The 224939-nt window shown below is 50.9% G+C and overlaps 2 protein-coding genes and 1 long non-coding RNA gene across 12 annotated transcripts; 2 read left to right on the top strand and 1 right to left on the bottom strand.

Annotated features, from left to right (window-relative positions):
- Positions 1-19583: 19583 nt before the first annotated feature.
- Positions 19584-67705, top strand: LDLRAP1 (low density lipoprotein receptor adaptor protein 1). Of its 10 annotated transcripts, none has more exons than XR_005020346.1 (11): positions 19584-19756; positions 28340-28482; positions 29301-29413; positions 31750-31864; positions 37183-37255; positions 37641-37727; positions 38264-38394; positions 40075-40109; positions 65012-65080; positions 65647-65806; positions 67548-67705. XR_005020346.1 is itself a non-coding variant. In XM_036856025.1 (10 exons), exons 1-9 carry the CDS (start codon positions 19669-19671, stop codon positions 65037-65039), a joined length of 813 nt encoding a protein of 270 aa, XP_036711920.1. In that variant the 5' UTR covers positions 19584-19668; the 3' UTR covers positions 65040-65080; positions 67548-67705. The 10 variants fall into 10 exon arrangements, 7 of the variants coding, with proteins under 7 accessions (XP_036711920.1, XP_036711902.1, XP_036711893.1 ...); XR_005020347.1 differs by having other exon boundaries at positions 65647-65769; XR_005020349.1 differs by having other exon boundaries at positions 65770-65806.
- Positions 43816-67332, bottom strand: LOC118897148. The gene is made up of 4 exons (XR_005020354.1): positions 67268-67332; positions 65896-65950; positions 50180-50278; positions 43816-47365 (listed from the first exon to the last, which is right to left on the bottom strand). It is a non-coding gene; the product is annotated as an uncharacterized LOC118897148 (long non-coding RNA).
- Positions 67706-78781: 11076 nt separating the features above from the next.
- On the top strand, positions 78782-210926 carry MAN1C1 (mannosidase alpha class 1C member 1). Its single transcript, XM_036859573.1, has 12 exons — positions 78782-79470; positions 132440-132536; positions 177842-177957; positions 180350-180430; positions 184758-184852; positions 191149-191275; positions 194286-194379; positions 199365-199480; positions 205025-205244; positions 207771-207943; positions 209077-209192; positions 210167-210926. The coding sequence occupies exons 1-12, from the start codon at positions 78931-78933 to the stop codon at positions 210285-210287; spliced, it is 1896 nt and encodes a 631-aa protein (XP_036715468.1). The 5' UTR covers positions 78782-78930; the 3' UTR covers positions 210288-210926.
- Positions 210927-224939: the final 14013 nt, after the last annotated feature.

Genomic DNA, 224939 nt, shown 5'->3' on the forward strand with positions numbered 1-224939 from the left:
AGACCACCTGGATTCAAATGCTACCTCTGCTGCCAGCAGCTGTGTGCCCTTGGGCCCGGGACTTCACCCCTCTGAGCTTTGGCTTCCTTACCTATAAGAGAGGGGCTAACAGTAGTCCCTTCCCTTTGGGGCGGTTGTAAAGTTTAAGTAAGATAACCCATGGAAAGTGCTTAGCGTGGCGCCTGCACACAGTAGGTGCTAACGTCATCCTTGCTGCTGTGCCCGATGTGCCAGGCCCTGAGTTCAGCAAGTTACACATGATCTAGCAGTGAATCCTCACCACATTCCTCCCATGAGATGCTTGTTATTATTAAGCCCATTTTACAGATGTGGAAACTAAGGTTAGCAAGGTGAGACAACTCACTGAGGTGCACAAACACCCATGGAGTGGGGCCTGGATTCTGACCCAGGTCTGTCTTGAGTCTGAACTCAAACCCCTAATCACTCCCTACACAGCCTGAGGATGAAATGAGACGTGTGTTGAGTACCCAACAGTTGGTGCTTATTAAATAGTGTGTGGCGTACAGTTGGTGCTCATTAAATAGTGGGCAGTCACAGGCACATCCAGGTTTCGTGTCATAGCCACTGTATTGCTCCAACCGCTGTCTTCTGGAGCTTGGGTACCGGATCTGGTGGGTTCAGAACTTCCATGGCTCAGGCAGTGATGGGGGAATGGGCAGGCCCCTCTTTAGGCCACTGCATCACAATGGCCCTGCCTGTCCCTGGGGCCCTGGCCGCCCTCACACTGTGGAGACACAGACGGCCAGAAGCTGCCTCTGACCTCATCCCACCCTAGCTACCCTCTGGCCTTCACCGCCCCCACCTAACCCCTTCCTGCTGGGTCAGCCCCCCCACCCCACCCTCCCCTCCCGGCCACCCCCAGGCAAAGCTGGCTTTCCCAGGACAGAATGGGGTCAGGCCTGCTGAGTGATAGATGAATTTAAAAACCAGCCATTCCTACCACCAGCCCATTTGCCCTCCACTGTCCCAGGCCCACAAAGGGGCCAGAGTCAGCCTTATCCGTCAGGGGAGAGAAGTCAGAGGGGAGGAAACCATCCTCCCAGCCAGCTCAGGGCACTCCAGGAGCCCAGAGCAGCTCAAAGCTGAAAATTTGGGATATGGATACCCCGGTTTTAGCCCTTCTCCCCGATGGTGGTATGACCTTGAGCAAATCATTGCTATTCTCTAAGCCTCAGCTTCTCCATCCACAAAATGGAGTGGATAATCCCCGCTGCCTGCCTCCTGGGGTTGCTGTAGGGCCTGAGCCAGTAGCAGACGTGTTCTCCCGTTGTAAATCCCCGTGCCCACATAAGACATGATTCTGGTTATTGATAATCTTGGCTGCTATCTGGGTTGGGTCCCCCCAGAAGCAGGCCCTGAGACAAGGATGAGATAGGTGCCCTTGGAACTTCTTGGGCAGTATTTCCCTGGTGGGGAAGTGGGGAAGTGAGGCAGGGAAGGAAGAATCCAATTCAGGGATTCTGCAGGCTACAGAGAACAGGCTACAGAGGATCGGCCCGTCTAGAGAGTTCTGTGAGATAGGGTAGCATGGGCCTCAGATTTGTCCTACTCAAGAGGTGAGAAGCTGGGCTATTACCCACCAGCTCTCATCACCTTTGGTTGAGGACTGCTCCCTAAGACACTTTGCTGCTTCCCAGCGCTCCCAGATGCCCTGTGAGGGGGCCAAGCATGCCCTCTGGGCAGAGAAGGCCTTCAGATAGGTTGCAGGTACTTACATAGGAGGCCGTCATGTGCACAGGAATGGTGATGCTGAGGGGATGCAGACAGGGTTCCACATGCATAATTTCATTTATTGTTATCCTCACATCAGCCTTATGAGGGAGGTACGATTCTTAGCCCCATTTTGCAGATGAGGAACGTGAGGCTCAGAGAGGTAACGTTCACTTGCCCAAGGCCACACAGCTCAGAAGGGGTGAGGCGAAGATTAGAATTGGCTGCAGGGTCTTTGGTCTTTCCACTGCCTCCCAAGTTGGCAGGACTCACTTGCATGTGGGTTGTAGCCAGTAGCGTGCTGATAAATGTTTAGCTACGGGAGAAAAAAAGCCCTGGCTTATAGTGTTTACTGGTTGCCATGGTATAAATACTCCCACCATGGCCAATTTCAAGCTACCAAAGCTATGTCTGTCACTGAACACAGAGCTGGGAAAAGATGCTAACAATTGGCTCTCATGAGCTGGTATGAGCTGGCTCCAGCACACCACTTTTGGAACATTTTTGGTCTCATCTCCTACCAGTGTAGCTCTCAGTACTGAGCAGACTGAATTTCTCTCTAGGGTGAAAACACATCACACCTGTTCTAGCTCCCACCCCTTTGCCCCTACTATTCCTTCCCTCTGGGATGCCCTTTTCTTCTTCTCCACGTTTCCAAATCTTATTTACCTTTTAAGAGCCTGCTCTGGTCCCACTTCCTCTAGGTTGTATTAGTCAGGATAAGTACCACTAGCTGCTATAACAAACAACCCCATAATCTCAGTAATGTAACACAATCTAAATTGATTGCCCCTTCATCCTGTAGTCCAGGGGAGGTTCTTTTCACCCTGGAACCCAGATTCCTTCCATTTTTTTCCTTCCATTTTTAAATGCTACCATCATCAACACTTCACATCCAAATTCACCACAGAATGAGCAGAGATCAGAAAGGATCCCACAAGAGTTATATGGCCAGCCCTGGAACTGATGCCCATCACTTCTACCTATTTTGTTGGCCAGAACTGCCCCTCCTGACTGCAAGGGGGTCAAGAAATATGGCTTAACTGGAAATGTGATTTTCTTACAAGGAGAAAATGAAACCACGAAAATGAAACAAAGCCAGCTTCTGCTTCTACTTCCCCAACTTCCACAGTCCAACCAACTTCTTTCTCTTCCAGATTTTTCCAGAACATACTGTCCAGAAACTGTTTTCTTTGGTCTTTGACTCAGACTGCCAGGCATGGTTACTGGGTTGGTCTTCTCTGCCTCCGTAGACTCACAGAGGCTGAGCTATGGAAAGTCCCAAAAGCAGGGTTCCCAATTCTTGTTTCAGGTGTGAATCACCTGTGGATTCAGGGTTCCTGATAATGCAGGTCTGGGAAAGAGCCCAGCAATCAGTATTTTTAACCAGATCGTTAGGTAGGTGAGATGTGCAGCAAACACTGGAACCAGTGATCTAGTCCAAAGGTCCCATTTCATGGATGTGGACACTGAGGCCCAGAGAGGGGGAGGAGTTTGCCCTAAGCCATGGAGTAAGTTAAAGCTGGATCTGAAACTCAAACCCAGGGCTCCTGACTTTTAACCCTGGGCTCTGTTTATACACCATGGTGTGTCTCCCCAAGGAGACCTGACCGTAAACTCTAACACAAGACACTGGTCGATGCTGAGTCGGTCATGAGTTATCAAGATGACTTTTGAGTTGAATGTGAGCTCTAGAGGTAAGCAGACCTGGGTTCAAATTCTACCTCTTCCACCTGCTTGTTTTGGGATCTTGGACAAGTCTCTCTACCCCTCTGAGTCTTGGTTTCCTCAGCTGGAAAAGGGGGATGATAAAAGCACCTATTCCATAGGTTAGGAGGAGAAAATGTATGAAAAGTGCTCAGCACAGCATCTGGTAAATTCTCAATAAATACTTACTGTTGGCTCTGGTTATCTGCCGAGGTGAGCTGTTGCTCTCAAGGAGCACGAGGAGCATCTGGAAACAACCTCTAGGATAAGGCTAATCCAGAAGAGAGCCTCCTCCTCCTCTGGGTAAAGTTTCAGTCACTGCACAGATCTTTCATGAAAATCAGCTCTCAAAATGTACATGCAGAGCCCTTGGAAACTCAAGCAGCACAGCTTGATCTTGGTTTTTATCCAATTGGGCGCATAGCTAATTGCTTCAAAAATATACCCAAGCTGTGTGTGTGCCTGTGCAAGCCTGGGCCTTGCTTCCGAGCACAGAGGCTGTATGGGTCCCAGCCCACAGGAGGGCCATGTCAGTCAGGGCAGGCCAGGCTCTGCTGCAGTAACAAATACGCCCACAGCTTAGAACTACAAAACTTGCTTTCAGGCACTCTGTGTGTTCATGATGGCTCGGCTGAGACTCTGCTCCTGGTAGGCACTCAGGCACGGGGGCTGAAGGAGCAGCCGCCAACTCAACTGTTGCTCTTCCCTGTGGCCAAGAGAAAGAGGGCTCTTCGGGGTTTTCCTCAGGCAGTAAAGTGTTCTGCCCTGGAAGGGAGTCACATTACTGCTTGAGTGCAGGTGCAGACACCCCCTCACTGAGGCAAGTCCCTGAGCCCATCCCCTTCCCAGTCTGCATAAAGGGGATGAGAACAGTACCTACCTCATTGGTGTGAAGGGCTACCTGACATGACACTGTGGAATTCTTAGAACAGGATGGAGAAAGAACTTGATAAATGATGGGTTTTAATAGCCAAATAGTGGAAACAACCCGCATGTTCATCAACAGATGAATGGATAAGCAAACGTGGTCTATCCACACAATGGAATGTTATTCAGCCATAAACAGGAATGAAGTACTGATGCATGTTACAACATGGATGAACCTTAAAAACACTTAGGCTAAGTGAAAAAGACAGTCGTGAAAGTCTTACAGTATACGATTCTATTTATGTGAAGTATCCAGAATAGGCAAATTCATAGAGACAGAAAGTAGACTAGTGGTTGCCAGGGGCTGCGGGTAGGAAGGAATTAGGAGCTAAGGGATACAAGATTTCATTTTGGGCTGATGGAAGTGTTCTGGAATCAGATAGTGGGGATGGTTGTTCGACATTGTGACTGTACTACAACCCACTTGAAAATGGTGAAGTTTATGTCATGTGAATTATATCTCAAGAATATAAAAAATTAAAATAAATAACTAATGATAATAATTAATAAGGGAAGGATAAGAAATACTCCCCTCCCCCTACAGAGCTGTTTGCGCCCACCCCAAACTGTGAGACTTGCCTTTAAGTTGTCATTTCTGTGGACCGGCCTGTCTCCCCTGGCCCAAGAGCCCTTCAAAGCCGTGGTGGAGCCTGGCTATTTCTGTTCTTCTTTGTGGTCCCTGATCCCGGCAGGCAGGGTCAGGTGTGTAAACTGTGCACTCTCACTCACAAAGCTGTGCCCACGCCCTGTGTGTGTGTGCGCCCCTCTGTGTGTGTGCGCGTTGCTGTGTGTGTGTGTGTTTGTGGGTGCGTGCGCGCTGCTGTGTGTGTGTGTGTGTGTGTGTGTGCGCGCGGGCACGCAGCATGGTCGTGGAACCTGCAGGGAGCTGGTCATACACTGGCACCCGTGGCAGGCGCTGCCTCCCCTCTCTGGTCTCCTGGGGCACTTCTCCTGCTGCCCCCAGGATCCTGGGGGATGCCTGCCTGGGAGGGAAGAGCCATCAGCGATCCAGCCCCTTCCATTCGGTCATAGGGAAGACGGGCCCAGGGAAGGAGGGCTTGTCCAGTGTCACACAGTGAGGTGAGCAGAGCTGGACAAAGCCCACAGGTGCCCCACAGCCAGCCCAGTGCCCCTCCTGCGGTGGTGGCGTGTCAGAGGGTAGGCAGCGGGGCTGGGCGAGTGCTGAGAGATTCCTGGGCCTTCTCAGAGCTCCTCCCGCCAGACAGGTGACCAGCGGTGCGTGAGGATATGGAGGGGACAGAGGGCTGCTGGGGTCAGGGAAAGCTGAAGTCAGGCGGGGAAGGTCCCAGCCGCTCAGTACTTCCTGTTTTTATCATTGCTCTAGTCGTGGGAGACAGTTGTCACCACAAAACCACAGCAGCAAACCCTCTGGCTTCCCTTCGCATGTGCCCCTCCCTCCCAACAGTCTCTCTCTGGGATTCTGTCCCTCTCTGTCCCCCTCCAGGACCACAGACGTGGGCCCCCCATGGCAGGGATGAGGCTGGACCCTGAGACGAACCAGCCCACTGGGAACCATTGCTGCAGTCAAGGCCACAGGCTCACTGAGGTTGGACCCATCTCCTCTTCCAAGGGCTCTATATTCATGCATTTATTGAGCACCTTTTGTGTGCCAGCTCCTCTACCACATGCTGAGGTTAAAGGGCATCCACACCGGCCTGTCCAAGACTCACCTGAGACAGGCTTAGCCAGGCTGAGGCTGGGGATACAGCGCGGGGCCCAGCCCATACCCAGAGCCAGGGGCCCCAGCTCCACCCCGCCCAAGTACGAGAGGTCACTCTTGCTGTCTTATGTTCAGGACTCCATGGGACAGTCTTTCACAAGGAGGGGACACATTCATGAGATGGGCTAAGTGGGCGCACAGGATACGGACTCACCGAGGGAGAAAGTGATTCCATTTCTGATGAGAAAGGAGAGTCTCGGGTGGGTCCTCTCCGTGTTTAAAACCTTTCTGACCTCCGTTGACCTCCCTTCGAACACAGAGACTGGCCCTCAAATCCAGAACCCTGGGGGCACCAGGGTCCAGCTAGAATTTAAGAACACTGCTTGATTGACATCGTACTCATGCCATTGCTTAGCTTCTGTTTATGGCAATCATGCAGTTTTCCATTTACATAGTTTCCTTTGAAAATAAACTATTTAAGTGAAGATGAGTTGATTTTTCAAAAAGCACCAGATAGCTATCAGTACAGGCAAAAATGAAAGTGGTTTTGAATGTTTGCATGGTTTGAGAAACATAGTCCAAGGTTTCGGGATCAGGGAGGTGGGGTGATTTAATCCCGGTGTCCTCCTGCTGAAAGGACCCTGGACTGAACGTGTCATAACTGACTCCCGGTGGCCTGAGTCCTTATCTTCAGAGCACCTGGGTGTCAGGCTCCCTGTCTCCAGAGCAGCTCTGGGGAGGGTGCTGGTGGCCCTGAAGGCGAGCTCCTGGGTGATGGCCACCCTCCCTCAGGTGCTGCATCCTCCCTCCTCGGGTGTGAGCTCAGCCAGCCTGGCCCTGGGCTGCCAGGTCACCTGTGGCTCAGGACCCGGAACCACCGTCCTCCTCTCTTCCCACCCCTTCCCCATAGCACTTCCTACAACGCCCTCAGATGACAAACGAGGGGTCTGACTACCTGGCCCTCCCTCTCCCTCCCTATCTTCTCAGGTGAATTTGAGGTTCCCAGCACAGAGCCTCTCCCGGCACCCGGCCCTCTGGACTGTGGTCCTCCTGCCCTGTGCCTCTTCTTCCAGGTTCACCCCCTCCATGACTCCTGGGTGTAGCTCTCTGCTGCTGAGGGAAGCTGCCCTCAAATGGTTTTCTGGCACCTTCCTTTAAAACACCACCACCTATATCTGTGGGAATCCTGTAGGGCAGAGTCAGGACTAAGGTGAGGCTGGTGAGGTACCTAGGGCACAGCATTTATGGAGGCATGCATTCTCAGTGGTCACCCTGGAAGTGAGTGCTTCCTTAACCTATGCGCCCCAGATACCTCACTCGCCCTATGCTAGTGCTACAGAACATGAGGGAAAGAACGCCTGCTGGTTAGAAGGATTTCCTGGGGGCCACTGGGGTTCTGAGTCCTTCTCACAGCAGTTGCCCCCCTTGGGATCATACCATATCTCAGGGAGGCTGGTTGGCAAGGCAGCTGCCTAAACACAATTGTGTGTGGTGTGCACTTCACAAGGGTGTGAAGTCAAGAGGTAAGTGTGGCTGAAATCCAGCCTGTCCCCACTCTGTGTGTCACCCTGTGTGTCGCGGGGCCTGCATCAGCCTGCGGGAGGCGGCAACTTTCTGTATTTTGTCCACTGGTGAGGGTGCCTTTCAGTACTTCCTACGAGGATATCAGATGCGCTCGCAGTGGCCTTGCAGGCAGCGGGAGAGAAGGGGGTTAGAGAGGGGCGGGTACTTGCACTAGGACACAGAACAGCAGGGCTAGGACTCAAGTTTCTTGATTCTTTACTTAATCTTCTTCCCTTTCCTTTTTATCACTCTAGTAAAATGCGTTAGAGAGCTATTTCCCACAGGCAGAGGTGAGCCTAGAATATGGGGTCCCTGTTATGCCCTTTCTTGTCTGCCCCTCCCCCACCAGCGGTAATTCCCTCCTTGATGTCTTTTCAGCAGCTTGGATTCGCCTCTCATCCCGCGTCTGTCTGCCCCACTGGCCTGTGAATTCCTGGAGCGCAGAGAACGGATCTCTCTCGTAGCCCAGTCTCGGCACAGTGCGCCGAGCATGGTAACCCACGTGTCCTGGGACCCCAGGAGGCCCCGTCTTGGCTCCAGGAGGGCAGAGCACTTCAGAAGACACAGACCATTAACAAAAAGTCATTTAAAAATAACTCCAACTGTGACTTGCGTCTAATACTCTTCAAAGCTGCTTCCCTCCACGTCCCTGTCCCTTGCCTCTCACTTTCCCCTTGAGGCTCTCTCCACCCATTTTCTTGGTCCTGTGGCACAAAACCTAGAAACCAATTTGTCCCAAACCCAGACTCTCTTTATAGAGAGAAGATAGGTGTTGTAAATCAGCTGGTCGTCTTCCCAAACTGTCCTCTTCTTCCTCCACGGCAGGTGGCCATGCTGCTGGACAACATTTCCCAGCCTCCCTTGCAGCAGTGGCCATTAGAACGTGAATGGCAGTGATGGAGGCCACGTTCAGGCCTTGGCCTTGGGTGTCCTCTCTTTCCTCCCTGCTGGCTGAGACCAGACGTGGTGACAGTAAAGCCTGACAAGATGGAAGAGCCATGCCATGGAAGGAACCTGGGTCTCTGCATGCTTGTGTGCCTTCCAGGCCTGGAACATTCACCGAAGAGGTCTGTGAGAGAGAAATACACTTCTGTGCTCTTTAAGCTGCTTTGTTTGGGGGTTTCTTTGCCTCAGGAAAGAGGAGTTGAGCCTTATCCCTCAACAACAGAGAAGGAAGGGGGAGAAATGGCTGAATATCAAAACCAGAATTCTCTTTAGGAGAAGCGGAAGCAGAGTCTGGACTACTCCCACCCGACAAGCTGTGTCCCATCCGATGGGTGAGGAGTGGCTGAGTGGCCAGGGGGTGGTGGCAGCTGCAGGCTGTTTCTTGTGTAACTAAAGAGGGAGGGGAGAGAGTGGGGGCACGCGGCACCGGGTTGCAGGACAGACGGCGACTCAAATGTGAAAGAAGTAAGCTTCATTGTATCAGCATTGTTCTTCCAAAGGACCCAGGCCTCTGCTGCCCTTCCCTGGGAGGAGGGCAAAGGCAGCCCCCCTCAATTCACAAGGGTCTCCCCAGAAGAGAGTGGCGGGCTTGCCCGAGGTCACCTTGGCCATTAGAGGCAGAAGGGGCCAAGGAAACCCCAAGAGAGGATTTGGAGCCAAAAAGGATTTGAACCTGGCAGCAGATGGGGAAACCAGCAAGGGAACCTTCCCGAGGTGGAAAGACCAACTCAAGAAGCTGCCGCCAAAGACAATGGATGGAAATGACCTAAGGAATTCCAGGAAGGAGAGAAACCTGTGGTCCAGGCATCTGGGGAGCTCTTACTGCGGCCTTCAGGGAAGCTGCCATTCACACCAACAATGCTGGGACTGGCAGGAGGCAGAAAGGCTGAAGCACTGAGGTCTGAAAAGGAAATGCCGGAACCACAAGGTTCTGATGTGAGTTGTCTGAGCCAAAATGGGCAAGGGGAGGGCCTGGAGCCCAGATGGCCAGGGAGTGGAAAGACTGATGTGGGCCCCAGCCTTCCCAAGTCACATCCATTCATTCAACATTTCCCAAACGTTTACTGAGCACCTGCAATGTACTCGGCACCTCTGTACCCGGGGGATACAGCTGCAAACCAAACAGACAAAAGCTCCATCTTCCAGGAGTCCACATTCTAGTGGGAAGAGCAGACCATAAGAGACAACCATAAGGAATAAGTCAATCATGTAGCATCAAGATGCAATGAGAGCTATTTAAAACAACAAGACCAGGAATGATGGAGGCAAGGCCGACTATGTAATTTGCAGTGCAAAATGCAAACGTAGGCTGCTGTTCAAAAAGAAGAGAAAAGGTATGGTACACAGGAAACTTCCTTCGTCAGTCTCTCTCTCTCATCACTGTGTTTCTATTTGCTATTTAATGTCTCTCTGAGTAAAGAAAAATTAAAAATTTAAATTATTAGCATGAGTTTTACTATCCATCTTTATATTGTGCAATGCCAGTTTTAAATGCAAATATCAGAGCATTTCACTCGTATATGGAATCATGGAAATCAAACAATTTGTATTTCATGGCTCATCCCCAAGGGTGCCCCAAGCCCGCCAGACGAGGCCAACAGGAAGACTGGAAGGAGGAAGTAACCATTGACCCAGCCACAGAGTGAGGGCGCGCTGCTGGCCACAGGAATACCCTCAGGGTGAAGATTCTCACAGACACTGAGGGGCCCTGCCCCACCAACGAGGACACACCCTCTCTCCGGAGCCTGACAGCTGCCCAGTTCCCCCTCCCAAATCCTCCCTCCTGCCAGATGCTGGCCTGAGGCAGACACCCCAGATGGGGGTGGGGGGTGGGGAAATCAACCCAGGCATCTCCTTCCCACGGGTCCAAGGCTCCAACCCCTGGCAGATGGGAGATGTCCTGGGGTCTTTAAATTTCCATCCCAGGATGTGCTTAGTACCTGGATTGGGGTCTTGCCCCCACTGAGATGTGGCCTCTGGCCAGTCACCCACAAGGTGTGCAGTGGTGCTGCCAGCCCAGGTTGGGGATGGCTGATGCCATGCCCTGTCCCAAGACTCTGTGGGGCACAGGGTCCTGCCAGGCACCAAAGACAGCTGCAGGGAGCAGAGGGGAGCCTGAGGTACTAACACACGGGGGAGCAGGCAGTGAGAGCTGGGACACATGTGAGCGGAGGCCAAGGCTCTGGTGCTCCCTTGTCCCATCAGACTTCTCTTACCAAACACAAATTCAAAGATAAAATTATTAAGAATTTCAAAACAGCAGTGGTGGAGCATAAAATGCCAAGTGTGGAGCCCTTCTGAGCACCCGGCCTGCTGTGCTCCCAGAAGCCAGCCCTGGAGGGAGGAAAGGGTATCATTTTAAATGAATGTTCAGAGAAAGTTTTGTTCAGAAGGTGATATTTGAGCAAAGACGTGAAGAATGAAAGGGAATGAGGCTCTCAGATTCCAGAGGGAAGAATGTTTACGGCAGAGGGAACAGCAAGTGCAAAGGTCCGGGGTTGGGTACATGCCTGGTGTGACCAAGGGACAGCAAGCAGGCCCGCCCATAAGACTGGAGTTGCAGGGAAGAGGGGCCGGTTGTGCAAGGCCCTGGGGGACAGTTTAAGGACTTGGGCTTTTAGTCTGAGAGAAGGGGGGAGCCAAGGAAGGGTTTTCAGTAGAGGAGTGACACGATCAGACTTAGGTTTTCCAAGGACTCCTGCTGGGTTGCGAGTAGACTAGAGGAGTCAGGAGGGCAAGCAGAGAGCTACTGTCCTAATCCAGGAGATGCATGATGGTGACTCGGGCCAGCCTGGAGGATGAGTAGTCAGATTCTGGATATTTAATGAGAACAATCTAACGAATATTTATTGGGCCCCCAGTATGCTGCCTATGGTCCAAGCAGGAAAGACAAGCTTCCTGCTATTATGGAGATGACATTCTGGTGATGTACAGGCAGATGATAAGCAAAGAAAGGAAGAACAAGAAAAATATTGGACATGTTAGTGCTCTACATAGAATTAAAATCAGGTGACTGGAATACTTCCTCAGATGGGTGGCCAAGGAGGGCCTCTCTGACATGACATTTAGACCGAAATCTGAGAGACAAAAAGGAGCCACTGGGGCTTCCCTGGTGGCACAGTGGTTGAGAGTCTGCCTGCCAATGCAGGGGACACGGGTCCGAGCCCTGGTCTGGGAGGATCCCACATGCCGCGGAGCAACTAGGCCCGTGAGCCACAACTACTGAGCCTGCGCGTCTGGAGCCGGTGCTCCGCAACAAGAGAGGCCGCGATAGTGAGAGGCCCGCGCACCGCGATGAAGAGTGGCCCCCGCTTGCCGCCACTAGAGAAAGCCCTTGCACAGAAATGAAGACCCAACACAGCCAAAAATAAATAAATAAATAAATAAACCCAAAGTTTAAAAAAAAAAAAAAAAAGGAGCCACTGTGAGATCAGGGGAAAATTATTCCAAGCAGAGGGCACAGCATGTGCAAAGGCCCTGTGTATTAGTCGGCTCAGGCTGCCATAACAAAATACTGTAGACTGGGTGGCTTCAACAACAGAAGTTTATTTTTCTCACAGTTTGGGAGGCTGGGAAGTCCAAGATCAAGGTGCCCACCAATTCAGTTCCTGGTGAGAGTTCCATTCCTGGCTTATAGACCTTTTTTGCTACGCCCTCCATAGGCTTTCCCAAGTGTGTGCACACAAAGATGGAGAGAAATTCCTCTTTCCCATTTTACAAGGCTACCAATCCTATCAGATTAGGACCGCACACTCATGACCTCATTTAACTTTCATTTTCTCCTGAAAGTCCTATCTCCAAATACCATCACATTGGGGGTTAGGGCTTCAACATGTGAATTTGAGGGGGACACAATTCAGTCCATAGCACCCTGAGCTGGGAAACAAGCTCAGTCAATCCAAGGCAAGACAAAGAGAAGGCCAGGGGCAGGGGGAGAGTGCTTCAGGCTGAGGTGGGAGAGGCAGGCAGCCTTTGCAAGCCAGGCATTGGGATTCTCCTCTAAGTGCTGACCATTTCTGAGTACCTCCTATGTGTCAAGCATGGTGCTAACAGCCCTTTGGGCATGATCTCATTTAATCGTCACAGTGAATCCAGGAGGTAGATATTATCTCTGCCCATTTTACAGGTAAGGAGACTGAAGTTGGAGCAGCAGTGTTCAGAGAATGGAGACGCCTTCCACTTACCTGTCGGTGCTCAGGCACCCAGGAGGTGAGGACAGAAGGGCCCTTAGCTGAGCCAGGAAGATGGGTCCTCCAGACACGGTGGCCTCAGTAACGGACACTGGATTTAATACAACCGAGGCCTACTGAGCCCTTGGTCCTGATGAGGGTCACTATGAGGCCTCAGTGTAAATCAGGCACAGTCCCAGCATGTGAGGACAGGGCTTTTCAAGCTCAGGTTCTCAAGTCTCTAAATCCAGATTTCCTGGGGCACAGATTCTTGGGCCTCACCTGTGGATACAGAAACTCTGAAAGTGTTGCCTAGGAATTTGCGTTTTTAACAAGCACCCCAGGGGAACCACAGCTGTAGGGGGAGGGGGCAAGGCCTGTGGGCAAGCAGCCGGTAAAGGGGCCCCCAGGGAGACACGCATCCACCACGTCCGCTGGCCTGGGAAGTATAGCTCAATGGCTTGGGCTGGGCACTGAAAGGGGAGGGCTCTCCCAGGATGGAGCTGGGGGAGGAAAGGGGAGGGCATTGCAAGAGGAGGGAGCTGCCTGGGCACAGGCTGGCATGACTAAAGGAGAGAAGGGCAGGAGGTGAGAGGAGCTTGTACACCAGCTTTCTTGGATCCCACTGTGACCAAGGGACACTGGGACCGGGCTTGGCTTCATTAGCCTGCAACAGCTGGGGGGACAGGACTATAGTAAATTGGCCCCTGTTGGCTTCAGAGGTAGCCCCCCACCTCACTTAGGCCCCCAAGAGCCACTGATGGATGGGTCAGCTGGGCCCACTACCCCAGCTTCTCTTCTTCCTTCTGAGGGAGGTCGCAGGCTTTTATCCCAGAGAACAAAGGGTCTGGAGGCTTGGGGGAGGGGGATGAGTAAGGACCTCTGTGTGGGGCATGACTGACCTTATAGCCCGTCCCCGGGTGGCCCTCGATGTGCTGGCCTGGCGCGGGCGGCCGGCAGGGGAGGCCACCTGTGATGGCTGCTCTTCTGCTCAGAGCAGTCATACTGGGAGGGGCGCTGGAGCTGGGTGGCTCACAGGAGCAGACTGTTAAATATTCAGGAAATTGGCAAGCTGGCTGTTAAACTTTTGGTAACTTAAAAGTTTAAGTTGGCCACGGTGGACGTATTTACACCATGGACATTGGCAGAGCCGATTGATCAGCACTCCACCGACAAGGGAGCCACAGCCATGGGCACCTCAGGGCAGGGAGCCTGTCCCACACACAGCCTCTGCGCAAGCCCTGCGCTGGGCCCAGGAAACATCCAGGTACATCAGACGCGCTCAAGGAGCCCTGCTCTCAGGGAGCAAGCAGTCTAGTAGGGAGACAGAAAAGACAACCTGGGGATTTCTAGACCAGAGGGATGACACTAACAACGGTCTCTCCCATGTGTCATGAGGCTGGGAACTTTTCACACATCACCTCTGCTCCTCACCGTACACCCCACTGTACAGATGGGAAATATGAAGCCCAATAGTATGAAATCATCTGCCCAGGATCACACAGCTGGCAAGGTCAGGTCTAAAATCCTCATTGTTCTGACCCTTGAGCCTGTCAGTAGCCCTTAACCACTGCAACGTCCTGCCTCCACGTTTCACGTTGCACTTGGGGCACAGAGCAGGGAGCATCTAACCCTGCCTAGGGCAGGTGCAGGGGTGGCATGGGAAAAGGTTTCCCAGGAGTGGACATTTGGTCTGGGTCTTGAAGGATGAATAGGAGTTTGCCAGTTTTAGGGCAAAGTGGAGAAAGGCATGCCAGGTGGAAGGAAAAGGCATGGAGTTGTAAGTGGGCATAGGAAGTTTGAGGGAAGAGAGAACAGGGTGCTTTGATGAGAGTGTGTGATGGGGAAGGAAGGTTGGGATTTTAGTGAGAAGGGACTTGAAAGCCAGGCAAAGAGATTGGGTCTTTATCCTGCAGGCTTTGGGAGCCACAGGAGTTGAAAGTTCCTAGAACTATGGAAATATTATGGCGGGGTTTCTATGATGTCTCTTTTTACAAAATCCCCTGAAGCAGTGCTTCTCAAACCATCTGTGGAGGACTGTTCTTTAAAATTTTCTAATCTGTCACAGACCAATACTTTTGTTAAATACAAGGAAAATGAATTACTAGAAAAATAAAATTTTAAAAATACAAGCCTATTTTTCTCATTATGAGATTCAAGACAAAATTACTCTATCAAATTGCTCTACAAGTTCTCAACCTTTAATTTCTGCACCCACTTTGATAGAGATGAGCTTGGCCAGGGATCTTTGTTACAGGCACAGGTTGAGGACAGCACAGGTTCTCCTAGTAAGAGTTAAGTACTCTCAAACAAATCCCACTCTGGAGATGAGGAATCTGCTGCTCAGAAAAGGCAAGTGGGTGGCCCAGGATCACACAGCTGGTGAGGGACGGGGCTGGGATTCAAACCTGGGGCTTTCTGCCTTGCTGCACTCGACCCACGTGGCAGGTGCAGCCCAGCCCCTCGGCAGAGCCTTGTCCCAGTCCCTTAGCCTTATCCCTCCCCTTAACATGAGGTCAAGAGCCCTGCAGATGGGGGAATGGAGTCAAGGTAAGAAGGGAACTTCCTTGCCCAGGGTCCACTGCAAGAGGGTGGCAGAGGCGGCCAGCCTCCAGGTCTCCTGACACCAGCCTGTGCTCAGTTTCGCCACTCCGCCTACCTTCGTGTCTGTGCAATGACCTCCAGGCCGGACAGCGCCAAGGAGGGCAGGGGTAGGAGAGGCACGAAGAGGCAGGGAACACATCAGTTGCTGGCAATTACACGGTGCTTTGTTATTCTTAATTAGCTCAGCAGCTCCATAGCCAGAGACATCCCTATGGATGCCCAGGCTGAGAAGGAGACAGCTGCTGGTCCCACCCAGCAGGGCGGTCTGGGCCAGTAGGGGCCCCTCAGGAGCACCTCCCCCAGCCCCTTTAGGTGCTGCTGCTTCTCCAACTGCAGAGGGTCACCCACTTGCTGGGTGCACTCTAAGAACCAGAGGACAGAACTTAAGTCAAGCCCTTGGATGTGTATTGAGCACCTCCCTTGTGCCAGGCACTGGTCAGCTGCTCTCAAGTACCCTGGGGAGAAGGACGGTTTCCAGCCCCCGTGCTTGAGGCATGCTCAGCTGCTGGGGAAAGCAGTTTCACCAAAAACCATAAAAAATGAATGATAACCAGTGTTACCATTTACTGAGCACTTGTCACATGCCAGGCACGGGGCTAAGCATTTCCCATATATTATCTCACCGCAGCCTTGCAAAGCCCTCTAAAGCAGGTAATATCCTCATTGTCCAGAGGAGGAAACCGAGCCCCAGTTAGCTAAAGTTGCGTGTATATAGATGGAGGCTCTGATTTTAGAGCCCAGGTATATAGAACTCCAAGGTCAAACAGTTGTCTAGGAGTGTGTGTGTGTGTGTGTGTGTGTGTGTGCACGCGCGCGCCTACTGGGGAGGGAAGACAGGTGTGTGGGTAGCTGTGACTGTAGGCGTTGGGGAGGAAGCCAACCAGATGTTCTGGGCAGAGGTGAGGAGGCGACCTGGACCTGGCTAGATGTTTCTGCACGAGGAAGGAGCATGGAAAAGGTCTGAGGAGGGAAGCGTTCCAAGGCGACTGGTTGGGGCTGCTGGGACGGTGGGACACAGCAGGCAGGAGAGGAGGCCCTGCGGGCTGGTTGAAAGGTCAGAGCCAAGTCTAATCAGAAATCCCAGGGCAGTAACCCAGGTTCCCTCAGATTCCCTGGGAAAGGGCTGTCTCCCACCTGGGTCTGAGGGGAGTGGGGGTGGGGGGAGCAATGAGGAGAGGTTGAACTACCCACAGCTCAGACTGGGCCAGGCTGGTTCCAATCCCAAGAGAGCTCCCATCCCTGGGAGCCAGTCGGGAATTATGGTAATAATAACCACTCCATCTTCACTGTTCATCCAGTGAGAAAAGTGATTTTAGTTTTATTAAAATATGTGACATAAATAGCACTTATTATATGCCAAGCATAATTCTAAAGATGTCCCAAATGTTAACTCTTTTAATCCTTACAGCCACCCATTTTTACAGATAAGGAAACTGAGGACTGTGGAATTTAAATGACTTGCCTAAGGTTATAAAGTAGGGAAATGGGGGAGATTGGATCCCAGACTCCAGTGTCCATGGGTTTCACCACTATGCTTTGCTGGTGGGGGGAGTGGGGGCGGCGGAACACACACTCTGCTGTAAAAACTCCCATTTTACAGATGGAAAAACTGAGACCTAGTCAGGTGAAGAGACTAGCTCAGGAAGACAGATTATTTGAGGAAATCAGGGCTCCTGACCCCAGTCTAAGGCTTTGGTCTTGGTCCCACCGCAAGCCCAGGTGATAGCTGGAGAGAAGCCGAGAGCCCTCCCAGCTCCCTGGCACCCACTATCTCACTGGGGTCCCATGAGGGCCCAGTGGGGGAGAAAACAGTAAGATCACAATTCTGATACCATTTTCCTAAAGACAAAAGCCAGTTACTCCCATAGGTAGCTTTTCCCTCACTTTTATTTTTTTTTTCCTTTCTGATTATTAAAGAACATATGATCACTGTAAAAATTTTTACAAAGTTAGATCAGATAAACAAAAAAGAAAACAAAAAAGAAAAGCCACCTTAAAACTCTTTCTTGAATACTGGTGTACTTTCAAGATTTCTTTGCTCCCTCTCTGTTTTCATAAGCATCCAAGCTAGGAGGCAAGAGACTTGGCTTCTGGTCCAGGCTTGCTGTGTGACCCTGGGCAAGTCTCTGCCCTTTTCTGGGCCTCAGGCTCCTCACTTGTGAAATGAGGGTTTGGACATGGTGACCTCAGAGGAGGCCCCTCGCAGCTCTGACCTTCTGTTTCTGCTTCTGTTTCTGGGACTGGCAGACGGGGCACAAGCAGGCTGCCCCTCTGTGGGGGATGCATGGCTGACAGCTCCCAGCAGGTCACCTCCGGGAGGATGCGATGGCCCTGGAAACAGCCTTCACTGCAGCACAGAGTGCCCAGGCTTGCCTGCTTACCGGGCCCATATGGTACCCCCTGCCAGCCGGACACCACCAGCTGCCCTTCACCAGCCAGCCCTGGGTGATTACTTTTCCTTCAGGCTCCAGAATGTTCTCTCTGCCCCAGGGCCTAGCTGGCTCAGGGCTGGGGGACTCTGCCCTGCGGACCTCCCTACACATCACCATAGCCCTTTGCAGGAGAAGTTAGCCTGATGTGGTGAAAAGCTCGAGAGAGGATGGAAGGGAGGGAAGAAGGGAGGAAGGAAAGAAACACTGACTGTATTCCAACTCCATTTGGACCCCTTGCTAGGCATTTGGGATTCAGAAATAAATCAGAAAAACTTATTGCCCTTGAAGGACGCAAAGTCTGGTGGAAGCAAATAGAGTAGAAACGGGCAGCTGCAACACTGCTGAAAGCTCAGGCCTGTGGCATCCCACAAGGAGAAGCCTGACGGATGGTAGTCAGGAAAGCTTCCTGGAGGAGGCAAGTTTATAGGTGAGTTCTTCTTAAGGAGAAGACTCAGACTTTCCAACTCATGTTATTTATTACAGACAGCCCTGTGGAATAGGTATTGTTGCCCCTTATACAGATGAGGCTCAGAAAGGTGAATTCACAACCACCAAAAGGAGGAAAGCTGCGTTCAGACTCCTGGCATTCTACTGTAGCCTAAGGCACTGGGTTTGAGTTCGATCCTGGCCTCTGACTTGCAGAGACCTGCAGTGAGTGCTTCTCTCCCAGGCCTTGGGCTCTTATCTGTAAAGTGGGTCTACTGCTGGCTGCAGTGTTGCTGAAGCAAAGGACAGAATGGCCGAAAAAGCACTTAGCTTATAGAGGAATGCCAGCCTCCCTGTCCCGCTGGTGACAGCACAGTCCTGTTTTTCCCCCAACATGGGAACAGGACTCCTGCCTTCTGAGCCAGAAGCAATCCCAGAGACGGAAGTTCACCTTACTGATGCAACATGCCCACCCCCCAGAAGCCAGGCTGTGGCCTGGATATATGTGCTCTCCTTTTGACTCCCTTTGGTAAAGCCTGACAGGAAGGTACAGGATTCTAGAGAGAATTCTAAATCCTGGACTTAGAACATCTGTGCTTGAGGAATTCTAGAATCCAGACTCCTCTTGAAGTGCCTCCTATCAAGCAGGGCAGGCTCTGGGTCAAGGTCTGGTAGATCGGAAGGATCACTAGAGACAGGATCTCATCTCACTTTACAGATAAAGATTAAGACCCAGAGAGGGGAAGGATTTGCCTGAGGTCAGTCACACTGAAAGTCAGTGCTAGAACTAAGACTCCTTTCCCCACACCTCAGAGCATAACACCAAGGCCACACCACCTCTGAGGCTACTTGGGGAGTAGGGTGGGCAGGGGGCAGCCCAGAGTGCCCAGGTGGTGCCAGGGAGCAGGCTGAGTCTGTTGGGTGAGTAAAGTGCCCGACGGGTCTTGCTAAGGCAAACTTTATACTCCGGCCCTGTTCCCAGCAAAGTGCTACCACTGTCAGCTCTCTTTCCAAGCCTCCCACTGCAGTGGGCATCACCTTCCTCTTGGACAAGCCCATTCTCTCCCGTCCTCAGTCTCCCCATCTGTAAAATGGTCTCCAAGTAACTTTCAGCTGTCTAGAAATCCTAGCCCAGCGCCTCCCGCGGCGGGAGCAGCGGCTCTCCGACCCTCAGCCTCCTACCTGGTGGGAAATAAGGGGTTTGGGGAGAGAGAGGAAAAGAGGGGGCGTCTAGGGCTTTCGGCTCGCTGCCTCAGGGGAGCCCTTTGTCTGGACAGCCTTGGGGAAATGGGGCAGAGACTGGGCGGGGCGGGGCCGGGGGCGGAGCCTGGCCGGCCCTCGCCCCGCCCCGGCGGACGTCGGCGCGGAGCTCGCGCCGGGGAGGGGAGGAGCGCGGAGCCCGTGAGCCGCCTGGCCCCGGCGGAAAGTTTTCCCTGACGGAGTTTTGGCGGCGGCGGCGGCGGCGGCGGCGGCCCGAGCTGCCATGGACGCGCTCAAGTCCGCCGGGCGGGCGCTTATCAGGAGCCCCAGCCTCGCCAAGCAGAGCTGGGGGGGCGGCGGCCGGCACCGGAGTGAGTGCGTGCGCGACCACCGGGGCCCGGCGGGGGCCGGGCGGGGGTCGGGGCGCACGGACCCTCCTCCTCAGAGCCCCCGGGGGGGGGGGTGGGAGAGACAGGGCCTGACTCGCTCCCTGTGGCCGGGAGCGACCTTACCCGGCCCTGCGGGATTCGGGGTCGCCGAGGGTCAAGCTGTGTTCCTACTCCCGTCCCCATTCTATGCGGCTGGGGAGGAAGGGCAGAAGCTGGGGGAAGAAACCGGAGCTCGGGGTCCCAAGGTGCGGGCTGCAGTCGGAGGGAGGTTGCAGGTCAGAGGAAGAGACCTGCGCGACCCCAGCACGTCCCCTCTTTGGACAGCCACGGGAGGCAGGAGCTCAGTGTCGGTACCCGGGGGAGGGGGCATGGGGCAGGGGCTTGGGAAGATACCCCCATCCCGCACCCCAGCACTCTGGCCCCGAGGTCAGCTGCCGGCGGGAGCCCCCTTGCCCCCTTCCCCTAGTCCAATCCACGAGGTCACCTTTTGACTCCCGGGCGCCCAGAAACCGACTCAGTGTGAGCCCGGGTTTGCAGGTACCTACTTGAAGTTGGGGGCGAGGCTCAACCTGGGGTCTTGGGAGGTACCTGCCACACACCGGCCCATCTAGACCCCGTTGTCCCCTCCTCTGGCTGGGTCCAGGTGGTGCCAAGGCCGGCCTCCTGGCTATTTTTGAAACCTGTTTGTTTCTCGCACCTCCCCGCTTGAACTTCCGATGTCCCTGGGCGCCCGGGGGGAATGGCAGACTCTGCCGCTACCTCTCCCAGGGGCGTCTGGGAGCCTGGGAGGAACCTCACCCAGCTTCCCCTCCTCTCCCTGTCTCCAGTTACTCTCAGGGAACCCGTCACCTGGCACCCTCCCCTGAGGCCTGAGAAACCCGGCCCTTTTCACGAGGAGAAACGGAGGGGCTTGTCTGGGGTCACTCAAGCCTTCCTGGTAGATATGGAGCCAAAGCCAGGACTCCTGCATACTGCCCCCCATGCCCCAACCGCCTGGGACCCTGGCCTTCCCAGGCACCAGGAAGCCGCTGTCAGTACAGTCACACCCCACCCCCTTCCCTCTTGGCCTTCCAGGGCTCCGCCAGGGGAGCCCTAGTTTGCTAGGCCCAGGAGAGGCCCAGGAGTGCCAGCGTGTCTGGGCCTAGGGAGCCTGCCCTGCCCCGCCTCTTGCCTGGCTCTGTGGTTCCAGCTGTGCCTGCCTCCTAAACCAAGACAAGACTGGCATTGGGAACGTGGGCTGGTGTCTACTGGTAGGGGTGGGATCAGAGACCATTAGGACTGGACTAGGCCAGGGATGCACCCATCTCCCACATTTACTGACTCCCAAAATAGCTCCTTTAAATATTTGTGGGATTTGATCAGGACTGAGAATGACGGCTTGTTGCAGTGGGGGAACCCTGCAGTTTTCTCTAGGGATAAGGGAGGGGGGCGGGGCTCTGGGCAAGGGAAGGAAACTTAGGAGCCCCCCTTCCCTTGGTATCCCTCACTCAATATGGGGAAGGGTGAGAGTTAGCCACCTTGGATGGTGGAAAAGAGTTTCTCTTGCCTGCTCTGATGTTGGACAAGTCACTTGTCCTTTCTGAACCTCAGTTTCCTCATTCGCAAAATGGGCATAACAATTCTAACCCAGTAGGGATGTTGAGAAGGTTGTTGACAATAACACTTCCTTCTGGCACCTAACTGGTGGTTTCCTTCTCCCCCATTCCCCTTCCCGCTGCCTGTCATGTGGACCTTCAACCTGATACTTAATGTGGTGGAAAGAGTTTTGGGGGCTCAGAGCCTGTCTACGTCTGTGGAGGAAAGAAGAGGAGAGGCCCCTTCCTATTAGGCAGACCCCAGTAAGCCCAGAGTGCCATCCTGGAGCCTTCTGGACCCAGAATAAGCAAGGGCGAATCCCCACCTGTCCGTGGTTATTAAATCAGTTTTCTGATCTGTAAATTGTTAATAACAGGAGTACCCACCACAGATTTTTTTTGGGGGGTGCAGGTTAACTGAAATCATGTTTTGCCTGGCATAGAGAAAAAGTTCAATAAATGGTAACTACTGCTTTTGTCCCTCTACCTTTTACATAGTGTTTTTGCTTCCATTATTGCATTTGCTCCTCTGAGGTGACAGAGCAGGGATTCTTATTAGATTCATTTCTCAGATAAAGGAGCCTGAGGCTCAGGGAAGTGGAGTCACTGGCCCCGACAGAGTGCTTCCAAGAGCCAGCTGCAAATCTGTAGCCCAGGGGTCTTACCAGTGTGGCCTCATGGACTCTGGCCACGGGAGTGACTGGGGCAGGGCTGGCAGCCCCTGAGGACAGTGGTGGCCACAAGTAGAGAGCGAAGCCATGGGGTGTGTCTGGGGTGGAAGTGCTGGGGCAGCCTGGCCTGTGGTGGTGTCCCAGCCAGGCCTTGGAGCCAACCCTCAAGAAGCTCTGAGCCCTGTGCTTGAGTTTTGGGGCCAGACTGAAGCCACTGGAGTTAAGGTTAGAGGTGTTTTTTTTTTATGTTTATTTTTTATTTATTTATTTTTTCTTATTAGTCATCCATTTTATACACATCGGTGTATACAAGGTTAGATTTGATACCCGCTATCGGCTGTGACTCGCTCCTCACCCCTCAAGGTCCTCAGCTGGGATTAGCATGATCATTGTTTAATTTGCAGAGGAACTGAAGCCCAGAGAAGGACTTGCCTGAGGTCCCAGAGCAAAGCCAGCAGCAGACAGCCTTCTTTGCCCTGAACCTCACGGCCCCCTGTCTCCCAGTTAGTGCTGACTTTGAAGGAGGGCTCTCTCCTTCTCCCACACATGGCTTTTCCCCCATCTCTTTGGGAACCATAAATATTCTCTCAGTCCCTGGCCTGGGTTTTCCTTTCTTCCAGCTGCCTGGAAGGGTGGTTCACCCTGGCCCCTCAGTACCCTTATTTCCAAGAGGAGTCCCTCTGACCCTCGGGCTCCTCCACGGGTTGTCAGAGAACTCCATGAGAATGGGTAAAAAATCTGAGGTGCAGGTTTCAGCAAAGCTGGTTCATGGTGGTAGGCGGGGGACGGAAGATCTATTCATCCTTATTTATAATGAAAAATATAGATAAACCCCAAACCATAATATGTATTGAGCACTGACTGTGTGTCGGGCACCGATAGAGGTGTCGGGGAGTCTGGGGAATGCGTCCATCTCTCTTCGGATAGCGCCAGCCCTCTGGGGGAGGAGGTAGACAGCATGACCAGGGTGCAGATGAGTGGGATGCTTGTGGGTGGTGGTGACGCCAAGGAGAGAAAGATAAAGCGGGTGAGGAAATGATGGGTGGTGTCTTTGGGTTCTTCTAGAAGCAGATGCTGAGATAGGGATCTGAGTAAAGTCACTTATTTGGGAAGAGATCCCAGGAAATGTTCTTAGGAGAAGCGAGAAGGGAAAGGAGTCCAAAGAGTGGACAACGTGAAGCCAGTTTCCACTGTGGGCGGCTGGGACGCCACCTGTGGGGAGCTCTGGAGCAGTTACTCCATTTGCGGGGCAGTTCCCGTCAGTGGTGGGAGTGGGGCTGCTGGGAACAGGAGCTCTTTCTGCCCCAGCCCGCGTGGGCCTCTGAGTCTCCGGCAGCCAGAGAGTGGCGTGTCAGGTGGCATGTGTGGAAATTGTACCCACCGAGGAGATAAAGGTGGGGCACTGAGAGTGTCAGTGCAGGGGGTCAGGGAAGGCCTCTCGGAGGAGGTGTGAACACACATATGAATACAGTACAAGGAGGGAGGAATCTGGGAACAGCTTTCCAGCCAGAGGGAACAGCAAGTGCAAGGGACATTTAACTGGAGGCTGGGACGCTGCTTCTCACAGGTCTGGCGGCTGAGGGAGGGGCGTGTGGCTTGAAGGAGTCAGGTCACCCACTGCCCACTGAAAGTGAGCCAGACGCTCCTTTCGGGCAGCCTCCAGGGCAGGATACCCATTCTTCCTGGGTGATCCCGAGCCTGGCCCTGCTCATGGGAAGGGGCTTGGTGGGCTGCAGGAGAGGGCAACAAACACAGCTATGGGACTCAAGGCCCAGCACTGTGGATTATGAGTCGTGGCCAGACACCTCTGAGCGTCTTCATCTGTGAAATGGGAGTCCTAATATATCCTTGACTCTTCTCATAAAGTACTGCAAATGGCTATGTACACATTAAAGCTCTTTGCACTTGACCCTTGGTAATGACACAACACTCACACTCGGTATCTACCAGGCACCGTTCTAAGCCCACCTCATGTGTATGCTAGTTTCATCCTCACAACAACCCCATAGGGTGGGTACAGTTGTTGTCCCCATTTTTAAATGAGGAAACCAAGGACCAGGGAGGTAGAGTGACTATGAACCCCACAGCCCGTCTCCAGACCTCATCATTTTAACCCTGACAGCATATTTTTCTCTTACAGTATAAGTAAGTACTTAGGAATGGTAGCTGCTGCTATTATCTTTTTTTTTTTTTTTTGGCCGTGCCCCACGGCTTGCAGGATCTTATTTCCCCGACCAGGGATTGAACCCGGGCCCCCGCAGTGAAAGTGCAGAGTCCTAAACACTGGACCGCAGGGAATTACCTTTTTTAAATTATCATTTTCTTTTGATAGTCTTAACAACTTCTCAAATTTGCCTAGCACTTCTCACATGCTAAACCTTTTTCTGATGACACTCCTGCAGGCCTGAGCCCATTTGTCAGGTAAGGAGACTGTGGCCTAGAGAAGCAGCCACACTCCAGGTCACAGCAGAGCTTGGGTCCTCTTTTGAGATGTCACTCTGTGGCTCCTGAGGCCATCTCCCCACCAGGCTGGAGGAGGCTGGAGGCCAGGACCCCTGCTGGAGGTTCCCCCCTGGCCCATGGGTTTGGCTGCAGCTCTGATGTTCCAGGCCCCAGCCAGGCTGGGTCTCCCAGGGCAGCAGAAGGGGCACAAGGGCACAAGAGCTCTGACTCCTGGGCAGGGGCCCGCTTAATAAGAAAAGAGTACATGTTTGCAGCTACAAGTTAGACTGGGCGTATGGTCCATCCATCCCCAGCTAATTCTGACAGCAGGTCATCTGTAAAATCGTAAAGTTAAAATAGTGCAGTCATTACCCACTACAGGGCCAAAAATAACCAGGGCCGGAACAGCGCTGTGGACTCAGGCCTGTATTTGCCTGGGGGCCTCCGGGAGCTCTTCCTGAAACCCTGGGCTCCTCCTGGGAAGGAGCATGTGGCCTCCAGCCTATCTGAGGTGGCTGGATGGTGACCGGGCCAGTGTGGCAGTGAACCCTACCTCTGTCTTTACTGAGTGCTATTTGGTTCTGGTTTCTTCAGGGAGGGTGTGGAGTGTGAGAGAACTTACACCTCACTGAAGAGATGAATCATGCCCAGAAGTATAGGCGCGGAGGCAGGGTTCCCTGGAGGGGCAGGAGGATCTCTGCTGGGCCTGGGAGGGACAGGGAGAAGTAGAATGAGACAGAGCAGCAGCACTGAGCAGGAATGCCCCTTCTCCATACTAGCTCCTGGGGGAGGCAGACGTGCTCGGCAGTCCTTCAACAGGAAAACACACAGCAGGCAGCTGCTTGGTGGTGGTGATATGGCTGTGGGAGGAAGAGAAGGAGATCCATACTCAGGAGGGGCAGAGAAACCCCTGACAGGAGGAACAGGCCCCAGGAGGCAAAACCATGGGTGGGGCCCTGTGCTAAGCACATTACATTTTATTGTCTCATTATCGTGTGTTATTATCTCATCAAAGGGTCACCACAGCCCTGTGAGCTGGAGACTTTTGCTTCTCCCACTTTATAGAAGAGACAGCTGAGGCTCAGGGAAAGTAATTAACTTGCTCAGGCTCACTCAGTGGATTCTAGGATTAAGGCCCTTGCTCTTAACCACTAGGCTATACTGCCTCAAAGAAGGCTCCCTGCAGGAGGCTGGATGCGAGGGGTTTCAATCAAGCAAAGGGAAGGGCATTTCTGGTAGAGGGAGCTCCTTGAGCAAAGGCACAGAAGTGGGAAAGTAAATGTTACGTCATGGGAAGAAGCTGTGTCTGATTGGAACCTCTGCTGTGTGTGCGCGCCTGCATGTGTGTGCGTGTGCATGTGTGTGCGTGTGCTTGCGTGCAGGGATATTGTGGGGGAGACGAGGCTGGGCAACCTATCACTTCGCAACAGTCCTTGTGGGAGTTGCCAGTAGTGGTTTGGGAGCTGGGGTCCCTTTGATTGCTGTGTGACCTTGCACAAGTCCCATCCTTCTCTGGGCCTCAGTTTTATCATCTGTCAAGTGAGGAGGTCGGGCAGAGGGCCTCTGAGGCTGATGAGTGGCAACCAGTCTACCGGGGCTCTCTTCCAGGAGGCCATAGAAGAGGGGAAGGGTCAGGCCAGGGAAGGAGGATTGCAGAAAAATGCCGAGCATTTCAGAGGTCAGGGGGGGACTGGGGAACGTTTTGACAGTAAAGAGGTCGTCTGTGACCTTGGCAAGCTTTGGCCCTTTCGGAATGGAGGGAGCGGAAGTGGTTTTGGAGAGGGGCCAGGAAAGGGCTGAGCTGGCGGAAATGGGAGAGAGAAGACATGAAAATGGGGAGAGGAAGGATGTTTGCCGTGGGGCGGGGATGGTTAATGAGATGAACAAGGCCACCCCTGATGGATTGGTATTGCCAGCCAGGAGCCTTTTTTTGAGAAACAGTTCAAAGCCTTTAAATCAGAGGGAATAGGGCTGCAGTTGATTAGCAATGTCTGCCAAGGACACAGGCAACAGGCATGGCAGCACATAGTCTGCCATCCTTGCTTAGATGAATATCGGGTTGAAAGTGGTGGTCTAGGCATCTACCTACAGAGAGGAAGCCTCAGGAATTAAGAATTACGGGGGGGAAATACCTCTGCCTCTAGGAACTTCTCCATGACCTTTTGCTAAACTGAGGGTAGTTTGCCTCGTGGCAAGATAGCGTTTGCCTAATGGTTAGGAACTTGGGCTTTAAGTGTCAAATAGACAACTAATTTGGCAAATTACTTGTCCTTTGAGCCACAGTTTCCTCCTCTGTGAAATGGGAATGAAAGAATGCCAGCTTGCAAGGTAGCCGTGAGTGTTAGAGGTAATGGTAAGAGCTGCTGCTTTGTTGTTACTGTAGCTCTGTTTTGCCCTGATGGTGGCAACATTCTTGGTTTCTTTGAGAGCAAGGCCCATGTCTGAGTTGCTCCAGGGTTCCCATCACCAAACCCAGGACTGGGACACCTCGGGGACTTTCTGATTCTCTTTGGAGGATCAAATGAAATAGACTCATGGTTGATGGGACAGAGGATGGGGTCACTTTGGGGTCTTCTCAGTGGGGGCTGGCTTCATGTGGGGTGGAGGCCTAAGGGCAGAGGCTGGAGGACAGTGGTCCAGGGTCCAGAGCTGAGGGTGGGGTTGGAGGCATTGCAGGCCTGAAAGCCTTGGGGTTGTCTGGGTTCCTTCACTCAGGAATGCCAGCTGCATGCCAGGCTCTGGATGACAGGTTAACAAATTCCTGCTCACCTGGGTCTCAATTTGGGGGACGAGGCACTCCTGTGAATTCTTGTGTGACCCCTCCCACAGTGAAGACCACACTTCCCCTCCTGTCCCTCTGCCTGCTCAGGGCCCTCTCTCACGTGGGTGGGGTGAAATGGAGGCCTCTTTCCAACTCTCCCTCCTGGTCTGTTTCACCACCGAGTAAGCCAGACTCATCCCCTCATTTCCCAACCTTCCTGACCTCAGTCGTGATCAGAGCTTTCAGAGGATCCTTCCCATGTGTCCTGCTGTGTGCCATTGCTGTAGCCCAGGCATTATTAGTCTCAAAGAGGAGAGGGGCCTTCCCCAAGACCATGCAGGTGGGGGGAAGCAGAGCTGGGATTTGAACCCAGCTCTTCCAGATTCAGTGGCCTTCATATGATGTTTTTTGAGCAGTCACCTCCCCCTTTCCCCACAAAGCCTTACCCCATGCCCGCCCTCCTTGGGCTGCTGTCTCTTTCCTGGTCCCCCTCCTCCCTACCTTTTGGTCTCTGTGGCTGTGCAGATGGAGGAAAGCAGGCCAGGCTGGGGCCATGGGAACCACCCAGTTTTGAATTCTGACTCCAACCCTTTACTCATTGTATGTGGCCTTTGCCTGATGACTTCACCTCTCTGAGCCTCAGTTTCCTAATCCATAAAGTGGGAATTATACCCATCTCCCCAGGCTGCGTTGAAGATTCAATAAGAAAATGGCATGGTTTGCCCTCAGCAAGTGTTAACATTGAAGTTAAGAGTTTGGGCTTTGGACTTGAAAATAAGAGTTTGATTCTTGGCTATTGCACTTGCTGGCTCTGTGGACTTTGTCGTGTGATTTCGCCTCCCTGGGCCTCAGTGTCTTTGTCTGTAAATGGGTATGATAAAAGTGTCTGCCTCGTAGGTTCTCATGAGGGTCAATGAGAAGATTTTATGTAACGCTTCCTACCATGGTGCCTGGTACATACTAGAAAATGTTAGTCCTTTATTAAAGATAAAAGTCATGATAGATGGGGGGACCCCAGTGTCCCTGCTGGGTCTTCCTAGGAGACGGGGGCTGCAGGCGCTGTCGCTGTGGTGGGCCCTGCCCGGCGGGGTCTGAGCGCCTATCCTCCTCTGCCCAGAGCTGCCCGAGAACTGGACAGACACCCGGGAGACACTGCTCGAGGGCATGCTCTTCAGCCTCAAGTACCTGGGCATGACGCTGGTGGAGCAGCCCAAGGGTGAGGAGCTGTCGGCCGCCGCCGTCAAGAGGATCGTGGCCACGGTGAGCCCAGTCAGGGGGGGCTGTGGGAGCACGAGGAGGGAGTAGCTCCTTCTGGGGGTCGGGGGACAGCACCCATCCCCTGCGTATCACCCTGACTGAATGTGTTGCAGCTGCCCTGCCCCTGTGCCCCCCTGCGTCCAGCTTAGAGACTCGAGAGGGCAGCCATTGGGCTGGCAGGGTCCGGTCAGTGCCCTCCTCTCCAGCTGCTGTGGTCATGGCCTCTCTAAGCCTCCCCTCCCTCAGCTCAGGCCACCGGCCTGGGGTGGGTAACTTAGTGCCAGGGAGGGATAGCGGGAGGGTTGCTGGCACCCAGCCACTTGCCCTGTGGCCTGAGGGACTGGATTTCCTCCCCAGCTCTGAGTGAGCGTGTGCCCTATGAGTCCACCTCTCTTGGTGGTCTCGGCCCCCTCTGCTCAGGCCCTGGCAGGTACGGTGGGTGGAGCGTGGAGTCCCCATCCTGCTGGGCTGTGATAGCGCATTCAGCCCTCAAAGTCTGAGGTCCCTCCTAGCTGTGTGTCCTTGGACAACTCCCTTAACCCCTCTGAGCCCGTTTTCTCCTGAGGCAAAGCCCTGCCGCCTGTGAGGATGACTCGAGGTCCCGTGCTTGGCAGACAGCGGGTACTCAGTGAGTGACACTTGTCCCTGTTTTTATTAGAAGAAGGTGTTGGCTGAATTGTCTTCCCCATCATGTCTGCCAGTCACCTAAAGTGAGGCCTCCCGTGGGCCTCGAGTCTGGGGCTTAGAGCAGCTGGGTGTAGCCCACGAGGGTGGGTCCCAAGTGAGGCAGGTAGGCTCCTCTGACCCACGTCTGCCCCAAGGCCAAGGCCAGTGGGAAGAAGCTGCAGAAGGTGACTCTCAAGGTGTCGCCACGGGGGATCATCCTGACCGACAGCACCACCAGCCAGCTCATTGAGAACGTGTCCATTTACAGGTACGCTCAGCGTTGCGCACATTCACTCTGCTGCTCGGGACAGTGGATGGAGTGCTTTGTCTGAATCCAGACTCTACCACTTCCTATCTGGGTGACCTTGGGGCCTTAGTTGCCTCCTCTGTGTGTGGGGTTGGAAACAGATCCCGCCCGGTGTGCGGTTATGAAGCCCTGGATGCCCAGCGCCTGGCTCACAGTGAGCATGTGGCTAAATGGCAGTTGCTGCTGCCATTATCACTAGTTGCAGCCGGCCTGGGACACCCCTGCCCCCCACCCCAGCCCTCAAGTGTGCTGCTGAGTCAGGTTTGGAGCAGAGAGCTGCGCAGTCACTGCTTTTTTCGCTGGGAATGCAGCAGCTTAGCTCTGGACATCTGGCCAGGCGGAAATGGGAGAGAGAGGCCAGGGAGGCCTCAGGCAGAGTCTGAGGCCAGAGTGTAGATGATCTCTGTAGGGGGTGGGCGCTGTTCACAGGGCCACAGGCCTGGCCCTTGGAGCCTCGGGCTGTCCCCGCCTCTCTCTTAGCTGGTCAGTTGTAAGATTTCAGAGCTGGAAGAGACAGGCAGCTCAGGGCCATTTTCCAGGTGGGGTAACTGAGACCCAGAAAGTGAATTGCCCAAGGCCACGTGGTGAGAAGTGGCCAAGCTACGCCCAGGACACCGAGGCCAGAGTTCTGTCAGGCCTCTCATCCCTGCACTCTCTTGCCTTGTCTCCAAGCAGGTGGCTCAGCTGGCTGGAGCAAAGCCAGTACTGGGGTTGGGGGTGGGGGGGGTGGATGTGTGTTGAGGGGGTGGTTTTAGAGTTTCTAGCTGGTGTCCAAGTACCTGCTCTGATGAGGTCTGTGCCAGGTGAGGAATCAGACCCAGCCCCTGCCTTCAAGGAGCTTCCAGTCTAGGAGGGGATAGAGCAGAGGACATGGGAGATAGAGTATAAGTGTTTCCCAAGAGGGCAGAGAAGGAGAGGCCTGCCTGGGGAAACTTGGGAGGGCCTCTCACGGGAGGTGGCGCCTTGCTGGGGCTTGAAAAATAGCAGGATCTAGTTGATTGATACCGAAGACCCAGGGCATTTAGGACAGGAGGCTGGATCCCCTGGGTTGGAGAAGAGGCAGTTGGGAACCTGGCACCCCCTCCCTCTGCCCACCTGGAGGTTTTAAGTGGTGCTGATCCCTTTGTCAATGCCTGTGATTGAAACTGGGGCCGCATGAGGTGAGCGAGTCTGCTGAGCTCCTGTCCCACCTCTGGGCTGCCAGCTCCTCTCCCGATTGGGATTCCCAGGATGACTGGAGGCAGCGGGGAGGGATCAGACAAGGGGGGAGAGGATGTTTCAAGAGGAGGGAGCTGCTGTGTCTCCCTCCTAGGCCCCCGCCCTACTCCCAGCTCCTTTTCCCCTGGCCACAGCTCTAAGAGAAGCTGTCAGTAGTCTCAGTCACCCTGGGAGAGATGGGCCTGTAACTCATCTGACCTGTGCGCAGGTGTGTGATCAAAGGGAGGGCAGGTGGGGGACACTCAGGTGAAGGGCATTGTGGGCAGGGTAGTGTCCTGCCCCCCTTTCCAGCTGGTTAGCACAAACTCTTAAGAGGCAGCATGGCAGTGGTTACGGCCTCCGGAAACTAGCCTGGTGGTCTGAGACTCTTAGCCTTAGTTTTCTCACCTGAAAAGTGGGGATAGTACTAGAACCCATCTCAGAGGGCAGTTCTGAAAATTCAGTGAGGTGATATCTAGAACGTTGCCTGGTGTACAGTAAGGGCTCACCTACTACTATTTTGGGATGTGGCTCAGTAGAGGGGGGATGTGCCCTTCCTCCAGTCTTTTTTTTTTTTTTTTTTTTTGGCTGCGTTGGGTCTTCATTGCTGCACGTGGGCTTTCTCTAGTTGCAGTGAGCGGGGGCTACTCTTCGTTGTGGTGCGCGGGTTTCCCATTGCAGTGGCTTCTCTTGTTGTGGAGCATGGGCTCTAGGCACGCGGGCTCAGGAGTTGTGGCTCGTGGGCTCTAGAGCGCAGGCTCAGTTGTTGTGGCGCACGGGCTTAGTTGCTCCGCAGCATGTGGGATCTTCCCGGACCAGGGCTCGAACTCTTGTCCCCTGCATTGGCAGGCAGATTCTTAACCACTGTGCCACCAGGGAAGCCCTTCCTCCAGTCTTTACCACCACTCCTTCTTGCCTAGCCTGGGTTTCCCCACTCTCCTGCACCCCATGGATGGCCCAGAATGCTAGGCCCAGAGTCCCACCCTGGTGGAGTGGGATGGCAGGCTTTCTGGAACTCAGAGGAGATGCTCTAAGGGGCTTTCGGGATGTGGTCAGGCCCCTGTGCCGGAGTCTGGTGACATTTGCCACTTGCCTTTCAGAATCTCCTACTGCACAGCAGACAAGATGCATGACAAAGTGTTTGCGTACATCGCACAGAGCCAGCACAACGAGAATCTTGAGTGCCACGCTTTCCTCTGCACCAAGCGGAAGATGGTCAGTGGGGAGAGGCTGGGCTTGGGCAGGCTCTAGCCTCGCCTTGGCAGCCCTGCCTTGTGGGCCCTGACTGGGGGGAAGGCAGGACCCAAAGGTGACATCAGTTAAAGAAAGTATGAAATCCCTGGCAACCTCAAGTGGGTGCTGAGAGCTGAGGGCACCGTGTAGGGCTACAGTCAGGTAGGCCACCTGTCAGGATGGGCTGCCCTCGGCTGGCCTGTGGGCAGCGACAAGCCCTCTTTCCCAGTGAGTGCCCTGAGCCGCTTCCTCTCTATAATGTGATTTGATGGATTTGAGATCTGGGGCGGGGGGTCTCCTGTCACTGTAACGTGCAGGGCCTTATAGGGATTAGTCTATAGAGACTGGTGATCAGAGGTGCCTAGTGTGAAAGGCAAAGGCGAGGGCCCTCAGAGGACCTGGCTTGCTGTGGCCAGAGAAGGGAGGGAAATGGCCATATTTTGGTACCTACTCTGCGCCTGTTTCAGTGGTAATCTTGAAGGTATCGTCTCATTTACTTCTCGGAACAACTCTGCAAGGTGGGCGCTGTAACTACGTTCATTGTTTTTATTTTTATTTTTAATGAGGAAACAGCCTCACAGAGGTCAGCTCTCTTGCTGAAGATGGTGTGGCTAGCTATCATCTAGCAGAGGGTGCCGTTAGCTAGCAGAGGGTCTAAACCCACGTTTCTCCTCTCCCTGCATGACTGTGAGGAGCCAGGAGTCCCTTACCCCACTTCCAGGCCACCCTGACACATCTAGCTGGGACGAGCTGGACCTCAGTGGTCTCTGGGCTTTTGTCTTGAACTTCGTGGCAAGCAGCTGGAGTGAGTCAGCCTTTGGCATTGAAGTTATTGTTTCTGAGGCCCCCAAGGTCTGAGCATCCGCCCTGTAAGGAGGTTCCCGACATTGATTGATTTAGTATTGGCCTCTGTTAACCTCTGTGTACGAAGCCCAGAGCCCCAGTTCCTGTGCCCTATGGTCCTTATAGCCAAGGAGATAGAATCCTTTCCCCTCCCCATGTCATCAAGGACATATCCAGGACATCACAGTCTTAAAGTGACCCCCGCCCTGCCCAGGCTTTCTGCTACCCCTCAGGGCCCTGTTCTCCAACTTCCAGTAGTGGAGCATCTTCCAGTCTCCCTCTCTGCTCTGTCATCACATTGCTATTTCTGACTCTCACCCTCCTGCCTCCCTCTCATAAGGCCCTTTGTGATTGGGCCCGCTGGGTAATCCAGGATAATCCCCCATCTCTAAGTCCTTAACTTAATCACATCTGCAAAGTTCCTTTTGACATGTATGGTAACATTCACAGGTTCTAGGGATCAGAATGTGGACATCTTACCGGGGGTGGGGTGGGGTGGGGTGGAGGGAGCACGATTCAGCCTACCACAGGTCTTGTGGAAGGAGCACTGTAGGAGGAGACAGACCAGGGGCCTGATCCTCTGTGACCGTGGATAAGACCCTGACCTTCTTTGGGCTGCATGCCATCAACAGAATGAGGAGGTCACCTCAGTGACCTCCAGGGTTGTTCTGAAAGGTCTCAGTTTCTTTTTTGCACCTTGTTTCTTTCCTGCAGACTCGGTGTCGCCAGCCACTCACCCGGGGCCTCATGATGCCCTAGGTCCCTGAGCAGCGGTGGCTTCTCCCGTGACAGCCTTGTTCCCACAGAACAAGCTCATTATGTCCCCATTGTTTGTCTCTTCCTCTCCACTGACCAGAGCAGGCACTGGGCAGGGGCAGCTGGCCCTCAGCCATTGCTGCAGTGCAGGGGCTCCCAACATGTAGAGGCTTCCTCTGGGATGGGGAGGTCGGGGGTAAAAGAAAGTGGATGCTGGCCCAGCGGCTAAGGGAGCCTGGCCTTGGGCCAGAGGACTTTAGACAGGCTTGAACAAAACCAGTCTGCCCCAGGCCAAGAGGTCAGGTACTGGGGAAAACAGCCAGCCACTGCTTGGTGCTGACAGCAGAGCCATCGGGCAGAGGGACGGGCTCCTGCTGGACACCCAGGGCCCAGACTCTTCGCTTTTCTTGGCCCATTCTCATCTGTATCAGGAGCGGCTGGATATTGGCTTGTCCATCTCCAGCCTTTCCCGCCTGGCCTCCCCATTTCAGGGAGCCCTGGGGAGGCCCCTTGGAGAGACAGCCCAGCCCAGGGCGATGTCAGTAGACCACCTGATGCGTGTAGTGTCCTTGTGGCTCCCAAGGCCTCAGCTGAGCCCAAGCTGCCAGTGTGTTATGGCCTCATGGTCTGGCCACGTTGGAGACCCTGAGACTCTCAGGGCGGAGTGGACGCTTCTGAGGAGGAGGCAGGAGGTGAAATGGGCGCCCCAGTCCGCATCCTGCCTGCTGGCAGGTCCCGCCACGTGCTTGCTGCTGCCGGTCCCAGGCTGAGCTCTGTGTCGGGCACTGGGGACCCAGGGTGGCCGTGAAGATGCGAACGAGGCAATGGGAGAGAAGAGCCGGGGTTCAGTAACGGGCATACAGGGAGCTTGGTTCTCAGGCGGAGGTTATTAAGTCACTCTGGAGGTGGCACATGAAGAGTTCTCAGAGAAGGAGACATTTTGAGATGGGCTTTGAAGGATGAGTAGTAAGTAGGAGTTTGCCAGGCCAAGAAAAATGGGGCAGGGTGGTGAGGGGGTGGGTGCACTCTAGCACAGGAATCAGCACGTGCAAAGGCACAGAGGTGCAAAATGAAGTGGTATGATTGGGGGCTGGGGATTCAGATGTCACCAGAGCCTGGGTGGATGGCTAGGTAGAGTCAACCTCAGGGGAGCCTTGAATTTGGATGCTGACGTAGCCCTCAGTCGTTTTGGCCAAGGGCCCAGAGTCTCCACATCCCCACCCTTCCTTGCTGGGCTGCCTGAATGAGCACGAAGCCTAGGACCCACCCAGATTGAGGGGCAAATGGGTCCCTTTCTGGATCACCCACCAGTTCAGCTCAGCTCAGGCAGCCCAACCACCTGGCTTCTCTTTCCCTGTGGCTTCTTTTGGGCATGGCCAGGATAAGGTTCTGTACAAAGAAATGTTTCCATCTGCCCACCTGGGAGGCCTCAGCCAGCACTTCAGCCTCTGGGCTCTGAAGTGAAGGTGCCATTGCTGGCATCGGTGGGGAGCCCAGGGCTGCAGTACAGGTGGACTCCCTAATTCTACCTGGGGTCGGGTGCGGCAGGGCTATTCTCCCTCCCAGGCCACTGGCATTCCTCAGGTCATCCTTTTGTGCAGTGATTTATGCTTCTGGGCAGCAGGGCTGTACAGGGCACCTGGCCCGACTTGGTTTGAGAACCTGGCTGAGGTCCTGGATTCCGGGGTCCTGGCCCAGGTCTGCAGCCCTAAGCTAGACCTGGTCTCCGTGAGAAGCTGACAGCCTGGTTACCCAGAACAAGACAGGGACGTGAAAAACTGGGCAAGGCAGTACCTGGTCAGGGTAATAAGACAGACCCACAGGCCAGAGGCACTCAGGAGGGGCAGGTTTCTGGCCTGCGGAGTCAAGGAGGGCTTTTCGGTGGGCAGGCCTGAGCAGTCCTTCCATCGCTAGTGCCCAGATTCCTGCAGTCGCCCAGGAAAACAGGGCCCACCCCCTCCCAGTCTCTGCCCAGCCTGGGCTTTCAGTCACCTGCATGCATCTGCATCTTGAGTTATATTTGGTTTAACTTGCAGCTCGGGACTTCAGGGTGAAAGGGCGGGAATGTACGCAAATGAACAAGCAGATTTATGCAAAAACAGTGTCAGGCTTGTGCCCTCAGATTTCCTGGAGGCAAAAATAATGGCGTTCCCATCTCCCTGCCACACTGGGTGACCAGCCCTTGCTTGGGCGTATAGTGATCTGACTCTGGCTGGTAATTAGCCCATATTTTTATTTCATGGGCAATTCTCAATGGTAACTGGGTCTATTAAACTTGATCCAGACGTGACAGCTTAAATTGTAAACAGCTGTGAAGAGTTTCATACTTAATTACCATATTTAAGTTTTGCCATAAAGCGCCCGTACTTCCATCAAAAATGTAAATGACAGAGACATTCAAATGAGATTTTATACTTCGTGAAATTTAATTGGCATGGCTCAGTCAGCTTGTTTAGGGATTTTAAATTTAAAAAAATTTTTAAAGGCAGTAGCCACAGATTCATTTCTCAATTAAATTGAGTTGTCTGGCGGAGGCGAAGGGAGTGGGGCTGAGGCTGGTTAGGCCTGAACTTGTACACTTGAAAGAGTCTGGCGCTTTCTTCCCCAGGCCGAGCTTGCAGAGGAGGCTACCTGTTGCTTCCGGCTACAGTTGCGAGCTCTGGGACTTCCACTCCCAGAAGCTGAGCTGATTAACCCTGAACTGGAATCAGAGAGGAAAGGGCTGAGTTGAAGGTGGGCTAAGGGTAGGTCCTGGCTGGAGTGTAAGGCCTCAGGAGACCTGCCCCCGGGCACATGCAATTCAGCCACCATCCTAGACACCCCTGGAGGGCTCTGGGAATCAGGGGTGTTCAGAGTCGATGCTTGCCTTCAGGGAGCACCCAGGTGGGGTGACACAGGCATGTGAGCTGGTGACACTTTCATATGCGTGACACCAGAGAGAAGTAGGCAGGGATGTGGGAGCCCAGTGCCTGCAACGTGACGTGACGTGAGAGAGGTGGTGACATTTGAGTTGGGTTTGAAGGAGTAGATGGGGGTCCCCCAGGGGTTGAGGGACAAGGTGTGGCCCTTCTTTACAGGTGGGTTATGGCACTGGATGGTTTTAGTCTTCTGCCCTGGGCCCTCATTGACATATTGCTCCTGCCAGGAAATGTAGAAGCCTCCTACTACCTTTCTGGCATTCAGTTATAAGCCCCTCTGACCCAGCATAGTAGTAACCAGAGTCTAAGCTTTGCCTCTCCAGCTGTGACTCATTCAGGCAGTGGCGGGGTCCTTTCCAACTCTGGCTTTTCTGTTCTCTCATTTTAAGGACTAAGTTACTGTGTGCAGTCCTCAGGTAATTAGGGAGGACTTCTCGGAGGAAATAAGCCTCACAGTTAATTGCATTTAGGGGAACTCAAAGGCTAAGGAAAAAAAGTAGAGGTGAATAGCCATTGCCAAGGTGGGGATTGGAGTACCCGTGGGAATCTTGGCTGGGCTCCAGGTAGTGAAGATGGGGCCCAGCTGCCTGGGGAAGGTGTGGCCTCATTACATCTGCTTTGGTGATGTGGGAGGGGCCAGGACTCTGCCTCCGCCCATCAGGCATTCCAGAGCCTGGGACAGCCAGGGTGGGCCTGGCCTGGAGTCCCTGGGCCTCCAGTTGAGACTTGCTTTTACCTGCCTAACACTGTACCCCTCCCCCGACCCCACTTCCTGTTTTTCAGGCCCAGGCTGTCACCCTTACAGTAGCCCAGGCCTTCAAAGTCGCCTTTGAGTTTTGGCAGGTATCCAAGGAAGGTGAGTCTTGTTTGTGGACATGGTGGGTGGGGTGTACAGGGGCGTTGAAGAAGACCAGCAGAGCAGTAGGGGTGGGGAGGATGGTAAAGGCTCTGGAGTCAGGCCTGGACTGATCGTCAGCTTCATCACCTATCTGGTTTGTGGTTTTGCACAGGCCCCTTCACCTCCGAGTCTCAGTTTCCCCATCTGAAGAATTGGGAACAGTTGTCTCCCTCCCCCAGGGTCCTTGTGAGGGTTAAATGAAATATGCGAAGTTTCTTTTCTCCGTTCTGGAGACCTAACACCTGCCCCCTGAGATTGGCCACAGCCTACCCCCTGCCCAGTGATGGCTAGGGATGGAGTGCTGGGGTCGGGGGCTCCAACGCGCTGTGCCTTGGTCCCACAGAGAAGGAGAAGAGGGAGAAAACCAGCCAAGACGGAGGGGACATCCTGGGTGGGGGCTGCCGAGACAGCACCCCTTCGCTGAAGAGCCGTGAGTCTTGGACGGGGGAGGGGCTGCATGGCACGGGGCCCTTCATCCAGAGGGTCCCCCTCCCTCCTGGGCTGGGGTAAACTCCTGGGTTTTTATCTTTGTTTTGTTATTAAATAAATAATGCTTGTTTATTATAGAGAAATTAGCAAATGCAGGTAAAGGGGAAAAATTACTTGTTTTGGTGCATGTTCCTCCAGATATGTCTCTATACAGGTATATAAATCTGTGTATACATCTCTCCCTATACACTTTACATCTTGTTGTGTGATCTCTTAAAAAACTTAATACCTGTTGTGAATATGGGTTTCAGCCTAAACCATGAGTGGGAGAGAACTTCCCACCCTGTGGGCAGCTGTCCAGCTGCTTCGGGAGGTGCAAGGGTGGGGCTCTGGGTGGTCTGGGTGATAGGCCTGGAAAGGCCATGCCCAAGGAGGGAGTGAGGACCAGGGTAGCCCAGGAGGCTCCAGGATGGGGCCAAGAGATGGGGCTGGGAGACAGGGACCTCCTCTCCTCCTGACACACCTGACCCCTCATAGTGGTCGCCACTGGGAACCTGCTGGACTTGGAAGAGACAGCCAAGGCCCCGCTGTCCGCGGTCAGCGCTAACACCACTCACATGGACGAGGCACTGCGACCTCAAGACTTAAACAGCAGCAGCGTTGTCTGGGTGAGTGGTCGTGTGGCCTGAGGACCCCCCAAGGATCCAGTGAGCCTCGGCCTGATCCCTGGATGAGGCCTAAGGCAGCTCCAGGGTGCAGGCCCTGGCACCTGTGACTTGCAGGCCTCTAGGAGGGCCTGACCCAGCCTAGCAACAGCCACACCCAGGGTAGGGGATGAACAATGTCCCCTTTGAACCTAGGGCTGCGCCCCCAACAGGCCTGGCTCCCAGCACAGCTGTCTCCTCACAATGCCTGGCCTCTTGGCCTGTGCATCCATGGCTCTGCCCACTGCAGGACCAGCCAAAGGCCCCCTTGTTCTCGGCATGGGCACTTGGCTCCTGAAGCCTCTCCCCCTCGGCCCTCTGAACGAGAAGCCTGAAACTCAGGCAGGCAGCCTGGCCCTTGACTCACTCTGTGACCCGGGGCAAGCACTCTGACCTCTCTCTGTCTCAGCTTTTTCACTTCTTCATTGATGATGATGACCTCTGCCTGCAGAATCTCCCAGAGGAACATAATTTTTTTATTTAAAAAATTAGAAATTTTTTTCATTTGGAAATAATTTCAGACTTATAAAAAAAATTACAGAAATGGTACAAAGAATTCCTGTTCCTCTTCATACAGATTCCCCAATTGTTAACATCTTACATAACCATGTTACAAAGATCAAAATTGTTAACATTTATGCAACACTTATATAATCTACAGACCTGATTCACATTTCTCCATTTGTGGAGATATCCTTTTTCTAGTCCAGGATCTATTGCAGAATGACATGTTACTTTACTTGTCATGTCTCTTTTTTTTTTACGTTTTTGCAAAATCTTTTTTTTTATCTTTATTGGAGTATAATTGCTTTACACTGTTGTGTTAGTTTCTGCTGTACGACAAAGTGAATCAGCCACGTGTATACATATATCCCCATATCCCCTCCCTCTTGAGCCTCCCTCCCACCCTCCCTATCCCACCCCTCTAGGTTGTCACAAAGCATCAAGCTGATCTCCCTGTGCTATGCACGTCTCTTTAATTTTAAAAATCTGGAACATTGATGGATTTGAAAACCTATCAAATCCCATTGCCCGTTGGGGGCCACCCCGTGTCCCCCAGGCAGGCACTGTGAGCCTGTTCTCTGCAGTCTGGGAGCCAGCCTTGCCACCTGCCCGCCCTCCCGGAGGCTGTGGAGGGAGCCTTGCCCATTGTGTCCCCACCTCGGCTGTGGCATTCCTGCCATCAGCTATCCCTCGTGAGCTTGCAATTTGGGCTCAGCTTCTGAAAGTGGATGAAAGCAAGAAAACCTTCTTCCCATCCTCCCTCTTGGAATTTGAAAGCTGTAGAGATCGTCCGGTCCAACCCCCTCATTTTGTGGAAGGAAAAGCTGAGTCTCAAAGAGGAGCAGTGACTTGCCTAAGGTGTTGCTGAGTCGTGGCAGAGCTGGGAATTGAACCCCCATGTCTTTAGGCACCTAGGTGCCCTTTCTCCTGTCCCACATCCCAGGTTTGGGTCCCTGTGCTGAGATGCTGGTGGCAGTAGCCAGGTGGAAGGCCTGCCTGTGCCTGTTCCTCTAGGCACCCACCAGACTCCTACGCTTGTGTGCCACGTCCCTATAGCTTACCCAGGGCTGGGACAAGCCCCGGCTCTGAGCACGGGCTCCCCCTCTGAGGGTTCTTATCTCCTGCTTTGTTTTCCCCAAGGAGCTGGATGATGGCCTGGATGAAGCATTTTCAAGGTAACGTTAGCTGGGCTCCTGGTGCTGGGGGAGGAGACCTGGCACTTGGGGGTTGGTCTCCAGGGCCCTTTGCCATGTCTTAGAATGTGAACTCTGACCTTCCCCAGAGCAAAAATCTCAACTCAGATACCTCCAGGGCTGGGGAGCTCACTATCTGGCTTGGTCTGCCAGAAAGTTCTTGCTGTTGAATCAAAAGCTATTCCTTGTGGCCGCTCTACCACAGGCTGAGCTGAACTGAGCACACCACAGCTCAGGTTGGCTTCCTCTTCCTACACCTGGTGTAGCCTTCAAAAATGGGCTTTTTTGCAGGCTTTGTTCCTTCCAGAGGTTTTGCATTTATGGAAAGGGGCAGGGAGAAGGCAGTGTTTAATTAAGCCCATGGAGCATTACGTAGAGGAGGGATGTGAGGCCCATTAGGAGATATTTGGTCTAACCAGAGGCTGGTGGCATTTCCCCTTTTCCCAGGGGCCATCTCTGTCCATGGCTGCCTTCAGCTTGGGGACACGTCACCGAGAAGGCTGGCTGAGGAGAGGCCCGGGCAGCTCAGGCTTCCGAGCACTGGGCCCTGGTCAGCCAGGCCTTCCTTTCTCCCTTGGGACCCTCAGCAGACCCCTACAGCCCTCCCCCGCTTCCCCATCCCCTTCCTGCCAGAGCCAGTGGAAACCTCTCGATCCAGCCCAGGTCGGGGGAGCGGCGTGTGTGGCCCCTTCATGATTCTTTTTACCATCTTCCCAGCTTCTCTGGCTGACTACAACCCCCTTGTTTGAAGGAAATCTTTCATTCGCTTTTTCCAGATTACTAAAGTGTCTTGTGCCCTTAATGAACAACTTGGAAAATCAGCAAAGCGTTAAACAGGAAATAACACCATCCCATAATCCCACAGCCCTGACTTTGGGGCTTAATTCACGCTAATCCTATCCATACACATTTTTTTGCATTGATCAGCTCGTCATATTTGCATTTGGGGATCCTGATTTTCACTTACTCCTGGTGTATCAGGAGCATTTCTCCAGGCTGTTAAAAACTCCTTGTAAACACCTCATTCACTGACTGCCTCATGTTCTTTTAAGGACATGGGCCGTAATTTATTTAACTCTCCCTATTCTTGGTACGTGCAGTTGTGCCCCTTTTTGAATTTACTTTGTGAACAGCACTGTGTTGAACGTAGTTAAAGCCAGTGGTCTTCCATGGTTGCCCCAGGCTCTCTCCCACGCATGTCCCTCTCTGCCCTGGCAGCGCTGCCCTTTCTCCTCTTTTCTGGCATTTCCTGATGGAGCTGTGGACGGTGTGGGTGCCCCAGCCTCTCCGTGGTGGGAACGCCACTGCCTGCCCCACAGTTTTCTGAGCCGCTTGACCCTCAAGGGTAGGCTCTCTGGTTAGAGGCTCCACCTCTCCTGACATCCGGGTCTTGCTTCTTTGGCCATGTGTCCTGCCGTTTTCCCACCCACGTCCTCTCACTTCTGACCCTGGTGCTGGCTAGGCTGGACCGGCTCCTCGGGGTCCCGCCAGCCCCTTGCCTGGGCCCCCAGCTCACACAGCTCTGCCTTCCAGGCTTGCCCAGTCTCGGACGAACCCTCAGGTCCTGGACACTGGACTGACAGCACAGGACATTCATTACGCCCAGTGCCTCTCGCCTGTCGACTGGGACAAGCCTGACAGCAGTGGCGCCGAGCCGGACGACCTCTTCAACTTCTGAGGCCTGGGGCTGGCAGGACACGTGACAAACCAAAGCCACCCACGTCGGGGGCGGGGGCCAGCTCCAGGACCCCCAGCCACTGTCCTTCAGTCGGCAACACTGTCAGTCTGCAGATCAGAGCTGCAGCCAGTCAAGCAGAGGGAAGTAGAGATTCTTTTTTAACCCCGTTCTTTCTCTAAGAACTGAAAGATGCCTTGAATATTTATTCAGTGACTCCTGGTTCAACTCAGAAGCTGGTTTTGCATCAGGCACCAGCTCAGTGTTATAACCAGCTTTCTGCCCTCTCTTGAGCGAGCTCTGCTCCACCGTGGGTGTCAGGATGGTGACCAAAGCATTTCTCGTCCCTTCTCTTCAAGGGCCCAGATTTCCCTGGAGGTGCCCTTGCTCCTTACTGAAAGTAGTCGGATCGTTCATTTCTGTCATCCTTTGAGCACAGGAGGGCAACACAGCCTCGGGAGAAGACTGTGACATCCAGCCCGCCTTCCGTGGGGGGCCCAGCGGGCCGGGGCTTGGGCTCCTGGCCCTGGGGGCTCTCAGAGACAGAGGGGCAGCCCCTGACCAAAGACAACACGTGGCAGGCACTTTAAAGCACGCACAGCAGGTGTGGCCCCCAGCTCCTCGATGGTGCTTCGTTGCGTAGAGCTTTCTTTCTGCCCTTCTTCCGAGAGACGAGGCCCAGAGTCCCCATCAGTGCTTGGAACCGGTGTAACTGTCTCCCCTGGACTCCCAGAGTCTGCCTGCGACCGTGGGGTCATCCGTGTGACCGCCTCCTGCAGAGCTCCCACCCTGCCCTTCCCCCTCCACGGGGATGAAGGTTTTCCCGCGCTGCTGTTCGGTCTGAGCCCCACCTCCCCATACTTCCTGAGATAGTGCGTGAAACCTAACACCTAGATTTGTTTGCGAATGTTTGGTTGCCAGTTTCTAGATGAGGAAACTGAGACCACACGCGTGGAAGGGGTAGAGTCAAGAGTAGAACCCAGATCTGGTGCCAAAGCTGCCTTCTCACCCACACCTCTCACAACTCACACCTCCTTTTTTCTAGCTTTGTTGCCCTCCCAGGAACCAAAAAGCCCCAGCTATTTTCTGACCAAAATGTGTTTCATAACAAACCATCTGGTGCCTTTACTCACATAACTGGCATGATCCTGTGTGCCCTGCTGGCTATCTCGCTGTTGATTTCTGTGAAAATGGAAGTGTTTGAAGTCTGCTAATTCAGAGGGTGAAACAAAACCAAGCTTCATAAGCATCATGCTGTTCCTTCCTGATGCTCCGACCCCAGGTCGGGGACATACCAGCAGCAGCCTGTCTTCAGAGTCTCCCTTCCTCCCCTTTCACCCCCATGGGGCTCCCAGCAAAGCCGCCAGCACATTCTTCATCCTCAGGTGCCTCCCAGGCCTGGCTTTACCAAGCTTAAGTCTCTGGTGATAGTTGGAGCAGGTTTCACCAGCCCAGGAAACACACCGTTTCTTAGAATCTACGTATCTAAGCATCTGAATCAAAACACAGAGACAGGAGTGCCTGGGTGAGAGGTGGGGTGGGATTGCCTTTATCACAATGTGAGGATAACTTCCTTTCCCTGGCCCAGCTCCTGCAGCCCCGCTGCCCACCCCAGATCTCCTTGGTATCAGCCCCTGTATTTGTCGTGAGGCAGCAGGGCTTGGGCCTGACACGGGCCGCCCTTGGCACGAGGGTCCAGGAGCCCTGAGAAGGGCTGTGCTGTGTCTGTGTGAGTCTCCATGGGGCCTTCATCTGGTCTCTGGCCAACAGTGGTCAGTGTGCTCCCCTCGTGTCTACAGATCAGTTTTGTTGTGCTTTACTTTGTGTTGCTGTAAAGGAAGTTCTAATGAGGAAAAAATTATGTAATAAATGTTCTCTTTTTGAAATACAAAGAGCACTTGCATGGAGTGTCCTGGTGGCCACGTAGGAGCGTGGCCTTGGGCAGCCCCTGCCCTGGGTGGTTGGAGCAGTGGTGGCCACAGACCCAGACATGGGGGATAATGGTCTGTGATCCCCTAGATGAAGCCAAAGGGCCCCCTTTCCACCAGGCAGATGGCTTGTGTGATGAGGTCATCTCTGGATAGCTTAGTGAGCTCAGCACTGGAGAGGCCTCTGAAAACCTAGGTCAAGGCCTCCTAACCAGGGTCTGTGACCCCTTGAAATGTACATTATGCGTGTGGCCACACGAACATTTTTCTTGGGGATGGTGTCTCTCATTTCCATCACATTCTCAAATGAGTCCATGACATTTATTCATTTGACAGACTTTGTGCTAAACACAAACCAGGCCTGGGATTTAGTGCTGGGGACAGCAGTCCAGACACCCTCCCTGTCCATGTGGACTCAGAACGTGTGGCTTGGGTGTGACTGGGGACTAGGGTGGGGGGGTGGAGGAAAGTGTGTTTTCGTGACTTGGGAGACCCGAGGTCTAGCTCTGGCTCTGCCACCTGGGGCTGTGACACTGGATCAGTCACTTCTTTCCTTGAGCCTCAGTTTCCCCATCTGGGAAAAGGGTACAACAATCACCACCCTTTCTGCCTCCCTGGGTTTTGTGAGATTCGGGTGACAGTTATCGTATTGTTGGTGATGTACTTAGATGGCTCAAAGCTTATCTCAAAGCAAACGGCAATTTGGACCAAATACATTTAAGGAAGTCAAAGTAAAATTGATAATAACGCGGGCTACCGTTAACTGAGCTCTTCGTCTGTGCCCAAGGCCGTGCCAGGCTCTCAACTCTAGCTCATCGTGGCGCTCCTGTTGAGCCCCGTGGTACTGGCTCCCTTTCCTGCTGCAGGAACCGAGGCTGCAGGCACTGCTGCCAGTGCCTGACAGACCACAGCCCAGACTCGGATCTCTGTGGCCCTTGACTCTGCCACGTCCTGATCCCCCGGGAGCCACGTCTGCAGTCATGCTGCCTGTGGCCTCCTGTAGAGCCGCACAGAAAGGCTGCTCTCTTCAAGCTCCAGTGGGGGTCTCCTCGGACATTTATCTCTCTGTCCCTTTCAAACAGTGATCATAAAAATATCCGGAACCCAGGGGCGGAGACCTCTGATATCAGCCCTCGTCGGGCAGACTGGCCGTGAATTCTGAGTGGATGGTAGATGACTAAGAAATTCTCTCCTTTCTTCTTCTCCCATAATCTGAGAAGACACCCAACAAGTCCGTCTTTCGGTTTAAATTTGGCCAATGCCTTTAGTCTCCGGATGTCTCAAATTATGAATCCTGAGCACTCGCCATCTGCTCTTTCATGCATAACGGATGAAGCTGCAGAGAACAAAGTCGCCTTTCAGATTTGATGTGACCTTCAGCTTCACTGGGTGGATGTTGGGCTCTCCTCTCCCAGGGGGAGAGCCCATCCCAATTAAATCTCTCCAAGGACTTTCTGACAAGCCCGGAGAGGGAATCCGGGCGAATTCTGGGCCCTCGGTGCTTGTCTGGGGTCTGTTCTTCACCTGGCCTTCTTGCCTCTGCCACTCCCTGTGCACGGAGTACAGAGGTGGCCTCTTTGTTATCAGGGAGTGAGCTTTTCCCCAGGGCATACATGCCAGGCCCTGTTAGTCCTTTATACCTAACATCAGAGATACTAGTCTAACAACCATGCCAGGAGGTGGGTGGTCCTAGCACCATTTTCAAGATGGGACAACTGAGGGTCAGGGAGGATAAGTGAATTGACCAGAGTCTCACAGCCAGTAAGGAATGGACCTTGGATTTGAACCCCAGTCTGCCTGACGCCAGAGCTTGTATATTTCCACGGCACTACCTACCCTGTAGAGTGAAGGGCAAACCCAAGCCGAGCTGCCCATGTCCTGTTCTGGGGAGCCTCTACCATGGCACAGATGGGAGCAGCAGGGCCCAGGCCAGGCTAGGTACCTGGGACAGGGGCCGTCTTCACAGACTGGTGGAAACAGATCTTTCCCACTGCTAGGGGGTGCCCTTGGGGCTGCTTTTCTGGACATGACCAGTTGAGGACTCGGCAGGGCGTGTCTCATCACATCAGGGCCCTGTCTTGCCCCCAGCCAGCATTGCCCAGCCTATGTTTGTGTGGGGTGGGCGGAGGCCCAGAGTGAGCTTTGGTGTCCCTCCGAGGGGGAAGGTGTCCTCTGGGAGCAGACTCAGTGTGTTGGGGTGGTGAATGCCAGCCTCAGAGGGCCCGGGAAGGAGGGGAACACATCTCTGGAACACTGGCAGCATCTGAACCCGTTAACTAGTTTAAGCTGCTGCACAGTGACTGTGCTAGGAGGCATTATTAGCCCATTTTAGAGACGATGACACTGAGGCCCACAGAGTTTATGTGACCTGCCAGCCTCACACAGCTGGGAAGAGGCGGGCCTGGGATGCAGAGCCCCTGTGTTCTCCACTGTCGCAAGGTGACCCTGCCCCTCTGCAGATTACTTGGAACATCTGGACAACACAATGTCCTCGCTTACTTAGGAGCGTCTGAGCCCAACACATGGGTGCTGGGTCAAATTGGTGCCTTTGCTTCCAGCCAGGACAGATGTGGCCTGTGTCATAAGTCCTTGTTGCCAAGCGACAATTCTGACCACAACTCCTGAGCCCCAGCACGGGGTAGGGCTGCCGGGACCTGTCTTGACCTCTTCACAGTCCAGGGTTTGTGGGTCCTGGTGCCCTGGAAAGCTCCTGGGCGTGGGCTAGGTTTGTACCACACCAGGGGGACATTAGAAGTCAGAGCTGGAAGCCAGGGAGAATTCCTGGAAGAGGGGTGTTCCAGCTGGGCCTTGAAGGAGGGGAGAAAGGTTGGGAGCTCTGAGACGCCAGGGCCTGGGTCTGATTCACCTGAACCTCAGTGCCCAGCGTAGCACCTGGCACAGAGTGGCCGTCAGTGACTCGAGTCAGCTCATCAAAAGGGGGACAACCAGCCCAGCTTCCTGTGAGACCCTGCTGAGAGCAGGGGCAGCCTCAGATCGGCAGGCAAGGCTGGGGTCTCTGCAGCCCAAAGATCCACTTTGCAGGTTATCTGTTCTGAAGGCAAAGCCACCCGATGGTCAACTTCCCCACGCACACTGGGCTTTGACTCTCTGGGTCTCCATCACGCAGCCAGCAACCAAGCACGCCCAGCCCAGCCTGGTTTAGTAAAACGTGTGGTCCACTCCTCTGACCTGACCAAAGATCTTGATTTTCAAAATGTCTTCAAAGCAGGAGTCTAGAATTTTCAGAGCTAGAAGAGCCATAATGGTCCTCCAGCCCACCCTCTTTGCTTACAGTCGGGGACTGGGGCCCACGGAGGGACGGGCCATGTGGGCAGTTGAGAAGCAGAGCTGAGATGGGAGTGTTATTCTTTTCCAGGGACCCATGCCCTGTCCCCCATCCACCCCATAGAGAAGAGAGAGAGGTCCCTTCCCCACATGTGCTGGGAGGGCCGATGTGCTCGAGGTCTGTAGGGCTTGTGGGGAAGTGGAAATGATTATGATAAGAAGAGGCAGGAGAAAGGGCCTTGGTGAATTCTCAAGCACGTAATAAGCATCAGCTTATCACCCGTCTCTTCACTGCGCCTCCTCGAGGGCCCCAAGGTCTCATCTGCTGCTCGAGCTGCTGGCACAGATGCCTGGAAGAGAGAGCAGAGAGCTGTGATTAGGAGCATGGCCCCTAGAGCCAGACTGGGTTTGAACCGCAGGTTTGCCACTTATTAGGCATGTAAATGACTGAAGAGCAATTGACTTCATAGTCTGGGTCTCAGTTTACTCGTGTATAAAATAGGATGATAACAGCACCATCCACACGGGGACGTTTTGAGGAGCTAATGAATGAGTTGGTACTTGCGAGGTGCTGAGAACTCCGCCCACTGTGGCTGTCAATTGCTGTGAGGGCTTCTGGGGGAGGGGGGACATGCAGGACCAGTCTCACCGCAGGGCTGTGGCCCCACCCGAGATGGCAAAGGCGGGCACTTCTCTGGCGGTCCAGTGGTTAAGACTCCACGCTTCCACTGCAGGGGGCACGGGTTCGATCCCTGGCCGGGGAACTAAGATCCCTCATGCTGCACGACACAGCCCGAAAAATAAAAAAGATGGCAAAGGGGGAGGAGACATGTCCCACCAGCTTCCACCCTGATGCCACCCAAGTGCACGCCCTGGCCCTTCCCTATCATCAAAGTGTGCCCCAGGAAAAACTCCAGAAACTTCGATATCCAGTCAGGATTCAGGCAAGAATACCTTCCACTCTAGCTGTTTCAAGTAGGAAATAAATCTCTTAATAGATTCGGCTCACAAAACCACTGGGAGGGCTTCCCTGGTGGCGCAGTGGTTGAGAATCTGCCTGCCAATGCAGGGGACACGGGTTCGAGCCCTGGTCTGGGAAGATCCCACGTGCCACGGAGCAGCTGGGCCCATGAGCCACAATTACTGAGCCTGCACGTCTGGAGCCTGTGCTCCGCAACAAGAGAGGCCGCGATAGTGAGAGGCCCGCACACCGCGATGAAGAGTGGCCCCCACTTGCCACAACTAGAGAAAGCCCTCGCACAGAAACGAAGACCCAACACAGCCATAAATAAATTAAAAAAAAAAAAAAAAAAAAACTTCGGCAGGATGTCACTCCATTTCTGACCTCCTCCGATGTCATTAAAAAAAAAAAAAAAAACCACTGGGAGGGCTGGGGGTGTGAAGGAGGCCCCGCAAGGGTTCAGGGAATCAGGAAAGGCTGGAGCTGAGGGAGCTGCAGCCAGTGGCCCGGCAGCTCTCTGCTCCTAGGGTTGGTTCTGTGCGATCCGACCTCACTGGCAGAAGCCGATGTGAAGCCTGCTGGCCAAGGGAGGTGCGAAAAGTGGTTCACAGGCGTCCAGCCCCCGAGAGGGCACGTAGAAAGGAAAGAAGAAGGCGCTGAGACCACCGGGCACCCCGTCCTCCCCTGACACTCCTGTGGGAGGTGGGGGACAGGGAAACCGGGGTGGCTGGGCCAGAGGAAACCTCACCACCGTGTGGACTGTCAGATGCTGTGTTGAGAGCTGACACGTGTTATCTTCGATCCTCACGACAGCCGTGTAAGAGACAAGACTGAGCGGCGAAGTGACAGGACCAGGGCTGGACCCCAGGTCTGTCTGCACATCAGCTTGGGCCCTGCCTCTGGATGCTCCCTGAGCCAGGCTGGCGGTCAGGGGTGATTCATTCAGCACCCATTGATTGAGCACCAAGCATACACACCAGGCTGGGTGCGGGGTGCTTGGAGCGTGGCAACAAACAAAACAACGAAGATCCCATCCCACGGAGTTGCGTTCCGCTGGGGGAGGGGGACATTGACCCTCCCCGCTCCCCAAATATGTAGAAGTAATCTGTGTGGTGCTCAGTACTAGGAAGAAAAAAGAAAGCCAGGGCTGGGGATAGAGGGGGAGGCGGGCGGTGCCGCTTCATACAGGGGTGGGAGGTCAGGGAGGTTTGAGCAAAGGGCCTAACGGAAGTGGGAGGAAAGAGCACTTGAGACAGAAGACACAGCAAGTGTGCCCCCTCCTCGGCCCGGCCGCAGGCAGGTGGGAGAGTGAAATGTGGGAGAACAGAAGGGGCGAGGAGCTCAGTGTGGCCGGAAGGAGAGAGCTGGGAGATGAGGTCAGAGAGCAGGTGGGCGCCGGGGACCTGGGGCAGGGGTGGGGGCTTCTGACTTGCTTGAGATGGAGTGGGTGGTCTGTGCAGAGAGAGACAAGATCACAGAGGCTGCAGAGACCCCCGGGGGCCGGGGCAGTTGTCCAGGGTCAGGCCCAAGAGAAAGCGGGCTCAGGGCTAGAAAAGGGGCGGGTGGGAGCTTGACGACAGGACGCACTTCCTCCTCTGTTTCCGACAGAGGCCCGGGTTTGAGGCGTCCCCGAGTCTAGGGGTCTGGGCCCCGGGCTTGTGCCTCCTTGTGTGATATGGAGGGCTGGTGTCTCCAGGTCCCTGCCGGCGTCAGGCTGCAGTGCGAGCGTCCCCAGGCACGTGTGTCATTCCTCTGGGAGTGTGGAGTGAGCATGTGTCAGCTCTGCGGTCTGTGTTGTGCTGCAGGCGTGCGTATCTGAACGTGAGCATGTGGACGTCTGGTCTGGTGGGGAGCAGGCCTGTGTATTTCTTTGCGCATGTGTGGGTGCCTGCTTGTCTGTAGGGGGCAGCAATGGGGAATGTCTTTGATTTTGGCCCCTTCACTACTATCTAGTTCCCCTGCTTTCTTGACGTTCTGCAGAGCTCAGCTCTAATTTTTACAGCAAATCAGAACAGATGCCCCTGGGACCCAGGGGGGTTGGCATATGCTTCTTGGGGACTTGGGTTGAAGGTCTGTCCCGTGGGGTTATCTGACAGCTGAAGTAGGGAGGATGCCCAGTCCCTGGTTCCCGCGTCGGCAGTGTTTTAAACCCAGAGGCCCCCCTCCCTCCACAGGGACCGAGTTGGACCAGGGCTTTCACCACCTGGTTAGGAAGACTGTCTGAAGTTTGGGCCCCGCCAGCCCTCAGTGAGAGTCAGATTCCTAAGCCTGGAGGCCTTCAGGAAAAGCCAGGACTTCAGCACTGTGGAAAGAGCACAGAATTAGGAGTCAGAGGGACCTGGGTTCAAATCCCACTTTTGTCACTTACTAGACATAGTAACTAGTTCATAACTGTGGTCAAATGATGGCTTGGTTTCCTCTCTGTAGAGTGTGACGCCACCTCATGATGTCATTATGAGCATTAAATGAGAACTTACTATGCGCCAGGCCCTGTGCTAAGGGCTTTGTATGAATCACCTCATTAAATCCTCACCATGACCCTCTAGAGTGGATGCTGTCCCCATTTTACTGAAGAAGAAACTGAGGCCCAGAGAGGTGAAGTTACTGGCCCAGTGTCACTCAGCGGGAATGGGAGAGCCTGGGTTTGAAATAGGCAGTGTGACTTCAAAAGTAGCAGCGTGACACAGTGAATATAAAGCCGAGTGCCTGACTTCTGGTAGGAGTTTGGTCAGTGGTGGTTGTTATTACTGATGCCACACGGCTATCAAATTCTTGACCCCCAAAGGATAGCTCTGGACCCTCTTTTCTCCTTTTAAATTTTAAAGAGGGCAGTGGAAAAGCACCAGACTCGGGAGACTGAAGTTCAGACCCTGACTCTGTGACTCATTCACTGTGTGACCTTGTACTAGTCACCTCCCCTCCCTGAGCTCCATTTTTCCTCATCTGTACAGTAAGGACACTCATTTCTGGCCTGCCTATAAGGATCAGGTGTGTGCAAAAGAGCTTGCAGCCTAAGTTGACTGTGTCCTCCCCAAAAGACTTGTCCAAACCCCCAGTACGTCAGAATGTGACCTTATTTGGAAACAGGGTCTTTACAGAGGTGATCAATTAAAACAAGGTTATCAGGGTGATGTCCTTATAAAAAGGGGAAATTTGGACACAGAGCCAGCCAGGTGCAGAGCGAAGGGTGTGTGAAGAGACACAGGGAGAAGTCCATGTGAAGGCCAGGGTTATGCTGCCACAAGCCAAGGAATATCCGGGGCAATCAGAAGCTGGAAGAGGCGAAGCAGGATCTTCCCCTACAGGTGAAGGGGGGGACACGGCCCTGCTGGCACTTTGATTTTGGTCTTCTGGCCTCCAGAACTGTGAGACAATACATTTCTGTTGTTCTAAGCCACCCACTTCGCGGTATAGGTTTCCCCATTATCCCAAAGTTCCTATGAAACCTTTTGTAAGCTGAAATGGTGTAAAGCGAAGAAGCAGTTACTTAGGACACATCTTGTTAACGGATGCAGAAAATAAATCCAGTTAAAGCACAGATGCTCTCAGACACAGTTCAAAGCTAAAGTGGCTTGAGATGCTTTGATGCTGAGATGCTGAGGGTAGTTTCCCGGGAAGGAGCTTGGCGGTGCCACTCTCACCCCTCGGGGTGCACGCTGCCTCTATGACGGCTGCTGCAAAACAAACACTGAACGCTATTCTTGCTTTTTCGTAAATGGTAAAATCCTCTTTATTTATTTTATTCATCTATTTTGGCTGCGTCAGGACTTAGTTGCGGCACGCAGGGTCTTCGTTGAGGCATGTGGGATCTTTCGTTGCGGCGCAGGCTCTTTGCTGTGGCACAGGGGCTTCTCTCTTGTTGCGGTGCTTGGGCTTCTCTCTAGTTGCGGCATGCGGGTATTCTCTCTCTAGTTGTGGCACGGGGGCTCCAGGGCGCGTGGGCTCTGTAGTTTGCAGCACGCAGGCTCTCTAGTTGTGGCGCGCGAGCTCAGTAGTTGTAGTGCACAGGTTTAGTTACCCCGCGGCATGTGGGATCTTAGTTCCCTGACCAGGGATCGAACCCGTGTCCCCTGCATTGGAAGGCGGATTCTTTACCACTGGACCACCAGGGAAGTCCCCGAAAATCCTCTTTGGATGTCTTTCAGTTAGTGAAAACAGGAACTAACATAGGTCTTTCGTAAACGCGAAGTGGCATAAAGCATCCTTTTGAAAAGCGGGGGATACATGTTCTTTGTTATAGCAGCCCCAGGAAACTTAAACAGGCCTGTGACATAAGATCCATAATGCCCACCATTTTTTTCTGGGGATACAAGCATGCACCCCATTGACACTGTGAAGAGACCGAGGCTCAGAGAGGTGAGGTCATCAGCCCATCACACCACAGGTGAACGCAGTGCCAGGACCGAAGCAGGGTCCTCCTGACCCCAAAGTCAGTGCTACTCTGCCGAGGAGCAGGGCCTGAGGCTGGAGGCCAGGTGACCAGGAAAGCCTGGGGCAGCCCAGGAACGGGGGCCTGGCTCTTCAGCTTTGCTCTGCAGCCTTTCCCCATCCTCCTCTGAACTCTGGGGCAGTTGCCCTGCCCTGCCTGCCTCCAGGGCTATTGGGTCTCATGGCCTGGGTCACTAGGACACACAGAGTATCCCCGGCCACCTGGCACTTGCAGGGGGAGGTGGCAGTTAGTGGCTCCCTGGTGTCAGAGCCAGAGAGCCAGGTTCAAGTCCTGACTCCACCGCTGCCTGATTGACGTGAGTTTGTCACCACCCCCCTCTCTGAGCCTCAGTTTCTCTGTCTGTGAAATGGGACCATGAACCAAACTCTGCCTTCCCTGAAGGGTGGTCTAAAGGTACAGTGAGGTCAGGTGTGGGTAGAAGCTCAGAGACTGCTATGACGGGGCTGTTGCCCAGGCAGGGCTTGTGAGTGGAGGATATAAAGTCCTGCCTGGGGTCCCCAGGGCACTGTGTCCCCAATGCTGGTTGGTGGGTCTGGTCTAAGGCGGAGTGGGAAGGAAGGTGGGCCAGGTTTGGGAAGATTCTAAAAGTTCTGCCTCCCTGCTTCAGCTCCCCTAACCTGGGTCCTCTCTCAGCCCCCTAGGGTTGCTGTGGCGAAGGGGAGATGGATTAGGATGATTCATGGTTATAATTTATCAAGCACTTAGTCTGTGCCTAATTTTTGTTTTAAGGTAATTTTACAACAGCTCTCTGCAGAGTAGGTGATGTTGGTCCCATTTTACAGATGAGGAAACTGAGGCTCAGAGAGACAACGTGACTTGCCTCAGGTAACACAGCCAAGAAGGGGCAGGGCCAGGATTTGAGGCCAGGCCTCACTCAACACACCCTGTCAGCCCGACATTTGGTGGAAACTGGGGTGGGGCCCAGAGAGGGGATGGACCTTGACTAAGGCCACATGGAAGGGCAGGGGTCGGACCTCAGGTCCAGGCCTTTCTTCCTCTTCAGAGAGCAGGGCTGAAGGGAGAGGCGGACACCCACGTGTTTAGCAAACCCCAGTTATAGGTCTGGAGCCTTTGCCTGCCCCTCCTGGTGTGGAGGAGGCCATGTGTTGTCAGGCAGAGGCATCAGGCTGGCCTGAGGCACAGACCGGAAGAGGGCCAGTGTGGCCAGGCCAGGTTTGGGCTCTAAGAACAGACTGAATTCTGCCTAAAGCATGGCTGCAGGGTGCCTCAGTCAGGGGAGGCCTAAGCTGGGCCGTGGGTGTCCCGCCAGTGGCTCTGGCCCATGGCGATGTCCTGTGAGCATGGCATTCAGTCCCAGCCCTGCTGAGTCACCCCCAGGCAGAAAAAGCCAAACGCCATCTCAATTCCACTGCCCAGGAAAGATCGGGAGAGGATGTCTTGAATGCTGCAGCTTTACTGCAGTAAGTTTGTCGATTCAGCTCATTACATTTAATTAGAATTATTTAATTAGAATCTTAATAAAAGAGTAAAACAGGAAGGAGGCTGAGAAGCAGAGGTAAGCAAATCTGTGCTGAGCGTATGAAGTAGACCCAGCTGGGCGGCGGAGTCGTGGAGGGGCTGCCAGCACATTTGCCTGGAAGGTTGGGGATAGGGGTCTGCATGTTCCAGGGCCACCAGGGCCCAGGGATCTGGCAGTGGGGAGAAGGGAGCTGAGGGCCTGGGGCAGGGCTCTCACCCACCCATTCCGTGTGCCGGCTCCTGGCCTGAGGACACTGGGCCTGTGGAGATGAGTAGGACCCGTTTCTTGCCCTCAAGGGAAACAGACAGGAAGCCAGACAGTTACAGAGCCCAGTGCCCCCGGGGGGTCAGAGTTCACTGCAGCAGCCATAGACGGGTGTCTGACCTGGGCTGGGGGTGGAAATCTCTCTAGAACATTGATGCCGGCCTGCAGTGACACCTGAACATTGAGTTGCAGTTACGACGAGGAAGAGGAGAGCTTCAAGCAGGCTTGGGGGGAGGCTCCTGTGGGGGGCAGGGAACAGTGGAGGTCAGAGTAAGGACCTGGATCCAGGTGGCTGGTTCCCCATCCCAGCGCCACGTCTGTGGCCTCTAGCAAGTTACCCCACCCCTCGGAGCCTCATTTTCCTCACCTGTGAATGAGATCCAGAGCGGAACCCGTCTCCTAGGGCTCTTGTGTAGTTAGATGAGCTGATACACGGACAGCACTGGACCAGCAGCTGGTACACGGTCAATGCTATGTGCACTAGCTCTTAGGATTCTTCTTCTTCTCCTCCAAGGTGAGATGTCCAGGGGTGGTCAGTTACACATGTCTGGGTGGGGGTCTAGCTCTGGTGGTCGTCAGTGAAGCCACTGGTGTGGGTGGGCACCTCAAGAGAGAATGGTGGGCACTGCTGCCACCCATCACCTCCACTTCCTCTTTCCTCATTCCCTGAAGGACCCAGTTTGTTCAGAGATCTGCCCCCAACAGAGCCCTTACTCTTCATGGCAGCTGATTCCACGCACCAGCTCCAGAGGGGGTCTGGTGAGACTCAGCCAAGCATGGTCATGGCATTCCCCTGCTGCTGGTTCTCAGTGAGACTGGAGAGCCGGCCTGGTTCCAGAGTCAGGGGAGAGTCTCCCTCTCCCCACCCCCTCCCCCTGCCTCTCCCATCTCCCCCCCTCCCCCTCCCCTTTCCCTCCCTGTCTCCTCATACTCTCCCTCTTCCTCTCCCTCCTGGGTACCTACACAAGCAGGTGGCTCCATTGCCACCCCTTAGGGAATGAGAGCTAGGATAAAGCCAGTGATGTGCTGGTGTTTTTTCCTCTTCAACTGGAAAAAAAAAAAAAAAAAAAAAAAAGCCCTGATGTGTAGCGCTTGCTGATTTCCATGGTGTAAATATCTCCTCCATAGCCAATTTCAAACTGCCAACGTGATGCCACTGAACACAGAGTTAGGATACACACAATCACCTCTTGCAAGCCATCATGAACCAGCTCCAGCACCGCTAGATGTAGTCAACCCGGAGGATGGCAGAGCTGAGAGAGAAAAGCATGGGCACCTCTGACAGCACTGGGAGCTGCCGGGAGCTGTGCATTCCAGGAGTCTGCCTTCCCTGGACCTCCACTGTCGCAGAGTTTTCTGTTGCTTGCAGCCAAATGCATCCCATGTGCTGTGGGGATGCAGAGTAAGAAGAGGACCCAGGGTCAGCCTCAAGGAACCACCAGCGTGAATGCAGCGGGCAGAGGAAGAAGAGGCTGTGAACTCAACCGCCACTGTAGTTTGACAATGCAAAGGATCATGTTTTGCATTTGGTTTTCCACAAACTTAATCCTACTGCAGTAAAAGATAAGAGAATTTTTAGTCCAGTTATAGAAAGTTCCTAGGCTCCAGTTCATGCCTTGAGTCAAGAATTTAGGTATTGAGGTTTGTTATTGTTTTTCTTTTAATTGTCTAGTGTCATAGAAGCAGCCACCCCATCTTTGAAATCGTGCCATTCTTGTGTTCAATGGCTGCAGCCACTGAGGCCCTCACAGCTTTGCCTTCAATGGCACTTTTTTCCAGATGGCCACAGGCCATAATTTAATTAATTAATTTAATTTAATTAGCTGTTTCACCACTACATACCACAGGCTGCTAGATTCTCATCCTGGATACTAACTGGATTTTCACCACCTTCAGCCCCAACTAGAACAGATTATTATTTCCTTCCTTTCCCTGAGGGTGTCTTGTCTGAAACCTACCCCCTCAGACCAATTTCCAAACCAGTCAAGTTTCTTGGTTGAAAACAATGGAAACTGATGCTCATTAAGCAGAACAGGAACTTATTGGAAGGACACCAAGGAGCTGGCAGAATAGACTGAGAGCGAGGCTCAGGGAAAGGGCGGATGTGAAGGAGGCTGGCAGCTCGGGACACAGGCAAGGGGCCCATGTAGGCAGCGTCTGGTTCTGGTGCTGCTGCCAGGGCCGCCTTCGCTGGGCATCACGGCCTGGGCACGGCCTCTGGTCCCCAGGAATGAGCCCCGCCCCGACTGTCCTCTGTAGCACCGTAGTGGTCCCTGAATTCAGGGTGGGCTCCTGATTGACGGACGGAGTCTGGTCACGTGCCTGCTCCTACTGACCCGGGGGCATGTCAGCCTCTGCAATGGGAGGGCAGAGCTGCCTTCCTCTAAGATTCACCCCACAGGGGAGTCCCCCAAACAAGAAAGGGGTTTGAATGCTGAGCAGGAGAAAAAACAAAATCATAAAACAGCAAATATTCACCTTGGCTAGGCACCGTGCTAACATTTTGCCTGAATTATCTCTTAATCTTCACAATTATTTTCTGAGCGGTATTACTTCTATCAACCTCATTTTACAGTTAGGGAAACAAGCTCCGAGTTTCTTTATCAGTAATAACCCCAGACTTTTGGGGTACTGTGAAGACCAGGCTGGACGCCTCAGAGCCAGGCTTCTGGAGGGGTTGCCCTAAATGGGGCGTCACAGAGGTGGGAGGAACCCGTCCAGTCTGAGCGCTGCCTAATTCTAGATGCTACTGCTGTTGGCCTGCCTGGAACAGGTCCTGGACCAAGGGGGCACCATCCTGGGGACGGTGGCAGACACAGCTGAGCCACCAAAAGCAAACGGTGCGTCAGGAACGTGTGTTTTCTGGTGGGCCTCAGCACATGGGCCGTCTGTCAAGAAGCTGGCTGCAGCCAACAGCCTGAGGTGGTGCCCACGGCTATGTAAACAGAGATGCTGGGTTCTGAGAAACAGAGGTGTGAGCCCCCTCGCCCCACAACTAGGAAGAGGAGAAGGCATCTGAAAGGGAGGGAGAAGCCAGCCAAAGCCCAAGCATTGACCCAGGAGCCTCCTGCTGGCGGCCCAGGTCTCCCCCATCCGACCAGGAGTTTCTGAACCTGAGTCGGGGCGGGGAGTCTCCCTCCTTAGACGAGGCTCCTGCGAGTGGAGTGTTATCTCTTCCAACATATCAGGAGGTCCTGTGTGCAGGGCTATGGCCCCCATCTCCGACTGGGGCTTCTAAGGGAGGAGTGTCTCTCCCTTCAGACCAGGGGCACCTGAAGGCAGGGCTGAGTGTTCTGAGAAGTCTGTGTCAGCGAGAGCCATGCAGTTTGCAGGAGCAGGACCAGCAGAGCTGGATGGAACCTGATCACACTGAAGGGGAATTGAGACCCAGAGAGGGGCAGGCGCCTGCGGAGTTCATCCCCCAGCGGGTAGCTGTCCAAAACAATATCCTCGGACTCTTGCCTCCCAGCCAGGAGGAATTGGGGTGACAGGGGAGGTGTGGCCTTAGGAATGCAGCTCCCAGAGCCAGGCAGGAGGGGGCAGCCCTGTGGGGACCAAGGCTTGGCCCTGGGCTGCCGACCCCACCCCTTGGAAACGCCTCCAGTTGTTCTGTCCTGGATGTTTGCATCCTTGGCCAGGTTCCTGGGCAATTGCCTCATCCCACGGAGGCCGACAGATGTGCACAGCTGGAGGAGGGGCTCTGGGTGGAATCCAGTCCTGCCCGGTGCCGGCCTGGGCCAGGGAGCTGGGAATCTGGGTCCTGATCCCCGCCTCCACCTCTACCTGGTTGTGTGGCCCTGGGTAGGGCTGTGGCCTCCCGGGGCCTCAGTTTCTTCTCTGTCTCATGGGGGAGACTCTTCCTTCTTTCATCAGATGTTGACTGAGGACCCACGATGTGCCCGGCTCTGTGTGGAGCCCCGAGCACAAGCCAGACCCAGCGGTCCCTGCCTTCAAGTAGTTTATGCTCCTTGGAGAGCTGATATCGAGCATCTGTAGCAGTTTGTGGAGCTCTCAGCATACAGGGGGCTTCACAAGAAGCGGTTTCATTTTTCTCCAATCTCTGGCCCCAGCTGTGCGGTGGCAGATCCCAGGGTGCTGTGGTCACTTTGTTATTACAAGGCCATCTGTTTGAAATCCCAGTCCCAGAGGCAATTCAAAGCTTTTCCTTCCTTTGTCCCCAGCCACTAGGCTTATGGGACTTGGAGAGTAGTGTGTATGTGTGTGTGTGCCTGCACGCACGTGCGTGTGTGTGTGTGTGTTACCCCACATGGGGGGCTGGCAGCAGGGATGCTGGTTCTTTCCTGGTGTCCTGACTCTAGTATCTTAGAGTATTTGGGGTTCCATGGTCTTCTTCTGGGATACATCCCCCCTTCATCTTTTTAAAATGAAATTTTTTATTTTTAAGAAATTGTGGTAAAGTATACATAACATAAAATCTACCATCTTACCCATTTTTAAGTGTACAGCTCAGTGGCATTAAGTACGTTCACACTGTTGTGCAACCACCACTAGTGTCCATCTCCAGAACTTCTGTATCATCCCAGGCTAAATCCCCCTCATTTTAAAATGATAGCTGTATTGAGACATGATTCACATAACATACAATTCACCCATTTAAAGTGTACACGTTAGTGGTTTTGAGTCCAGTCACAGGGTTGTACAACCAGTATTACAATCAAATTGAAAACATTCCATCATCCAAAAGGACATTCCCTTCCATTAAACACCTCAACCCCATCTTCCACGACCAGCCCCGCACCTTACCAACCACTGATCTATGTTCTGTTTCTATGGATTTGCCTCTTCTGGACGTTCCCTATAAATGGAATCACACACCATGTGGCCTTCTGTGTCTGGCTTTTTTCACTTAGCATAATGGCTTCAATGTCCGTCCATGTGGTAGCAGGTGTCAGTGCTTCATTCCTCCCTCTCCATTCTTAAGGTGTAGCCTCTCTGGTGTAGGGGCTGAAGGAATCAGGGCTCAGCAGGCAACAGCTCCGTGTTACCACCCACGGCCGGGCTCCTCTCTGTGGATTGATGCTGCTGGCAGCCAGTGCCCTCAGCGTGGCAGGTGTCTGAATGCTGGCTCACCACCTTGCACGTGTGTGCATTCTTCGTGGGTCCTGAGGGGTCAGTCCCTCCCCTCTCTGATTGTCAGTTTCCTCATTTGTCAAATACCTTTCTTAATTTATTTTATTCCCATTTTACAGATGGCCCAGAGAAGGAAGGCAAGGCAGTGGCGCCCAGGCCCCCAACACCCAGCCCAGGGCTCTTTCCTCTACCCCTGGCCATTGTCCTCTCAGGAGTCTGGGCCGGGCCAGTCCCAGGGGACTCACTGTGGGCAGTTGATGCGGAGGCCCAGCTTTTTGAAGATGAGTGGCACTGGGGTTCCCATGATAGTTGTGCTGGGGGGACCGCAGCCTGAGCCACCTCCCCTCTCTGCAGCCATCTCCGGACCTGCCTGGGAGCTGACTCTGATTGCCCTGGGGCCCCGTCGATGTGTGCAGACCGTTCCCTACAGACACCAGGCTCCAGCAGTGCCACAGCGTTCCCAAGGGTCTCATACCCAGATCCCTGCATCCCATACACCACGTGGCAGGATTTGGGGCCCAGCATGGCAGTGGCGGTGCAGTTTGGGCGGTGTCTGGGCTCGCTGGGCCTCTCGTGCCCACTCCTGGGCAGGGCTCTGCCTCCAGGCCTCAGGGGCCTTAATCCAGTCTCAGACGCAGATGCACATCCCTGAGCCCCAGCCCAAGGCTTAACCTTGACTCAGGTTCCAGGCTAAGATCCCAAACTGTCCCTAGACTGAGACTTGCCCCCAGCTCCATTCCAAGCCCTGATCACAGCCCCAGACTGAGCCCTGCCCCTGGTCCCAGGCTGAGCCCTTACCAAAGATTAAGCTCTAAACCTAGCCCCCAATCAACTTGACTCTGGTCAGAAGTTCAATCATGAGCCAGCTCTAATTTCAGTCCTGACCTCAGTCCTTGGCTGAACTGTGACCATGGCCACAGACTGATCTCTACTTTCCAAACAACAAACTAACCCTTGACCTGAAATGTAACCCAAGTGGGAGCCCAGGAGCCCTTCATAGGGCAGAATTTGTGTTGGACCTAGAAGGAACGTTAGTGCTTCACTGGGCAGAGCTGTGGGGCCTATGTGCACGGAGGCTCGGAGGGGGAGAGTGGAGAAGGAAGTGGCATCTCAAAGAGGAGAAGGGAGTGGCCAGGGGAGTACTGCTGTCCAAATGCGGAGAGGGTGGAAGGACTCCGGACTCAGAATCCATAGCTGTGGATCTAAGCTAGGCTCCCTCATTTATTGTAACCTTATTTGGGAGGAAGCCGCTGGCCTCTCTGTTGTTGCTTCTTCATCTTAAAATGGATCCACCTGGGCTTCCCTGGTGGCGCAGTGGTTAAGAACCCACCTGCCAATGCAGGGGACACGGGTTCGAGCCCTGGTCCGGGAAGGTCCCACATGCCACGGAGCAACTAAGCCCATGAGCCACAACTACTGAGCCTGCACTCTAGGGCCCGCAAGCCACAACTACTGAAGCCTGCGTCCCTAGAGCCTGTGCTCCGCAACGAGAAGCCACCACAATGAGAAGCCCACACACCGCAAAGAAGAGTAGCCCCTGCTCACCGCAACTAGAGAAAGCCCGCGCACAGCAACCGACCCAATGCAACCAAAAATAATTAATTAATTAATTAATTAATTAATTAATTTTTTAAAAAATCATTAAAAAAAAAAAAAAGGATCCACCTGCTTTCCTCTTGGGTCATGTACCTCCCTGAGAATGTAGTCTCTATCTTGCCTTTAGGTCTTCTTACATACTGACCCTTTGCCTGGACCACTCTTCTTTCCTTGCCCACTCCTGCATCCCCAAAGCGAAATGCCCCTTCCTCTAGGCAGCCTTCCTGAAGTGCTTTGTGGTGGACATAACATGAGCCCTGATCACCCTTCAGTGAAAGATTTGGTGCCCTGGGTCTGGAGCGCTGTCTGCAGGCAGCCTTGACATTTCAGCGGTCACCCGCTTCAGGGCTGCCCACATCCAGTGACTGATGAGGGACTGATGGCAGGAGGAGAATCAAAGACCTCCTTGCAGCCATCTCCGACCAACTCCAGACAACTCCCTTCCTGCCCCTCCCTTCCTGCCCCTCCCTTCCTCAGGTGTTGATCTCAGAACACTCCCTGCTAAGCACCTACTTGCTGACCTCCGTCTCAGATTCTACCTCCAGAGAACCCAGCCTCTGACACCCCCAGGCCAAGCCCTAAATTACACCCATGGCACTTGGTCATCTCCTCTAGAACACTTACGAGAATGTAGAGTCCCTCCTTTTTCCTGTCTCCTTGTACTGGAATCGTCATGCAGAGGGCATGCACACAGCGCTAGCAGCACACGGTGCATATGGAGATCGCAGGGGGAAAACTCAGAGGCAGAGACGTAGTAGGGTCTGCAGTGCCCTGAGCTCTCATCATCCCCCTCATGGGTTCTCAGCATGGCAGGCATGTCCTCCACAGGGCCAGTGCTCCTGCAGAGGGGCCTGCCCCAGCCAGCCAGCTGGACGTGCAACCGTCGCCAAGAGAAAGGACCCACTCCGGACTGTTGGCCAGAGAGGTAAGAGGGAATGTGTAATTTCTCTAAGTAACAAGAAATATAACAAGGGACGTCTGGGTGTTCGTGACACTAGGGAGTATGCTTGCCAAGGCCCAGGGCTGCACCCCAAGGACGCGGAAGAGTCTTGAAGAGTGTCAGCAGGCAGGAACACGGATACCCACCAAAGCTGGGGTTGGCTGTTGCCCGCAGACTAGTCTGGTGCAGCCAAGCCAGCTCTCTGCTAAGCTACCAAAGGTGGGAAGAAAATGAGCCTCCAAGCCTCTTCAGACTTGTCTCTCATCAAAAATATATGCTTCGTGAGGGTAGGAGCTGAGTCTGTCTTGTTCCCTGCTCAATAAATTGGACGTGTGTTATGGATGAATAAACAAATAGATCAAGAGATAAGGGATGGAAAAGCAATTTACACTTCTGAAGTACTATGCGAGGCAGGGGATAACTGGGGAGAAAGGCTTCTTCTAGAAATTATTCCTTAGGAGAGGCCAAAAAAAAAAATTCTATTAATAGATTCAATTAATAAACATCAGCCAAGGTAAATGTTAACAGGAAGCACCCCTGCAAATGTTGGCCGTCTCTCAGGCAGGGCTCGGGGTTGGCTGGCACTCAGGCAAAGAAGGCATCCTCCCTCCTGTTTGCTCAGAGCACGGTCTCAGCCCTGGGGGAGCCTCATCCCTACATCCTGAGTGGGGACCACAGCCCAGCTGCTTCCTGGAAGCTCACCCCACTCCAGCCACTCCGGCCCCTTCTGTGTTCCGTAAACACACCGAGCCTGTTTGTACCTCGGGGTCTTCCCCCTTGCTGTCCCTATTGTCCCTCTTCCCCTCACTTCCGTCAGGTTTCTGTGCAAACATCACCTCCTCAGAGAGGCATTTTCTGACCCCACTCTAAGATAGCAGCCACTGTCCCCATCACTGCCCATCTTTAAAAAAAAATTCCCCAACTCTGTTTTAATTTATTGAGAGGACTTGTTACAACCTGAAATTGTGTATAGAATATATATGCCTTTTAAAACATTATTTGTTTTGTATTTTTGTCCAACTCCCCCCTCTAGAATGAAGACAGGGAATTTTTCTGTCCTGTTTACTGCTGTATCTCCTAGAACAGCGCCTGGCCCTTAAGTAGGCACTCAGCAAACTGCTGAATGAATAAGTGGGGGGTGAACTGGACAGAGTCTCTGTCCTCAAGGGGCTCCCCTTCTAATAGGCAGCGCTGCCAGCTAACTGGGCAGTTTCTCTGTCATGCGCTGAGTGATATGATGAAGGCGTGGGGGATGCTGGGGGGGAGGGACAGCGAGGAAAGGCATAGGACCGTGCTGGGAGGATGAGGGATGGCTTCTTGGATGAGGCCACATCTAAACCAAGACCTGAGTACTGAGTCAGAATTCTCCAACTAGGAGGGAGGAGGAGAGCATTCTAGGCAGAGGGAAGTAAAGGTTTAAAGTCCTGAAGGCAAGAGAGAGCCTGGAAAGTTGATAGAATGTAAAAAAGTTCTGTGTGTCTGGATCAGAGTGGGGAGGGGGAAGAGGCACAGAAGAGACTGGATGGTGGGCAGGGGTCCGCTCACAAAGCATCTAGAGCAGACGATAAGGCAGGAAGTAACATGACCAGATCATATTTCTGCTTACCAGTGTTTTCTAAACATTCAAAATCTTCGGGAACTTTGCCATATCTGGCATCTCTTAACCCAGTGATAAATACTATTCACTTAATACTTTACATGTAACCGACTCATTTTACTTAAATACATTCATTTACAAGGGAAACCCTTTGTAAACTATCCTAACAACTTGTGTCATATACACAAACTAACAGTAAAACTAAACCTAATGAAAATGAAATAATGTTCCATTTCACCATCTGCTAAGGTTCTGATTCCAAAGTCTACCTTCTCTTGTCAAAAAAAGAGATTAACATGTTGGCAAGTTGTTAAAGATGAGATAGCACCAAACGGGACTTGCTCCTTGACAAGATCATCAGAAAGATTCAAAGAGGATTCAAAGGAAATATTAATATCTTTCTTACTGTGTGAGACAGTGTTACTTCAGCTGTATCTGGATTTCTTCTAAGATTATTTCATAATGACATAAAATAATCTTATACATGACCAGTGGTACGATTTCCACAGAGACTCACTATAAACCTTTCAGATGTCTGTGACTGAACAGAAGTAGGGTATGGAAGAGAAAATGGGGTAGATGGCCAAGAAAACTGAACAAGCCAATCAATCAAACTGTATTCCCTCACTCCTCTTACATTGTAAAACCTATCCATCCATCCATCCCACCACCTGGACATCCATCAGCCTGCCCGTATGCCCACCCACCTTTTTGTTTATCTGCTTGCACACCCACAAATCCATTTACTTACCCACTTGTTCACCTGCTTGCCCATATACCTGAGTATCTTCTCACCTGCCAAATACATGCACCCATTCCCTCCATACAACTGCTCTCCTGAACGTTGCCCATCCATTCCCCTGTTTACCTATCTACCTATTATCCATCCATCCATCCATCCATCCACCTAACCATCCACCCAACCATCCATCCAACATCCATCCATCCATCCATCCATCCATCCTTCCATCCATCCCATACATTACATTCCACACTGAGTGTCTTGACCCCTAGTTCTCCTGTTCCTTCTAAAATAGAAACTGTGGCTATGACCCCTTTAGCTGAGTTCTGATTTGGGTGTTCATTGCCTCTTACAAGCTTCAGTCCTCCCTGAGCTTCCCTTTGGTTTGTCCCCAAATGGAATCTCTGAAAATCACCTTATTCGTGCTGCCCTCATACACTCCTCCTCACCAGGGGTCTTATTTTCCTATAACCTTACCAGGGTAGAGCCCTAGATTGTCAAAGATGAAAGGGACGGCAGAGACCACTGAGCCCAAAGCTTTCAGTTTCTAGATGGGAAAGCAGAGTGGGCAGGTCACAGGATGAGCCAGTCACAGTATTAGGAACCTTTTTATTTCTCAAGATAAATCCTCCAGTGCCCATAAACTACTCCTGCATTTCTAAAATGTCAGGCCTCAAAGCAACCTTAGACATGATCTCTGCGTGGTTTTCCAGATGGGCCTCGCAGGGTGGGTGTTGTGAGTGGTCTAGTCTCCGATTCCCTACAGCCCTATTTAACTAGAGGATGGGAGTATGTGGGATTTTTTTTTTTTTTTTTGAACAAAGGGTTTTGCTGCTAAGAGGAAAAAAATGTTTAAACCCTTTGTTCTCATCCAGTGCCCTCATTTCATGGACAAGGAAGTAGGTTCAGAGGGGAGAAGCTTCCTGCTCAAGGTCACACAGCAGGTAAGTTGCAGAGCAAGTGTGCTAACCCAGGTTTCCTGGCCTTGTCTTTTTCCTTTGCTGAGCATCTGCTGGCTTTAGAGGGACCTGAGTTATGGCAGCCAGGGAAGAGGGAATGCTATTCTTCTAGCCCAGGAATTCCTAGGGAGGGCAAATGATCCCAATCACTACTTACGGACTGAGGACATATTATATTAAAAAAATTTACTGTGGTCCTCTGGATTCCTTGGCTCCCTTCACTGGGAACTGGCTGCCAAGAGGAGGCAAGCAGGGTCACCAATTTTACCCCCAGCCTCTCTTTTATGATGACCCCCTCTCCTCAGCAGTATCTCTTTGCTCTACAAAATTCTGCCTGTTAAGGTTATGGGCACAGAGCACACTTTGTCCACTGGGACTGTGGACTTCGCCACTGAAACTGATAATCCCTCTTGGGAGAGGCACGAGATGTTTTCCTCCCCTGACACAGTGTGTGCTGCTCTCCGCTCCCTAGCGGATGGTGGCAGTGTCAGGGCTCTGTGGACTCCTCTAGCTCAGCGGTATTTGAAATGCCGCCTATCGATGTTGTCTAGGAGCGGGGCCAAGCCCCACAACACCGACCTTGTCCTGAGACCTTCCACCTGCGCCTCCTGTCACTCTCAGAGTTTTCTGGGCTCATCAACATTTGCTGAAGTGTCATCCTTGCTTGTTTGCAGGTCAGCTTTATGCCCTGCCCCTGGCCTTTTAACGCAGGTAAACTCTCTTTGCATAACATAATCATCTGTTAAGGGCAGGCTCTGGAATCAGGCCACCTGAGTGCAAATTCCAGCTGCATTGCTTACCGGTTATGTGCTCTTTGGCAAATTGCTTAATCTCTCTGGGCCTCAGTTTCCTCATCTGTAAAAATGGAGAGAGAAAATAATAGGAAGATACTTGGGCTGGGCTCTGAGGAAGAGGAGAGGGAAAAGAATTGTGGGCAGAAGGGAACAGCATGTACAAAGGCCCTGTGGCAAGAGGAAACAGAGCACTTTACCTGGGACTGAAAGAAGGCCCAGGACTGTGGAGACACCCTAGCTTGGCTTACTCAGCATCTTTCGTAGTGTGCCTTCCTGTACTAGACAGACCTAGAAGCTAGACTTCTGAAGCCAAGCATACAGATGCGATTTAGGTTCTATCAACCATGGACGTTAACACTGGAAGGCTGAGGCCATACTTCTCTGATTTTCAGTCAAGCGGAGTACTGGGTTTTTTTTTTTCTGCGGCTGCTGTTGCAGACGGTTCAGTGTCTAGCCGCTTGTCTGTGATTGCAGAAGAAGAGCTGGGGGCACCCCTCCTGCTGGCAGGGATCAGGGCAGAGTATAGTCCTGCAGCCAGCAGTGGTGGTGGCAGCATCCAGATTCCCAGCTTCCCAGTCATGACAGAGGCTGCAGTGTTACTCTGGGGATCATTTCTGGCAGCTCAGCCTAGGACCAACCTCTCCAGCCCTCCCAATAGTGTGTGAGCACTGTTTCCCTGTATTACATTCCTTTCTGCTTAAATGAACTGCGGTGGTTTCTGCGATCTGAAGCTTAGCTGGACAGTGGTGGACAAAAGAGGGCCACGCATTCTTCTCATCAAGAAATGGAGCTTGTTTCCCCTCCCCTTCAGCGTGGGCTGGCTTGTGACTTCTTCACCGAAAGAAAGTGGTGGAAGTGATACTCTATCAATTCCAGGCCGAGCCTTGAAGTTAAGAGGGGGAAGTTTTTGCTTTTTTACCTTGTGGAAAGTTCACTCTTGAGACACTCTCTCCGAATCCAGCTGGCATGCAGTGAGAATCCCAAGCCACATGGCGAGGCCCTATGTGGCCTCTATTTGAAAGTTCAAGTTGACCTCCCAGGCAACAGCCAGCATCACCCACGGGACATGTGAGTGAGCACCTTGGAAGCCCAGCCCGGTCATGCCTCCAGATGGTGCCAGACCCAGAAGAACCACACAGCTGAGCCTAGTCAAACCCAAGAATCATGAGACAACTAAGATTTGGGGTGATTTTTTGGGCAGCAATAGATAACCCAAATACTGACTTGTACAGGCAGATAGAGTAAGAGGAAGTGGGATGAAGCTGGAGAAGATTATGTGGAGCCTGGTAAGCCACGGTTAGGAGTTTTGTTATTATTCTAAAAGCAGCGGGAAACTGCGGAAAGATTTTAGGTAGAAAGGTGACACTATGGCGTTTACCTTTCATATGGATCACCTTGCCTGCTGCGTGGGGAACAGACTGGAGGGGGATCCAGAGAGGTGAGCCAGCCTGGAGATGAATGCAGGTGTTGAGGCAAGAGCTGAAGGTAGTTTGGACGGGGGAGTGGGGTGGGGCTGGGGGTTAATGATTGAAAGGGAGCAAAGTGGATGATCAGTGATATTTAGGAGATAAAATTATAATGACTCGGGGACTGCTGGTAATCTATGTGGTCTTTACCTAACTAGTTCCTTCTATTCTCTGTGCCCCATACCTCTACAGAGTCGACAGTGGAGAGAGCAAGGACTCAGGTATCAGACACATTAATCCCAGTTTACTACTTAGCTGCTGTGTTACCTTGGGCAAGTCACCTAACTTCTCTGGACTGCAGTTTTCCTCAAACGGGGACAATACGAAGCATGATCATAGTAGGTCCACTTGTTTACTGAACAGTGCCTGGCACATAGCAGGCACACAATAAATCTTTGTTGAATGAATGAATTTAGTGGGTTGGAATTAATGAGCTACAAAGAAGAAATGACCTTATTTTTCTCCTCCTCCTGAAAACTTCTGTCAAGGATGGGTTTCCCTTCCTGCATGTCTCCGAGCAAAGGCTGAAAAGAAAGCTCCTGGAGCAGGACCTGGAGGAGGCCACTGTCTGGCTGGGTGGAGAAAGGGGAGGCACAGAGAGAGCGGGGCCGGGAAGTTGACAGGAACAGGCTAAAGGGTATGGGTTTGGGGCCAGGTCCCGTCCTCTCGGGCCTCAGGGTCCCCATCTTGGCCTGGGTGGTTGAAGCAAATGTTCTGCCCACCAGCCCTTCCTGCTCCAGGCCCCTTGCTCATTCTTTCTAACTCTCCATGGCAGCCTGGCCTTTCTGCTGCCCCCTGCAGAGTCCCCCTCCTGGGAGAGACCGCTTCTGCTGGGTTTCTGTGTCCGCCACCCTCCCCCAACACAGACACCTGGGGCCTGGCACCAAGAGGGCTGTGCCTGCCCATGCGAGGGATGGCCTCTCTCCCACCCATCCTCAGGCCCTCAGGAGCAGTAACTGGGTGCAGGGGAAGACAAGGCAGAGAAGGGGCCCACTCTCCTGTTTTGAGCCCCTCCCACCCTTGGCCCCTGTAGGTAATCACTGAGCCTTTTGGGGGTTCTGCAGTATAAGTTAGGTTACCTCTAGCTTTCTCTGTTGGCAGTTCAGGGTTCAGGGTTCTTGGTTGCCCTAAGTTACAACCCACTGATCTGCTTTTCTGCCTTCCAAATTTTGTTAATGTTATCTCCTCTTCTGGGCTAATTATCCTTGTGGTTTTATGCCTTCCTTAAAAAAAAAAAAATCCCTTTTGCCTTCATGTTAGCAGAGGGTCAGGAGGGAGCGGAGTTATGTGTGTGTGCTCGATCTGTCTTATTTAGCCAGAATTCATAGTCAGTCTAATTTAATCTTCACAACAATACCAAGGGGCTGTATTATTATTCTCATTCTCAGAAGCTCGGAGAAGAGGTCCACAGAACTAATAAGTGGTGGAACCCGGTGCCACCCACAACCCTTGGTCTCCAACACTCTTTTCACCTCACACAGCTCTCCTGGCAGTGCTCAGAGAAGGCTGTGTCCTCCTCACTTCCACAGAAGTTGGCATCGTATGTGGTAAAATCCCAGTTTGCCGGAAGGACGCCGTGGGGTGATCATACCTTCCTCCATCTAAACGTGTCCTCTGACCATGCCTTCTGTAGGAGCCGAGGCATTGTAACAGTGGTAAATGCAATTAAGAATGGGAATGACCTTAATGTCCAACAGCAGCGGATTGGGTAAACAAATTTTGGGCTACCCGTTTAAAATATCCTATCCGGCTGTCAGAATGATGCGGCAGAAGAATATTTAACTTCATGGAAAATGCTCCTGACGTAGTGGGAAATTGAAGAAATACATTTTCTAAGCAGTGGGTGCTGTATAGCAACAATAACACACACATAATAACAAATTAATAGAAGAGGAACTAACATTTACCTGAAACCCTTGATCCTTGAGTATAGGTCCCAAGCCAACATCCAAAGTCAGAAGGGATCCTATCTACCCCAGGGTATGAAATCAAATTCACCCTCCTCCCACCCTTACCCCCTACTCTGCCCCCAGCGCCCCATAATTCCTCATGACCTTGAAGTCTACAGTTCATATCCTGTGGAGGGAAAGTGCATCGGCTGTTCCCCTACCCTCACCTCCACCTGGGGTTTTCTGAATCTACTCCTGGAATACCATGGGTATTGAGAACATTCTAAATAATCGTAGTTTTTTTCTTTACTTTTAACCTGGGCCACTGGAAAGCCCCCCCCCGCCACCTTTATTTCTTGGAGGAAGAGTAGGGGTGAGTGAATTAGCTGAAGGGTGGGAAATGGCAGCCATTTGTTATCCTGGAAGAAGAAGTCCCCCCACTGCAGACGAAATGAGGAAAAATAGAACTAAAATCTAGCCACAACCTATGTTACGAGACACCGGACTTCCTTTTCTAAAGATCCTCCGAAATGGGATAAAGATTTATGTATTCAGCCACCTTAGAATAGTGTGCTTCAAAATGAGGGTCATTAGCCATTATAGCTGTGCTGTCCAGTCCAGTAGCTACTAGCCACGCGGGGCTTATGGCACACTTGAAATGTGGCTAGTCTGGATTGAGATGTGCTATAAATGTAAAATACACACTGGATCATGAAGACCTGGCATGTAAAAAAAAAAAATGTAGCCGATCTCATTACTTATTTTTAAAATAATAATCGAAATGATAATATTTTGGATATATTGGATTAAATAAAATATATTATTAAATTTAATTTAACCTCAAACATTTCCTTAAGTTAAAAACTTTTTTAAAGCCCCGTGGTCTCAGTGCCTCAACACAACACCTATTAATTTCTCGTGTAAGCTCCGTGCCGGTGCAGCCAATGCAGATGTGCAGAAGGCCCTGCTCGTCATAGTCACACAGGGACTCTGGCTGATGGAGCAGCTGCCATCTAGATGACTGTCAGTCACCTTGCTAGAGGGAAAGCCAGAGCTCTGGAGGATATGGCACTGGCAAGTAAATGTTCTGGCCTAGAAGTGACACCTGTTGTTTCTGCTCACAGCTCATTGGCTGGAACTAGTCACATGGCTCTGCTTAACCACAAGGGGGCAGGGCGATCCTAACCTGTGCCGCAAAGGCAGAGATCCAGAAATACTTGGTGGACATGACTAGCTTGGTTTCTATCGGCTTTTTTTATTTCTTTAGAATATATAGAATTGAATAATAGTAAAAAGTAGAATGGAATAAAACAGGATATATCAGAGGGCATCACAAAATTTTAAAGTTACGATTGAGGCTCAATAAATATTTGTGAGATGGTGAAAATTCTTTCTGAAAAGGGACCATAGCCACAACAAACGTGTCTTTTGCTTTATCACTAACAAAGTGTTTGCCCACTGGTTATCTCATGTGGGGTATTATGGGTCCCCTTTATGGATGACGAAACTGGCTCAGAGAGGTGAGTGATCTGCCCAGGTCACGCAGTCAAATGGCAGAGCTGGGACTTGGGACTAGTAAGATAACTAATGGAACTCCCTCATCAAACCCCAATCTTTTTTCTCTTTCATTTATCAACCCCGATAACTTGCTATTCTTTACTTCTTTTAATAATACTAACATTTAACATATACTGAGTTTAATACTATTATCATTGCTATTTTATAACCAAGGAAACAACTGAGGCTCAAACAGATGAGATGACCACCCAAGGTTACATAGCCCCTGGTAACCTCGGCAGGACTTGTGTTCATATGCAGGTCTATGAGAGTCAAGGCTGTAGTTGTAATGCTCTTTTGCCACTCTGGCTTTTTGAGCTGGATCTGGAAATCACTTGAATGGCATAATGGATAAGTTTTGAGGGAACTTTCCATGATTGTTTGGTTCATGTGGTCCCAGCAACTCCTGCCTATTACCTTGGGCCCTTCTTACATTCCTAATCCCAGAGGGGCAGATAGTTTGAGATCCTGCATAGAATCTGGAGCCTCAATAACCCATGGACATTAAGAAACACACACGCGTGCGCACACTAAACAAAAGATAAAGACTCCCTGATATTAGTAAGTGGAACCAGATGACTAAATTATGCCAGGGTTACATTTTAAAGATCCTGTTTCATTTCTAGCTATATGGGGCTTGATGTAAGCTTTGGAAATGTACTTTTATGAGATTCAAAGATATTTATTTTACATGTCCTTTAAAAGTGCCCATACCATAAATAATAATAACTAACATTTAGTTCCTGCTATATGCCAGGCACTGTGCTAAGACATTAACGTGGATTATTTCATTTAACCCTCAATGACATCAGTGAGGTAAATGTAACCCAGGGCTGTGGAAGTGAGAAGAACCCTTATTATACGTGTGGAAGTGGCCTTAGCTGGGATTCTCAAGTACTGATGAGATCCAGCCTCTGCTCTGCCTCTAACTGCAAATTACTTACGGGCACTTTGATCCTTAGATTTCACATCTGCAACATTCTACCTCTGAGCTGGATGATCTAGAAACTCCTGGAGAGGAGGGGCTTATCTGAGCAGTACTTAGCACAGTGATTAGCACAAGAGGACTGAATAAACAGCACTATTATTTCTTTTTAATTTTTTTATTTATTATTATTTATTTATTATTTATTATTGGCTGTGTTGGGTCTTCGTTTCTGTGCGAGGGCTTTCTCTAGTTGCGGCAAGCGGGGGCCACTCTTCATCGCGATGCGCGGGCCTCTCACTATCGCGGCCTCTCTTGTTGCGGAGCACAGGCTCCAGACGCGCAGGCTCAGTAGTTGTGGCTCACAGGCCCAGTCGCTCCGCGGCATGTGGGATCTTCCCAGACCACGGCTCGAACCCGTGTCCCCTGCACTGGCAGGCAGATTCTCAACCACTGCGCCACCAGGGAAGCCCAGCACTATTATTATAATCCAGATAGAGACCATATTTTCTGAAATGAAAATAGGTGTGTACACTCTGGCAAATCAAAGCCCTCATAGGGACCATGAACAGAGTATTTGAAATTGGAACTTCCCTGGAAACCCTGAGTTACAAAGTTTCAGTTTGGTTGCTAGCTTGTTTGCCACTGGGAAATGAGGCAGCACTAATTCTTATCTTTTATAACATTGGTTCACACTTATCCACTCCTCACTATGCACCAGACTCTGTGCTAAGACATTTACAACGTTAGCTCCTTTAGTCCTCACAACCACCCTATGTGATCATCTCCATTTCACAGATGAGGAAGCTGGGGCTTCAAGAGATGAGCAATTTTCCCCGGGTCTCGCTACTGGTAGGAGATGGAGTCCAGACTGGCGCCCTGACTCCAGGGTCCTCATTCTTACCACCCTGCTTTCCCTTCTCCCGCATACTGAGGACTTAGCTTTGGGAGGTAGATCAAGAACAAGTCCAGCCCAGGCCCTGCTCACATGGAAGATGAGCAGAACATTTGCTTCAGGCTCTTTGTAGCCAGTTATCTCATGTATTCCTCACGTCATCTTTCTGAGGTATGCATTACTATTGACCCCATTTGACAGATGGAGAACTTGAGGCTCAGAGAGTTCAGACAAGTTGCCCAAGATGAACTAGCCAATGTGTGGCAAAGCCAAGATTCAAACCCAGGCCTCTCTGATTTCAAAGCCTTGGCTTTAAGCCAGGGTTTCTCACCCTTGGCACAGCTGACATTTGGGGCTGGACAGTTGGGAAGGGGGGGCTATCCTGTGCATTGGAAAATGTCTGATAGCATCCTTGACTTCTATTTACTAGATGCCAGTAGAACACTCCTCCCCCAATTGTGACAACCACAATTATCTCCAGACATTGTCAAATGTTCCCTGGGTGCAAAATTCCTCCCCTCTGAGAACTCTTGCTTCTGGCTGGCTGACTGGGCCACCTCAGAACTGGGGACTCAGGCAAAGTGTTGAAAAGAAACTTTCATGATCTTCTTTTAAGAGACTGAGAGCAGTTGTTTTGGCTCTGTGACCCTGAAATTGGCCACCCCCTGCACAGCAAGGTACCGACCGGGACCTGCAACCTGCTGGAGAGAGTCAGGGACACCTGCGGGAACTTTTGTCTCTAGACCAACCTGGTGTGCTCTCACCCAGCCGGCCCCGTCATCAGTGCCTCTCTTGCCCAGGTTGAATTTGTCTGGAGGCCATTAAGGAAGCTGCCCGATGATTGTCTCTTGGCTCAGTTTAGCTTTATCTCTAGTTTTTTTTTTTTAATGGGACTAATGACCATTTGAGATTCAGATTCCGCACCAACTGCCCAGAACCCTCTCAATGAGCAGACTGGAAGCCTCGTACAGCCTAATTCACTGCTCCCACCTCAACAAATGCCCCTGCCTCTGGCAAGTTAGACACCTGGAATCCTTGCAGGCATCTCCCTTACTATCAACGTCAAATCTCAAGCCATCACCAAGTCCTCTCAGTTTGGGATTCTAAGTATGATTTGGATCCTGTGGTCTTGTGCATCTCCCATTTCCCCGATCCAAGCCACCATAGGCTACTGCAATATCCTCTGAAAGGCACCCCCATCATTCACTCCTGCTTTCCGTTCTGTTTTCACACTGTAGCTAGAGTAGCCTTTTAAAAATGTTAATCTGAATCCACCCACCCACCTACCCCTTCACACACATTCCTACTCCTGTCCTAAATCATTCAGTGATGCTTCCTGTCTTTCCCCTTCACTCTCTCTACTCCAGACATACTGGCTTGTCTGTTCTCAAAAGTATCATATTCTCTCCACTACAGGGTTTTTGCTTATGCTGTCCCTTCAACCTAGGTGTTCTCACAATCCCTCTTTGCTTAGGTAACTGCACTCATCCTTAGAGGACGTCTTCCCTGACCACGTCTCACTCAACCCGAGTCTAGGTCCATATCCATCATTACATGTTCTTAGAGCAGCATTTCTCTCTTTCCGCACTTTTATCTCAGCTTGCAGGGTTGTTTATTTGTTTAGACTCCTCTTCCCATAAGACTGTAAGCTCCACAATGGGAACAATGTGTCTATTTTTGCTCATCATTGTATCACCAAAGCATAGTATATTGCCTGGAATATAGCAGGTGCTCTTTACATACTTACTGAATGGCTGAATGAGCTCATATAATCCTCCCAACAAGTCTGTGAAAATTCTGCCTGAGTCCAGTGCTCTTTCCCTGCTCTGACTTCCTACAGCACCTGCTCTCTTGGCATTATATGATGGGGAGCAATAGACTCTGAAAGACATAAAGGGCTCTGGAGCCTGACCAACTGGATTCAAATCCCCCCTCTGCCACTTCCCAGCTGTGTGACATTGGGTAAGATCCTTAACATCTCTGTGCTTTAGTTTCTTCTTCTATAAAATGCCAGTAATAATAGTACCTGTCTCATGGGATGGTTGTAAGGATTAAATAAGTGAGCTTCTACAAAATTCTGTTATAAGGGTTTGGCACATAGTGTGTGCCCCATTAATCTTAGTTACTATTTGTATTATTAACAGAAAGAGCATTGATTCTGGGATTAGATGAGTCTGGTTTTCTCTCATATTTGCAAATTATTCCCTGGGTGGACAAGTCACGTCACACCCCTGAGCCTGAGTTTCCCCATCTGTTAAGTTGGGATCTCCAAGCCTACTTCAGAGAAGGCCATTGTGAGAGTAGATAGGATGAGAGCAAAGCACTCAGCACAGTGCCCAGTGCATGGTAGTTCCCTTCCTGATGGGTTGAATTGGTCCCCGTTGCCTCTTAGAAAAGAAGCTCCCTGAAGTTAGGCTTCATATCTGCCTTATTCAGGCTGTTTTTCCCAGCCCCTCTGTACCTGGCACATAGTAGGTGTTCAACAAGTAGTTCTTTACTGAGTGAGTGAATCAATAATGACAGGGACCATGCTTTGCTCATCTTTGACCAACCCGAGACTAGTGCAATACCTAGTATCTAATTTCAACAAATGTCTGTTGACAGAATAGATTTTTAAAATGCTATTCATTTCTGTTCCCAGTCCCACTTAAGTTTCTGAACTGAACTGAGAAAGATACTTGTTAACTTATCCTGAATCTCTCTAGCCTTAGTATTTTTATTTGTAAAATGAGGCTATTAATAATATCTACCTCATAAGAGTGTTCTGAAAAGTAAATGAAGCAATATGTGTTCAGCACATTGAAAATGTTGGTTCATTATTATTCCCTTCCCTGAGCCTTGGTTTCCTCATCTGTGAAATGGGCATCCACTCCCACATTTATTCATTCATTACTCAACAAACACAGCGCCCATATGTGAGGCACTGTAGTTAAGACCTAGGGCAGTTAGAGAAATGAACGAGCCATGGTCCCTGCCGTGAGGATCTAAGTTTGCTGTGGGACAGTATATGAATAATAAAAATCCAGTGAGAGAAGAGCCATAATGTGTGTGAAGTCTATGGGGGTTAGGGGTATGGGGGTGAGATGGGAGCTCCAGAGTTCCAGCGAGCTTGCTAGGGAGATTATAAAAGGTTATGGTATCACCAACTTGGTGTAATCACCAACATGACATCAGTTTGAAATGGAGTTGTCCCCTCTGGACTCTGGTTTTTGTAGGCTGAATCTGTGGAATCCTGATGCAGCCTCACTTTCTACCCTGGCTCACCAGCAATCCAGAGATGGTCTAGGTGTCACAATCACAGTGAGGATCCAGTTCAAACAGATACAGCCTTCTGAGACTCTGCCTTGCCTTCCTCCCCTTCTCCTGGGTCCTCCCTTCTCAGGGGACTGAACAGTGATTCCCCTACACTCTCCATGTGGAATGATGTGCGGTGCCTCCAATGCCTGCTGGGTTCCTGCCTAGTTCTCCAAAGACAAGCCTCCCCCTTCCCAAGGTGGGTTCCGGTAGGGAGATTCTTGGGCATTGGAGATTGGAAGAAGCCAGACCAGGTCTCTGGGCTCCTGCACTCAAGTGGACTACATGCTTGTCTCTGATGTTCACAGCTGGTTTCAGGGAACTGAGTGCTGCCAGTCAAACTCGGGAGAGACTGAAACATCTAAATTAGAATTTTACATTTAAGCCAGGTGTGTTTGTGGGGTTGGGAGGGACTAGTCATCTCCAGTGACCAAAATATTTGCGCCTGTTACCCAGAGCTACATTTTATTCTCAATTGAAAGAAATTTACATGCCAAGGGTATTTAAACATCAGGGGAGGGTCTGCTGTCAGTGGCCTGGCCAGAGGCAGAAGGATGTCTGAGTCCCAACGGCCAAGGGTAACAGGCCTCAGGGAATAAGCAAGATTTACGAGAGCCCACCTGGGCCGCTTCTTCTCTCGGAAAGGCCTCCCTGCAGTATTTTCTGTCTCATCAATGCTGCATTTCATTTTAAATTGCAGCTGAAAGCAGATATTTTCCCTCTTGCCTATTACACCTCTTAATTTGTCTCTCCCTCTGCTGTTATTTGTCTCTATAAAGTGTTTTGCGTGAAAGACCCACACAACACAATGTTTCTTTGCCTTGGGTTTAATAGGAGGGGAAGGCACAGAGAGACTTGAGTCCAAGGAGGAAAGTGTGAGGGCCTTGAGGTCGAGACACATCTGTGCCTGGGAATATACGCCTGGCAGTGTGTACGTGTGTGTTTGGACCTATCTGTTGTGTGTCTGTGGGTATGTGTGTACATGTCAATATTTGTACTAATATGTATTACACGTGCTTTGGTATAATCACTTATACCTAAATTAAGTGCTTTGGTATAATCACATACCTAAATTAAGTGTATGTTTGTGTGCAGGTACACACCCACATGCAGTCTCTGAGTGCATCTGGATCTACGCATAGAAGCACACATGTGCACATAAACACGCAGGCATCTGGGTACGCATGTCACATGCTGTGTGTGGTCTTCTACGCACACGACCAAGGTTCCTTCTCCTTCCTTGCCCTCGCACCGCTGTGCTTAGCATCCCTCCCTGCCCCACCCAGGGGCCCCGGCCTGGTTTGGGGCCCGTAGGCAAAGGAAGGCAGAGCTGTGGTCTGCGGGGGGTGCAGTGGAAACACTGCCTTAGCCAGGCCCAGCCCGTCCTCACAGCGTGCCACAGCAGCACCACCGCGGCTCCCGCGGAAGCTCTCGGGACCCCTGGGCAGGCCCTCGCCCCCTGCCAATCCTGGACTGGCACTGAGGGGTGAGTGAGGTTACCGAACGACCGCAGAGCCCTCCAGACCAGCTGGATCTCCTGCCCCCTCCAGGGGACCAACAACCGGAGTGGCGAGGGTTGGGGGTACAGGGGGTGTTTCGGTCGCTCCCAGTCCAGCGAATGCTGGGCACTAACCAATGGGCGACTGCGGCCCAACGGGGATCCCTCCGAGGCAGCCAATGACCTCGCTCCTCTCTCCACCCCCACCAACCCCGCGCAGCTGGACCATTGGTGCTGGTGGGATGGGGGGGAGTGTGCGCGGCGCTGGCCCTTCGAGGGAGGGGGCGTGGCTTGGAGTCCCAGCTCCTCTCCCCACCCGGGCTTAGGCCCCCGCACTCCCTACCCCAGCCGTGAGGCCATTGGCCTGGCTGCGGCGCCGCGGCGGAGGTGGACCGCGGGACGCGCAGTGGGCGTGGCCCGAGGGCGGGGCCCGGCGGGAGGCGGGGCCGCGGGTGCTGTCTCAGTGAAAATCCGAGCTGCCGCGGCAGCGGCGGGGGCGTCCGGGTGGTGTGCGCGCCTGTGGGGCGCAGGCTCGGCAGCGGCGGCGGCGCGGCGGCTCAGTCTACGGCGGCAGCGGCCCGTCTGGAGCGGCCGCGGTGAGGACGCCAGCTGCGGCGGGGGAGGCGCAGCCGGGACTGCGCGCTCCGCGGAGCCGACGGGGACCGGGAACAGGTGATCCCAGCAGGAACCCGGAGCCCTACCGAGTTGGCTGGGCGGGAGCCCGCACTCCCGGGCGCAGCTGCAGCCGCCCCGCCGCGGCTGGTCGCGAAAGGCGCCTGGCTCCAGACAGGGGGCCCGACATCCCTCGGCTCCCGGGGTCCCAGGAAGCCCCCTGTTCCGCAGGCTCAGAAGTGCCTGCCCTCTCTCCCCGGCGCCCGCTCTGCGGTGGAGCAAAGTTGTAGACGTGTCCCGATAGCCAAGCCCCGCCACTGTCGCGACCCGGCCGGGCCGGCGCGCTCTCGGAGCGCAGCTGACACGCCGGCCCCGCCGCCGCCTCTCCCCCGGAGCCGGCCCCCTCTGGAAACTGCTTCTGAGGCTAAAACTTTGGGCCGAGGGGCTGAGGGCGGCTCGGCGCGGGGACGAGGCCTGCGTGCGCCCCTCCGCGCCGACAGCCTGGGCGCCGCGGACGGCATGTGACGGCCCCGGCGGCCGCCGCAGCGCGGGAAGGCGCGGGCCCCGCGGGCTCCGGCCGCTGCGAGGAGGGGCCGCGCGGCGGCCGGAGGGAAGGCTGCGGCGCGCGGTCGACCCTTGCGGGCCCGGGCCCCGAGCCGTGCCGCCTCGCTCGCCCGGGCCCCGCCGAGGCTGCTGCTCCCCCGTCCCGGCGCGGGAGGACTCGCTCCAAATTCCCTGAACTTCAGGAGCAGCCCCCGCAGGGCGAAACTCTCAGGGACCCCCCACCCCGGGCGGCGCCCCTCGACGACCTCCCCTCGCCGAGCCCCCTGCTGACAAGTGCCTGGACTCCCAGGGCCTCAGGGGCCCGGCCGGTCTGACTGTCCCCAGCCCCGTGCCCGGCAACGATGCTCATGAGGAAAGTGCCCGGCTTCGTCCCGGCCTCCCCGTGGGGGCTGCGGCTGCCGCAGAAGTTCCTCTTCCTTCTCTTCCTCTCCGGCCTCGTCACCCTGTGCTTCGGGGCCCTGTTCCTGCTGCCCAACTCCTCTCGCCTCAAGCGCCTCTTCCTGGCCCCCCGGACCCAGCAGCCCGGCCTGGAGGCAGTGGCCCAAGTCGCCGGCCACCCCCTGACCCGCGAGCAGGAGTCGCCTCCCAACCCGGCCCCCGCGGCTCCAGCCCCGGGTGAGGACGACCCCAGGAGCCAAGCCAGTCCCCGGCGCAGGAAAGGGTGGCTGCGGCGCACCCGCCCCACCGGGCCGCGGGAGGAGGCCACGGCGGCCCGGGGCAGCGGCGCCACGGCCCTCAGACCGCAGGAGGGGAGCATCCCCTCTAGCTTTGACTTCAACGCGTTCCGGAGCCGCCTCCGCCACCCGGTCCTGGGCACTAGGGCCGACAAGAGTAAGGAGCCCCAGAGCCTAGTTCAAAGCCAGCGGGAGAAAATCAAGGAGGTAAGGATTCTTCTCCCCGCACAAAGGGAAAGACCCTCTTGTGCTTCCATCCATTTCCCCTGGGCCCAGTCACTCCCGGGCTCCCTGGTCTACTCTAGGTCCTCCAGGCACACTCTATATCCTCCTCCCTCCTCCCAAACTTCCCACCTTCACTCCTGCCTGCACACTTTTCCACTACCGGGTTCAGTTAATCATCCCCACCCCTGATGATAGCTGAACCACTGGACCAACTTTCCCCCACCCCCAGACTCTGGTCTTTCCAGTCCAGTCCTCAGCCCAGATGGGCCCTGCTCCCACCCTTTGTGGAGATGCTAATAAGATTTTTGTGGAGTTGCTAGTTAGGCTCATTAATGGACACCCTTTCTGTTTGAAGGGGCCAAGAGCCATGTTCTTTCTCACTGTGTGTCTTTAAATCTGACATCTCCCAACCCCCTTTAGGATCTGCTACCTGGAAAGCCAGGATTTGAGGGGTATTTGGTGACCTGCAAGTATTTTGTAGTCTAGCCAGCAACCTACAAGCCAGAGGATGTTGTGCATTCTTGATAACTGTTTCTATTGAGCTTTGGAACAGCTGTATGTAATTGCATGTGATGCAAGGAGCAATGATCACTAAGGCGGTGGTAATGTTACAGAAGCTCTGATGTTATTGGCTTAATGTAGCAGGTCTTGGACTTGTTCCCTGTAGGGATTGTACCAGAGAGGGGTTAGAAGGATCACTTTGAGTCTGAATCTTAGTCTTAATTTAAGAAACCAAAAGCAAACACAGCCTCACCGTGGCTTGAAGACAGTTGCCAAGCCACCACTGATAACTAAATGTTCTGCTCAACCCGTAAGAGCTGCCTACTGTTGGAGCCGCCTGCGTGAGTTTTTTGCCCAGCACTGCAGAGGGGGCTGCAGTGACACCCCCGGGCCACGAGGGGGCTGTGGGCAAGCAGTGGGCCAGGGTCTCCTCCCTAGAAAGGAGAGGATGCTCTCCCCATCCCCATGGACCCAGAATGAAAGGACTGCTTCTGTCTGGACTTCTTGGTTTGCTGCAGAGCAGTCAGCAAGTCTGCCCTGATTTCCAGGGAGAGCAGGCAGCAAGAGTCAGGACCTGCCCTGTCAAGACCTGCTCAGAGCCAGTGGAGAGCTTAGCTGTCCTCCTCTCCTTGTCCAGTGTATCCTGTCTCCCAGCGCCCACCTCTCCCTACCTATCTCTGCTGTTGTTACTCAGCCTTCTATGCTAAGCCCTGTGGAGACTCTATCTTAACTAGCAATCACTGGACATTTTGTGATGTCAGTATAGGAAACCACAAAGACGAGTCCTTGTTTCCCGTGTGCAAGCGCACACTCTCAGTTTCCAAATTCTTGTTGAAATCCCAAAGGTTAATTGAAGCCGGGAACTTGCAGTAGCTAAGAAAGGGGCATCATTTCTCCCCCACTGGTTAAGGAGCTGTGTTGTTGAGTACTCACCTGAACCACCCCAGCTCCCTTTCCTAAAGGTGCCTCTGAAAACATTAACCCTTTCAGACCTCCTTGGAGGGCAGTAACCCGCAGTGAAATTACATATAAACTATATGCATGCAGTTTTTCACGGGGTGTAGAGCTGCCATCAGATTTTTAAAAGGATGCCCCAAAGGATTAAGAGTTACCTACTGTCCTCTTCAAAAGGTGCTTTCTGCATTTGCATCTAGATATGGGACCCATTTCTGAAAGCCTGCGGTTGGGAGCCATGATGGGAAGGGTGGTGGGCTGGCTAGCGGGGAACCGGGTTCTGCCCCTCTATACAAAGAGAACCTCCCTTGTGGGCAGAGGCTGTGGGCAGTGACTTGCTGCAGCGGCTGGGGGTGGTGGGAGGTGTGGAGACTCTGCTTTGCAGGTGGATGTAAAGTAACACAATGGGTGGAGGTCTATGTTGGTTGCCAGATGTCTGGATCTTTCCATCTGGCATCGCTGTACACCCCTGGTAGTAGCTGGAAGCCTGCTTGTCTATACCTGCAGTTGTTCAGTGAGCCCCCTCTTACTATCTTGAAGACCTTAAGCTCCTCAGAATGGAGGGGACGGGACTATATACACTATTATATTTTGAAGCCCATTTTCTCTTCAGGCTTCTTTAGTTTGGACCTCCCCCGGTCCCCAAACAACCTGAAAAAATGTGGGACAGAGTGTTTGTTTTAGCTGTTAACACAGAGTTAACGTCCCTGGTGTCCCACCTGATGAGGAATGCATTTGACAATTGCTGGAGGATGTCTTTATTTCCTTCTCATCTAAATTTCTATCTGTGCCATGCCCACGGGTAGATCATTTTAGAAAGGCGCCTGTTTTCATAAAAAGGGACTGTTGCTTTCCTCTCTGGCTTGTTTTTTTCCAGACATGGATTGATTAGACCCCAGGAGCAGAGGGACAGCTAGCATCAGATAAAAAGGGCTCTGTTCTTATAAGATGAGGTTTTTAAAGCGAAAGTAAACTTCAAGAGAGATTCAGAGAAGGTGAATAAGGGTGAATGAAGACTGGACACTTGGGCTCTAGATCAATGAAGTATACTTATGAACATTCTAGTTTGAGAGATGGACATGGACTCAAGGTCTCTGCTGATAAGATGGGTTGAAGCTGCATGTTGTGGGTGTAGACACATCAGGAAACAATCTGTCACTAGAACCAACATTTTCTCCTCAGTTCGCAATTTTGGAACCTTGGAGGAGGCAGTGTGGTGGAAAGGGGAATCCAGAGAACATTGATTCGAGTCGCAGCTCAACTGTCTGACTTTGGACAAGCCACCTCCTCTCCTTCCTGGACCTTATTTTTCCTTCTGTAAAATGGGATGAGAGAGGGAAGAAGAGGCTGGTCACATAAACTCTTGCTTCCAGACCTGGCCCCTAAGTAGACTGCCAGTCTGGCCAGGGACTCCTTAGCAGCTGGGCTTTTCCCAGCTCTGTTTTCGGCATGTCTTAGTTCCATGAAGTCAGGGAAAGTGTTGTGTTGTTGTTGATGATGGTGATGGTGTTCACTGTTGTATCCCTAGCACCTAGTCAAGAGTAGATACTCACATAGTTGATTAAGTTAAGTATTCCTCTCACCCATATTGAACTTTAGAGATGGGATTGAACAGTGACAGATCCTCATCTTGGGATCATGGAGAGTAAAGGGGTTGGTGAGAATGAGAAATGGCTTGCCAGCAGCCTTTCCTTTCAGATCTGATGATAATATAGGAAATTGTTGTTATAATTATTTTAGGGGACCTTGGTCATAGGTGGGTTTCTCTTCAAGTTCAATAGACTTTTCTCACACATGACAAGAGTTGGGAGTGAATAGCTGGTCAGGGTTACATCCCAGTGAAAGGTTTCAAACTATGTTGTGTCCTACTAATGATGGTTGGTTGCTGATCTGGAGCACCTCAGTTGTCCCTTCAGTGAAGGGAGCTTTTGTTAAAGGGAATTGGGCAGAGTACGGCTGTGAGAACGTAGCACTGGAGTGGGGCTGCCCCTAGCCCATAGGAAGAATGTGGATTGAATTTTACCCCCATCCCCGTCCCCTCTGCCCAGTGCCCTTGTGCACCACTGTATGTGGCAGTCGCCCTGAGTGTCCAACCTGGGTTCAAGTCCTAGCCATGCTATCAACCTTGGCCTCAGGGGAAAATTCCTGTTTATCACTGGGCCTCAGTTTTCTTGGTAAAATGAAGAGACTGGCATTTAGGGGGCCTTTTCTCTCCCTCGCTCCCACCTGTTTACTGTTTTGTTTATGGATCTGCCCAAGCACCTAGAATAGGATATGACACTTAGTTGGAGCCCAGATACTTAGTTGGAGCCCAGAGTGGCTACAGTAAAGATCTATAAACTAACAGTTAAGGTGACTGGTGGCAGAAGCTGGGTCTTCTTCCTGCGGGTACATGGAATTCTAAGAGTCATAGAGTAGGGGCCACAGCAAGGTTTGGGGGCTTGGCTCTGTGACCCACGAAGCCTTTTAGAAGTCGCAGTAATTTTCCAAGTGCAAGTCTAACTTAAAGGGACTGGAGAGGTGGCAGCCGTGAGTAAAATCTTTCATGCCTGGATAGCAGGCATCTGGAGGATGCCCGAATCACCCTGGAGTCTCTGAGACTTGGCAGGGAGTGCCCCAGCTCTTGCCTTCCATGTCTGCTGTGTTAAGCCTCCAGGATATTGCTCGTTGTGATATGTGACTATGTCTGAATAAGTCATCTTGGCAAATGATCTTTGCTCCCCATTAATGGGCTGGTTCGTTAGTCATGTGTGGTTTCTCTGTATATCTGATTTATCACTGCTAGTCCCAGGGACAGGCAGAAAAATTAAAAGGCTTTGTGTTCTTTGTAGCATGTGAATCTGAGGCTGTGAGATGTTCAGGATAATTAATATTAGGAACACCTCAGATTTAAATAGCTTTCCTTCGAAGAGCTCTGTTTCAGTTGAAAATCCACTGAAGACTTTTCTCCCTTGTCCTTCAGTTTCTCTCTTGTCCTGCTCTATGATACATTTAATATAGACAGGAAGATTGCCCTATATTAACCAGACAGGTCCCTTGGGAGACCCTTACATCATAAGCCCAGCTATATACTTCATTCTTCTTCCTTAGAACTGAGCACTGCAAGTAGACCAAAGCTCAGACTTTGTCCCCACCAGGTGTATGACTTAACACCCACAGGTTGGGTGGATCTCTGCTTTCACTGTAAGCTGCACCATTATTTTAGGGACTTGGTGCAGGCATTCCAAGAGCAATTGCTTCTCAGGCCTCACATCCTTAACTCTGTCTTTAGTGTTAGCTTTAGAAACAAATAGTACAATGACTTTTAAAAGTCAGCTGCTTATTTCACACTGTAGTTAGCAGGGGGGTAAGAACATAGACTCCCCTGCAGTTTTCAGAGTGACTGATTTATATCCGAGCTCAAGAAATGCCTTTTCTCTAGCTTTTCCCGAAGACTGATCCATTACTCCACCAAAAAATAAATATTGTGATATATATCAGGCATACTTTGCTCAAAGGGACTTACATCTTTTCTCTTACTGAAGAAAATCAATCAGGCTCGCAGATTGGAAAGCCCCATGCAGGGAAGCTGTTTGGTAATCTAGGTGGGCAACGAGCCTGTGGGTACTGTCTCTGGCGTGGGGAAGGTGCCTGACTCTGCATCCTAAGTCAAGTCTGCACTAAGGGAGGTGGTGGGGACTTCAGGAAATTCTCTCGCTGCCTTGCTTTCTTTAGCCAGGTCAGGAAAGACTTAACAAGAGCATTATGGACAGGATTCAGGAGAGCATAATGGGCATTTATTACATTAACTTTAAAAGAGGGGCCATACTTGGAGCAGGGATGAGTGTCATGAACCAAGGATTATTATTATTCCAGTTCTGTGCATCTGCAGTCCAAAAAGACCAGGCTCATTCAAATAAGCTCTGGTTCTCGATTTCCCACTAACCTGGGGCCAAGGCCTTATGCACAAGTATTTGCATAATTTGGGGAAAACAACAGACTTTTTAAGCTGTGTATTCTCATGGCAGATGATGGTAAGAAAGAAACTGGAGATTCCTTAAGGACTTCTGAGGACTCAAGGACCTCAGTCCCACTCCCCTTCCCTCTTTCACCCCCACTAGGCTCTGGGGGCTAGTTAATAGCCAAGGCAGTATGGTTTTGGTTCTCTTAAATGCAGGCTGTGGCTGAGATTGCTGTCAGACCTGTTTTTTGGTGTCTCCATCCCCAAAGAGAACTGAAGCCACGGAGACCATAGCTGCAGGCTGTGGCCTCAGTGTGGTGGTCCAGTTGTAGGTATTTCTTCCCTTGAGAAGGCTGTTTTCTAAGATTTGGGTTGAGGGCTCTCCAAACTCAATAGGCAGGTGGTCAGAACAGCTCTTACTCACAAGGGGGTCTGAGTATGTCTCTTAACTCTGAATTTTCATTAATTAAAGGCTAAGACTAGGGCGGTTGTCCATCTGTTTTAGTGCAGTACCAGAGTGGTAACTTTTACAGAAGAAACTTGGGCGTACTGATTAGTGTCCTAAATAGATAAGCAGTAATTATGCTTTTACCTGGCATGCTCTGGGAGTCAGTTGCTCTACAGGCAAAACTTCTAGGCAAATACCTTTCACTAAATAACAACCATTTTCAGTGGCTGAATAATAGTAGATTCTTCTCCCCTCGTTCCACCTCTGCAATGACTTGGGGTCACCATAAAATCCACTGTGCAATACAGCATGTCCCATAGGGCCTGATGAGTCATTTAGGTAAGACTGCCGGCCTCTCAACACCTGTGTTTTGTGTTCTCATCTTATTTTTTTACAACAACCCTGTGATTCAGGTGCTACCTATTTATTTCAGTATAACTTACATATAGGGAAATGCACAGATCTTAAATACACAGTTTGCTCAATTTTAGCAATTGCAGAAAACCATATAAACAACACCCCTATGAAGATACAGAACATTCCCATCACCTCAGAAAGTTCCCCCTGCTCCTTCCCAAGCAGTCTCCCATCATCCACCCCCAACCACTGTTTTGATTTGTTGCCAGAGATTAGTTTCACCTGTTCTAGAACTTCAACTAAATGGAGTAGTGCAATATATGCCATTCTGCGCAAGGCTTCTTTCACTGAGGCTAATGTTTTTGAAATTCATTCATGTTGTGTGTATCAGTGTTTCATTCCTTTTCATTGTTGAGATGTATTCTGTTGTATGAATATCCCACAATTTGTTTACCCACTCACCTGTGGTTGGACTTTTTGGTTGTTTCCAGTGTTTGGCTATCAAGCTGTTCTGAACATTTTATGTGCAAGTCTTTATGTAGGTATATTTTCATTTCTTTTGTGTCAATATCTAGGAGTATAATTGCTGGCTAATAGAGTAAATGTATGTTTAACTTTATAAGAAACTGGAAACACTTTTCCCAAGTAGTTAGACCCACCAGCAAAGTGTTGAGAGTTCTGCATTTCCACCAGCACTGGGTATTGTCCACCTTTTTAGGTTTAGCCGTGCTATTTGATGTGTAGTGATATTTAATTGTGTTTTTTAAAAAATATTTATTTATTTATTCATTCATTCATTTATTTTGGCTGGACTGGGTCTTAGTTGCGGCATGCCGGATCTTCGTTGCGGCGTGCAGGATCTTTAGTTGTGGCACAAGGACTTCTTAGTTGCGGCATGCAGACTCTTAGTTGCGACATGTATGTGGGATCTAATTCCCTGACCAGGGATCAAACCCAGGACCCCTGCATTGGGAACGCAGAGTCTTACCCACTGGACCACCAGGGAAGTCCCTTAATTGTGTGTGTGTGGTTTTTTAAAATAATTAATTAATTTTTATTTTTGGCTGTGTTGGGTCTTTGTTGCTGCGTGCAGGCTTTCTGTAGTTGTGGCAAGCAGGGGCTACTCTTCGTTGTGCGTGGGCTTCTCTTGTTGCGGAGCATGGGCTCTAGGTGCGTGCGCTTCAGTAGTTGTGGCACACAGGCTCAGTAGTTGTGGCGTGCAGGCTCAGTAGTTGTGGGGCACAGGCTTAGTTGCTCCGCGGCATGTGGGATCTTCCTGGACCAGGGCTTGAACCCGTGTCCCCTGCATTGGCAGGCAGCCTCTTAACCACTGTGCCACCAGGGAAGTCCCCTTAATTGTGGTTTTAATTTTTGTTTCCCTTTTTTTTTAGAAATTCACGTTCTTTTAATTATTTATTTATTTATTTATGACTGTGTTGGGTCTTCGTTTCTGTGCGAGGGCTTTCTCTAGTTGTGGCAAGTGGGGACCACTCTTCATCGCGGTGCGCGGGCCTCTCACCATCGCGGCCTCTCTTGTTGCGGAGCACAGGCTCCAGACGCGCAGGCTCAGTAACTGTGGCTCACGGGCCCAGTTGCTCCGTGGCATGTGGGATCTTCCCAGACCAGGGCTCGAACCCGTGTCCCCTGCATTGGCAGGCAGATTCTCAACCACTGCGCCACCAGGGAAGCCCTGTTTCCCTTTTAAATATTGATATTGAACATCTTTTCATATGTTTATCTGCCATTTTTTATCTTCCTTTTAAGTCTGTGTTCAGATCTTTTGCCCGCCTTTTTTAAATTAAAAACAATTGAGTGTTTATTATCTTACTGAATTTTAGAAATCCTTTGCTCATTTTGAATATGTCCTTTGTCAGATGTATATACTCATACTCTATGGTTTGTCTTTTCATTTTCTTAATAGTGTCAGTCAAAGAGCAGAAGTTTTAAATTTTGATGAAGTCCAGTGTATCGATGTTTTCTTTTATGGTTAGTGCTTTTGTGTGTACTTTAAAAAAAAAATTCTTTGTCTACCCCAAGGTCATGAAGATAGTCTCCTTTTAATTCCAGAAGCTTGATCATTTTAGTTTTTACATTTAGGTCTCTCATCTGCTTCAAATTAATTTTTGTATATGGTGTGAGGTAGGGGTTGAGGTTCTTTATTTTCATTTAAATGTCCAGTTGTTTAGCACCGTTTGTTGAAAAAGCTTTCTTTTCCCCATATTGCTTTGATAACATGTTAGCTTAATTTACTATGTGTATGTAGCTGTATTTCTGGACTCTGTTCTATTGATTTGTCTTTATGCCAATTCATACTATCTTTTTTTAAGTGTAATTATTAATATAAGTGGGTTTAAGCTAACTTTTTTTTTAGAGTTTTCATTCATTTTTTTGTATCATTAATTTTTTATTTTTATTTTTTTAATTAAAAATTTTTTATTGGAGTATAGTTGATTTACAATGTTGTGTTACTTTCAGGTGTACAGCAAAGTGAATCAGTTATACATATTTCCACTCTTTTTTTAGATTCTTTTCCCATATAGGCCATTATAGAGTATTGAGTAGAGTTCCCTGTGCTATACAGTAGGTTCTTATTAGTTATCTATTTTGTATATAGTAGTGTGTATATGTCAATCCCAATCTCCCAATTTATCCGCCCCCCTGCCTTATCCCCTGATAAGCATAAGTTTGTTTTCTACATCTGTGACTCTACTCCTGTTTTGTAAATAAGTTCATTTGTACCCTTTTTTTAGATTCCACATAAAAGTGATATCATATGATATTTGTCTTTCTGTGTCTGACTTACTTCACTCAGTATGACAATCTCTAGGTCCATCCATGTTGCTGCACATGGCATTATTTTGTTCTTTTTTATGGCTGAGTAATAAGCCAACCATCTTGCTATTTGTTTCCTGGGGTTTTTTGGTTTTGTTTTTTTTTTTTAAGTTTTTTATTGAAGTATAGTTGATTTACAATGTTGTGTTAGTTACAGGTGTACAACGAAGTGATTCAGATATATATATATATGTAACCTTTTTCAGATTCTTTTCCATTATAGGTTATTATAAGATATTGAATATAGTTCCCTGTGCTATACAGTAGGTCCTTGTTTCAATTCATACTGTCTTGATGCTGGGGCTTTATAGTAAGTCTTAAAAACAGGTAGCATGATTTCTCCATCTTTGAACTTCTTTTTCAAAATGGCTTTAGTTATTATAAGTCCTTTGCATTTCTGCCTACATTTGAGAACAAGCATGTCAGTTTCTGTGAAAAATCCTGCTGGGATTCTGATTGGATTTGCCTTGAATCTATAAATTGAATTCCTCTGAACATTTCTTTTTATGTAGGTCTACTGGTGACAAATGCTTGCAGCTTTTGTTTTCTGAAAGTGTCTCTATTTTGCCCTCCTTTTAAAAGGATATTTTTGCTTGATATAGAATTTTAAGTTGACTTTTCCTCCCTTTCTTTACATGAAAGACCCATTGTCTTGTAACTTGCATTGTTTCTGATAAGAGATTAGAGTATATTCCCCTGCATGTAATGTCTTTCCCTTCCTGTTGGATGCTATTAAGATTTTCTCTTTATTTTTAAGTCATTTGACTATGCTGCGCCCAAAGGTGGATGTGATTGTTTATCCTTCTTGGGGCTTGTTGAGCTTCTTGTGTCTATAGGTTGATATTTTTCTTCAATTTTGGAAAAATTTTGAGCCATATTTTTTCAATATTTTTCCTACCCTAATCTGTCTTTCTTTTAGAACTCAACTTACATAGAAGTTAATTTGCTTGATATTTTCCTAGAAGTCACTGAGTCTGTGTTCATTTTCTTTTCAGTCTTTATCTCTGTGCTTTGGTGTGGATAATTTATATTAACCCATCTTCAATTTCACTGAACTTTTCTTTTGTAGTATTTAATCTGTTGTTAAGCCCACCCAGTGAATTTTTAATTTTCAGGTATTTTTTTACTTCTAGAATTTCCATTTGGACCTTTTTCATTGTTTTGGGCTCTCCAATGTTTCACATCTGTTCACTCATTGTTTCCAGATTTTCTTTTAAGTCCTAAGGCGTATTTGTAATAGCTTTTCAAAAAGTCTTTATTTGCCAACATCTTTGTCATCATTGGGTCTGTCCCTGTTGACTGTTTTCTCTCGTGGTAATGGGTCACATTTTCCTACATCTTCATGTAACACTAGTCATTTGTAAAAATGTTATGCCAAACATTGTGAATGCTACTTTTTTGAGATTCTAGATTCATCTGCTTTTAAGCAGTTTTTCTCCCCTCTTTCTGTTAGGCTGTCAGCTGTCACTTCTTTTGGCTGTCAGGATACCTGCCTCTGGCTGCTTTATTCGCTACTCTTCCTATTTTGCTATTTTCTAACCTGCAGATGGCTAGGAAACCATTCAATCTAGCTTGTTAGCATTATATATAAAGTACAAATAAGTAGACCTTGAGTAAGTCTCTGAAGACTCCTGAATCAAGTGCACAAACTTTAATGTGTATATTTTGGTATAGGTTAGATATTTAAAGATTCCTATTTATTTTGGTAATTGGTATTGGATGCATGAAATATAATTTTTTGTTGAAATTATATCCTGAATAGATACAGTAATTCTCAAAGGGTATCTAATTTCTGGTTGATGTCATCTTAAACTACTTGTGCATTTTTTGCTCATCTGCTTTTAGGTGTTAGAAGAAATATTTGCTGATATCTGTGATGTTCCAGCAGTCTCCATTAGTGTGGCTTTCCTCTCAGGATTTTTTAATCTGTCAAATATTTTCTCTGGCCTCCCTACCTTAAGTGTAATGATTACTTTTTAAAACTTTGTTTGTAAATCCCCACATTAAAAAAAAACTATTTGTATAGTCCAAATTGCTGATTACTGGTCAGACGGAAGCTAAATATATATGGCTGAAGGATTTCCAAGGACTATTCTGTGGGATCTGATCTCCTATCTTCCCTCACTCAAGAAAGTTCAATACGAAGTAAATGTAGTGTTTCATTGCAAAGGCTACCTTTAATTTCGCTTGTCTCATTTGGGGTGGGTGGGAGTGTTGAATTAAAGTTACAAATCTCTTATTTAAGATCCCTCTCCCCCATTTTCCTTCCTGGAATGAGCTTTTAAGAGGTTAAACCTAAACTTTGCCAAGTAAATGCTGATCTCCTGAGAAGACATTTTGGCACCTTTTTTGTTTTCTGTACTTGTGTTCTTGACATAAATCAGCAAATCTTCCTCCTTTCCAACTCTCCCAGAAGCCATTCTCCATGTCTGTCACATACCTTACAGAGCTCTGGAGTAGCCTTGGTTTTTAATTATTAGGATCAGTGGGAAAAGAAGACTTAAGTTTCTTGCTTTCAGAACTGGACCTTTTAGAGAACAACCGATAAATATAATCAATTTTGCTACTTTAGAGTATAAGGAAACCCTTTATAGAGAAAGGTTCATGTTTTGACAGAAAAATAGCAGCTCAGTCTAGAGACTTCTCTAGCAGTTTCAGATACAGGCCTTTTGGGGTGTATAACTACGTAAAGGGCAGAGACTCCACACTGATGTAGTCTCAGAGGTGGTCTTGTGTAATAGCCACCCTATAATCATGGTAGGAGCTCTGTGTCTGATTATTGATCCTTGAGTAACTAAGAATGGTAGCAGAGTGGTGTCCATCCAGATGGGACTGAGGGAGACAAACAACATTAGACATTTTCTGTGATTAGGCCCTGGATTAGATTAAGGCATAATTAGATTCTCTGTGCTCTGAGTAAAGGGCTCTTAAACTTGGCACCAGTGGGAGCAGAATTCTGGTTTGTCAGCCCTGGAATTGAAGTTTTCTTGCATGTTAGAAAAGAGGCTTCTGACTCTCTGGCCCCTGTACCATCCATTGTCTTTTAAATTCTCCCAGGGAGAATTTCCAGGGGGCCTGCTTGGAGGGGAGTGGGGCCTGGACTGGGCTAATACCTACCCCCTCGTGGACAGATCAGATCAGAGATTCCTTGTGTGTATTCTTAGTAGAGCCCTAGCATCCCGTTAAGAGTTTAGCTGATCCCCACAACAGTCTTGTGGCATACACGGCATGGACCATAATCCCATTTTATAGCTCAGAGAATGCACACCCTGCAAAGGCAGTGACCAACTCCAGGCCTCGCCAATTTAAATTGTGATGCACTGACTCAGACCTCCTCTCCTGACTCTTTGGTTGACGTTCTTTCTATTATGTTATCTGAGGGCTCAAGGGTGACAATTTAGAAGAAGAGTTTTCACTTTGGGATGAAATAACCGAGATAATTGTCATAGTCTTGGTAGACATTCAAAAGAACTGGTCTCATGAATCTTTAGAACAGGGATTCTAACCTTGAGTGCAGTCTGGAATCACCTGGGGGAACTTAGTAAATACTGATGCCTGAGTTCCTATCCCAGAGGTTCTGATTTAATTAGTCCGGAGTACAGCCTGAGCGTTGGGATTTTTAAACACTTCCCAGATGATTCTAATGTACAGCTATGCTTTAGAACTCGCCTATTGTAGTTTTGTCTTCACCGAAGCTGTATCTCCTTTCTGGCTATATTTCCCTTTTACCCACTCATGGAAGAGGTTGGAAATTTTCTATATTTATTAAGACCAAGACCAGGATCAGGTAAGAAAAAAAAATGAGCTAGAGAAAAAACTCAATTAAAACAGTTTTCCAGTGTTAAGAACGTATACCGTTAACATCAAGAGAAGTCATACATTTATTAAAATTTTAAGAAAAAAATCTTGGAAACACTATCTATTGAGCCTCAGTTATATACTGAAAGCTATGCGAGCTAAAGGAAAAGTAGAGATGAGTCTCTGGCTTTAAGAAATTTTATAGCCTTTTTTTTTTTTTAATTTTTTTTCTTTCTTAATTAATTTATTTATTTATGGCTGTGTTGGGTCTTCGTTTCTGTGCGAGGGCTTTCTCCAGTTGCGGCAAGCGGGGGCCACTCTTCATCGCGGTGCGCAGTCCTCTCACTATCGCGGCCTCTCTTGTTGTGGAGCACAGGCTCCAGACGCGCAGGCTCAGTAGTTGTGGCTCACGGGCCTAGTTGCTCCGCGGCATGTGGGATCTTCCCAGACCAGGGCTCGAACCCGTGTCCCCTGCATTGGCAGGCAGATTCTCAACCACTGCGCCACCAGGGAAGCCCAGAAATTTTATAGCTTGATAGTGTCATGCGTCGGAATCACTTCCCACTACATACGGATGCATAGAGGAAGGGAAGCATTGGTTAGCTGCATAAGTATTTGCCTGTCCCACCTAGATTTTTGGGGGGGAAACAAGCAGAACATAAACATCTGGAATGAAAATATTTGCTCGTCCGGAAGTTGATTTCCCAAAAGCCCATCAACCTCCCTCCTATGGCTGCCTCTGCCCCTTTCCAGCTAACAGAGGAGCCTTTCACATTGCTGCTTGGGCCCTAAAATCAAGTAACAGATGCTCAGGCAACAGATATTGAAGAAGTGGAAAAAACTGAACCCAGTCCCAGGTGTTCAGACTCAGGGCAGCAATGCTGCAATTTCATATCATCACTGCCTTGCCAGGTGCTGGATGTTACTGAACCTGAGAATTGCTGTTCTGGGTGGATCAGATCAAATCTACCCAGGCCACCTCCGCGTGGAAGCTGCAGGAGGTGAGACTATGCCATAGATGAGTGTGAGCATCCTTCCCACGGCTTAGTGACGGTCCCCCCCCCCCCCCGAGAGCTCTGTTTCCATGCAAGAAACCTTTGAATTCTCAACCTGTGCCAAGTTGCAATCTTTCGTCAGTCTGCCCCAACTATTTCTAGCAAATTGTTTGGCTGACATGGCATATAGAACAAGTCCTATTCATGCCAAACTTATTTCATTCCAGCTTCAAGCAGTGGACATTTAGTGTAGGAGCATTAATGGAGAGGCAGACTTCAGAGACGAAATTTCCTTCTGTTGCTAAATCTTATGTTAAACCATGCTTACTCAGAGGCCTCTGGCTGCAGGAAGCAGTGACGAGGGTGGAACTTGGCAGATGGCTGTAGCTGTGGCTTCCTGGAGGCCTGTGCGGGGAGACAATTGTTTGTATATTGGCTTTCATTTATGTATTGGTCTTATTTTCATCTTCCTGAGGTGCCCAGATGCCATGGTGATAGATTGGTTGGAAACGACTCATTTATCAGGGTTCCGTGGGGGATGTAGTTTTCTTTCTCGTGTGCAGTGGAGTCTAAATGTTTAATTAGATGCTGAGGCATTTCTGCATGGGTCCCTCTCTGCCGGCCCTCCCAGGTGGATGCCATTCCTTAGTTTGGAGAGGGTCTGGGGCTTTCCTGGACCCAACTTCCTCTCCCTTCATTTTCTCTTGATGCAATCCTCAGTCCTTCCTCCTTTTAGCTGCTGTTTTTTCCCCCTGTCATTTTTGTTCTAGAAACTGCCTTCATGTGACTGCTGGAATTTGCAGAGCAGATTCGTGTTGGAAACCTAGTTGTCAAACAGGTCCAAACCAGACCTTATGAAATAATGTAGTTGAGCTGATACACAGTGAGAGGAATATTAACTACTTGCTGCTTGTGTGTTTTATTCCAGCTCAACTTTTCCAGAGAACTCACCTTGTTCTTACCGCCTGCCAGGCAATGCCCTAGATGCTGAGGATGCAAAGATGAGGCTTCTGTCTCCTGAGTACCACATCTAGGCAGGGTGCGACAGGTGTGTGTGTGTACACAATTGTAACACCATGGAGGTGCCCAAATCAAGGGGTGAACAAAGGGCTGGGAGTCACATCAACTTGAGGTGAGCTTGGGGGAAAGGTTGGTGTTTCAGGCAAATGTGGAGAATACCAGGCGTAGTGGGCTCGTCGGAGAGCAAGAGGCTCCATGTGCTGGATCTGGGGGGGGGTGTTCCAGGTGTGGATGTGGAAGGCGAAGTTTGGAATGGCCAAGGTTTCTACCTGGGGTCAATGGGGACATCAGGAAGTGGGGACAGTGAGAAATCCTAGGAGGGGGAGATGAGTTGAATTCCAGACACAATAAAAATGATATGCCTGTGAAATCCAGGTGGTTGGAAATACTGGTTTGGGACTGTTTGGGGTGATGGCACAGGAGATGCGGATTTAGAAGGATGGAGTGCTGGGGGCTGAAGACTTGAGCGCAAAACCATTCGAGGAAAGCCTGGGCAGAGAGGCACAGGGGTCAGAGCCTTCAGGAGCATAAGTGTTTTAGAGAAGGAACAGAGATTTGGGGAGCAGATAGAGGCAGGTAGCCGAGGGACCAAGAGAGCTTCCTTTTTCCTTTCACCAATGGTTCTGCCACGCCTGGCTGCCCGCAGAGCCCTGTACGCAGCTCCTGGGCTGATGTGGGCTTGCAGCCTGGTGCCCTCTCCTGAGCGGCCTGCCTTTAGTTTCCTCTCTTCCTCAACCACCTCCTGGCTTCAGAGCACTGTCTTCACTGGCCACAGACCCCTCGGCTTTCCTTCCTTGCTGGCATCAAAGGTTAGAGAGTCTGTACCTCCCCTTTGTTTTCTGATTGTATATCAGGACCTCTGCTAAAAAGAGCTGGTGTTCTGAGCTGTCTGCTCTTTAATTTCCAACTGAGAGCCCAAGAGCCAACCTGAGGACGGTGTGTGAGTCTTTCCCGGCCTGATGCTGAGTGAGCTCAGCCTTGTAGCAGAACATGGGGAGCCCTTCCTTCATCTCCTTTCTAGAAATAGGGTGTGTGCATCCTCCGGCCTGACCACACACTAAAGATTCACAGGCCAGCTCCTTCCTCAGCGAAGGAGGAGGTCACGTGTTGGGGGAGAAGGCACGGTTTGATCTTCTCTGCTGTGGAGGAAAGGAAGACATGTGGAGTGGTGACAATGCATTTTGTCTTTTCCCTGTGACCATGAGCGGTGACCAGATCCCACCACGTTCTTCTCAGCTTGTGGCCAGCATCTCTGCTCCAATGGGAGTGTTCTCTTGAAACGAAGCCCCTGACCACTAAAGGGAGGGTCATTTGGCAAAGTCCCTGCTGAATCTGCCATCTAAGGCATGTCTAAGTGGCATTCTCACCCAGGCCACCCTTCCAGACTTTCTCCTGAGAGCTGAGCCCCACCAGTGCTGCATAAGGTGCCCTGTGTCCTGGCCTCAGCCTGGGATTGAAAATAGGCTGGACCGTACCTCTAGAAGAAATCCTGAAAGCTCTGGTTCAAAGTAGTCCCTGTCTGGTTGCAACCTGGTAGTCCTGGCTTTTTCCGCCTTGCCCAAATCATTCTGACTTTTCCTGCGGTGGTTTGAGCATCTTACAGTCTGAATATTCAGGTCTGCTCATCCTCCTGGGGTAACAGGTGCAACGCGGCCAGTGCTGGTCAATGCAGGTTTATCGTCATCGTCGCAGGACTGAAAGGTGTGTGATGTCTTTCTCCCTCATGGTCACCGTGTTTTCAACAGCAGCTTGGGTTGGGTTGTTCAGCCTCCTCAGAGAGGCGCTGAAAGCTGAAGAGAGTTCCTGTTCCTTCGTCCGTGCCTGTCCTCATAGAGTGTTTATGTTGGTTGTAGCAGCCCCACCAGCTAAGGTGAAAGTGTCCAACTCCCAGAGTGCACAACTCTGTGCACATTTGCAATGCTGCCCCCTGAGGGGCCCAAGCCAGCACCCCCTCTCCAGTCCTGGAGCTCCGGAGACCCCAAAGTCTTAGCAAGTCTGCAGAGGCTGCTGGGGGCACCAAGGAACTGCATGCACTGCTCTGTGAGGTGGTGACTTTTTTTTTTAATTACAGGTAGAATACACATAACATTTATCATTTTAACCGTTTTAAAGTGTACAATTCCGAAGCATTACGTACATTCATGGTGTTGTGTGATCATCACCACTATCTCATTCCGGAACTTTTTCATCCCTCCAAGTGGAAACCCTGTACCCACTGAGCAGCCACTTCCCATCTCACACCCCCACCTCAGCCCCTGGCAACCACCCATCTGCTTTCTGTTTCTATGCATTTTTCTATTCTGGATCTTTTACATAAATGGAATCATACAATATGTGGCCTTTATGATGTTTTCAAGGCTCTTCCATGTTGTAGCATGTGTCAATTTGATTACTTTTTCTGTCTGAATAATATTCCACTGAATGGATATACCGCATTTTGTTTATCCATTCACCTGTTGATGGCCGTTTGGGATACTTCTACCTTTTGGCTATTATGAATAATGCTGCTATGAACATTCATGTACTCTTTTTTGGGTGGACATATGTTTTCAATCCTTTTAAGAGTGGAATACTGGGTATCTGATAATTCTATGTGTAACTTATTGAGGAATCGCCGGTTTTCCACAGCAGAAAACTGTGGAAATGTTTATGCTCTCATCAGCAGTATGAGGGGAGGTGGTGACTTTTGGAGCCAAGTGTGCCAGCCCCTCTGGCATAAACCAAAGTCGTTATCTGGGGTGAGCCTCAGTGTAGGGGAGCTGGGACCAGGGACGTCAGAAGTGAGTTTCTGGGGAACTCGGACAGAGTTCACAAGTGCAGCTGGGCAGGCCAGGGCCTGGCCCTCAGGGGTGGTTGAGCCTCTCCAGTGTGGTGGGCGTGTGTGATGGGAAGTGTATGGGGCAGTGCCGTGGGCAGTGGAAGGGCCACGTGGTGGGCTCAGGAGGGCTGATCCAGGTGGTGTCTGTGAGTGGAAAGTGTTAGACCCTGAGCCTGGGATGGTGGCAGAGTGTGTCCTCACCTCAGGGAGGACAGGTTACAAGTAGAACAAGGAGGCAGGCCCAAGCCCAGCTCATAGATTAGGCTGATGGGGGGAGGTGAGGGTGGCAGGAAAGGAGTGCTGTGATGGGGGAAAGGGGCACTTCACTGGGCTCCAGTATGGAGGTGCTATCTCTTACCCTGAAGCAATGCTGCTCTCCTAAGGCAGAGGCGTCTGGGGTTGAGTTCTGAATCAAGCATGTGAAGTGAATCACATGCAGTCAAAACTATTCTTGAAAACTTCTCATTGCCAGGACCCAGGCCCTTGGAAACTCGAAAGGCAAAATTTAGCTTCTCTTGTTTGCTTTCCAGTGGTGGCTTCTCTTTCCTTGAAACATGGAGGCCAAGGTCTAGTTTGAGTGGGAAGGAGTAATGGGGAGAATAAGGAGGTTGGGGGAGGGGTGGCAGGTAGGTAGAATTGAATATTTGAGGCCTTCTGGCTGCTGTACTGACTGGCTTAGGACCTAGGGTAGGTGTGGGGCCTGGGAGGACCAGAAAGGCCAACATCAGAGCCTCTGGGGCTGGGGAGGTGTTGCAGGACTGTACTCTCACCCTTGCTGTACCAGCTCCTGGAGAGACTTGGAGTCAGGCCACCATAAACCCACAGCAGCTCCAATGGGCACAAACAGAGGTGGGGTGGCCCCTTCTACATAGCCACGCTCTGGGAGCCCAGGCTGCATCTGGCAGAGGTCCCCTTAGGGGTACATGGGCCAAGCCAGTGCCACCTTATGAACAGTGTTATAGTTTATCAGCATTACAGTTTAATAGTGATGCTTCTACATCCGCTGCCTCCTTGAAGCATCTGGTAATCAGGAAGCATATTCCCCATTTACAAATTGAGGTTTAGAAAAAGAATGGTTTTCGAATTTCCATGATTAGGAAGAGGCAGAACTAGGACACCCACCTGGGACTTCTGGCTCTAGATTCAGCATTCTTTTTATTTTGTTCTTCTTAGGGAAGCTGTCTGATACTGGTGCTAATCTTTTCCTATACTCTCTTTGGTAGAATAGATGATAGTCTAGGGGTCATGAGGTGCTGGGGAAGGATCAGGGTGGTGTCTGATTCTCATGCAGGTAGCTCTCCCTCTCTTCAGGCTCTCGTCAAATGTGAGATGGATCTGTTTTCCCTGCCTCTGCCAAGGCCATCCTGGCCCCCCAGCTCTGTGCCCCATCTGTCTAGGCCCCTTTCTGGGCAGCAGCCTCTCAAAGAGACAGCCCTCATCTAAAGCTGGGATTTTTGGGTCAAGCCTCAATTCTGACGAGGCAGAGTTAGCGTCTCCGGCTGCAGCCTCAGCTTTCAGCAAATGGTAAACTCTACTTGAGGGCAACATTCAATTATGAAAATCTATTTCTCTTGCCACATTCAAAAAGTCTCCTAATGTGCCTTTGTGCACTCACAAATTTAGTGACACATCACTAAATGTGTATGTGGTTGCCATGGAAATGTCTCTCTTCTAACATGGCATTCCAAGAGCAAAGAGAAGGGAAGTTTTCTTTGTAAAGAGAAGCAGAGCAGAACTTGGCTAATTGTCATCATACGAATCCCCAAACTGTCATTCTTCCCCGACTACCAGTCTCCTGCTTCCTGTCAATGACATAATGGTGGAAACCAAATCAGCCTGCTGCGTTTCGTGAGGAATTTCACGAGCACTGTTCTTAACCTTTATGCCAAGCATGCACCAGGAAGGACCCCAGGACTCTTGATTTGAGTTTTCACCTAGCTTAGAAATGGTACCTTCCTGCACCGCCTAGCACTCGCCACTCGTAAGCACTTGAGTCTCAGAAGGACTCTTGGCACCTGTTTCTTTGCAGAACGTGCAGGCTGAGCAGGTCTTCTGAAGATGCTTTGTGTTTTCCACCAGAGACTCTGAGCTTCAGTTTTTGTTGTTGTGACCAATGCACCATACAATGACATACAGAGCACACTAATACTAAGGCGCCTTTTGAATGTCAGAAATCCCAGATATTTTCCTAGCAGCGGTGTGAATCCACAGAGTGTGGGGAGAAATGGAGAAGGAGACCTAAGAGAGACCTAAGTCTGGCTGATGCCTTCCTGTCTCTCTGGCTCACCCTGACCCTGTTTTCACCTCTGTCCCGTAGACTTTACCTTGACCGAGCCTCTCTGTGGCCAAAGAAGTCCTCGTATTTCTGGACTTTACCAGCAACTTCTGAGGGGATCCTTGGTCCATATTGGCTGAGCCTTTGATTGCACCTGCTTTCCCAGTCTTGGGGCTGGGTAGCTGTTCTTAATGGTTTTGAAATTCAAGCTGTTGGCCTTTTTGCTGTTACGGTTTGCCAGTGGTGAGCTCTGAGATGGGAACCTCTGCCTCTTGCCCTGAATACCTGCCTAGGAACCTAGCTGTTCTTTCCATTCTCAGCTGCTCCGTATTTCTCTGCAGGACCCCTTGTCCTGTGAGGCTCTGCTGTCATTTCCCAAAAGCAGGAGATGCTTTCAGGGCTTCAGAGGCCATCTGCCCATACACGTGTTTCTGTTCCTGGCGTCAAGTACACATGTGGCTTATGGGCTGGAGGGACCAAGAGTGCTGGACTCCCTGCCTCCAAGGGGACCTCAGGGTTCCTGGGGTTCTGAGAGCCTGCCTGATGCTCTTCTCCAGCTGCCCTGCCTCTGATGGAAGGATCTGGCTCCTGTCCAACATCACAGGGTGAACCAAGAGGTTGAGCATATTCCAGCCTTGTTGCTTTTCTTGTTGAAAATGCCAGGGTGCTCCATCTTGCCCATAACTGTACTGGCTCCTAAGAAGACCTTTAGCCACTGGCCATGCTGAGCTGACAAAGTGATGGGACAGAACCAGCTTCTGACTCAAAAAGCAGAGGGTATAAATGCTGGCAGCCCCCGTGTACACAGATCTGCATCCCCAATGCAATCGGGGTCCTGTGGGTCTCCAATTACCCTGGGCATGAGGCAGGTCTTTTCTGCCACAAGACAGATTGTCCTTTTTGCTTTTATAATTCAGGTCCTCAGCATTGTTTCTTACCCAACGTTTATTTCTCCTACCCTCAAGGGATGGATGAGGAGGTATCTGGTTCATTGCTGGGCTGTGACCTTGGTGAACACGTGTAAGTTTGACCAAGAGCTGAAGGATCTAATGAGAAACTCTGTAGGAGTTTGGAGCCTTTTATTGACAAATCAGTGCCTGGTACTTACCATGCCAAGGCCTCGAAGAGACTGGTCAACCTCTGCTTCCGTGTAGTTGCTTCTGAGCTTGTTTGGGGGCCTGTATTGGGAGTTCCTGAGAGAGACCGGGTCAGCCATTGTCCACTTGACTCTGTGGCCTCTCTATGGCTTAACCAAGTCTCCCCTCCAGCAAGGGACAGGGGCTTCTAACCATAGGACACTCTCTTTGGGACAACACAGAACTTATCTCTGACATATCACATCCAGAGTTCTCTTCCTGCCATTTTAGACTCTGATAAATCTTCCACATTTGGATGTATAAATGGCTGTTAGGAGAGCTGGCTGCCCTTTTTTGCTCTTGGCTTGTGCAAGTAAATATCAATTTAGTCCTTACAGAATAAAAATAAAGGAGGCTTGGTTGTCTCCCTGATCCACAAACCCTGTAATTCTCACCTGGAAAACCTGGCTCTCCTATGTCAGATCATTTTTAGGACAAAGGCTAAAGGAAAGCTTTATTGCTCTTATGTGAGCTTATTTTTTCATTTGTCCATTTAATAAATAAGCACCCCTCCAAGGACAACTGGAGGGGATTGGCTTGGGAGAAAGGGAGTAAATGACCACAGCCAGAGTCAGGGAGGGAAGCTTGGTTCTGGAGAGATTTCCACCTGCTGGACACTCGGAATGGGGTCCACCGACTAACAAGCAAACATTCTAGAAATCAATGGATGCCAAGACTCAGGTTCTCACCGCTGAGTTCTGGAGTGCCAACTGGAAACCCTCTCCCACCCTTTCTTCTGTCCCAGAGGGGATGTGCAGACCCACCCTTGCCGAGACTCCTGTTGTAACCAGGCCCAGCTGGGCAGAAAGACAAACTGCCCAGCTTGAGAGGCGAGTGGGTTCTTGGTTGCTCTGGCCCGGGGCCCTGAGCTTGCTTGGCTCTTCAGCTGTACTTTAAGCCTCTGTCCCAGCTCACAGTCTTGTTCTGGGGCTGGGAGGGTTGCTCCTGGCTGCTTGTTGCCCTGCAAGTAGTAGGAGTGGAACAGATTCCTGTCCCCACTCTGCCCTTGTCATCTGTGAGCAGCTTCCCAGCAGGTAGGAAGAGTACCCCATGCCCAGCCCTGTGGCCAAGACTCCTCAGCGTCGGGCAGTGTCCGTCTTTTCTGTGTCTGCGGGGCCGTGACCCAAGTTGAGAGAAACACCATTTCTTCAAGGCAGATGCTCTCTGCAGGGAGAGGCTAATGTGTGCTCCTCTGACTCTTGTCACTGAACAGGTCACACAGAATTAACCTGCTTGCCCTTTAACCACAGACAGGTCCTTCTGGCCTGTTAGAGGGCATTCTAATTGCTACCCTGGCTGGGGCCTGAGGTCAGCTGTCAGAAAGAAGGAAGGATGCTCCCCGTGGGGAAAATCTGTACTTTGGGGGGAATAGGAGGCTTATCTCAGGTGTCCTCCCACTCCTGGGTTGTGGGATTTAGAAAAGCAATTAAGTCTTGTTCCATCTGAGGCATGTTAGTGCCAGGACCCACGTCAGGGCTGCGGTGGGTCCCGAGGGGGCAGGGCGACCCTGCTACCTGCCGGCAGTGGCAGAGGCCAGCCTGGGCAGGGATTGCTGAGTGCTCTGGGGACCCAGAGGGCCTGTCCTACTTCCCAGCAATGACCACCCAAAGCCAAGTGCTTTATCCTTCCGATGAGCCCCTTCATAGCAGCTCCTGACTCCTAAGAGTCTGCCCGGCTGACCCTGAGGCCTCCAGTCCCTTCCCGAGGACACGGGAGATGCTCTGCTCCCGGCTCAGCGCTGAGGAGCCTGCGCTCCGTGTGGGGGCTGGAAGGCCTGTGTGGTTCCCATCGAGGCCCCCTGACTCCTGCCTCAGGACCGCTGCTGCCTTCTGGGTTCCTGTTGGGAAACAAAGGGCTTCTCTGAGTGGCCCTGGGACTCTTGCAAGGAGTCCTTGCTGCCAAAGAAGTTTGCTCAGTGCGGCGGAGTGGCGTTCTCCTGGAAAGTGAGACTCCGCTAATGTGTTCTCAAGTTCTGTTCCAGCTGGCATCCGCCATTCCCGCTCCATGGGCTGGAAGGCCCCCAGCACCCCGCTCAGGCATGGGGCTGAGCCACTGGCAGCACTTGGCACGAGGCTGTTTAGCAAAGACCAAAGCCTGCTGCCGGCCTCAAGTCAGGCCATCTTTTCCTCTGGCTCGATGGGTCTTGCGAGCTGGGACCAGAGCCTCACAAGGCACTATCATGAGGGTGCTTCGTCCTGAAGAGAGCTTGGGTGCCCTCCTGCCGACATGCAGGATGAACAGGGGGCCTTAAACAAGGTACTTAACCACTGCCCCAGTTTCCTTTTCCGGACAATGGGACCATCCTCAGGGTTGGAGTCTGTATCAAGTGCTTGGCCGAGTTCCTGGCACAAAGTAGGTGTTTAATCAATATTAGCTTCTATTGTAATGTCTCTGCTGAGACCCCTGAAAATTCCCCATCACTGCTGGTCATAAGCCCCAGCTCTGCAAGGGGCTTATAGGAAACCATCTTTTTGTGCTGTGATGTGGCCACTCTGCGTGGCTCATTCACATGCCTTCTTGTTAGATGTCCTGTCACCCTGCCCTGGATGAGGTCCTCTGGCTTCTCAGGTGAGGAGCTCCACAGACTCCCTGATTTTCCTGAACCCTCGTGGATCCAGTAGGGGTCACTGTCCTGAGCTGAGGGGCCGTGTCAGAGTGGGTATTGGTCTTCAGCTGCTTTCCCCAGAACTGGGCTGTTGCGGCTGCCCTCAGCTTCCCTCTAGTCTGGCTCCTGGCGGAAATTTGCTGAGTGGCCCGGCTCTTTTCTAGGGGACAGGGGGTGAGGCATGTTTGGGAGGACAGTATTGGGGGACTGCTCTGTCTCTGAAACTTGCTTTCTATCTATTCCAGTGCTTTTCAACTGGGGTAACATTTGGCAATGTCTGGAGACATTTTTAGTTGTCACAACTGGGGATGCTGTTAGCATCCAGTGGGTAGAGGCCAGGGATGCTGATAAACATTGACATTGTACAAGAAAGACAGCCTCCCACGACAAAGAATTATCCAGCCCAAGATGTCAGTAGTGCCAAGGTGGAAAAACGGATCTATTTCCGGCTGGACAGAGAGAGGACGTTGGCAACTCTGAGGACTGTGGAGCAGCAGCATCCAGATAGATCAGCCTGGGTCCTTCATCCCTTCCTAGCCCCCAGTCCAAGAACCTAGAATCACTTTTCTCTTACTGATGTGCTGTGCAGCTGTGGGCAAATTGAACCCTCTGAGCCTTAGTTTTTATTCCTGAACGCAGGGATACTGGGGGTTGCCTTTCCAGATGAAGATCTGTCAAAGACTTCAAATCTGGAGTAGAGATTGTTGTCTTAGGGGACCCCAGGCTGCTATACTGATTCATGAGGCACCTGACTCCTTCCAGAGGGCAAGGCTTTGTAAAAGGAAAGCTGTTCTGACCTATATTTTGAGGGGACTGCTAAGCCTGATCCAGGCTCTGAGTTAAGGAAGCGCCGTCCCAGGGGGTGGGTGGGTACTCACCCCCGAGCTCTACCAGGTCCTAGGACTGTGCCGTTGCCAAAGCAGTTTTTCTCTCCTCCAAATAATTGTCCTTTTTTTATGCTTAGCGAGCTTCTACTTTAATCTGTGTGTGGCCGCATTGGGAAGCCTGACTTGACGGCAGATGCCATGGGATGTAATCTTCTCACGTGTAGGCTGTAAATTTTCCGTGGTTCCAGAGTGCTGTGGAGTTCACCCGAACACATGCTGTCCTCTGATAATTGAAGTGGCTTAAAACAAAGCAAGGCCTATTGGTTTGAAATAAACCATCTTGTGAGCTAGGCTATTTTAAAGCGAAAAGAAAACTTAGAGCATATCTCTGATTGAGGGCTCCAACCTATTTCATCCCCAAAGGTCATGGATTAAGGAATTGATTTACTCTGTGATCTTGAGCAAGCCTTTTAACTTCTCCAGGTCCGAGTTTCATCTCTGAAAGGTGGGGCCCAAACTAGGTCTCTGAGTCTCCTTCCTGCCGCAGCCTCTCTCTCAGGTCCTGGATTTCGTGGCACTTAGGGCGGGAACGTGTGGTTGATTACTCCTTCTCCAGGGCTAAAATTGCCCCTTCTGAAAGGTGACGCCAAGCTGTAGAAATGACCCTCTGTCCTTGCCTCATAGTTACGATTCTCAGACACTCTCAAAATACTGGATGACAGGTTTAGTTACACAGAACTGGCCGACACTCGTAGTTTAAATCTCTCTTCTTGGCTCCAAGGGAGTGAGCGGAGTTTGGTGAATAACGAGTGGAAAACTCTCTGGTCTGTCCCCGGCCCTTGGGGCAGGAGATGATGGACGTGTGGGGCAGAGTGAGGCTGGTTAGAAGGCAGCGGCTTCCCCCCCACTTTGCTCTTCAACTCCTGGTTTCTCGCCTTGGCTCTGTTGTCAGCCTCCGATCAAGGGTGCTGACTTCCATGTCTATTGGTTGAAATCTCTTACTTTTTAAAACCCCCTGGAAAATGCCAGTTGTCCCTCAGGAACTTGTGCCAGGAGTTACTAGGACAACATAAAGAAATTCACTCTTACCAAAACCTCAATTCTTCTGTTGCAGTTTGACCTAAAGAAAAACATCTTATCCTTGAACCTCTTCCTCTTCTGGGGGCGGGAGGTGGGGTGGGGTGGGGTGTCTCCAGTGGGCTACAAAGCCGATGTGGGTCATAGGTTGGAATGATTGTGTCCTTTTATTTTATTTGTTTATTTTTTAAAGATTTAATTTTATTTATTTTTGGCTGCGTCGGGTCTTTGTTCCTGCGCGCGGGCTTTCTCCAGTTGTGGAGAGCGGGGGCTACTCTTCGTTGTGGTGTGGTGGCTTCTTTTGTTGCGGAGCACGGGCTCTAGGCGCGCGGGCTTCAGTAGTTGTGGTACGCAGGCTCAGTAATTGTGGCTCGCAGGCCCAGTAATTGTGGCTTGCGGGCTCTAGAGCGCAGGCTCAGTAGTTGTGGCACACAGGCTTAGTTGCTCCACGGCATGTGGGATCTTCCCGGACCAGGGCTCGAACCCGTGTCCCCTGCATTGGTGGGCGGATTCTTATCCACTGCGCCACCAGGGAAGTGCCAATCATGTCCTTTTAAAAGACATCATTTCTACAAATAGAACTACCATACGACCCAGCAATCCCACTACTGGGCATATACCCTGAGAAAACCATAGTTCAAAAAGAGTCATGTACCAAAATGTTCATTGCAGCTCTATTTACAATAGCCAGGACATGGAAGCAACCTAAATGTCCATCGACAGATGAATGGATAAAGAAGATGTGGCACATATATACAATGGAATATTACTCAGCCATAAAAAGAAATGAAATGGAGGTATTTGTAATGAGGTGGATGGAGTTAGAGTCTGTCATACAGAGTGAAGTAAGTCAGAAAGAGAAAAACAAATACAGTATGCTAACACATATATACGGAATCTAAGGAAAAAAAAAAAAAAGGCCATGAAGAACCTAGTGGCAAGACGGGAATAAAGACACAGACCTACTAGAGAATGGACTTGAGGATATGGGGAGGGGGTGGGGTGAGATGTGACAGGGTGAGAGAGTGTCATGGACATATATACACTACCAAATGTAAAATAGATAGCTAGTGGGAAGCAGCCGCATAGCACAGGGAGATCAGCTCGGTGCTTTGTGACCACCTAGAGGGGTGGGATGGGGAGGGTGGGAGGGAGGGAGATGCAAGAGGGAAGAGATATGGGAACATATTGTATATGTATAACTGATTCACTTTGTTATAAAGCAGAAGCTAACACACCATTGAAAGGCAATTATACTTCAATAAAGATGTTAAAAAAAAAAAAAAAAAGACATCATTTCATCCTACAGCTACAGGTACATCTGACACCTCCTCCAGGACGAGCTATTTGCAGGTTTTAGTAGTGCTTTGCCAAAGTGTTAGCTGAAACACTTTCCTCAGTTCTATAGGTCAACTTCATATTTGGAATAAATAAGCCTGTGTGTTAAATTTCTTCTGGGTCTCTACCTCATGCAGGTAATTCCATGTGTGTTTCTCTGCTGTACGTCAGGCTGTGCTTATATTTGCTTAATTGCAGTGGTTCATTTGAAAGGTGCTGTTAGAAGTGGAAAATGAAAGAAGACACTTGTTTGGTCATGACCTCACTGGCATCTTGCTGTTTAGGTTCACTGATCAGGGAGAAGTCAAAGAGGAGAGAGACAGGGATACATAGACCAACCTGGGTCATAACCAGGTAGAGGAAAGGTCTCATGTGTGGGATCCAGTCAGTAAATGGGTCCCAGGGCCGTCAACCCTCAAAACACGAGTCTGTCATGGCCACGCTCACCATTACCCAGTGGACAGTTCTGTGTCCTGAAACCCTTTCCTAGGAGTGAAGGAACTTTCAGACGGAGAAAGCCACTCTCAACATGTACCTTTTTCCAGAGGTTGGGGAGAAGGAGGGGCAAGGGTTATGAGGCAGGGGTGGAGGTAGGTGGGGTGCTTGAAGTGGAGGAACAAAGCCATGAAGCAGGGCCCTGAGGCTTGAAGTGGTGACACCTTTCTTTTTCAGTGGGAGATGCTTACCTTCTAGTGAAGCATCCTTATACACAGCAATTATGGTCTTCATTATTCTTTAGCAAGAAGTAATTTCCTGGTCATCTGTCACTTTAAGACTAAGAGCCTTCCACTCCCTCTGCTGAGAATATAGTAGCTTGTTGTACATCAGTTCTATTTATGTCCCATTTAGGAGCTCTGGGGGCTGCCCTTTGACAAACACACAAAAAAGAGATTGATACAGCAAGAGCCATAGAAAAATGAGAAGGCAGGACTGGGGAGCTCAGTAACCTTGTGTTAAGCCCTGTTACGCACGGGGGCCTTGGCCCCAGTAAGTAATCAGCGGCTACCACTGCCTTCCTTTCATATGTCATCCTTACTATTAGACTAAAAACACCCATGTAACTTGCACTGCGTGTCACCCGTCCTGTAGTGTGGTTGGGGGAATTGAACTCTAGGCTGCGGCCTGCCTCTGGATGGAAGGGCCTGGCCCACCACCTGGACACCTGCCCACTTTGAGGGCTCACCCACTTAAGAAGCATTTACAGCCAGGCCCCTGTTTTGCTCCTCCCTGTTCCCCATGCCCACTTCCCTGCCCCCCAGGCCTTGAATGGTCTAAACAAGACCACATCCCCTGTTCTACAGGAACACCTGGTCTCTCTCTGGATGGCCTAGCAGATGTCAGTCATTCAAAGCCAAAACTCAGTAAACACTACCAGGGAGTAGGCCTTTCCCATAGGTTATTAATCTTCACCATGGTTCTAGCCAACAGAGATGGCTCTCCTTGAGTTTCAGTTGAGGCAGCTGAGGCTCAGAGATGTTAAGCAACCTGCGCAGAGTCACACGGCTAGAAAGTGGCAGAGCCAGAGTGGGAGCCTTGGTTATCCCGTTCTGCCTTTGACCATAAGATGCACAAACTGTAGACTCTAAGAGCTGGTGTGAGTGCGGAGGGGGCTGGAGGCTTCCTGGGAATGAAGGGCAGTGGCCCAGAGATCGGAATGAGCCTGGTAAGGAGACAGCCTGCTCTTCCCCCCACCTGCCTCCCGATGTTCTTTATCTTCTTTGAGGTCCCTCCCATTTGCGTAGCCCATTACCTCTTACATAGCCTTTCTTCTTTCTCTCTTGTGGTCTTTAAAATAGTCCTCAAAAGTGACCTTTTCTTTCCAGATGAGGAAACTGAGGCTCATGGGGAGGGCCTTGTCCAAGACGGTGTAGCAAACCGTAGCGTTAGCAGGACTTTGGGGTCCTGAGTTGTGTTTTCTCCATTTTCTGGTCCCCACCCCACCCCCACCCCAGTCCCCCAGCTCCACCCCCACCATGGCTGGTGTTTTCCTGTGTCTCCTAAATCTCAGCTTGACTGTTGTTTGAGAGGGACCCTGGGCTGGGTCCTGGGATAACCAAGACTCACTCAGCCCATTCCCTCCCCCCTCCCACCCCCAGGCCCTCTGAGGCCCTCCCCGAAGCACCTCTCATTTCCCTGTGTCTCCTCGATCCATCAAACTGAATCTGCACACACTGTGAAGATGCCAAGAGAGGTGGGCCTCTTCCTGGTGTTACCTGCACATTCAGTCCTGGCAGCGGTGGCAGCAGCAGCAATGCTGGCCCTGCCTGCCTCTGCCCCAGGTGACCTCCCTCGTTCCTGAGCCCGTGGCTCAGGGGAGAAGCATTAGGAAGGGCGAGAGCCATCACAGGGCTGAGGGCGCTCATTCATTCCCAGCACCTGACAGAGGACTTAGCTGTAGAGTCACTGCTTCTCTGGATGTTCTTGGTGTCACGCAACTGCACCCAGCTGGGTCTCGGGAGTGACTTGATGAGCCTCTGAACCTGCAGGGTTTGGGGGTTTGTCTTGTTGCTGAGATGGCACCTGGGCAGCCTGCAAAGGCAGGGCCACTTTGTTCTAGATCATTGTCTCCTGGGCCATTTTCCCATTCCCCACGCGCCATGGAGTCAGCCCGGCTTGTGGTTCTACCTCTGTAGTTCCCCTGGCTCTGTCCTCCCACCCCCGCCTCAGACCTCTTACCTGGCTGACTTCGGGAAGCTTCTGATATGGCCCTCAGGCCACAGTTTTCTACAATATGTGCTTCATGACCTAGAAAGCACAGTGCTGGCTATGTCCTTCTCAAGCCCTCCAAGAGGCAGTGCCGGTCCCTCCGGGGAATAGCCTGGCCTACCCTTCCTCCAGTGAACTGAGCAGGCCTGGGGGCAGGGGTACTGGGGCACGGCTTTTAGAAACCCTAAATCCCAAAATGTAGTTCATAAGAAATCCTTTTCTTTAATCACAAAAGTTATATGTTGTACAAACACTGATATAGCAGCTTTCTAGCTTTTCTGATTACACGGTCCTGGGTGAGTCCATTGACGCTGCATCTCCTGTAATCCCAAAGCAGGGCTGGATCTGCCTGTGGAATGCGCCCAGTGATGTGCTAGGGCTGAGTCGTGAGAGCCATTGTTAAATTTTCAGAAATTTGGTGAGCTGATTGTTAAAACAGCCATATTTTTAAATTAATTATGTAAATTTACAATTAAATAAATTATACTAAAAGCAATGGTAGCAAATACTCAAATCTCATTACTTCCTAATTAATTTACTACACTTTATTATTTATCTATGCTCCTTTTTTGGGGGGGGGGGGTGGGCCGGGCATGCTCTGTGGCTTGTGGGATCTTAGTTCCCTGAACAGGGATCGAACCTGGGCCCTCAGCAGTAAAAGCACAGAGTCCTAACCACAGAACCACCAGGGAATTCCGTACCTATGCTCTTGAGGTTACATACGTCTACTGTATCTGTACTTAATGGTGTGCTACTGTGTGTCTCTACCCAACATCATTTTGTTATGGGAATATTTACACCACAAGAAATTGGCCAACACTATAAATCAGGATTTTATTTATTGTTTTGATAATTATCTAGACTTAGGAAAGTGGTGGAGAAAATCTTAATAGTGCAGAGTAAACTTTAAAATGTATCATTGTAAATAAAAAGCGCAAAAAATTGAAAATAACATTTTTCTGGTTTTCAAAAACTACCATCCAATTCAGCAAAGATTCCACTCACATTGCCGACAAACAAATGAAATCTGGTGTGTTTTCATTATTTCATTTTTGTCTTACTATTTAAGGTCAACAAAAATATTGACCAGTGCTTGTGTGGGAACTACACATCTGTCAGCACATCACAGGGTTTGCTGCAGGTCCCACGTATTTGACCACCTCCATGCCTTTGACTGGCGTGCCCAAGTCCCCTTTCATTCACTGACATTTATTTAACAAATACATATTGAGTGTATACTATGTGCCAGACACCAGAGACACAGGAACGATCAAAACAGACAATAACAGAATAAACATGTCGACTCCATTTTCAGGCCCTTCCCTCCTTAAAGGCACAAGTGCTCCCTCTCTTCATCTTGATCTCCCCCACCCAGGGTGAGCTCTGCCTCCATCCTGGTCCCGTCTTTCAGCTTTTCACTGCTGGGGATGGGCCTCAGCTCGAGGAGGACAGAGTCTGAGCAGAGTCATGCGTGAAGGGCTTGGAACTTGAATGAAGGCCCAGGATTGAATATTGAAGCAGCTTTTGGGACAAAGCCAGTAAGAGAAATCAGTTTCTTTAGAGTTTGTGAAAATGGGATGCATCCTTCCAACCTAAAGAATGGTTAGCTGTTCTCTGTACTGCGGGGCGGAAGGAGATCTAAAATGAGACCTTTGCACTTGAAAGGGCTTCAAAATATTTAATATAAGAAATATCACAGGATAGCCTGCTGATTCACTCATCTGTTCGTTCAGTAAATACAAGTGCCTACCCAGCCAGGTGCTTGCAAGCTCTATGAACTGCGAAGCCTGATGATCCGCGGTCTCTCCTTGAGGGATTTTCAAACTTGTGGGGCAGTTGATAATCCAGATTGCTGGCCAGGGAGCACAGCGGTCAGCATGCCCCCAGCCCCCCGGAAGCCTTCCTCCTCTCTGTGGAATCAGGCCCCCACGGGCATCCAGTCTCCTCTTTCTCTGTTCTCCCCCTACTTAGCATCGATCTCAGTTTGTAGTAATTATATACCTGAGTGCGTGTTTGATGGACGTCTGTCTCTCTTACAAGAATGTCAGCCCCAGGAGGGCAGGCAGGGATCCATATCTGTCTTGCTCACAGGGCCCGGCATCAGTAGGCAATCAGGAGAAACTTGTTGAATGAGTGAATGAAGGACGGAGCAAGCTTGGAGGAGGGAGACTGATGCCGGTGAGAGGCCCAGAGGGCATCTGGAGGGAGAGGCTTGAGCTGGAAGAATGAAGCCTTCATTCTTCCACTTCCGGCAGGTGAAGCCAAACTCTTGCATTTGTCAAGGTCCCGCCCAAACCTTACCTCCATTGCATAGCTTTTTCTTACCCCTTCCCTCTGGAGAAGTATCTATGACAGAACACAGCACTTTGCATTATAGCTTTTATGTGATTCTTAACCTTTCTTAGGTCACAGAATCTATGCTAATCTGATAAAAACTATAAACCTTCCTCCCCAGAATAATGCTTATGGCATGCAAATGCACACACACAAACATGCAGTTTTAAGTTCAGTTTCCAGGGGTTCACAGGCTCGCATTCCATCCATAAACCCCACATTAAGAACCCTGCTTTAAAAAATGTGATTCCCCACAGCAGGCATATCCTGTCCCTCTGTAGCCCCCATATCTAGCACAATTCTTGGCATATAGACCTTAATGTGGAATATTGGGTGGATAAATAGAAGGATTGAACGGGTAGGTGCGCATGTTAAAAAGTGTCCTGATTTGCCACGACCTGTGTAGAGTCAAGCTAAAAATTCCATTGACATCATCAGGGGAGAGGGTCAGCTTGAGCAGAGAATGGTAGCATTCCTTATACCACCAATCTGTCCTGGCCCTAGGAGTGTGGTTCTGCCCATACCTGGGAAGCCCACCAACTCCATAAGACCATTTTCCAAATAAAAACTTAGAACATGGTGTCTGACACGTTGTCTGATAATGGCGTAGAATATTTGAAATTGGGCGCATCTCAGAAAATTAAGGGTTGTGTGATTTCAAGGGAACATAACTTAGTCCTGAGGCTGATTGGGTTGCTCTTAGAGTTTCTGTAAATCCCAGAAGGGGATGATCGGGGTCTAGGCTGCGTTCCCCATGGAGACTAGGTTAGTCCTCCCATCTTAGGTAGTGGGACCCAGCACGGCAGCCCATTTGTCCTCCACATTCTTCTCTATGGTCAGCTGTGTCACTAATTCCTAGTGTGGTACCGCTAAATGCTGCCCATCTTCTGCTCATTACCACCCCTTCCCCCGCAAAATGGTGGTGTATATGAATCCCTACCTTTTAAACTGTTCAACTCTAGAATCTTAAAAAAAAATTTTTTTTTTTTGCTTCTATTTAAATCCCTATTTTTCACATTGGGGCGTTTGACAGTGTTGATTTTTAGACACCAGAATAGTTCAAAACCATGGGGGAAAAAACCCTACAGTACTAGCTTTTGCTTGGAAAACAGTTGTCAAGGAAATAGATTTTGCAAAACATTTCCTCCCAGGAGAGCTCTCTCTTTCCATGTATCCCCACACTGAACATTATTCTCCTGTGCGATGTGGTAGGCAAAGGTACCATTGGCAGGTAATTTGTCTAGCCAACATCTAATTATGAATTAAAGCCCTTGCTGGCACGTTCTCAGGTCGGCAGCCGATGGTGGACCAAGTTCCAGTTCAGTTTATAGTGCATCTGAAGCGTTCTTGGAAGATTTTTTGGCCCTGGCTATAGACCGGGGAATAGAATTCTGTAAACTCTATTAGCAGACAGTGGAAGTGCCTGATAGATGGAGCTGAAATTGCAGAACGTTGTTCGATTAAAAGAAAAGGTGAAGGCTCACGGGGCAGAGGCTGTGACTCAAGGCATTCACATAAGGAGATACTTATCTCATGATTAGAGTGCTGGTGGCCCAGACACCAGCCAGTGGTACTTGGAAAATCTGTCACTGTTAGACATGCCAACACATGTATGAACTGCTCAGTTGTGAGCAGACCTCATAAGCGAGGCTGGTGGATTTAATTATCACTTGTGAGAACTTAGTCAAGAAAGTGCTGGCCCGGTTAGAGTTATGGCCAGCGACACTGGCAGGTGGTTAATTACAGACTTCTCCAGTCCATGGAAGTGCAGGTCCATGTGTAGACAGGAGGAGAGTTGGTGACAAAGAAGCAAAGAAATGATCGTGTCTCCATTATTCTCATTTGTGTTGGGATCTGTTGTACTTGCAGTAATCTTTAATTATAAAAACTAATACTATGGGATGGTTATCAATGTTATCATTTTTTGTTATGTTGCCTGGTAATGTCCATTTGTGCCCAAGACATGCATGTTTCTATAGTTACAGGGTAAAGAAGTGAAACCTTCCTTGCTCTTAGCCATTTTGTCATCACAATATTCTAAAAGGCTATTTTGAGAGATGATCGAGCCCAGTCTGTGGGGTGAAAAATGGAGCCATTGTGACAAGAGCCTGAGTCTTTGAAAAGACTTCATTTTAACCAGAGTAGTTCACGATGTAGCGTTCCCCCGTAGCAGGACAGAAAAACGCTCCTAAACAGCTAACTGCATTCTCCTCTCCTCTTTCAGGTAACAATCTGTCCCATTACAGGGCAATCTCTAGTGCAGGACCCATTTCGCATGTCCCTATGGGCTGCATGAGAAGCCAGAAGTTGTGAATCTTTAGGTTTTTGACAATTTCCATCCTAAGTAATGATCACTAATGGAGAAAATGGTGCATTAGGTATTGCAGGTAGAGTCTATTTGCACCTCCGTGAAGTCAGGTTATCTCCATCACCCTGCTGCTTTTGAAAATGCCCCAGGGCTTCCCTGGTGGCACAGTGGTTAAGAATCTGCCTGCCAATGCAGGTGACATGGGTTCAAGCCCTGGTCCGGGAAGATCCCACATGCCACGGAGCACCTAAGCCCATGAGCCACAACTACTGAGCCTGCGCTCTAGAGCCCACAAGGCACAACTACTGAGGCCCGCATGCCTAGAGCCCGTGCTCCGCCACAAGAGAAGCCACCACAATGAGAAGCCTGCACACCGCAACAAAGAGTAGCCCCCGCTCGCCGCAACTAAAGAAAGCCAACGCAGCCATAAATAAATAAATAAATAAATAATTTATTAAAAAAAAAAAGAAAATGCCCCATTAGTGGAAGAAATGGTGGCAGAATTATCATCAGAAGTACTCAAAATCATTCTATTTAAAGGTCACACTGGTAGAATTTTCAGATAACACTTGGCATTGCTTTTTTTTAAGTGGGAAAGTGGCTGCTCTGGGCGTGGGGAGAGGACATCTTTTGGGTTTCAGATCTCTGGTTAAGGCTGTAACCCCACCAAAGTGGTGATCGCTTAAAGATAATTACCTTCCACATTGTTCATGCTAAACTCTTGAGATGGACTGATTGGCATATTTAAATCTCATCTCCCAGGCATTTGCTAATTATCATAGCCTAGTTGGAGAAAAACCTAATCAAATAGCTGTTTAGAGATGCTTTGCATTTTAAAATTGTTCTGGGTTTATCCTAGAGAGGAAATGTGCCTCTGATTTTCCACTGGTTCTTTCCCTGACCGGAAGAGGGTTTAAACTTTTAATGGCTTAAATAGCCACAGCTAATCACTCAGGAAACTTTGTGCATTTACATTTTCTCTTTTGCGTCATTTCCATCCTTGACCCCCTTTCATCACCTTGAACGAAGCTTTCTCACTTGGTGACTTCTCATCCATGAGGGGGGGGCCATTGAATTCCAGCTAATGAGGCTCATCTCTTTTATTCATTTTAAGTGGTACCAACCAGGCCTGGAGTCAGATCTGAGCGTGAATGGTTATCACATGTTTCTCAGGTCCATAAATGGAATACCAAGTCCATGGTGAAAGTAAGAAGAATTTCTTCCTCTTCTTGCTCAGAAAAAGAAAGACAAAAAGAGCATCTTCTTGGTCAGCAGGTTGAGTAGAAGCCACCCTCCTTAGAAAAGGCACCCAAGAATGGGTGTTATTTTCTTAACAGCAGCTGGAGAAGACCCTCACCCTGCCCCCACCCCAGCCAGCTGAACTGAGATCCTTTTATGCAATGTTTTTTTCCAGCCACTGTGCTCAAAATTGGGAAAACACGATGGTTTTCTCCTTTATACAGCATATACGGCTGTCGGTGACAGAAATCTCACCAAGGCCTTTCTTTTGTAGGCAGTGTCTAAAACGGCCTGTCTTTGAGATTTATGTCTTTCAAGACCCTGTGAGCCACTGTCACCCGTAGTTGTACCTCAAAAGCAAATAAAGGGAAGAGGAATTTTGTGAAGGTTTTCTCAAATCACTGTCACTGGCCGTCAGTCCGTTTGTCTCCCTTCTGTGAAAGGGTCTGTTTTGCGGGCTTGGCAGGAGCTGCCACCTTCCTGCAGCAGGTTTACAGGCCCCAGCAGGAAGCCAGATCTGGAGGCAGCTGAGAAAGAGAAAAGTCTGCTCTTTCTTATCAGAAGCCAGAGCCGCGGAGCTGGGGCAGGTGCATCCGGTTACTTGGGAGTGGGGAGTGGGGATTCGAGGAAGGTTCTGAGAGGTGGGAGCACCTCAGAATCAAGCCAGCCGAAGCCTTGTGTGAGCTTTGATTTTGATCATTCAAACAATTCAAAACTCTGTGAAACCTGAAGATCTGAGTTTTCTCTCTCTCTTTCCTAGTCTGTCCCATTAGCTCATCAAGATTAGAGCCTTTTGGTTTTCGTAGTTAATTATTCTTTGGTATTCTATTTCAGGGTTTTGAAATCAAATTGCTTGATGTTTTACCCTCTCCCGTGTGATTAGGTTATCTTTTATAATAAGACTGCAATAATCCTTTCAAGAACACAGCACTTTAGCTCAGCACTCTCAAGGAAGATGTCCTAAATGTCCCATGAAGTTTAGTCTTGTAGGAGTGAGAAAACACCACCGGTTCCCGTTATTATGAATCCAGAAGTGCCACTGCACATCATCCATCATCACAGACCTAGAAAAATGAAAAGAAAACCTATGTTGAGCTGTCTGATTAATGCAAACTGAAGGAGTGCTTATGGGGTGGCAGCTCTTTGGCTTCGTAGGATGAATGAGCTCCAGGACCTGAGTCTTTTATATGGTGTTTGTAAGGCTGAGCAGGTCAGTTTACTACTTTGAAATTCTTTCTCCTGTTGTGAACGGGTAACCTTATCAGTGGGTTGTACAAGGCTTTCTAGCCAAAAAAAGAAAATATGTACTTTGGAATCTCCGCTGATGGGGCCCCAGGGGGAATAAAGAGAAAAGTCAAATGCATGTCTCAGGCTACACGTAGGAAACAGGAGGAGTTTTTTTTCAGATACTCATTAAGATCTCAGCTCAGTTATCAACTTGGAGGCCTTCCTTGGCCACCTCCACCCACTCAGTCATCCTCTCCCCTCTTGCTTGATTTTTCTTCAAAGTGCTTATCACTATTCAAAATTACCCTGCTTATTTCTTATTGTCCGTCTCCCCACAGTATACGAGCCATGAAGGCAGGAACCTTGCCTGTCTTGTTTACTGCTGCATGTACCAGAACATGGGGTAGATGCTCAACACACTTTTTTAAAATGGATGTCAGGTGAGGGGAAGTTGAGAAAAGAACAGGAAGAGGCAAAGGTTGGAATCAGACCTAGGTTTGAATCCAAATCCTTCACTTATTGGCTGTGTGCCCTTGGAATAATTATTGAACCTTTCTGAGTCTCAGTTTTGTTATCTATAAAATGGGCTACTTCCCAGAGGAGCAATGGAGGATTAAATGAGATAAAGTAACGGTAACATCTGGCACAGGGGCTGGTACATGGAGGTGCTCAATAAATACTAGCTCATTCTCCAAGCCTTAACGGAAACAATTGTACAGGGCAAGAAACAGGGCCCTTCACTGCCCACACGTGTCCAGAGGTTTTCAGGCCTCCTTCTTGGGTCCAGGAATGGTACCTCTGAGGAAAGTAGTACTAATTCTTTTTCGGCTCCAAGGAGAATATAGACAGTTTCACGTGGTTCTACACGCGTGAGTTAAAGATGGGGTCCCAAGGATTCTGTACCCAGAGCTGGCTCTTCAAGAGATGGCAACACTGCCTAGAAGACAAGACTCCTGCCCTCCTGAAGCCTTTTGTTCTCATCCTCAGCTGAGGGCCTCCATGAGAACCCCAAAGGCCTTGAGACAGGTCACCTAAGCCCCTTGCTGTCACAGATGCCACTAACAACCTTTAGAAAGTGTTAATCAAGGCTGATCTTCCAGATTTCCAATGGTGTTACCTCTCTAGGCAACCTGGCAACAGAGATTACTTCTCTCCATGCCCCAGTTAATGTCTCCCTGCCACTCACTTTGGTATTTTCCTTGTTTTCACGTAAACCTGTTTTTTTTCCTTTCTTTTTAAAAAATTCTCAACATTTAGGCGAAAGAACTGGTTCTGCCTCTTTTGCGTTTCCAGAGACCCCAGGCTCTGCTGGGGCAGCTTTAAAGCAGGTCATCCCTCCCTTCTAGCGTGCTGAGCCTTCGGGAACTGGAAATTTGGACAGTTCTTGTTTTCAAAAAGAAGCAGGCCTCAGGATGGGCCGCATGGCAGTTGGCAGCAGCCAGCCCTCATTTTGATTCTGTGTGCCACGTGCCGTCCAGAGGTGCTGGGTTGATGTTTTGTTCATTCATTCAGTGGACAGTAGAGCAGCCTGGTGAGATGGAAGGGACACAGCCTTTTGAATCAGTCAGACCCCAGCTTCAAACACTGGCTCTGCCACTTGCCAGCTGCCTGGCCCCAAACGTTGGGAAAAGGAGACACTAATCTTACCTCGGAGGGTTGTAGAGTGGGAAACAGTGTGCTGTCATGGTTAAGCATTCAGGCCCCCAAGTTGTCCTCTTGCATCCATTGCCTGGCTCTGCCACTATTTGTTCTGCATCCTTGGAAAAGTTACTTAACCCTCCAGGACTCAACTGCTTCATCCTGTAGAATAGGGATAACAACGGTAACCCATCCTAACAGGGTTGTGGTGCAGGATGAAGTGCTTCTGAAAGGCTTAGCCCCAGTGCTCAGCACATGCTAGGTGTGCAGTACGTGTCCACTACTGGATAATAGAGGTAACACATATAGCCATTATTATTACTAATGTGCTATGTTGACTTCCTCTGTTGGGCCAGCCTCATGCTAGGGGGTGGGGATGCATTGGGTCACAGAGCTCAAGGGCAGGGGAAGAGACATGAAAGAAATTATTATCCTGCAGAAGTCTTAAGTACTGTCATTGATGGATGGCAAGGGGCTGTGGAACAGTGAATTCCAGAATGCTGGTACCTCTGCTCCCGAATATCAGAATTCCTTATGTAGAAAAAGGGCTGTGGTGGAGTGAAAGTGCGTTGGAAATTTGGTGGGTTTTGTTCATTCAGTTTTTCACTGGGAAGTGCTAAGGCCCTGAAGTAGTATATTAGTTTCCTATTGCTGTAGTCACAAATCACACAAACTTAGTGACTTAAAACAACACAGATTTATTCTTTTACAGTTCTGGAGATCAGAAGTCTAAAACGAGTCTTCCTGGGCTAAAATCAAGATGTTAGCTAGGCTGCCTTCCTTTCTGGAGGCTCTAGGGGAAAATCCATTCCCTTGCCTTTTCCAGCTTCTGGAGTCCCCCTGGATTCCTTAGTTTATGGCCCCCTCCTCCATCTTCAAAGCCAACAATGGCCAGTGGAGTCTTTTTCACATCTCACCACTTTGACTCTCCTGCCTCTTCCCTCTCTCACTTCTAAGGACCCTTGTGATTACATTGGGCCCACCTGGATAATCCAGGCTAATCTCCCCACCTCAAGATCAGCTGATTAGTAATCTTAATTCCATCTGAAACCGTAATTCCATTTTACCGTACATACTCACAAGTTCCAGGGATTAGGACATGGGCACCTTTGGGGGCCGTTATTCTGCCGACCCTAGGTGGGGAGGTGCCGTGTGAGTTTGAGGTATTGTCCGGAGGCCCCTGTGGCTGAAGTGTGGAGAGTGGGAAGGGGCCTGGGGAGAGGTCAGAGGCAGGCCTTTCAGGCATGGTGCCTTGGGGAGTTCTTGGACGCTCTTACACAGAGGAATGACATTTGATGGCTTGCATTTTTTTTTTTTTTTAAACCCCGCATTTGTTTATTTATTTATTTTTTGGCTGTGTTGGGTCTTCGTTTCTATGCAAGGGCTTTCTCTAGTTGTGGCAAGCGGGGTCCACTCTTCATCGCGGTGCGCGGGCCTCTCACTATCGCGGCCTCTCTTGTTGCAGAGCACAGGCTCCAGACGCGCAGGCTCAGCAATTGTGGCTCACGGGCCTAGCTGCTCCGCGGCATGTGGGATCCTCCCAGACCAGGGCTCGAACCCGTGTCCCCTGCATTGGCAGGCAGATTCTCAACCACTGCGCCACCAGGGAAGCCCCGATGGCTTGCATTTTTAAAGGGCTTAGTCTGTTGGTTGTATAGAGAAAAGATGTGGCGGGGGGTGCCTGAGAGGAAGCGGGGAGCCCATACTGAGGTCCAGGGACAGTGTTGGACTGGGAGGGGGATGGGAAAGGGGTGAATCAGAGGTGTTGTCGACAGGATTGCTGGAGAGTGAACGTGAGGTATGGAGTAGAAGGAGACTCCAGAGGGCTCTGAGGTTTCAGGTGGATGGTGCTGATGTTTCTGGACATGGGAAGATGATGTGGATCCCAGGGCCACAGACCACAAGTGCTAATACTTACGACAGAGTTTTCTATGTGCCGGGAGCTGTGCCAAATGCCTTGCATTGTAATTACAAACAGCCCTCCGTATCCACGCGTTCTGCATCCATGGACTCAACCAACCGAAATTCAATCTGAGGTTGGTGAATCCGCAGATGCAGAACCCAAGGATAAGGAGGACCAACTGTACCAAGCCATTTTACATAAGGGACTTGAGCATCCATGGATTTTGATATCTGTGGGGGGTCCTGGATACCAAGGGATGACTGCAATCCTTGCAGCCCCATTGGAGGCAGGCATGGTAATTGCTCCATTCTATGAGAAGCATAGAGTATTCTGACAAGAGCGTAGACTGCCTGGGTTCGAATCCTGGCTCTGCCACTTGCTTGCTGTGACACTTGGGCATGTGCCTCAGTTTCCTCATATGAGAATGGGAGCAATGATAGACTAATCTTATAAAATTAGTGTGACGATTAAAGAGTTAACATATATGTAAAACACTGATGACTCATGGAAAACACTGGTTAAGCATAATATAACAGTATCCTTATCTTTAAACAAATGAGATAAGGCACAGAGAGGTTAAGTATCTTGTCTAAGGACACACAGCTGCGGAAAGCTGGGATCCAAAGCCAGGCGCTTAACTACCATGGCTTACCTCCTCCTTGAGAGGACCTCTCAGAGCTGTGGTGAAAACTGCACGTGCTAATACATATAAAAGCCCTCTTCATGGTGTTTGGCACATGCTATATATTCCATAAGTGTATGTATGTGGAAGTGCAGTTTCTTTTTCTGTAAAATGGGGGTGATGATGACACCCACCCTGCCTCACTCACAGGACCATAAGGCTCAAATCAGGAAGGCAAAGCACTTTGGAAATAGTAGAGCTACCGACACATAGGCCATTTTTATACTCAGGTTCTTCAAAATGGCCTTGTTGAACCATTTCCCCTTGGAATTTCACTCACAGATGTGCTGAGGTCTTTCATACTGTCATTCATCTTTGTCCACAACTCCCCATCTCCCTGCCTCCACCCCGATGCCCAGGCTTTGACAGAAGAGAGTGGGGAGGACCCTTCACTTTGCAGTCAGGGAACCAATCTCAATGCAGTGGCAGAGCTCGATTTGCTTGTGACCTTCTCCATCAGCTCCCTTTGTTCATCTGCAGACTCTGTACCAAGATCATAAAGGTGTCCCATGGGAATGTGTCTCACCCGTTCTTGCTATCCCTGTGGCCTCACAGTTGGAGCTGTTCCCTTATTGGGCCTTCTAAAACCCTTGTTGAGGCAAAGCCACCAGGCAGTAGGCGTTTCTGTCCCAGGCATCCCCCTTTCCCCTTGGTTCTCACAACACTAGCAGCCCCGGGGAGCTCCCCCTCTGTCGTCACCATCCTTAGATATTTATTCAACGTACTTTTATGGAGGACCTGTATGTGCTGGGCAATCTGTTAGGTGCTGGGGAGCAATAGTGAGCAAATGGAGCCTGTGTTCTGGTGTGTGTGGGAGGAATAGATACTAATTAACCAATCACGCAATGAATGTAAAATTCTGACTTTAATAATCCTCTATAATAGGAAGATTCAACACAGTCCAGGAGGTCAGGCTCTTCTAGGACGTGGAAACTAAGCTGAGATCTGAAAGATGAGTGGAATTTACCAGGAAAAAAGTAGAGCGAGGAGTGGTCCAAGGAGAGGGACTATCGTGTGCAAAGGCCCTGTGGTAGGAGGAGGCATGGCTCTTTGAGGAACTGAGAAAGAAAGCTAGTACAGCTGGGCAGAGACGGGGAGGATAAGCTGAGGCTGGAGGCATGAATGGGTGGACTCTACAAGGCTTGATGGGCTTTACTGAGTTTGATCTTTCTATCTGATGGAACTGTTTAAGTGTGTGTTGGGGGTGGGGTAGAGATATGAATAAATTTGTCCTTCGAATAATCACCATGGCCGCAGTGTGGAGAACCATGTAGGAGGCCAGAGAGGACTCCTCTAGGCCAGTTAGGAGGCTGCTGCGGGAGTCCCATGAAGAGATGGGAGTGGTATGGATTAGAGTGGTGGTGCGGAGAGAAGTGGATGAAGAGATACTTAGTAGATAAATTAATAGTGTAGCAGTCATCCTATGGCTGCTTTTTACTGAGCACATATTATGTTCCAGCTGCTGTGCTAAGCACTCGGCAAGTGTTATCTTATTTACTCTCAGGGTTATTATAAGGATTAAATATTCCTGTCCTTTTACAGATGAGGAAACTGAGACTCAGAGAGGCTAAGTCACTCACTCAAGGCTGCACAGCCAGTAGGTAGCAGAGCCCTAGAGCAGCTTCTCAAACTTTAATGTGCATTTGGATAACTTGAGGATCTTGTTAAAATGCTGGCTTTGATTCAGCAGGTCTGGGGTGGGGCCCGGGATGCTGCATTCCTAATATGCTCCCTGGGTATTCCCAGCTGCTGGTCCCTGGACCACACTGAATAGCAAGGGTCTGTCTGCCTCCAGGTTCCACACTCTCAGCCATGGTGCCTTAGAACAGCTACAGATGGGGTGAGATTTCTGAGACTGCTCAAAACTGAATCCCATCCTGGGCAGGATGTGGGCGTGCTCTCTGGACCTCAGATAGGTCAGAAGTCATATCACATTTTCACTTCCTACATTTGTCCTTCAGTAGCTCAAGCAAACCCAGAAGTGAGAGGGTTAGAGGTAGCACCTCCCTGTCTACTCCCCACCCACCCCTCCACCCCTCAGCACAACCAAACCCCATCCTGCATCCGCTTCTGAACTATAGGCCAGGGGTTATGTGCATTCACAGACGTCTCATCAGCAGTTGTCAATCAGATCATTTTGTGATAGAAGGGGGTGGACTGAGAAATCTAATGTGGATGGTTTTAGGTACCAAGCTGTCAGCTGTTTCCCTGGGCTGTGCTGAAAGTGAAGGAGAAAAAAATCACCCGAACCTTCTAATCTCTTCATCTGTGTGGTCATTAGATCCTGGGATCATTAGAGACCAAGCCATTTCCCACTCAGCCCCTGCAGATGGGCCAGGTGTCACTGCTGGGAGACACCAGTAAGGCTACAAGTCACTGTGTGAGCACTTGTCTTTAATGACTGGGAAAATCCATTTCCCTTCCTGGCAGCTTTGAGATGTTGCAACTGTGCTTCTGGGTCATTGCCAGACCTGATCCTGTCTGTGTGCGTGTTTTATTTTTAAAAGGGGAGAATGTCTCACTGCTTCAGTGATCGCTCCTTTCTCCCTAGCTGCCGCCAAAGAACTTTCCAATGCAAACTTTCTATTCAGTTTCCCACTCTCAAGGCGGTCCGCCAGTATTCCTATTTCTTCCTCTCCCCAAACGCATCATTTCTTGGCTCCATCATTCTGGGGCCCCTCAGGCTGGGGTGGGTGTCTTTGTCTGGGCAATGCAGTGGATTCTAGTCACTTTTCTGCAGGAGAGGACTCTAGAGCTCTGAGACAGGTAGAAAGAACATCTTAAACAAAATAGTAATGTCTGCCTCAAATTAGTAAATATTCTTCATTTTAAGAGTTCATGTCATTGCAATTTGTTCAGGTGGACAAGAACAGCTTTTGTTTGAGAAAGAACTGAAGAGGTGTCTTAGGATTCTGCTCTGATTGCTCTGCCTCTCACTGAAGCTTTGTTTCCTGCCTCTGCAGAGCTCGGTGAAGGGAAGGCTTTGTGATCTATTGTTAGGTGTTCTTTGAATCTATAAAGCATAGACTGCTGGAAGGGAGGGGCTTCCAGACCATCCAGAGCTCCTGTCTCTAGCAGGGACACGCATGCATGCACACACACACGTGCACACACACAAAAATGACGACTGCCTGGTGTGTACTTCTAGAACCCAGTGCGGGCAGAGGTGTTTAGTTCTCGTGTCTCTTGATTCTTACAGCCACGTTCTTGATTTCTCTTTCTGTAGCTCAGGCTGCCCCTACCCCCATCAGCTGCTTCACTTCTCTTGCTGGTTGGCCCCCTCTCTGACTCCTGGCTGGAAAGGCCTTCTCTTCTATCAAAACCCGCTCCCTCCCATCCACCCCAAGGCCAACCACCTACACAATCCCTTTAGGCTTTAGGAGTAGCACTATAACATTTCTTCCTTATGTTTTTCATTTTAACAATCTTTCATTTTCACCTTACAAACATTTCTAGATATTCATTATAGAAAATCCAGAAAATATAGGTCAATAAGAAGAAAAAAATAACCACTAAACCTCTCACTATCTGACATAACCACTGTCAGCATTTTTGTGCATTTCCTTCCAGTATTTTTTTTTTCCTTTAAAACACTCATACATAGTCCAGTGATCTTCACACCATGTAACTTGGTATTCTGCTTTTCCAACTAATATTATATAATGAACATCTTTGTGTGTCTCTCCCTATATAGTGATATTTAGTTTATATCACTAAACATTTGGAAACACAATTTTTAATACCCGTTTCATACTTTACATCTCATACTTCAGCCCTTGCATGATTATTTTTAATTGGTAACAATACCTATCCTGTCAAGCCCACTGAACTGCCTGATCAAATGAGAGAAAGTGTGCAGAGAGCTGCACAAATATGCGCAATGATCATTCATGATGTTAGTTTTATCTTCCCAAGTGAACTACTTTATGTGTTGTCATGAAATTGTTATATACTTTCCTATTCAAGTTTTGCACAGCAGTGGGCAAAACTAGCTGTCTGGGTTTAATCTTTAAAAGGGAACGTACTTATTAATAACTTTTAATTTTTTTCCTAGCAATTTCTTAGAGGCTCTGGCCTAAGGAACTTACCTGAAATATAGAAAAGGGAGTGTGCACAAAGATGTCCATTATGGCATTATTTACAATAGCCCCAAAATAGAAATCACTGACATGTACAATTATTTGGGAGGAAGGTTAAGTAAATGATGCTGAACCTACTTGCGGAGCTATTATATAGCTATCTAAAATGATGTTTACAAAGCCTTTGTAATAACATGGAAGGTGTTTATGTCATCATCACTGGAAGAAGCAAAGATAAATGAAAAAGAGTGGAAAGAAAGACACCAAAGTGGCAACAGTGGTTATAATATTTAAATGGTAGATGATTATTTTCTTTCTCTCTGTTTTTCTGCAATGAGCTTGTATACCTTGGATGCATTAAAAGATAGGTAGGTAGGTAGGTAGATGGATGGATAGATAGATAGACAGATCAACCTTATTTTTTAAACTATCGGAAAGGATGTAAGCAGAAGAGGCAAGTACGGGGCACAGAACTGAGTTCAAGTGAAAGTAGTGACCCAGAGGTGGGAGAAAAGGGCATGGGGGGCTGAGCCCAGACTGGGCTGGAACTTCTGGAAAACGCTTAGAGCCACAAAAGGTGCCTTTTAGTTTATTTTTGGAACAGGAAGAACAGAGTGAGGATGGGCACCTCATTTGAACATGGTAATATAATTATAAAAGGAGAAACCAAAATTGCTAGTTCCTCATTTGCTCCATCTTCTGACCAGTGTGGGTGGGACAGGCTTGGTGAGGGGAATGTGAAAGCCCAATAGGGCTTTTGAGGAACCAAGGGGTAAGAGGAGCCACAGGGAGACTGGCAACAAGCACATTCTATCATAATTTATACAAGTGGGGGAAAACAGAATTCTGTCATGTATAAATCTGGGTGAAAATGACATCAACGTCCTGCAACGTTCCCTACTATTTTTTAAAATAGAATTCAGACTTTTAGAAAAGTTGCAAAAAATACTACAAAGATTCACATTTACCCTTCACCCAGATTCCTCAAATGTTAGTGTTTTACCCTGTTTGCTTTGTGTACACTCTCTCTCTTTCTGCACACACACACACACACACACACACACACACACACACACAGACAGACAGAGGTTTCTGAACTATTTGGGAGTAAGTTGCAAGCATAATGCCTCCTACCCCTAAATACTTCATTGTGTATTTCCAAAAGGTTGGTTCTACTTTTCTATATAACCATAGTAAAACCAGAAAATTAACATTGACACAATACTATCTGATCCCTATACCCCATTCACATTTTGTCAATTATCTTGACGATTGTCCTTTATAGTAATAATAATAATAGTAGTTGTTATTATTTCTGCTCCAGGATCGCATCCAAGATCATGTATTACATTTAGTTCATGTCTCTTTAGTCTCCTTCAGGCTGGAACAGTTCCTCAGTCTTTCCTTTTCTTTCACGACCTTGATGTTTTTGAAAAGTAAAGGTCATTTATGTTGTAGGTTGTCTCTCAATTTGGGTTTGTCTGATCTTTCCTCATGATTCGGTTCAGGTTTGCATGTTTGACAGGATTACCACTGAAATGACGTGTGTTCTTCTTAGTGTGTCATATCAAGTGGCATGTGATATCTATTTGTCCCCATTAATAGTTTTTAAAAATATAAATTAATAACAGCTTTACTGAGTTATAATTCACATATGATAAAATTCACCATTTTAAAGTGTAAATTCCAGTGGATTTTAGTATATTCCCAGAGTTGTACAGTCATTATCACAATCAATTTAGAACATTTTCATCATCCCAAAAGGCCCCATACCCATTAGCCGTCATTCTCCGTGTCTTTTTCCCTCACCCCTGGTGACTACTAATCTACTTTCTGTCTATAGGTGTGCCTATTCTGGACATTTCATATACATGGAATCATATGCTGTGTGGCCTTTTGTGTCTGGCTTCTTTCACTGAGCGCAGTGTTTTCAAGGTTCATCCGCATTGGAGCATGTCTCAGCACTGCATTCCTTTCCATGGCCAAATAATATTCCATTGTATCTATTTACACATTTTGTTGGTTCATTCATCAGTCAATGGACATTTGGGTTGCTTCCACTTTTGGGCTATTACAAATAGTGCTGCTATGCACATTTGTGTACAACTTTCTGTATGGATATATGTTTTTAATTTTCTAGGGTATATGTCAAGGTCCCCAATACCACCGCTAGGTTCAGTGATTCACCAGGAGGGCACATAGTCCTACTCCTGGCTGATTTACTACAGTGAAAGGACACAAAGCAAAATCATCAAAGGGGAGATGTGCATACAAAGAAGCCCTGGGGAAACCAGACCCAGCATGCAAGAGTCCTCTCTGGGTGGAGTCACCCAGAACACACTTCATTCATTCAGCACTGAGTTGTGATGACACGTGTGAGACGCCATCCACCAGGAAGTTCATTAGAGACTCAGTGCCCAAGGTTTTTACTGGGGGCTGGTCATGTAAGTACCCTCGGCCTAACATGTACCAAAATTCCAGACTCCCAGAAGGAAGGCAGGTGTTCAGCATACACCACATTGTTTGTACAGTCTCGGTGCAGTAAACCACCCTTACCCATCAGACAGTGGTGAGAACACTCACTAAATCCAAGTTCCCAGGTGCCAGCCAAGGGCCAAATTTGCAAGCAGAGCCTTTCTAGGGATAGAAGTCTCAGGCCTACTGTGTTAACTCTGTCTGCACAAGTCTACACCCAGGAGTGGAATTGCTGGGTCACGTCATAACTCCATATTTAACTTTTTATGCCAAACTGTTTTCCAAAGCAACTGCACCATTTTCATTTCCACCGGCAGTTGATGAGGGTTTCCACTTCTCCACAGCCTGGCCCACACTTGTTATCGTACATCGTGTTTATTGTAGCCATCCTAGTGTGGCTGATAGGTTTTTACGTTAGTGATTTGCAGGCATTTAGAACCAAAAATGAGGATCCATAGGAGCCAAAATGCGTTCTCTAAGAACAAGTCATACCAGTCTAACCCCTGATTTTTCTTAAAAGAAAAAAAAAGCCATCTATTTTCTCTGTACTAACTGTACTGGGGCAGAGTGCGTTTGTATTTCAGTCCTGTCCTTCATAATATCTTCGTATACAAAAATGGAGACACAGGGCTTGGACTGATTATCTGGAAGATTCCTCACTTGTTGACAGATGACACTCAAAGAGCAGTGCTGGAGCCAGGTGAGGGGCCCTGCTGCTGTTTCCCCAACTCTGTCCTCAGCCCAGCCATTTAATGTTTCTCTCCAAAACTTGGGGGAGACACAGATGGCGGTCCCATGAAAGCAGGCAGAATACCCAAAACATGCAGACACACACACAATGAATGATAAGATCTGGTTCCAGAAAGATCCTGACAGCACGGAATGAGTATGGAGAGTCCATCGAGATGCAATTGTTAGGGACAAATGGCAAGTCCACACCCACAGGGTCTGGTCCAGATGTAACCAGAGAGAGTTTGCACTTCGGTTTCTGCTCGTTACCAAAAGCCAACGATAACAAATGGGTGACAAAGTCTGGGTACCCTGGAAAAACGTTGTGATGGGTATCTGCAGTTTCAGGGGATTTAGAGCTCTGCCATCAGGCGATCTGTTGAAGGAGCCGGGCTGTTCAGCCGGCCAACAGGCAGCCTAAGGTGACTTGAGAGTTGGCTCCCCCTGGGTGAAGATCTGTGGTGGGAGCATATGAGCTGTCTTCCCCGTGGCCCGTAGGGAAAAGCAGATTTGGATTGATTAAGAAAGAACTTTGTGGGCTTCCCTGGTGGCGCAGTGGTTGAGAGTCTGCCTGCCAATGCAGGGGACACGGGTTCGAGCCCTGGTCTGGGAGGATCCCACATGCTGCGGAGCAACTAGGCCCGTGAGCCACAATCACTGAGCCTGCGCGTCTAGAGCTTGTGCTCCACAACAAGAGAGGCCGCGACAGTGAAAGGCCCGCGCACCGCGATGAAGAGTGGCCCCCGCTCGCCGCAACTAGAGAAAGCCCTCGCACAGAAACGAAGACCCAACACAGCCATAAATAAATAAAATAAATAAAGATACATGAAATTGCTAAAATTTAAAAAAAAAAGATGAAAAAAATTAAAAAAATAAAAAATAAGAAAGAACTTTGTGAAACTCTGCAATTGAAGAGCTGCCTGGTAAAGAGGTAAGCACCCCGTCACTGGGGGTGTTCAAAGAGAGATTACTTAGTCTTCTTAAGGAACTTGCATGGGGCAGGAGGTGGCCTGGGTAATCTTTGAAGCCTTAGAACTGCCTAAACATGAAACCAGGGACTGTCCGTCTCTAAAGCCAAGTCCAGGGGTTGCCCAAGGCACATATCACCAGTTCCAGAGTGAGATTAGCCTTTCTGTAGGTCATCCTCTTCTTGTGCCCCTCACAATCCTACTTGTCCATCAGAACACTTGGGTGCCCATGAAACTCCCCTTGAGACACACGCTTGCCTTCTTCTGAGCACCTCTGTTACTCAGAAGCGCCCCCCCCCGGTCCCCCTGACCCATTACCTATTTTACCTGTGACGTGTGTGGTCCACACGTCGTCTCCCAGCCATATGTTAAGCTCCAGAGCCAATTTTCTTGTTTGTTCTTACTTTCATTGAGCACATATTTAATGAGCACCTATTATGTGTCAGTCCCTTGGTGAGTTGCCAGGCACGCAGCAGTGACTAGGGGATGGGGGCACTGACCAAATGGTTGCGAGTATAAAAGCTTAACTGCAGGCTGCTGTGGGACCTGACATCAGGAATGTGGGGAGGTCGTGGGGGCCTGGCTGAGGAGGAGGACTCCCTGCAAAAGTGCCCTTTCAGCTGAGAGTTGAGGGAAGATAAGCAGTTGGCAGGAAAGTGGAGGGGGAGGGGTCCAGGGGAGCAGTCCCACCATGGCTGCAGCCCAAACTGCGGCCGAGCACAGGCTAGGACACCTGGTAGATTGGGGCGCATTAGGAAGAGAAGTAAGGACCACCTGGCTGGGGACTTTCCCCGTCATCCCTGCTTATCCAGGGCCTGGGCTTGCGACCCAAGGTGGGAGACACAAGGATTAGCGTTCGAGGGTCTGTGTGTCCTTGTGCACGTGTGTGTGTGAGAGCAGCTCTGATTGCCTCCTGAATCCTGTCCCAAGTGACACAGGGATTATTTGTGCCTTCCTTCCCCTCCGTTGATGTGGATGACTGTGAGAACGGGCCACGTTCCAACATCCCCACGTCCCTGCAGTGACAGCTCCTTTGAGAACGTGTAGATACCTATGGTTCTCTTAATTACTCCTGCACACCCACTTCTCTCTCTCTCTCTCAAGCAGGTGGGCTTTGGGGGTAGGGTGCAGTCCTCCCCCTCCAGACCTCTGCTCCTGCTTTCCTGCTGCTCCCCTACCCATCCCCCACCCCTCCCTCCCCTCACACTGACTTAATCGAGGGGGCCCCCCCCAGAATAAGAGAGACTGAGGGAGGAGGCCAGTCTCCCTTAAGCGCTCATACCCAGCAATTACTTTCCCTTATTGCCAATTCGAGATAAGTAGAAAATAACCGAGGAATGGAACCAGGGCTCAAAGCCTGTGCCGAGCGCTTGGCATGCAGTACCGTGACATTTGCATGTGTGTCTCCTGGGAAGCCACACATCAGGCCAAGCATGGGGGTGGGGTCTGCTGGCCTGGGAGTTGAAAGAGCTGTATTCCAGCCCTGCTGGCTGTGCCACCCTGACCACCTTCCATCTCTGAGCCTCAGTTTCATCATCTATGAAGTGGAGAGATGGTACTAGATTATTCTGCCATTTCACGGAGAGCCCAGGCCACAGACCTGTCACGTCTGCCCTCCTGGTCTGTGTGTTTTGGCCCCAGTGGTGAGCATGGCAATGGGTACTGTCCAGGTGTGCCTGGAAGAGATGGCTGCTAGACCTTGGCACCAGGAGTGGCAGGGCATGGAGAACGCAGGTGGCGATGTCCAGAAAGACAGTGCTGAGGCAGGAAGGTGGGCTGGGAGATGGAAGGAGAAAAGCAGAAGGGTGCCAGACAGTGTCTGGAAGTGAGCTGAGAAATAGAAATAAACACATAGGGCTTCCCTGGTGGCGCAGTGGTTGAGAGTCTGCCTGCTAATGCGGGGAACACGGGTTCGAGCCCTGGTCTGGGAGGATCCCACATGCCGCGGAGCGGCTGGGCCCGTGAGCCACAATTACTGAGCCTGCGTGTCTGGAGCCTGTGCTCCGCAACGGGAGAGGCCGCGATAGTGAGAGGCCCGCGCACAGCGATGAAGAGTGGTCCCCCCTTGCCACAGCTAGTGAGAGCCCTCGCACAGAAACGAAGACCCAACATAGCCATAAATTAAAAATAAATAAATAAATAAAAATTAAAAAAAAAAAAGTTTAAAAAAAAAAAAAAAGAAATAAACACATATAGTAGACTGCTGGTTCTCAGATGTGGCCCATGGACCACGTGGGAATGTGTTAGAAAGACAGACTCTCAGGCCCCACCCCAGACCTGCTGGATCACAAACTCAAGGATGGGGCCCAACAGCCTGTTTTAACAAGCTCTCCAGGTGATTCTGATGCACGCCAAAGTCTGAGAACTAATAAGGTGGATGAAAGGAGGGGTGGATGGATGAGGCTTGGAGAACCAGATGGGTATTTTAAAGGCTGAGCAGGAAAGAGGACTGACTCGTGTTTGTCGATCACTTGCTGTGTGAAGTCGAAAACGGCATTTCCAGCTACTTGCTTTCATTTAAACCTTTCAGGATTGTGGCAAAGCAGCCCTTGTTATTCCCATCTCAAAGATGAGGCAGCTGAGGCTTGGAGACATTTAGTTGCTTGCCAAAGTCAAAGAGACAGTGGCAGAGGTAGGATTAGAACCCGGGCCTCCCGGCCCCGAAGCCTGAGTTCTTTCCACGACACCAGGCTGCCTCCCACCTGCCTGTCCTTCAGCTGTGCCTCTGCTGCCTGGGCTGGCTCCCTTCTCAGCCCCATGGTCACCGCAGAGGCCTGCTCTGCTGTCCTTCTTCTGCAGCCTGCCATCAAAGGCAAAAGGGAGGTCCTGGGGAGGGGCGGGGGAGCAGGGCTGGGGACAGATTGTCGCCTTGCGTTCCTCCAGCCTCCAGTGCTAAGTGCAGTTAGGGGACAAAGGTGCTTGTGTGCTTGTGATGCTGCCAAGGGGCTAACATAGTTGCCTTAGTGTAGTAAGAACTCATGCATGCACTGGGTGACAAAGCTGACAGATACTCATTGCCAAGCCCTGTGCAGGGTGCTTTGGGGGAACTGAGGCAAAGAAAATGTAGTTTCTAGCTTCAAAGAGTTTGTGGTCCAGAACCAGTAAAACAAAAACTAACAGTGACCAGCTGGGGTGCTAGGAGGCCTGGGAAAGCCAGCATGGGTCAAGCCAAGGGCAGGAGGAGTTCAAAGAGACTCAAACAGTGACTTTAGGGGACAGACCGAAGGCTTCGGAGCCAGAGGGCATGGGTTCAATTCCCAGTATGCGCACTCACTCACCGGGTAATCCTGGGCGAGTTACCTCATGTCTCGACCTGTCTCCTTATCTACAAAATGGAGTTAACAACCCCTAGCTCAAGGGAAGGTTCTATTAGATTCTAACAGGCATCCCTCGGTGAGTTTTGTTTCCTTCCCTTCAGAGGGTCACTTTAGGTCCGGGAAGGCTTCATGGAAGAGGTGGCTTTTCACTTTGGCACTGACGGATGGCTAGAATGTATTTAGTGCCTTTTGTGCCTTCTCTGAGGAATCTATGGGTAGATGCAAGACGCGTGGGGTTGTCTGAGGAGAAGAGCCTTCCAGGCATAACTGAATAAAACAGTGGTGAGAGGAAGTCGTCTTTCTCAATGTGGAAGATTGTTTTTATAATGTGGTTTCAAATCCTGTTGCAAAGGGCGAGGCCAGGTGGCCAGCCTGCGCTGTTGGGAATCTCCATGCTCAGGGTCTGTTTCTGCTCTTTCTTACAGATGATGCAGTTCGCCTGGCAGAGCTACAAGCGCTATGCGATGGGGAAAAACGAGCTCCGGCCCCTCACAAGAGACGGCTACGAGGGCAACATGTTCGGTGAGCTGACGTCGGAAGACCCCCTGCCCCTGGGGGCCAAGCAGCATTTCATTTTTGACTTTTTGCCTCCTGAGCTATGTCCCTGTTTCTCCAGAGCTGGGGGCTCCCAAGTCTGACTTCCTCCAGGGTTGTCTAGGCTTGTGAGCCTTCTAGGTTTGGGGGAAACCCACATGCTTCTCCCTCACCTCACACACTTCTTTATATGCACCTGTTGTTAATTTTCAGAGCAAACAAACTTGGAAATGTGAGTGGGGGCAGTGAGTGACGGACACTAGTTGCCATGGAGAAGGTGGGCAGATCTGAAGGACACAGAGGATTGGGTTTAAATCCGCTCCTCCAAGTGGCTGTAAAATGATCTTGCGTGTTTTCCTAGAGAAACCAAACATGTATCTGATAAGCTGGGCACACGCGCTGCCTTTAGGGTCTTGGGTGTGTGTCTCTCACCGGGTGGCTTGGTGGACAAACAGTCACATGTTAGGGAGCAGCGTGGGTGCTGCTGTGTGTTGGCAGCTTGAGTTTGACCTGCAGCCACACTTGCCAACATCTCTGTCCTTTGCAGCCGTGAGATCCTCCTCACCCAGAGCCTCGAAAGCCCTTCTCACCTGGAGAGACTGCAAAGTGCCTCACTGTGGGCACGGCTTTAGATTTCAAATGTAATTCCCGGACAAATCACCAGCGCCCCTCTCTGCAGGCCTTTCATGTGAAAAGATGCTGGAGGCACCTGGCTTCCTTCTTCCCTGTGAGACAGGAGCTATATGGGGAGCTGGAAACAGAAATTCATCACCTGTATTCCCCACCCCTTAGAGACACAGGCTCCTGACATCAAGAACCAAAGAGCTAAGTCAGATGAAAATCCCCAGAAAAATTTCAGAAGCAGGTTTACAAGGCCCCCCATGCGTATGGCAGAGTATTTGTGTTACGGGAAAAGGGACACAGGACCTACCTTCCTCCATGTCACCAGGCAGCATCCCAACCCTTCTGGCTGTTCGGACAGTTCACTCCCCTTGGGTAGGGGGGTGTGATTTGGGGTAGCTGCTGCTGCTGCTTTTTCCCCCTGATTATCATAGGCATGTAGGGGAAAAGAGAAAGTATCAAAAAGTGTAAAGCAGGCCAAAAATAACTCGTTCTACCATGTAGATGCAGCCTCTGTGGACATCTTGTCTTATTTCCTTTCAGTCTTTTCTTCAGTACGCTTCCCCCACCCATATACAATATTATGTTCTTCCTTTTCTTTTTTTTTTTAACTGAATGTTGCATCGTATGTGTTTCCCTAACTCGTGTAAATTTTTTCATAAAGAATATTTTGAATGGTTGCAGTTATCGCATGGATGTGCCATAATTCATTTAACCATCCCGCTAATGTTGGACAAAGGGCCTTTCCAACTTTTCGCCATTAAAAATAACACGGCAGTTATCATCTTTGTGCATAAAACGTTGTCTTAGGATAGGTTCTGAGAGAGGACTCCTGAGTCGTGGGGAGGAAGACAGGTGTTTCCTTAACCTCAAATATGAAATGTGTAGATTCTAGTTTCAGAGGCTCTCTGCCTGACCTGTCCAGATCATAGACCTTCCCCAACACCCACATCAGCCCTGGGGAAAGATGGCTGGTGTGGCTCTCATGAAAGTTGTTGGAGCGTTGGCTACTAGTATAAATGAGGGACATAATCCTCTCCTCTCTACACAGTGTGCAAATATCCAGGGAATTGGTGGAGGTTGGGGGGAGGCTGTTGATCTCTGAAACTGCAGAGCATGGGCTTAGCTATGGCTGCGATCATCCACGGGGATAGAGGGAGCACCACGGGGAGCACTGCTGGGAGGAACTGGGCTAAACCAAGTCCCATTTTCTGAAATTCCTCAGGGCCTGTGATTTAAATCTCAACCCTTTGGCCCCTTTCCCATCACTGAGCCTCAGGAAGAGTGGGCAGCTTGGAATGATGCAAAGAAACCTGGACCTTGAACCAGAAGACCTGGGAGCAAGTCCTCACTCTGCCCTGAACTATCTGTGTGGCCAAGTCACTTGACCTCTCTGGGCCCCTGTTCGTTCATCTTGCACACTCAGGTTGCTATGAGAGCGTGCAGGAACGTGCAAAGGGCCAAGTATATATGAGTGATATAGGATTTCCACAGTAATAAGTGTGGTTGGCAGTTGCCCAGGTGAGCCCATGGAGGGTTCTGAGGTCCCCTGTCTCCCAAGAGCGGCCTTGGCTAAGGCCCTGGGTACCCGATCATCCTGTGCCTGCAGCAGTCCTGGCAGTGAGGCAGGGCCTTCCTTCTGCAGCCAGCCACTGAGCTGCAGGGGGAGGCTGGCTCCTGGGAAAAGAGGACATGTAGGGCCCCAGGCACTGGGCAGGGAGAAGCTAGTCTTGATTTTCTTACACTTTCATTCAGCAGCTGCTTGTTTACTGCCATGCCCGGTGCTGACTGCTGGGGATGCAGGGATAAATGACAGTGAAAACTCCACCAGCTCTGCAGAGGGGTACACTGGCAACCCTTCCTCGGAGCCTCTCTGGGGTCTGTCTAGGTGCTCTCAGAATGAGGGGCACGTAGAAGGCATCATGATCAATGATGTGACCAGTCCTTCACTGGCTTGTGGTTCTAGGTCCCTGGAGCCCAACAAGTTCAAAATGACTTCACTACTTCCTGGTTGAGTGACCTTGAGTGTTCTCTGAGCCTGAGTTTTCTGTAAAGTGGAACTAATGAAAACATCACACCCCCAGCCCAAGGCCTGCCTGACACACAGAACCATCTTAATAGCTGGTAGTTATGCTTATTGTTGCCACAAATGGGTCTGATGATACAGAGGCTTATGGGAACACCCCCAGAGGAGGAGAGTTTAGGGGCATTCGAGGAACCTGGAGGAGGTTCTAGTTTGGGTTGGACCCCATGAGGGGCTTGGAAGCCAGACTATTCTGGATGATAGGAGATGAACTGGCCTGAATGAAGCTGCTTCGCATGCCACTGGCTTCTTTTGCTGCACTCGTACGGGCTTGTGGGTGGCCTCGTGCCTGGGCTCTGGCAGCCGCCGTCATCAGTCACCTCACTGTAGGCTGGGCCCCGCAGGGCATGGTCAGATGGCAGCTGTCCCCACCCTGCCCTGCCTGGCTGAGTGGGTCCCTGAGCAGCCTCCTGCATCCTGGTGCATATCAGTCTGCCACGGGCTCTTGCAGGCTCCTCGCTGGGCCTGCGGGGCCAAGAGAGCTGCATACGGGGTAGAGTAACGAGCTCACACTGCTGCCTGGCTTTGCAGGATTTACACGGGCTGCAGCAAAGACATCGGCTGCAGAGCCTGGTCTCCCCGTGTGGCAGTTCACCAAATTGAATTTACCCTCCCGACCACCCGTGCGCCCCTCCCTGAATCTGTTCTCACTTTGAAAGTAAGACCTCTGGGTGAGGCACCTCTCAAGCCAGTTTTTGTGTCCTGAGCAGTTTAAAGTGTCTTCCTATTTACCGCAATCTGGCTCAGCAGGTCCTGCCAGAAAATGCCCCCAAGACCCTAGCAGCTGCCAGCAAAGCGGACACGGCCTGTTCCTCACGGGCACAGGGCCGGCACTCGATGGTGATTCTCTCATCACTGTGAAGTCACAGAGGTGAGCCTGCCACTTGAAGAACACATTCGAGGAGGGGAGTGTAGAGGAGCCAGCCATAAAGCAGCAGCTGGTGATGTCGTAAAGCACAGTGGCTCAGTACGCAGAGGCCCAGCTTCCTTACCTGTAAAAGGGGCTGCTCCTAGGACCTGGGGGAAGCCAGCTGAAGAGCATGGACTCTGAGGCCAGATGGCTTGGATTTGCATGCTGCTCTGCCGCTTCCCATCGGTGTGACGTTAGGCCAAGTTTCTTAACCTTTCTGGGCCTCAGTTTCCAGCCTTAAATTGGGGACAACAGTAATACCTACTCACAGAATTGTTTCGAGAACTAAGTGAGTTAATATGTGAGAAGTGCTTATATTCATGCCTGGCACATAGGAAGCATTCTTCAAGTTCAGCTGCTATGAGGATGACATAAGGCCCTTAGGACAGTGTGTGCTTCTCCCATTTTGACTGGGCTATGACCGAGTCTCCTGGACCCAGGGACCCACGTGAGGACTCCAGGGCTTTCCCAGCCCTGATCCCTCCTGCCCTATTCCCCTCAGCCCTCAAGCGCCCGTGGCAGAGATCATGGATGGGCAGCCCACTGGTAGTCAGTGTACCTCTCACCCTTTCATTTAAGCAGCTTACAATGGAATTTTTAAGAGGGAAGAGTCAGGGGAAAGTTAAGATTCAAGGCTGTGGAATAAATCGGCCTCCTGACAGCAGAAGGGTTTCCAGGAGAATAGTGGGACCTCATACTCAATGCCAGCTGCCAGCCTTAAAGCACTTAATGAGCATTAATCCTCCCAAGAACTCAGAGCGATCATAAGAACTCCATTCTCCCTTGGCAGTGGGGGAAATCGGTACTGGGCACAGAGTCTTGAGAGGTCCCCAGCAGAGAGGCCCTTTGGTGGCAAGTCCGACTCCCTCATCTTAGAGTTGGGGAAACCAAGCTCGGAGAGGGGAAGGGACTCGACCGGGGTGACACAGCATGTTAATTGCAGGTCTGGAATTTGAATCCTGGTGGCCTAGTCCCAGCCCAGTGCTCTTTGCACCACCCACTCTGAGATTAGCCAAATTGTCCAAGGCCAGATTGTCAAAGCACAGGCCTCTAGTCCTGGCCAGATCACCATCAGGAACTAGACATACTCAGAACTCTAGCAAGAGCAAATTCTCTTTCAGGAGGTGTATGATTTGGGAGCCAAGAGCCCACCTGCTTCCTGTACATGCGTCATACCAGGCACCGTAGCTGTATTCTCTCGTGTCCTCCTCACAGCCCTGCTAAGGTATAAATTACCCCCTTATCCCCATTTCACAGATGAGGAGACTGAGACTTGGCAAGGTTTAGGACTTGCTTAGTCACACAGTTATCAAGCAGAGACTTAATCACAGGTCTGCTGGACTCCAAAGCCCAGTCCACAAACCACCATGCTGCCCTGTCCTCCAGTGACCACATGCGTGGCTGTAGAGAAGGGAGCAGGGGCGGAGGGATGGTCTCAGGGTTGGTGGTATTGCATCTTCTACTCCAGTGCCCTCACAGAAACCCAGAAAGACATGTATTTCAGGTCAGGGTCTGCGGCCACCCATCTGAAGGCATCATGATTTATTGGACATCAGCTGACTATTCAGGACCTGGGAAAAAGATTCAGATTTGCCTCTTTTCTCCCACCATAGGAAAATATTTAATCTCTGCCATTAACCTAAAAGCAGCTACTTGCAAGACGTGCCATTGGCTGTCAGCATAATGAGCTGAGAAGAGCATGGATTTGAGAATCAGACCAGCCTGAGTCTGAATCCTGGCTCTGCCACTTACTAGTCATGTGACCTTGGGCGAGTTTCTTAAACTCTCTGCACCTCAGTTTCTCCATCTGTACAACGAGAACAGTGGTGAGGAGTAGATAAAGTTGATGTTTGTAAAACCTGCCCATATGCTTAAGTATACTTGCCCATATGCACTCATTAACTATAAGCTGCCGCTTTTATTATTATATCAGTTATAAAATAATTGTATCCCGAGACAAAAAAAAAACAGTGTGTGGCACACAGTAGGCTCTGGATAAATATTGTCAGATGAATGAATTGCCCCCTGCAGTCTCTGCCTGCCCTGTTTTCCCTTAAGCCCTTCCTCCTGGTCCTGCTGTGCTTGGTTCCTCTCATCCTCTGCAGCTGCTTTGACCTCCTCCATCACAAAGTGCATTAGGAATCAGCAAACTGACCCTGAAAGCGCAGCAGTCCTGCTTAGTCAGCGGCTCTGATCTTGGGCATCTTCTCTGTGGAGGATAGAGGTGCTTGTGTAGCCAGAAGCGACGTCCCTCTGCTCCATGCCGGCCCAGGGTGACCGTGAGAGCCCCAAATTGGATTCTGCCTCTGCCTGGTGAATCCCTGATAGAACTGCCCAACCAAATCCCCGTTTCAAGGAATGATTATGGCCTTGGGTGAGTTAAGAGGGAAAATGAACACAGCACGATTTTCAGATCACAGGCTGGGAATGTTCGGCCTTGGAAGAGAAAAAAATAATCTTTGCCTTGTAAACGGAGCAAATATGATGTTGAAGAGGGAATAAATCCAGGCCCCAAGATGTCGTTTTTACAATTGCATTTTGGCATGTGACTTAGTGCCTTCTGCAAAACGTTCACAGTCTCCTACACAGACACACACACACCAGTCTTCCCGGGTCTTTATGTGGGCGGAGAGCTGCACTGCAGTGTGGCTGCCGGGAGAACTGCACACTTTGCAGATAGACAGTTTGTGAAAACCACTTGCTTCCCAGTTTCCACAGGTCTCCATGCTGTTTCCACGGTTCTCTGTGTTTGTTTCTGGGTGGCAGCGGTTTTGACTTTGGAGTTGTGCCTGGGTTCAAATCCCTGGCGTTTACCAGCTGAATTAAACTGGGCAAGTCACAGAGTTCTCTGAACCCCAGTTTACTCACCTGTAAAAGGAGGCAGACGGGGCTAGGTAGCCCCAGTACAGTGCCTGGCACCCAGTAAGTCCTCATAAAACATTAGGTTTTTCTTCCCCGAGTGCAGATACACCCTTCGCAGTCCCTTTCCTATCTCCTCTTTTATCAGGTAACAGGGCACTTGGACTTATCTGGCTGAAAATACTATATCTGCTCTTATAAGTTTTGATTTTCGGAGGTTTTTCTTTTTTTTTTTTTTTTCTTTTCTGAAAAACAAAAACAAAACACCAAATATCCATAGTTCTTAGAAAATCGATGTCAGGCTGTGTCGTTCCCTGATTTTGGCAGGCCGTGGTGCACATCCCTGACCCAGGTTCTGAGTTTGATTTGAGAAAGAGCTGTCATCAGCCTCCTCGGAGGTGGCGATGTTGCAATTCCTTGGGTAGAATGGGTCAGGCTTAAGGGCAAGGAGCAGACCTTCCCGGCAGTCACATGTCTTGAGAGCCGGGGCTGCTCCATCTGGAGGCCAGAGGCTGTCAAAGCACAGGGCAAATGGATTAGAAGCACCAGTCACTGGCAAATGGCCTTTAGCACAAGGAGGGAAATAGCATAAAAATATTGACCCCACACATGTGAAGGACAGACAGGACTGGCAGTTGCTGGTCAGATACTGCAGCTCCGTGGGGGCCTCCCTGTGGCCTTGAATGACACATCCACGGCTCCTCAGCCACCTTCTAAAGACCAGGATGTCCCTCGGGTCACACTGGGTGACTAGCAAAGCAGAGCGCTCACCTCTAAATTAGCCTGCTGGACTTTCACTCTGCACCCTCCTGCCGAAAAGATGTGTTTTTTTTCCCAAGCAGTTTCTAACTAAGATGCATCTTAGCTGTTTTCTTTTTCTTTTTGTTTAAAAGGCTTCCCACCAGCACAGAGCATAATTTATTTCTCTAGAAAATATAGCAGCAGGTTGCTGTAAAAAGAAAACTCGAGGCTCGGAGCCTTGGGTCCCCATCCCAGCCCTGGCGCCAGCAGCCATGGGAGCCGGCGACCTCCACTGGGCCCCGTCTCGGCTTCAGTACAAAGAGGTTTGCACCCTGGCCCCTCGCTGTCCTCTCTGTGATTCTCGGTTGGTTACTAGGCTGATTTCTTTCTTTCTCTTTTTTTTTTTTTTTTTTTTTTCCGCCTCTGAGCGGCTATTTGGGCTATGCCGATTCTCTTGAAATCTGAAATTTTAGTAGCAAGTTTTGCTTCTGTTGGGGAGGAGTGAGTCAGGATATCTATTCCCAGAGCAAGTTGCTAGGGACGCATAAGATGATTCATATTGAAACTGACATTCCCTCCTGGGGGTGACGTGTTCCTGCCCAATTTACAAAGACCTTTCCTTCCTTGGAAACAAGGCAGAGCCCACAGCAGACAGCCAGCCCTCTTTTCTTTGCACCGCACTGACGGCAAGCACTTGCCAAATTTCCCAGCAAACTCAGTGACAAATAGGTATGTGAATTCGCAAAATCTCAGACTGTCTGTGCCAGTTGGATTCTTTGAAACCATCTGGTCCAGTGTCTAAGGCTGGGGAAAGAGGCACAAGGGGGACAGGGACTCAGGAAGGCCTAATAACCAGGACTTGAACTCTGGTACTTTGACTTGAGCCTCTTTTTCTTTTTAATTACTTTTTAAAAATTGAGATGTAACTTATAACTTACATATAGTAAAATGCACAAATCTTAAGTGCACAGCTCAATGAGTTTTACATGTGGATGCACCCCTTGATCTGCACCCACAGATCAAGATAGAGAGCACTTCTCTTACCCTCCAGAAGGTTCCCCCAGACCCTTCCTGGTCCCCAAGGGCCATTGCTGTTCTGACTTCTATCACCTTAGATTCGTGTTGTCTGCCTTAAAATTTCATATCATACTGTATGTACTTTTATGGTTTACTTTTCTTTCACTCATAATTATGTCTTGAAGGGTTCATTCTTTTTCAAGTGTATCCATTCTACTGTTCCTGGACATTTTTGTTCCCAGCATTTGGTAATTGTGAGTAAAGCTGCTATAAACAGTTTTTGTTTGTCTCTTTGTTTAACATTTAGTGACTGCTTCAGCCCTGCTCTGGAGAGGGCCCCTGCTCTTCCTGCCTTGACTTACGGGTGAATCGGGGCTCTCAGGCCAGCTGCCTCAAGTGCCCCTTGCAGCAGAAGGAACAGTCAGCCGAGGCTTCCTTCACTACCCCCTCCCCACACTGTCTCACCAGCCCACCCAGCTGTGACACACGGGCACAGATGGCGTGAACTGGAGCTTCTTTAGTTCAGCTACTAGGCTAGGAAAGGGGTCTTAATAGAGAAAATGTTGACCTTGGAGTCAGAAGACTTGAGTTGTCTAAACCCTGGCTCCACCACTAACCCGCTGGGTAGGTGTCCCGTTTCCTTTTCTGAGCCTCAGTTTTCTCTGCTATGGAATGGGGATGATGACACCTTCTCACAGATTGTCATTGGGATCACAGGAGACCATTTCTTTATCTGCCAGTGATCATTCAGTGCCTACTGTGTGCCACTAGACCCTGCTCGAGACACAGGGGAAACAGTGGGGACCAAGATGGACACGCATGTGGATGTCCCAGGCTAGTGAGGAGACATAGGCATGAACTTGTAGTTTCAGTTAAGGCAGTATGAGTGCCATGAGGTACAAGCTCACACCAAGGGCTCCTTAACTCATCCTTGGAGGGATGGGCTTCAAAAAGATTTCCTGGGGGAGATGACCTTAACTGAGGCCTGAAGCATGAATGAAGAAGCATAAGAGAGGGATCACGGGCACAGAAACACATGTGCAAAGGCCTCGAAGGGGAGATTGAGCACGACTGTGGCTCCTTGGGGTCTAAAAGGTGTTCAGTGTGACTAGAGAGGATGAGGGCATAGTGAGAGACCATCTGTGAGCAGCTAGCATATTAAGGGGATCCATGAATGCTCCCCGGTGTTTTCTCCCCACCCCAGACCCCAAGAGCCAGGAGACCTGGCTTCTAATGGCTTCTGCTCTGTGACCCAGGCAAGGCCCGTTCCCTCTGTGAGCTCATTTCCCCACCATACAGCACGGGCGTCTGGCATATGGGCTCTCATGTTACTTCTAGGCCCTAAAGAGTAGGTGATTGGGCCACTTTGGGGTGTGTTTCACCCTGGCTGATGAAAGCCTGGTGCAGCCGAGTGGGCTACTGGCTCAGCGATGGAGGCAGAGGTGCTGCACTGGCTGTGGTGGCCACTCCTCTGGAAGGTGGGGGCAGGACTTCACATCCCCCCGCCAGGGGCTTCTGAGGCAGGCAGCTCGGTTCTCTGCTCCACAGATGGCTGCTCTCCCAAGCATAAATGGTCGGCATGAGAACCACGCAGCGATCAATAGGAATTGTTGAAAAATTCTGAAGAGAGCCTGGAGGAAGACAAAGAGACCCGGAAGTGTGTTGTCAGTACAATTTGGGGCTAATACTCATGTCTGTTTTTTCATCAAGTCTGAAAGGCGGTTTAAAATCCGCTGCTCTTGTTTTGTTTTGTTTTGTTTTGTTTTAATGGCTGGATAAAGCACAATTGCATTTTCTCCCCCAATAACTTTGAATTCTGGGAATAGACCATGTGGGGATAATTGCTGTTGTCTAATCCCACCAAAGGCCAAGCAAATGATTAGGACAGGGAGGAAGGGAGCTGCCGTGCCGGAGGCCCTCTGCCGGCTTCTTACTTCCAGCAGCCAGGGCTCGACTCCCCAGATGACCCTGTTCCCGAAATAGCAGTTGCCCAGAAATGCATCTGCATGTTGTTTTGCAACAAGTAACTGATAGCACATGGGGACATGGAGAGTTTTCATTCAATCCTGCAACTTCGCCTTGAGTACTTACTATGTGGCAGGCTCTGAGCTGGATCTGGAGCAGGGAAAGAGGGTGCAGAAAAGAACAAGACGCGGTGAGCTCATTGGAGAAAAGACGAATGAAGTCTGCCTGTGGGTCAGACAGAACGTATGCCTGAGCGGCACGGCTGCAAGAGAGAGCGTCAGCATCTACCGAGAGCCGCTGAGCAAGAAAAGTTTTCGTAAAGTTCCCCACGTTTCATTGCTGGGGAATCACAAAGATGGTCGCATTGGAGAGGAGTCATATGGGAGGGGCTGGATCCTACCCCAGAGTTGCTCAGGGGGTAGGTTTTGACAGACACCCATGAAATCTCTGTTACAGACAGGGGAACAGCTCAGACCAAGCTTAGGCGGTCCTGCTGGGTGGAGGGCTGGTGCTGAGAGAGAGGAGGGTGGTTGGTGGCAGGTGGCGGGGGAGGGGAGATGAGGGCTGCAGGCTTGAAGGGCAGAAACCTCGTCTGAGCAGCCAGCAGCCAGCCAGGCATTCCCCGCACAGGGCTGAATCTCTCCCTTACACACAGTGCCTAGGGCTCACAAAAGTATTTTATTGTATTTATTTATTTTGGGCCACACCGCGCGGCATGCAGGATCTTAGTTCCCCAACCAGGGATTGAACCCAGACCCCGCGGCAGTGAAAGCGCCGAGTCCTAACCACTGGATGGCCAGGGAATTCCCTCACAGAAGTATTTTAATTTTAATTTCAATTTCTTTTAAAATCAGAAGAAAAATATGAATATAATAACGAATATAAAATAATGAATCCAGCTTCTTTATACCAATGCAATTGTAAAAGAGCGTTTTTAATATTTTTTACAAAGGTAGGGCCCATGAAAGTCATAAGCAGCCCTGCATCCTTGTCTTCCTCACCAGGTGAGGGTTCCGAAAGCCTGCAACTGCTGACTCGATGGGAAGGATCCCCTTCCTTCTCACTGTTGTCAAGAAAGCTGGCAGTAACCCTACCAACAACTTGGGTTTTCTGTCTCTTGTTACAGTTGGGCCGGCAGGGCCTTGCTACAGGTGCCCGCCTGCAGCACAGGCACCTTCTTGGGAGTTTCAGTTTTCCTTACGGTGCCTCTTTGAAGTGGTGTTGGTGTGATGAGGAAACTGAGGCTGTGAGAGGAGTAAATAACCCAAGCCTGCAAGGAGGCAGAGCGTCGGTTCCAACACAGGTTTGTCTGCCTCCGAAGACCCCACGTCCTGTTTCCTCTGCCCCAGGGACTGTGAACCCTCCACGGGCCAGGAGTCCCTGCGTCACCTGCCTTGTGTGACACCAGCGTGTCATCAGGCCCAGATGGCCCTTTGGGGTGTCCAGAGGTAACAGGGAAGGGCAAAGAAGGGTCTGTGTGTGTTTATTGATTAAACGGAGGTTGTGACGTTCTGTTGACACGGCTCGGCCCTGGTCCATTGCATCCCTCTTCCCTGCATTAGGCTGTAAAAATGCAGCCAAAGTAGTTACTTGTCTTCCCCAAACCAAGGAGGACAAAATCCCGAACACCTCGGACGAGGCTATTGCACGACACTCGCCACCGTCTGAGATGTCACACGGGATGCACTGGGGAAAGCGCCTCTCCCGCTCTTGCCCAAATCCACAGCGGGGTCCTTCTTTCCACTGGGGATGTGGCTTCATCTGAAGGGCCTTGAATTCCTGGGACATGAGGCACGCCCAGCCCCAGATGTAAGTGCAGAAGCAAGTCCCTTGGCGAGCGAGACAGCCTCTCTGGGCTCCCCCATATTCCCAGGGTCGGGGATGTGACTCTGCCTCCCCCTTCAGGGTGTGAAGCTGGGCAGCTCCACAGAGACCAGCCCCCAAAACATCCCAGAGCCTGAAGCTCAACACAGTGGCTGGGGAGGAAGCAAAACCTGAGAAAGGATCCTGGTGATTTAAGGCAGTTACACCAACTGGTTAGGAGCACAGGTTTGGCACCAGGCTGCCTGGTCACCATTTTCTGGCTGTGTGACCTTGGGTGATTAAATTAACCTCTCTGTGCCACAGTTTTCTCTCCTAGAAAAAACAAGAATAATAGTGTGTACCTCATAGAGTGGTGGTTGTGAGCATTCCGTTAGTTAATACGTGTGAAGGGCTCAGAGCAGGACCAATAAACAGTAGCTACTGTTACCATCATCATCATCTTTACCATTAATATGGTCAGAGCTGCCCAGGGAAGCAGGAGGGTTGGGTCCTCTCCCTGCTCTGCCAGTGATTGTCTGTGTGACCTTGGACAACACACTTTCTCCCCTCTCCCTGGCAGTCTTGCTATCTATGAAATGAGTAGTGTGGGCCAATTTGTAGCTCTTAACCAGGGAAAAGCATCAGAATTACCCGTAGGCTTTTGCAAACGTAGACTTCTGGGCTCTATCCCCAGAAATTCTGATTCAGTGGGTCTGGAGCTGGCCCAGGGACCTGTGTTAAGAGTAGAATCTCCACTGGTGGTTCTGATACACGAGCCGGGTTAGGAACCACAAGACCTTCCTGGGCCTAAAGGACATTGTTCCTGAAGTGATCAGTCCCCCTCCTGCGGACCCATTAGCCCAGGTGGCGCCATTGGCAAGGGCGAGCCCCCTGCGCCACTGTGAATGCTGAGTCTGTCACCTGGGTGGGGCGTCCCGCTTTATTGGATGTGGCAGGCCAGCCCCCAGTTCAGCAGGAAGGCTGTGGTGGCCTGGAGAGCAGCCATATGGTGTGAGTGGGTCCAGCACGTCTAGGAGTTTCATCCAGCAGATGTTCTGTGAGCATGGCATTCGCAAATGGTAGGCAGAGCAATTGTGAAAAGGGGGTGCCTTCTGGCCACATGGTACTTGGGGACTAATCCTACCCCCAGGTAACAGGATATTCTCAGTGTAACTTTCAACTGTTTCTGAAGTGTGGTTGAGAAGGGGCGGGGGGTGTGGATGTATGTCAGCCCCACATTCCTGTGGAGTCAGGGAGAGGATTTTGGCCGCTTTTGATAAGAAAAACCTCAAAGGAGCTTTATCATCACCAAGAGTCCATCTCCTTGGGCACTGGTGGGGCCCCATCTTCCCCCGCTGGAGTTCATCCCACTGCCCAGCCCCCCTCAGACCCCTGCCTGGCACACTGACCCGGCTCCTTGCCCCTTCAGCACATCTCCACTCCCTTCTCTGATGGTAGGAACCAGCCAGGACACTAGGAGACCTTGGCCCCTGTCTCTCTCCCAGGGCTGAGTAGCAGGACAGCCTCTCTCCATCCATCCCCTTTATCTTCCTTCTTGCCTCCAACCCCAGATGTTCCCTTTGTGAAATAAATTGGATTTGTGTTTTTCTCTTTGAAGAACATTCTCTGTAGTATAACCTGCTTCCTCAAGGTAGGCACAGCTTCTGACTGACCCTTACATCCAGTGCCAGCAGTGGTCCGCAATCCAGATGCTGGAAATGGGCAGGTGAGCAAACCAGTTGCTCCTGTCCTGAGACCCAATCGTGGGCAGTGGCACTGTGCAGCCCCGCAGTGTGGAGAGCAGAGGCAGGCAGGCTGCTGGGCACGGGCTTGCTAAAGAATCTCAGTGGTTATTATAGCTTACGCATTTAACCACTTCAATTTGGCATATGACTTGAGGTGCTGGGTAAGCATCTTGTCAACTTCAACACAGCTGACAAAGTTATGACACGAATGTTTAGACTTTGCAGTTTTCCCCGACCTCCAGCTGATCCTGTGAAAATGTCTCCTCCTTCCAGAGAGCTGATTTGTGCCCCAGATTTTCCCATCTCAGCGGGAAGCGTCTCTTTGCAAGGTAAAATAGAAATTCGTTGTCATTCTGATACTCTGATTTTGTGTTCCTGGCGAGGGAGGCATATTCTGTGTCTGGTTTGTTGCTGACTTTCAAGGTTGGTGTCCCAAGGGACGGAGCGATGGGGAAGGACGTATAAGGATGGCTGGAGACACTCTCATTTTTAAGCTACTCTTCTCAGACACTAAACCTTGAAACGTGGGATCTTCTCTCTTAAGGCTGCCATTCTTCATGCCTCTTCTCAGTTGGAGAGTGATGAAGTTTGAACAAATCCTTTTATCTGTGTTGGAATTATCTGAGTGTGAAAATCCTTTTCTACTCTTAAAATTACTCCATCTCTTTTTTCCTTTAAAAAAAAAAAAAGATAAATGTAGTATATGCCCATTGTAGGGAAATTAGAAATTCCAAATAAGAACCAGAAAGAAAGGCTCCTGAAGTTCCATCACTCAGAGGTGACCCATAGTTTTGTGTGTCTCTCCAGTTATGTCCCCATATAAATGAATGGAGATAAATATGTATTTTTATTTTTTTTATTTTTTTATTTTTTTAATTTTATTTTGCCATATAACATACAGTAAGATATATATATTTTTTAATGCTTCTCTTTTGTTTTTAATTTATCTTATTTATTTATTTTTGGCTGCATTGGCTCTTTTTTGCTGCGCCAGGGCTTTCTCTAGTTGCAGAGAGCGGGGGCTACTCTTCCTTGTGGTGGGCGGGCTTCTCATTGTGGTGGCTTCTCTTGTTGTGGAGCACAGGCTCTAGGCATGTGGGCTTCAGTGGTTGTGTCACGCAGGCTCAGTAGTTGCGGTGCACGGGCTTAGTTGCTCCGCGGCATGTGGGATCTTCCCGGACCAGGGCTCAAACCCGTGTGCCCTGCATTAGCAGGCGGATTCTTAACCACTGCGCCACCAGGGAAGCCCCTGTATTTTTAAATAAATGGAATCATATGATAAATACTGTCTTGTGACCTGCTTTTTCACTTAACAACATTTTGTGATCACCTTTTCAAGCTGTTAAACACTAAACGACTATATTGTCATATTTAATGGCTATGTGGTAGTCTATTGTATGGACAGACTATATGTGTATATATATACATATACACATGTATATATATGTATATAATGTGTATGTTCACACACATTATATATATACACATACATTTTGTATATTTTTTTCTTATCCTATTACTTTACATTTAGGTTATTTCTGATTTTTTTTTTTTCCATTCTACAATCTTTCTAATTCAGTTCACTAATCTTTGCATACTTGTCCTAATGTTTTCTTAGGATATTTTAGAACAGGACTAGCTAACATGTTCAAGCATTTACCACATGCCACTCTACTGAGTGCTTTAAATATGTTATTTATTGAATCCTACAAATAATTCTATACAGAAATATCTACATTCTACAGATGAGGACACTGAGGCCCAGAGAGGTTATGTACTTTGGCCAGGGTCACACAGCTGGCAAACTGCAGAGCCAGGATTGGAACCCAAGTTCTTTGATACTTTTCCTTTTTTTTTTTCATTTTTTAAAAAAATTATTTATTTATTTATTTTTGGCTGTGTTGGGTCTTCGCTTCTGTGCGAGGGCCTTCTCCAGTTGCGGCAAGCGGGGGCCACTCTTCATCGTGGTGCGCGGGCCTCTCACTATCGTGGCCTCTCTTGTTGTGGAGCACAGGCTCCAGACGCGCAGGCTCAGTAGTTGTGGCTCACGGGCCTAGTTGCTCCGTGGCACGTGGGATCCTCCCAGACCAGGGCTCGAACCCGTGTCCCCTGCATCGGTAGGCAGATTCTCAACCACTGCGCCGCCAGGGAAGCCCAGATCCTTTTCCTTTCGATGGAAAAGTTTAAGTCTGCATAGCCTCCCACTGAATGGTTTAAAGGTACCTGTTCCCTATTTTGTCTCCTCCAGCTCTTTACTCTGTGACTGCCATACTTGAGGCCTGGCCTCTCGGAGTCCTGTCACACCCACAACTGCATAATAGGAACAGGAAAGGAAGAATTGGTGGTATCTGTGTCATGCCACTATGATGTAGATGTGGTTCTCAGTCCCTGGGAGGTACCTTCTTGGGAACCATCCAGAGCAAGGAAGATGAGGTGACTGGAGGTCCACTTTAGGGAAGCTGTGAGGTCTCTGCACAACTCAGCAGGGTTGGCCGGCCTGCAGGCTGGGCTGAGGTATGGCCGGGCTGAGCATGCGCTGTGCTTAGAGGCTCTGTGCTCCTCCTGGAGCAGGGTTCCATGTGGGACCCCGGCTCTGGCTGGGGGAATCCTTGGAGGCCACTCTGGGAGAGTCAGGCATGCGCAAGGGATATGGAGATTTGCTTGATGAGAATGCTGCTGGACTGGGCAAATCCAAGGCCAGAGCCTAGAAGGTAAGGCCTGTTTTGCAGGAACTCACCAGTGAGCACTAGGAGGACAGGCTTCTGGGCCCGGGGTGAGGCCAGGGCCCTCTTCTCTTGTCCCTCACTGGGGCTGGCTCATCGTCAGTGGATCTGCCCTTTGGGAATAATCAGAGGTCCAGCTGCCTCGGAACTTGAAGCTCTGCCTTGGAGCTGGGGCTTGGGGTGTGGCTGGGCCTGGTACATAAGCAGAACAAGGCAGAGCATCTCTGAGGAGCAGAGGCTCAAGGATTCCCACCTTGGCCACCTTGCAGGGAAAGTGTGTCTTGGCCCAGCAGAAGAGACTGATGGGGAGGGCTTGCCCTCCACTGGGCCCAGTTATCTCTTCCTGATTTATCCATAGATTGAGCTTGATGATCTGACTCATATTCATTCAACTAATCACGCGAGTTATTTCTGCAATTTAGGTCTTCGAATAAGTGCATTTGGTTGCTGAATATGTGATCAGCCACAGATTTCTCATTCTTTAAAACCCAGGGAGCGGAAATGCCAACGTAGAAAGCCATCACACGCAGCAGAGATTTCTGAAGCGCTGAAATCAGCCCATTCAAAGCTCTGGCCTCTGGACCTCCCATCACATAGCCACTTGGCCTATCAGTGCTCCATGCAGAGTCCAGGTAGGGGGTCTTTATCCATAAAACCTGGGAGGATGACAATCAATAGATAATCTGCTCACATTCATTTTACTTAACCAGAGAATTGGTTTGCCTCTGCAGTAACTTGATCTGGGGAAGAAAATGCATTTGGGGGCTTCAAAAGGGTGTAGGCCAACTGGGAAAAGCTACTGCAGTCTTTGAGGTTGGGAAGGTCAGCGTCTGTTCTCCCTGCCCAGAACTTTGCTATAACATTGAACGACAACTTTGCCTCTTCCTCCCTATCATTATCATCACAGTCGTCACCACCAGCCAGGCCCCTGGTACAGGGAAGCAGTCACAGGACAGGACTTATCATTCATTCATTCGTTGGTTTGTTCAACGAGCCACTGTGGAACTCCTACAGAGCTCCAAGTATTGGATTAGATGCTGGAGACTTCAGAGAAAAACCAGCCCTGGGTCCTGGTCTGACATGGCTCGTATCTCACAAGGAAGACAGCTATAAACTGTTAAGAGGCAGATGTTGGGAAACAAGTGCTGGGGGCAGAAAGAAAGAGGCCTCCAGCCCCTGCCCCGGTGCAGGCTCTCAGCTTCCGCTTCCTATCTGCGGGTGACTGGGATGGACCACGTCAGAAGTCTCAGACCAACTATTCAGAAGAAGCTGTTTTTGTTCATTTCTCTGTGAAGCATTAGATGCTGTAAACAGGTGGGTCAGAGCTTGGTTGATGGAAAAGGTGTCCCAGGGGTTGGTGACAGCTGTGCTGCAGACCTCAGATTCTTCCTGTTTCCCAAAACAAATAACACGAATTTTCCTCAGAGCACAGAAGAGGTGAAGGTCTCCAGTCGAAATAAGTATTTTGGGGCAGAACCCAAAGACCATGGCCTGAGATAACAAGACATTCTGGAGCCGTAATTCTGGACAGCCTTTCATCCCTTCAGACTGGCAGTCTCATTTTATTTGACCTCAAAACGTGTATGTTTTTTAAAAAACAAACCTACTGGAATAGCATAAGTGGTTCATTTCTTTCCAGGTGGTTCCTTTGAGAGGCTAGCTCACATTCCCCGATGCTGCCCAGCCTCAAGCAGCTCTAACCTCCCATCTGAGAGCTGCTTTTAGGAGTCAGAGCCTGAACCATGCATTATCACATCCTGCTAATTTGTTGTCACTCACCAGACTGGGACCCCAATAAACTCTGTTTCTAGAAAGTAGGGGTCTGCCTACTGCTGTGGAGATTCAAAACCTGGGTTTGAATTTTGCTTTGCCATTTGTTATTATCATTCACATTGGGCAAATCATTCAGCTTCCCTGAATTTGTTTCCTCATCTGTAACATGGGCATAATACCATCTCACCTGGTTGTGGTGATAGCACATAAAAGCACCTAACTTAGTGCCAGGAGCACTGTAGTAATAACCCCCTCTCTCCCCATCTCTTTGTTCCCCACCCCACCTTACTTATAAGATATATAGTAGAAAGAACACTGGATTGAGTCAGGCAGGAGGACTGTGTGATCCTAGGTCAGAAATTTACCTCTCAGACCTCAGTGTCCTCATCTGTAAAATGGGGAGACTATTTCCTAACTCTGGCCAGCCTCAAAGGGTTAGGGTTAGAAGGATTAAACAAGAAGAATTATATGACAGTATTTTTTAAATATAAAATGTTGGACAACTGCATATGTGATCTTAGAACTGGGGTGGTGGGGAGTTCAATCCCCAGACAGTACCAAAGAGCCACTGTCTTGGAAAGTACCTAAGAAAGTCCCTGGTGAATTTCTTACTCATTCAGCATCACCTGGGGCTTGGACACTTACATGTTCCTGAACCCAGGAACATGGGAATCTGAAGCCCATGCACTTCACCAGGGCTCTGTAAGCCTCTTTAGTTGTGTCAGTCAATCAGACATGGTTGCTGCCCTGCCCTCTTGGTTACAGTAAATGTCCTTTCAACTACGAGAGCCTGGGATTGGGGGTGCGGGGGACAGTGCATGAGAGTTCCAGTAGTTCCACATCCTCACCAGTGCTTAATATTGTCAGATTGTCAGTCTTTTTAATTTCAGCCCTTCTTGGGGTGGGGCAGGGAGACACTATCTTCTTTGAATTCTTGAAATGTATTTATTCACTCTGTACTTTTGTTCAGTCCTCACTCTAGGCTAAGCACGAGAGAGAACAGAGATGAATAATCATGGTGTGTGCTGCCCCAGGCTTGCATCAGACAGCTGGGGTATGAGTCTAGCCACTTCCCAACTTTACTAACCTTGGACAAATTCATCTCACTGAGCCTTGGTTTCCTCATCTGTAAGATGGGGTTGGTACCTCGAAGAAATGTGACGGTTAATTTCAATGACTTATATAGAAGGCCTGGCCTGCACAGGTGCTCAGTGAATGTTAGCTGTGACTTGTTATCCATATGTTTTGCCTGCTGACTGACACATGGTACGAGGCGCCAAAGGTTTAAGAAAAAAGCGTGAGAGGAGAATTTAACAATAATAGTAACTTACATTTATTGAACACTTACTGTGTGCCAAGTGCTGTTCTAAGTGCCTTTTATAAATTACTATTAATATTAAAAGTCCTATTGATTTCCATAATTTTTTACAAATTGGGAAAAGACCACTGTGGTTTGATTCTCATGGCAGAACAGATGGTTACAATGTGTGGGAACCCAATGGCTTCCTAGGAGCATGATTCTAGAACCTCAGAGGTAGTGAGCTGGAAACTAATGATATGTACTTTGCCTCTTTATGGTTGCTCGGTGACCATCACGTACCTGCCCCTGCCCTTTGTTCAGATCCTGAGCGCTGATGACTTAGAAAGATGGAAAGAAATGGATACTTAAAGAAAGATCAGTGTTTGGTATAGTTGGAAGGGCCCTGAGTGAGTGGTTCCCATATGTGGATTCTTGTCACTGGCAGACGTGGTTTTAGGAAAGTTCTCTCCCCCTCTGGGCTTCAGGGTGCCCATTTGTTTGGAATGCTGAGCTCTATGTATCAGTTAGCTATTGCTGTGTAACAAACCATTCTGAAACTTAGTGACTTAAAACAAAACCATTTATTATTTCTCATGAGTCTGTGGGTCTTGGCTAGGCTAACTCATGCATCTGTAGTCAGCTGATAAGTCACCTGGGAGCCCTTAGGTCTAGGATGGCCTTGGTTGGATGACCTAGCTTTGCTACATGTGGACCTGGACTTCTTCTCATGGCAGAGACAAGGGTCCAAAAGAACAAGTGGAAGCATGCATATCCTCTTAAGACCCAGGCTCAGAAGGCACACCGTTACTTCCTTCACATTCTGTTGGCCAAGCAAGTTAAAAGGCCAGCCAGGATACAAGGGGTGAGGAGAAGGACTCCATCTCCTGATGAAAGCAGCTGCTGAGTCACATTGCCAAAGGCATGGATTCAGGGAAGGGTGGAGAATCAAGATGTTTTTTCAGTCCACCACGCTCAGATTCCTCCCTGCTGTAAAATCTCTAAAATCAAATAGTTCATGGATCAGAGTGAAAGAAGGGAGTTGAATTCCCATCATCTCAGGCCAAGGCTAGATATGCCTTTCCTGGATTTGGGATAAATTGCCCAGGTACCCAGTCAGTGTTGGTGCTGAGCTCAGCTCCAAACAGACAGAACTAAAGGACATGTTTTTACTCACTCTGCATTTATTGAGCACCACTGTGTGCCAGATACTGAGCTAAGCTCTGAGGAGGTAGACTAGCCCGTGCTCTCAAAGCACCCTCAGTCCTTCAGGATAACAGACGCATGAGGCATTATAACACAGCACACTGGTGTTCGTGGGGTCATGGAGAAGGCACCCCTGGGCTTGTTTTATCACCAGTGACCTCCCTATGGTTTGGGCTTCCTTCAGCAGATCCATGGGCCTCTTTTCAGACCACATATGAATCAGGAAGCCTTAGGGCCTGACAGTTCCATTTAAACTCCGTGGCTCCAGAGTTAGACAGCCCCATCCAAACCCCTCCGGCACTGGGCAGCCAGGAAATGGAAAAATAGAACTAGGTGTCCAGAGCCGGCGGCGTGTGAATTTGATTAGTCTCCTCCTGTGCTCTAGGATTATCTCTGTCTGCTATTTGTAGCCACAAAACAAAACTACAGGTTACCCATGCACTTGCAAGCAACTGGGGCTTCAGAAGGAGTTATATAAACCTTCTCGTTTCCTGCAGCCCCTCCTCAAATAGACACCCAGCTGACATTTTTTCTTAAACATCACTCATTTTTTAAAGGGGAAAAATGTTGGTGGCATTGAAATAGATCACACTTTAAAATGCAGAGTAGCAGAGAGACCGTTCAAATTATTCCCTTAATAGAGTTCTTCAGAGTGAGGAAGTGACGAGGGAACATAATCACTTCTTTTGTCATCTGAGCAAAATCTAAGGACTGCAATCCATTTGTCTGCAAATGTGTGTCTTCGGTACAAATTGCAGCAAGCAATCCATTCCCAGGGTAAATGGTCTTTAATTAAAGTCAGTCTCGGTGGTGGAGGGAAGATGAGGGTTGTTTGAAGCCCAAACTAATATAAATCTCCTCCCCTTGAAAAATAAAAAACTATATTTATATATATATTTTTTTAATTACATATTTTCCTTGATTTGATAATTAGGGAAAAGCTTTGTTTATAAGTGAGATTATTCTGGCTCTTATTCATGAATAAAAATTTTGGTAACAAGGCCTCTGAAAAGCAATGGGAAAAATTTCTGTAGCAGTCCTGGTAAAAACACATCCTCAAGCACTGATTTTTGTAGCTGAAGTGCATTATGTGTTTTGCATGAGCTTTTGAAAGCTTAGATAAATGAGGTGGCTCCGAAAGCAGATAAAAAACCTGGGAGGAAATTATACCGATCCAAAAGAAGATAAATGTCCACTAATTCCCAGATTAACATTTTAGACTCCTGTGTTTTTATAGGGGAATTTTTGCAATGCTGATAACATGAGATTGGTTTACAATGTCACATACCAGGAAGAATCAACAAGACCTTGTGTGAGTTCTCAGAGTCAGCTACAGTTGAAAGGAAGTGGAGTTAATGCAGTAACCCGATAGTGCCCTGGTCCCTGTATTATATGGCAGCACTGCTCCCAAGATGACATATTTTAAGGGTGACATTGACCTTAAGGTCAATTGTGTTAGTGTGTACTCTCTGGGTTGCAAGAGACAAAGACTCAAGCCCATTTGGTTTAACCCAAAAAAAACATTAATTAGATTACTTAGTTGAAATCACTAGGATTGGACTTCAGGCACAGCTTGATCCAGGCATCAAATTGAAGTCACCAAGACTCAATTCCTCCTTCTCTGTCTCTGTGCTGTACTCTCTGTCAGTGGGCTTCATTCTCAGATCGGCTGTTCCTTGATGATAGCAGTTTGGCTACAGCTACTTTATCTTCCATCCACTCAATTTGTTTGTGGTATGAAAGAGCTAGTGCCACTTTCTTGATTGTTTCTAGATTGTTCACTTGAAGTCCCAAGATTAGCTCTGACAATCTTTAATTGGGCCTGTGGCTCTGTCTGTCCCTAACATATCCTTATGTCCAGAGGGATGAAAGGTAAGGATTGGCTGAGGTCTAGATCACTCATCCCCACTGCAGGGCATCTAGACAGTCCCACCCCAAGAAGAACATAGACTAGAAGTGAGGGAGGAGGGGAGGTACCCCAGAAAGCAGTTTGGGGACCTGTTAACCAAAAGGATAGGCAAATGCTGGCCTGTGAAACCTCGGACTTCTGTTACATCAGTCTTTCATTCTTTCCTTCAGCAAATACCTGAGACCCCACAACAAGCCTTCTGGAGCTAGGTGCAAGGATTATGGGGGTGAACAGGAGGGCTCAGGCCTTGCCCTCAGAGAGCAAACACATAGTCTATCTTGTGTGTATTAGTCTGCTCAAGGGCCATAATAAAATGCCACAGGCCAGGTGGCTTAAACAACAGAAATTTATTTCTCACAGCTCTGGAGGCTGGGAAGTCCTAGATCAAGGTGCTGGCAAGGTGGGTTTCATTCTGAGGCCTCTTCTCTTGGTTTGTAGGCAGTCACTATCTTGCTGTGTGCTCACATCTCGAGCGACTTCTTTGTGTACTTGTGGAGCGAGAGCGAGGGAGTGGAGGAGGAGGAGAGAGAGAGAGAATGCACCAGCTCTCTGATGTCTCTTCATATAAGGGCACTAATCCCATCAGAGGGCCCCACCCTCATGACCTCATCTAACTCTAATTATTTCCTAAAAGCCCCGTCTCCAAATACTATTGCATTGGGGGGTTAGGGTTTCAACATATGAAATTTGGGGACACACAAACATTCATTCCGTAACATCATGCTGGGGCTTCAGCCATGCCGTGGTCTTCCAGCCAACTCAGTGTTTTTCCTGAGCACCTGCTGAGTTCCAAGCCCTGGAAACAGAAAAACGAGGAACACCAGGGCCCTGCCCTCAAGCAGTACAGTCAAATCATGACGGTGGTATCCAGGAGTCTGTGACACTGGGGATATGTTCATGTCACCTCTCTTTGCCTTTGCCCAATTTACTACTTAGGATTGGATTCTACTGGAACTAATAGAAAATCCAAAATAGCAATAGCTTAAACAAAAGAGAAGTTTATTCCTTTCTCACTTACAAGTCCAGGTAGTTAGTCTAGGACTGGTGTGGTGACTCCACTTCACTGGGGACTCAGGGTCCATCCTTCATTCTCAGTAGTGGCTTCTACCTTGTGGTCCAAGGTGGCTGCTCTGGCTCCGGTCATCATGTCCACATTTCAGCCAGCAGAAAGGGAAAAAGGGGAAGAGAAGGAATGTCCCTTCACTTTAAACATACTCTCCAGAAGTTGCACACCCCACTTCCAGTTACATCCCCTTGGCTAGTACTTGTGCACATGCCTACTCCTAGCTGCAAGAGAGGCTGGGAAATGTAGTCTTTATTCTCATGGCCATGTGCTCGGATAGAATTATGGCTTCTGTTTCTATAGCTATCAAGAGAGAATGGATATTAGGGGGCAACTATCAGTCTCAACCGTACTTATACTGTTTGCTCTGCTTGACAGGTCCCTGCCTTTTCTTCCATATGTCTCTCAAGTTCATTTTTAAAAACCAAGTTTACACACTGCCTCCTCCATGAAACCTCCTTGATTTTAACCCCAATTGAATCAATAGCGCTATCTTTTTTTTTTCACTTTCAAATCAACTATATTGATGTATAATTTCTTACAATAAAAGGCACCCAGTTTTAAGTGTACTTTTCAATGCATTTTGAGAAATTAACCACCACCAAAATCAAGATACAGAATATTTTTACCTCTGAAAGTTCCCTCATGCCCCTTGACAGTTCATCCTTCTTCAACTTCTGGCCCAGACCATCACTGATCTGCCTCCTGTCACTCTAGATTAGTTTGAACCTTCTAGAGTCTCTTATAAATAGAATCATACAGTGTGTACTCTTGTGTCGGGTTCTTTCACTTTACATAATGTTTTTAAAGTTCATCCACATTGTCGTATGTATAATAGTTTGTGCCTTTTTATTGCTGAGTAGTATTCCATTGTATAGCTATTCCACAGTTGGTTTTTTTCCATTTACCAGTTGATGGACATTTGAGTTGTTTCCAGTTTGGGGCTATTACAAATAATGCTGTTTTGTATATCATGTACAAGTTTTTGTGTGGATGTATGTTTTCATTTCTCTTGTGTGTACAGCCAGGAGTGAAACTGTTGGGTCATGTGTTAAGTGTATGGTTAACTTTGTAAGAAACTGCCAAACTGTCTTTTTCAAAGTGGGTATACCATTCTCCATCCCCACCAGCAGTGTTTGAGAGTTCCAGTTGCTCCACATCCTCATCTCTGTCTCTTTGGTTCTACTCTGGGAAATTTCCTCAAATTTATCATCCAGCTCTTCTGTAGGGTTTTTTTTTTTTTTTTCTTCTGTTAGACTGTGTATTAATTAACAAGAGTTCTGTTTTACTTTGTGAATGTTCTTTTTTGAGCATCCTGATCTTATCTCATGGGTGCAACATTTTCTTTTGTCTCTCTGAGGATACTTTTCTGTAGTTTCCTTCTTCCTGCAGAGCCTCTGTGTCCTCTAAATATACTTTTCCTGATTGTTTGGGTATATGTATGCCTATCGCACATGTGAGTTTTCCCTCAAATGTTTGGGGATCCTTGGCTGTGTGCATGTTAAATGGGGGCCAGAAAAGAAGATGGTTGGGGCTCCAGTGTGCCCCACACCCACTCACCCCACCCCCCAATGCGGTGAGTGGATTTTGTTGGCTGATGCCTCACTGCAGGGTGATGCGACAGGGAACTCTGGATATAGGTTTTTGCTTTCTACGGCTGGTCGGAGTCTGCACTGAAGATGTTTCCATTCTCCTATCTGAAAGTGAATTCCTGGCTTCTGCTTGCTGAGAGCCAGGTGGGCAGAGGGCTGGAGGACAATGTGGGGCAGTCCAGAAACCTTCCCCTAACCCCCATGCTCTTGGGATGGTGCCCCTGCCTCTGGCAGGTCTCCCACAGTCCAGAGGCCTTCTGTCTTACTCCCTCCCAAGTCTCAACCCCTAGTTTTCTGCTGGGATTAGAGGGAGACATTTTCGTGGCTGGGTAGACGTAAAAGGAAAGGGGTCTTACTGCCTTTAAGGCTGACTTTCAATAAATCCTTCCAGAGATGCCTGGTGTTGCCACCAATTCCAGACCCCGTGAGGTTCTCTGGTGTAGACCTGAATGCATGTGCTTTCAGCATCTTGGCTTAGATTCTGCTTTCCTGGCTTTGCTAGGTCAGTGCTACATGTCTCTCTCCTTAATAGAGGCCAAGACTGTTGCTCTTCCCTCTCCTCTGTTTGTTTTGTCCTTCTGAATTGATGCCTTTAAAAAAAAAATCTCATACTGTTGTTTCAGTGGAGTTTCGGAGTTGGGGGTAGAAATAGAGGCTACTGCTTTCATCTAACTCACTCTCCTTAACCATCACCTCTTGCTCTTCTAATTGCTTGGCTCCCTGAGCCTTAGCATCATCATCTATAACATGGGGCAAGTGCTCCCTTTCCTGACAGCTGCCCGGGAGCCTTTGTGAGGATGAGATGAGTTTTTTCACTCATCTAATATTTACTGTTCAAATACCAGGGTTCTAAGTGACGCTTGGCTGAGGGTAGAGGGTACCTTCTAGAGGCTGGGGCTGGAGAATAGGCCAACCCAAGCTGAGGGATACTTTATCAGTTATCTATTGCCACAGTGATACTGCATAACACATACCCACAAACCTCAATGGCATGTGACACTAAGTTTTTATTTAGCCTGGGAGTCTTCAGGGTTTAGCAGCTCCAGGCTGGGTCGGCTAAGTGACTCTGCTGATCTTGAATGGGGGCGGCTGACTGTGGGCTGACCTAGGAGACCCTTGGACAACTGGGACAACTGGCCAGTTCAGCTCTGCTCCACATGTCTCTCGTTTTCAGTGGTCTAGTCCCAGGATGTTCTCATGTTGATGGCAAAGGGGCAAGAAAGCCAGCCTCTGCTTACATCGCATTTGCTGTCATTGGCTAAAGTTAGCCACATGGCTGAGCCCAGAGTAAGCGGACAGGGCAGGAAACCCTGATCAGAGGGGCAGAGGGCATGGACACAGGGAGAAGTGAGAAACCAGGGCCGTCAATGCAACCTCTGTGCCATGGGTGTGCAGGTATGGCTCTGGAACAGAGCACGCCCCACCTTCAAGCTTTCTTCTACTAAACCCACAAAACTTTGCCTAAACCAGGAAGCTGGGATCCTGCTACCCTGATTTGTATTCAGTTGAAAGAGTCAGTCCTTTACTTACTACTCAGAGGAAATGCTTTCCATCTTTAAAACAATCAGAAATGATCTCTCCAATAGAGAAATGCACTCCCCAGGCTTGGGCTGGGCTGTAGATCACAGGCAACTGATTTAATCTGCTTAATTATTTGATTCAATCAAGAGTTAGCTTAATTATTTTCTTGCTTCTCACCTCTTTTGAATCCATTCTGGAAACTGATTATGTCTTTAACACCAGCCCAGAGATAAGCATTTCAATTGGGAAATGTAATTAGCCAAGGAAAATGAATGTGGGTGCCACCTTTTGTCAAAGCACCATTAAAATCCAACTCTGGTCAATACTAACATGGTGGAAGACAAAGGGTGCAGTTTGCTTCTCTCGGGACTGGAGAGGAACGCCCAGCAGGAAGTGGGGAATTAGGCATCTTGGCATCTTAGAGACAGAGGCTCATTCATTCATTTATGAGGCATTTCTAGGGCAGTTCTGGGCTGATGCCAGAGATGCAAAGGTGAATTGGCCATGTCCCTTGGCCCAAAGAGTTCTCCTCCTAGAGGAAAGTATCCACATGTAATTGTGAGATACGCAGTGCTGGAAATACAAAGGAAGGAGCAGCTGACTCTACCTCTGGAGCTTCACAGAGCAGGTAGTATCCAACTGGGCCTTGAAGGATGAGCTGGAGCTGCCCAGGCAGAGAAGAGTAGAACTGCCTTCTAGGCTAGGTGGAGGGCACAGCATGTGCAAGGGCACGGTGGAGTGAGAGCCCGGGAACTGTTGTAGAGGCAGATTAGGCAGATTAGAGCAAAGCCGCCCAGGGCCTCCTAGGCCCTCCTGCGGCCCCCCCCAGAGCACAGGTGTGCAGTGTGTCCTCAGGCCATCCCACCTCACCTTTCAGTGCCCCTCTCCCCCTCCTGATCCTCCTTCGCCACCCCGCTCTGCCTTTCAGAAGGAGTTCTAGAAGAATTCTCCTGAAGTGTTTGTTTTAACAGAAGTTTAAGATATATGACTTTTGTGGGAGACTCTGAACAGTCTGAAAGCTGGGGGGTGGATTCAGGACAACTAAGAAGAACAGACTTGGGTTCTAGAGCTGAAGAATAGGCAGGCGGAACGGGAGGGCCAACAGCCTGGGCAGAGGTATGGCGGTAGAGTATGCTGAACTGAGTGTGACTATAGCATGAAAGGAGACGTGGGTAACGAGCTGCCCAGGAGGGCAGGGGCTACATCACAAAGGGCCTTTTAGAGGGTAGTTGGAGGCCAGCTCCTTGGCCTTGGCCTCTGTGGTGGGAGGACTGCAGGCATGGGGGCCTCTCTAACACTGCCTGGGCTATAGCTGCTGCTGCAGTACCTCTCCTGCAAGTCCTCACTATTTCAAAAGCTGTATGTGCTCAAGGCAGTGGTCGCTGGTTTGCTTGGATCTCTGCCTGAGACTGAAGGCTGTCTGGAATGCGGTGGGGTGGAGAGGTTACCTGGCCAGGTGGCTCCTGCACCTGGGAGAGGGAGAGAGGATCCCCTGCTGCCAGGGCCAAGGAAACAATGAGCCACCACACCTGTGCCCACCTGGCTCCTATACACCTTTACCCTCAGCCATCGTTACAAGGAAAAATACAGCCAAGGAAGACCATGAGCTAACAGAAGTTGCCAGGCCCCGCCTCACTCTGAGACGCCCACCCAACTGTCTACCAGATCCCATCCCATCTGATCCATGCACACTTGAGTTTTTAATGGAGTGGTGACCAGCATGTGTGCAATTTTATCTGCTTCTTTTTCACTTGATAGGATCTGGTAGCCTCTTTCCCTGCCCTCCCTAAGTGGGACGCTTCTCGCTGGTGAGGCAACTGGTATAGGGAGAGAGCACCAACACTGTAGGCATTAAGGCTATGGTTACTGCTTACTTGCTGTGTGACCTTGGGCAAGTTGCTTAACCTCTCTGAGCCTCTGGACGTCATCTGAAAATGGAAATACTATAACCTCTGCTGGAGAGTTGACAAAATGCTCGGTTTGGTGCTTGGTATGTAGGACCTACTAAACAAGTGACCATGATTATTATGGGACGTTTATAGGGTGCAGCTCAGATTACTGCCTAGTGCACTAGCTGGGTTACCTTGAGCACCAGTGGTTTAATCTCCATGAGCTTCAGTTTCCTCCTCAGTGGAATAAGGGTAATGGCACCCCTCAAGGTGGGTGTAAGGCTCAGACAAGTTAATTATTGTGTGAAAGACTGTGGAAATTGATGCTTTTTGTCCTTGTTGGTTTTGATTCTTCTCTGTCTCTCCATAGAGCCTGGCCCAGGGTGTTGATGGTTTTTACTGTCAGGTGATTTGAGAGCCCCTCTCATGTCTCCAGCTAGCGCTGGCAAGTGGACATTGGGCAAAGGTGAGAGCACAGGAGACAGAGGAGGTTGGTGTCTGCAACCACCTGCCTGAGAACGGGGCCGCGGGACCATGTGTAGAGGAGGAGGTGGCCCGGCCCCTGAATCCAGTCTCCAGAGGCTGAGGGTGGGGCATTCTCCATCCCTACCTCTAAGCTATGGGTGAGGAAACCCTCTCAGCAGAAGGACATGTAATGACCAGGATCCTGTTAAAGTTGTCATTGCTCAGATCCAGCTCAGCACTTCACATACCGCTCAGGCCTTCCTCCTGTCTTCTTACGGGGTCTCAGCACCAGTCCTGGGCTGGGAGTGCAGGACTGCTTAGGGGTGGGGTGCAGGGTGAGCCTCAGCTACCAATGCGGGCTTCCATCCTGAACCCCTGCTCCCTGCCAGACTGGCTGGCGGAACTCTGAACCGCACGAGGTTCTCAAATCTCCAGAGAGAACAAGCGTGTGCCCCAAGCACAGAACCTGGCAGGAGAACCCCAGAGCAGGACGTGGGGCTATGCAGAGAAATGACAAGGTTTTGATAATAGTGTCTACCTGACATGTCTGAAAAATCAGACGTGCATCTTCCTGGCAGGGCATGCAATTTCCTGTTAATGAGTTGTGAGAGGATGGAACAAGTTATCAGGGAGGCAGGGCCAACTCCTTCCCAGGGGAGCCACCAGGAGACAGAAGCCAGGTCCCAGCCCCTCCACCAGGGGGCTCAGCACTTTGGGGAGCATCTCTGCCAAGGGGCCTAACTAAAGTCTGGAGTGAGGGTCTCCAGTCTGGGTCAGGATCTGCTGATAGATCTGGACCCCTTGCCTGGAGCTTCTCCAAGACCTTGGCTGCACTCCCCTGCCTCAGCAGGGGCTGTACAAAGTCCCCTCCCCTTCGGGCTCTCGGAGAGACCAAAGCCACAACACCAGCAGTGAATGGCATCTCTGTAGCCTTCCCTGTTTGCAAAGCACCACTCACATTTGTCATCTTATTATCCCTTCACAAAAATCTGCATTAGAGAAACTGAGGCCCAGAGAGGCTAAATAACATGCCCGAGGTCATTCTGTATAATGGGTGTATTTATTTAAGGTAATGCTAGATGCTATAACAGATAAACCCAGAGACCTTTTATGGATTGAGAACAGACATTTACTTCTTGCTCATGAAAAGTCAAATTGATGGGAGGAGGAGGGAGCTCTCATCACAGTCACTCAGGGACCCAGGGTGATGGAGCTTCCATCATCTTCAGATTGTGACTCCCAAGGTCACCTTAGCCTTGGAGGGTCCCACAGAGGGTTTCATGGACCAGGCCTCAATATGTATGTAACTTATACCCATATTCCATTGGCCAGAACTTGGTCATAGGGCCCCACCTAAATGCAAGGAGGGTGGGAAATGCAGTTCCTGACTAGGTATAGTAGTTTCCCCACAACGGCTCTGCCTTCCTTAGAAGGGGAACATGATCTTTGCTGGACCTAATAGAGGGTGTTTTCCTTAAACAAAGGCTGGGGACCCTGGATCAGAGTTTGATGGGAGGTGGTCACTTAGAAGTCAACAAGTGACCAACATGGACTAAGACCTGGAAGAAGACACAGGATGTTCCTGACCCTTTGAGGTCACAAACACTGCCCCAGCCTTCAATAAAGTCCAAACTCCTCAGCCTGGCATTCACTGACCTTCACAGGAGGACTCCAGCTTAGCTTGCAGCATTCCCTCCCTCGTCCCCCTCCCCACGTACCCTGTGCTCCTCCCTGACCAACCCCTCACCTCAGGGCCTTTGCACGTGCTGTGCCCTCTGCCTGGAATATCCTTCCTCCAACTCTCCACCCTGCAGACTCCTGCTTGTCCTTCTTGATCCCAATCAGAGGTCATCTGTGAGGCCTCCTTCAGCAGAATTAGCTGCTTAGCCAGCATTGACTGAGAGCTCAATGTGTACCAGGCACTACGTGAAAGGCTTTATAGGAATGAACTCATACATAACCCGCCAAGCCTATGAGCTGGCCATCCCACTTTATAGATGATGAACCCGTCTCTGAGAGGTTCAGAAACCTGCGTGAGGTCACACAGTGGGTGGCAAAGACAAATTCCAAACCCAGGTCTGTATGTTCACAGCTGAGACTTAATCACTGGGTAAACTTCCACATTTTATTAGCACCTGTCACAATACATCACAATTATTTGCTTACTTAATAGTGTGCTCTGAATTTGCTGTCATTCTGAGAAAGCAGCTGCAGACTCCCTGAGGGCAGAAGTCACAGCTGATCCATCCTGGAATTTCCCTCACTATTGCCACCATGCCGAGGTCTGGGTGGCAGTTTTCTCTCAGATAAACTCCTTATCCTCCAAGAACCAGAACAAGAAATTCCTCAGATTATCATCTGTCATAATCCCCTCCCTGCTTGCCTGTCAGTTTTTGAAAGTTAACCTGAAACCATTTGAAAATGATCTGAGAGGCATAGCCCAGCCTTCTCCATGCGTGATTAAGTACGATGGCTTTTTAATGATTTGAGCTGTGCCTTCCGTGGATTGACAAAAGTGGATTACCATATATTTCTGAAAACTGTGCTGCTGAAATCAGATTTTTTTTTCATTTTCTCAGTCATCCTCACAAACCTTTGCTGAGAATGACAAATACTTGGGCTTTAATTGTTTAGTCGCATGAGGGTGGCACCTCCCAAGTTCTGAGAACTGCTCTCGCTGGGAAAGCAGTGAAAGGCTTCCTGGGGTTCGATCTTTAGGAAAATGAACTGTGTGTTTTCTCTGAAGCAGAGGGAGCTGTCTTCTGGGCCGCAGCACGTTTGCTACATTTGTGAATTGCATAGGCCCCCAGATCTAAAACAGAGGCAGTTCTCACCCAGGAAACATGCTCAGGGCTGTCATGCTAGGGATGAGGAGTGGGTGGACGTGGGAAGGTGGGTGAGGGGCCTCTCCCTGTTCAGCCCATGCACAGACCCTTCCCTTCCTGCTCCCTCTTTCTGCCAGACGCTGTGCCACATCCAAGCCACCCACACCTTCAAGGGGGGTGTTATTAGTCCCTTTTGATAGATGCAGACTCATGGCTCAGAGAGCTTAAGCAACGTGGTTGTGACTACACAACTGGTAATATGCAGAGCCAATGGTCAAACATTTTGACTAGAAGCCTGTGCTTTTTCCACTATCACGTCTGCCTATAAAAAAAATCAAATAAACTTAAATGAAAGGTGACTCAGAGGCACCTCCTGTGACCGATTTACATTTAAAGAAAAAAAACACCTTCCCTGTCCACCTATTAGTGCAGTCTCTCTAATAATATGCATTATCTGACATTATCCCTGTTTCACAGATGAGGATGTTGAGGCTTATGTGGGTAAAGTAGCTAACCAGAGATCACACAGCTAGGAATAGTAAGGTAGGATTTTGTTCTACGTCTCCCTGACTCCAAAATAAATTCCTCACCTCATCCTTTATAGGAAATAAAAATCTGCCCAGAGATCCCCCATCTAAGTTAGGTGGTCAACACAGGTAGGTCTGCCAGTGGGAAGCTTGTGTTAGTTTCTGTGTAAAATGCATGCATGTGTTCTTTCAGTTAAGGGGAGGGTCGGGGTGGCTTCTATCAGCTTCTGGAAGGGGCCTACGGATTAAGGAAAGTGGAGGTCCCTGGTCTGTAGAGGAGGGCAAGTCACCCTCCTGCTCTTCCCTGCATTCTGAGGGTGAATCAGGTGGGCCATCGTGGGCCTGATGGGGAGAGGGCCAGAGCTGGTCTGGCCTCTGCTCATGCTTGCTCGGGCTCCTTCTCAGTTCTCTCTCCAGATTAATTCCATATACGTTTACTCAGACCCTACTGAGCGCCCAGCAACGTAGATGATTCCAAGATGAATATGACAAGATCTCTGCCTTCCAGGCTCCTGCCTGTGAGAGAGACAGAGCAACACAGACCCTCCTGTGAGTTGGCCTGGCCAAGTGATCAGCAGTGGGACCCAGAATGGTACAGGGAGGAAGTGACACTCCCTTGAGGGGATCTGGGAAGGCTTCCTGGAGGCTGAGCATCACGGGCGGGGCTCCTGTGGGGAGAGGCACCAGCTCCTCTCACGTAGGTAGTACCTGCTATAGAGGGGCACTGCTCCAGCCCACAGGTGGGAGGTGCTGCCAGGCCCTGAGGAGATGGCCTGGGGGTCTTGTGGATGTGGGCACCTCCCTGGGGCCCTCTCAGAGCCTCTGAACCTGGCCAAGTTCCCAGAAATTGCACAGGAGCAGCATAGCACAGCAGTGAAATACGAAGCCTCCGAGGCAGCTGGCCTGAGTTGAATCCTGGCTCCCCCATTCATCACCTTGGGAAATTTGCATGACCTCTCTCAGCCTCAGTTTCCCCATCTGGAAAAGAGCAACACAAATTGCACCCTCCTCATAGGGTTGTTGGGAAGCTTTTTAAAGAGGTGCCTCCATCTGCCTCCACTCAGGCTCAATTGAGGCTGGCCATGGAACAGCTGCTGCATCCACTGTGTGATCTCTAACCCTCAGGATGGGGTATGGTTGTCCCCATTGTACAGATAAGGAAACTGAGGCAGCTAGTAAGTGTGGCTCCAGGGCTCTGCCCTTTCTGCTGGCCCATTCCCTGCAGCTCAGCCATCCCAGCGACTAAAAGGACCCTCCGCTGGGGCGCAGCTCTGTACCAGGCTCTCCCGGCACTGCCTCTGCCATCTCTTTCTGTTTCTTGGGGTGAATAGGGCCTCTTTGATTTCCTTGCTTTTCCCCTTTCCAGTAATCATCAGTCATCTTGTTATCACAGCCATGCATCTGTGCCTCTTGGCTCTGGTCCACAGGCTGTGTTTGCCATGATCAATGCATAGCTCTGTGTGGCCACCATGTATATCCAAGATGACATTGTGACCTTGCATCCGTGGGCCTGGGAGGCCCTGGTGCTTCCAGAGGGCAGCTGGAGGCTCCCCCAACGGGGCTGAAGTGAGGTGACTGGCTGATGATGCCCTGTGCTCTTGGTTAATTCTTCTTGCCCCTGGACTGGTAACCAGCTCCCCACCAGCTGGGGGCGCCTCCAGCCACCTTCAGGGGATCCCAAAGCACAGGCCCAGGTGCTCCCTGCCTCCCTCCTACCCATCCTAAGTGACTAGTGGGCGCTCACCAACACAGATGGGTAGCTCCCTGAATTACTCTACATGGGGTCTCCCTCCAGGACACTTCACACAGCAGCTTGAGTATCACTTTAAAACACCAGGCAGATGGGGGGCTCCCTAAGCCATCCACACAAGCCTCCCCGAGCTGCCAAGGCCCTGTGTGGTCTGTTCCCTCTTTCTCACCACCCCACTCCACCTCTCTGCTCCACAAACAGGCCAAGACTTCCCCACTCCTTTCTTTTGCTGTGCATCTGCCTGGCCTGCCCCGACCCCCTCTTTCCTCCTGTGCTTCCTTCAGGCCTCAGCTCAAATGCCGCCCTCTCCTGACCGTACACCCGCTCTCTTTCCCTTTATCACATTTGGTCCTTTGTAACTCGGTGTCATCCGTGTGACACCTGGTTGGTGTCTTTCTCCCCCACCAGACCTTCAGCTCCTTGAGGGCGGGGACCAGGACTGTCCATTCTCCAGCATCAGGCACATCCTGAGCACTCCAAAGTATGTTTGTGGGTAAATGAATAAATATTGAGCAAGTGACTTAATTCCTTGAAATTTCAATCTTCATCTGTAAAAGAGGGACAATGATAGCGTTTTCAGGAGGTTTAAAAAAGATGTGTAGAAGACTATGCCTGGCACAAAGCGCGATCTGCAGTTGTTCTTATTAACCTCTGTGGTTGGCATTTAGGAGAATCTCACATTCCACAAGTGAACTTCGGTTCGGTGTCTGCCCTGGGCCAGGATTTCAGAGCACCATGGAGTTGGTCTCTGCCCCCCAACACCCCCCCACACCTCACACCACATTAGGAACAGCCTCTGGTGAGGTCACTGGCTCCCTGGAGGCTTCCTCGTCTAGGTGTGAGGCAGTGGGCAGAGGGCATCGTTCAGTAGATCTCAACGATGCCTTTGCTCTTCAGGCTTCGATTAAACAGGCTTAGATTCAGCCCTGAAGACACTCACTGCCTGGGACGGACTTGAGAAAAGGACACAGATGACACAGATTACTATAATGAAAGTTGAAAGCAATTCTTTCAATAAAAGTTCAGAGGAGGACAACCTCAGGTCCAGGTGGGGCGATCAGGGATGTCTTCATGGAGGAAGCAGCATTTTCTCCAAGACTTAAAGTAGACACTGGGTTTGGACATTTGTGGAGACATTTTGGGTTAGAGGAGGGCCTTCCAAGCAGAAGGAACAGCTTGAATAAAGGGCTGGAAGGCGAGAAAGAGTGGACCTCATAGAATCTGTAGTCCAGCTAGAGTATGGAAAACGTGACAAGACCATTAAGAAATAGGGCTGGGGGGCTTCCCTGGCAGTCCAGTGGTTAAGACTCCATGCTTCCACTGCAGGGGGCACAGGTTCAATCCCTGGTCGGGGAACTAAGATCCCACATGCCACACGGCCAGTGAATGAGTGAATAAATAAATAAACAAATAAGTGCTTTTGGATAAAAAAAGAAATAGAGCTGGAAGGGCATTATATCAGTCAGCTATTTCCAAAAATAATGCCATGTAACAAATTACTCCACAGTGAGTGGCAGGCAACCGTGAGCATTTATTTCTCGTTCATGTAGCTGCAGATAGGCTGGGGTTTGGTTTATCTAGGCTGTGCTCAGCTGGTCCAGGTCTGCTCCACCTATCTCTCATCCTTCATGGACCTTCATGGCTATTTTAGACTTGCTCTTCTCCAGGTGAAAGGTGGACACACAGGAGGGCAACCCCCCCCCCATGCAAGCTTATTTCAAACCTCTGTTCAAGTCACATCCACTAATCCCATGGGCAAGTCTCATGGCTAAGCCTAAAGTCAGAGCCAGTTTTAATTCCCTACCCAGCATGAGGCCAAAGCAGGTTACATGGACAAGACCAACGTTGATGGGACAGGGATGTTTACCCTTCCCCTGGAAGTGGAGGGATAGTACTGGGCAATTATCTAATTTGCAGGTAGAAGCCAGAGTATGGAGGGACTCTGGGTCTGCCCTCAGGAGCTTCCCATAGCAGCAGTTGGATTTAGTGTCTCTTGGGGTGAGCAGCCAGGGCTCTGGCTTTTGCTCTTCTTCCCACTGAGGCAAGAAGTGCGTTAAAAATATCACAGTGCCTGCCCAGCTTGGTCCTGACTTCCTGAGAGCCCATACCTCCTGCCCGCCTAATCTGTAAGGGATCCTAGCTTTGCCTTCCTCTGCTGGAACTGAGCCTTATGGTAACAGCCCCGTGCATTGAGCACCTACTGTGTGCTGGGTATATCAAATTCTCTTGTACTGAGTGCCTGCTGAGTGCTCTTTGTATACATTCATCTGAACTGGCCACGCCGTTCTGAAAAGGAGACCCCATTGTCCAATTTTTCTGAGGCCCAGAGATGTCAAGTCAGTTGCCCAAGATCACACAGCTGGGAAGGGACAAAGCTGGGATAACCAAACCCATAAGGTCAAATGGTCTGGAAGATGGTGTCTGGTTACAGCTCTGCCCTGAGCTGCTGTGTGACTTGGAGGATCCTGGGTTCTAATTTCTCCATCTGCCTTTTCTTCTCTCAGAGATGCTCTGAGATAAAAACACTTCAGAGCTTGCTACACAGCACTGTCGCAGGGAATTTTTTTGAATACCAGTTTCAGGTCAGACTGCACCCTCAGCTCTTATTTAAAAACAAACAAAACGTTAACATTTTTAAACATACCTGGTTTTCCAACGAGGAACCCTGTCCAGTAGACTGCTTCAATGAACCGTGTCTGGCCATTTGTCACAGTGAACCCCATCCAGCGGTCGGCCACAGCAAACATTCTACATCCGGCTGTGGCAGCAAAGTGTGGCATCTGTTTGGGAAGAGTGGAGGAAGCGATTAGTTCCACCAGGGCCCTGACGTCTGCAGCTGTCCATCTTATTCCACTGACAGTGTTTTCCTTGGATAGCTGGCCACTTCTCTGAGTGGTATGTTTTCTCCGAGGCCAAGAGGCCTTGTAAAGTGTTTGGAAATCCCTAAGAAAGGGCTGTGGGCATTTCCACCAGCCGTTTATTCATTCAACAGCCATTTGTTCTTGCCTTCTCAGTGCCTGGCCTGGGGATGGATGCTACGGCTCCTGGGAAGAGTCCGAGCCAGCCACTGCCCTTTGGGATTCACAGGCAAAGATGTACGGCATAGTGCGAACAGTGCTATGACGGAGCACCTGCAGCAGAGCAGGGCAGGCTTGCAAAGGAGGGAGTGGTCAGCTCTGCTTGTGGCTCTGGAACATTTGAGAGAAGACACAATGCTCTTGCATCAGCAGACACTGCAGGGTGTTAAGCTGCTAGTGGTCTGCTCTGGGTAGAGCATTGCATGCAAAGAGAGCGGGAGGGAGGTGAGACTAGAGAGGTTGCCAAGGCCTGGACCACAGGCACCCTGCATACTGTGCCCAGGACTTTGAACTTGGAGAACAGGAGGCTTTGAGGGCTTTTTTTTTTTTTAATATAAATTTATTTATTTATTTTTGGCTGTGTTGGGTCTTCGTTTCTGTGCGAGGGCTTTCTCTAGTTGCGGTGAGCGGGGGCCACTCTTCATCGCGGTGCACGGGCCTCTCACTATCGTGGCCTCTCTTGTTGCGGAGCACAGGCTCCAGACGCGCAGGCTCAGTAGTTGTGGCACACGGGCCCAGCCGCTCCGCGGCATGTGGGATCCTCCCAGACCAGGGCTCGAACCCGTGTCCCCTGCATTGGCAGGCAGACTCTCAACCACTGCGCCACCAGGGAAGCCCACGAGGGCTTTTTTAAAGGGCAGTGACATGGTCAGACTTGACCACCTTTTATTAATCAACCTCTAGTAAGAGCATTCTGTTAGGTTCCAAGAATAGTTTGTAAAAAATATCTTTAGTCCTTCTGGAGGCACCAAGAAACCTTTTCCTGGAAACACTCAGCCCCTGAACACAACTTTATGTGATCCAGGAAATAACCATCATGGAAAGATTCAAGGAAAATATTCCTATTGGAGGAAAACAAACAAACAGATAACCCAGACCTGATAAAAATGGAGAGGTCCTAATCCCTAAAAAGATTTTATGCAGCCAGAAGACCTGATGTGGTTTTAAACAATGTACTTTGGGGTAGTGGGGATATCGCTTTAATTCATCTTCATAGAAACCCATGTGGCAGAACATTCCAGCTGCTACTGCTGCATAACAGATTACTCCAAAACTTACTGGCTTAAAACAATTATTTTATTATGCTCACAGATCCAGTGGGCTAGGAATTCAGAAAGGTCACAATGGGGACAGCTTCTCTCTCTGCCAGGATATATGGGCCCTGACCTGGGAAGACTTGAAGGCTGAGGGTGACTTGACAGCTGGAATTTTCTGAAAGCTTTTTCATTCACATGTCTGGAATTGTTGCAGACTGTTGGCTGGAACCTCAGATGGGCTGTCAGTCAGAAAACATATGTATGGCTTCTCCATCTATTCTCTCCTTGTGGGCTACCTTGGGCTTCCTCACAGTATGGTGGCTGGTCCCAAGGGCCAGCATTCCAAGAGACAGGAAGTAGAAACTGCCTGTTTCTTAAGGTCTGGCCCTGGGAACTAGCAAATCATCCATTTTGCTTTATTTTGTTATTCCAGGTAGTCACAAATTTCCACCCAGGTTCAAGGAGAGGAGCGTGGGAAGAGGTCCTCTTGTGGGATGGGATATCCTGCGGCATCCGTCTTTGGGAACTATGACCTGCCCCACAGCCATATTGGTTTCTTTGGAAGCTGAGAAAAACATTTGTGTTGTTTTCTTTACAGATTAAGAAAAGTCTCTGTGGACTATATCATCAAATTAAATGCAACCATTAGTATTTGGCTCTGGGGATACTGTGGTAATAGGCTACGCCTTGGGTGATTTTTGTTTCTATCTAAATGTTCTTCCTGGAGCCTATGTCTTCCAGCCTTACCCATTTCTCTTTGCTAATATAATGTCACATAAAAACCTCATCATCATTAATATGGCAGAGTCAGGAGAGGGGATACAAACCACAGTCCTGCAGGGCAGGGTGGTTCCTGGCCAGGCAGCCCCCAGGGGAGGAGGTTATGGGAGCCTGGGGTCCATTCCCTTGTAAAGCCCGACACACGTGACAGATAGCTCTGTGCAGGGCACTGGTGTGGATATACTCAGCCACCCTGGCCGATGTGGCCGCAGCCTGCTGGGAGGGTCTCCTCTGTCTATTGGCACCAGCCCCTAGAGCAGACAGTTAAGCTGCCCTGGTGACCTGGGTGGTCACAGAATATACCCGGGCAGTAGGTTCAGTCTGTTCAACCGACACATTTACCTTTAATGCCTCTGGGTGCCAGACTATATCCAGGCACTGAGAGATAGGAATGAGCCACGGTCCCCTCGAAGCCTTCCCTGCCCAGGAGGAGGTAGCCCTTTATTCCCAAATACTTGTCGGGCACCTGTGATGGGCAGGGAAGTGTTCTAGGCAGTGGAGGGCAGCAGTGCACAAAACAGAGCTCTCCCTGCCAGGAGTTTTACGCTCCATCAGGGAAGACAGTAAATAGGGAAGCAGACCCACGTGTAACGTTGCTAGGGATAAAGGCACTGGGAAAAAATAAAGAGGGAACAGGAAGAGCGATGGGGGTGGTATTTCAGCAGAGCGATCGCAATTGCCAAGGCCAAGACTCTAAGGCTTGGAGGGCTCCAGGAGCAGCAAGGAACTGGAGTGGAGGGAGAGAAGCCAGGCAGGGAGAGGAGGCCAGGGCCAGATCACAGCCTCCGAGGCAGGGGGGAGCCCTGGCAGGGTTTTGAGCAGAGGAACGGCATGATAGGACTTGCATTTCTGAAGGCGGTAGCCCAGAGGAGGTGAGGAGTGAGCGGAGGCTGGAACCCTTGTGAAGACAGAGCCACCAGGAATTGCTGTGGGACCAGATGTGGGGGCGAGAGACGCAAAGTCAAGGGCTTGGGCCCACAGCTCTTGGGAGGAGGGGGCTGGCATTCACCGAGGTGGGAAAACTGTGGGAGGGACACGTTTGGAGGGAGGTGCAGGATTTGCTTTCAGACGAGTTAAAGGTGAGATGTGTGTGGACCTCCGAAATGTGAGTAAGGAGTTATTGGATAGTGAGTCTGGGCTCCGAGGTCAAGGTCCTGGCTGGAAACTTAAATCTGGGAATCATCAGCATGTGGATGGTATTTAAGCTGCGAGACCAGATTGAATCACTAAAGGAAGGAAGGTGGACAGAGAAGAAGCCCAAGGATGGAGCCCCAGGCGCCCCGGTCTTTAGAGGCCTGGTGATGAGGAAGAACCAGCGAAGGAGACTGGGAAGAAGCAACCACAGGGTGAAAAGGAGAAGCAAGAGGAAGAGCGGCATCCTGAAGGCCAAGATCCAGCACAGAGTGAGCGTGGTGCCAAGGTGTCGGTGCAGGTGCCAGAGACGGGCCAGCCTGGTCTCCTGCCCTCCAGCCTGCCCACCCCCACTGGCAGCTGTCTCTTGAGTGTGGAGACAACTCTACTGCAGACTGCACCCCTGCTATTTCGGAGGACGGGGCAGTAAATGGACGAACCCTTTAGAGTGATGAGAAAGCACTTGTCGTGGCGATGGGGGTACACAGAGTAGGGGCATGGAGGGTGGGCCCTGAAGGGCTGGGAAAGACTTCTTGGGGAGGGTGAGACTTCATGCAGACTGTGGGGTGAGGATCACAGTGGCTTCCTGGGTGAGGAGGCACTGGGCAGGCTCTGGACCCCTCAGGAGCAGGTGGAATGGGGAAGGCAACTCCTAGCAAAGTTTGTAGAAGAGTCACAGAAGTCGGGGAATGTGCTGAAGCTGCAGGGAATAAGGAGGGGCCCATTAGGGTTGGGCGCTCTGGCCTTTCGGGCTGCTTGGAGACAAGGCAGGGAAGGGGTGTGAGAGAAGCATGAGCCTCAAAGATCTCATGGTCTAGTTAGGGGGCGAGACAGAGCCCCACAGTGCAGGGCGGGAATGGAGGGTGCCTGAGTGGGAAGCCCAAGAAAGTGCTACGGGAGCTCTCTGGGCGGGAGGAGGTTGTCTGGGTGCAATCAGGGAAGGCTGCCAGTGGGAGGTGACCTTGAAGAAGGTGTAGGCTTTGCATATGCCCAGAGGCACAGAAAAGCTTTCTTGTCAGACGAAACCACACATGCAAAGGTAGGAAGGCCAGAGGATGCAGCCTGTGTCCAAGAAGCAGAGCTTGATGCGAGATATTAGCCAGATCCTTTGGATTCAGACCCAAAAGACTTTACGTGCACGTGCAAGTGCACACACACACACACACACAACTCTTTATTGTATGGTTGTACTGTGAAGTCACTGCAGGTTTCTGAGCTGGGGATGGACACAACGGATCTGGTTTTCGGGAGACAGATCAGGCGACAATATACAGGGTGAATCAGAGGGGAAGGAAGGGGTCCGGGAGGTAGGTAGACCCTTTTGGAGGCAGGTGCACACCCAGATCAGGGGTGGGAAGCAGCAGACACAGGTGGGGCCCATATGACACTTTTCCTTTAAGTTGGGTCAAGGCTTTTGCAAGCCACATCTTGTGCCTACACTGCCTAACAGGGTGGTGAGAGGCCAGTAATGCAGGAGCGTCACAAGGCCTCAGTGACCCCAGAAGACTTTGTGGAGGGGCTGCCCAGGGCCAGCTGGGGACAAGGAGGGCCACACTTCTGTTTGTGGGGACAAGCTCAAGTGTACCCAACATCATGCCAACTCCTTTCCATCCACCCCCCCACTTAACCCTCCCAGCAGCCTCACGAGGTTGGTCCTACTGTAATCTCCATTTTTTCAGATGAGAAAAATGAGGCTCAGTGAGGTACGGTGACTTGCCCTGCACACAGCTAGTACATAGTGGAGCCAGGATTTGAACCCACATCTCCCTGGCCAGGCCAGTGTTTCAAGGTGAGCTAAGGGACCCCAGAAATAAGAACAATGAACTGATTTGTCAAGCACTTACACTGTGCCAGGCATGTACAGATGTCTTTATCAGGTGTATTTAGGCTGGGCATTATACGATACCTTTGTCCCAGTTCAGGAACCTTCAGTGGCTCCTCAGTGCCCCAGCCCAGTGGTCTTCACCTCATTTGACAGATGAGAACTTTGACACTTAGAGCAGATGTGTTGCTGGCCCAGGCTGGGATGTGAACCCAGAGCTGTGTTCTTTTAACAGAAGAACACAGGAAGGGGAGCCAGCGGGGGCCTTTGTGAACAGCAACAGTTCAGAGCTAGAGCCGGGAGGGTGGGCCACCCAGGAGAGTGGGCCGCCCAGGCCCAGGGAAGCTTCCAAGCTGGCCACCTGACTCTTCGTGCCCCGCTGGCTCTTTACATACAAGTTGTGGGCCTGTTGACTGAATAGGCGGCTGTCTTTTTCCTTGGGGAGCTGCCCCAGGTCAGCTGCAGGTGCAGATAGAGTTGAATTCAGGATAGGGCCTTCTCTCCTGCCCGGCCTGGCCGCCAGGTAACCTCTGGCCTGAAACGGAAAGCTTTCCAATAAGTGCCTTGCTGGCCTGCAGCCCAGCTGTGTGGTAGTTGGGAGCGGAGGGGGAGGAAGGCTCAGACACCCGAGAGCAGGGGCAGAACCTTGCCAACAAATCTCTTAGTGAGTCGCCTCCTCAGCCGGCTGCCTCGGGAGTGTTTGGGAGGGACAGCTGGTCACGAGGAGCCCTGGCTGCCCTCCCGGCCCAGCCAAGGCCCTGGGGCCTCGGGACTCAGGGTTGGCCCAGGAGATGGAGGGCCTGTGGGGTGAAAACACCAGGCAGCCCGGGGCAGGATCCAGAAATCGGGTACTCTGGGCCGCCTCTCCCTTGACCTTGAAGGACACACAGCTTGGGCTTCTCTTCTCTTCACACGTCAGAGCAGCCTCCTGCCCCCGCAGGGGAGGGGGACTTAGCAAGCAGATCCGAAACTGTTTTCCCAGGGAATTGAGAGGCCCTCTTGTGGAAAACACACTACGCGTGGCCCGGCCCGGGGCTCCATTCCTCCCTTGGGCTAATCTTGGGCGGGACCTCTCTGGGATCCTCATCTATGAAATCTAGGGGTGAGGCAGCCGCATCTCAAAAATCCCTCCAGGCCCTTAAGAAGTCAGGTTTGAGGCCCTGTGGTTAACAGGAAGGGACCCTGGCATCAGAGCCAGGAGTGTGGACCCCAGGCCTGTGCCCTTTGGCCTGGGCATGTCTCGGTCCCTCTCCATGTGTGGCCCATCTGTGTCCCAAGGCCTGAGCACCTCAGGAGGGTAAAGAGTTCCCACGAACCGTGCTCAGCCTTGGACACCTACAGGGGAAGCAGCCAGGATAAACCAGAAAAAGATCAACTTTGTTTGGCTTTGAATATGTTTTCCTACTAATCCTTAAGTGTAGGAGGGGTTGACATTCTGGAAATTCACTTCAACCCAAATGCCGAAGCCGTCCCAGGACACGTGTCTCTGGATTGGGAAACGCCTGCATCCCCCAGCCCTCCCCTCCCTCCACTCTTCCTTGCAAACCCTCCCTTCTGGAAATGTGTCTTTAACCTCCAGACTTAACTTTCTCCCAACTTCTCCCGGATCTCCCTCCCATCCTTTTCCAAGCCGTGCCCTTTATCTGACCTTGGCCAGCCTAAAGAGGTGGTTAAATGTTTGAGTTTCACAAGGATTCTCTGCCTGCGAAGTCAACACAAGTCAACAGTTAAGGAAGCACTAATTAAGGAGATTAGACGCTAGCTCTGAATGCAGGAGTGCCCGCAAAGCCGTGCTTCAGACTCAAGTGGGGCTCAGCACCTGTCAGCGAGCTCTAGTGTCTGCTGGGGGAAGGTGGAGGCTGTGAGTCGCAGTGCTTTGAGCCTCTGCAAGGAGGACATTGAAGGAACAATTACTCCTCTTAAGTTACCCTCTAGTCCCTAAAGGAAATTGCTGCTGCCTGCGATGACTAAAGTTGTAAGGAGTTGATGGGAGGCCATCATCTCTTCCAGGAAGCCCTCCAGATGGACCCAGGCACATCTCTTTCTCCCTCCTTTCCTCCTTTACCGTCCTCTAGAAGGCACGCTCTGGTTGTCCCATGTGGGGAGTTCTTCCTCATCGCTCTGCTGTCCAGTCTGTGATGTGGAAAGCTGCACAATTTTCTCAGCCTTTACCCCCCGGACAAGAGTCTAAGGCCCAGTGGCAGGGGCCAGGCCTCAAAGCTCACGCTTTGTGTACCCACTGGCCTAGAGCAAGAGTGGCCATGGAATCTTTGGTTTGTGCATTTGTTTAGTTTCTTTGTCCAAACTGTCTTTCCGTTTTTTTTTTTAAACAGAAATAAATTTCTGGTTATAAAAATAATCCATGAGCTGAAGAAATCAAAAAGCACCTGTAATCCCAGCACTCAGCAATAACCACTGAATCACTTCCTGCCAGACTTAATTCTGTTCAGGCTCATCCACACTGGCAAACAGTAAAGAAATTATATTGTGCTTTTTTTTTTTTTTGCAATCTACTTTTTTTTAGCTTAACAGATCCCATGCGTATCTCCCCAACTAACATAGGTCTTTCTCAGTTGTGTGAATGTCTGCATAGTGTTCTATTTTATACATAAGCCACAATTTGTATAACTAATCTCCTATTATTGGACTTGGAGGTTTTTTTCCCAACCTTTACCCATTATATATGATATGGCAATAAATACCTTCCTGGATAAATATTTATGAACATCTTTTTTTTCTTAGAATAAAATAAAGAATGGCATTGAAGAGTCAGCGGACTGGCACATTTGTTAAGATTTTGTGGACCAAATGCCAGTTCACCCGCCCACCCGCCACCCCCAGCATGACAGAGAAGTGGTGGGCACCCAACTGGCCTTGATGGTTGACTTGCTGGCAGACGTAAGAGTGGACCAAAGTCTGGGAAGCAGCTCATCCCTTGAATTCAGTCTCTCCAACCCCCCACCCACTCTCTGCTGCCCTGAGGAAGAAGCAGCCCATGGGGGGACTCTGGGTCCTGGATGTGCCTTCAAAGGCTGGTGGCCCTGGAGTCTCCCTGGATCGTGCCTGGGAGCCTGCCCAGGCATTTAGAGGAGGCCCCGGGGAATGGTGGCTCATGTGATTGGGGTGGAAAGGACGAGATTGACCCATCCTCTGTGCCTGCAGGAGGCCTCAGCGGGGCAACAGTCATTGATTCCCTCGACACCCTCTACCTCATGGAGCTGAAGGAGGAGTTCCAGGAGGCCAAGGCCTGGGTGGAAGAGAGCTTCCACCTGAACGTGGTGAGTCGAAGACCTCCGGGGTATTAGAGCCAGAAGGGGCCCGAGAGGTCAGTGACCCGCTCCTCCCAGGCTGCCCAGCAGAGCATTCTTGGAAGCAGGGTTCCATGCACGCTGTGCCAAGGCCCCTCTCCTCAGACCAGCCTTAAGGTGTGGGATGTCCCCCCAGCCCTGGCCGGCCCATGAGTATTTACCAGCCGGAACTCCCCGGGGTGGAAGACAGCCATTCTTGCCCTCCCTAGGGTGCCAGGCACATTGCTCCCACCCAGGAAGCCCCTTCTGGGACTGAATCTGTCAGACAGAACAGCAGCAACAGGGGACGCGACTCTGGGAAGGGAGAAGTGGTTATCTGCTCGGAGCTCCCCTAACCTAGAGGTCCCCATCCACCCCCGTGCTGCCCTCTTGAGAGTGAGAGGGGCAGGGGGAGCTGTCTGGTTTGAGGCCATGGCCAGGTTTGGGGCCCTCTTGGTTTCCAGCCTTGCAGGCATCCCTGGTCAGGGACCAGGGCCTTGGGGAGGGGATGCTCATGTATATGGATGGTACAGAAGCCTTAAATACCAGATGTCTCTCCCACTGATCTCCCAGCCCAGACTAAAGTAACAGATCCTTCCTGGAGGTCTCAGCTCCCCACAGAGAGAGGCTGTTTAGGTGGTTTGGGGCAGCAAGACATGGAGACAGATGGGTAGGGGGAAGGGTCACATCAAAACACACTGTCGGGTTCCATCTGGGGCTGCACAAGTGACAGATCCTGCTATGAACCGGGACAGCTCCTGGCAGAATGGAGGCCTCTGCTCCTGGAGAGGCCCACGTCAGAGCAGAGCAGGGCAGAGAGACAAAGTGCGGAAAGGCCGGGAAGGCAACGCTACAGGAGAGCCTCTGGCTCAGCTCGCAGCCTGGGAAAAGTCATTTAACCCTCCTGGGCCTTACTTTCCCAACCAAAAGATGGTACAATGATAATGCCTAATTCACAGGCTTGTGAGGATTGACCACCTCGGAGGGTTGTAAAAAGCATTTGATGACACTATAAAGTCCAATACAGATAAAGTGGTGCCATCATCACTGTGATGATTTTGAGGCTTGTTATGACTTCTGCTAGTCTGTGCGAGGCGAGGAAGTTCACAATCCTCCCATTTCCTACAGTATCAGAAGCAGGAGAAGGAAGGAGTGTCTTCATAGCCCACCTTGACCCCTATGCAGATGGTGGGTAGAGAGCGGGCCTCAGGCAGCTACCTGAGGAGCCAGGTGGTGGCAGGGCTGGGCAAGCCTAGGGACATTCAGACAGGCTGGGACAGATTGGGAGTGTCCCTGGAAGAAAGCAAGATGGGGTCTCTCCACCTCTCTGAGCCTGGGCTTTCTCATCTGAAAAGTGGGAATGATGACTTCACCAAGGACTGTAAGGCAAAAGAGAGTAGCTTTGCATGTGCTCTGTTAATGGACAATCTCTCCCAGATAAAAAGATGACCATTGTTGTCATCAATAACAAAAGACCGCGATGTGGCAAGTATGCCAAGGGGAGCCCTTGGGGGGCAGGGGGGTTATAACAGGCACCTTTATGAAGCCATGCCCAGCAATGGGAAGGCACTGGGCAGGCATCTCACCTGCCCCACTCAGGATCTCATATCCACCCTGCTCGGGATGAAGAAACTCAGGCAGAGAAAAGCTAAATATCTTGCCCAAAGTTCGAAAGCCAAGTGAGTGACGCAGGTGGGATTTTAACCCAGATCTGGTCCTTGGCATGATGCCTCAACACCCCTGCTTTGCAGTCCACACTTCAGAAAGAAAACAACAATGATTAAGGCAAGTGTGGGTGTGCCCTGAGGGCTACAGAGCTGAGGCTGAGAAACTGCTGGTTGCCTACTAGGATCTGCCTGGCACCCCTCCTTTCCACCTCAGAACCTCCTGTGAGAACCTTCCACTTGCCCTGTCACCCCAAAGAAGGACCACACCATCCTCCTGCTAAGCCAGGGGGGTCTCTCGGGGAGGAGGGGGCCAGACAGGAGGAGGATTTGCCCCTCCTCAGGCTAAGCTTCAGCCAGCAGCTCCCCATACAAGTTCCTGTGCTCCTTGGAGAGCAGCCAGGAATAACTTTGCTCCGATGGCCTCCAGCAAAGGCTGGGGAAGGAAGCCAAACCCAGTGTTTATTTGGAACTCTGTAAATGTTCAGTAGCTACCCGCCAGGCAGGTGCTGATCCCTCTCACCTTTTGCTCTGAAAACCACCACCAAAGGTAGCCTGGCCCGCTGGGCAAGGGCTTGGAGCCCGGCGCAGGTGTGGCCAGGTCAGTGGTGCAGGGGCAGTGGCAGGTGTGACCTGTCTCAAGGGCCTGGCTGCCTCAGCAAGCCCTGTGGGCATCTCACAAATGTCCCCACTGCCCTCCCTGTCTTTCTGCCCTGCAGAGTGGAGAAGCATCCTTGTTCGAAGTGAACATCCGGTACATCGGAGGACTTCTCTCAGCCTTCTACCTGACGGGAGAGGAGGTAAGTTGGCCTTTCAAAGCCCCTGGACCATCCAGGCTGGAAAGGGCTTAGGAGAACATCCAATCCCACCCCCTCATTTTACCAGTGAGCAAACAGAGATCCGAGGGAATCTGAATCCCATCTCCATGGTGCCACCCACAGATTCTTCCTTCAATTTTGCTGCCCAGGGGAGCCCAGGTGGCTCCCACAGTTGCTAGTAAATTCTCCAAGGGCAGCAGTTGGGTCTGCCCACCATCCACACAGCTCCCCATAGGGCACCTGCGATATCTGTGCTCCGTCCAGGCTTGTGCTGCTGCTGGACTGGTTTTCGCACATGCTGGTTCTCAGGACTGATAAAGCCAAGACCGTTGTTTCACCATTTCCTCCTCGGGCCCCTTGGCCTTGGCCTGCTCCACAGCCATCCCCTTGCCCTCTCCTCCCGGGCCAGACACCAGCCAAACCCCAGCTCCAGGTCTCAAGGGGGCGACCGGGGAGGTGGGCAGCCACTGCCGGCCACTCGGCCCAGGCGAACTGTGTTGGCTTCCAGAAGGAGGGCCGTGAAGGGCGGCGAGAATGCAGAGCCCTGGGCACAGAGTCAGAAAACCTGCGTCTCATCCCTACGCGGCACCTGCCTGTGGCCTTGAGCAAGTCCCTTCTCCCGCCCCTAGACCTCATGCCTTCCCCACCGTGGGGTGGTCCTAACACCCTGGGGTCAGAGAGCCCTTGTGAAATGGGACGAGTGGGAAAGGGTTTGGCCCCAGGGCTGAAGGGCTCCAAAGCCCATGTTCTCTGCACTGCAAGGAATCCTGAGAACCGCAGAAATGGGAGACTTCATCCCTCGTAAGCGCCTGGGAAAGCACAGCCTGAGGATCTGGGGGGAGGCTGGCAGAATCCCCAGCGAGCGCATGGGGCACCCGGCAGTTGTGCGGCCCCTACGCAGAGCGGCGGCTGCACTGCTCAGCACAGCCGCTGCTCTGTCCGCTTGGAGACATAATTATCCTGCCCCCTGCTGGTGGGGAGCCTCTGCCGCTGCTGTGAGAGAAAGCCCTGCCGCTTCCCTTCTAGCAAGTGGCGCGGACGGGCGGAGGCCACGCGGGCGGAGGCAGCAGGCGGCGAGCACTTGATCTCTCCGGTCGCTCGGGGCCCCTCTCCATCAAGACTAATCTCCTCAGCAGAGATTACCGCTTGTACCAGTTTGTCCCCAAATGATTGTCCATGGGAACCCTGCGAGCCACCCAAGGCCTGAATTTCATTTGAAAACCCCAGGACAGGAAAATGATGTGGAGCAGAAAAAGGCGCCGTGCTCTGCACGGGCACCGGCCAGCCTCCCGTCCAGGATGGGGGTGGAGCCATGCAGCTCAGGGCTCACAGGGGTGGGTGTGGGGCCAGCGATTTCTGGGGGGCAGACCAGGCCGTGGGGTGTGGTAGGAGTGCCTGTGTCCAGAAGGCCCAAGGGGAGCCCGAGTGGCTTAGAACCCCTGGGCAGGCAGGCTTCCGGGTTATGGGCGCAGCCCCGTCCTCCAGCCACGCCTCCCTGACCCCTCCGTGCCCAGCACCTCCCCGCGCAGAGACTGGCGCACACGGAGCCGGTGCGGGTCGCACTGGCTCCTGTGTCTTTCCACCGTGGGCCTGGGTTCTAGCCCTTGTTCAGCCTGGCCCAGCATCACTGCTTGTTACCAGGACTCGGCCACACCAGACTGAGGCCTCCCTCCTCTCTCCATCCTCCATCTCGCATAAGGGGGTGCCTGTGGAGTGGGTCTTTCCCACGGTGTTTGTGGAATGAACGGTGAAGGAGATCCCACACCCCTTCCTGGGCTGAGGCCTTTCTTGCTTCAGAGGGAACCTGCAGGAGGTGGACCCCCTGCTGGGTAGGGCGGGCGGGGTGGGGGGGGCACAGAGACTCTGCTTCCACAGAATAACAGGAACAACCACAGCTGCACCAGGTGCCATTTGCAAAGCACTTTACAGTTTTTATAGCATATTCATTTATGAACATCCTCTCATCTGATTTCTAGAAGACCTCTTTGAAGAAGCCAGGGCACACATCACTCTTCCTTTGTGCAGATGAGGCTCAGGGACAGTACCTGGCTCACGCGGGGTCGCACAGCTGCGAAGTGGGGAGATCTGAACCTGGCCTCTGACTCCCAGTCAAGAGCCCTTTCCACTCTACAGGATGTAATTTTTGCTGGTCTCTCTCACCTCTGTTCTGGAACCACTAGGCCACCGCCCATTGCGTGCCTTGGCTGTCTGAGGCCATATCTCTCTGTGTTGATGAGGCGGCTAGGTGTCCTGGAAAAGAGCCACTTAATAGCTCCATAACCTTGGACAACTTGCTTCTCTGAGACTCAGTTTTGTTTTCCTCAAAGTGGGTCAACACCTTCCCCACAAGCCTGTTGCAAGGATCAAAGGTCACGTAGATAAGACACATCATTTCCAAATGATAAGGAGGACAGGTGTTCTGTTCCGCATGGTACCACTCCTGTCCAGTCACACCTGCAGCATCCTCCCTGGGATGGTTGAGGCTCTGCCGTGCCAGCCTGCATCAGGGCCTTCCAAAGGAGGAGACGTGGTTTGCTGGCAGAGAGGAGCATTTCAGAGGAGTTAGCTTGGCGTCCTCAGGCAGAGGGCAGCCTGGAGCCCCAGCCTTGGGTCAGGTTCCCGTGGGTTCCTTCGTTCCTTCGTGCCTCTGTGCTCAGCCTCCCCGGGGGGCAAATGAAGAGATCAGGACCTTCCAACGAGAGCCCCTTGTTGTTGCTAAACCAGTGGCTTCTGGGGTGACCTGAGGCTTTGGAATTTGAATTCTAGACAAGCTCCCTCAGGATTCTGCTGTGGCTGCCCCAGTGCCCACTTCTAGGACCCACTGTCTGGCGCTGGACGTTGTCATCTTCTGTCACCCATCACTACCAGGCCCCAGGTGCAATTCTTCCCTCTCCCTCCCACCCTCCCTCCTTCCTAAACAAGAACTACTCCCGCCCCACAGAGGCCTCTAATCCATAGCCCAGGTAGTGTTCACGAACTCCTCCCCACTGCGGTCCCCAAACAGCTGCCTCAGAACCTTTAAATTGCACATGTTAGAAGGAGAGACCTCAAGAAGACTTCATTTTGCAACAACACGCAGGCGGTCAGCACACTGAGTCTCCCTGGAGCCCCAGAAGTGAAAGGAAACGCTTGTTGTCCCACCAGGAGTGGTTGCTTAGGGACTTGCTTCTCAGCTTTTCAAAAATAAATAATGTTATTGTGAGTTTGCTTTTATTGTAAAAATAGCACAGAAAATAGAGTTAAGCCAAAAGAAGAAAATAAAAATCCTCCATGAGCCTAGTCCTCCGAGAAGACCATGGTTAATAGTTCAGTGTATTCCCAACCTTTCCTCATGCATCCATTTGTATATAATTTTTACGAAAGTTGAATCACACCATTGTGAAATATTTTCTCTTAATAGATTATAAACCGTTTTTTGCTATGAAATAATCTTCTCCAACATCACTTCAGTGGCTGCATGGTATTCCATTGCATGGATAAGCCATAATTTCACCACTTCCCCGTGGCTTGATATTTAGAGTATTTCCGGTTTTTCTATACTATTCTAAACAACACTGGAATAAATAGCCATAAAGTTAAGTCTTTGCAACATCCTTGATGATTTATTCCCTTAGAATAAATTCCTAGGAGCCAGAAGGTCACAGGTGCTTTTGAATTAACCAGAAGAACAGTTTGAGGGGCTTAGAGCCTCGTGCAAGGGCCCTGACACCTGGGACCTCCCTGTGGCTCCCCGACCATCACATCACCGGTTTAGCCATTCACCTTTGCCGCTGTAAAATAGGAACAATGGGCAGAATCAGAATGTCAGAGGGGAAAGGCCCTTCCCCTGGGTTTACAGGTGGGAAGACAGAGGTTTGCTGAGAAGCAAACGGAAGGCAGGTTGGGAAGCAAGGCCGGGAGCTCCCCATTCCGTGCTCCTTACACTCTATCCGAATGTGTTTCTCACGCAGTCAGCTTGGGGTGCACTGGTCCCGCCGTGCAGGCAGGCACTGACCATTGGTGACCCGCTGCCCTGACTGCTCCGTCTTCCCAGCACAGCATAATCACTGAGCCTTCGTCCTAGTCCTGACCCTGCAGTAAGGGCTTTACAACTATTATCTAATTTTCATTCCTCCAGCAACCCTCTGAGGAAGGCAATATTGCCCTGGATTTATAAACAAGGGAGGAAATTGAGCCAGGAATTCATGGACTCAGGTTCACGTCCAGGCCTGTCTGACCCCAGAGCCTAATGCACCTCCCACTCTGGGCCCAGCAGCCTTGGCAGGTTTATCCGCCAGGATTCACAGTGCCCTTTGACCCTTCCTTGCAGGTGTTCCGAATAAAGGCCATCAAGCTGGGAGAGAAACTCCTGCCAGCCTTCGATACCCCCACGGGAATCCCAAAAGGCGTGGTGAACTTCAAAAGGTAGGATGCCGTCTGGTTTCCCACTTGTGGCTTCGGCTGCATCTGCGTGGAAACTGAGACACAGGGTGGGATGATGCCGCCGCAGGAATCACGGGGGTCAGTGGCACAGTGACAACTAGCCTGAGCCAGGGGCTCTCCTGAGCTGGCGTTGGTCACTAAACCTGGTTCGCGGGTTTAGGCCACGCAAGGCCTGATCTTTCTGGCATGGAGAAGGGGCCGCCGTTCCTCTATGATCATCTCGTAACACTGCCGTTGAGTCACAGCCCCGCCGCTGTGCCCCAACTGCCCTCCCTACCCAGCTGGGATCCCGGGCCGGGAGGCACATCACACCTCCCACCACGAGCAGGAACCCAAAGCTGCTGGGGAGCCAGGACCCTGGGCAGAGGGACCCTGGTTTGTTGACCCCTCAGCCCCCGTCAGGGCTGGGTCTCAGGAGCCCAGAGGGGCTGTCAGAACCCAGAGGGGCTTCTGGGAGCATCAAGCCCATGGAGGCTCAGACTCCGAGGAGGAAAGACCCTGGCCGAGGTCACATAAGCCAGTAACGGACCATCCAGGACATGAGCCCAGGACTTCCAACTCCATTTTCAATAATATTTATTGTGATTCCTCCCTATAAAAATAAATCCTCATTGCAAAAAAAAATGTGGATTATACCAGAAGTGTTGGATAAGACCCAGAAAATCACCTCTGACTCCACTAATCAAGAAACCACTGGCATGTTTCTTTCTACCGACTGTTTTAAAACTGGTTTTTATTGGCCACTTGCATCGTTTCCCCTCCTGATAGTTTGCGTAATTCAGCGTGTGAACTAGAGTCTTTCTGGACGTTCACCAAGTCACAGAGCCAGAGTAGAAGGGACCCGGGGTGACACAGCTAGAGCAGGTGGGGCCAGGGCCGCAGCTCTGTCCCGCTCCAAAGCCCCCGGGAACTTCCCTCTGTGAGGGTGGGAGCCAGATGTGGCACTGAGACCCAGAGGGGAAAGGACGGGCTCAAAGTCAGGGGAATAGTGGCCAGCCAGCTTTAGGATCCACTGAGGAGCATGAATCTTGCTCCTGGAGACCCCAGTGCACCCCACTGTCTTGCCTTCCCTCGCTCTCTTCCTCCCCTGGGCTGCCATCTCTCACATTTCCCTGGCTATCAGAGCCCAGCTCAGATGCCACCTTCTCCAGAAGCCAAAAGTGTCCTTGCCTCTCCTGGCCTCCAGGCACTTTATCTGCTTCCTGTGGCCCTTGTCACACTCAGTCTTTGCGTTCCCCCACCGGCCCCGGAGCTCCTTGAGGGCAGGACCCATGTCCCCGTCTTTCTTTGTTCATTCCTTCAACAAATGTTCACGTGAGGCAGTGTGTGCAGCATGAGAGACCGGCTCTGATGACTGCTGGCCTGACCATTTATTGAGCGATCACCCTGCGCCTGGCATTACGCTAAGGGTTTCGCTCAACGCCTCCCGGGCACACTCCTCACAGCAGTCCTTTCTGGTGGGTGTTTATATTATGCCCGTTGCCCAAGGTCTTCTAGCTCACAGGCAACGGGGCCAAGTTTTAACCCATTTTGTTACAGATCAAAAGCTCTGCTCCCAACACCCCCCTGGCCCTCCCTCAGGCAGGAACCCTGCCACCCTCACGATGCACAGAGCAGACCTGGAGACCTGGTAGAAGGCACGTGCCGGTCCCCAGGCACCCAGGGAGCCCTCTGGGGCCATTCCTGAGACCATCCTACAACCTGAGCCTGGGGGGAGGGCTGTAATATGTCCATCACACTGGACTTTCTGTTCCACCTCCTGAAGCGATTTCTTATCTCAGGGATCTCAGCCCAACAGGGGAGGGGAGGCAGGGGCCCTGGGCTCGGGTGGAGTGCCCAAGGCCCCCTTTCTTCCTGGGGAGGTCACACCCTCTAGGGCCTTGCAAAGAAGGGAGGACTCGGCCTGCTCAGCAGCTTCACCTTCTTCATCTTCATCTCTGTGGTCAGAAAGGATTCCTGGGCTGTGATGTCACTTAAATCTCACTGCAGGCCAGGGAGGGGCCCTCAGGGCCGATCAAACCCCCATCTCGGTGCCAGGGCTGACTCCTCAGACCCTGACACTTTGATCCCTGCTCAGATTCCTTTCCCACCAACACTGATCTTGGAGCAACACGGCCAGACATTTGAAGCCAAGACACAAACACCCCGTCTTTCTGGATCCCTGTCCCGGGTCCAGCTTCTCAGGCCTCACTGCCTGGGTTCTGGGATAAGACCTTAGCTCAGGCACCCCTCCCTCCTCCATGCGTGGCACCGCCCTGACTCCAAGCAAGCCCCACAAGCTGCAGCCCTGGTTGCCTGCCTTACCCGTGTCCTGCAGAGCCCGGACCTGATCCCCCGCAGATCCTGACATTTCTGATTAAGAAAGCGCATTTATTTTTAGGCTGTTTGCATGCTGCCAGTGCTGTATACATATGTATGTGTATGCATATTTCCTGGCAACACCTCCCTCTCATTTTCTGGGGAGGGTGTATGTTGCTAAAAATGCCTCCCCATTCCACCAGGGAAAACGTCAGGGATGTATACAGCCCGCGTGGCGCTGAGTGTTCCCTTTGGGGAGGGCCTGCTGGTGGGAGCTGGGTCCACACTGCTGCCCCTGCTCAGAGCAGGGCTGGCTGTGAGCAGCTCGGACCTGGGCCCTAGTAGGAGGGGCAGTAACTAGGCCCTGTCCCCAAACTGCCCTGTGAGGAGGACCCTGAAGGGAGGTGGTCCCCAAGTGAGTGTGACCGCTCCCCCTCCCTGGTGGCAGGCCTGGGAGGCGGAGGCAGGGGCGGCCATGACCTGTGACCTGCAGGACCACTGGACTCCGGGAGAGGGGAGGTGGCCAGTCCAAGGGCCTCTGCAGCTGAATCAATCTCACTGGCTCTCTCACACACCCAGCCTCACCCACACATATGCACCCCACTGCCACTCACCCAAATCATGAGGACTCAGATATGCAGGCTCACCTTTGCCACACGCACTCTCCCACCTCTATGTATGTGCACAGATTCACACACAAAGATGCGTTTACATGTGCACGTTTCTGCTACACACATACATACACATTGTAATAATTGTGCACGTTTTTGAATGTTCACTGTGTCCCAGGCACAATGACGTGGATTCTCTCTTTTCAGCACACAACAACCACATGGACCCCATTTTAACAGTGAAGAAACAGACTCAGAGAGGTGAGGTAACTTACCCAGGTCACACAGCAGCAAAACAAAGTTAGAATCCTGGTCTGTCTGGCTCCAGAGTTAACGATTTCACCATACACACGTGTGCACACACATGTAGAAGCTTCCACCAGGTTGGGGAGGGGCATTGTGGAGCAGCCCCCTCCCACCAGGGGAGAGTCCACTTGGAGACTTAAAAGGCAAGGAGGGGAGCAGAGGGCAGAGCTTCCATCAGCCCGTTGCCTCATGAGGCTGATCCGAAGACCTCCTGGTCTCTGGATGCTGCCCAGAACAGATGCATTTGGGGCACAAAGTACCTAGGATTTGGATTTGATATCAGCTCTACCAGCACTGTCACTTACTGTGTGACCTTGGAAAAGTGTCTCCCCCTCTCTGAGTCTGAGTATCCTAACCTATGAAATAAGAATCTTGGTATCTACCTCTGAAGTTGGATGTGAAGGTAAAATAAGATACCGCTGCTGCCTGGCACATATTAGGAACTTGACTCTAACAAACAACACATAATGTAGATGTGCGTAATTACATAATGGTAGCAATGGCAGTCATCACGTGCATAATTTATACCTCACAATGGCTCTATGAGGTGTGGGTACTGTCATTTAACAGATGAGGAGACTGGGGTCTAGAAGAACTCACTGACCCGCCTGAGGTCTCCTAAGTTGGGAACTGGGGGAGCCAGCATTTGAAGCCAGGCAGGAGAGAAGAAGGTGCCTGGCCCACCGCCCGCCTCTGCCCAGGGTGGCTCGACCACAGGAGGCCCACTTGGGAGGATGAGCATTGAGAGGGAGGAGAGAGGAGGGAGAGGCTCCTGTGGGGGAAAATGAGAACAAACGTTGGCTGGTGGCTGGGGGGCTGTTTTTTTACCTTGAATTTCTCTGCGAGGGCAGGAAGCATCAATTATTCAGGAAGCCCTCTGTGGGTACCTGCAGCTCCCACTGAGATCACAGGCTGGAGAGAGAGGTCTCTTGGCGTGGGGGGAAGAGGGACAGAGAGGGGTCAGCTTCCCCCTCCCTCGAGGTGGATATGGGGCCATCTGGGGGACCCCTTAGGGAAGTGCCCTCTGAGGTTTGAATCCTGCCTCCACCACTTACCAGCTCTGAGCTTCTGAAGGCAACTCACTTCCCTTTCTGAGTCTATTTCCTCAAGGTTTAATGATGCTTTGCCTTGTGGGCTTTAAATGAAGTCATGATGCAAACGCCTGCCCCAGTGCCTGCACCTGGAAGCTGTTTTATTTACTATCTAGGAGCCAAGTTTCCCCTCTCTGTGCAACCCATCCCTCCCCACCTGCCCCCAAGTCAGGAAAATACCTAAGGAAGCAGGTATGTTTACTGAGATCACCTGCTCCAGGAGATCCTAAAACTCAATTCCGTCTGTTTCTGGAAGCTGGAAGAGTTTCCTGACTTTCCTGAAACCACATCAGAGAGGAGAAGAGCAGCCTTAGGGGAGCCCCAGCCCACCCCAGATAAAGAAAGCGGTGCCCCTCAGCTGGCAAACTGTGACCTCCCAGACCCACGCCTGCCTTCCTAGTTCCTGTCCCTGGGAGACAGAGGGATGACAGAGGCCAGTTCCCAGGGAGCCAGAGCTACCACAGCAAGGAGGCAGAGGGGCTTCCAGAGGCCCCGGCAGAGCCAACCCCCCAGCCTGCCACACACTGACTGCACCTTGGAGGCCCTACAGATAGGGGGCACTCACTCCACCCCGCTCTGTGCCTACCCACTGTCCCCCGCAACCTCCCTGCAGAGGGAGGTTGACCCTTGTCTCCCTGGTTGTCCTAAATGTCCCACAGGAAAGAGCATCGTGATACACATGAGGACTCAGATCAGGGAGAGGAAGCAGCTTACCCAGGGCCACCCCCATTCTGCATCTTCCTCTTCTCTCTCAATCCCCACAAAGCCCTAGGAGCGGAGACTGGGACGCATTATCCTTACTCAGTCTGACGGATGCAGAAACTAAGGTACACGGGAAGAAATGGTTTGCCCAAGACCTCACTGCTAACACACTTGAACCTGTGCCTCCTGGCTGCAGGTCCAGGGAGATTTTAAGGGACAGCTCCTGGAAAGGCAGCGTCCTGGCCTCTTATCATGTAATGAGACGACAGGCCGGCAGCTACACAGTGACTGGGGCAAGCTCTGGCGTCAGACCAGCCTTGGGTCCCCACTGTTCCATTTACTGTGTGATCTCGGGCAGTGATTTCACTGTCCTGTGCCTTGTTTTCCTCATCTGTGAAAGGGGCAGATGGGAGGATTACCCAAGGCCCTGCCCTTGCACTCTTCCTCCCTGAAAGTACCCAGTACTTTCAAGGAAAGGGAGGAAGCGGTTAGTTGACAGCCTTCTCTGGCGGGGTCGCAGGGTCATGCTGGTGACCCATCTAAGGTGTTCGTGAGACATGTACGTGCCCGGCGAGTGAGGAGACATTTGCTCTGGGAGCCCCTGCTGCTTTCATTCCTAACCTCAGACTTCCCAGGGTCCAGCAGCCCCAAGTGTGTGGTCTTAGCAGGGCCACCCACCCTTCAGGTGTGGGTTCCACGGAGTTCCAGGCGGGGGCCACTGTGTGTCCATGAGCAGTACTGGCTGAGGGGGGAGGGGAGCAGGGCCATCCCTGCTCTTCATCTGCCCCCTTCGGACCCCAGCCACGCACCGTTTACCCTCCACAAGCAGCAACAATGATTATGAGCCATTGACAAGTGGATAGAAATAGAGTGTTCCGTGTGTAGGTTGGGGGGGTCTTTGTGGCCCCTGACAGCATTATCGGTATCACCTGTAAATTTAGCATCACGTGTGTGCCAGGTCTTGGCCACCAAGGCAGCTCTGCTAATATTCTTCTGGAGCCTACACGTCTTGCAGAAGCTGCTTGACCACAGAAACAAAGAATATTGCCTGTCAGACAGGCCTGGGTGAACTTCGGCAAGTTTCTCACCAACCTCAGTGTCCTCATCAGCTAAATGGGGCTGTGAATAGTACCGACCCGCAGGGAGGATTAACTGGCATTGCATGGCGACGCTCCTAGTCCAGTGCCTGGCACACAGTAGGTGCTCCCCAGCGGAGCAGAGGAGCCAGTCCTGCTGGCAGCGGGTGACCGAGGCTGCTTCTGTCTTTCAGCGGCTCCAACAGGAGCTGGGGCTGGGCCATGGCAGGGAGTAGCAGCATCCTGGCGGAGTTTGGGTCCCTGCACTTGGAGTTCCTACACCTCACCCAGCTCTCTGGCAACCAGGTCTTCGCAGAAAAGGCAAGTCTTCTCCCCTGCTCCCTCTTCTCCACACGGAGAGCGAAGGGTGGGCACGTGGCCTGTGACAGGGAAATGGACCACGGGCCAGCTGGAGGGTGTGTGGGGAGCCCGAAGGCCTCCAGCCACTGCCAGCATAGCAAATAGTTGCCTAATCGTACCCAATGCCAGGCGCCAGGGAAAGTGAGTGCAGGGAGTCAGCAGCATTCTACAGAGGGCACGGCAGAGACATAGCTGCCACCGAGAAGGTTTTCCCTGGTACATGTGCGCTTGCTGGCAACCACACACGTGTGAAATCTGGAGAAAGTGCAACAACGGAAATCCAGGCACCAGTTTGCGTTGGCAGGAATTGGCCACCCGGCACAAAAGTCCCCTTTCCAGAGACATTTAACTTCTTCGTGTGAGATCTGCCTGCCTTTCCCCTTCCAGATGCCCATCTAGCTCATGCTGTCAGCAGGCTGGCAAAGCAATTTCGCTCTACAGCAGAGGCTCACGTCTGTTCCTTCTCATTGTTACCAGGCTGGCGAAGGCCACAAGGGGTTCAGAGCGCTAGCACCCAGGCCTTCGTCCATCCTGACAGCTGCCCATCCCTGCCCCCCCGTGAAGCCCTCCAGAAGGAGCAGTTCCTCAGTGTCACAGCCCTTGACAGTCCTACTGTCTGGAAGTGTCTCCGTAGGTCTAACCCTCAACCCAAGGAAGGGAAGTGGACGTACCCCATCCTCAGATGGTGCTTGTCCCTTCCTGAGTCCTGCCCCTGTAGGGAGATGAAGCCCTGCCCTCCAGGAAGAAGGAGACCCCCTCTCCCAAAGCCTTCTCTTCCCCCCAGATGTTAGTCTCTTGGAATGCCAAGGGAGCTGGGAGGTCACAGAGTCACACCTCTACCCAGTGGCTCTCAGTCTTTTGTCAGCCAACCAGCCCCAAAGCATCATCTAGCATGCTGGTGAAGAAGTGGATTTCTGAGTGTCGCCCCAGGCCCAGGAGTCTGCATTTTAAATAAGCACCCATGTGCTTTTTGATGCCAGGTTTAGGACCACTGCTTGCTCAGTGTGGGAATCCACCCGAACTTTCTTGAGAAGCTCAAAGAAGAGCTTTCAACCCCTTGATTGCTTCCTCTGCACTAGGGCTCACTACCAGCCTCAAACAGCCCCTCATGTTGTCAGACCTCCCTTCAGAAGCTTTTCCTTATATTGAGAGGACTCTGCCTCCCTGGGATACCCTACCTCAAGAGCTCATGGAATAAATTCAATCCCACTTCCGATGGGTCTTCTCCTCTGGTCTTTTTTCCTGCCTCCAGGCCCTCCCTGCCCCCAGCCTCCCTATTTCCACTGCTCTTGAGCCAGACCCCTCTAGGAACACCATGGCCAGCTCAGAACGGAGTGAGACGAGCAGCTTGCTCTAGTTCCTGCTAGTCTGGAGATACCACTGCCTGAGCACCTACGATGTGCTGGGTACCGTATAGTAGCTCTGATTTTCCCACCAACCCTATGAGGTGTGTCTTCTGTCATCCCCATTTTACAGAGGAGGAAACTGAGACTCAGAGAGGTTAAATCACTTGTCCTGGGTCATCCAGGTGGTAAGTGATAAAGCCGAGACTCAAACCCAGGACATTCTGGCTCTGAAACCCATGCTCTTCAAGACCAGATCAGTTCAGCAGGCTTCTGGATTTTTCTCAAGGGTCCATCCACCTCATTGTCTCTCTGCGTCTCTTTATATTTACATTCTCCAGCTACTTTCATCCGCCAGTCATGCCTCCCACAGAGGCGATTATAGGCAGTCAACAAATTGGCCCAAATTCTAGAAGCGCCTGCACCCTCCGGGGGAGCTAATTTAGCCCGTTTCACTGCTCACCACCAGGACAGTCGAGAATACCTCCGGTACAAGCACATTCCTGTCCCCCATAATGGGCTCCGTTAACATAAATGGATATGAGATCTGATGTGGCAAAGCAAAGTGCCGTCCCCCGGAAAGAAAGGTCTGACAGCTAAAAGGCTGCTTTCCCTGCTCCTTACCTTGTAGATAAATCTGCGCGCATGCTACAGCTCCATCCCCGAGGGCCTTTCTGTCCTGCAGAGTCTGTACTGGGAGGATTTCATGTACCGCCAGGCAGCAGACCCGGATGGATCAGGCCTTCCTGAATCCCGCATTGTGCCCTTTGTAGCCCCAAAGGTTGCAGATCCAGCCTCCTGATCCAGCGGGTGTGGCCTCCGCTACACGTTGCTGCATGGTCCCTGCCCTGATCCCTGTTGGAGCCGGGGCTGCTCCCTGTGGTCAGAGAGGCCTGACTCACGTCCTGGCTCTGCCACTTACAAACCCCGTGACCATGGGCAAGTGACTGACGCTCTCTGAGATCCGGGTTTCTCGTCTGTTAGACTGAGATAATAATACTGTGTAGGTTGTTATGAGGGTTGGAGATAATGTATCTAATGGGTCTGGCTCGCAGCAACTGAGAAACGTTGACAGCGTTGTAGCGTTGTAGTTGTTGTTACTAAAACCCCGAGATGCCTATTAGGGCACAGGGATGTTGAGGGGCCCAGGCCTCCCCTCTGGAACGGTTCCCACAGTATCTGATAACATATTACCAAGCTGAACCGTATGAAATTGCCAATATAACCGTTTCTGACCTATTAAAAAGACAGTTTTGTCTAGCACTTACAAATGAGCTACTGTCACTTATACGAGCGCCCTCCTAAAAAGACCCGTCCCCAAAATCCACACGCAATGAGGAAGGGGTGAGGTGGGGGAGGGGAAACTGGCAGGGCCCCGGGCAGAGCAGTCAGTGCAGAGGTGGAGGGTCAGGCCCCACTGTGGCCGCACCCCGCTCTTGAACACAGGGGCAGGACCGACTCACACCTCCGGGTTGGAGCCGGCTGCTAGTTACGCAGCTCTCCCTTCCTGCCTCGTCGGAATGGTTTCCTCTCTGGACCCGAACCAGCTGCCTCAGTCCTCAGTGGGCTGGGACTCGGCTGGCTTCTTGGAGAAAATGAAGACGTGCCTGGTGTCCATCTCTTGGCAGGTCAGGAACATCCGAAAGGTCCTTAGGGATATTGACAAGCCCTTCGGCCTCTACCCCAACTTCCTCAGCCCGGTGAGCGGGAACTGGATGCAACGTGAGTACAGGGGCGCCGCTGCCCCTCCTCCAGCGGATTCCTGCCCAGCTTCCCGGCCTGGCGGGGCGAGGCACCCGGGCGAGTGAGGAGCGATGCACTTATTGGAGCCACGTACCAGCAAGGCATTGGCTCGGGGCTCCTGGATACCACCCTCCTGCCACCCTCCTCCACCCTCGGGGCATCGTGGGGAGTGTTCATTTCTGTTGCCATCGCCGTAGTGACGGATGTGATGGCTGCTGGCTCGTGAGGCCCTGCCCTGTGCATCCCCCGCGTGCTAACTGTCTCCAGACTTCCGTCTCTTACAGTGCCCACCGAAGCCCCCTTCATCCTCCCCCAAACTTGCAGGGGCGCTCCCGTTAGAAGTTTACTCTAAAAGCAGCTCTAAGAAAGGCCATGCATCCTCTCCCAGCCCCTTTCATCTGGTTCCCTACCTCCAACTTTAATTTCTTAAAAAATGTTTAAGCAGATCCTAACTATACAGCAATATAAAAATCATGAGTTCATCACTGGTATCTTAAACCTGTTAGAATTGGCCCTAGGATTTCCTGCTGTTTATGTTCAGAGGCTTTCCCCCCCCCCACCCCCGGCCAGACAGTTGTGGGTCACCTGTGGAGCCTCATTCACAGCCCCCAGCTCCACCCACTGAAACAATGGGATTTGAAGATCTCTCAGGCAGGGGAGTGTTAAAGTCTTCCAGCTCCTGGGATTGCACCCCTATCGAGAAGCACCGCTCTGCCTTGCCCTTCTGACCAAGGCCCTGGTCCTGTGATCACAGTCAGCACAAATTGGGGGCAGCAGGTTCCACGGGCCCTGCCTCTAGGGGCTTCCCAAGACTTGCCCAGAGCCCCTACCTCCACTGCCTCTACCCAGACAAGGACCCCTCTCCCTTTCCCTGCCTCCAGCCCCAATTGTTATGGCATTAGCAAGGGCCCAGCGACAAAGTAGACCTGAGTCTAATTACTGCATGCCTGCGGGGAATTCACTTCATCCCTTTGAGCTTTGGTTTCCTCTCCTGCAAAGTGGGAGAAGAGCCGGAGATGTGTTCTTTGTGCACCGTGGAGGGGCGCGGGAGCAATGGTCAGAAGCTGCAGGAAACAGACCTCAGTTCATCTTCCAAAGATGACGTGGGTTGTCCCAAAATGTCATGAGCGCCCATCACCAAAAGTATGCAAGCAGGGCCTGGAGGGCCAGCTGGCCAGCCGGCAGGGATACTGTGAGGAAACTGCAGAGGCCTGTCCTTCCATCCCAGAGCCTCCATGACCCACATCCAGGAGACCCAGAAAATTCGACCCCGGAATTTTCCTTGGTGATGACCTCACTCCCAAGGAGCCTCCTGCAAAAACCACTTGTAGAAATGCAAAGTATTTTTAACCAAAACACACTGCCAAATTCAAAAGTGCCGGGAGAAAATGAAGGTTTGAATTACAGATTATGGCCATGGAAAGAGAGAGTTCAATAACCGTTGCTGCCTTTAATTGCAAGGCCTGACTGGGTAAAGAGATAAACTAAGCAGCTGCCCACCTTAGCTGCTCCAGGACAATGCAGCAAAACCCATAAAAAGAAGGAGAGGGGTGTGGCTTCCCAGCCTGAACAGCTACCTTGGCAAATTACAGGGGCGCCGCCCGCCTCTTCCCCTGCCCCGCTGAGAAGCATAATTTTCTTTTCAGGCTGCACCTGGGGTCGCAAGGCCGGGCAGAGTCAGTCACATATGGAAAATTGTCTCATATTAATAAAATATGAATCCAAGGCCTGACAAATTTCAGAGGGAAGGTTATAAAGAAAGCCCTGATCATCGGGGTGCCTGCTTTCCTCCTCCCCTGGCTTTGGCGCCTGGGGTCATCCCAGGTTTTCTGTGGTTTTCGTTGGGTGTTTTGGTCTGTTTTTGTCTTTTTAGTTTTTTTTGTTTTTGTTCTTGTTTTTTGATGATTGTGTAATTTTCCAGCAAATGATAACATTCCAACTTGCATAAGCTAAGTTCACATTCTTTTCTCTCCTTGAATCCTCTGCGTAGCCCATTTGCAACCAGAGAAATTGCAGCTTCAAGAGACAAAGAGCTAATTAGGGCTGCATCCCAGTCCCAGACCTCTGCTCTTGCCTGCTCCCCACTCCTGCCTGAAGCTGAGCTTCAGGGTAGCAGGGGAGGCTAAGACCCTCCTGCCGCTAGGACTTCACAGCCAGGATAGGTCCAGCAGGCTCCTGCTGGCACCAAGCACAGACGAGACCAGTCCTAGCAGAGCCGCTGAGAGCTCGAAGAGCTGCCAGCCCTTTGCCCTGGCCCCTGGCGTGGCTTGTCCTCCTTGTGCACTGCCTGAATCCCACACTTTCCTCAGTGGGAGGGAAGTGGCAGGTCCAGGTTCTCTCCCGTGGCCGTGGGAGTGTGAGCTGCCCGCCAGCTCCAGCCCGGCCACCTCCCCCAGCTTCATGCTACTTTCCCACTGGCAATTCCCAGGCGTATAGGGTGGCTGCCTCCTGCTGCCAAGTGTGATGGGAGCGTTGTTGACACGATCAGGAAGCAGCAGAACCCATCTCTGCTCACGCACACCAACTCTCCCTTCTACAGTTTACAGATCAGGAGACAGGCCCAGGGGCGTCTGCCTTGCCCTGAGCTAATGGTGGATCCACGTCTCTAATGCCCACTCCTGCACTTCTCCCCACGCGCCCCTCGGTGCGGGGAAGACACCCCATCTGTGCACTGCAGCTGAGGCCCCGGGAGACTATACACATATCCCCAAGAGGGTGTCCTATCTCAAACACCCGTGGAACTCCTGCTGACCTGGCTCCCCTCTCCCGCGCACACCTGCCAGGTGAAGCCCTTGACCTTGTCCCTCACACACACTCTGCAATCACATGGTGAAGTCCAGTCTCTTTGGCTTTGACATTCAAGGCTCTTCCGAGCACAGCCCCCACCTGCCTGCCTTTCTCTCATTCAGGACTTACTGGGCGTCTGGAGTGTGCCACACCGGTATTGGACATAGATGCGAGTCATACAGGGTCCCTCCCCACACAGCCCGCAGCCTAGCAGGGGAGGTAGGCCCACAAACAGGTACCGATGACACAGCGCTGGGAGCAGCCGAGGGCAAGGCTCGCACCTAGCGACGGTGGGACGGCTGCACCAAGCACTTCCCGCAGGAGGGCGCTGGGCCAGAGGGTGCAGGCGCCTTATTTCCCTCACTCCTCACAGTCACCCTGCGGGGACCTCAGTGTTATGGGGACACGGAGGGAAGCCCTTCCGAGCTGAGGTGAAGCAGTGAGGGGGCGTCAGCCACACAAGGTGGGGAAGGGTATTCCTGGCAGAGGGGTCATCACAAGTGAGACAGAGTGGGCAGGGGGCTAGCAGTGTTTGGGGTGGCGGAGGAACCGTGACAGGAGGCAAACCCAGGAGACGAGCATGGAGGTGCCCGTGCCCCCGGCTGAGGGCCGTGAGCGGGGGCCCCTTCTGTGCAGGCTGACCCGGTCTGACTTCCGGCCTCCCCACCCCTGCCTTGCACAGACCTCGTGCCCCGGCCGTGGACACGCCATCCACATGCCGGGCCTGGCACAGCCCTGCCCTCCCTCTGGGCTTGCCCAGCTGTGTCCTCCCCCTGGGAACAGGGGCAAGGGGGACGCTGTGCTGGTTCCGTCTTTTCAGGTAACAAAGTCCAGCCCATGCTGGCCCCCTCCCACGCCTCCCTAAGCCTCAGGCTTTACCTGGTCTGTTCCCATTTTCACAAGTGCTTCTTCCGTTCCTGAACCCTTGCTGGGCCAGGGTTTGTTTATGGAGGGGGCTGAAGGGGGCCCCTGTTTACTGTGGGGGCCTCCTGTCAGCCCCCTTTCCTGGTTCCCAGTTGTCTGACACTCCGATTTTTGATCTGACCCTCCCTCTTCACACTTGCCCTTTCTTTCTCTCTGCGTCTTTGTTTTCATTCTCCGGTTGACTGTGTAAAGCTGCAGAAAGTGAGAGCTCTACCAGCTCGGTGGCTTTGGCCGAGCTATTTAGGCTCACTCTCAGTTTTCCCATTTGGGAAATGGGGTTCGTAGTGCTTACCTTACAGGGTTCTTGGGAAGATTGTTATAAATGATACAGTAAAGCTCCCGGCCCACAGTAGACCCTCAATAAAGGGTAGCTGTTGCTGTATTCTCTATTTCTTTCTCTCTCCCCCCACCCACTTTCCCTCCCCTCTCTTTTTCTAACCCCTCTTTCTCCAGAAGAGCTGAAAATCCTCTTCCCATTCCCCCCCACCCCGCCTTCATCCACCCTCTTCCCTTCTTCACTGTCTTGCTGCTTAACAGGGAACCGCAGTTTTCTCCTTGTTTTATCTGTTAAATGCCTTTATGTTTCCCTGTTGTTAATTGTGAGTGAAGCATTGCCGTGTCTTGCTTCTGTAATTAAGTGCTCCTCTGTCAGCCATCCCTCTCCTGGGGTAGCCCTGGGTGGAGACACCTGCCTGTTCAGCCACACCTGGAGTTCCTGCTCCACCAGGGCGGACGGAGGGGTCCTCAAACCCGGTTTTCCTTCTCTCTGCTCCTTTGAACCCCATTTATCCCAATTTGCTAAATTTAAACTTGGCTTTCCCAGAACAGCTTTGTGCTCTGACCAACTAAATTAAGCCTCTCATTGCTCCTTTCCGTGGCCTTTTATGAACCTGCCCAGCATTAATTACCATGTTTGTCACCGGGTAATAAAAATCTCTGAACTCCCTGCCACCAGATTATCTTTTTCAAGAAATGCAACTCATTTACAGTTAATAACCAGAGGCTCAGCCCCATCCTCCGCCTGCAAAAGCAACATGATGACATGATTTATAGCAGCCGAAGGAGCCCCTGCATTTCCATGAGGGACGATGGTGCTCAAGCTGGCCCTGGTTCCCCCGGTCGCAGGCCATGCCTTCCTCCCAGCCCCCGTTCCGTTGGGGGCTCTGAGGCGGCGGATTAAATGCTCGCTCCCCACCGAGTCGCGGCGGCCTCGGCAGGTGGAGATAATGCTCCTGTCCTCTCTCCCCTCACAGACCATGTCTCGGTTGGAGGACTCGGGGACAGTTTTTACGAGTATTTGATCAAATCCTGGCTAATGTCGGCCAAGACAGATATGGAGGCTAAAGATATGTACTACGAAGCCTTGGAGGTAAGACAGGCGCCTGATTCTTCATGGGTGGTCAGTCACTCGCCACCAGTTCCCACGCGGGTCCCTGAGAGCCGGGGGGCTTGCTCCCCACCCCACCCCTCCGGTGAGCCGGCCAGAGGGAGGACAAGACAGTCCCCTCCCCAGCCTGTTGCTTGACTCTCAAACACCTTGAAATCAGGGCCGTGTGAGCATCCTCATGTCACAAATGCAAAACCCAAGCTCAAGGAGGTGAAGTCATTTGTCCGAGGTCTCACAGGAAGCAGCAGGCAGTCTGATTCAGAAACCACAGCGTCTGTGTTTGTGTTGATGTGTCAGAGCCCAGAACACAGCCAGACTAAGAGCCCCCAAGTGAGGCTGCCAAAGCAAGACCCTCGGCCATCTTCCTGTGGAACCAGAGGTCACATACTTAGCACATCCCAGCTGGGAGGGGCCTCCCTCAGTGGAGTATCCGCTTCTCTTCCTTCTCTTTATGTGGATGGAAACCAAGGCCCAGAGAGGGGAAGGCACTTGCTCAAAGCCACACAGCGCAGAACTGGCAGAGCTGGAGCTAGAGCCAGGTCTCCAAAGCCAGCCACCAGGTTCTCCCCACTGTCCCTCAGCTCTGCTGGTCTGTCCACAGGGCATGGAGTGAACAGGGATGCTAAGCTCAGATGGGTCCCTCCAAAGAGGCAGAGACTGTAGGACAGAGGGGGAGTCGGTTAGCCTGGGATCTTGGGAAGGGGGTTAAGGAATCCCAGCAGCCCCATCGATAGATACCTTTGAGCCCAACTAAAGAAAAGGCACTGGGCAGGCTCCGGGCCTCAGTTTCCTCATCAAGTACGTTGAGCAGGGTGGATCTATTCTGCTGCCACCGTGGTCTAAGCTAACTGGATTCCTTGCTCCACCCCTCCCCACTCTAAGTCAGTTCTTCCACAGCAGCCAGAATAGCTGTAAATGCATGTCCCTCCGCTCGTGACTCCCTTAGCGCTCGGCTCGAATAAACCAGACTCCTCACCTTTGCCCACAGTCCCTGATCTGGGACTGCCAGTCACTCTGAACTCTCTCCCCTTTGCCCTCTGACCTCTCATCCCCAGCCTTCCTCAGATACACCAGACTTGTTCCCACCTCAGGGCTTTTGTACCTGCTGTCCCTTCTACCTGGAATATCATCCAGGTGGCTGGGTCCTGCTTATTGGTCAACTCAAATGCCACTGAATTAGCCTTCCCCAGCTTCTCTCTCTCTCACATACCTGAGGCTTATTATTATTAGTCATCTTCACCTTTATCAGCATCTAAAATGATCACATGTGTGTATTTGTTTACTTGTTTATTGTCTATCTTCCTGAGCTGTCTAGAGCAAGGATCTTGTCGACTCATTCACTGTATACTTCACCCCCAAAACAGTGCTTGATACCTGGGAGGCATACAATCACTATTTTGTGAACAAATAAATGGATGAAGGGAAGGCAGGAAGGAAGGGAGGGAGGGAGGGAGAGGGGAAGGAAAGATGAGTGGGTGGGTGGACAGCTGGATGATTGAATGGATGGCTGGGTGGGTGGAAGGATGGATGGGTAGGTGGATATGGGTGGACAGGTGGGTAGATGTGAGTGGATGGATGGGTGTGGGCAGCAGACTGGGTGGATGAATGATATCTAGCTACACTCTGGTCACATGAATCCGGCCAGGAATGGTAGTCCTTAAAGGAAGCACATTGGAACAGGCCTCCAGTGCCGTGGATCCTTTAAACTGTGGGCTCAGTGATGAGTTTTCCCTGCCCAGCTCCCTGGCACCAAGACCTGAGTCACGAAGCAAGTCCCAGGACTCCAGTCCCAGCTCAGTCTGGCTCAGTCCCGTCCACTCCAGGCTTCTGAGCCGAGCTTCCACTGCAGCCTGCGGCTCCTGTCAAGGATTAGGGGTCAGGTTCAGCGGTGGCCAGGTGTGCTGCCTGGAGAGGCCCTTTCTGCCCTTTCTGCCTTCCTTGCAGAGTAAACATAAAGTTCACGAGCAGCCCAGATCCCAGCCCTCAGGGCACACTGTAGTTGAGGCTTCAAGGAAAGAAATAGCCATAAATTATTTAAGCAAACGGGGAGTTTTATAGAAGTACTTGATTGAACAGGCTAGAACTCAGCTTTGCTCCCACATTTGATCTCCCCAGTGAAGAGCCTGCAGTGTCTCTGACCCTGGGTAAAGGCTGGGCCTCTGGCGAGTTTGGGGCTTTGAAGAATGTTCTGGTGGTTGTCAGCCTTGTTGGCATGTTAAAAATCACCTGGGGAGCTGTAAATGCCCAGGCTGCACCCCAACTAGGTGACATCAGAACCTCTGGGCTGGGGCCCAGGCAATAGCCTTGAAAGCTGCCCTGGGGGCTCCAGTATGTGGGTTAGACCAGTGTCCAGCTAGGGTGGGTGTGAGGGCTTCAGACAGATCAGCTGGGCACACCCCGGGGTCTCGGAGGAGGGGCAGCAAGAAGAACAGGGAGCTTCCGTCCCTGCGGCCTCCTCCAGGCAGGTGCACTGGGTGCCTGGCCTTATTTAGCCCCTTCTTGCAGATGATGAAACTGAGGCTCAGAAAGGCCCAAGGTCACCCAGCAACATGGCAGAGCCAGGACGCAAACACGGGTCTCGCTGACTCCGGATCCAGGGCCCCAGCCTTTACTCACCAGCTGCCGAATTGCAGGGGAGCCTGGCTGGCCTGAAGGCCCTCTCAGAAGTGCGCAGATGGGGTGCCCTCCAGGAGGTAGAGGAAGGAACCGTCAGTGCCAGGCGCTTAGCCAGCGTCTTTGAGTAGCTTCAGAACCATCCCAGGAATTATTATTCCCATTTTACAGATGAGGAAAGGGAGTCTTCAGCAAAGGGAAGTAACTTGCCCAAAGTCACCCAACTATCAAATTGCAGAGGTGGGATTCAAACTCAGCTCTTTACTATGTCTCTTGCTATGATTTTAGCCTTTTTACCAGTCGGTTGCCCGACTGTGCTGTCTTGTGTTTTGCTGAGGGTTTTAGAAAGCCTTGGGGTTTTTATTTTTTACCTTTGCATTTACTTGTCTAAATTATATCCTCAAAGAGAGACTGGCCTATCATTTCCTCTTTAGCACAATTACTTAGCTTGGGGTTAACCCCAAATAGAAATAACCAGTGGGAGACAGTCTTGAAGGTACAGATTTCCAGCTACAGTGTGAAGCTTCCTGGGATCTCCCCAGATATCTGTGTCCTCTCCCCACTGCTGGCAGTGATAACTGAACCAGGTTTCTGTGCCCGGGACTAGCCCTGCCACCCCTCCCGCACCAGCACCCTTAGCGACGCAGAGCAGCTGCTGTGGACCCAGCTCTGCCCAGGAGCCAGGGCCCAGCCTGGACGCGGCAGCTCTCCAGGCTGCCTCAGTGCTCCTCCCCACAGGGAGCAGGTGCCCTGGCGCTCCAGTCGCTTCATCAGAGCTTCCCCATCTGCTGCTCAGTGAGGGTCCTGCAGGCAGCCCACCGGCCTGGGCCTTACAGCAGAGGGCAAAGGACAAGACAGATCGAGGAACGAATGTTGTTTGAGCACCTCCCACATGCCAGGCGCTGGCTGGAGGATGGTAGTGGTGGCTTCTGCCGTCACCTGGCACTCAGAGTCCTGGGAGAAAGGCAGACGTTCCACAGAAATGTATACAAATAGGCGCACACACGTGGGAATAGCACCTCGTAGAAAGATAACAGGGAAGTAGCGTAATGGGGCCACAGTGGTTTAGACTCTGGGGTCTTCTCACTAAGGAAGAGGCATCCTGGAGGGGCCCAAACACAGAGCTAGAGGTAGCAGAGCTGGAATGGGAGCTTGGGGGAGAAGCAGTGGTTGCAACAAAGCCCCGAGGCAGGAAGAAAATGTCTTCGTGGAGGTCACCAGCGCAGAGACCTTCTCTGACCTCACTCTGCAAAGTAGGACCCCCTCCCCGAGCTTTTTTCTGCCTTGTCCCCTTAATTTGTTTCATTCAGAATGTTGATCACAAATTGGGATTCTCGGGTGTATTTGCTTTTGTTGGGACGTTTCTGTGCCCATGGGTGAGCTCCCTGAGTCCAGGTCCAGACCCATCTTCAGGGATGTATTCCCTGCACGGGGCACAGTGCTGGCACCGAGAGGCGCTCGCGAAATGTTCACTGGGGGAGGGGGGCACAGGAATGAAATGAGGCCCGCCGGCGTGGCTGGAGCGGGGACGGGGGCGGGGGCAGACTGGAGAGGAATCATAATAGCCAGCACTTATTGAGGCCTCTCTGTGCGAAGAAACATGCTAAGCTCTGCAGACACATCCCGTTGAATCCTCACAACCCTGTGAAGTGGTTCATGCTCTCATCCCCATATTATACATGAGGAAATTGAGGCACAGAGAGAACATAGAACCTGCGCAATGTCACACAGCTCGGAACTGGTGGAGGTGGGGTTAGAACCAGAGTCTACACCCGGGAGCCATGTCCGTGGCATCAGGTTAAACCTCAGGGTGTAGATCAGGGAGTCTCGGAGGCCCTGCTGGACTTTTCGTCTGAGGGCACTTGGAAACCATGGGAGGGCATTAAACAGGCCCAAGACACAGTCACGTCCACTACGTACAGAGTGCACCCCACCGTCCGCCCCAGAGAATAGACGGGAGGGCAAGAGTGGAGGCAGAGGCCTGGCCAGGGCCCCAGAGGCTCCGCCCTGGACTAGGACCCATCGAGTCCAGCCTTGCAGCTGTGTGGGTGGCTGCCGCCATCACCTCAGTCTCCAGGGCTCCCCAGGGACTAACGGCAGGCAGTCGGGGCACGATGGCCTGACACCTACACCCCCCAACATCCTGGGAGTATTTCCCAACAACATCACCTCTTGGGGGACCAGGGGAGGGCTCTGAAAGCCCCTTGCCACCAAAAGGAGCAGCCACTGGGTAATGGAAGGAGCCGGGCTTGGGCATCTGGGCGTCCTTGTCCTGATCGTGGTGTGGTGGGTGACCTGGGACACGCCACTCAACCCCTGCGTCTAGAAAGGGCACTACAGCCCATGTGCCTGCCTTTTGTGAGCATTAAATGAGGAAGCCTGTGATAAGGGCCTGTAGAGGGCAGCTGTTATTGCCTGTGGTCCTTTTTGAGAATCTGATCAAATATTACTGACCCTCTTCCCATGAAAATGCCATAAAGTGTCACATACAATTTTAGGGGCATTCTGGACCCCCTCCAGCCCATCCACAGGCCAACTGGGCTTCAGGTTAAGATTCCCTAACAGAGGATATAATGGAGATTGATAATAATTTTTAAAGATTTTTTTTTCCAAAAATTTTTTGAATGTAGAAGTTTTAAAAGTCTGTGTAAGAGACTGGCCCTGGGGAGCTGCCTTGTATCCAGGCCTCCCAGCAAGCACCAGGCCTCAGCTGGGTGAGTGGCAGAACCTCCCACCAGCCCCATCAGGGACCACCCCCAGCCAAGGTCAGCAGGCCTCCTTTGTCTGGGATGGAGGGCTCGACAGAGCTGCACTTGCTGCCGTCTCCAAAATGTTCATTTTCCGTCCTCTCCCTTTCCTTCTCTGTACCCTCCCATGCCCTTCCTCCCTGCCCAATTCCCACCTTGCTCCCAGGCAATAGAGACCCACTTGCTGAATGTCTCTCCCGGGGGGCTGACCTACATTGCTGAGTGGCGAGGGGGGATTCTGGACCACAAGATGGGGCACCTGGCCTGTTTCTCCGGGGGCATGATCGCCCTCGGCGCTGAGGATGCCAAGGAAGAAAAGAGGGCCCACTACCGAGAGCTCGCAGCCCAGATCACCAAGACGTGCCACGAATCGTACGCCCGCTCAGGTAACCCTGCAAGGGGAAGGGGCAGCAGGAAAGACTGAGGCTAGACACCGGGAAGAACTGGAAAGACCAGGAGAGTGGCAGTGAGTGAAGGGAACACATGGACTTAGGGAAGCCTCACCTTGGAGGTTACCCGGAATTTGAATGAGGGGTGTGCTATCCACGCACAGAGATTGTGCCCTCAGTTAAAGGGAACACAGTGCTGTGTTAGCACTTTGTGTGTGCCGGGTGTCATTCAGCACTTGACATACATCATCGCTGACCCTCACAACACAGATGAGGAAACTGAGGCTCAGAGATGACCCGGCCAAGTTCCCATGTGAGGGGCTCAGAGCAGAGGGTCCTCCAGCCCCTGAGGCAGAAACATTGGCTTCCTGAGCCTTTAGCAAATTCCTTCTCCCTGAGCCCCTACCCGTAAACGTACCTCTGCCTTTCCTCCCTGGAACCCTCCCATTCAGAGGGTCTCACCACCTCCTGGCACCACCCCATAATCACCCTCTGATCCAAGACCCCCGGAAAGCTTGAGAGCTTCTGCACCATCCCTGCCAGCACTCACTGCAGAACTGTCAAACACTAGACTCCGAAACCACATGAGAGAATGTGAACCCAGCTCCTCATTTTACACGCGGGGAAACTGAGTCAGCCCAGAGCGGGGAACTGGCTTAGCCAAAGCCACACGGTGTATGAGTAGCTAAGCCGGGGCTAGAACCCAGGTCTCCTGATGCCCAGCCCCACCTTGTGTGCTGCCTTTCTAAACAACACCCCTCAGAAAAAGCCCCGGGCCCCCCGTGCCCCCAGAAGGGGCCCACCGCTCTGAGTTGTAAACCCAGCCTTGGTTGGAGGAGAGGACCTAAGATCTGCAGTAAAACATCCTGGCTCAAGTGCCACTCTGCCGATCAGCAGCTGGTGGCCTCTGTTTTCTCATCTGTTCAATGGGAACAATAACACAGGTCTCCTGGGCCCCACAGGAAGTACTTGGCCCACGCCTTCAGCCAGCAGCATGGGAGACGTGTGTTAGCAGTCCACCGAAAACATGTCTGTGAGTGCGCCAGTGGAATCCAGAGCTCCTGGAGCTGTTTTCAGGAAGCCAGCAATTCGCAGTGGGTCCTTAAAACTGGTCTTCAATTCCCTTCAAAGAGCTATCTCTGCCAGCACCATAAACAAATAGGAAATCTCAGGAATAATAAAAAGCTTGCTATTGGTCGGGAACAATCAGCCCAGACCATAAAAGACAGTCCGCTTAATAGAGCACGTTGTTACAACCAGCCCGGCTCGTCCATGGATAGCTGCAGCAGTCGCTCTTGCCCTCACCCCATTAGCAGCTTGGCGAAACGGCTGTGTTCTGATGGCCAAGAGCAGCTGTGCCATCTGAGAGGCTCAGAGGAGCCAGGATCTGCCTAATTCCTCTTCCATGAAGCCCTCCGTGAATGAGTAGCATGTCCTGCAAAGCTCCAATCTGTCTCTGAGAAAAAGCAGCCCAGGGCCTCTTGGGGTCCTGAGCCCTAATGGGAGGCGGGGGGCCCACATTAGGACCAGAGCTGGGCCCTCCGCTGACCTGACAGGATATGCAGGCATTAAAGGGAGGATGATCTGACCCACGTACCCTAAATTTTGGACCTAGAGAGTCAGACCCAGGGGAGAAAGAGAGAGAGGACAGCCTGGGGAAAGGGCATCAGACAGATCCAGGGTCACATCCCAGCTCGGCCACAACTTGCTGTGTTACCTTGGACAAATTACATAGCCTCTCTGATCCTCAGTTTCCATATGCACGAGAAGCAGATAATAGTATCTGCCTTACCAAAACAGCATTTTTTAAGGATTGAAATAAATGTATGTAAAGCACCCAGCACAGCCCTTGAACTCATAAATGGTGGTTGCAGTGGTGGTTATAATGGTGGTCATCCAGAAAACAGGAACAGCAACAAACTGACCAAAGCCAGACAATGACAACAAAACCCAGACCTCATCAGGCCTTCTTTATTCAGCTCTCTCTGCCTGAATATGTGCCTTCTGGGCGAATCTTCCCTCATCTCCACCTCAGCAGTCTCCCAAATTGTCAGCTCTGGAAGGCTGGTTCTGGGAAGTGTCAAAAGCAGTTCCCAGAGAAAGGGGGTCTGTGGAGAAGCATCATTGCATATTAGCAAATTAAAGGGTCTGGTAAGTCCTGTAGACAGGAGGCTTTCACTTTGTTTAACCCACTGTTCCCCAGATGTGCTTAAACCTACAACCCTTTCTTGGCTGAGCACTGGGTAACATCCTGCAGGCTAATGTCTCAAAATACACAGTTGAGGAGCACCACCCAAACTTTTGTCTCCCCGGACTGCTGGGAAGTTCATTTGGATTCTCAGGGTCTAAACTGCAAAAGTTTCGAGGCCTAAGGGTGTTGCTTTGGCCAGCCCATGCCAGCCCATCACCAGCCGGCCCCGGCCAGGGCTACCACGCCACTTCCGTCTCTCCTGGGGCACTGGGATCCTGAAGAGCAGGAGGTGGGAGGTCTGACCCAGGCCCCCCGGTTGGTCATTCCTGCAGATACCAAACTGGGGCCCGAAGCCTTCTGGTTTAACTCAGGCAGAGAGGCCGTGGCCACGCAGACGAGCGAGAGCTACTACATCCTGCGGCCCGAGGTGGTGGAGAGTTACATGTACCTGTGGCGGCAGACCCACGACCCCATCTACAGGGAGTGGGGCTGGGAAGTGGTGATGGTGAGTGGCGGGGCGCAGGGGGAGGGTGGTGAACTGGTGGCAGGTGCCCTTGAGAATTCACAGTCAGGGTCCAAACCCAAGAGGAGGGGCAAGCCAGGCTGGCATCTGGCTAAAGTTGAGAGTGCAAAAAGGGTCAAGGTTTGGTTGCAGAGCCAAGAGTCCCCGGCCGGGCAGGAGCAGGCCAGGAACTTGTGAAGAGTGTTCTGAGTGCCCAATAATGTCAGCAAACTGAGAGGGGCGAACGCAGGGCAGCAGTCAGAGGTGGCCCAGCACACGCGTGGTCACTGCTCTCTGACGCTGAAGCCTGGACAGGTGACTTTAGATTTCTCCTCTCAAACAGGAACGGGCTGCCAGCTCACCTACCTCCCTCCTCTCCCCGAAGCTGGCCCAGCCCTGGGCAGCCCCCTCTCTGGGCTCTGCTCCCCCAATCCCCTTCCTCCTTTGGGGCAGGTATCAAAGGCAGGGGTGGGGATTCCAGAAGGTTCTTGGATGGATGCCAAGCCTTCTCTGCTGTTCTCCCCTGGGCCCACTGCTCTTGGAGGCGCAGACTTGGTGGGGAGAGCCACACTCCCAGAGCACATGCTCAGCTGGGGCGTGGGCCCTGCTCAGGCTCCCTGACATGCTTCATTGGCCAGAGTCCCCCTGCTTTCCTGAAGACCCTGGTTCTTGACCTTTGAAAGCCAAGTGTTTTGTGCTCCTGGGCCCCACCCACAGACCCTCAGTGGGTAAAACTTGCATTTCTGTACAAAAGGCAGGCACAGCCTCTGGCCCAGGGACTACATCTCTACAGGGAATCCCTGGGGCATGCCGAGTCCAGTCCCCAAATCCCAGCCCCTTCCCTGACCTCTGTCCACCACTGTGGGTGAGTCTGTCAGGTCAGTCTAGTTCCCCGAGAGGCAGAGAACCTTCCTCTAAGTTCACGCCAGGTGAAGCGCTCAGGCCGGGCAGGGACTAAGTTCTCCGCGTGGGCCCAGGGAGCGTGGTGATGGCAGGAATTCGGCCTGCTGCTCCCACCAATGCTGGGGTCCCCAGCCAAGGGGTGGGAGGGCCTGCCTGTTCGAGAGCTGGGCAGGCGTGAATCTTGAGGGGGGCCTCTCCTCTCCCCACACCAAGGCTGCCTTCCTTTCCTTCAGGCCTTGGAGAAATACTGTCGGACGGAAGCCGGGTTCTCTGGGATCCAAGACGTATACAGTAAGGTTCCCGACCACGACAACAAGCAGCAGACTTTCTTTCTAGCGGAGACACTGAAGTGAGTTGGGGGCTCGGCCGGTGTTCTTCCCAGAGGGCAACTCGGGCTTTTCTTAGGGAAGGGGGAGGGGGCAGAGGGGAGGGGCAGGGGGCAGCAGTCCCTTCCTTCACCATCAGTCAAGTTCTGCTGTCCCAGGAGGGGGGCCCAAGAGGGATGGAGGCTTGGGATCCAGGGGCGGGCCTTGGGCCAGGCCAGTTTCTCCACGCAGAGTGAGGCTGGGCTGGACTCCACCCCCCTAAGCATTAGCTATGTGAGAAGTTAACTTCTTTAACCTGTCTCCTCAAGTTACTTAAGTTCTCTGAAACTGTGCCCTTCTGTGAAATGGGCAGAATAATAACCATGATGGTGTCAATCCCGGTCACTGCTGCAGTTCTGCTGCTGCGCTGTTCCCCTCCTTTCTTGGGGCGAAAGTTGGCCTCCTCGTTTCCTCGCTGTTCCCTAAAGCAGTCCCCTTGTGCTTTAGCTCTTTAGGATGGATTGGATGGTCTGTTCCTTCCATTAAAAACCCCCATGGCTTGGAAACCTGCAGTTCTGGAGTCACGACTCCCTGTGCGTTTTAGCGCCCGGACATCTACTTGAGTGTCGAGTCTCCTGGTACACAAGGAAGCAGGCCGAGTCCTGGGGTATCCCTCAGGCCTCCCTGCAAAAAAAAAGAGAATCTAGGCCATACGGGGTCCTAAGAGGGCCAGGTGGGGAAAGCACCTGAGGGAAGCTGGCTGGGGGGGAGGTACAGAGCGGGGGCTGGGGCAGAGCCAGGATTAACCGGCTCTGTGTGACCTAAAGCTCAGTGCTCCCCTCCGCGTCCACAGCTCCTCCCGGGGACGAGCCCTCCGGGCACATTTGGGGTCTCCGACCTCCCTGCGCCCTTGGGCACAGGCCTGTCACAGAGGCCCCTGAGATTCCTTCCCAGTGGGTGCCCCCTTCCCCAGAGCGCTGACAGCCTGTGTCTGGCTCCCCTCCCTGCCGGGGCACAGGTATCTCTATCTTCTGTTCTCTGAAGATGACATGCTCTCCCTGGAAGACTGGGTGTTCAACACGGAGGCCCACCCGCTCCCCGTGAGCCACTCGGACGGCTCCGGCAGGGGCAGGGCCTGACTCCCACCCGTCGCCCTGCCGCTCCGGGCCCACCTCTGCGGGATCTGGGGCTGTTCTCAAACGGATCGGAGATGTGGGCCCCTGCCTGGCGGGCCCGGCAGATGTGTTGGACGAGCAACTTCTTTTCCTCTGTGAGGAGACAGGACTCGGAGACACAGCGATGGCACACCGGGCCCAGACGTTCCTTTCCACGGAGAATTTCTGTGAAACCTGCTCACTTGCCATTCCAGGGCCAAAGCACTGGAGGTTTGCATTGCAGCCTCGTGTATTTGATTCACTTCCTTTCGTTTTGGAGGTTTTTTTGGTTTTTGCTTGATTTTGCCTTTTCTCTACAGTTGTGTTTTCTCACAGATTTTAAATATAGTTTTCAAAATCATGTGCTTTCAAAAATGGTGTCATGCCAATAAACTAAACCTTAAAGTGCACACACACACACAAAATCTTGACCCCATTTTCTATATTTTGAATTCCTTTTGCCCAACGTATACTATATGTTCAATGATGTGTCATTTACCTTATAATTTGAGGAGGGGCTCCCCTTTGATTTGGGCCTAAGTGTTACGAATCACTAGTGCTGTTTTCATTATTGTAATGGAAAAATCTGTAAAGTTACAATAAAGGAGTTTATTGAATAAGAAATACAGTTGGGTTCATCGCACATCAGTGACTCCTGGGGAAACCATTGCAATGCTATCATCAGAAAGAATAATCAACCAGCAGTTGATTTAAGGTATAAAGATGCCAACTTCTATTACCTTCCCTTGAATTGGTCCTAATATATTCAGGAAAGGTGAGGGCAACCCTTTAAATGAAGTTGGATATTTATACTTACATCAAGGCTTGGAAGAGGCCCAGAGAGGAGCAGCAACTTGCCTGAGGTCCCACAGCCAGTAAAGGCAGAGGTGAAACCCCTAGGGTTTGCTCACCACCCCAGTCCAGGGTTCATCTATTCCATCATTCAGCAGATACTTGGTGAGTGCCTGCAGGGGACCAGACATGGGGACGCAGCTGTGAACGGGACAGTCATAAGCCCCGCCCTCAGGGAGCATACAGCCAAGCAGGGACACACAGACCGTGAAGGAGAATGACTGCAAGTTACATGAAGTGCTCCAAAGGAGACAAGCAGGCTGAGGCACTAATGTCTGGACCTACCTTAGAGGGTCAAGAGAGCCTCTCTGAGCAGATGACCTTCAAGCTGAGACCTGGAAGGTAAGACTATCCCACAGATCCACTCTGCTCCTGACTGTCACCCCTGGGAGGAGGCCATTCTGCAGGGCAAGGAGGTCAGGCCCCAACACTGAGGAGAGAGCTTCCCCTCCCTCACCCTCACCCCTTTGCAGCGTGTCCACACAGCTGACTTCACAGGACGATCCCGAGTCCTTCCCCAGGCTCAGTCACTTCATTTTGGCTGTTAGTGAACTTGAGTAGCCCCTGGGGTGCTGGGGCCCTGGGCCAGGTGACCTGGCTTTAAACCCTCACTGTGGGAACCTGGGCAGGTCACCTGTCTCTCTGAGCCGCTCTTTTCCATCAGGCAGAGAGCAGACCCTCCACCTTGCTAGGTTCTCATAAGTGGGATGCCGCTGGCGCCCTGGAGCTGTGGGAAGTGCTGCTTCCTTGTTCTGGAGACTCAGATGCTTCCGGCATATTCTTAAGCAGTAGTTAGAGCTACAGGGAAGCTGTGGCTATAGCAGGAGCCTGGGCATTTGGTAAATAAGTTGCTGCCTGAACCCAGAAAATCACTTCACTCTTGACAGGCACCAAGATGGTGTGGCTCCAGTGACCTGCTTGGGCCCATTTTTTAAAAAGCAAAACAAAAAATTGATTACACAGATATTATAGAAAGTTTAGAAAGCTTATCTTTATAATAAGCTGAAAGAAAAATCATTCACTTTCCTACCCTCCAGAATAAATACTGTTACATTTTTTTCTAGATCTTTTTCTATGAAGGTACAGAGTATATTTTGCAAACATGGTGTCACACTGTGGCATCCTGTTTTGTTATAATCTGCTCTGCACCAAATGCTATATTATGATCATCTTTCCACGTCAACATACATTTATCTCATTGCTGTACCTGGTTGTGTAGTGTTCCATCATGGGCTGTATCACACTTTCTGGATCTGAGCCCCAGTTGTTGGGCATTTGGGTTTGTGTCAGTTTGGATTCTTAGCTACAAATAATAGAAACCAACTCTAACGTAAGCAAAAAAAAAAAAAAAAAAAGCAAAGAATTAAAATGCCTTGGAGTGGCTCATGAACAGCTAGACATCAAGAAGGACTAGGAAGAGGATTTGATTTGGCCACGGATCCAGTTTGCAAGAACCAGGAGGCAGCCTCCCCAGGCACCACCACCAGGACAGGTGAATCCAGATGTTAGCTCCAGATGCTACTGTGTCTCTTTTCAAGGACGTGAGCTTCCAAATGGTCTGGCCTGGGTCACATGCCTCCAGCCAAAGGGAGGGCGAGGCATCTTGACTGACAGGCCCACCGAGACCCCATGTAATGGACAAAAGGCTGTTCCCTGGAGAAAAAAATGAGGCTTGCTACCAAAATAACAGACCTGCCTGCTGGCAGAGCAAAAACAGCAGGACTGTTCTCAGGCGTGACTTTAATTTTTTTCAGCATTATAAGAGAGTTATGAAAGCATACTGGACCCGTCCCATTTTCCCCGGTCCAACTCCTTGGAGTCAGTTCCTGGAATGCCTCTCCAGGGCAGAGCCACTTAGCAGTTCCCCAAGACCCCAGGCTTCCCCGCTGGGCCTATGTCGCTGTCCCCGCTCCTCCCCACAGCATTCTTGTCTTCTGCGTTATCGCTGGGAGCAAGCTGTAAAAATGAATATTTTAAAATTCATCCCCCAGGAAAGCCCTTGCAGGTGGAGAAATATCATCCTTTTGGTAACTTAACTCCATTCCGGGGATAAAAATAAGTAAGACCCAAGGTAGACTGAGAGGAGAGAGGAATTAAGGGATGAGTCATCCTCACTGAAGGAGGAATCGAAACTCAGGAACCATTCCCAAAGCAGACCCCTCCATCCCCAGCCGGGGTGGGGTGGGGAGGCCAGCGTGCTGCCAGTCTCATTTTAAGCCTCGTCTTTGCCCTTGCTGCACATGGAACCACCTTTTTCACCTGTTTTTTTCATGGATGGGCTTGATGCTGGTTCCTTCCCAGAAAGCTTCACTAGCACCTGGCTTTAGGCACTGGGGCCTGCAGGGCATCACGTCCCTGGGAAGGGGGGACACAGCCCTTTGCAAGATGCCTCCCTTTAAAGGACTGTGTGTTTGTTCAGACTGGCTTTATACACTGCATTGTGTCTTTGGCAATTTGCAAAGTTCAAAAGCCAAACACGTTGGTAAGAAAGGCAAAAATAGAAAATCTGATTTAAAGGCAGCATCCCTGAGATCCAGGATGTGAGTCTTAGTTCTGTTCTCTTTACTTTGGAGAGGTGACCCCATCATGGTTTAAGAAGGTGCTAGCTGTGGGGAATGGACCAGCTGCGCCATAGGGAGCTAACCTTGGAAGTATGCTGATTGATCACGTGGCACAGAGATGCTCAGCCCTCTGTGACTCATGCTTAATCACACACTACTGGGGGGACAGGTTGCGGATGCTATTTTTTGTATCTAAAAATATCTGATTGGTTTCCTATATTTGGGACAATATTTTGATCCCGCTCAGCCTGTCTCTTAAGTCAGAACTTCTCAAATTTGAATGTGCACCTGAATCACCTGGGGGTCTTATTAAAATGCAGGTTCTTATTCAGTGGGTCTGGCATGGAGTGTATCTAACAAGCTCCCAGGAGATGCTGCCGCTGCCGGTCCTTGAACCACACTTTGAGTAGCACGGCCTCAGTGAATGGCCACTCCTTTAGTTTCTGCCCTTTATGTGCATCCCTGGAGTTGGTGCTGGCATGGCATCTATCGGTACCTTGGCTACAGAGGGACCTACCTCAGAACAGGTGTCTATCACCTACGCCGGTGGCTCCCGCTCCTCCAGGACAGTCAAGATAAGACAGGAGCAGGCTCACTGGGGGCTTAGAACAATGCTGTCCAGTAGAACTTTCTGTGATGATGGAAATGTTCAAAAGGGTGAATATTTGAACTGCTGTCCAAAAGGGTGGCCACAGGTGGATATTGAGCATTTAAAATGTGGCAAATGCGACTGAAGAACTAAATTTTTAATTTTATTTCATTTTAATTAAATTTAAATAGCCACGTGCGGTTACCGGCCGCCATTTGGACAGTGCAGCCTTAGAGCTCAGAGAGCCAGTCCTCCGCTCGCTGACTCCCTGCCCCACTGGAGCCTCCACCACCTGTATCGTTACAGAAAGAATCTTAGCACAAAACATACTGTTTGGGGACTGGACGATTCCCTTGAACATACATGGTTTTTTGTTAATAAATTTATTTATTTATTTATTTATTTATGGCTGTATTGGGTATTCGTTTCTGTGCGAGGGCTTTCTCTAGTTGCGGCAAGTGGGGGCCGCTCTTCATCGCAGTGCACGGGCCTCTCACTATCGCGGCCTCTCTTGTTGCGGAGCATAGGCTCCAGACGCGCAGGCTCAGCAATTGTGGCTCACGGGCCTAGTCGCTCCGCGGCATGTGGGATCTTCCCAGACCAGGGCTCGAACCTGTGTCCCCTGCATTGGCAGGCAGATTCTCAACCACTGCGCCACCAGGGAAGCCCCACATGGTTATTTTTATATGCATTCCAGCCTCTGTTTTCTACAAAAGCCCCTGGTTTTTGCTTTGTTTTGTGTTTCTTCTCACTCACTGTTTATCTGCAGATTGGCCTGCATTCGGTCAGGTTGAAGTTAAGAAAGGCAGAATGGCAGGCCAGGAGAGGAGGAACACAGGCCAAAACCGAATGGACCTGGGTTCAGCTCCACCCTGCCCTTTCTCTGGGCTGTGTGACCTTGGGCAAGCCCCTTAACCTCCCTGAGCCTCTGCTTTTCCATCTGTGGAAAGAGAGGGTGGTTTCAAGGGTGAATTGAGCTCCTTAGTGTAGGAACTCAATACATATAGTGATGATTGTTATTGTTATGATGTGAACACTCTTCTTAAACTATAAACCTTGCGTAAATGTGAGGCAAAACACTGCTGTCAAAAATTATTATTTTTTTTAACAAAATGCTATGAAACTTGGAGGAAACCACATCAACCAGGCCCAAGAGACAGACCAAACTCTCAAAACAATAAATCTGAACATTTTCTGTTTTTCGCATAGAACAAGCACATTGCCGTTAGCCCTTAATCTGGAAAATTGGGAAGTTGGGATGAAGATTTGTAGGCTGTCCAAGGGCTTCCAGGGGCCAGCCTGCTTGTGAAGGATGCTCAGGCAGGGGTGGAGGGCTGGAGGAAGATGCTGAGAGCTTGCCCAGGACGCTGGCAGAGTGGTGTCTCTGCTTTGGAGGGTGTTTGAGGTCCTTTTCGTCTTTCCTCTTCATGGAGACCCTGAATCCTTCCTACAACTTGGGAAGGGAGGCGAGGCCTGCAGCTATTTACGGAGGAGGAAACTGATTTGATTAGTCCACCTCTCGTCCCATGGAGACAGTGGGGAGACAGGCCAGAGCTGCTTAACACTCTCCACGTGGGGATGTCCCCAGTCTGGGGGCTGAGATGAGAGCATGCCGAGTAGAGGGAAAGGTTTCACACACACACACTCACATACACACATACGTACGCATGCATTTGCATGCATACACACTCACACACGTACACCCTCACATGCACACACACAAACACCCAAACACCCACACATTCACACATATACACATGCACAAACACACAATCACACCCACTCACGTGCACACACATACACACACACAAACACACCCCTCGACTTCCCTCTCCTAAGCCTTAGGATTTATTGGCCAACCTGGCAGTCATCAGGGGTTGGCTGTCTCCCGGTAGGGGGCGCGGGTGTGGGGAGTTGACCCAGATCGTCCCAGCTCCATCAGGAGCCCCTCACCACCAGTCCCCTGAGACCTGGAAGGCGCGGGGCGGGGGGTGTGGTGGCCAGGGGGGTTGCGGATTCTGCGCTGGGCCGCAGAATGATTCAGAACTGGACAGTCATTAGATCCGTGGCTCCCAGAGTGTGGAACTGGGTCGCAGCACCAGCAGCACCTGGTAGCTTGTTAGAAATGCAAATTCTCAGGCCCCGCCCCAGACCCACTGAATCAGCAGCTCTGGGGGCGCCCAGCAGCCTGTTTGTAACAAGCCCTCTGGTGACTCTCACTCAGGCAGAGGTGGGAGAACCGATGCTGGCTGACCTCCAAGGCCACCCAATGCCCCAGAGCGAAACCTATGCCTGGTCAGTCTCCATCCCATATCGCTCCCGCCTCAATTCTGCATGTGTGGCTTATCAGAGGTTCTGCCATAAACCAAAGAAGAAGAAGTCTGCCCCCCCTTTGAACAACAGAAACACCCTCTGATCACTTAATTCTCTCCTCAAAAAAATAAATAAAATTCACAATGAAATCTCTTTGTCACGGAAACTGAAATCCAAGGAAATTGAAGTCCAAACTCCTCCTTCTCCAATTTTTATTCGGCACAGTTTTGACCAGAATAAAAATTCTGCTCTCAGTTTTTTTCCTTAGATGTCAGGCCCTCTCAGATGTTGGGGTTCCTACAGCTGCAGCTGAGGAACCATCTCCTACATCACTGGGGGTGGCCCTGTCACCTCCTGCAATGCTGAATTAACCTGACCCTGAGTTTCTGGAGCATCTTGCTTTTCTGGGGTTAGACTCAGTAGGACGTGAAGAATCCCAGCAACAGCCAGAGGTTAGAATCTACAAGCAAACTCCACTTTCTCTGGCTGTCATCCCTGCAAAATAATGCTCCAGAGCCCTGCTAATCCAGACCCATGATGCCCTCATCACGCAGGGGCTGGAACAGTGACGGAGAGTCCCAGGTGGAGAAAAGCCTCAGCCCTTCCAGGGGCCAGGTGGTGTAGCCTCTGGGGCCACTTCCTCTAACCTGGAGGAGAAACCCTGTACATGCTTGGCCTCCTCCCAAGGACGGAGGCATTAGGGATACTTCCATCTTCTGCAATTCTTTAGAGAATTTCAACTGTGGCAGTCCTGGGCCTTAGGACCTGCCTGGGACCCTCTCCAGGCACGATTCTGCGTATTTTTAATGACTAGGTACCTTTGCTCCTGGTTGCTGGAGCCCAGTGCTGATTGGAGCGTGGGCTCTGCCCGGGTCACATTCTCCACCCCTCCTATGTGCAGGAGACCCCACGTTTGTAACAGGTCCATTCCCTACCAGGCCATCTGTGCTTTTCTCTCTGCATTTCTCTATCCATTAAGTTCTTGAGATTGGGTTATGGGGCTCATTGCTGCTACCCTGGGCACTGTTCTGGAATCCTCCAGGCTTTGTAATTCAACAAGTAACCGTTAACCATCTCTGCTGCGCAATGAGCAAGGTGCTAAAACTGCAGCTGAGAACAAGACAGACAAGGTGGCTCTTCCCACGGGGCTTCCAGGCTAGTGACCGAGATGTAAACATATCTGTAAGGTGAGTGCAGGCGGAGGCCACGGACAGGGGACATGTGAGAGTAACAGGGGGGACACAGATGGGGAAGTCAGGGACGCCCCGGGGAGCTGACACGTGTGACAGAGCATCCCAGGCAGAGGGAACAGCCAGTGCAAAGGCTCAGGGGTGGGAAGTTCTAGTGTGTCTGAGGAGCGGGAAGCCAGCAAGCCAGGGGGAGGCGCTGTCCTACCGGCTGGAAGAAGTCGGACAGACGGGGCTCCACCCTGCAGGCCTCTAGAACTGGGCGGAGTTTGATTTTAACCTGAGAGCAGCAAGAAGCTAGGAAGGGTTTGAAGCTGGGGCGTGAGATGACCTACTTTCCATTTTTGAAAGTTTCCTCTCACTTCTGAGTGGAGAGGCCTAAGAATTCTTTTTTTCCTCTTACATCTGTCTCAGTGGAAAACCATTCTTGGGTTCCTAAGCAGAAGCTTCTGGAACCAGTGCCCCCAGGAGCGCAGAGAGAGGCCAGTGCCCTCTGCCATGTGTTCCTGCGGCCCGTCCTCAGCCTCTGCACTCTTCCGGTCTCGGGCCTGGGAGACTTCAAGCCACCGGAGCCGCCCTTTGACCTTCGTTCCTGCGGCTTCCACTCCACTCCGTTCCGCCCCCCCCCCCCCCCCCCCCCGCTCCTTTCAAGCAAGCCCAGCTGCGTTTCTTAAAAATAGAAGCCTCTTCCTCAGATGGCTCTTCTCCTTCCCTTGTGCATACGGAACCAAGGCTGTTTGTGGGGTCCAGGGTCTTCCTCTCTTTTCTCTTTGGAACCTTCTGGATTTGTGGCAGGTACGAAGTCAAGTTGGGTTCTGGGTCTCAAACATAATACTCTCACCACCTTCACCCCCTCCCCGTGGGGAATGCCGGCCAGGAGACGGCCTGCCATGGGCGTCCCCCACAGGCCTGGATTTCACCCACCTGCCCATGCCATCCCCCCACCCCGCTCTGCCTTAGAGCCCTCCCAGCACTTCCCGGAGGGTCCTGACTCCACACATTTCTGGGGCTTTCCCTCTGGCACATGGCTCCCCACCTACAATCACCATGTGGCCTCCACACCTTCTCTGCCCAACACTCACCTGCTGGCCAAGGGGTCCACCCTGACTGCTGCCGCCCACCGTGGCTTTAAGGGCCCCCAGAGGGGTGCCCTGCCCCCAGCTCTCCAGGGAACATCTGACAGTGCTCTCTGAGATCCTGTCTCTGTCTCTGTTAAATCTCTCCAGGATCCCTCCCATTGAGGAACACTTCCAATGCCTCCAACCCCTTGCTCCCATCTTGCGAGACTGTCAGCCTCCTCTTCCCTTTGCATCTTTGTCTCTGCGCTCACCCTGCCCTTAAGGAAATCCCCCCCTTGCTCCACTTCAATCACCATGTCTTCCTTCATTTTACTTTCATTTTTCTGCTTTAAATCAGTCCTGTTTCTCCTTGAGCTTTTAAATGAAACTTTTTTTAAAAAAACTTTTTCTGGGGGGGTTGGTAATTTCTTATTTTTTATTTAGCACCCCCCAAACTGAAAATAGAGTGAAAAACAGTTGAAAATTGAAAATTGCCTAATGTCATAGGAATGTTTACTAAAAAAAAAATAATAAAACCTTTTCGATTGAGGTTTAATGTAATCCAGTAACACGTGTAAAGGACAGTAATTTTAAATTCACAGCTCAGGAAATGTTGACCCCTGTACAGCCCTTATGACCACCTCCCCGATCAAGACAGAACATTCCCAGCCCCCCGGAAAACTTCCTCCTGCTGCTTCCTGTCAATACCTGCCATCCCCAGAGTGAATCCTGTGCTGACCTCGTCCACCGCTAATTTCAGCACAAAATCTTTTAATTCCCTTCTTGGTCTTTGAATTATAAAAATTCCACTGAGTTTTCCTCTGTCTCAATTTGTAAGAGACAATGTATAACGATTTATCTCCTATATAATAAGGGCCCTCACACTTTTTGTCTGGCCATCATAAAGCCCTCTTCTATCCTTTGTGGTTAAAACCTCTGAAGTACACAACTAAGATCAGAGCTTATGAAATAAAACATCCTGGAGGCACCTAAGATATGTCCGTCCCTTGTAGGGCGGCCGGCTCATCACAGCTGGCCTGGGATTTTGCAGCTGTTCATAGTGAACGACCCTCAGTCCTGGGCAAACCGGGAGGTTGACCCCCAACCCCTGTTCTCTCCGTGGCCACAGTTCAAAATGGACACGAGGAGCAGAGCGTGGGGCTGTTAACTCCGCACCCTCTTCCTGTGCCTGACACTGTTTGAAGGCCCCCAAATGGCAGATTCATTTTCTGTAGCTTGTGTGGAACTTGGCTGTCTTTGCATTTGAAACTCTCAGCTTCCAGTCCTGAATGAGCAACAGGATCGCGGGGAGGGTGGTTTTATAAAAAGGAAAAATTCTTCCGGATTTGGCATTCGATGCTTAGCACTCCAAAAATCCCACAGAGGAAAACTCAGCTAGTGCTCGCTACAGCCCAGTGATTCTCAGCCCTGACTGTGCATCAGAATCGCTGGCGCACTTGGGAAAACGCTCCCCACTTCTCCAAACCAACTGGGGTGGGGGTCGGGCTGGGGCTCTGGTCTCTCTTCAAAGGCCCCAGGCGACGCCGGTGGCAGCCAGGCTAGTGATGCTGAGAATAAAGCAGTGCATGTGGGCAGAGTCCCAGGGGCCGGCCCGACCCCAGGAAACAAATCTCTCTCCGCCTGGACAGCATGAGAGTCTAGCCAGAGGCTGTCGTGACCCCTACAATCAATCTATTTTCTGGCTAATCACAGCCCCAGCCCCGCGCCTTTGAGTCCAGCCAAAGCCACTCAGCATTCCAAGGCTCGGCCACATTTGTGTCCACATACAGCTGCTGTGGCCACACAGGCCAAAGGCCTCTTCCCTCTCCTTTGAGATCTCATTGAATCTGGTGGCTTTAGATGTCATCCAGAGGCTGGGGACTCCCAAGTCTCTAGCCCAGGCACTGCCCCCCTGCAGCTCCGGACTCCCACACACTGCCTCCCTGACAGCTTCAGGCTTTGCTCCACACGGGCAGCTCAGGCATCTCCACACTGCAGCCCCGACCCAGCTCCCCCCGCCCCGCCCGGGCCTCTCAGGCTTCCCCGCCTCGGGAATGGCACCACCATCTACCCGAGCTCAAGCCCAAACCGATGCTTGTCTTTGCTCTCACCGCCCTCCTCTGACCCATCAGCAAGCCCCGTCTCTCATCAGCCGCCGCACCGCTGGCTGCATGCTCCCGCCTCTCTCCAGGAGCCCAGCCCCTGACATCTAAGGGCTGGGAGCTGAACGAGCCTCCCGTCTCCCTCTTTCCACTCTTGCGCCCCTCAGTCTATCCTTTACCCAGAAACCAGAAAGGTCTTTTTTAAAATGCTTTACTGGGGACTTCCCTGGTGGCGCAGTGGTTAAGAATCCGCCTGCCAATGCAGGGGACACGGGTTCGAGCCCTGGTCCGGGAAGATCCCACGTGCCGCGGAGCAACTAAGCCCGTGTGCCACAACTACTGAGCCCGCACACCACAACTACTGAAGCCCACGTGCCTGGAGCCCGTGCTCTGCAAAAAGAGAAGCCACCGCAGTGAGAAGCACGGGCACCGCAACAAAGGGTAGCCCCCGCTCGCCGCAACTAGAGAAAGCCCACACGCAGCAACGAAGACCCAATGCAGCCAAAAATAAATAAGTAAAATAAATAAATTTTTTTTAAATGCTCTATTGGTTTATAATTTATATGCCATAAAATTCACCCATTTAGAGCAGACAATTCTTTTTTTTTTAGTAAATTCACAGAGTTGTACAACCATCACCATAATCTAATTTTAGAACATTTCATACCCCTGAAAGAAGCCTTGTAGCTATCAGCTGACACTCCCCATCCTCTCTCCTCCCCTTCCCCACTCCAGCCCCAGGCAACCACTAATGTACTTTCTGTCTCTGTAGATCTACCCATTCCAGACATTTCACATAAATGGAATCATACAGTATGTGGTGTCTGTGTCTGGCTTCTTTCATTCAGTTCTCTCATTCAGTATAATGTTTTTGAGGTTTGTTCACACTGTAACACACCTCAGCGATTCAATTCTTTTAATTGAATAATACCCATTGTATGGCTATACCACATTTTGTTTACCCACTCATGAATCGAAATCTAGGTTGTTTCTCTTTTTTGGCTACTAGAAAGGTCTTTTTAAAAACAAATCACGTCACTCCCCTGCTTAAAACCTTATGATGGTCTCCCATCATATCTTAAGTGAATCTTGTTGCCATGGCCTGCAAGCTCCTTGATGACATGGCCCCAGCCTCTGTCACCAAGCTTTTCTCCTGTCACTCTCCCAATAACTCACCCTGCCTTCTTCATGTTTCTTGAACACACCAAGCTTGTTTCTACCCCTGGGCTTTTGCCCAGAAGAGGAAGGGCGTCCCAGGCAGGAAGAGGAAACTTGTTTCCTCTTCCCTCTGCCTGGGATGCCCTTTCCTCCATTCTCCACAGAGCTGGCCTCTTCTTTTCACTCAGGTTGCAGTGTAAGTGTTACCTCCTAGCTGAAGTCACCTACCCCCGCCTGTGTCACTCTGTTGCACCTTGTTTTACCCCTTCGTGCTCACCATTATCCGAAATTATCTTCTCCGTATGTTCATCACCTCTCTCCTCCTACTAGAATATTTAGCTCCAAGGGAGGAAGTACCCTGTCTGTCTTCTTGGCTACTGTGCTCCTGGGATGTAGCATAGCTGCCGGCACAGAGTAGGTACTAAGTTTGTTGAGAGGCCCACGGGGTCCAGACAGGTAAAGCCACTCCTGCAATGGCACCAGAAGCCTCAGTTTTCCCAAGTGACACTTTGCTCCCATTTGGAATGCCGGTCCTATTACTGGCTGCCAAGATGTTAGTGTTGGGTCTGAGGCGAATCACCCCTCTGACTCTCCAAGGTCTCAAACGATAGGGGAGAAACACAGAGCCACATGGCTCTCGCTACCCCCCAACCTCACTCCCACCCCCACCGGTTTATTATCTCAGTAGAGCTAGGGTAGAAAATCCTAATTTCATCTTACTGCCTGGAGAGTGGCAGAGCCCTGCCGGAGAGAGACCCGTTCCTGGCAAGCTAACCCCGGGAGACAGGAAGAAAAGAGGATGCTTCCAGAAGGCAGGCAGGTGTGGTTGTGTGTGTGAGAGAGAAAGAACCACGGCCAGGGTTTGAGGCAGTGACCCTGCACCAAGGCTACAGCAAGGCCCGGCCCTCCCTCCTCTTCCAGTGGGCGGGTGGAATTTGGGGAGTATTTACACCAACCCCAGCTCGGCTTGTGGAAGCGGAACTCCTGTGCCTCGAGGCAGAAGCAGGGACACCATGGGCAGGGAGCCGCCCTCAGCAGTCTGAAGGTGCCTGGTGGCGCAACGTTCCTCCCTTCTGGTGACTGCCTTGTCTCCAGGATGAAATCCAAGATTTCCACACGCTGGGTGGAGCCCAGCCTGTCTTTCCTGCATCCTCTCCCTTCACACCACCCTCAGTCCCTCTGCCCAGAACCACTGGACTACGTCCTCACAGTCCCATGGACATGCCCCCAGGCCTTTGCCTCTGTTCTTCCAGTCCCTGCAATGCTCTTCCCAGTGCTCCGCTGGTGACCTCCTGAACGCAGGCCCGCCTGGACTCCTGCTCCGTGAAGCCTCTCCTGACCCCTCCTGACAGTCAGGGGGACCCTCCCCTGCACACATCCCTCTTGTCGAGCACTCACCTCCAGGGAGTCAGCGTATCCCTGGAGGATACTTGTCTAGAAGACCAGACTCCACTTTCTTCTCTGATGGATCCCCAATGCCCAGAACAGAGCACAGAAGACCCTCAACAACTATGTGTTGAATGGGTGAATGAGTGATGCCCCTGCTAACCGGTGAGCTCCTCAAGGACATGGCCAACGTGCCACTCACCTTGGTGCCGTTTCCAATTGCTGCTACTACCAAATACCACCCTTGCCCTCTCGGGGGCCAGAGACAAGGTGCCAAAGAGCTCCTGTAGGGCGCTGGCCACAACTGCCCCGCTGGCCCAATCTTTCAAGGCTCTGCCCTGCTCTGCCCTGGCCCTTGGTTTGGAGGCAAGCCCTCCTGGGAACAGAAGGACACCCAGCCCTGCTCCAGGGCCAAGGCCCAGAGCTGACATCTCCCCAGAGCTGGGTCCCAAGATTGACCCTTTTCCCAGAGGCTCACTGACCTGATTCAAATCCTGCAAGCCCACCCCTCCCCTCCAGAAACCCCTTGAGCTTTGAGAGACACGCCCCTCCCAATCTCAGCCGCATCTCTCCAGCCCTGGGCCACTAAGGCCAGTGGGGTGTCTGTGTCTTTAACAAAAAGCAAGTGTAACAAGTAAAAGTAACCCGGCAAAGAAAACTTCCCTCATTTATTTTCCAGGGGCCTTGGCTCATCAATCTTCCCGCCTAACCTGCTCTGTGCTCTGTTAGCTTTGCTTCTTGATAGAATGGAATTTGGTTTTCTAATAGCATTTGTCGTATGCAAGGTGTCCCCAAACATTAGCGGTAATGAGTTGGAAGTGGCACAGTTGGACACCTTCGGAAGCCAACACTAGATGTCAGGCCCTCAATGGGTCCCTTCGAGGATATGGGCCGAGAGCTGGGCCCAGGGCCCACAACTCTTGGTCCCTGGGAGGCAAATCACCCAAAAGACATGGGAGTGCCCATGATGTGCTGGGTCACGCATGGGCACTGGGAAGGCAGGACCCTGCCCACATGGCACTGTCATGGCTGGTTACCCATGAAGGACAGAAGTGGTGGTAGAGACCAGCCCCTCCCCCACTCAGTCATTTGGACTGTCTCCTGAGAGGCCGCATGGCAAGAGATTTGGACTCAGATAGACCTGAGTGAAAGGGCTAAGGCTCCTCAATTTTATTTTATTATGATGATGATGATGGTGATGATGATGATGATGATGTCCTTGCCTCACAGCTTGTGGGATCTTAGTTCCCCGACCAGGGATCGAACCTGGGCCCCAGCAGTGAAAACGCGGAGTCCTAACCACTGGACCGCCAGAGAATTCCTAGGCTCCTCAATTTTAAAATGAGACAAACAAACCTCACGTCACCGTGTGGCTTGAGGACAAAATGAGATGGCATGAATCTCCCAGCACCAAGTCCAGCACATAGTGGG

This window comes from Balaenoptera musculus, chromosome 1 (genome assembly GCF_009873245.2).
Source record: "Balaenoptera musculus isolate JJ_BM4_2016_0621 chromosome 1, mBalMus1.pri.v3, whole genome shotgun sequence".
NCBI lineage: Eukaryota > Metazoa > Chordata > Mammalia > Artiodactyla > Balaenopteridae > Balaenoptera > Balaenoptera musculus.

Bases quoted from the DNA above. Each gene is read 5' to 3' on its own strand.
- LDLRAP1 (XM_036855974.1), top strand. From the start codon at position 19,669: ATGGACGCGCTCAAGTCCGCCGGGCGGGCGCTTATCAGGAGCCCCAGC. The intron at 28,483-29,300 runs GTGAGCCCAGTC...GTCTGCCCCAAG, and splicing joins TCAAGAGGATCGTGGCCACG to GCCAAGGCCAGTGGGAAGAA. The intron at 29,414-31,749 runs GTACGCTCAGCG...CTTGCCTTTCAG, and splicing joins GAGAACGTGTCCATTTACAG to AATCTCCTACTGCACAGCAG.
- MAN1C1 (XM_036859573.1), top strand. From the start codon at position 78,931: ATGCTCATGAGGAAAGTGCCCGGCTTCGTCCCGGCCTCCCCGTGGGGG. The intron at 177,958-180,349 runs GTGAGTCGAAGA...TCTGCCCTGCAG, and splicing joins AGAGCTTCCACCTGAACGTG to AGTGGAGAAGCATCCTTGTT. The intron at 184,853-191,148 runs GTAGGATGCCGT...TCTGTCTTTCAG, and splicing joins GGCGTGGTGAACTTCAAAAG to CGGCTCCAACAGGAGCTGGG.